Genomic DNA, 288,358 nt, shown 5'->3' on the forward strand with positions numbered 1-288,358 from the left:
ACAATATGCCGTAGATGACTAAGGGAAGCCACAATTTTAGGCTGTAACGAAACAGAAGATCAGTTCCACAGTGGATTTTACTTTTAGCATTTGGATTAGATCTGGTAGAAAATGACCAACTTTGCTGGTACCTTAATAAGCTTAGGATTTTCTGCGAGCAAATTCTGATAGAAAATACATATATCCACCACGTGTGAGCATACCATATGGCAGTGCAATGAGTCAGGCTACTTGTATTGAATTAATTTTCTTTGCATTGCATCGACTTTGCCGGTACTTTTTCTTTAGCAGAAAGCAGTTTATCATTTAAGGCCATCAATAATAGATCACAGATGGATGTGTATAAATATTTAATAAGCCAAGCGCAATGGAATGTGTTATCTGGGTACTTAAATTGTTCTATAATATGCTGTAAAAACTGTCAGTATACTTGCAGTCACCAGATCTTTACTTTTCCTGCTATAAATGTTTATGTCGAAACCATTTTTAATACTTTGAAATTACATTTTTCAAAATTTTTCAAATTACACACTTTGAAATTACATTTTAGCCAACTGCTCTCAGAAAGCAGATTACCATTAAAAATAATCAGTATTACCCCTATATATGTGTTAAAGACATGCAGAAAGTTTACTGTCATTTCTTCTTATGACTGGTATCAGGCTTAACCAGGACGGGAAACTGTCCGTTACTGATAACCGAAGCTTCTGCTCTAAAAGCAGAAATGGGACAGAACTTATTAATTTCAGTACCATTTTACAATAAAGTGGGACCCTTTTTGCTTTTTCCTAGTGAACCTCAGCGATCGGCAAATTATCCCTTATCGAATAGGTAACTACCAAGCTTGAGAATACCCCTTTAAAAGACTGATCTGTTTACTGGTATATAATCTTTATATAGCGCTAACATATTCTGCAGCGCTTTACAGTTTGCACATATTTACATCACTGTCCCTGATGGGGCTCACAATCTAAATTCCCTCTCAGTATGGCTTTGGAGTGTGGGAGGAAACCGGAGTGCCCGGAGGAAACCCACGCAAACACGGGGAGAACATACAAACTCCTTGCAGATGTTGTCCTTGGTGGGATTTGAACCCAGGACTCCAGTGCTGCAAGGCTGCAGCACTAACCACTGAGCCACCGTGCTGCCCTGGTTGAGTGGATTCCCAACAATTACCAGAACTTTAGTCCCACATGTTATATTTTTCCCAACCACAAGATCAGGACCACGAGTGGAATGTAACGCAGATCCAAAATGCACCATGATCAAAATTTAAAGTCTTGCCGTTGACAGAAATGCCTTAAAGAGGAATTACACTGTTAATTAATTTTTATGTAATGTATGTATATGAGGAATAACACTGTTTATGGCCATCATGTGACTTGTATGGTATTTTTTCAAAGTTTTGCCCTCTCCAGGCTTTATCCCTAGTTTGCAATTGACTCTGAGCTAGTGGGAGGAGACTAGACACTATGAAGTCTCCAAAACATAGCACACAGAAAAAAGAATTCCTGCTCTATTTTCCTTTGGTAACACTCAGACAGAAGCAGCAGAGGCATGAAGAAAATAGACAGCAGTACTGATCAGTGTAGCTGTAAATCCAGCTCTGCTGCAAGCTAGTTAGAATCTACAGGATCTGTTTTTCTGCCTCTCAGTCTGCTTCTTATTCCTCCCCTCCCCCTCTCTATAAAGGAAAATAGGAGTTTTAACCTGACAGTTTTGAGCTGTTTTTTTTTGATCAGATGATTAGCTCAGGAAGCAGTAGGGGGAGGAGAAAGGCCAAGAAGTGGCTCATAAGTGGAGAAAAATGCAAATTTTATTACAAAACTAGCTGAAGAGCCCGGCGCTGCCCGGGCATAGTAACTAACTGTGGTTAGTTATAGCAAATTATAATTATCCTCCATCCCATAGTCCCGTGCCCATATACCCATCATACATATCCACGATCCCATAGACGAGTGCCCATATACCCATCACACATCCTCCATCCCATAGTCCCATGCCCATATACCCATCACATATCCTCCATCCCATAGTCCCATGCCCATATACCCATCATACATATCCGCCATCCCATTGTCCCGTGCCCATATACCCGTCATACATATCCTCCATCCCATAGTCCAGTGCCCATATACCCATCACATTATAACATCATAATGAGCGGTGGGGCTTGCAACCTGTGATGACATCAGCATCGCCATGGCAACCATTATGACATCATAATGAGGGGCGGGGCTTGATACACACACACTTTTTCCCCATTATGTAGATAGGGGCAAAATTGTTTGGTGAATTGGAACGCGCGGGGTTAAAATTTCGCCTCACAACATAGCCTATGACACTCTCGGGGTCCAGACGTGTGACTGTGCCAAATTTTGTGGCTGTAGCTGCGACAGTGCGGATGCCAATCCCGGACATACATACACACACACACACACACACACACACACACACTTGAGCTTTATATATTAGATTGTACTATCAATTTTCTCAACATTTGTTGAAAGTACAGCCCAATTCATATAATGCAATTATTGAAAATATCCATGACTAAATATGACTATAAATATATCCACCATTTTCCCACTAATAGGCCGGGATCACACATGCGAGAAACTCGGACGAGTCTCGCATTTTAATACCTGGCGCTGCCACCGGCACTCAGCAGTGGAGCGTGCGGCTGTATAGAAATACATGGAGCTGCACGCTGCAGTCCAAGTGCCAGCGGCAGTGTCGGGTATTGACGTGCGAGACTCGTCTGAGTTTCTCGCATGTCTGACCCCGGCCTTATTGCAGCAAATCACCTGGAAATTTCTCTGACTTATTCTTTTGTGTCTTTTTCTGATTCATCCTGACGTGATGCTGGATTTCTAAAAGAGCAATGCGTCTAAGACAGTGAAGACAGTGCCCTAATAGGGTTCTTGTAGCTTTGTAGCTCTGGAATACTATTGATGAAGCAGATTTCTCAAAAGCAAAAGTGCCTGAGGTTCTTCTAGATATGTACTGTAGAGGGAACAAAAATATAATTTAAAGGGGTTGTCCAGGATTAGAAAAACATGACTCTGTTTTTAAAAAATGAAATATAGAGCCGGGATGGTCTACAGTTTGTGTCTAGTATTACAGCTTGAAGTGAATGGTGCAGAGTTGTAATACCACTTACATCCTGTACACTAGGGTGGTGCTGTTTTCAAAAGCAAGTCATGCTTTTCAAATTCCAGGAAAAACCTATTTAAATAGCAAATGAGTTACATTTTATAAAATGGCCTATATTATTATATCTCTGACTGCCTCCAGTAATAGCTCGTAAATGAAGAAAATACTTTTTACTTGTGTTTCATGCCCTAGTCTGTAGTTTATCATGGAATATCCCAGGATCATGGACAGTGTAAGGAATTGAAAAACCTGGAACGCGTCTTTTGTAGTCGTTACACATGCGAGTTCATCCTAGGTGAATGTGTATGTTGGATGGGAAACGCTTGAAATTAAGCAGTTGCAGGGCTGTATTAGTAGAAAATGCATCAATCCAGAGGTACATGTCTCCGTGGCTGGGGGAGAAGGGGGATTTTATATCTGTCAGTTGCCAGAGGGTCTGGGAGACGTTACACAGCAAATTGCGACTGCTGACTGTGCAACTTGAGGATAGGATTTATTGTTTGCACCTTTGCAGACTTGTAAGATAAGGCACCTAGCCATGATCCCTAGGTGTATAGAGTTAGTGCTCAGTTCTGCTTCTTTTATTTCTTTAATTTTTTTTAATCACCTCTTAATATCATATACCGAAAGAAGATTTTTTTTTTTCCATACCAGAGCTTTCAGGAAGTTGAGACTGGAAAATTTATTTTGGTAGTGTTGCTTGCCAAGTGGAAATAAGAACCAGAGGGTTCATAAAAAACGTGTCCCCCTCTCTTCATTTTACCCCTCCCTGATATTATAGTTTCCATCGTTCAGTACAGACAAGAGGGGGTGGCTGCATAATGACCCGTGTAAATGTGATTTTATTGTTATCATCAGTTATCAATAGATATCAACTATATATGTCCAGATTCAAAGTGCCACTGAGTGCATGGAAGATGTGGGACCAGATGGTAGGAAGGACCAGATTATGAGGAGAAATGCAGTAAGGGGGAACTGAAAACAGTTATGGTAAATTAGTGAGGTGATGTGATAGGTTTGTCCAAAAGAAATGTGTTTTTAGGGCACACTTAAAATTATAGACACATGGAATTAATAGGACTGTCTGGGGTAGTGTGCTCCAGAGATCTGGTGCAGCATACTTGATCCCCCCCTCAAAATAGTATGATGGCCCATAGACCCCACACATATAATGTTCCTCATAGCCCAACCACAGTATGATGCCCCCACAGCACCTCCCACACAGAATGATGCCCCCTAACACCAATCATTCAGTATGAAGGCCTTCTATGTCTCCCTACATAGTATGATGACCCCACAGCCTCTCCACACAGAATGAGGCCCCACACAACACCCATCACTCAGTATGAAGGCCCCCTAAGCCTCCCTACATAGTATGATGACCCCACAGCCTCCCTACATTCAGTTTGATGGCTCTGCAGCCACCCACACACAGTATGATGGCCCCTCAGGCTCCCTATACAGTATGATGTCACCATAGCATCCCACACAGTGTGAAGGCCTTATATCCCACCCAACCCAGTATGATGCCACCACAGTTCTGGACTGAGGCTCTGCACAGCAGACATGAGGACATCATTGTGCCTCCTGCACTGAGACTCAAGCGTACAGGCTAAGCAGTGAGCACAGAGCTGGCGGCTCCCTGTTCCACCATTGTATTCAACTGTATCCACATTCAGGGTATGCAGAGATCATTAAAAATTGTGATGTGGAGGGTGCAGTATTTTGTGGCAAACAGGCCCAATAGGAGCCATGGGGCCAGCGGCTATTAGTTGTACTCCACTGCTTCTCATGGCTACTTTCTCGAGGCCTCTGTTCTACACAGTTTGTCCCAGACTCTCCCGCACTTACATCTTTGTTTTCAGTCTGGGTTGACTTATTGGTTCTTGTTATGGGCAAAAATTTGCCGATATAAAACGTCTTTAATATTAATCACGATAAAAGGCGCTACGTTTTGTGGCCCCACACCACAGACATAAAAGGGCCTCTGTGCAAGAACAATATATAGGCCCTTTGAAGTCCAAGATCTCCTAAAAATGCAAAATTGCACCTGTTTTGGAGGTAGAAATGGACCCCTTACCTCTTGGGCCTCTGTGCGGACACAGAGGTTGCACAAGATATGTCCACCCCTACCCCACACTCAATAGCTAATGGTCGGTCATGCAATGGTTCAGCCAATTGTTCAGAGGGCAATTATCTCTCCCAACTTCTCCATATACAGGAGCACTTGCTCCGTTGAGTGCTCATGTGTTCAGTATAAGGCCTCTTTCACACTTCCGTTTTTGACAATCAGTCAAGATCCGCCGATTTGGAAAAAAAACGGATCCGCCATTTTTCTTTGCGGATCCGTTTTTTTTCCCCATTGACTTTCATTATTGGCGGATCTTGACGGATTGCCGTCCGTTGCATCCGTTTTTGTGAGGATCCGCCAAAATGTTGGTGTCCGTCAACATCCTCAAAGATTTCCAAACGGAGCTTGCAACGTTTTTTTGGGCGGCGGATCCTCCAGACACTGATTTAACCCGAAATTCTGTCTGGGTGCCGGACAAAAAAGAAAAAATCTCTCTCTCCCCCCCGGCCAGCAGTTCCTTTAAATTTCCTCATTCTGCGGATCCGTCAAAAAACGGATCATGTCGCATCCGTTCACATCAGTTAGGAACGGATCCGCTTGTCCGCCTTTTTGGCGGATTTTAACTGACACAAAAAACTGAAGTGAACTCCAGCTTATTTTGTTTGAGAGTCAACATTTTATTCTTACGCTTTGATGATGGCTTTTTCAGTATATAGCACAGGATATGTGCACTTTCTGAGTTATCTCTGTCCGTCTAGGAGAGAACTTGATCCATGTCATACCCTTAATTGAATGCTGCCTCCAAATGGAAATCTAGCATCAGGCGTTCCTCATGGCTTAAACAAATAAATGCATCATTGTGTGCAGAGGAAATATCCCCAAGTGTATACAGCCTGAAGTCATATGAACACTAGCAGACAAATCTCTGTGTGTGCTCATCATCAGATGCTGCAACACTAGGGCTACTTTCACACATCAGGTTTTTGCCATCAGGCAGGATCTGGCTATTTTTAGAAAAACCGGATCCGGCGCAAATTTTGGAGAACTGAAGAAACAGATCCATTTTTCTGCCGGATCCGTCTAGCAGGTTATATCTGTTTCCCGGGAGCTGGCCAATTGGATCTGAGCATGCGCAGACTTAAAAAAACGGATCCGGTGGACGGATCCATCTTTTTCTGGATCCGGCGCATTCGGGCATCCATAGACTTTCATTGTGGCAAAAAACCGGAAGCGTCGGATCCGGCGCTGTCTGGTTTTTCGCCGCAGACAAAAAGCGTTACTAGAGACGTTTTTTTCCTGATGCCGGAATCCAAATGTTTGCCGGATCCGGCAAAAACCAGAAGAAACGGAAGGCCATGCGGCGCGATCCGGCGCTAATACAATTCAATGAGAGAAAAACTGATCCGGCGCCTGATTTCGCCAGATCCAGTTTTTCTAAAAAAAATAGCCTGATCCTGCCTGACGGCAAAAACCAGATGTGTGAAAGTAGCCTTACAGAAAGCGAAGTAGATCTTAATCATTCTCCGACAGCACTACATGAGGAAGGAAGACAAAGGTCATGATGACGGGAGCATAGAACCACATTACAAATACAGCACATTTATATTGTCTATTCTAAGTCCCTTGAGCGATTGACTGGCATGTGACATTACTTGCACCCCATCGATTCCTCCTGACCTGTAAAGGTCCTGCATGTTCAGCCATAGTGATGTTTCAACCATCAAATGACAACCTACTTTGTGTTGGGTTGGGTCACTAACATTAAAGGGTTATTTCCATCTTAGCATTTCATAGATGATGTGGAAATATTCATGTCTAAACACCAGCTACCAGAGGTTGGGACTGTGGAAACAGTCTAGCAGTCTGTGCTAAAGTGTTTCCATAATGCCCACATACACATTAAATAAAAATTGCTCCATCCTGCCAGTGTTCCCAGCTATGGTGGAGTTAGGCCTGTTTCACACTTCCGTTTTTGACCATCAGTCAAAATCCGCCATTTTTGCAAAAAAACAGATCCGCCATTTTTTTTGGCAGATCTTTCTTTTTTTCCCCATTGATTTGCATTACCGGCGGATCTTGACGGATGGCCATCCGTTGGATCCGTTTTGTTTGCGTATCCGTCAATTTTTTTCCGTCGGCCAAGATGCCTGGACGGACCATGCGACTTTTTTTTGCTGCAGTATCCGCACTTTTATAGTGCGCATGCCCGGAGGAATGAAGTCACCCGGAAATTTAACCCTGAAATCATTACTGGCAGACAGAGAGAATTCTCTTTCTCTCTCTCCCCCCCCCCCCCCCCCCCCCCGGGCAGCGGTTCCTTTAAAATTCTTCATTCATCGGATCCGTAAAAAAAAAATGGTCCGGTGGCATCCGTTCACATCAGTTACCAACGGATCCGCTTTCCACCATTTTGGCGGATTTTAACTGACACAAAAAAACTGATGTGTGAAACAGGCCTTAGGAGAGATAGAGGTCATCTGAACAATCATTTGTCTAACAGCTGTCTAATGTCTATGGAGGCCTCAAGTCCCATCGTAGAGCAGCCCCAATCACTTTTTACACCGGGCAATGTGCTGCCGAGAACAATGCTCTTTTGTGCAGCAGAAAAGATCATTTCATCCAATGAACAAGCGTTTTGCTCGTTCATCAGATGATCAGCAGCCTGTTTACATAGCAAGATTATCGTGAAATGAAAGTTCCAATGTTCCAAGAAATGCTAGTTCACATTATTATTATTATTATTATTATTATTATTATGCATTCATATAGCGCCATTTATTCCATGGCGCTTTACATGTGAAAAGGGGAAATATAGACAAGTATAATAAACATGTGTAAGACAAGGGACACACAAGTACATAAGGAGAGGGGACCATGCCCACAAGGGCTCACAGTCTACAGGGATGGGTGGGGATACAGTAGGAGAGGGTAGAGCTGGTTGTGCGGTGGTTCAGTAGACTGAGGATCATTGCAGTCTGTAGGCTTGTCGGAACAGGTGGGTCTTCAGGTTCTTCTTGAAGGTTTCCGTTGATAGTGAGAGTCTGATGTGTTGCGGCAGAGAGTTCCAGAGTATGGGGGAAGCATGGAAGAAGTCTTGTATGCGGTTGTGGGAAGAAGAGATAAGGGGGGAGTAGAGAAGGAGATCTTGAGATGATCGAAGGTTGCGTGCGGGTAGGTACCTAGAGACCATGTCACAGATGTATGGAGGAGACAGGTTGTGGATGGCTTTGTATGTCATGGTTAGGGTTTTGAATTGGAGCCTCTGGGCAAAAGGAAGCCAGTGAAGGGCCTGGCATAGGGGGGAGGCTGGGGAATAGCGGGGAGACAGGTGGATTAGTCGGGCAGCAGAGTGTAGGCCCAATGTCATCCATGTAGTATAATGAACAGCCCATTGTCATCCATGTAGTATAATGCACTGCACTGCCCATAGTCCTACATGTAGCATAATGCACTGCACAGCCCATAGTCCTAATTTTCAATATAAATGCACCTTATAGGTGTTGTGTGGCCTTAGGCTACAAAGTCTGCAGTCACTCGGCAGTGAAACCTCACACCACGTCCACTGCAAGGATTCTCCAGAGCAGGCGGCCACGTATGTGATTTGAAAAAACCTACAAGAAGCAAAATAAACAAAAACCCTGCTATAACTAAATAAGTAAAAAACAAGTGCCTTTAAATAACACAGGGTTCTTAGTAATACGTTTTTTGATCAAAAAACGCATGAAAGCCATTTCACGTATGTGATTTGCATACTCCCGGCCACATTCCAACTAAACGTTGCTCAACTCACTTGCATTGAGTGATGCCGTGCATGTCTAGTCGGCACGTGACCACATATATGCAATTGCCCGCAGTTTTTGGCGCCGGCACTGGAAAATCCTTATAGAGTGCAGAGAGACTATAAACTTGTAGACTAAGTCTGGACAACGCCTTTAAGTGAAGATCTCACATATATCTTCCCCATTGTGGTTTATAACATAAATCTTGAGCCACTATAGAATGCTCGGAGATTTCTGTTGTGAGGCCTTCTTTACGTAAGAATAGATTCCAATACTTTAGGTCCATTCTTACAAGAGCGTAGCAGATAAGAAGATGATTACTGAGGTCGAAAGTAACCTTATGTTTCCTGCACACTGATGAAAGGTTTCTTTTAATCTCTCTGCACATATAAAATCTGTCGTACAGATGTACCTAGTTATGTGACTTCATGTCCTACATTGCACATCGTGGTCACAGAGCTGGCCCATCCATTGATATAACGAACCCGTTTGATATTTAGGGGTCATGCTACAGTTTGCGAAATATGATTAATAAGACAATATTGCTGCCTCCATTGCATACATGTAATAGTTCTACTTATGTAAATCACCCCAGATCTTTTGTAGTAAAATATGTACATATACAGTAAGGCCGGGGTCACACTAGAGAGGAATACGGACGAGTGAGAGGCGTTAAAAGCCCGCATTACACACGGACCAATGATTCTCTATGGGTTTGCTCTCAACAGCCATATATTTCTCGTCCGTATTCTACGGTCCGTGCCAATCACAGCATGCTGCGATTGTCAGCGTACTACGCCCGTAGTACGCCAATGCAAGTCTTTGGGTGCGCAAAAAATACGGATTACACACGGACCACACGTGTGACTTGAGAGAAATATGCAGGTCTTTTGGCTGGAGACAGAAAATGGTCCAATCCATCATCAGGAAGCCTAGACATGCAAATGAGCTCAAAAAGCGCTCCAGACATCCAGGAAGTACGCCTCCACGGAGTACAGCAGCGTCATGGCGCCATATTTCCTGAATCTGGAGATGCTTATTGTACTGGTTCAGGAGCGGCCAGAACTCTGGGACCAACGTGATGCCCATTATGCCAACCGGGCAAGAAAGGAGGCGTCATGGAGGCTCATATGTCGCCAGATGTTCCATGATTTAGGTGATCGGCCACGTGAGGAGCAGCAGAAACTGAGTAAGTACAAGCCAAAAAATGATTAAAATTACCTCACATCAAAAAAAGCATATAGAATAAGCCCCCCATCCTTCCTGTGCTTGTACTTTTTTCCTCATGAGGCGGGTAGATTTTGATGTGACACATGGTTTGACACTGCCATAATTTGGCCCAGGCCACAAGCTCCTCATCCTCCTAGCCAACCAAGTTATTTTAAGTGTAGTTACTTGATACATGAACTATTGTGACCCTGTGTATCTCGCCTGGATGCCCCAATTAGATATGCCACCCTGGGTAGAAAGCACACCCCAGAAGGCCACATGCCTAGACTACTGGTAGCAAATTTGCCCGATCAAATATGTTAAATTGAGAATATTTCCTGTCACATTGCAGTGGAAGATGTGATGAGACGCTGGCTCAGCATCCGCAATCAGTACAGGCGGGAACGTCAGCAGCGGTCTAGGAGTGGTGATGCGGGCCACGTCAAGCGAAAATACATCTATTATGACCGCCTCTCCTTCCTCGCCCCTATTCTGGATCAGGGCAGTTTCTAGGGAATTTTGCCAACAGGGCGAACATCGAAAAAGCGCCCCCCGAACACTAATGGGTCGCCCTCCCAGGGCTGTGGGGTACTCATACCGGGCCGGTGTCAGGGGGATGTGTCACAGCAGCAGTGACCCGGTCCGTGGCCCTGGGCACCCAATATCAATGGCGGTGATGTCAATGGTGTTAAAGTTTATCTGAATAGTTCGTGACGCCACCCGTGGTGTTTGGCAAGGGAGATGGCAAGCCAACGCTGTATGCAGATCCACTGGGACTGATGGTGTGGTGCAGCAAAGATGGTGTAGCTCCCCACAGGTGGAGCTGTAGTCCCAGGGCAGTTTAGTTGCAATGGATGAGGAGAGGCGCAGAATGATATAGATGCTGGTACCCAGATGTAGCGGTGCTGAAGGTGTTAGCGGCGAATGAATGGAGGACACCAGGGCTTGCAGTTTCAAAGCTTTAATCACAGTTCGTGGTACCCACTGGTGCCTGCCTCCGTGCCGTGTCCTCCGGGGTAGAGACTAAATCAACCTCCCGGGAAAGTCAGGGTTCTCCTCTCCAACACTCCGCCAACATGTGCCTTTCCTGAACGACTCCTCTATTGCGCCTTTTAGTGTGAAGAACTCCAGTACCGTAGTTCTCTGGAATTCCTCCTGTCAGATGTTCCTAGAACCTCACTTGTATGACAGACAGCTGTAGCCTCTATCGGGGACTCCTCTCAGAGTCCTGGCTCGCGAATCGGTTGCTGTTGTGTCCCAAGTCTTGGATGGGAGTAGTGCATTTACAGCCAACTACTCCACCGGTGTCTGCTGCAGAACCATAAGTGTCCATACAACATCAAGGATCGGGCCCCGGCCTTGCACTGAGAACCTATAGGCAGGGTTCCTCTTCCAACCCACAACTCCTCTCTGTTCTCCTACTCCTTCGTTCCGCGCTGTTCCTTCTCTCTCTTATGGAAGCTTAGGTTGCAGGTCTATGTTTTTCTCCTTCTCTTCTCTTCCCCATGCCAGCTGGCTCAGATCACTGAGGCAGCTGCAGCATTCTTTCCTCTCTTCCTCTCCTAGGGAGCTCGTTCCACTAAGACCAGTCCTCAGCCTCTCCTGACTGACTGCCTTCCTCCGCCTTGAGCTCTTCTCAGGCTGACCTGCTGTCAGCCTGCTCTCTCTCTTAGACCCTCTTCTGACTCACCTGTAATTCTAAACTTTCCCACTCTTTTATACTAACTCCACCCACCTACCAGCGCATCTCATGTTACGAAGCAGGGTTCCACGAAGGGTGCTCTGCTACCCCCAGCCTGAAGCTGCTAGGTGGACCTACTGAACTATCCTGTGTGTGGGATGCAGATGTTGGAGTCTGGAAAGGAGTTCCCAACTTACCTAGTTGGTGGGGCACTACACCTTAGGAGAAGGTGCAGTACCTCTGTGGCGACTGAGCCTCAGGGACGCCACATTAACATGCTGAATACTTTAGATAAACTTAGATAAACGTCTCTTACCTTTGCATCAATCCAATTCTCGAAGGCATCACCCCCCGATATTACACACAAAGACAGCAGGCTAAGCACCACAGTATCCTCAAAAAAATAAAATAAATACATCACTGCAGTAATAATATCCCTTAATTACCCCCTATTGTAATAATATCCCCCATCCTGACCCCCGCGTGTCTCATTCCTGACTTCAGCCATATTTTCTCTCATCCTGCCCTCATGAGTATCCATTCTGCCCCATATGATCTCCCAATCCTGCCCCGTCTACATCGTATCCATCCTGCCCCATGATCCTACACCATGTGTCTCCCATCCTGCCCCGTGTCTCCCATTCTGCCCCCTCCTGTGTCTTACTGTCACATTCTGCCCCGTGCCTCACATTCTGTCCCTCCTGTGTATCACTGTCACATTCTGCCCCCTCCTGTGTCTTACTGTCACATTCTGCCCCCGTGCCTCACATTCTGCCCCTCCTGCATTTCACTGTCACATTCTACCCCTTCCTGTGTCTTACTGTCACATTCTGCCCCCGTGCCTCACATTCTGCCCCTCCTGCTTCTCACTGTCACATTCTGCCCCCCTCCTGTGTCTTACTGTCACATTCTGCCCTATGTCCATTCTGCCCCAATGTCTCACATTCTGCCCCCTCCTGTGTCATTACTGTCACATTCTGCCCCCTCCTGTATCTCACTGTCGCATTCTGCCCCCTCCTGTGTCTTACGCTCACATTCTGCCCCCTCCTGTGTCTTACTGTCACATTCTGCCCCATGTCCATTCTGCCCCCATGTCTCACATTTTGCCCCCTCCTGAGTTATTACTGTCACATTCTGCCCCTTCCTGTGTCTCACTGTCACATTCTGCCCCATGTCTCACATTCTGCCCCTCCTGTGTCTCACTGTCACATTCTGCCCCATGTCTCGCATTCTGCCCCCTCCTGTGTCTCACTGTCACATTCTGCCCCCATGTCTCACATTCTGCCCCCTGCTGTGTCTTAATGTCACATTCTGCCCCATGTCTTGCATTCTGCCCCCATGTCTCACTTTCTGCCCCCTCCTGTGTCTCACTGTCGTATTCTGCCCCCCTCCTGTGTCTTACTGTCACATTCTGCCCCCTCCTGTGTCTTACTGTCACATTCTGCCCCATGTCCATTCTGCCCCCATGTCTCACATTTTGCCCCCTCCTGAGTCATTACTGTCACATTCTGCCCCCTCCTGTGTCTCACTGTCACATTCTGTCCCCATGTCTCACATTCTGCCCCCTCCTGTGTCTCACTATCACATTCTGCCCCCATGCCTCGCATTCTACCCCCTCCTGTGTTTCACTGTCACATTCTGCCCCCATGTCTCACATTCTGCCCCCTGCTCTGTCTTACTGTCACATTCTGCCCCCATGTCTCACTTTCTGCCCCCTCCTGTGTCTCACTGTCACATTCTGCCCCATCTTGTCTTACTGGCACATTCTGCCCCCATCTCCAGCATTCTGCCCCCATCATGTCCAGCATTCTGCCCCCATCATGTCCAGCATTCTGCCCCCATCATGTCCAGCATTCTGCCCCCATCATGTCCAGCATTCTGCCCCCATCATGTCCAGCATTCTGCCCCCATCATGTCTAGCATTCTGCCCCCATCATGTCTAGCATTCTGCCCCCATCATGTCTTGCATTCTGCCCCCATCATGTCTTGCATTCTGCCCCCATCATGTCTTACATTCTGCCCCCATTTCTCCATATTTGCCCCTGTGTGTCTCCAATCCCGCCCCCGAGTCTCCATTCTGCCAGGGAAACATATTGCCCCTTTCAATAATAAAATAAAAACTTTTTTCTTTCCTGGCCTCGCTCCTGCGTTGAAGTTGGAGCTGCAGCTGTGTGAGGCTGAGCTGAAAGGACCTGTGGTGATGTCATCGTCATGTGATCAGGGGGCGGGCTGATCAATGGTGAAGGACTGTGGTAATGATGACATCACCACTGGTCCTTCAGCTCTTCTGTAGCTTTGGATGTCGGCCACTGTGGCGGCTCTGCTGATGTGTGCGCTGCAGCGCACACTTGGGGCCCGACCGGCGACCGCAGCGCACACTAGGGGCCCGCCTGGCGCCCCATGACATGCAGCACTTGGGGCCCGATGACTGTAAGCACAGGAGCGGGGCCCCTGATTTGCATGGCCCCCTTCTGTACTGCTGTTCATCGGGCCCCATACAGCAGTAAGGGCTGTCATGCCCTGATGGCGGCCCTGGGCAGGCGCCCCCTGGCTTGGGTGGCGCCCCGGGCGATCGCACCCCCCGTCCCCCCTAAAAACGGCCCTGTTCTGGATCTGAGACCGTAAGAAGATACCTCACACCACATTACACCAATACTCTACAGGGCCAAAAATATTGATTTATTTTTGGCTCTGTTCTATTTCATAACAGAACTCAGTCCAACCTTACGGATAGAGGAACAGGCTCAGATACAGAACCCATCATTGATCCTGTAGGGGATGAGGTGGCTGGCCCATCTTCTCACCCTACAAGAAGCATGGGTGAAGAATCCTCTCAGGAGAACCCAGTGGCTGCGCCTCAAACCCCACCACCAGGACCGTCTGCTGCTGCACCATCAGCCCTACTGGAGGAGCAGGGCAACATGAGCAGCAGCCCAACTGCCCAGATCCAGGGCTCCCCACAACCTGCTGGAACATCCCGGCGAGGACGAAGAAGGCGCCAGATCCCTGCCCAAGATACCCGGACCAATGTGGACACAGGGGTCCTCAACTATCTGGCTAGAGTCAATACAGATGATGGCAAGGAGGCATACTCACGTAGCCTGGCCCTTTATCTTCGTTCCCTTTCCCGTGAGGTGAGGCTCCGTATTTGAGGATGTTTTCAGATCCTGCTTGATGCAAGCACACCCCCCAATACCCCATATGAGCTGTTTGAATATCTGGAGAGGTGGCAGCTTTCACCCAGAAATCTAATGCGCCTTAGACCACCCACACAGATGCTTGCTCAAGCAGGCTCTGAGGATCCTCAAATACGTGGGCCTACACCTCACCCCCTTCATCCCCCTACCCAACATTTACAACACCAGCAACATATGTCTGCCTCTAGCCAACCCCACCAATATGGCCACTTTTTCCCACCCAGTGTTGGAGGCTGGTCCCAACCTGGTTGGGGACGACATGGCTATATTGGTGGGTATGAGACACGGGCCTACCCGAGCCAACAAGATGCCCCTCTTCCTTATTACACTGGCCAGTACCCCCAACAATCCCAGTAGGAAGGACACTACCCACATCATGGGCAACAGTATGCCCCCACACAGGGCGATGTTGGACAAAGTAGCCAGCAGCAACCACAGGCTGGTCTTCCGCCTTCTCCTTCCCCAAATTACCAAAATTTATAAGTGCATAAAAACATGAACATTCTTTACGCCTACCGAACATCAGTGTCCATAAGCGGTCTGATGCCAGGAGATGTCCCGTGTGGTTCAACTGGTGTTCTACATCCCAATCCAAAGGAAAAAAGAGGGTGTCTCCATCACCAAAATTATAGAAAAAAGATAAAACTCACATTTATTAGTAATGTTTTCAAATCATATTAATAAGCCACCATGACAGGCAAGGCTACTTATGCATTTCCGACACATATTACATGTCTGTAAAAAAGACAATATTTCACTGCGCTATACTGGGAAAGTAAAATGATAAAAATAGACTACTCGCTTGATAATACATAGAGAGAGCGTGATGTTCTTGAGGCTGTTCGCCTTGCTTTGTGAATATAGTTAGCTGCCAAAAAAGTGACTAATTGAAGAAGGACAGCACGCCTTTTCTATGCATTATCAAGTGAGTAGTCTATTTTCATCCTTTGACTTTCCCAGTATAGTGCGGTGAAATTTTGTTTTTTTTGCAGACATGTAATATGTGTCAGAAACGCGTAAGGTAGCCTTGCCTGTCATGGTGGCTTATTAATATGATTTGAAAACCTTACTAATAACTGTGATTTTTATCTTTTTTCTATAATTTTGTTGCTGGAGACCAACTCTTTTTTCCTTTGTAGTCAAAATGTCTAATGTAGCAATTTTGTTATTGCATTATGTTCTTTTTTGATATGTGTGAAAATTGTATTTTTCAAAAATGTTCACATCTGCAAAAAGGCCAATTTGGCCCAGTGCCCCAGTTATCATATGGCATTAATATGTTTGAGTTTAAAAAAAAACACAAAAAAAAGGCAAAAGTAAAAATTTGTCTACTACAGTTTACGTCTCTGTCTCAATTCTCAAAAACCGTGTCAGCATACTAACATACGCTTACCAATGCAATTGAACAGTCATACAATCATAAGGGGTAGAAATATATATATTTAGACACACATAAAACCAAAAATTATAACATAGACACAGCATGCACTTGACAAGAAGTTTCCCCCTCAGGTGACAAAGTAATTAGTGAAAATATCACTTTGAGGCCAGAGAGCGGTCTACGTTGAGAGTTGATAGGTGGTCTCACCCTACGCACATTGTCTGGCCTACGCACAACACCAGCAGAGGAGGAACAATCATGTATCCTGGTGAAGTTATAAAGAACCACACAGGCTTTAACTACTTCATTAACATTTTGCGGACCGTATTTTGCGTCGGTTAGTGTGACCCCGGCCTAATAGTAAAGTCATATGACAATATCATTTATTGAAAGCTGCTTTGAAAATGCAAATATAATAATCCCATGGCAAACCGTCCTGTTTTATCATATCTTTGCATATGGTATCATTCTTACTAAAGCCCAAATACCAGCATATATCTAACAATAATAAAGGAAAGGAAAACTGAATATCTGCCAAACAAAATGTAAAAGACCACAGGGGAGATTTAGTGAGAGCAAGATAATCTTATGTACATAACACTGCAAACACACATTCAATACCGTTATTGTAAGTTTGTGCATTATTGTAGCCGTCCTGTTCCAGTATGTCTACTCAAAGAAAACATAGCAACTTTTTTCTTAAAGAGGGAAAAAAAGTGAAATATATTGTTCTACAAGATGCAAAAATCATAAAAGTAGGATTTTAGCCATTGTGATCACACATATGAGGATAAATCAGGACACACATCCAGTCAATGAAGATGCGGTTTTAGGTTTTTCCTGTTGAGCGTCAAGGTGCATTTCCATTGGCCAACTCACAGCCACCAATCGGTTACGCAAAAGCCAATCAGCATTTGTTTAATAGCCTGTTTTCCTGTGAGAACGGAATAATCAGTAATAGATCGTTCTGTGTGCATCGACTATCATTTTTCTCGCCAGCACATGTCCTGTTTCTGTAGGACTACCAAGAAGGATGATTTTTAAGCAAACTTAAAAACTATTTCACCCAAAGAGCAATTTTTAAGCAAGCTTAAAAATCATATCACCTAACGAGCAATTTTTAAGCCAACTTAAAAATCATTTCACCCAACGAACAAGTGTTTTGCTTGTTTGTCAAGTGATTTGTGGCTTGTCTACACTGCCCGATGATAGGAAAACTAGCTCAATAGTTTGAACCCTTGGACATTTACCCTGCAGAACAACAAAGCCAAACTTTTTCCATGTGATGCCAAACTGTGCTTTAAGCAAAACCATCATTTTCTGTTAAGTCACAATATCTCTGTGTATACAGGATCTGAAGCAACATGCTGTAATTTCTTTCATTCATAAAAAAAAAAAAATCACATAAAATCAGCCATATATAACTCCATATAATATGAAATCAGATGCATACAGGGAATGGTAGTAATCCCTAGAAGTCTATGGGTACTCAGTATTGCATCTCAGTGCAATACAGTATGTGTAATAAGGCCATAGGTATGAAATCTAAGGTAAACTGTCCTTTTCATATTAACGTGTTATTAATTTGCTAATTAAGAGACCATTTGCCATGCGAAGTTTCCAGTGTATAAAAAATATAAAACACTTTCTGAACAACTAATTCACCAGGCAGTGTTGGTTTAAGAAGGCTGTCCTATCAGGAAAAATGCTGGAGGGCCTATAGTGGCCTTAGGTAGAAGTCCTCTAAGCTAATCAAGTCTTTGGATTCAGAATACAGATCACGTCAATATTTAAGTTCTCAATCATTCTTTGGTATAAGTAACAATCTATACTACATTTTATCAGGGCTGTGGAGTCGGAGTCGGAGTCGTGGAGTCGGAGTCGGAGTCGGTGCTCATTTTGGTGGAGTCGGAGTTGGAGTCGGTATAAAATGGACCGACTCCGACTCCTAAAATATATAATAAATTGGGTACAGTAATTCAATGCAGGATGTGCTGAATATTTTTTCATAGGAGTTTGGGAAAGTTATGAAATGTCCTATAAATGGCTGTTATATTCCTGATCTAAGGCTACATTCACACACAGCGTTTTTCCTGTATTTTTTGAGGATACGTTTTTCAGCTGCAAAAGCTGATCATCTTTTTAAAAAACTGCATCACCTGAAAGGTTTTTGAGCTCATAGATAATGTTTTCAATAGCAAAAGCAGATTAGAAATCTGGTCTATCTATCCATTTATCCATATTTGTCTATCCATATCGTATCTGTACCAAAAAGAATGAAAACCGGGTAGTACACCAATATATATTCTGTTCTATCTAAATATCTTGATTATTGGATCATAAAAATGATTAAATGTCTGAGGTTCACATTGTACTACAATAAATTTTTCACTTAAATATAAGCAATATGTGTGGGAGTTGGAGTCGGAGTCGTGGAGTCGGAGTTGGAGTCGGAGTCAGAGTCGGTGTAAGGGAAATTGAGGAGTCGGAGTCGGAGTCGCAGGTTTGGCTTACCGACTCCACAGCCCTGCATTTTATGCCACAGTTATGGTGATTACTTGGTGATTACCTTCAGTTCCAGCAACCAAATGTTTGTTATCTAAGGTATGCAAGGTCAGTGTTAAGCCCCCATCACACACAGCGAGATCGCTAGCGAGATCGCTGCTGAGTCACAAGTTTTGTGGTGCAACAGCGATCTCACCAGCGATATCGCTGTGTGTGACACTTACCAGCGACAGGCTCCCCTGCCGGGTATCGCTGATCGTGCTCGAATGCCCTTGACATTTTTTTGATCGTTGGTCTCCCGCTGGCCAGCATGCATCGCTGTATGTGGCAGGCGGGAGACCAATGATCTGGAGCTGGTAACCAAGGTAAACAGCTGGTTTCTAAGGGCCGCGCGGCGCTTAGAAACCCGCTGTGTACGTTAGATACCAGCGCTCTGGTGCAGGAAGCTGGTAACCAAGGTAAACAGCGGGTTTCTAAGCGACGCGCATCTAGGTACACTGCGGGTAACTAAGCGACGTGCGTCGCTTGTTACCCGCGTCGTCGCTGTCCTGATCGCTGCTCAGATCTGCCTGAGATCATGTAGTGACACACAAGGTGATATCATTGTCGGGATCGCTGGTGCGTCGCTATGTGTGACGGGGCCCTTAGATCTAACGACTTTCAGTATGAATTATAATTTTATAAATGTGTTGTCAAAAGTAGCACAAGATAAACCTTTCAAAGATAATCTACTGAAAACAGTGTCATAGTTATCTAGCCTGTTCCCTAATCACCAGCAGTAGAGTAAAGGCCTACATACACATTAAAATAACATCGGCCAAACCCTCCGATATTACATGACCCTCCCGTGTGACATTCTTATTGATAACTGGCCCTTGTGTTCCTGCTTCTGTCGCTGGGCAGCATTGTGCCTTAGTTTCAGGCAATGTGGTGTGACAATAAGGTGGTCTTGAGTAGGTCTCATGGACTTGTGGTGCCATCTAGGCAAGAATCTTGTGAGTTAACTTTTATCTTTGGTTTGGGTTAATGCCCTGCTCTTAGCTCTGGGCTGCTGACTATTTAAAGGGAATCTGTCACCCCATTTTTGAGATATCATATAATGATATCATTCAATTGTGTGTCACATAAGGATTCTCTTAGTACTTTTGCTTCCCCCTGACCCCGCACCTTTCATGCATAAATACCTTTTTTATATCGGTTCAGATGTAGGTAAACTGCCACAGTCCGGTCCAATGGGCGGGGCTTATTCAACTGCTCCCCCCTCCCTGTCTTGCTCTACGCAAGAAGAAATAAATAGAGCAAGACAGGGAGGGGGGAGCAGTTGAATAAGCCCTGCCCATTGGACCGGACCGTGGCAGTTTACATACATCTGAACTGATATAAAAAATGTATTTATGCATGAAAGGTGCGGGGTCAGGGGGAAGCAAAAGTACTAAGAGAATCCTTATGTGACACACAATTGAATGATATCATTATATGATATCTCAAAAAAGGGGTGACATATTCCCTTTAAGTTCTTAACTCACTGTTTTACTTTGCCAGTTATAAGTTTTGCTTGACCTGGTTTGTTTCTGTTACTCAGTCCCTGTCTGATAAGTAGATTGCTGTGATTTTACCTCCATCCGTATTTTGTCTACCATTTTGCTTGTTGTTTCTGCTCATGTTCTTGATCTCCTGGTATCAATTTGGCTTCCTGACTACTTTTTGCCAGCATATGCCACTGGACAGGCTACCATGCATTGTGCCCCCTTGACTGATCGGTTCTGCTGCCAGTCTACTGTGTATGGTGGTTCCCTGTCTCTTCTCCCAACAGATGATGTTGGGGAAGATAGGTATCCAATAAACTGCCACCAGAAATGTCTGGCAATGGATTTCTTGTAGGGAACCTAAGAACACTCTTGTACAGTATATGGGAGCGTCCATGGATATTGCATGCCAGTCCATTTGACCGGCACTGTCTGAAGTTTATGGTGGGCCTAAGTGACAAAGTTGTCTTTAGACTTTTCTTCACCTGGGTCAAACATTAAATTTGCTAACCTAATTCTGTAAATAGGTCATGCCTGGTCACAAACAACTGGGGCACAGCCCATCAAGTCGCCCTAGCCCCTCCTCTGCAACTAGAGAAGCATCATTTGAACCCTTGATAAGCAGAAAAGTTGTCCATGTTCTCTTAGATTGAAATATGTGTAGCCAATAATTATTATTTACTGATGAGCTGAAAACCTTATTTCTTGCCTAGTTGGTCATATTGTGCATGAAATGACCACTGCCATCTCCCCAAGGTTCTAGAAAAAGCAGAATTAATGAGTAGGTTCTTAAGACAGACTCCGGAGGTAATCACAGTAGGAAAGTCTAGATTATTAAACAGCCTTAGATGTTATCAGGTACCAACATAAAGAAGAATTTTATAGCTCGTAAAGAGAAACAACAACTATGTGCCTACATATGATTGCTGGAATGGTGAGGGCTTTATAGAGAATTTTCAGACTCACTGGTGACTCAGTTACTATACAAGGCCATGAACTGGCCCTGCAACACCCCAGAAGCATTAGGCCACATAGGTCCCGTCATAGAGATATAATAGCCGTTTTCTATTTGCAGTGAGGTAAGGGTTATGTTGTCATGGTGTTTTTTTCACGCTTATTTAATTGTGGAATTTTCACATATGTGCCAAAAATTGTGTGAAAAATGACTAGAAATCACGTCTGATTGTTATCAATGGGAAAAATGCATTGCATACAACCACATTTATTGCGATGTGGCTTCCAAACAAATTCTGAGAATTAATATATTTTATATTATTGGAAAAGTAAAGATTTATACTCCACGTCATGGAAAAATACAAATTATAATAAAATAAGGGGAAATTGGCAGTTCCTTATAAAAGCCATTTTTGACAAGATTTCGTCTATGTGCTTTTTATCAGTGGGGAAGTCGCCTCATACAGACACCATCATGATTCATAATGATAATATAAATATAGGTCAACTTTCCATGATGTAATATATTCATGTTGAAATTCATTTTGTACAATTACTCTTTAAAACACAACAAATGGGTCTTGAATTCTGGTGGATTTACTGTTGATCCAATTTTTTGACTTGTAACCTGATCCCACCTATACTCCACATTGGGTCACCATTTTTTAGTTTGGTGCCATGGGAGGCTCTAGATGTTGCATGAGCTACTTGTGGTGCATAACATGCAATTTTGTTCATAATGGCTTAGCAGAGTAAACCACCACCAGGACCTCGGCAGCAGCTAATCTTCCCTGGGAACGAAAGTATCGGCACTTTGAAATCCAGCTGCCCAATTCTTCTTTACCCCAGCATCTGCCATTAGAATACACCTCTATGTATCCAGATTTATCAATACTTGCGTTTCGCAACACCGGGTCTTAATCAGGGGTGTACGGAATAAGATACACTAAATTCATTAACAGGCACACATCACTTAACTAATTTGGCACGTCTTATAAATAGCGTGTGCCTCCATATGCTTTGTGAGAAATGTTACTCCATGTTACAACATTTCTAGCCTAAGAAACATGGCTATTTTCCATGAATTTGGAGGGTGGTCATAGCCACAACATGGCTTCTCCCCAGCTACCCTTAACTGTAAGAAGCATCGAAAAGTTTCAATTTTTGCACAACTCAACATGTTTTACACCACTTTGATATATTGGACACTAGAGGTTTGGCTTGGCCTGCTAAAATCGGCGAAATCAACCAACATGGAAGAAATATGTGCGCCACCTTTAGCCTACCTCTTAGTTGAATGTAATATGTGTGGATATTCTATGTAAAAGACCCATACCCATCAGTCTAAAGTTAGCTGAACCTGACAATATCGGCAGTCTCATATGTATGGGGGTCTTCTCGCTTTCCCCTGATAGATGATGGATGATGTTGGGGGAGGTAAGGGTTGGGGAGATGCTTCATAATTGCTGAACTAAACTGATCTTTCTGAATTGTGTTGAGTAGAACCGATGCCTTAGTTCCATGAAACACTGAATGAATCAATTTCCTTGAAGACCAAAAATAGTTGACCGTACAGTCATGGTGTTATTATGTTATCCTCCTTGAAATTGAGATGTTTTTGTATAGTAATAGTATTGCAGGAGAACTTTGGGAATGTTTCTGAGAACAAAGAAATGTAAGATAAGAAGACTGAAATTTCCAACAACAAACACTTGGATGTATTTATTGTAAGAGAAGGTTTGAGCGTATGAGCAATAATCTATCTATCTGCCAATGTCAACATCACAGCTGTGGGGTGGAAGCAATGGTAATGTTACAAGTACGAGTATATAATATATACATTATTGTGATATCTCATTTGCATGCAGAATGTAGTCACAAGCTGTTCAGCGATACCAGAGGTTCAAAAGTCCTATTGTAACATAAAAGTTTGCGCAACGTCTTTTTCAGGCTCATTTCGCGAATAAAAGAAGTGACTTGTCCATTCTTCTGGCATTTTCCACTGGGAAGACGCTCTGCGCGTTAGGCCGGTGTCCCACTTGCAACTGCAATGTGAGAAATTCGGACCGGAGCGTTCAGCTACATGGAAATACATGAAGCCGCACACTCCGGTCCTGAGTGCCGGTGGCAGTGCCGGGTATTGAGGCAAGAGACTTGCGCGAGTTTCTCGCATTGCAGTTGCAAGTGGGACATCGGCCTTACAATACAAGTCAGTGGGAAAGCCCAAGACGCACAGAAGATGACTGGACACTTTTTGGAGTGTTTTGCCATAAGATTTGCTTAAACAAACACTAGCAATTTCTTCATTATACAAGAGAGTGAAAAAACGTGCAGAAAATGACAGTAAAAATGACTTCACAAAAACCATGGGAAAAGCCTAAAAAAAAAAAAAGACCAGTGGCTAAAACAATAGGGAAAACGCTAAGAAAATTCTTTAAAAAAACAAGACAAAGAATGAAATGATTTAGGAAAAAAACACTATAGTGTTTCCTGGAGAATCTTTTGCTTGAAAAACCTAAGTTTAAAAAACGATGTGTGCACATAGCCAAACTTTTTGATTAGTTTTTGAAGTATAAAAAGGGTATATGTACACAATGTCTTTTTCAGGTAGATTCTGTTTTGGAAAAACCTATTAAAGTTTTTAAAAGAATGGACATAAGCCATTGGCTATGTACAGTCACAGTCTTTTTGCAGAGTTTTTGGGCAGAACCTCAAAGTTTTGTGGATTTTTGAGATTTGAAAGAGGATTTCGAGAGTTTCCACTTCGTTTCTGCCTAGTTTCTGCTCCAAAAACTCCTCAAAAAACTTTGTGTGCACTTAGCCTTGTTATAAAAAACGACTTGCTGTGCACATGTTCAGGTTTTTGAAGGTCTTTCAATCACTTCAGATTTCTAAAAATGTCGAGCTGTTAAAAGATATTAACTGTTCGTTCTTCTGGCATTTTCTGCTGAGAAGATGCTCTGTATGTTGTAATACAAGTCCATGGGAAAGCTCAAAAGTTGCCCGGAAGATGACCGGATGTCTTTTGGAGTGCTTAGCTGTAGTTTTTGCTTTAAAAAATGCTCAATTTTTTTTATTATTAAATGGAGTGAAAAAAAGAAATGACAGAAAAATGACAGTAAGGCTGTGTGCCCACATTGTGATTTTTAGCGTTTACGCCGCGTTTTTGTGGCAGTGGAAACGCTTAAAAAACACTTTAAAAACGCATCCCCATGCAATCCTATGGGATTCCGCAGTTGCTGTGTCAATGCTGCGAATTTTACCGCTGCGGAATCACATAGCGGATAATGTGTGTAAACTGTAAAGCGCTGCGAAATATGTTAGCGCTATATAAAAATAAAGATTATTACTATTGTTATAGCGGAAAATCCGCAGCATGTCCATTATTTCTGCGATTCCGCCGCCATAGGATTGCCTTGAAACGCTCACTTTACCCATGTGGCTATGCCCATCATGCGTAAAGTGAGCGCTTCATGTGCGGATGGAACCCAGGGTCTGGAGGAGAGGAGACTCTCCTCCATGCCCTGAGTACAATATCCCTGTAAAAAATAGAATTAAAATAAAAAATAGGGATATACTTACCTTCTGTCGGCCCTTGAAGTCCTCCTGCTCCTCAATGGCGCTTGCGGCAACTTCTGTTCCCAGGGATGCATTGCTACGAATGACCTGAGATAAGGTAGCAGTCTCGCAAGCGTGACGTCACAAAGGTCCTTCACGCAAAGCATCCCTGGGAACGGAACGTACCGGGAGCTCCGCTAAGGACATTGGGGGTTGTCAGAAGGTGAGAATAACCATATTTTAATTTTTTAATTATTTTTAACATTCTGTCTTTTTTACTATTGATGCTGCATAGGCAGCATCAATAGTAAACAGTTGGTCACACTATGCTAGACAAGTGTGACCAACCTGTCAATCACTTTCCAAGCGATGCTTCAAATCGCTTGGAAAAGCGCAAGCATTCTGCAAGCTAAAAACGCTTGCAAAACGCTTGTGTTTTGTGGGAAAACACATGTGTTTTACCCGCGGCAGGGAGTTGCGGAAATACTGCGGCCATTTCCGCAGCATTTCTGCAACGTGGGCTCTTAGCCTAAAAAAAGATGTCATAAAACCCTCCAGAAAAATCCCTTGTGACCAAAACCACTGGAAAAACACTCTTGCAACAACTTAACTAGAAGTCGCTTCAAGAGAAAAAAAAATACTAAAGTTTCCTGCAGGGTCTGCTTGAAAAACTTAGCAGGTTCACCTGAGTGTAAAAGAAGTTGTGTGCACATTTACTATGGGGTCAAAAAGGTGAAGGAAAATCTTTTTTTAAAGAACAAGTAGTTCTGCTACTATTTCAACAGCTCTATTCCATTTACATTTTCTGTAAACAAGTTATGGCTGCTTTTGCTTTAAATGCCCTTTTTAACAAGCCAATAAATGTCCAATCAAGCTCTAGTGAGAACTCTTGTCCCTAATCTTTGACCAGTGAAAACATGGCAGCGATCAGCTAGTTCATCAACTGACTGCATCTTTTATGCAGCCTAAAAAAATATTGACTATTGATATAAAATATTAACCTGTGCTGCAGAAAATATGCAAGCTGTATGGGAATCGAACAATCAAATTAACAATCATTAGTCCCCACACATCAGCCCGTGAGGTCATCAACAAGTGGGAAATCACTTTTTAGCAATACCAAAGTTCAACAACATTGTAAGAATTTGTACTGATTGTCATGTTCATCTAGTGTCTCCAGTGTATTCATTTGTGTCATGTTACTGTTTTATATATCTAGGTTTCTGAAATGCTGTACCATATGAAACCATACATTCTAGGGATAGTAAAACTAGGAGAGTCACTTTTAGAGGAGGATCTGGATGTACTGGTAGATCACAGAATAAATAACAGCATGTCATGTCAATTAGGGAGAGTAAAGGCCCCGCCACACTAGCGAGATCGCTGATTTTGTGACACATCAGCGATCTCGCGGTGTGTGATGGGGATCAGCGACCGGCCCCCCTGCCGGTTATCACTGATCATGCTCGAGCGGCCTGGGCTGTTTTTCGATCGCTGGTCTCCCGCTGCCCAGCGCGCATCGCTGCATGTGGCAGCGAGAGACCAGCGATCAGCGATGCTGGACGCTGGTTGCTAATGTAAACGTCGGGTATCCAGGAGCCGTGGCTCCTGGATAACTGCTGTTTACCTTGGAAACTGGCGTACACGCTGACTTCCAAGGTAAACGTCGGGTATCCAGGAGTCGCGCGGCTCCTAGATACCCGATGTTTACCTTGGAAACCAGCGTGTACGCCGGTATCCAAGGTAAATAGCGGGTATCCAGGAGTCGCGCGGCTCCTCGGCTCCTGGATACCTGACGTTTACATTAGAAACCAGCGTCGCTGGTCCTGATCGCTGGGGCTGTCTAACGATGTCCCAGCGATCCAATCATGTCGGATCGTTGGTGGGATCGCTGGGACATCATTTAGTGTGACGGGGCCTTAAGACTAGTAGAGTCAGTTATAGAGGAGGATCTGGGTGTAATTGTAGACCACAGAGTAAATAACAGCATGTAATGTGAATCAGAGAGAGAAAAACTAGGAGAGTCAATTGTAGAGGAGTATCTGGGTGGACTTGTAGACCACAGAGTAAATAACAGCGTGCAATATCAATGAGGGAGATTTAAACTAGGAGAGTCACATGTAGAGAAGGATCTGAGTGTACTTGTAGATCACAGACTAAATAACATCATATAATGTCAATCAGGGAGAGTAAAAGTAGGAGAGTCAGTTGTAGAGGAGGATCTGGGTGGACTTGTAGACCACAGAGTAAATAAAAGCATCCAGTGTCAATCAGAGAAAGAAAAACTAGGAGAGTCAATTGTAGAGGAGTATCTGGGTGGACTTGTAGACCACAGAGTAAATAACAGCGTGCAATGTCAATGAGGGAGAGTTAAACTAGTTGAGTCACTTGTAGAGGAGGATCGGGATGTCCTTGTAGATCACAGACTAAATAACATCATACAATGTCAATCAGGAAGAGTAAAACTAGGAGAGTCACTTGTACAGGAGGATCTGGGTGCACTGGTAGATCAGACTAAATAACAGCATGTAATGTCAATCAGGGACAGTAAAACTAGGAGAGTCACTTTTAGAGAAGGATCTGGATAAACTGGTAGATTACAGACTAAAAAACAGCATGAAATGTCAATCAGGAAGAGTAAAACTAGGAGAGTCACTTGTAGAGGAGGATCTGGAAGTCTTTGTAGATCACAGGCTAAATAACAACATGCAATGTCAATCAAGGAGAGTAAAACTAGGAGAATCACTTGTAAAGGAGGATCTGGAAGTCCTTGTAGATCACAGACTAAATAACAACATGCAATGTCAATCAAGGAGAGTAAACCTAGGAGAGTCACTTGTAGAAGAGGATCTGTATGCAATGGTAGGTCACAGACTAAATATCAGCATACAATGTCAATCAGGAAGAGTAAAACTAGGAGAGTCACTTGTAAAGAAGGATCGAGATGTCCTTGTAGATCACAGACTAAATAACATCATATAATGTCATTCAGGGAGAGTAAAACTAGAAGAGCCACTTGTAGAGGAGGATCTGGATGTCCGTGTAGATCAGAGTTAATAACATATAATGTGAATCAGGGACAGTAAGCTAGGAGAATCACATGTAGAGAAGGATTTGGTTGGACTTGTACATCACAGTCTAAAAAACTGTGTGCAGTGTCAATCAGGGAGAGTAAAACTAGGAAAGTCACTTGTAGAGAAAGATCAGCTTGTACTGGTAGATAACAGACTAAATAACATCATGTAATGTCAATCAGGGAGAGTAAACCTAGGAGAGTCACTTATAGAAGAGGATCTGTTTGCAATGGTAGGTCACAGACTAAATATCAGCATGCAATGTCAATCAGGAAGAGTAAAACTAGGAGAGTCACTTGTACAGAAGGATCAGGGTATACTGGTAGATAACAGACTAACATCATGTATTGTCAATCTGGGAAAGTAAAACTACTACTGACTTGTAGATCACAGACTAACTGCATGCAATGTCCATCAGCAGTTTCTAAGACCAGCAGGATATTGTCATGTATTAGAAGAGGCTTGGGCTCGCTGGACCGGGATGTAATACTGACACTTTAGAAAGTGTTACTGCGACCTCAATTCTGGGCGCTATATTTTAGGGAGCCCTGGAATCCACTAAAATACAGAGAAGAACCACAAAACTGACATAGGCATGTAGAATCTTAGTCATGAGGAAATATTAAACAAGTAAAAGTGTTGGGAAGAGAAAGTATACATGTAAATGTATATACAGTGGGTACGGAAAGATTCAGACCACTTTACATTTTTCACTCTTTGTTTCATTGCAGCCATTTGGTAAATTCCAAAAATTTTATTTTTTCTCATTAATGTACACTCTGCACCCCATCTTGACCGAAAAAACCCCCAGAAATGTAGAAATTTTTGCAAATTTATTAAAAAAGAAAAACTGAAATATCACATGATCATAATTATTCAGACCCTTTGCTCAGACACTCGTATTTAAGTCACATTTCCTTATGATCCTCCTTGAGATGGTTCTACTTTTTCATTGGAGTCCAGCTGTGTTTAATTAAACTGAGAGGGCTTGATTGAAAAGGGCACACACCTGTATATAAAACCTCACAGCTCACAGTGCATGTCAGACCAAATGAGAATCATTAAGTCAAAGGAACTGGCCAAAGAGCTCAGAGACAGAATTTTGGCAAGGCACACATCTGGCCAATGTTACAAAAGAATTTCTGCTGTACTTAAGGTTCCTAAAAGCACAGTGGCCTCCATAGTCCTTAAATGGAAGAAGACCACCAGAAGTCTTCCTAGGCCTGGCCGTCCAGTGATGTTATAATGGCCGAGCACGATAAGTGATGTCATAATGGCCGAGCATTACCATTGATGTCATAATGGCCGAGTGATTGGTTGGGGCTATGTGGGATATTATAGTGAGTGTGGCTGTGCAGAGTGGGCAGGGCTATACACTCAGCATTATATATATATATATGCCGGAGTGGGTATAGTAACTAACTGTGCTTAGTTCTAACAAATTATAATGATTATCCTCCATCCCATAGTCCAGTGCCCATATACCCATCACACATCCTCCATCCGATAGTCCATGGATGGATTACATCTGCACGATTTTCAGGTACAAGCACTATTGGAGATTCTTACCACCAATCGCCCTAACATTCGGAGGCTCTGACTGACGGGATGATGTGGGATATTACGGGTAGTAGTTCAGTGGTTCCAGTGGCTCTGGATGACGGGATGATGTGGGATATTATAATGAGTGTGGCTATGCGGAGTGGGAATAGTAACTAATTATGGTTAGTTATAACAAATTATAATGATTATATCTATATATATAAAGCTGAGTGTATAGCCCTACCCACTCTACATAGCCACACTCACTATAATATCCCACATCATCCCATCAAACAGAGACACTGGACTACTACCCCAAATATCCCACATCATCCGGTCAGCTAGAGCCACTGAATGTTAGGGTGATTGGTGGAAAGAATCTCTAATAGTGCTTGTACCTGAAAATCATTCAGACGTAATCCAGCCATAGTGAAAAATTGCAAATGTTCTCAGTCACTATAGAACCAAAAATGGTGCACGTGACCCTGCGTGCATTGTATAGTAGGGACTGTGAGTTGTGATCTCATAATGGCCGAGCTTCACCAGTGATGTCATAATGACCGAGCATCACCAGTGATGTCATAATTGCAACCTATTATGACATCATCATCACCGTGGCAACCATTATGACATAACAGTCACCATTGCAACCTATTGTGACATCTTTGTCGCCATGGCATCCATTATGACATCATCTTCACCATGGCAACCTTTATGACATCATTGTCGATACACACACACATACACACACACATACACTCATTTTTATATATATAGACTAGCTGAACATCCGGCAATTGCCCTGGCACAGTAACTAATTGTGGTTAGTTATACTGAATTATAATGATTATCCTCCATCCCATAGTCCAGTGCCAATATACCCATAATAGTGATCCAATATACCCATCATATACCCATCCCATAGTCCCGTGCCCATATACCATTATACTGTACATATCCGCCATCCCATAGTCCCATGCCCATATATCCATCATACATATCCTCCATCCCATAGTCCAGTGCCCATATACCCATCACACATCCTCCATCCCATAGTCCCACGCCAATATTCCCATCATACATATCCTCCATCCCATAGTCCCATTCCCATATTCCCATCATACATATCCTCCATCCCAGTCCCGTGCCCATATACCCATCACACATTCTCCCACCCATAGTTCCGTGCCCATATGCCCATTATGACATCATCTTTGCCATGGCATCCTTTCTGACATCATCGCCATGGCAACCTATTATGACTTCATCGCTGCCATGCAACCTATTATGACATCATCGTCGAAACACACACACATACATACACACATACACTTGTTTTTATATACAGTATATAGACTAGCTGAAGAGCCCGGCGCTGCCTGGGCATAGTAACTAACTATGGTTAGTTATAACAAATTATAATGATTATATCTATATATATAAAGCTGAGTCTAGAGCCCGCCCACTCTGCATAGCTACATTCACTATAATATCCCACATCATCCCGTCAGCTAGTGCTACTGGACTACTACCCCTAATACCCCACATCGTTCCGTCACCCAGAGCCACCGGACAACTCCCACCAATATCCCACATCATCCCGTCACAGCCGCTGGACTACTACCCCTAATATCCCATATCATCCTGTCAGCCAGAACCACCGGACTACTACCCCTAATATCCCACATCATCCAATCAGAGCCAACGGACTACTACCCCTAATATCCCACATCATCCCGCCAGCCAGAGCCACCAGACTACTACCCCTAATATCGCACATCATCCCATCAGCCAGAGCCACCGGACTACTACCCCATATACAGTGGGGCAAAAAAGTATTTAGTCAGTCAGCAATAGTGCAAGTTCCACCACTTAAAAAGATGAGAGGCGTCTGTAATTTACATCATAGGTAGACCTCAACTATGGGAGACAAACTGAGAAAAAAAAATCCAGAAAATCACATTGTCTGTTTTTTTTTCATTTTATTTGCATATTATGGTGGAAAATAAGTATTTGGTCAGAAACAAAATTTCATCTCAATACTTTGGTGGTGGAGCTTGCACTATTGCTGACTGACTAAATACTTTTTTGCCCCACTGTATATCCGGCATCATCCCGTCAGCTAGAGCCACCGGACTACTCTCCCTAATATCCTGCATCATCCCGTCAGCCAGAGCCACCGGACTACTACCCCTAATATCCCACATCATCCCCTTAGCCTGTGGTCAGAACCAGAGCGCTGAGTGGAACGGTCCTAACTTCCGTACCAGGGATCCCTTTAATAGAGGCCTGGCGTCAGAACCAGAGTACTAAGTGGATTTGCCCTGACTTCCATACCAATAATCCCTTTTATAGAAGCCTGGGGTGAGAATCAGAGCGCTGAGGGATTTGCCCTGCCTTCTGTACAGGAGATCCCTTTAAGAAAGGCCTGGGGTCAGTACCAAAACGCTGAGTGGATTTACCCTAACTTGCATACCAATGATCCCTTTAAGAGACCCTGGGGTCAGAACCAAAGAGCTGAGTGGAACGGTCCTAACTTCCATACCGGGGATCCCTTTAAGAGAGGCCTGGGGTCAAAACCAAAGCGCTGGATGGATTTTCCCTGACTTCCGTACCAGAGATCCCTTTAAGAGGGAAGATGTGCCTATGGGATGGAAGATGTGTGATTTGTATATGGGCACGGGTGGGTTTTTTTTCATTTCTGTCATGTGCTCTCTGCTCCTGCCTGGGGGGCAGACAATGGCTGGGAGCTTATGTTCTCGGGGATGCTAGATTTCTCCCACCATGTCAGTGTCTACTGATGTGTTGTCACATGGGAAAACTTGCTCATAGCCAATCACAGCTCAGCTTCTTTTAACCAGCTCTGATGAAATGAGAAATGCTTAGTGATTTGTTCCAAGGAAAACTGTTGCTCATAACAACCAATCACAGCTCAGATTCTTTTGAACAGCTCTGGTGAAATGTAAGATGGTTCGTGATTGGTTGGTGATATATATATATATATATATATATACACACACACACACACACACACACACACATACATACATTCAGTTTTATATATAGAGACAGCTATTTCTGACTCCTCTGCACCGCAGTACAAAGCGTAAGATAAGTAACTGGTAACTTGAATTTTTGACAGAATTGCAGTTCCCCAGAATTTACTTTACCTCGGTGCGTATTTAGTTGTTTCGGAAAATCCCATGCAATATTCTGGTCCTCAAATATAGAAATAGAGGCTGGGCTAGGTGTCCTTTCATTTTCTAATGTACTTATAAAATGAAAGACTATTAGTAGTCAACACCTCTTCTTCTATCTGCTCCTACATTACATACAGTGACATGTAAACATTTGGGCACCCCTGGTCAAAATTACTGTTATTGTGAACAGTTAAGCAAGTTGAAAATTAAATGATCTCTAAAAGGATTAAAGTTAAAGATGACAAATTTCCTTTGTTTACGCAAAAAAAATTGTCATCTTTACATTTTAAAAATTGCAAAAAGAAAATAGGCTGATGCAAAAGTATGGACACCCTGCATGGTTAGTACCTATATAGTGAATACTAGAATAGCAGTGTGAACATAAATATAGGTATGAACTACAAAAAGAACCTTATATCCAGGTGGGTCATAGTTGGTTCATAGATATAACTAATATACTGTAGATGTTCACAAATAAAGTGACGGCTACACAGGAATAGTAGTATGTGAAAAATATAATGTCAAGGTGATCGCACAACATTCGGTGGCTCTGGCTGACGGGATGATATGGGGTATAGCACAACGTATCATTATATATATATATATATATATATATACAGATATATATATATATATATATATATACATACATATACTAGCTGAAGAGCCCGGCGTTGCCTTGGCATAGTAGCAAACTGTGGTTAGTTATAACAAATTATAATGATTATATTGCACATAAAAACATTTCACATATATTCAACACTACAGATTTGCAACACAAATTAACTAAACGATTACCCAAGTATTGATAGTATTTTATTTTCAACTAATTCAAGAGCCTTTTGTTAAACAACATGTGTATCTGTGTATCTAACCCTATCCTGTGTGATAATGTCGGCAGAGCTGTGTACCTAATCCTCTCCTGTGTGATACTTTCTGCTGAGCTGTGTATCTAATCCTATCGTGTGTTACTGACTGCTCAGCCGAGTATCTAATCCTATCCTGTGTGACTGCTGAGCCGTTATCTAACCATATCCTGTGTGTTACTGACTGCTCAGCCGTGTATCTAATCCTATCCTGTGTGATACTGACTGCAGAGCCGTGTATCTAATCCTATTCTGTGTGATACTGTCTGCTGAGCCGTGTATCTAATACTATTCTGTGTGATACTGTGTGCTGAGCTGTGTATCTAATCCTATCCTGTGTGATACTGTCTGCTGAGCCGTGCATCTATTCCTATCCTGTGTGATACTGACTGCTGAGCTGTGTATCTTATCCTATCCTGTGTGATACTGACTGCTGGGCTGTGTATCTAATCCTATCCTGTGTGATTCTGACTGCTGCGCCGTGTATCTAATCCTATCCTGTGTGATACTGACTGCTGAGCAGTGTATCTAATGCTATCCTGTGTGATACTGTCTGCTGAGCCGTGCATCTAACCCTATCCTGTGTGATACTGACTGCTGAGCCGTGTACCTAATCCTATCCTGTGTGTTACTGACTGCTCAGCCATGTATCTCATCCTATCCTGTGTGATACTGACTGCTGAGCCGTGTATCTAATCCTATCCTGTGTGATACTCACTGCTGAGCCGTGTATCTAATCCTATTCTGTGTGATACTGTCTGCTGAGCCGTGTATCTAATACTATTCTGTGTTATACTGTGTGCTGAGCTGTGTATGTAATCCTATCCTGTGTGATACTGACTGCTGAGCTGTGTATCTAATCCTATCCTGTGAGATACTGGGCTCCCCCTGCAGTCTGTGTCAGAGGGTGGTCTGTGTTGGCACAGTAATAAATTGTGTTAATTCCAGCTTTACAGAAGGACGATAACACCATAGAAATGCTAAGAATAATAGGCAAAATTGCTTGGTGAATTGGAACACGCGGGGTTAAAATTTCACCTCACAACATAGCCTATGACACTCTCGGGGTCCAGACGTGTGACTGTGCAAAATTTTGTGGCTGTACCTGCGACGGTGCAGATGCCAATCCCGGACATACACACATACATACATACACTTTTTCCCCATTATGTACATAGGGACAAAATTGTTTGGTGAATTGGAACGCGCAGGGTTAAAATTTCGCCTCACAACATAGCCTATGACGCTCTTGGGGTCCAGACGTGTGACTCTGCAAAATTTTGTCGCTGTAGCTGCGACGGTGCAGATGCCAATCCCGGACATACACTCATACATACATAAAGGTTGTGCAACCAAGTACATTCATATGATAAAGTTTGGGCACCCCTATTAATGTTAACCTTTTTTCTTTATAACAGTTTTGGTTTTTGCAACAGCTATTTCAGTTTCATATATCTAATAACTGATGGACTCAGTTATATTTCTGGATTCAAATGAGGTTTATTGTACTAACAGAAAATGTGCAATCTGCATTTAAACAAAATTTGACCAGTGCAAAAGTATGGGCACCTCAACATAAAAGTGACATTAATATTTCGTAGATCCTCCTTTTGCAAAAATAATAATATTGATAATACCAAAGAATGTGTTTGCAATCATTTTCAGGAAGAAACTGAGTACTATCTGACAGAATTGCAGGGGTGTCAATACTTTTGGCCACAACTGTACATACACACACACAGAGTTTTATATATTAGATATATATACATATATTAAATTAAATTAATCCATAGATCCATTACCTGTGGCTGTGATAGAGAGGATGTGAGGTTCATACATCGCACCTCGACACACGTTTCACTGCCTCTGCAGTTTCATCAGGAGGTCCACAGGACTTGTTTACAAAATGCACCAGGCTTGTTTAGATGTTCTTTTGCATGCTTCTGATGCTGAATTTTATGGTGAGGATGCAGGAGAGGTTTTCTTCTGAAGACTCTTCCATGAAGCCATATTTGTGCAGGAGTCTCTGAACAGTAGAACAATGTACCACAACTCCAGAGTCTGCTAAATCTTTCTGAAGGTCTTTTGAAGTCAAGCAGGGGTTCTATTTTGCCTCTCTAGCAATCCTGAAATTTTGCTTAGTCTTCCAGACCTTATCTTGACCTCCACTATTCCTGTTAACTGCCATTTCTTAATTAGATTTCAAACAGAGGAAAGGGCAACTTGAAAACGCTTTGCTATCTTCTTATAACCTTCTCCTTCTTTGTGGGCCTCCACCATTTTCATTTTCAGAGTGTTAGGCAGCTGCTTAGAAGAACCCATGGCTGCTGTTTTTTGGCACAAGATTAGAGGAGGCTGGATTTTTATAAAACTGGGAAATTTGCATCACCTGGCCTTTCCTAAAGGTGATAGTGAACAAGCCATAACCCTAACAAGCTAATATCTGGCAACTGCCGTAACCAGAAGCAGCTGATCAGCAGGAGTGCTGTGTTATGAGTTTCACCCTGGGAAGACACAGGGGTGAGTGGGTGCTCTCATCCGCTGGCCTGTCTGTCTTTAGAAAGTCTGCATGGACCAGGGCTCATAACACTGAACGCCGGCCCTCTCTCCCCGTGGGCAGAACACTACTTTGATAACACAGGGTGAGGGTAAAAGAGTGTGGCAATAATTTATTGAACCACAAACACACAATAGCATACATAACCTTCCCAGCAAATACAAAAGATGGTGCAAATTATGTCCGCTGACTTACCGGGATAATAGCTGCTTCCAGTGTCGCATACCCTACCAGTGGCTCCCCGCTTTTGGCGGGCCCACACAGCGAGGAGGTAACAACAAGCTTAGGAAGCTAACCGAGAGCAGTGAGGTATGTGGCCAGTTGAACCGATTGTCCCAACCTGGATTCTTTAAGACATCTCTGGGGTTTTAGTGATGGTCAATGAAGCAGTCCTGTGTTCCTCAAGCTGGGGCCGTAGATCCCTATACTGAGATCCTGAAGAGTCACCCCCAGGCCTGGATTGGTAATATGCCCAACTGGGCATTTTCCCGCTGGGCCACTGTCATGTGGGCTGCGGGCGGCAGTGCCCGCTCATCTGGCCGCTTGCCAGCTGATGCGGCCACTGGCCGGACTGTTGTTCCTGTTGTCCTCTGCGCGCACTGCAGGGAGATAAGCTGCCACGCACCGCATCCTTGCCCTAGCTTGAGACCCCCCTCAGCCACTCACAGCGTTGCTTGCTTGCTCTCTTCTCTGTACACAGGACCTGTGATGAGGTCACAGGAGGGGAGGAGTCAGGGGTCACACGATCAGGAGCCTTTGTCCAGACACCTGATCATGTGACCCCTGACTCGGCCCCTCCTGTGACCTCATCACAGGTCCTGTGCGCACAGCCCTGCCTCTTGGTGTTTGCCGGACTCTTCTGTGCTGGTTGTCATGGTGCTGGATGAGGTAAGTATGTGTGGGGTCAGTAGGGGTTTACAGGGTAGATGTAGCAGAGCCGTGTGTGTACGAGGTGTACGGAGCGGAGCCGTGTGTGTACGAGGTGTACAGAGCGGAGCCGTGTGTGTACGAGGTGTACGGAGCGGAGCCGTGTGTGTACGAGGTGTACGGAGCGGAGCCGCGTGTGTACGGGGTGTACGGAGCGGAGCTGGATGTGTACGAGGTGTGCGGAGAAGAGCCGTGTGTGTACGAGGTGTACAGAACGGAGCCGCGTGTACGAGGTGTATGGAGAGGAGCCGCGTGTGTACGAGGTGAGCGGAGCCCTGTGTGTACGAGGTGTACGCAGCGGAGCCGTGTGTGTACGGAGAGGAGCCGCGCGTGTACGAGGTGTACACGGTGGAGCCCCGAGGAGCATTTTAAAACTCACACATGACGTTCCACCGGAAGTGATGTGCTGGAAGCTGACCGGAAATGAGATAATTTCATGAGGAGATTGTGACGGAACTAGGAATGCTTCAGTTCCTTCACCATGTCCTCCTCCGACAGCGCAGACAGCAGGATCGCCTTGGAATCGGGGATGCCGGCCATGTGAGCGGATCATGATATGTCCTGCATCGGGAGGCCCAGGTGGGCACTACAATGGGAGCCGGGCTGCTATAGTATCTTTATAGAATCTTTCTTTATTTCTTTCTCTCTTTTTCTTTCTTTCTCTGTTCTTTCTTTCTCATTCTCTGTTCTGTCTTTCCTTCATTTTCTTTCTCTCTCTCTGTTCTTTCTTTCTCTCTCTAATCTTTCTTTTTTCTTTCTCTCTCTCTCTGTTCTTTCTTTCCCCTCTTTCTTTCTTTTTCTTTCCTCTTTTTCTTTCTCTCTTTTCTCTCTTTTTTTCTTTACTTCTTTCTTTCTCTCTCTGTTCTTTCTCTGTCTCTCTCTGTTCTTTCTTACTTTCCCCTCTTTCTTTCTCTCTCTATTCTTTCTTTCTCTCTCGCTCTCCTTTCTTTCTCTCTCTGTTTTCTTTTTTCTCTCTCTCTCTGTTTTCTCTCTTCCTTAGTGCCAGTCAGTGTGCCCATAATGTCAGCCACTGTGCCCTCAGTACCAGTCAGTGTGATCAGCAGTGCTAAATGGGTGCGGATGGACATGGGTGTGACTAGTTGCGAAATGGATGTGGCCGGGGCATGGCCTAAAATTTGCAGCGGCGCCGCTGTCTTTCTCCCTCTTTCCTTTCTTCAAAAGTTGGGAGGTATGATAGGGGCGGCTGTGACCAGGGGGTCTGGTTGCCCAATGGATAGCAGTTCTGCCAGGAATTCTGTCACCGTGCGTACAAAAGGGGACAGAGCTTTGGGAGGAGTAATGTACCTAAAAGCAATAAATAGGACTGAGCTGAAATACTGGGCACAGCTGTGACTACTTGTTATATAGTCGTGTTAATCTCCTGTCACTTCTTGTAACCTACAATTGTACAAAGATATTATATAGTCACCATGTGACTAGTGGGCCTGTGTAACTTCAAATGCCAGGGCTGAATTTTAGTCCCAGTCCGGCCCTGGTCACCCCGACCAGAAGGAAAAGTCTCTTTATATAGTGCACAACTGGCCTTCAACCAACATCCAGAGGTCAGAGACAGATGTGAATGAGGCCAACCTGCATTGTTTGATAATGTAATCTATTTGCATAGTTTTTCCTCCTGTTTGGGAATGCCAACAAACTGTCTAGCATGGACATTATATTTAATCAACATTTCAGCAAACACCATTGTTCAGTGGCCATGCATTACTGTTTTACAAAGATAACAGAAAATAAATTGTAGGAGATAATATTAGAGGTAAATTTTTGTCATACAAAAATAGTCAATACTTCAGACAACAATTTCTGGGCCTACACAATTTTACGTCTGGCATAATTAAGAAGAAATGCTGTGTCCTCACATAAGCAATGAATTTAAAAGAACTGGAGAACCCCTTTAACTCTCATTCACTAACAGTCACTGCTCAATTTTTGGCTGATAATGCATCTACCCCATTATTGGGATCAATAGTAGTAGACCTGCATTAGGCAATTTTTAAGGATCTGTAATATAATTAATTTTACTTGACTAAATATATCCTGTAGATTTATAAACAATGAATTAAGTGGCAGTGCACAAGCTTCACGGTCTCTTCATCCAGAAGGGGCTCTGCAAATCTTTATTTTAGGGATCTGTTGGATCCCACTGGTTGGACCCCTAGTTATCATCTATCCTATGGATAGTTCATAACGTTCAAACTCAGTACAAACCTTATAGCATAATCGTCTAGGCTAAAAAAAAGGTTCATAATGGATAGATGGCTACAACAAGATCATGGTAATTGCGAGGTATCTGATAGAAGTTATCACAAAATGATATTTGTGAGAAGCATTTTCTATAAAATAAAAAACCAAATGACCACCACAGTAAGTCCTGTAATTAATAAAGATGGGAAGATTTTGAAAATCCTGCTGTTTCTAAACTAAAATCCAGCTTTCACTTAGTGTGCTTTTGCTTTCAAAGGCACATTGACCAGCCCGTTATATTTCAAAGGTCATTAAAACATGAGTGTAAGTCTTCTCTTCCCTTCCAGAACTGGGGTTGAAACAAGCAACTCCCCTTGTTTTGCACCTGCTGACATAAATCTCTTTCCATTTTCCTGTTGTTCATTCCTTTCACCATTTCCTATGGTGAAGAGTTCAATTACAAAAGCAAATGGCTTGCTCATTGAGTTTACAGCTTATAGGGAAGTTCCTCCTTCTGCACATAGTAGATTTGGTTGTTTGCTTATATCAAAGATAATTTACCCTTAAAATCAAAAAGTTTGGAAGGAAAATTTCTAATATTCCAAGGTCGTGAAGTCAGGGGCAAGAACACTATTGGTACAATCTGTGCAGCCACCTAGGGGTCCAAGAGGTAAAGGGGCACTTCCACTCCCAAAGGAGGTGGAATTGTGCAATATAATGAGCTCAGGGGCCCTTATCTGTCTGTGTCCACCAGTGTGTGAAGTGAAGGCCTAACACTTGAATTTTATGATTAGTGGAAATCTAACCTTTATATCTCCTAGTGAACATGGGAGGTTAGAGGGTGTTGCCATACTGGCATAGTGATGTGTCCCATTCTAATTTTTAGCTACACAGTGGCCACACAGCAGTGTACAGACCTGGAACTGGCTTCAAGTCAATTTGTTTTTAACCACCTTCAGCTGAATTTCAAGCCATGGCACTTGATGGATGAACGCTCTGTAGGAAGATCCATCTTGTGCAAGTCTAGATAGGTCCACCATGGTCTTCTCCACCATTATCTTGATAGTGTTAAGCCATCGGGTTGCTGGTCTTCCTCTTTGCCTTTTTATTTATATTCTTCTGTCCATGATGTCCTTCTCCAGTGATTGCTCTCTTCGTATCATGTGTCCAAAGTAGGCAAGTCATAGCTTGATCAATATCGATCCTTTTAAGAGCAACGCCTAACCATAAGAAGCCAAACCCAAAACTCCATTTTCGCTTGCAGACATGTTTCAGGATGGGGAAGTAGTGTGGTTGTGCCAATCATGAGTGTAAAAGCAGGCAAACTGGTTTGGCTGGGTGAGAGGTTTCTGACAGGGGATCTAAGGGGTAAAGGTTCTATGTGGATATCGCCAACTGCAAACAGTGATCCTGAAAACCTCTGGTGTAACTTTTCTTGAGCCTAAATGCATGATCTCTATCATGGTCTCCCTTCCACCGCATAGTGTTTATAATTTGGCTGTCTGAGCAAGTTTAGGTGAATGAGTCATTGCAAATGGCTCAGAGCAATTCTGTCTGCAGATATTTATTTTTTTCCTTAGTTTTCCTCCTGCTTTTACTTTCCAGATCATTTTGGCATTCTTGTTCTTTCATACTGTACAACCAACATCTGTGACCTTTCCTTCACCTTTCCAAGGGAACACGCACATAAAGGAGAAGGAGGTCTAGGTGATTAATGGACTCCATGTGTTACATTCTGTATTTCCACATCTCCTGTTGGATCAGTCTTTCATACAATTAAGTTCAACCCTTCCATTAACGTTTACTTCCACATTTACATTACATACCAACTAAATCATTCATAGCGGTAATTATGCAGGACCTGGATTGGTGGACATCAAGCTGCGGGTATTATTCCGTGCTTTAAGACTTGCAATACTCTCCAGAGGACTTTCAACTCAAGACGTTGCAGATTATAAGTTATCTAGTTTGGATTAGCCATTAAGTCCATTATGTTGAACATGATAATTGCAGTATGGGTCTCCCCCCAGAATAATAACACATAATCACCTAATGATCTTTAGGTATTTTCAATGCAGGAATGTAAAGAAATCTCCGAATATGTTTTCAGTTTTTGAATAAAAATTAAAGTGGCAGTAATATTCATCTGATTACTTTCTAAGTTCATCAAGTCTCTTTTTTAAGGAGATACCGTATAAATAATTCCTTTAATGAGCAATATGAGACCTCTCGGAAAAGCGTGGCTCAGGTCAATTGACATCAATAAAATAATTTGGTTTGTACTGTTAAGTAGCTTAGATTACATTCTAGGTTAGCTATCTGTGTTTGAAGCAGAAGAGCACAACCTATGTGCCAGGGGCCACATACAATATCATTCTGTGTGGCCCCAGCCCAGTATTTGGGATGCCTCACTGCTCAGTACTCTGGTGAAGAAGAGATGGCTGTGCATGAATGTGGCTTACTCTATTGTACTGTAGTTTTTAACGTATTGGTCAACTATTAAGGATGCCCTTCCCCCTCTGTGCTCATTCCACGCCATTTAAATGTGCATTTGGATGCCATAGCTCCATCTGATGACAGTCCATCTCAACATCATGCACAAGTAATTTTCTGGCAGTCTTGAAGGTCTCCTGTTTTTCTGGCACGGACCCAAAAGAGTTGACAAGCATGGTTTTTGAGGGATGTGAAACATTTGCCTGTTTCTATCTCTCATAACTACAATCGAGTACCCCTAAAAGTAACATTTCAAGCTACATTGTCTATATTTTTAGGAAAGAGGACTATGTACCAACAGATAATTCATTACATACTTGCCAGTTTTTAGGGATACCCTTCATGAAGGACATTGGCACCAAAGTACAAAGTGCAGTACTCAAAATGTCCTCCCTTAGCTATGCCGCTTTTTCCATGTCTCTATTATGCCTTCTTGGTGTGTATTTGGATACCGCATCTCCATCTGTTGACAGATCATCCTTCAGCGTCACACATAAGAAAAACTCCAAAAGGACTGAGGTTTTGAAAGCCTTTAGTGGCACCTTTGAGGATTACCAACTCTTTTCGCAGTCCTGTAGGCAACCCCTTTTTCTGAGAGCCTCTCAATGGAGTACCCAAAAATCCAGCAGTTCAAACTACATTGACTGACACTTTTTTTTTTTTTTTTTAGAAAAAGAACTAGATAACAGCAGATAACTTATTAAATACTTGCCTACTTTTAGAGATGACTTTTCAGGAGGCCATTGATGCCAGAGCACAAAGCACTCATCTTAGTTATGCCTGTTTTCAGGCCACTCTAAATGAGCATTTAGATGATCGGGCTCCATCTGGTGCATCACACAGAAGAATCCATCCAGAAGAGCTGCTTTCCTGGAAATTTTGAAAGGCTTTAGCAAAAGCTCTTCTGACTACCTGGAAGGTCTCACCTTTTTGAGAGATTTTCTCAGACATTCTAAAAAATATGGAGACCATTATCATTCTCTTCAGTGGCTGATGTTCCAGATTTTCTTTAAAATAACACAAAAAAATCAAAGTGAAACTCTAGAAATAAAACTAAAACCGATCCATGGTTTTAATTTTACAAAATTTACTGTACTGATTCTACAGTTCTCAAAGTGGCTCCGTTGTGTTCACTGACTGAGGACTGCCATACAGGTTTGAGCAACAAGTTGTCAATTTCTCCCCTTTGTACATCATAGATTTGCAGACCTGTTCAATTAATGTGATCACAGTGTAGAGGGAAGAATATAGGTAGTAGTGTGTATCATCTAGTAGGAGGTGATAGTTTAATGACCTTCTAGCTGTTGAGTATGTGGTTTGTGCAGGTGTCTCCAGCTCTGCAGGTTGATGAAAGCCTTTTCTACAAAATGGAAATATTATATTTCCAACTTTTTATGATAAAAACACATCAAAAAGCTAAAAGAAGGATGAAGAATTTACAAAGAAAGAACTTGAAACCAACCGAAAAGTAATGTCATCTTAATTTTCCTTCCATGCACCCTTCATGCAGCGTGTTTACAGAATAGAGGGGGCTCTATAACAAAATATGCCTCCATTATGATGAAGTTTTCCACTAAAGGCAAGAGTTTGTTTCCTCCACCACGCACTTCTCAGTCATGACCCTTTGAGAATTTTCTCGCTTTCTTTCTAACAATGCATTTTCTACAAAGAGGAGAGTCCTGCACAAGTGTTTGCCAGCTAGTATCAAGGGTGACGGTGCCAAACAAAGCCAGAACCGTTTTTATATGGGTGTTCAGCCATCTGCATAGTCTACATCTGATTTGTATTTCAATCTGATTTTCCACCTAGTGATAATCTACCAATTTCATATAATGACCGTTATTACTAGGGAATGGACTTGCATCTAATAAATACATTGATGAGGAGTAAGTGTATGCAATTGTTTCTGTTCCTTAGTTGATTACACTGCCTTTTCCTTCTTCTTACGTCTATAGATTTGCTAATCTGTTTTAGTTTTAGGTGTTGTATAAAATCAATTTAATTTTTTTTACGGCATTATTTTATGGGTTTTGAACAAACCAGGTTCATACATTACAGTAGATCTCAATGCTAGTACAATGGACTCACATGGGGTTTGATTTGCACAAGGACACCAAATCTGAAGTAATTAATAGTGTTTTGGAATGGTTCTCCTAAAGTGCAGTAGACAACCTGATTCAGCTGTTTAACCACAGGAGATCCCGGAGGAGACACATTTAGTCAATAACATGTCATAAGCTTTTAGAAACACATGACTGCTTATTATTTAGGAATTGGAAATATTATTTGAAGCCCATTGGGTCTGAAATTGTGTTAACTAATATATAAACTTAGCTAAACTTAGCTAACTATAATATTGGTAGCAGCTAAATATCCTATATGGCAGACCTCTCATAGAAAGAGTCTTGGACTGGCCAACAAGAGAACAGGTGAATTCCCCAGTGGGCCTCTGTGCAAACGCTTATATCCGCTTATATAAAAAGTAGTTGGCATAAGACACTTGACAAAGGCAGCATCTCAACATTAATTTAACAAACTACCCAGTTTATTATTTAGAAGCAGAGGTAAAATTTTCATTGAGAGTAATGTAATATTTGGATTTAGCTGAACAGTGGGCCTCCAGAGCCAATGTTGCTTGTGGGCATTTGTCACCCCAGTCAAATTATGCTTTATGGCAGTGATTGCACCGATGAAAGTGGAGAACTCAAATTCCCCGTTCTTAGAGTGATATGAATCTTTACATAACCCCTCAAGCAGAAGAACTGCAATATTAGTTAGCAATGAAAATTAGAAAAATAAAAAAGCCTTTTGGTCCCCTTACACGTTAGACTAATGTCGATATCAATGGATATGGCCGACACTAAAGTTAATGGGGGTGCTGACCAACTGAATGTCGGGGAGAGGTCAATGGGACATTTCTGATTTCAGAATGCTGATTATTTTGTTCTCCAAAAGCAAAGCCACCAGAAGATTTCTATTGGTGGCTTTCTCATGGAGAACACAAGAGCACTCAGTCGAACGAGCACTCATGTGTGCGGGAGAGAAGGCTGAGACGGCCGTCAGGCGAACAATCAGCTGAAGCATTGTTCAGCCAGCAGTCCTCTAATATGTGTGGCCGACTTTATGGTCACTCTAATCTTCTTTATTACAAGGGACAGAAAAACCAAGAGTGCTTACCTTTTCTGGCCAGGAATCAAGACCTATCACAACATGAAGGAAAATTCTCATCTATGTGCACATGGCTGAGTCCCAAAAGAGAGCAGACACTGTTTGCCCATCTTCCATTTTACATAAACTGTATACAATTATATACACTGGCAAAGGATGACACAATAGATTAACATCCACACAATGACATGTATGTAACTTTGTTTTTGCACTTTGTACAGGAGGAAAGAGAAGATGGCTATGAAAGGCTGCCTGAGTGTGACAAAATATTTCCTATTTGTCTTCAACCTATTTTTCTTTGTGAGTACTATGCGGATTTCATTTTTTACATTTCCATAATACAGTTTAAAAATATATTATTTTATGGATTATTATAGTCTGTAATTCTTGAGTGCCGTAATAACCTCTCGTGTTTTCTGGGTTATATTAAATCTTAAGTCTATTAATGAATACAGCAAATTTTGTAGCATTTTGTCATATTCCTGAACTATCAAGTCCCTATATAAACAACTAAAGCCCCTATTCATCCAGCAGTTTATGCTACAAATTAGTAAAGTAAAACTGCTTGAAATGTGGCAAAAATTTTCACGCAACTCAAAATTGCATGAAAATTTTCAATTTTTTGGAATTTTTACGCCCAATGCTTCTTAATGAATTTGACACATTTTTCTTCAGTTCACGCTTCATTGAGACTGGTGTGCAAAAACCCAGTCTTAATGAATTGGGGTCTAACTTTTTTTTATTAATAATACAAAACCATGTTTTGGGTTATAATCTTGAACTAAATAAAAAATGCTCTTTATTTTTGCCATTTACCTTTTTTGCGCCTTTTTAAAGCAAAAACTTGCATGTTCTGCTACAATCTTACATAACATTGTAAAAAAAACAGAAAACAATTGTTGAACTGCATATTTTTGCAATTTCACCGCACTTGGAATTATATTCTCATTTTCCAGTACATGATATGGTAAAACCAATGGTGTAGTGCAAAAGTACAAATCATTCCACAGACAACAAGTCCTCACATGGCCATATTGACTGAAAAAAAAGTTATGGCGCTGGGAAGAAGGGGAGGAAATATGAAAACGCAAAAACAGAAAATCGAACAAGCGCCTAAGAGAAAATGGGGCCAACATCTAGCTCCAAAACATGAGTTCATTATGATGAAGGGCCCATATCTTGCTTTTGCACAGGGGCCCTCTTCTGTCTGTGTCCGCTAGTGCTCCTAGTCATTGATTCCTTTGGTCCTCTTACAATCTCTTCCTCGCATAGTGGTTGTTGAATACAATTCACTCTATTTATGCTTTTTTCATTGCCAGTCTTTTTATGCCTCAATTTTATCTATTATTGGATTCAATATCAAATTCTTACACGTTTTTACAGCTTTTCTCATACGCATCTAGAACTGACCAGGCACGGGGCCTGAAACAACTGATGAGCAATATGGGTTGATGCCCATTTCTGACAATGGTCCGCCACTATAGCTTCATAAATCGAGAAAACGTTGTCATGTACTGAACTCTTGCTGCATATTTCCTTTTAAGTATTCCTAAAGGACACTCCAATGAGCTTGCCAATATTTTAGTAACATGCTTTACCCGTGAATGGTGATTAAGCTTTTAGACATTTTCTCAGAAACAATATTAAGAAACCTAGAAATTTTCCGGGTGTGGTACACAAGTATTAAAACTATGCTTGGCAAACTCGACGATTTTAGATGGTGTTTTATATGAACTCTTCACCATGACTATATAACTCATATAAAGGCTATACTGTAACGAGGATCTTTAACTTTATATTGTTTTTTTTCTTATTTCCACGCTATTGTACAACATTGATAAGAAGTAGCGGGAACCCTGAAATAAATCAAAATGGCCCCACCACTAGGGTTCCAGGCAGGTACAGACTGGGGCTGAAATTCAGCCCTGGCATTTGAAATCACACAGGCCCATGCTGTGCCCATTCTCAAGCACCAGATGGGTTATATTACTACGAATATTACTCTGGATGGTGGAAAGCAAGATTTGTTACAAGACCAATATTTCTATTGATACCCGTGGCCTGCTGGAGTAAGTGATGGAGTCAGTGACTTTTTGCTCCGTCACAACTCTTAACAGTATGCGTGTCTTGAGAACACCGATTCTGCTAACAATGTAGCAAACAAGGCAGCCCACAACCAGACAGGCCCTTCTGGCATTTGCCAGAATTGCCAGATGGCCAGTCCGGCCCTAGTTCCAGGTGTCGCCACTGTGGAGCAGGGAGGGGGATCATATGCGAGGGTCAAAATTTATCGCTCAGGATGTGGACGGAGTCCTATTAGACTGTCATGATCCATGCTGGATCATGTCAGATAAAAACACAAGTAACCTTTTTTTCTGTGAGCTGTTTGCTCAGGGTTAGTTTGCCCCTGGTGGTGGTAAGTGTCATTGCACTTGATAATTAAGCAGGTGTGATTCCTCTGGCCTACTATAAAGGTGTGTCATGTGCTCTCACTGATTCTTGGTGATAGTATTCATTTCCAGCCATCCTTGGTGGAGGAAGGAGCTAATGAGAGTTCCTTGCAGCTCTGAAAGGCCTGGTGAGGTTGCAGCGAATCTGGAGGAAAAGCTGCATTCTGGTGGTGGACTCTGTTGCTAGGAGCAAGAGCAACAGAGCAGAGCTAAGTGGTGTTCCCTGTTTTGTCACTGTCCCTTGTGTGTGTTTCAGTGCAGTGGTGGGATTAGTTTCTGCACCAGCCATTACACTAGAAAGGGGTAGGTGCAGGGCGAGCTAGGGTTTAAAGGTATCCTGAGCGGCGCCCGGTGCGGAACCGGCCTAGGGATCGGTAGGAGTGTAGAGACACTGACTCAGGGGAGTGCGGGAGGTCTCCATGTCCCCACTCCCTATCGCAGGGCCCACCATTGCTATTGTTTCCCTGGTGTTTCCCCTTATTATTTAAGTTCGCCCTGCTGGAGGCGGAGTATCCGATTTTACGTGTATTTCTCAAATTCGGCTGCTGGAGGTGGTGTATCCAGTCACACGTCGATCGTGACTTTATCACCAACCATAACCTTTTTTTCTGCTAGCCATGGACCCAGTTCAGACCTTTGCCCAAATGCTGCAGACCCTTACTAATGAGATTAGGGGGCTGCGGCTGTTGGTGGGCTCTGGGGGCTTGGATCAGGAACAGGCTCAGCCAGAACCCAAGATATCACTCCCTGACAGGTTTTCTGGAGGGAGAGATCATTTCTTGGTATTCCAGCAAGCCTGTAAATTGCATTTCAGGCTGCATCCACGTTCATCAGGGAGTGAAGAGCAACGGATGGGAATCATTATGTCCCTTCTTAAAGGGGATCCCCAATCCTGGGCCTTCTCCCTACCGGACGATTCTCAATCATTTGTGTCCGTGGACGAGTTTTTTGCGGCTTTGGCGCTAGTGTATGGGGATCCTGATGGCGTTGCCCTGGCGGAATCCAAACTCCGTAGGTGTAAACAGGGAGCCCGGGTTGCTGAGGAGTACTGCTCAGAGTTTAGGAGGTGGGCCACTGACACTCAGTGGAATGACCCTGCACTTAGCAGTCAATTTGTGCAGGGTCTGTCTCCAAAGTTGCAGGATACTCTGGTGCAGTACACCGCTCCCAGGTCGCTGGAGGCCGCCATGTCCCTTGCCATCCAGGTGGATAGACGCCTTCGGGAGAGACATACACAAAATGTGCCCCCTGTTGTCTTCGCTAGGGAGGAGGACCCACCAGTGCGGACGGAGGAACCCAGACAGCCCGGTGTTGTTGGTACAGAAAAGAGGGTGTCTGCGGCTCGTCGGGGTGGGGGGTATGCTTTTCCTGTGGGAAGCCGGGTCATTTCATGAGAGCCTGCCCAGTACGTGCAAAGTCTCCAGACGAACCCATGCAAGTAGGAGGAGCTAGTTTGTGTACGGAGCCGCCTACGGTTCGGGGAGTGGTGTCGGCATGTTTTTTCTGAGGGCAGACTGGTCATGTCCTGAAGGCTTGCCCAACTCGCGCCAAATGTTCTGTGCCATCTAAGAAGCCGCATCCCCCTGGTCGCTAGGAGGCAGGCGATCAGGGAGTGTATATTTCCTCCATTTTGCCCTCCCAGGGTACTATGTCAGCAGAGGTGTTGGCTGGCGGGGTACCGGAGGTGATACCGGTGTTTGTGGACAGCGGAGCAGGAGTCAGTCTGGTGGATGCTTGTTTTGTCCAGACTCATGGTCTGAGGTGTAGGATGCTTGCCCAACCTATAAGCATCCAGGCCATAAACTCTGTTCCACTGAGCCAGGGGAGCTTGACCCAAGTAGTAGAAAATATCTATCTACGTATAGGACAGCATGAGGAGTCCTTGTCATGCTACGTCTTGGAGGGAATGCCAGTACCTATCATTTTAGGCCTCCCTTGGCTGAAAAGACAAAACCCGGTAATAGATTGGCAGGCGAGGGAAGTGGTCAGCTGGGGGCAGTCGTGTGAGGGCTGCTGCCTAGGGACTAGTTGTGAGCTCATTTTTCCCTTCACCATTGAGGTCTGATGAACTCCCTCTTCTGGTGAAGGAACGTAGTGAAGCTGATTACAAAGCACCTGAGCAGAATGATGATGACTGGGTGACTGGAATTGCTGACTGGATATAAGGCAGCCGACGCCCTTCTGCCTTGCGGGTGATTACTCTGAGGGATTCTTGGAGACCAGTCTGATTCCTGCTCCTCAAAAGCTAAGTTTTCTGCTCTACCTTTTGCATTTGTGTTTTGGTTTTGTTTTGCCTTGTTTTTCTGGATTTCTGCCTTTCCCTGCTGGGTGAGCTGAATTCCTTTTTGCTCTGTCTTCAGAAAATACCTGAGTACTGATATAGTCTTTTCGAAGCCTAGCGTCTTCAGGGCTTTTTTCCCTATCAGTCTGTTGGCTCTTGTTTTTGAGAGGGTTTTGGCGGATTGCAGATAGCAGCTTTTCTATTCGTTCCTATTTAGTTAGCTTGGGCCCCATCATTTGCTCAGCCTATCTTTCTATCTGTGTGAGTGTTTTTTCATCTTGCTTCACCGTCATTATATGTTGGGGGCTGCCTATTGCTTTGGGGTCTGCTCTGGGGCAGTTTAGATTTCCCTTTCTGTCTTTAGGCTATGTAGTTCTCCGGCTGTCATCGAGGGGTCTAGGGCACCGTAGGAACCCCCCACGGCTACTGCTAGTTGTTGTTAGGTTCAGGGGTCTGCAATCTGATAGCTGCCAACTTCTCTGGTTTTCTGGACTTAGCTATTATTTCTGTTTTTGCCTCCTACGGTGACTCATTCATAGCAGGGACTACTGTCTCTGCCGTCTCTCTGCTACGGACCCCTTCCTCTCCGGTGAGAGCAGCAGATCTGCTGCAGGAGAGTAGGGGCAAGTCTCAACCCTCACCATTGGCCAACCCTGGGAGGCGCAGACCTCGTGGTGGAAGGGGTTGGAGGGTGGTGTTCCCCTTGGTGAAGTGCGGGGGTGTGAGTGTGGTGACACAGGGGGACGCCTCTGTTGTCAATCCTAGAAAGAGTTCAGCAAATGGTGACAAACGAACGAGTGGCAATAAACATTCGGGTCCGGACCTGTGTGTGAACGAGCATGTATGGGTGGCCACCAAAAAACATCCAGTGGAAGTGTGTTGTGGAGTGTTACCAGCTCATACCAAACATACACATACACAACTCGTTCCCCAGGTCAGCGCTTCGGAGATGTGTAGTGCCTCCAGAACAAATGTTGCCAACACCAGTGGGCTCGTTTGTCATCAACCTGAGGTACAGGTAGTGGCAGAGGTAAACTCTGGATCTGGGCGTCCCTGCTGTAGGTGGTTCCCTGATGAGGAGCGGTCTTGAGGGTCCAGAGGCCCCTCATTAAGGGGAGGGTACTGTCATGATCCATGCTGGATCATGTCAGATAAAAACACAAGTAACCTTTTTTCTGTGAGCTGTTTGCTCAGGGTTAGTTTGCCCCCGGTGGTGGTGTCATTGCACTTGATAACTAAGCAGGTGTGATTCCTCTGGCCTACTATAAAGGTGTGTCATGTGCTCTTACTGATTGTTGGTGATAGTATTCATTTCCAACCATCCTTGGTGGAGGAAGGAGCTAGTGAGAGAGTTCCTTGCAGCTCTGATAAGGCCTGGTGAGGTTGCAGCGAATCTGGAGGAAAAGCTGCATTCTGGTGGTGGACTCTGTTGCTAGGAGCAAGAGCAACAGAGCAGAGCTAAGTGGTGTTCCCTGTTTTGTCACTGTCCCTTGTATGTGTTTCAGTGCAGTGGTGGGATTAGTTTCTGCACTGGCCATTATACTAGAAAGGGGTAGGTGCAGGGCGAGCTAGGGTTTAAAGGTATCCTGAGCGGCGCCCAGTGCGGAACCGGCCTAGGGATCGGTAGGAGTGTAGAGACACTGACTCAGGAGAGTGCAGGAGGTCTCCATGTCCCCGCTCCCTATCGCAGGGCCCACCATTGTTATTGTTTCCCTGGTGTTTCCCCTTATTATTTAAATTCGCCCTGCTGGAGGCGGTGTATCCGATTTTACGTGTATTTCTCAAATTCGCCCTGCTGGAGGCGGTGTATCCAGGGTCGCGTGTGCTATTAATTCGCCCTACTGGAGGCAGTGTGTCCAGTCACATGTCGATTGTGACTTAGACCCACTGGAGTGCCTTCTGGTCACAGAAGAACGCCTGTGAGTCACAAGGCAAAATAAAAGTAAGCATGGACCAGGTCAAGCTAGTTGGCCAAGGCATTGTTCAGGAAAACTCGTTATGGGCTTTTATTTTTGAAACGGACTACAGGAAGGTAGCTGGGTGGTCCGTTTTATCCAGGCCTGGTCTTGCAAGTGGCTCATGGCCACAGATTCCAGTTTAAAAAAAACCTGCAGCAAGGGTTTGGGTGTGTCAGTTTGGAGTTTGCAAGTTGCCGAGCATACGGCTCTGCAGAAACTCAGCCTGTGTGAGCTAACACAGAACCAACAGAGGGAATTCCTGGCACCCCGCAGCATGTAGTCACCCTTGGCAACCTTGACAACTGGACTCCCACGGACTGTTTTGTTTTCCGGCTGCGATCAGGAGGAGACGGTGTGCTGTACACTGTGTGTGTGGACACTAAACACATTGCTGTGAACTTTTCCTGTGGTCACTCTGTCCCACCGAACCAACCACGGTGCACTATACCACCTATTAAAGTATCACACGGTGTCCATTTATCCCTTTTGCCACTTTCCAAAACTATTGGGCCATTACCTGTCTACTGCTTTGTTGTGTATTTTTTTTTTTAAAAGGCATTCGGCACAAGTTCACACCACCCAGTAAAAAAAGGCCCCATAGTATTCCGGCAATCGCCCTCTTTGGTATGTATCAGTGGCATAACTTGAAGCTTGTATGCCCTAATGCCAAAGCTCCAATGAGACCCCCAGTTATTGCAAGTCTTTAATAGTAATGGTCTTTTCATATGGGCCAAAGAGACCTTTTGGGATCTCTAGTTCAAAGATCCAGGTACGATTGCAACTCCTGCAGCTATTATAGCTACGCACCTGGTACGTATGCCCTTATCTGTTGCCAACATATGTTAGTAGTACTATTTTCTTAACCATTTGCAGCAAGAATAATTCATTTACAGTATTATGCTAAACTATAATTAGATGCTGGACACTAGTTTTGTATTTATAGCTTAGATTTGTGTTTGGTTAGAGTATAATAGGACATAAAATACTGGCTACCAGAAGACCATTAGTTCTATGAAAGAGGAAGCGTGTTGACCTGTCTTATAATGCTCCAATACTGTACTCTACTATCCTAGCTCTGAACTAAAGGGAAGGCACCCCCATGATGGTCATGTGTCAGACTTCTGCTTTCCATATGGGTCATTGAACTCTTTGATGCCAGAATTTCCGGCCTGTTGATTGTCTGGACCAATCCCAAGAAAGGAAAGAGGAAAAGTGGCAGTCACAAATGTACACTGAATATGTGAATGAATCCAGTGTAAGTGTAAGACACCCAAGCAAGGTAATCGTGGGCGAGCTTCAGTCCCCACTAGTTCAGGCATTCTACAGACAAGGTGTGTCCCAGTCCCCGTGTGCTGCTGAGTATGTGGTGCTTTCCACTTACTTCTTGCCTGTAGGCCTCTGCTGACTTCAGGAATCCTTCTTCTGGAACCAGGGCAGCAATTAATCCAGGAGACACATGGTTTATAAAAACCAAACATTTACTTTCTTAATGGCAGTCTGTATAGTATTTACAGGCAGATGCAAAGGATAAAGCCTAATGGGTTGTCATCTTTCCCACAGGTACGGAATACAAATTCAGCCCTGGTTCTCGGAATATATTTGGCATGTCCCTATCTCTGGCTTTCATAGCCTTAGAGAATCTTCCTCACCTCTATCAGTGTTAGGAACGGCGGAACGCACTAAATAAATAAATAATAAAGTGCGTTCGCCGCTCGGGGTCCACCGTGCAGTAGGTGTTAGCGCGTCTGCCATTATCTAGCAGCGGTTTATGTGGTGGTATATTGCACGCGGGTTAGACGTCACCCGGTGTGCGCTGGGCGTACTCTGTTAGCTTCACAGAGACACCTAAGGAATTAACATAAATGCTGAGCCTGTTGGACTCACAGGTCTCAGATAAGTGCACGCACGATATATGGTCACAGGAGCTGGGCCCTAGGCAGAGGGTCAGAGTCCGTCTAGACCTACTGTGCGTGCAGCGTCGCGACTGCAGACGCCAAGAGGTGCTGCAGACCTCATCTGGAATATTGTGTCCAGTTTTGGGCACCACATTCTAAAAAAGACATCAACAAACTGGAGCAAGTTCAGAAAAGAGCAACCAGAATGGTGACCGGTCTGCAAACCCTGTCTTATGAGGAAAGGTTGCAGGATTTGGGATTGTTTAGTTTGCAAAAGAGAAGACTGAAAGGAGACTTAATAGCTGTCTACAAATATCTTAAGGGCTGTCACATTGTAGAAGGATCAACTTTATTCTCATTTGCACAAGGAAAGACTAGAAGCAATGGGATGAAACTGAAAGGGAGGAGACACAGATTAGATATTAGAAAAAACTTTTTGACAGAGTGATCAATGAGTGGAACAAGCTGCCACGAGAAGTGGTGAGCTCTCCTTCAATGGAAGTCTTCAAACAGAGGCTGGACAGACATCTGACTGGGATGATTTAGTGAATCCTGCTTTGAGCAGGGGATTGGACCAGATGGCCCAGGAGGTCCCTTCCAACTCTACGATTCTATGATAAACCCCACCTTAGCCCGTTCTGTAGGGAATCGCGCGGCCAGTAATTCAAGCTGGATAGAGCACTGTCTCATGAAACCCCTGCAGGAGGTGCTGTCTCCAGAAAATTTATCGGGTAACGGGAGGAGGGAAACTGTCAGCGCTGGCGTGGACGTGGACACACGTGAGACGGCCTCTGCGACTGCCTGGGCTGCAGCCTCAGTAAACTTCGCAGCTGAGGTGGCACTCTCGAGAGTAGCCAACCTGTCCTCCAGCTTGTCCTCCAGTTGCCAAATGTACTGCAGTAGCTGCTGCTGGTCCGCCAGACCCTGGCACTAGTATAATGTTAGGAACGGCGGAACGCACTAAATAAATAAATAATAAAGTGCGTTCGCCGCTCGGGGTCCACCGTGCAGTAGGTGTTAAACCGCTGCTAGATAATGGCAGACGCGCTATGTGGCGGTACATTGCACGCTGGTTAGACGTCACCCGGTGTGCGCTGGGCGTACTCTGTTAGTTTCACAGAGACGCCTAAGGAATTAACATAAATGCTGAGCCTATTGGACTCACAGGTCTCAGATAAGTGCATGCACGATATATGGTCACAGGAGCTGGGCCCTAGGCAGAGGGTCAGAGTCCGTCTAGACCTACCGTGCGTGCGGCGTCGCAACTGCGGACGCCCAGAGGTGCTGCAGACTGCAACGCGACGACAGACACTGCCGCTAATCGACAATGCCCTTTAGCAGGCGCACTGTCGGACGCTAGCACTGTGGAGGATGCTGTTGTGGCTTGCAGCTTGCCACTGGCTGGCGCAGACTCTAAACTTAAGTCCCTATACACACTCGTAATATCAGAGGAAGGGGATCTTAATGAGTCATTTGCAGGTTCATTCATCCATCATCATTCACACAGTAGCAACTAGAGACTATACTAGTGCATGGCCAAGCGGCCATGTGGGCCTTTTATAGCCATGCGCTTCCGGGACCTTCCAGCGATTTGCTGCTGAACAGCCTGCATTGCTATTGCTGACCCAAAGGTGGCAGCAACTGCCAGACCCACAGAGCAGGACCGGGCAGAGCATCTGGGACATCGGAATTGCTGAGCAATCTCCTCTGCGGACGATGGATAATGGGGAGACCGCAGAATGTGAGGCTCTGGATTCCTGTTGAGCCACTGCAGGAACCCGACGCCTAACATATCAGTATATCTGGATTGCAATACCTTTCGCCTCATGTAGTCTGAGTCCATATTTCCCTGTAGTTTTCCAGGCTGAGTGTGCCTCTGGCCCCCGATGTCCTTCTCGAGGTTGCCCCAGGCCATTAGATGGAATCACACGGATGGGTATTTACAGTAATCAGCTGCCCCGAGTATTAGGCTCACCCTGTCCCTAGCAGCTCAGACCTGCACACACAGACTGTCACTTCCTGCACTTTCTTAGTTTCCCCTCCCAAACTGGGCTGGCCACTACAGTTAACCCTGTCCCAGCTAACTGCAGCCACTGTGGGTATACTATTACCACATACATGACCATCAAATACATTTAACCCTTGAGTGTTAGAGAGCAATCCATCAGCTCCCACCATCATTACATAAGAACCCACATAACTGTTAGTTCTCCATGTACTTGTAAGACGGTCAATTTTGGGTGTGTGACTTGTGACTCTTAACGTGGTACAACACTTCAAAGATGGCACAGTGACTAACAAAGACCCAGCAATTAATTGCAATGGCTATTTACACAGTATGAGGCAACTGGCAGAATGGTCAGTCTTTCCACTAGGGAGACATTCTGGAGGCACAGATATTGTTGGTTACACAACAGAGTTGAGAAACAGTCCTTTATTGCAGAGTTCTCAGTTCTTCAGGCTCAATAATAGCCACTGTCCAGAGTTGGCCTACGGGTCATCTGTAACCATTCTGTTGGATCTGAAGGTTAGTATTACTTTAACAAGACCAACTCCAACCACGGATCTGTCTCACTGTTCATACTGTAGACTATTGTATCAAGGTTGTGTCATTTTACCCAATACACTCATTAGCTCACTGTATCACTGCCAATATGACTGCTTATTAAGAGACATGAGCACCAGCCAATGTGCAGCACTAAATGACTGACAATTGGCAACCTGTTTGTGGGCAAAGGCTGCTGTTGTTCTTGGCTGTGCAGGTCCTACTCTTATAATGCAATCAGCATGACAGAGTGAAATCAGCTGCTTTGTCCTCATTAACACTTTCTCATGAGCTTTGGCAGGGCTGAAAGTCACTGGAAATGGGGTTTAAGTGATTAACTTAATTTTCATGGCAAATGACTTTGCAACGTTTTGAAATTCATCTGATCACAATCTAAAGTTAATACAAATTTCCGCTATAAAAATTGAAGAAGCAAACTTTGAGAAAAACAAAAGTTTTGTCAGTTTCAAAACTTTTAGCCACAACTGTACTATTTTCCATAAAGGCTAAATTACAGGCATAGTGCACTTGCTGGCTGGTCGGGCCAGTATATAAACTTCCACTCAAGCGAAAAAGCCTTTCTGACATATAAAAATATACCAGTACTATGATTGACACATTGCAAGTGGAGGCCCCTTACAGGTTTTGCATTGGGGTCCAAGAACTTGAAGTTATGTTTCTGAAGCATAACTTCTGATTGTTACATGTTACAGCACAGTTTTGTTTTATAGACAGTGAAACAGTCTGTAACTTGCTTGCAGGATCCCAGGGCAATTGTGGGAACATTGTCTTCCTCTTTCCTTTACTACTCTATATCTAGAATTTGTTTGCTGCTAACTGGAGCCATTCCATCTTTCACAATAAATTAAATGGATTCCCCTTTTGGGCCCTTGACAATAACATGGCAAAGTATCCCCTGTTGAGACCCCCAGCGATTAGCTTTTTTATATGAGGAAACCTAATAACAGTAAGTGTACAATTTCCCTGCAGTGCCACCAGAGGGGAAATTTAGTATTGCAGTTTACCATCTCTAATGCAAAATGGAACTGGTCCTCCTGAGACACAGATGCTCTTTGCAATTCTTCACTTTGGCTTGGGACATAAGGATCCCATCTCTATAAATTCAGAATTCCTTAATAGACTTATTAAAATGGGTTTTCTTATTTGTATGACCCTTTAATAGGAGAATAGTGATCAGCCAATCAATAATTAAGTCACTGGAAAAGGTCTTCGAGGAACATTTAACTGGTGATATAGACACGGCTCGTACATATTCTAGTCTTTACTATGGTTACGAAACCTGGATGATAAAGAAACAAGACAGAAGAAGAATCGACTCATTTGAAAAAAGGTGCTGGAGAAGGATGTTATCAATGCCATGGATGGAAAGAAGAACAAACAAATCAATTTTGGAACAAATCAAGCCAGACATGTCACTGGAAGCAAGGATCACCAAGCTATGACTTGTCTTCTTTGGACACATCATATGAAGAGAGCAATCACTGGAGAAGGAAATCAAGGTCGGAAGAATAGAAGGAACAAGGCGAAGAGGAAGACCAGCAACCCAATGGCTTGATACTATCAAAATAACAGAGGAGAAGACCCTGGTGTACCTCTCTAGGCTTGCACATTCAGCCATCACGTTGCCAAATCTCGAGATTGAGTTAAAGGGCCATTAAAAAAATGACTCCTTAAGGCCTGTTTCACACTTCAGTAGTTTGACGTCAGTCAAAATCCGCTGTTTTTTGAAAAAAACGGATCTGCCATTTTTCCCTTAGACTTGCATTAGCGGTGGATTTTGACGGATGGTCATCCGTTGCATCCGTTTTTTGACGGATCCCTCATAATTTTGGCGTCCGCTGTCTGGAGTGGGACAGACAATGAAACGTTTTTTTTCTGCGTTAAAACAGCAGATAGCAACGGATCCGTCACTGTCCGCCATGCGTTATAATGGACGCCTATGGGTGATGTATCCGTTGCCAACCGTTAATTGACGGAATCCGCCAACTGATCCGCCTTTTTATACTGAGCATGCCCGGAAGAATTTCCTTTCATGAAATTTAACCCCAAAACCCGTTCTGGCAGCAAAAATCAATCTCTCTCTCCTTTTCCAGAGTCCTATTGCTTTAAATTTCAGACATTGGTGGCTGAAACGGATCCGTCAAAAAACAGATCTGGTGCATTCGTTTGTTGTCAAATGGAAACGGATCCGTTTTTTTACTCTTTGGCGGATTTTAACTGACGTCAAACAACTGAAGTGTGAAACAGGCCTAAGAGGATTGCTGCTTGTAGTTCTGCTGTTGCATGCAAAACATATGCAAATACGAGTAACTTGTGCAGCAAATTGTTTGTTTCGGCTAATCTATTACTATGGGTAAGATGTTGGTAAGGACATTACTGATTGATCGAGTGACTCTGTATGTTCTGTTCCTGGCAGGTCCTGGGAGGCGTGCTCTTATGTTTTGGACTCTGGATCCTGTTTGACAGGAGCAGTTTTGCATCTATGATAGGTGAGTGAGATCATTTTTGGAGAGGCTCTGTTGCTTACATGCCATGTCTTTTTGTTTACATCCACAAAGAGTAAGAGAGCTTTTTGGCTGGACTGAGCGGTCATTAAAATGGTGGTCTTCTTTCTATCAGTATTAACCTATTATTTCCTGAAGAGGTTTAGGAGTTTCTGCTGTTTGACTAGTATAACACATACACTATCCTTACTACAAACCAGATATTAGCAGAAAAGACTTTGTACATCTATTAGAGTGGGTAGGAGACATACAATATATCACAAAAGTGAGTACACATCTCACATTTTGTAAAAAAATTGTATTATATCTTTTCATGGGACATGATTGAAGATCAGAAACTTTGATACAATGTATAGTAGTCAGTGTACAGCTTGTCTCCAGACCTAAACCCTATTGGATACACCAGTACTCCGGTGCCGACAATGGTGCGGTTGACAGCAAGTATGCACTTTTATTGAGCGAGGTTGCACATGTCTAGTTGGCATGTGACTGCAACTCACATACTTGTGGTCATGCACCCGTCCCCGGACACTGGAGAATCCTGACAGCGCACAGTGTGCGCGCTGTAGGATTCATAAGTCTGCAGTTACATAAAGTGACTGCAGACTTCAACCTCACATCTGGACAACCCCTTGAAGTTAATTTAGTTTTTTTGTCAGCTGGGCTCCTTAAAGATAAAGTGATCACAATTTCTCTGAATACTAAGACATCCGGTGGTCAGTTATATTCTGTGGGGGAAATCTAGGACAAGTATTCTGTTTCCCTACAGCAAAAGGCAAATTAATTGTCCATTTTTTTAAATCAAATTAATGTCTTTTCGGCTAAACGTCTCTTTTGCAATTCAGTTTTATGAAAAATTTTGCACAATTTTTCATTTACAGGCTCTTTATTTCACTACAAATTTAACTTTGATGTGGTCTGTAGTCATAAATCAACCGAGAGGACCTCATGAAAAGAGATTAGTTAGAAAAGTTCCCATTGGACCATCAGAACGAGCTCACTACTGATGTCTCAGATAACTCATTCTGCAGCCAACAATAGACACTGCAACACAGAGGTGATAGAAGGCAAATGGTGCAAAATTTTTAACTAAACCCAATTAGAAAAATTATTTTTAGCCCAAAACACATGCAGTTAAATGAGATTTTATTTTTCTGTATTTACGTAATTTCTCGATTTGCAAGCAGGTTCATTAAAGGTGAAACTATTTTGTCGTATAAATTTACAAACTTTGAACACACTATTCAATCATTTGATCCTATAGAATAAGTGACCCAGGCAGAGATAAAACAGCTCAATTATAAAGTTCAGACATGAGAAAATAGAGACATAAGGATAAAGAAAGGGAATTAAGGCCCTGCTCCAACTCGCAGGAATCTTTGTAGTTCGATCCCCCCAGGCTAGGGCTGAAATCTTCAGAAATAAAGCTGAGTGATTCAGCTCTTCATATTTATGTAACCTGTTTCTCCCCTCTTGCTCCCCGTCTTTCCTCCCTCAGGGTCTTCTACTCCTACCTTGAAGATTTGGTCCTATGTGTTCTCAGGAGTCGGGATCCTTACCATGCTGCTGGGATTTCTGGGATGCCTAGGTTCATTAAAAGAGATCAAGTGTCTCCTTGGATTTGTAAGCAAACTTTTTTTTTCTGTTCATTCGGTGTACATAGCATCTGAGTTGTTTGCCAGAGATTATTTATGTCATTGGTGAATCCATGGAAAACCTGAAAACCTAGTGTGAGCGAACAGGGGCATAAAGAGCTAAAGGAAAGAACTGCTACAACTGACAGTAGAACAGCGCCACCGTTATCCATAGATTTTGTCTGGTATTGCACCAACGACCAAAATCAGACAAAAGATGCATTTCTGGAAAATAGCAGCCATGTGTTCTTTTTATGCATCTCCTAGAATGGCTTATTTCACAAGATCAACACCTTTCCGCCTGTAGACATTAAAGGGAGCCTGTCTTTTTGAAAATAGTATCTGATCTGCAGGCAGGATGTTATGGAGCAGGAGGAGCTGATCAGAGTGATATACATTTTTGTGGGAAAAGTATCAGTAAAGCTTGAATTTTATTCATTGATAGCCCTGCTGTTTGTATGTTGATGAGTCCAGTTGGAGGTCCTATTCAGTGACTGACAGTCTTCCCTGTGGCAGGTTTCCTTTAAGGGCTTCCCCTATTTGAAACCTTTTACCTAAAGCCTGGCGCCAATCTATTACATAGGCACAGTTGGTAACAGCCATGAATGGTCTCAATCTTTTTAAACCAATCCAAGCAAATTTAGAGATGACCCTGGCCCGGAAGGGGCAGCAGTTGCATCGACCCCTCCCAAAATTGACATATTGCTTGCTTTAGGGTGTTTAGGGGCAGACATGAATTTCTCTTTTTTTTATTAATAGTGTAGTTGGTATGTATAAAATTAGCTCTCACCCACCTGCACAAAGTAGCTATCCTATAAAGCATCTTTCACACATCCATGTCTCTGGCACGTGTTGTGACAGTTGTGTCTTCATTTAACATATAACTATAGGATTAGTTATGGATAGGTGTCTTATAGACACCTCGCGCTTAATGTCAAATAACACTACAAAGGTGACATCAACACCACAAATATTACCCCACTTGCCACCGCTACAGGGCAAGTGGGAAGAGCCGGGCAAAGCACCAGAAATGGCAAATCTAATAGATGCGCCTTAGGAAGGCTGGTTGTCAAAAATGGGGGAAACCCACACCATTTTTTTAAATTATTTAAATAATTTAAAAAAACAGTGTGGGGACCCCTCAATTCTTGATATCCAACCTTGATGAAGCTGACAGCTGAGGGTTGCAGCCCTCAGGTGTGAATTTTGCCTGGTTAGTTGCAGAAAATAGGGGGGGAACCCACGTCAGGTTTTTCATTAATTTATTTCATTAGATCGCAAGGCGGCAGCTGAGGAATACCCCAATCATCCGCTCCCGCTGTCACTGTTATTAGCGGCAGCAAGTGTCGGATAATGGGAGTAATTGTCCCAAAGCCCCCACCTGTTGTCATCATTCTGACTTTAATATAGCTCTCATCATTCTCCTCTGCTCACGCTGATCACCGACAGAGCAGGGGAGGATGATGAGAGCAGTCTTCAGCACCTGCTGCTGGAGAACAGCGTTTAGTGTAGCGCTTCTTCCCCGGCGGCCGTCCGTGTGGTACGTATGCTTCACACGAGTGGCACACGGTTGCCACACGTGTGCTGCATGTATTACACACATGGACACACGGTACTGGAAATATCAGGACGTGTGAAAGAAACCTTAGTTGAAGTCTGACCCCATAATATGACTAAGGATATGAGCCAATCTGAAAAGAGACACAAGTAATAAGAGACACCCAACTGCAGACTGCTGTTTACGATTATTGCCCCTCAGGACAAAGCACAACTCTCAGATCATAAAATAAAGTCTCATTCAAATGTCGATTTTTTTTTTTTTTCTATACAAGTAAAAAACATAGCCCATTTTTTATTAGTGCGCTAAATCCAATTTTCATCCAAATTTGGTCCGTGTATAATATTAGCCTCCGTGCTGCATTTGTCTTTCTCCTATGCAAAAAAGCAAAGCAAAAATAAAATAATTCCAACCTTCTCCTGCCCGGTGGAAAACATGGCTAGAACATGTTAGTGATGCACAGACATGTGAATGGGGCCTAATGCATAATTGCATGTTCTTCTAGCTACATGTAAAACATCTACCAATTCAAAGCAATGGGAAATGAATAAAAAAAAAAAATACAATGTAAGGAGGAGTTGGCAAAGTTCACGGACACCACAGGTGACTCCAAGAAAATCCTTGATTGTAACAATCCCCAGCATTTTTTATTGCCTTATTACCTGCATCCAAAACTTCATACAGGTGGTGAGAAGGGGCCATGATTGGGGCTTGATTTATCAAAAAAAGTTGTGATTACGACAATAATAACCCCTGTCTTCTGCACAATGGTTTTAAAAAGTTTGCAAAAAAATTAAAGTTTCTAAACAAATGTGTTCCAACTACTGACTGTATGGCAAAAATGTTGTCTGCAATTAGCCTATAAAAATATTATAACAGTAAAAACAATAGGAAGCACACACATCTTCTTAAAATAATTACCGTACTTTATTAATCCGATAGTATAAAGGCACAAAAAATGGTTGAACACAACAGCACAAAAATTAATAAGTCAGAAAAGAAGTATCTTCTGTGCTCCCAAGGAACATGTTTCAGACCTGCATGCTTCTGGCTTGACAAAGGACCTTGTAGGTCTGAAACATGTTGCTTGGGAGTGCAGAAGATATTTATTTTCTACCTTTTTATTTTTTGTGCTGTTGTGTATAACAATTTTTTGTGCCTTTTATACTACTGGATTAATAAAAGCAATCATTTAATGTGACTGCCGGCTATCGCATGGACTGTTGCTATTACTGGAGTATTTTGCTGGGCACCGGGACAGGAGAGCTGATTGCTCCTTTTTCACATTTTAGAAAAATATAATGTATACTTTCAATTCCAGAAAGTTGGCGATACACTATATACTGCACATACATTTAACTGTATCCCATAAAGTTTTACGCTCTAAGGATTTAATAGTATTACATCAAATTCAGAGCCTAAAATCTACTTTCTCTAGACGTATGGAATTAACTAGTAATGTCGTATAGATGGGAGTAAAAAAAAAAAAGTTATTTCAGGAAGCACGTATTCCATGAACAGACAAAACGGTAATAATAAAATCATGGACACTTGGCAGTGGTAAAGAGTAAAGACTTCCACCATCTGCTGTCAATACAGTCCCATGTATGTCGTAGATGTGACTGCAGCAGAAAAATATGGAGGCCATCTGTTTAGGTCAATTTCTAAATCAGCCTGTATGTAAACCTAATTTCCATGCAGTTACTTTAGGAAAAAAATACTGGAGCCAAAAATCTTGTGTTTGGTCGTCTGGAAGTCATTAAGAATTATAGCTAAGATTCATGGTGTCTTGGGATTTGATTTGTAACCTTAAATCAAGTTTCAACTGTGTAACATGAAGTCGATTTTGAAAAGTCGGGGAATTCCAACTGCATTAATGCAGATCTAAGGAAATTGATATATATATATATATATATATATATATATATATATATATATATATACACACACTGCTCAAAAAAATAAATAGAACACTATTCCATTTGCAACAGGCTGTTTGTGTTCCCTTTATTTTTTTGAGCAATATATATATATATATATATATATATATATATACACACACACACACACTCTGTTTCTGCAAATGTCAGCTTTGGTGAATGTGTAAAGTCACTCTGTTCATGATAGCCTTGCAGATCTTTATAGGGCTTTATTGACAGTCCATCGGACAGGTCCCATAAGGAAGCTGGCATTCATCATTTAACCATTTACAGGGCTTTGGACTTACACAAGGCTTCGGTAGATGGAGTGGCTGCTGGCCAGTGGAGCAGACTGGCAGAGGAGGGTCATGTAAGCCAGGTCAGATAAGTCAGAAAACAAAGGCACAGGTCAAAACAGTCCAAGGTCAGCAACTGAATAACACACAGGATTTGGCGTGTGTTATGGGGACAGAACCATGTCAGATAGAACCTATAACTGGCAACTGCAGGCAGGCAGCTTAGGGCTTATAAAGTGTGAGTCCCTCCCAAGGTTTCTGCTGATCATCGTTAAGGTTTATTGTTTATATTGTACATTTGCTAACATGTAAGGCAGCTGTATATACAGAATATAGTATTCACATTGAATACTGTGCCCAGAATAGATTTTATAAACCCAATTTGACTAATTTAGACACACATACACACCTCAACATTGAAATTGTAGCATCAACAAAATCAAGGCAACCATATAGTGTACAGATGAGTTTGCAGGACCTTGACTATAGCAGAAAACAAAATGCCACAAGTGAAGGAAAGTCGAGCTGCCCTTCTACCGCTACTTTCACACAGCTAAAAAATATAACTGTCTATCAGTGCCTGCACTAATGGAACAAACTACTGTTCTTGCCTTCCTGCAGACTATACTTCTATACAAGGACAGATATTTTTTTTCAAATTCTCTTTTCAAGATCCCACTGTAAACAGGGTACTAGTCTGCTCCCTTAACCTATTTTCTGGGTAGGCACTGGCTATGATAATGCCATCTGAATCCTGATAACACAAGGACCGGGCAGGTATCTGGCATTGGTTGCTAAACTCTTGTTTGTGTCAATGGCGCCAGTATAAATGAGCAAATGTTAAATTGGCTGACAATTAGAAGATTTGATAAATGATAGCATGTTCTGTGCACGGGTGTATTAGCTTATTATAATTCAAAGCAAGAAGCTAAGCGTCTAAACAGAGCAACAAATAGATCAATGCCCTTGAGCGCCAGGGAATGTGTAGGCTCAGAAATCTACATGTTGAAAAATCACTTCATTCTTATCCAGGTACTTACATACAAGTTGTTTAATAATTTGTTCAAAGATCTTTCCTGGTATAGAAGTCAGACTCACCGGCCTATAGTTGCCTGGGTCCACCTTCTTCCCCTTTTTGAAGATAGGAACAACATTTGCTCTTCTCCAGTCTTCTGGGACTTCTCCTGCTCTCCAATGTAATAAAGTTAAAAAAAAAATTGCAAAAATAATTTATAAAAAAATGGCTAAATAAATTTAAAAAAAAAAAAATTCCCTAATAAATTCCCGCCCTATAAAACTGTCCCATTAGTTAACCCCTTTAGCGAACCCCTTTAAAAAATAAAAATAAAAAACAAAGCAAAAAATAATGCTTTATTATCATACCGCCAAACAAAAAGTGCAATAGCGCGCGATCAAAAAGACAGATATAAATAACCATGGTACCGCTGAGAACGTCATCTTGTCCCGCAAAAAACGAGCCACCACACAGCATCATCAGCAAAAAAATAAAAAAGGTATAGCTCGCAGAATGAAGCGATGCAAAAATAATTATTTTTTATATAAAATTGTTTTCATTGCATAAAACAGCCAAAATATAAAAAAGACATAAATGAGGTATCGCAGTAACCGTACTGACCCGAAGAATAAAACCACCTGATCAATTTTACCAGACGCGGAGCAGTGTAAACGCACCCCCCAAAAGAAATTCATGTAATGCTGTTTTTTGTTCATTCTGCGTCCCAAAAATCGGAATAAAAAGCGATCAAAAAATGTCACATGCCCGAAAATGGTACCAATAAAAATGTTAACTCGTCCCGCAAAAAATAAGACCTCACATGACTCGGTGGGTCAAAATACGGAAAAATTATAGCTCTCAAAATGTGGTGATGCAAAAACTATTTTTACAATAAAAAGCGTCCTTTAGCGTATGACAGCTGCCAAACGTAAAAACCCGCCATATATAGTAAATCAAATCCCCCGCTATTGCCCCCTTAGTTAGGGAAAAATAATAAAATTAAAAAAATGTATTTATTTCCATTTTCCTATTGGGGTTAGTTAGGGTTAGAGTTAGGGCTAGGGTTAGGGCTAGGGTTTAGGGTTAGGGCTGAGATTACGGTTAGGGGTGTGTTGGGGTTAGGGTTGGAGTTAGAATTCGGGGGGGGTTTCCACTGTTTAGTCACATCAGGTGATCTCCAAACGCAACATGGCGTCTGATCTCAATTCCAGCCTATTCTGCGTTGAAAAAGTCAAATGGAGCTCCTTCCCTTCCAAGCTCTGCCATGCGCACAAACAGTGTTTTACCCCCACATATGGGCTATCAGCCTACTCAGGACAAATTGCAAAACAACTTTTGGGGTCCAATTTCTCCTGTTACCCTTAGGAAAATAAAAAATTGGGGGCAAAAATATCATTTTTGTGGAAAAAAATATGATTTTTTTTATTTTCACGCCCGGGTGTTCTAAACTTCTATGAAGCACTTGGGGGTTCAAAGTGCTAACCACACATATAGATACGTTCCGTGGGGGGTCTAGTTTCCAAAATGGGGTCACTTGTGGGGAGTTTCAACAGTTTAGGCACATCAGAGGCTCTCCAAACACACATGACACCGGCAGACCATTCCATCAAAGTCTGCATTCCAAAACATCACTACTTCCCTTCCGAGCCCCGACGTGTGCCCATACAGTAGTTTTCTCCCACATATGGGGTATCAGCGTACTCAAGACAAATTGGACAACAACTTTTGGGGTCCAATTTCTCCTGTTACCCTTTGTAAAAATAAAAAAATTGGGGACTAAAAGATCATGTTTGTGGAAAAAATATGATTTTTTTATTTTCAAGTCCGGGCGTTATAAACTTCTGTGAAGCACTGAGGGGTTCAAAGTGCTCACCACACATCTAGATAAGTTCCTTAGGGGATCTAGTTTCCAAAATGGGGTCTCATGTGGGGGTTTTCCACTGTTTAGGTACATCAGGGGCTATCCAAATGCAACATGACACCCGCAGATCATTCCATCAAAGTCTGCCTTCCAAAACGTCACTACTTCCCTTCCGAGCCCCGACGTGTGCCCATACAGTAGTTTTCTCCCACATATTTGGTATCAGTGTACTCAGGACAAATTGGACAACAACTTTTGGTGTCCTGTTACACTTGGAAAAATAAAAATTGAGGGTGAAAAGATCATTTTTTTGGAAAAAATGATTTTTTTAATTGTACAGCTGCACGTTATAAACTTCTGTGAAGCCCTGGGAGGTTCAAAGTTCTCACCACACATCTAGATAAGTTCCTTTGGGCGTCTAGTTTCCAAAATGGTGTCATTTGTTGGGGGTTTCCACTGTTTTGGCACATCAGGGGCTTTCCAAACACAACATGGCGTCCAATCTCAATTCCAGCCATAAAAGTCAAATGGCGCTGCTTCTCTTCCAATCTCTGCCATGCGCCCAAATAGTGGTTTACTCCCACATATGGGGCATCAGCGTACTCAGGACAAATTGCACAATAACTTTTGCGGTCCTGTTAGCCTTGGAAAAATAAAAATTGAGGGTGAAAAGATAATTTTTGTGGAAAAAATATGATTTTTTAATTGTACGGCTGTACGTTATAAACTTCTGTGAAGCCCTTGGGGGTTCAAAGCTCTCACCACACATCTAGATAAGTTCATTGGAGGGTCTAGTTTCCAAAATGGTGTCATTTGTGGGGGCTTCCACTGTCTTGGCACATCAGGGGCTTTCCAAACACGACATGGTGTCCGATCTCAATTCCAGCCAAAAAAGTCAAATGGTGCTGCTTCTCTTCCAATCTCTGCCATGCCCCCAAATAGTCGTTTACACCCACATATGGGGTATCAGCCTACTCAGGACAAATTGCACAATAACTTTTAGGGTCCTGTTACCCTTGGGAAAGTAAAAATTGAGGGTGAAAAGATCATTTTTGTGGAAAAAATATGATTTTTTTTACTGTACGGCTGTACGTTATAAACTTCTGTGAAGCCCTTGTGGGTTCAAAGTTCTCACCACATATCTGTTCCTTGGGGGGGTCTAGCATCCAAAATGGGGTCACTTGTGGGGGGTTTCCACTGTTTAGGCACATCAGGGGCTCTCCAAACGTGACATGGCGTCCGATCTAAATTCCAGCCAATTTTGCATTGAAAAAGTCAAACGGCGCTCCTTCCCTTCTGGGCTCTGCCATGCGCAGAAACAGTGGTTCCCCCCCACATATCAGGTATCAGCGTACTTAGGACAAATTGGTCAATAACTTTTGCAGTCCAATTTCTCCTGTTACCCTTGGTAAAATAAAAAAAATTGGACCTGAAATACTTTTTTTGTGAAAAAAGTTAAATGTTCATTTTCTTTTTAAACATGCAATAAATTCCTGTGAAGCACCTGAAGGGTTAATAAACGTCTTGAATCTGGTTTTGAGCATCTTGAGGGTTGCAGTTTTTAGAATGGTGTCACTTTTGGGTATTTTCTATCATATAGACCCCTCAAAGTGACTTCAAATGTGATGTGGTCCCTAAAAATAAAATGGTGTTGCAAAAATGAGAAATCACTGGTCAACTTTTAACCCTTGTAACTTCCTAACAAAAAAAAATTTTGGTTACAAAATTGTGCTGATGTAAAGTAAACATATGTGAAATGTTACTTATGAAGTTTTTTGTGTTCCATATTTCTGTGATTTAAGGGCATAAAAATTCAAATTTGGAAAATTGCAAAATTTTCAAAATTTTCGCCAAATTTCCATTTTTTTTCCCAAATAAACGCAAGTTATATGAATGAAATTTACCACTAACATGAAATTCAATATGTCACGAGAAAACCATGTCAGAATCAGTGGGATCCATGGAAGAGTTTCAGAGGTATTACCTCATAAAGGGACAGTGGTCAGAATTGTAAAAATTGGCCTGGTCATGAACGTGCAAACCACCCTTGGGGGTAAAGGGGTTAGTCTTGGATTGGGTCAAGATTAGGAGTCATATTCCCTAGTTTCGGCCTTTCCTGAAAATGTTCCTTTTGACCAGTATCAGTTTAATATTACTTGTAATAGTGACTGAAGACCACAAAACAATCATTACTAATGTATGTAATCTTTTAGGAAAAATACCAAAAATAAAAGGCCGAAACCAGGTGGCTTCATGTACCTTCTGCAGAAAAGCAGAAGAGAAAGGTGATATCCTACACCTTTCATTATATAATTAATCATATTATTGTCCTCAGGTCTTTACACTCATTTTAAATGAATGAGCCTATTGTTCAGGGTTATCCATTGAGCTCCTTCTTGAGATACCATGAGCAGGAACTTCATAAGAGACACTGTGTGAACGTAACCAGCTGGAAAAGAGAATGGGGATTGGGTCTATTGTCTGTGCAGCAGGGTGTGCATGATTAATCAGCATGGAATCATTTCCTGATCTTTGGTTATATGAGTAGAGGCATATACAAACTAAAGCCCCCTTTACATTTAGCGATGCACCAGCGATCCCGACAACAATACGACCCGGTCAGGATCGCTGGTGCATCGCTAAATGGTCGCTAGTGAGCTGCCAAACAGGCACATCTCACAGCAACGTAGCGACGCAGCAGCGGTCTTTACTTACCTTCCAGATGCGGCGATGATGACGTCCTCCCTCCCGCATCCACACGTCGCTCGTCGACGCCAGCAGGAAGCCCAGCAGGAAGGGGCCGAGGAGAAATGGACGTGGACGATCTCGCATGATCAGCGATAGCCAGCGTGGAAGCCGGTCGGAAGTAAGTATCGCACATAGCGATATCGCTAGCGATATCGCTGCTGCGTCACAAAATCGGTGACGCTTAAGCCCCCTTAAAATCGGTGACGCTTAAGCCCCCTTAAAGCCACCCATACACTCAGTGTCGGACTGGCTTACCAAGGGCCCATCAGTAACCAACTCCAGGGCCCCACTTTTAAGCTACTTGCAAATGTGACATTCTCCTCAATCACAAATATGTATAACTACGATCTGGGTAGATTTATTGATAAATGAATAAGATGCTGCCTCTATCTCTACATAGTGCTGCCAGTATATTGTGCCAAGTACTGCTCATATAAGAGGGTGGTGGCCCATCGGAGGATTCATCCTTTTCTGCTGTGGGCCAGTCCAAGCCTGTCTTACATAGTTATCGGCCGTCTGATGGTTCAGCCGTCAGCTTCTCTCATCCAACACTCCAATACACAGGCGCACTCGCTCTGCTGAATGCTCAGTGCTCTCTGAGAGAGAGAGAGTTGCTGCCAGACATCTCTGATGATGGATAATCTCTCAGAGAACAGAAGACTTAACAGTCCTAGGATCCTTATTTCCCCTGACAACAATCAATTTTTGTGCGCCCATTGAAATGTATTGGTGATTCACATTTGAACAATGGATAAGACTAGCACGTTTCGATTTCTTTTTACATAGACCACAGGTACACTGGAACAATGTTCATATGAACTAACACAATGATTAACAACACTAATCCATGTGAAAAATTGCCCTTGTGAACACAGCCCCTAGAGTATGTGCCTATTTTGAGTATTTGCAGCAGATTTTTTTGGCACCAAAAACCAGATTGTTGGCATGAAAAATGCTTTGTAAAATACATATATTTTAGCTCGATTTTGACACTTTCTACCTTCATTTGAATGGGTAAAAAATGCTGAAAGAATTGACATACTGCAGATTTCATGGTTCAAATCTGCAAAAAAATAAGGGTGCTTTCACACTACATTCTGGCACCTGTTCGTTGGTCCCGTCGGGGCTTACGTCCGAACCCCCAGCAAAACGGGATTCGGGCACATGCACCTTCTGGGCCATAGACTATAATGATGCCGGCAGAGTATACGTGTCATGTATCATTTTCCTACTGGAAATGGACACCCAGACGCAGTCTACTACTTTTGTGTGTCCGCCTTCAGTAGGCGTACATGCCCGAAAATGATACACATCAGAGTGTACATTCTCTCTATCGGCACCATTATAGTCTATGGCATCGTTGGCGAATACGCCCGATTACCATTTTGCAGGGGGGTCGAATATAAACCCTGACAGGACAAACGAACATATGCCAGAACACAATGTGAAAGTTCCATAAGCAGCGTGTGCATGAGATTTTAGAAATGTAATTCATTTTGCTTTTACTGTAAAACGCTAAATTTTTTACCCTTTAAAAGGCGGCAAAAACGCAGTATGTGAACAAGCCATAAGGCTACCGTGTTTCACAGTTCATTTACAGATCATAATCCCTGGACTGACTGCAAACCCAATCCTGACCTTGTCTACCAGTCTCATGTCTATGAGCATATGAGTCGGGACCAGCTGTTGGTCTGGGAAATGCGGTCCGTTACGTGTAAATGTAGCCTTGCTCGTATATAGAGTATACATACAATCTGTATGAATCATTTCATAGTTCCGGCTTATTGCTTAACTATCATGAAAATGGAAAGGAAAATTCTTCTATATATCTGTGAACAAATGTATAACCCAGGGAACACCCTAAGAACCACCAGCAGCCAGCAAATCTACACAGGATTACTCGTCCTTCTTGATTGGCAGAACAGAAAGTGTTAGTCATAAATTCTATCCAGGGAAATGGCTGTTTTTCTACATTGAGACTCTGTGCACCTGGAAATTATAAAGGGCTGGATAGATACAAAAATTTAATGAGCTAGAAACAGCATTGCTGTGCATACATGGTACATGGGGAATTATTTGCTCAAAGAAAATGTAAAGATTTATTCTAGAAATTAACAAATCAATTTTTATGTAAATGGAATTTTGGAAATTTGCAGTTCCCGGCAAATTCGAAAATTTGCTATCAGTTTGAGTGAATTGCCAAAAAGCTGTCATCAATCATTTTGCACATTGCACAAGATTGCACCAGCCACAGAAGGTTTATGTGACTTCATGCACAACTTTGCCAGCTTCCCCATAATATCTTGCAGCTATTACATTACATGGTATAGAGGAGCCAATCTGGAGGGACAATCATAGCCTGTATAAAAACCAAGGCATGGAATGTAGCAGCCATTTTAAGGTGATTTAGGATAGTGAGACGACATCAGAGCTCACTGCTCGGTATTGTATAATTGTAGCATTGAAGAAAATGAGGGTAGTAGTCTGTGAATAATACAGAGATTCAGCTGATAGGGAAAGAGATAAGAGAGATGCTAGCCGCAACAGTGCCAGACTCAGTGTAATTGATCAGTGATTAGGGATCAATCTCTCCCCTCTCTCTCCCCATCTCTCTTCCCCTCTTTCTCTCACTTCCCCTCCCTCTTTCCCCATCTCTCTCTCTACATCTCCCCCCTAATTCTTTTCCCCTCTGTCGTTGGTTCGCACTCAGAATAAATATATGGTTATCTGCACAAGCCAATATGGTGTAGTCCTGTTTTAATGTATTTAAATAACAATTACAGACTTTTTTTCTTAATACATTAGACAACATCAGCAAGGCAGCACAATAATTAACTTTTCTTATTACATCCTTTTTATCAAGGGCTGAAAAATTAGGGTTCAGAAGGTAATCAAAAGTAAATTATAGTGTAGTACAAAATGTATAGGAAAAAAAAGTGGAAATGGATGGACTAGTGTAAAAGAAAAAAAATCAACAACATCTAAGAATGTGTGACCCACTAGCACAATACTTTACATCCAGCAAGCTTTTTAGGTGTTATGGAATACATAGCACCTCGCTTAGCTCAGTCACAGAAGAATGATGTTACCTCTGACAGTGACACCATCAGTTTGAGTTATCAGACTAAGATGGATCATTTTTGCATGTTTTTTTCTTTAAAAACAAAACATGAAAAGTCTATAAGTGCGCAGTTAAGAAATGAGGTGTTGGTTACTACTGGGTTACCACCCATTTCTATGTTGAGATCACTTTGACATTACTAAGGATGTGGTTGTGTTAAAGAGTGAATAAGGGGTTAGATACAGTCCAAGGAGAACTCAGAGCGCTGCGCACATCTTTTTAGGGCAACTGGAGGTTTTGCGGTATTGCGGTTCGATTAGCTGCAAATCACATTTTAAAAAAAAAATGTGTTGAACTTGGCAAATTCAAATTTCAAAAGATTTGATCATTTCTAATGTATGCCATTTCTAATAAAATGCACCACTTTGTTCTCAGTAATCAAAAAGTTGCTCGTCGCTAACTATAGACACGCTTTACACGGGGTAGGCTTAGGTAAATGAATGCAAAAGAATGTGGAACCTTGGAGAATTTATAGACAAAGCTAACAGGTTTTTTATACAGTTTTGATTTATGGAAATGTTTGAAGAAAGCAAATGATAGAACTGAGATATTCATGTTGCTTCTTGGCTAATTGCAGATTTGCAGTACAGTTACATATTACTTTTTCCTATTCTTTTTTTTTTTACAGTATTTTGCATTCCTTCTTCTGCTGTTTGCTGCCCAGATTACTGTGGGAGTGCTCATATACACACAGCGGTCCCCCGTAAGTACTACCATATATACTCAATGATGGTCTAGAACTCTAGATATTATTGAAAGCCTGCTATAAGATCTCAACCAGTCATCCTTTTTCACATGTGGTCTTCATGGATAGAACACATACCCTTTAAAGTCTCTGGCCATGTTCACATGTGATTTTTCTATTTTGCAGACATGATTAGTTTTTAATCTATTTTCAGGATCTATTCCATCAGTGGAAAAAAGAAATGGCACTCCTATACCAAATTAATGCTGTACAATTTTTTTTTACTGTTTAATCACTAAACTTTAATGGATAAGAGAAGCTTGTGAAATTTTGGGGGTTTTGCATTCAAGAAAATGGATTTCACACTGAAGCTAAAAGAGGACACACGGGTCAAAAATGGTGAAATTCGTGAAAAAAGGACCCTTTTTTATTGTACACAAAATGAAAACGGATGTCTGAATCAGTCCTTAATAAGATTATGCATTTACCTTATTTAGGCAGAAGGACTCAGATTAATGCAAAATTTTATTTTAAGCAACTTCCTGTTATAATGTAATCATTGAAGCTTCCAATAATTAAATTCCCACACTTGTCTATAGGTACAAAGGGCAGAATAGATTGAAGGCTAAAGGGAATCTGTCGGTAGATTTTCGCTATTTAATCTGAGAGCAACATGATGTATAGTGGGTACAGAAAGTATTCAGATCCCTTTAAATTTGTCACTCTTTGTTTCATTGCAGCCATTTGATAAATTCAAAAAAAATATTTTTTCTCATCCCATCTTGACTGAAAAACAAACAAACAGAAAGGTAGAAATTTTTGCAAATTTATTAAAAAAGAAAAACTGAAATATCACATGGTCATAAGTATTCAGAGTCTTTGCACAGACACTCATATTTAAGTCACATGCTGTCCATTTCCTTGTGATCCTCCATGAGATGGTTCTACTCCTTCATTGGAATTCAGCTGTGTTTCATTAAACTGATAGGACTTGATTTGTAAAGGCACACACCTGTCTATAGAAGACCTCACAGCTCACAGTGCATGTCAGACCAAATGAGAATCATGAGGTCAAAGGAACTGGCTAAGGAGCTCAGAGACAGGATTGTGGCAAGGCACAGATCTGGCCAAATTTACAAAAGAATTTCTGCAGTACTCAAGGTTCCTAAGAGCACAGTGGCCTCCATAATCCTTAAAAGGAAGAAGTTTGGGACCACCAGAAGTCTTCCTAGACCTGGCCGTTCAGCCAAACTGAGCAATTATGGGAGAAGAGCCTTGGTGAGAGAGGTAAAGAAGAACCCCAAGATCACTGTGGCTGAGCTCCACAGATGCAGTAGGGAGATGGGAGAAAGTTCCACAAAGTCAGTTATCACTGCAGCCCTATACCAGTTGGGCCTTTATGGCAAAGTGGCCAGATGGAAACCTCTCCTCAGTGCCAGACATATGAAAGCCCGCATAGAGTTTGCTAAAAAACACATGAATGACTCTCAGACTATGAGAAATTCTCTGGTCTGATGAGACAAAGATAGTGTCACGGTCACACGTGGCTGGACACAGCGCCCCCAGCAGGGCGGATTCAAATGACACGCATGACCCTGGACGCACCACCTCCAGTGGGGCGAATTCAAATAATAAGACGTGCAGCCGGATACGCCGCCTCCAACAGGCGAATTTAGGCAATACACGTAACACATAAATCTGGAAACCCTGCCTCCAGTAAGGCGAATTTAAACATAGGGAAACGGGGACATGGAGACCTCCTGCACTCCCCTGAGTCAGGGTCTCTACACTCCTAATGTTCCCTAGGCCGGTTCCGCACCGGGCACCGATCTGTATACCTGATATCACTAGTTCGCCCTGCACCTAAACCCTCACTAGGGAATTTGTCGGTGCGGAAACTAATCTCACCACTGCACTAAACACACATAAGGAAAAATGACAATACAGGGGAACACCACTTAGCTTTGCTCTGTTGCTTACGCTCCTAGCAACAGAGCCCATCACCTGCGTGTATCTTTTCCTCCAACCGGGTCCAACACCATAGTGTAGCATTGGAGCAACCAGAGTCCACCACCTCCATGCAGCTGTCCAGAAACGGAGTCCCACAAATGACTCCAGCTTTTATGCCAAAAAGTCCAGCTCTCAGCAACCAAGTCCAGCACCGTGAGTGCAGATCTACACCGCTACTTCCACTCCACCAAGCCATGCAGGCACTCCTTGCTGACACCATCGCTGCGACTCCACGACGCTATGCCAGCACTCCCTGCTGACACCATCGCTGACTCCACCAATCTACTCCAGGACTCTCTCTGAGCTGCCCGTGACTCTCCTCTAGCTCCATCCTTCACCCAGGCTTGCTTGCAAATGAAGACCTATCACCAACAGTTATTGACACACCTGATAATCTTTTATAGAGCTATCACACCTGTTACCTAATCACGTGCACAAACTAAAGTAACCAAAGTGCAATGACCCTAATGGCCTCCGGGGGGAAAACTGCAACTGAAATCACCACAGTGCAATGACCCTAATGGCCAGGTGTGAAAAACTTGTTGCATCATTCCCAAGAAGACTCATGGCTGTACTAGCTCAAAAGGGTGCTTCTACTCAGTACTAAGCAAAGGGTCTGAATGCTTATGACCATGTGATATTTCAGTTTTTCTTTTTTAATACATTTGCAAACATTTCTACATTTCAGCTTTTTTCCAGTCAAGATGGGGTGTAGAGTGTACATTAATGAGAAAAAAATGAACTTTTTTGTATTTAACAAATGGCTGCAATGAAACAAAGACTGATAAATTTAAAGTGGTCTGAAGATGCTTTCCGTACACACTGTAGGTGTAGAGATCCTGATTACAGGGATGTGTGACTTATTAGGCTGTGTGCTGTGGTTTCAATACAATTAGTGTTTTATCAACAGGAGATTATCCTTAGAGGACTAGGTGTCCTGTGCAGGTAGTCCAGCTAATTTGCGTAACCCCGCCCCCATGACTGACAGCTTGCTGACAGTGTACACAGGAAGCGTCCAATCGGTGGTACAGTGCTACATCTACGGCAGAGAAAACAGGGATTTTATCAAAACTGCACCAAGCAGCCTAGTAAGTGACATATCACTGGAATCAGAGTCTCTGCCACTATATCATTCTGTTCTCAGATTCCATAGCAAAAACCTACTGACAAATTCTCTTTAAAAGAATTAAAAAAATAAATTGTGGTTTAATTCCCCTCTCTAGGCCCAGAGCTGAGTCTCTTCCTTTGCACCCAGTGTCTGTTATTGTCTGCAGTGCTGACGTCATGTCCATGGCGCTGCAACCAGTCAGTGAGCTCAGCAGCCGTGAGCGGCTACTGCCATCAACCCGGGCAAAGTTGCTGAGCTCAGTTATTGGCTGTATTACTATGGGTGTATGGGTGTGACGTCAGGGTGGGAGACAATAGCTGACAATGGGAGAAACCGCAAATACTCATCTCTGGGCCTTGGGAGGGTGAGTAAAGCTCATATTTGTTTTCTTTAATCCAACTGCACATAGGAGAGTGGGGTTTTCTGAAACGGTAAAACCCCTTAATAACAATTATGACAACAGAAATGTGATGCTATCAACAGCTACATCATAACTCATAATTTTTGCTTTGTTTTTATTATTTTTCCAGATAAATATTGCTGTGGGAAAGTATGTGGAAAATATCATCAAAAACTATGACATTGTCACAAACCAAACAGAACAACAGGAAGGTTTGGATTTTGCGCAGGAACAGGTACATTCATCTGAGCATTTCCACATTGCAATAAGGTCTTTAGAAGATCTTCCATCGTTCTTCACGGCAATGGTCATCACTGCCCTATCTCCACTCGGAGGTGTTACTTGAAGCTTCTGGATCCTTTTATTGCCACGTGCAATACCTTCTTACATGGCAGAGAGGGCTTCAGAGACCCTCAGACTTTATGCCCCATGTGTGACTTATACCCCCTGCACTCTTTAGAGTTATGCCCTGCCTCTTTTGCACACAGTAGTTGTATGGCACTCGTCTATGCTACGGTCAATAATGAGGGCTCCAAAATGAACCCTAGGTAGATCAAATTACTATTAATACTAGGGAAAGTTGTTTCCCCCAAAATACTTTTTGCTTCTATATTAACCATTGCACAATATTGGGAGTAAAACCCTAATATTCCGCTATTAAGTGTAACTGTAGCCACTGTGAAAAGCAACTGCTCCCAATAATCACTTAGATAGACCAAACTTGTTCTCAGTATAAAAAAATGGAACAGCTGGACCCAAATAGAAGTCATTGTATTACTCATTGAAGGGAGTTATCCAGGACTAAATTATTTTTTTTTTTAGTAAAAATAAAACCTCAGCACTGAAATGGCTATGGAGAACGAAGACCTTTATGCAATAAATGAATATTTTATTTTGATCTGGCAAGTAAAGATCCAACATTTCGACCAATAACAATCTTTATCAAGGACTTACATAAATCAGATTAGGATATCCGGTGCTGTCTTGGAGTGGTGACCCGCCTCTCCTGCTGGTAATTTGGGTGCTCCACATCAATAGAGTATCTCTTATTTCTTCTTGGCTGCTCTGTCGATGGGTGTGACTGCCAACAACATGCTGATTGACGGTTGACTTCACACAGTTAGGGCAGTTTCACACGTCCAGATAATTCCGGTACCGGAAAAACCGGTACCGGAGCTATTCGTGTGCATACGTATGCCATCCGTGTGACATCTGACATCCGTGTGCTATCCGTATGTCCGTGTGTACCATCCATGTGCTGTCCGTGTGTCCCTGTTTTTGAAAAATTATTTTCAATGTTAACCCTTTGACTTTTAAAATCGCACAAGGAATGCACACGGACAACACACGGACAGCATCTGTGTGCGGTACGTGTTTACACGGACCCATTGACTTGTATGGATCCGTGTGATCCGTGCTGTTGCACAAAAACGGACATGTCAGCGTGTTTTGCACACGGACACACGGTCCGTGAAAACACGCTGACATCTGCATAGACACATTCATTCAAATGTGTCTACGTGTGTCAGTGTCTCCGGTACATGAGAAAACTGTCACTACATGTACCGGAGACAATGACGTGTTAAACTGCCCTTGGGTAGCGAGGAGTTGACTGTAAATCAGCATGATGTCAACAGAGCAGCCCAGGAGAGAAGCAGCTGCTCTGTCTTTGTGTCGTCAGTGGAATCCACAGAATCGCCCGCAGGGACAATCGGTGACAGCTCTGTGCCATCAGTGATTGGCGCCGCTCACAACAGGCAGGCAGGTAGGAACTACCTGCCTGTTAGTTCTTAGGCCCATAATAAAAAATGAATACAGTCCTGGACAATAGATTAAATGTATATCTATTAAAGTTGATCAAAAATATTTGCTGAAACCTGGTCCAGTAACGAAGCTGATGGTCTGTGGTCATTAGACCAGATTTCTGCGAACCTTCTTCTACGTTGTCTCCGGCGTCCCAAGCTCCTCTCCAGATTATCCTTCAAAAAAATGTTGAGCGAAGCGCTACTTTTTGTAAAATTGGTAAAATACTTTAATTTCTTCTGATTAGTAGGCCCAGTGCTTTTGTCGTGTGTGCGCCGTGCCACAACTATGTAGCTGCTCTGGACCTCGTAATCAGAAGAGGAGATGAGATAACTGGCACATAAGAGAAAGTGCTCAGGGCTCTGGTCCGGCCGCCACTGGGCCAACGTTCTGCAAATCTTTTTGCTCAGCTCTAGTTTTCACGTATTATACCTATATCTGAGAATATTCTCTCTTGATTGTTGCCATTGGTTTCACTTGCTTTGTTGGACGTCTCGCGATGATAAAAAGTAAGGACTTTCTCGCTGAAGAAAGATATTACTCCATCCATGGACTAACCCTTTCAGTGATGACAGACTTCTTATGAGATACTGTAAATTAACTTTGCTGTATAATGTGATGTCACTTTGTGTATACTTTATAATTTTTTTTAATAAAAGCTCAATAATAAAAGTGTTGATTAAAACTGGCCTTTTCAGCTCCCGTGACATATCTATTTTAATAAGTACTGTTATTCCCAATGATATAACAATTCTGGAGTATCTCATAAGATTCTGGATTGTATGTTCCTTTGTTATTCCTCCTGGAAATGTATTAATAAATTGACATCTGGGCGTTACCAGTCAGGGCCGTGTCCCTACAAAGTCTGACACTGTCCCGTCATGCTATATAGGGGCACCCTCCCAACTGGTAACGCCCAGATGTATTTTTTTTAATACATTTTATGAGAAAAAACAGAGGAAAAGAAAAATGTGCTTCATATTATGGGGGATGCAAGTGTTTAGTAAAATAGGAGAAATGATTCACCCTTTTGGTTAAAAGAGCAGCACTGGACCAGATTCTTGCCGGCCTCCCAAGCTCCTCTCGTGATTATCCTTCCATAAAATGCTGGAAGATGCACTACTTCACAAATTTATTTTTACAGATGGGGTGACCAATGTGATTAATTTAAGGGCTCCCAAAATGATGATGAGAATCATAGTGTTCAGAGAAGCACGGGGATCTGTGTCGCCATCAGATAACCGTGACTGGGATTAAATGTAGCATCACTATCCATTGCCCTCTCATTACAGATGAGCTGCTGTGGTTGGTTCACACCTGAAGACTGGATGAAAAATCCAAAAATCTATGAAAATTCGTCAGTCAGCTTGTATCCCTGCTCCTGCAGAAATGCATCTTCCTTAATTGTGAACCCAAATAGCAATGGCACCAATAATGCTACTGACATCTCCAACCCCCTGCCTGAGCACAAGAGTGGATTCTGCATAGCCCCTGGAAGAGATAATTGGCCTGTATATAAGACAGTAAGTGTAGCTCACCTATAGATTTAAAGGGACTTACCATGAAACTAAACTTAAAAGATGCTGTTGTTGTGCAGCTTATGTAGGCTATGTGCACACAGAGTTTTTTGGCTCTGCAGATTTTGGAGTGAAATCCGCAGATAAATCCGCAGGACTAAAGTCCTGTGGTTTATCTGCGGTTTTGCCTGCGGTTTTGCCCTGCGGTTTTACACCTCATAATGGATGAGGTGTGAAACCGCAGCGTTTCTGCACAAAAGAATTGACATGCTGCGGATTGTAAACCGCAGCAAAACCGCGCGGAAAAATCCGCAGCATGTGAACAGCATTTTCCAGTTTACCATTGAAAACAATGGTACTGTACAACGCACCTAAATCTGCTGCGGACCCGCAGCTACAGAAACGCTGCGGATCCGCAGCAGAATCCGCACCGTGTGCACATACCCGTAAAGTGTTCTTAATTATGGACACTCAAACTTAGGGCCCATTCAGACGAGCAAATTATACATGTACTTTCTGAGTAAAAATCGGACAGCACACTGACCAATGTAAATCAGTAGGACTGTTTTAATGACACTTTTTTCACACTGATCGATGAGACTCACCCATTCAAGTTTATGGGTGCACAAACAATGAAACAGAACCTGTAAGGGACATGTCCGTAACATCCGATTTCTGAGGATAAATTGACAACTGTATTTGACCATGTACATTTTAAAATGTTGGTGTATAAAATTGGATGTGACATGGATGTAACATGGACACAGGGTTGCCACACAGATACAGATGAAAACTGGTTCTTGTTTTCTAGATGAAAATCGTAGAATTATTCACATGCTCGTCTGAATCACTCAACTGGGGGGACGGACACAAACTTTCATTATGGCCATACACAACTTCTGCCCTTCGTTTGGGCAATTAAAGCGATCAAAAGGGTATTTTCAAGTTTGAAAGTTATCCCCTATCAATGTGATAGGGTATAGCTTCCAGATCGCTGTTAGTCTGACTGCTGAGGGTCTGATCCTGACAACCAGTGCTGGACTGGGTTTGTAAAGGCCCACCATTAACATTGATTCTTGGGTCCCACTATTCAGCTACATGTAAAAATAACCTGACCCTAGTAAACAAACTTACTTTTGCTTCTACGTAATATTAATTTGGCTAGCTTGTTTAATGATTGATTAAATTATACCTTTTTCTGCAAATTGTGTATCAAATGTAATAAGCACTGTTCATTGCTACTCCTTCACATGGGCCTACCATGAGGATTCTCCTGCTATCCTGTGGGCCAGTCCGAGCCTGCTGACACCTGAGGACTCTGAAGACCCGGTGTAAATATTACTGTGATTGATCATGCGCACTGCCTCTCCATTTTTTCTTAATGGGACCGCCAGAGATTGCCATGCACTACACTTGGTTGGTCTTTGGCACTTCCATAAGAATGAATCGAGCAGCATTGAGCATGATCGACCTCCTCTCCATCCACACAGCCCTGATTCTCCGGATTGGTGAAGGTTCCAGTGGTTGGACTCTCCCAATGGATAAGTGATAGCTTTTAAATTTGAGAATATCCCTGTTGCACAGGCAGAAATAAATAAAACATTTTTTTAAAAAGTTGATTTACACTTTAAATATCTATGGAATATTTTAAGATAGGCCATCAATGCTCAACTGGTCAGATCCTGACCACAGCAAAGCAGTGCATTGGAAGGGACCATTACTGGTCAGCACTACATGCGCCAAAAGCAATATACATCTGTAGAACTAATGTACCTGATGCCTTTTTATGTGCTTCCTTTGGTAGCTCATATATTTTAAAGCTTTATCATGGTCTATAAAAAAATGTAGACTTTCATGTAAAATACTAAAATTGTTGATTTTTAATAACTTTTTTTAGTGTTTTTATTTTTAAGTAGTTTTCTTCTTTCCTATTTTAGGGCTGCATGAACAGTATTCAAACATTTATAACAAATAATTTCATCTGTATTATTGGAGTATGCATAGGTATTGCCTTGTTAGAGGTGAGTAATATTACATGATATTCACTGATTAATTTCATATTAATTCGGCACTTCTAGTAATCAGAATTTCTAGTAATCAGAACTTCTTAAAAAGGTGTGACTGCAGACTTGTGAATCCTCAGGATTCACTGGTGCAATTTGCATACTTCTGGGCACATTCCGACTAGACTGTGTCCGACCTCCCTCAATTCACTTACATTGAGTGGTGCTGTGTGACTGCATGTATGCAAATCACATATGTGTGGTTGCATGCCCCGAGCTGCAGAATCCTCACAATGCACATTGTGCACGCTGTGAGGATTCACAAGTCTGTAGTCATATAGAGTGACTGCCTACTTAGACCCTAAGCCTGGGCAACTCTTTTAAGCCACCATACACTGTAGATTGCTGACAAGTGGCAACCAAATGATTGTTCAGCCGATCACTATGTGGCCCAACTCTCCAATACACTGAAGCACTCGCTCTGCCAAATTGGTGCTCTCCATAAGAAAGCTGCTGCCACACACCTCTGGTAGTGACTTATCCCTTACAGACCAAAAGGATTGGCAGCCCAAAATTGAACATACTGGATCCTAATCTTGACAAAAAGGATAAAGTTACAATTGTTTATTTGTATGGCAAATGGGCAATATCAGATGATCACATGGATAATCTCCTACTGTAACACTAAAGACCCTCATACAGGAGACTGTAGCAACATTGGTGGGGTTAGCCGAGTGTTAAAGGCATCAGAACCATGTCATTTGTGAGATGCCCTGGCAGTCGACAAGGCAGTGGAGACCCAGATACACCAACAGTCATTAGTACTTTTAACATCTTCCAATTTTATAGTATTTTTTGCCATGATTTACTCCATAATTGGGGCAAAAAGTACATAGCACATTTTTTTGGGCAAAACAAACACTTGCAGAAGTTGTAAATACACCATAAAATTAGACTTGCACAGTGGATCTTGCATGTAGAAAAATTGATGTGTTTTTGCCATAGAATCCATGGCAAAACTCTGAGGATGACCCTTGCATTTCTGCAGCCGATTTGTAGCTTGAGCCGCTCTTGGTTCACATGTGGATTTGCACCAGTCAATAGACTAAGGCAGGGGTCACACTGCGTTTTTGACATAGCGTTGACAGACTGCGTTACACCGCGGTATAACGCGGCGTAACGTAGTCCGTTAACGCTGCCATTCAGCCCCATTATGTGGCGCATCGCGACGTATGCCATACAGCGGCACGCGTTCGCGATGTGCCTTCAAGCACTGACGGAGCCTCGGACTCGGCCTGCAGCATCTGAGGCTCCGTCACCGCTAGCGCTGATGATTCATCAGCGCTAGCCACCGCTAGCGCTGATGAATCATCAGAGCTAGCAGTATAGCATAACGCATATCACGGTATGCTATAGTGTTAACGCAGCCCGTCAACGCTATATGTTGAACGGGCTGTGTTAGCGCTATGTGAACCTGGCCTAATCTGAGTGTAGGTACCCAATGTGGTTTTAGGGTGTAAACCAAATGAAAACCCCTTCATAGATTCACTTATGTAGTGGTTTTCAAATTATTGACTAGGTAGATCTCCCATTGGAACATACCCTGGTGGCAGAAGTGGCAACCCAAGTCATCAGCCATCACACCATCTTTGACAGCATAACAAAGACCGGATGCTAAGTAGCTGAGGTCTTACAACCACTAAAAAGTAAAAAACAAGACACTTTTATAGCTGATCAGAATAGCAGATATTTGTCTAAATTATTTACCAGAAGGTTGGAAAACTTGAAGACACAGCCTGTTATGACAGATGGTAACGACATTGTCCATGGTGATCAGTGAAGACATTACATAAAGTCATCCACATAAAAGATGTCAACCATTATACATCTATGATACCACTTTTTTTTTTTAAATCCATCGTCATTATTCTTATGTATCATCATTTATATTTTGGATTGAGGAAGTTTTATGCTGTGCGAGGTTATTTACTTGAGCCGAGAGGAAGCTGCACTACTTAACGGATTTGTCACTTACTGTTATTTTTACAACTGATTTTTACAAATGTGCAGGAAGTAAGCTCACACCTGCTGTCACGGGGATTTACTCTCTTCTTTACATGGCTAAATACAGACAGTTTCTCTATAGAATATTTACATTATTTTGTGAGGCCCACACATCCTCTTTCATCCGACCAGAAATTAAAGACTAAGACTAACCATTGTACTTTGCCTATCAGTTTCTCCAGTTTATCGGCCACATACTGGCTTTGGTTCTAGAGAAAAGATTAATGAGAAGTTCTTCAGATGATATCCTGTTCTTCCCAGTCAGGTTATGTCTTGTGTGACCTTTGGTTTGTTTGCTGTGTATAGGTCATTTCCTATTCACTTCCAGAGCACTTTAATAATATTTTGTGGTGTATACTGTACGTGTGCTATTGCTTGTGTGCATATATTTATTTATGTATATATGTGTGTGTATATATATATATATATATATATATACATACTGTATACTACATGGCGGCCCAATGCTATCGCATTGGGAAGGCGGTACTGTCACGATGGGGGCAGGCTTTGCAGCGTTGAGAAACTCTCCCCCATGTGCTCACCCACCTATCCACTCTCTCTTTCCCCATGTGCTGACTTCTTCCATCTGTGCGCTCTTCTTTGACCTGTCTACCCCATGTGCTATCCCCCTTGTCTGCTGTCTCTCCTTCCTGTGATGTGTTCTCCCCTCATGTGCTGTCTCGTTTGAGCTGTCTCCCCCCTGTGCTCTGTCTCTCTCACCCCTGTGCTCTTTCTCTCTACCCCATCTGCTGTCTTCTCCTCTCCTGTCATCTCTTCTTTGACCTGTGTACCCCATGTGCTCTCCCCCCTTGTCTGCTGCCTCTCTCTCCACCACTGTGCTGTCTTCTGTGTCTGACCATGTACAGAGCATACCACAGCTCCTGGGCAGGGGAGGAAGGAAAAGACAATACTGACATTACAGCAGGAGATCACAGAGGATACATTTAGTGAGGAAAAATATTGTTTAAAAACAGTCAGTGAAATATTTTACCTCACAAAATTAATCCTCTGTGATCCCCTGCTGTAATGTCTGTATTGTCTTTTGCTTCCTACCCCGCCCAGGAGATGTGGTATGCTCCGTACACGGTCACACACAGACAATTTTTAAAATTAAATTTAGTCCATGGGAAAACCCCTTTAATGTGACCGGTTTCCTCTGCCTGTAGACACGTTGCGGATCTGCCGTCGGGATCAACCGAATGATTCACTGCGCCTGCACAGAATTCGCGCAGGCGCAGTAAATCAGACTGCCACCATCTTTGTGCAGACAGTTAGCGGTGGTCACATTAAAACTGCGCATGCGCTCCTACTGTACAAAGATGGCGGTGGTCAGCGAATCATTCAGCTGATCCCGGTGGCGGCGTGTTCGCGACGGTGTTCCGCTGGTGGTACTGAGCAAGAGACTGCGTACGGTGTATACAGTGTGTGTGTGGTGCTACGATGTTCCGCTGGTGGTACTGCGCAAGAGGTTGGTTACCACCAGCAGTTTCCAAATTGAGACACCCATCACTTGGGTGTCCCAATATGGCGGTCGGTGAACTACCGCCGCTTGGAATTCTGGGATCTGGACACATCTGGACGGAACAGGATGTGAAGACATTACAAGGTAAGTATATATTAGATATATATACACTCACTGGCCACTTTATTAGGTACACCTGTCCAACTGTGTGTTAAGACTTAATTTCTAATCAGCCAATCACATGGCGGCAACTCAGTGCATTTAGGCATGTAGACATGGTCAAGACAATCTCCTGCAGTTCAAACCGAGCATCAGTATGGGGAAGAAAGGTGATTTGAGTGCCTATGAACGTGGCATGATTGTTGGTGCCAGAAGGCCTGGTCTGAGTATTTCAGAAACTGCTGATCTACTGGGATTTTCACGCACAACCATCTCTAGGGTTTACAGAGAATGGTCCGAAAAAGAAAAAAAATCCAGTGAGCGGCAGTTCTGTGGCCGGAAATGCCATGTTGATGCCAGAGGTCAGAGGAGAATGGGCAGACTGGTTCGAGCTGATAGAAAGGCAACAGTGACTCAAATTGCCACCCGTTACAACCAAGGTAGGCAGAAGAGCATCTCTGAACGCACAGTGCGTCGAACTTTGAGGCAGATGGGCTACAGCAGCAGAAGACCACACTGGGTACCACTCCTCTCAGCTAAGAACAGGAAACTGAGGCTACAATTTGCACAAGCTCATCGAAATTGGACAGTAGAAGATTGGAAAAACGTTGCCTGGTCTGATGAGTCTCGATTTCTGCTGCGACATTCGGATGGTAGGGTCAGAATTTGGCGTAAACAACATGAAAGCATGGATCCATCCTGCCTTGTATCAACGGTTCAGGCTGGTGGTGGTGGTGTCATGGTGTGGGGAATTTTTTCTGGGCACTCTTTGGGCCCCTTGGTATCAATTGAGCATCGTTGCAACGCCACAGCCTACCTGAGTATTGTTGCTGACCATGTCCATCCCTTTATGACCACAATGTACCCAACATCTGATGGCTACTTTCAGCAGGATAATGCGCCATGTCATAAAGCTCGAATCATCTCAGATTGGTTTCTTGAACATGACAATGAGTTTACTGTACTCAAATGGCCTCCTCAGTCACCAGATCTCAATCCAATAGAGCATCTTTGGGATGTGGTGGAACGGGAGATTCGCATCAGGGATGTGCAGCCGACAAATCTGCGCCAACTGTGTGATGCCATCATGTCAATATGGTCCAAAATCTCTGAGGAATGCTTCCAGCACCTTGTTGAATCTCTGCCACGAAGAATTGAGGCAGTTCTGAAGGCAAAAGGGGGTCCAACCCGTTACTAGCATGGTGTACCTAATAAAGTGGCCAGTGAGTGTATATGTATATGTGTGTATATATATATATATATATATATTAGATATATATGTATGTATGCCTATTCTATTTACATACGATAATTGCTTTAAACTAACTTTTTGACACTCTTTTCCATTTTGTTATCTAAATATATTTAAAATAATTTGTTCTGAACAATTCACATTATAATAGTGGTCAGAACATTTTTTTCATCTAGAAATTGCCTTAAAGCAAACCTGCCAGCAGGATTATACTACGTAAACTACAGGCATTGTCGTGTTGCTGTTGTTACACTGATTAAAATGATACCTGGGGAGAAGAAATCTGTTTTGTGGTTGTTGTGTAATTAGTGTTAAAAGTTTTCAGTTAATGAGATGTGGGAGTAAGGACCAGAACTATAGAGGCAACAGTTTCTCTGGGCCGGAACCATTGGGACTGCCACTAGTGTTGCAGGGGGACAGAGAATCTGGTCGGGACAGACCTGTAACCCCTGCTGCTAAGGGCGGGTCTGTAATAAAAGGGGCTGAGAGCGGGAACCCGGGGCATTTGGCGGGAAGACAGGAGCTGCAGCAGGTGAAGGTTCACTCCCTCCCTGCGGGCAACCCTCCAGACGGCAGACTACGCTTGAGTGTGCACTTCTCTTACCTAATACACGAGGCCTCACTTCTCTTGCCTAATACACGAAGGCCTCACTTTTCTTACCTAATACACAAGGCCTCACATTTCTTACCTAATACACGAGGCCACACTTCATTTACCTAATACATGAGCCCTCACTTCTGTTACCTAATACACATGGCCTGACTTCTCTTACCTAATAGAAGAGGTCACAATTCCCTTACCTAATACACGAGGCCTCACTTCTGTTACCTAATACACATGGCCTCACTTCTCTTACTTAATAGACGAGGTCACAATTCCCTTACCTAATACATGAGCCCTCACTTCTGTTACCTAATACACAAGGTCTCACTTCTGTTACCTAATATACAAGGCCTCACTTACCTTATCTAATACTGTACACGAGCCCTCACTTCTCTTACCTAATACACGAGGCTTCACTTCTTTTACCTAATACACGAGCCCTCACTTCTCTTACCTAATACACGAGTCCTCTCTTCTCTTACCTAATACACGACCCCTCTCTTCTCTTACCTAATACACGAGCCCTCACTTCTCTTACCTAATACACGAGTCCTCTCTTCTCTTACCTAATACACGACCCCTCTCTTCTCTTACCTAATACACGACCCCTCTCTTCTCTTACCTAATACACGAGCCCTCACTTCTCTTACCTAATACACGAGTCCTCTCTTCTCTTACCTATTACACGAGGCCTCACTTCTCTTACCTAATACACAAGGATTTCAACACTTAAAAATTATTAATAAGGGCTAAATTTAGAGTTACAAAAAATGTCATACATATCAGCGGACAAACTGTTTTATGGCATCTTTCCCTGCTGGTAAATGTGGTAAGAACATAACTACACACTAACACTGCAACTTTGTTCTTGTGGTCGCCGCTAACCACTCAATCAGACTGACTTAAGGATAATATGACTTGGTATAATCCTAACCATATGTGTGGCTGTGCTGATCTCTCCCCCAGATGGTCAGCACTAGGGGCAAGCAAGGCAACCCTAGGCTGCATCCCCTCTGACATTCTGTAGATTGCATTGTTGTTGCCAAGTTGCGCGCAGTTTCTTTTAGTAAATCAGACACTTTAAGCAAGAGTTTATTTTCTCTGGTTGTTTTTCTTCGTTCTGTATCTTTCCTCTTGTGTAAACGCACCTGCTCAAAATGATTCTCTTCTCTTTCATGATTGTACAGTCTACTTTCTGTTCCTCTTTTGTTTCCTTGTGTAGCTGACCCCCTATCTGCTCAGTGGATGTTGTGAACCTCATCAGCACATGATGGCGGATGCGCAGGCTAAATCTTTCCACCTTCCTGTTTTGTGACCTGTGCACAATAGTCCGTAAATTTTTGGGTAAACCCTGAAAAAACAGATGAAAATGTGCAGAGTAACTAGCCCTAGAGTGATAAAGCAAAAACAACAAACCATGACAAATATATTCTGCATTTTTCAGTATAGAGTTAAAGTTAAACTTGGGTCACAGCGACATTAAAAGAACAGTAAACCTAGAAATTAATGATTCTATGAAATAAGAAACAATGGTCCTCGCTGCTAATTAGTCTGGAGCATTTTCTGCATGATCCTGAAACTGTCAAGTCTTGCAGAAATTCTGCAGTGAACACTGGTTTATCTGCTGCTGATGTCTTCCATTCTTGACTGGTGACTAGCTAAAGCCCTCTCTAGTCAAGTGGGTGGGGCTTAGTAATCTTTTGTGCAAGGAAGCTTCTACTGCAGTCAGTTGCCCTACAGCCACACACAGGAAAGTGAGGAGGAGGGGGACATAGCTGACCTAAAAAAGACAGGGGAGATTTATTTATATAATTTTCAGTGTTACATGTAATATGAGATAAAATAGTGTGAAAGAAAAGCCAGAATTTTTTTTTATACTGTCCTTCATTATCTCTGAAAGGATGGTGTTGCACATGCTGGGCAGCAGATAATTCCAAAGAGGCAATGAGCAAAGGAATAGCAGAGCCAAAGGAGAGAAATTGGCACTAAAGCCTGCCATACACATTATATGGCGGTCAGCTGGTTGTTTGAACAGTAACCATTTCGGTTGTCTCTTCGAAACACAGGAGCACTTGTTCGGCCGGTGTTCTCAATGAGAGAGCCGTCACTAGACATGTTGGGTAGTGGCTTATCTCCGTGAGACAATACGAAATCAGACTTTCCAGATAGAGATTTCATCTGACGATGAATTGTGCGGGGCTCTCCTACACATTAGACAGTCATTCGAAGACACTGGTGGGTTCGTCCGACATTAATCTAATGTGTAAGGGGGGGCTTTAGCTTAGTGATGTAACATCTGAACTCATGGTTCTTGTGTACTGTACTTACAGCAGCATAGGCATCTGTTACTTTAGCTTAGTAGACCTGTGGAGGATCAGCGTTAGTTAAATAAGGCACTTGTACTCCTAGCTGAATAAGGCTTTCTGCTTCTGGTCTTGTGAGATTCAGATCATTTTGCTGTTCAGGATTTCCGAACTATTGGATGTTTAATTAACCCCATAATATCATGGACTGGAAACCTGTAGTCAGCGCCCAATGCCATACAAAAAAGCATTTGTCTCCATACATCATCAGCAGGGGAGGGCTGTAATTGTAGGGCATGGGAGCTTTCTTCCAGGAAACGGTGCTGCAGTTCTTCATGGGTTGGGCTTGGTATTGTAGGTGATCCCTCTGAAATAATAATCGAGGCTGAGCCATAATATAAACACAGTCTATAAACAAGAGTTTTGCTGTTTCTTCTTCTACATCTGTGGTTTGCAGTGATGCTTTTTGGTTTGTTTGCCACTGTTATATATATTTTATATTTGCCTGACAATAAACCTGTAAATCACTGAGCTAATATCTGCAGCTTTTTGTGTCCTTGCTCTACAGAGACTTTTATTCGGAGTACTGGCAAGGTAACTAACATGGACATAAATATATGGTGCTCTATGTAGGGAATTACGGTAATATATCAGATACCAACAATATCTTGCCAACCAAAGCTCCACCATTACAATGCTACTTAGTTTCTCCTGCATCTACATTTGTTTGGCAGATTATATGCTGTATTCATTCCATAATATATAAGCTATGATCATACATATAGTTCTTTTAAGCCAAATACAAATATAGGTACAGTTGTGGCCAAAAGTATTGACACCCCTGCAATACTCAGTTTCTTCCTGAAAATGATTGCAAACACAAATTCTTTGGTATTATTATCTTCATTTAATTTGTCATAAATGAAAAAACACAAAGAATTGTCCTAAAGCCAAATTGGATATAATTCCACATCAAACATAAAAGAGGGTGGACAAAAGTATTGGCACTGTTCGAAAAATCATGTGATGCTTCTCTAATTTGTGTAATTAACAGCACCTGTAACTTACCTGTGGCACCTAACAGGTGTTGGCAATAACTAAATCACACTTACAGCCAGATGACATGGATTAAAGTTGACTCAACCTCTGTCCTGTGTCCTTGTGTGTACCACATTGAGCATGGAGAAAAGAAAGAAGACCAAAGAACTGTCTGAGGACTTGAGAAACCAAATTGTGCGGAAGCATGAGCAATCTCAAGGCTACAAGTCCATCTCCAAAGACCTGAATGTTCCTGTGTCTACTGTGCGCAGTGTCAGCAAGAAGTTTAAAGCCCATGGCACTGTGGCTAACCTCCCTAGATGTGGACGGAAAAGAAAAATTGACAAGAGATTTCAACGCAAGATTGTGCGGATGTTGGATAAAGAACCTCGACTAACATCCAAACAAGTTCAAGCTGCCCTGCAGTCCGAGGGTACAACAGTGTCAACCCGTACTAATCATCGGCGTCTGAATGAAAAGGGACTGTATGGTAGGAGACCCAGGAAGACCCCACTTCTTACCCCGAGACATAAAAAAGCCAGGCTGGAGTTTGCCAAAACTTATCTGAAAAAGCCTAAAACGTTTTGGAAGAATGTTCTCTGGTCAGATGAGATAAAAGTAGAGCTTTTTGGGCAAAGGCATCAACATAGAGTTTACAGGAGAAAAAAAGAGGCATTCAGAGAAAAGAACACGGTCCCTACAGTCAAACATGGCGGAGGTTCCCTGATGTTTTGGGGTTGCTTTGCTGCCTCTGGCACTGGACTGCTTGACCGTGTGCATGGCATTATGAAGTCTGAAGACTACCAACAAATTTTGCAGCACAATGTAGGGCCCAGTGTGAGAAAGCTGGGTCTCCCTCAGAGGTCATGGGTCTTCCAGCAGGACAATGACCCAAAACACACTTCAAAAAGCACTAGAAAATGGTTTGAGAGAAAGCACTGGAGACTTCTAAGGTGGCCAGCAATGAATCCCATAGAACACCTGTGGATAGATCTAAAAATGGCAGTTTGGAGAAGGCACCCTTCTAATATCAGGGACCTGGAGCAGTTTGCCAAAGAAGAATGGTCTAAAATTCCAGCAGAGCATTGTAAGAAACTCATTGATGGTTACCGGAAGCGGTTGGTCGCAGTTATTTTGGCTAAAGGTTGTGCAAACAAGTATTAGGCTGAGGGTGCCAATACTTTTGTCTGGCCCATTTTGGGAGTTTTGTGTGAAATGATCAATGTTTTGCTTTTTGCTTCATTCTCTTTTGTGTTTTTCCATTTAAGACATTAAATGAAGACAATAATACCAAAGAATTTGTGTTTGCAATCATTTTCAGGAAGAAACTGAGTATTATCTGACAGAATTGCAGGGGTGTCAATACTTTTGGCCACAACTGTAGAATAAAGAGAAATATCTTTGCAGTGCACAAATATGAGAGTAAAAGGGAAGGAGCCTTACTTGTCCCGGGTGGTGGTCACTCATGCCCATTATCTCGTGCAACCAACAACAGTGGAAAATATGAATGTGGGATGACCATAAGCTATACTGTTCCTCTGGCTGACATTGTGTTGTGGTGTACCCCAGGAGGGTAATTCAATAGAGAACAGGGGAGAAGTAGTAGTTTTCTTATTGCGCTTACTTATCATAAAGAATTACAGTAATAAATCGAAAACACACACCCATCCAAGTCCCATTACAGAGAGAGAGGAGAAAGGAAAGAAAGACTTGAAAGGAAGAGAGAAAGAAAGAAATGGAAGGGAAGGAAGACCAAAAGGAAAGAAAAGGAAGGAAGGCAGGAAAGGAAGGAAAAGGAAGTAGTATTTTTTTTAATTGTACTTATTTATTTATCAAAAACAATTACAGTACAAAAAAGTGGATAGCAATAATCACCCACCCAAATCGCATTAAATCCTCCCACGGGAGAGATGGAGAGAGAAAGCGGAGGGAGGGAAGGGAAGGAAGGAAAGGAAGAAAGGGAGGGAAGGGAAAGGAAGGGAGGAAAGGGAATGGAAGGGAGGGAGGGAAGAGGGGGGGGAAAGAAGGGAAGGAAGAAAGGGAGGAAAGGGGAAGGAAGGGAGGGAAGGGAAGGGAAGAGAGGAAGAGAAGGAAGGGAAGGAAGAAAGGGAGGGAAGGGAAAGGAAAGGAAAGGAAGAGAGGGAAGAGAGTGAGGGAAGGAAGGGAAGAAAAGGAAGGAAGGAAGAAAGGAAAGGAAGGAAGGAAAATAGGAAGGAAAGGAAAGGAAGCAATAATTTTTTTAATTGTACTTATTTATCAAAAATAATTGCAGTACAAAAATTGTAGAATTGCAGTAAAGAAGAAATAAAAGCATTAGTTGTATTCAAACTCATGTTTACGGGAAAGAAGGAACAGAAGGAAGAAAAGGGAGGTAAGGAAAGAAAGAGAAATAAAGAAATGGAATGAGGGATTGTAGAAAGGAATAACAAAGAGCTTTAGTTGAAGTCAAACTCATGTTTCCTGGTTGTAGTGCACAAAGGTTAGTGGCGACGTCTCTGTTGTACAGGGGCACAGGCATAGGATTTACACAACAGCAGCACTGGAAGGTGGGGTACGGGGGCAGTTCTATTCCAGTGCTGGGTCTTGGGCTCTCTATGAACCTCTCTGGTGTTCGTTTCTACACTCTTCCCCCTGTTCCTCTGCCCTATAAAGGTGCTCCCCTCCCAGCTTGCTCTAGGAAAGTCTTCATCTAATGTAGCGGAGCAGCATCCTGACCTCTGCTGTCTCTGCCTCATCCACATCACTATAGATCTGTTTCCCTGTGGACACTTCAGCAGTATTCTTCAGGTCTTCATGTCAGTGTTCTTCATTTCTTCATATCTTTGTGGCGCCCCCAGGAGTAGGGTCGCCACAGTGGCATTACCTTCCTCCTAGGGAGTGTTATATCATGCTTGGAAGCAATAAAGGGTCTCTCTGTCAGGTAAATACAACACACAGCACAGTTCCCACTCCAGGCCTGCAGAGGGAGCTCTGAACCAAACTGGGGGAGGAGCTGCTCTCTGGGGGCCAGGAAGGGGAAGTTAGTTCGTGTGAGGAGGGCAAAGTGTGTGGACAAGCGGAGAAGAGCTGGCGGATTGAGTTCAGGCTCACTTCTAGCGTAGCGTATGTTCCGGAGTAACGGTCTCCGAGGTTGTATGGATACTGATGCACCGGTAGCAAAAACCGGAGGAATAGGAAGCTGTAAATGCTCTGTTCCCACCTAAGACTCGGAGGCACAACAGCAACGTGTGAGCCAGAAGAAGGAGGCTACAGCTGTCTGCCATACAAGGGGGTTCTAAGAGAGAGCAAGCAAGAGGAACTTCAGTGTAACTCAGTACTGTCTGTACCTCAGATAAGCGCTAGAAAGGAAACTACACAACCCATCTGCATAGAGAGATTCCTAAGTTGCTTCCAGGCTGGCCAACTCCTGTTCCATATGTAATCGGGATCCTGGACTGCACTTGCAAAGCAAAGTAAAGTTAAAAGAAACTGCACCCTGTTGTGTCATTGCCTTCTTCCTGCAACCCCTTCAGCACTGCTACATCTCTGTGCCTAACACTGCACCCTTTTCCTCAACGCCTATTATTACTGCCCTGGGACTACAGCTCTAACTGTGGGGGGCGATTACATCTTGCTGCCTTATACCATCTGTCCCAGAGGATCTGCCTGCAGCGTCGGCTTAACCCCTTCATTGCCGAGCACCACAGGTGGCGTCACGTATCATCCACTTATAAACTTTAATCAGCCACGCTCAACCCCTTTCACATGGACGCCCAGGGCCACGGACCGGGTCACCACTACTGTGACACATCCCTCTGAGATACCGGCCCGGTACCGAGTACCCCACTGCCCTGGCGGGCGACCCATTTTGGCGTCACAAACAGGATTTAAGAAGCCCGGTGTCCCCGGGTCCTGTGTGCCAGAGACAGCGTGTGTGCCATAGGCCTATTGTGCCATTGCCACCATTACCCTGCCGAAAAGCCAAAGGGGCGGGCCGTCATGGCCAGAGCCAGCCAGAAAGCGCGAAAAGTGAAATGCTGCGCGGGAAGGAACCAGCGCGCGGGAAGTGAGAAGCAGAGGCCTGCAGTCTCGGCGTCCCCAGATCATCCAGCCTGCGGAGCGGCAACTAGTAAGCCAGCACAACCCAGGGCCTGGCCAACATTAACTAGGGGGGAGGAGAATGCCTGAGGCAAGAGAAGATGCAGCGGTGAACGCCACCGCACCCCTCACAGTGCCGCAAGATTCAGGGGCCAGCGCTGCTGCGGCCCCAATGGCACCGCAGCGCCGCTTCGAGAGCGCTGCAGGAACCTGCGCCCATCACAGCAGTCCCCATAAAGCCACTGTCCATGCCCTATATACCGGGAGCAGCCTGGTTACCGCAGTACTCAGGGGAGTCACATACCCTGAGTGATTTTAAAAAGAGACTGTGCAGTTTGTTTGAGGTGCATCCTCTGTCTGAAAGCCAGAAAGTGAACATCCTTATTGGGCAGCTAACTGGTGCAGCGCAAAGGGAAGTAAAAGCCTGGCAGGACACTGATAAAGAGACTGTTAAAAAGATTCTGGCTAAGCTAAGAAGCACCTTTGACACCCGCCCTGCAGCTGAAATAAAAATGAGATTCTTTGGGTGTAAGCAAAGAGTGCAGGACAGTATACGGGACTATGCTCTTAACCTGCAGGAGGCGCTGCGAGCCATAAAGCAGATTGATTCAGACAGTGTGAAAGATGGAGACAGACTGTTAAAGGAGCAATTTATTGAGGGACTCCTATCCAGTATCCACAGAGCACAGCTGCGCATCATAGCCCTACACAACCCTGATCTAGACTTTGCACACTTTAAAGACAGGGCTATCCAGGTGCTGCATGAACCAAATGTCAGCTGTCCAGTGCCTCCTAGGCGCCCAGCGATCACATACCACCAAGAAGCAGTATCTTTCCCTCCCAGCCCTGTGGGGGCTGATGCACAAACTCTGGATAATGATCCATCTACAGAACTGCGCCTTCAGGTCCAGGAGCTAGCTAAAAATATGGCTGCACTTGCCAAAACTGTGCAGTCCCCATGCAGGTGTCCTCAAAGGAGAAGATCCAGCTGGCCTCCAGTCCAGAGGATGTCCCGTGACTACGGAAGAAGAGGATCCCGCCACTCCGAGGGAGAAACAACGATCGCTATGACCAGGACGGACATCCCATCTGTCGTCACTGCCACAAGGCAGGCCACATCGCAAGATTTTGTTATTTAAACGAGCAACCTCCGGAGTAGGACCACAAGGCCCAAAGAACTGGCGAGCCAAGTATGTTGGAGGGGGGCCGGTCCTCCCAGTGGTGATTGACGACATCCCCATGAACGCTTTGCTGGAAACGGGCTCTCAGGTGACAACTATGCCATATATCCTTTACAAGCGGTATTGGGCTGACTCCGAACTTATCCGTGGCCCAAGTGATGAACTGACAGTAGTTGCCAGCAATGTTCAGTCTTTGCCACAAGTAGGATGTAAAGAGATTACCATTAAAGTGGGGCGAGTAGAGTTAAAATCTCAAGGTCTGATAGCTTTAGACATTGATCAACGAGAATGTAACCCAATGATGACCTTAGGTACTAACGTGATTGAAAATTGTCTTGCCGAGGTTGTTTTGTTGCAACAGGTAGCCGAGACTGCTGGTTCCAGTGAACAATGAGTCCTGCAGAAGGAGATCAAGGCCCTGATGCAAAGATAGCAGGTACAACTGTCTGGCGGAGAAATTGCCAACGTCAGAGTGAGTGATTCTTTCCCCATTGCGATACCCCCCAGATGTGAAATGTTAATTTGGTGTCGGGCAGCCATCGGCCTCAGAGGAAAAGATTACCAAGCATTGGTAGAGCCAGTGTACTCTGATAGCTGGCCCACTGTCCTGACAGCCAGAGGGGTAGTTGCTGTTCGCAAAGGCAGAGTACCTGTACGCCTCTTGAATTGTGGGGAGGAGGAGGCCACAGTACCTCGGTATGCCACAGTTGCTAAGCTGTTTACTGTCAGTAACAATGCCATACAGGCAGCAGAGCCCTTGGTCTCGTCCGACCAGGCAGGGGACAATGGCTCTGTAAAGCAGCTGGAGGAGTGGTGTCAGCAGCTGCAGGTGGGAACGGACTCCACCCCGTCATACCAAAAGAGTGGGGTTTACTGAGTGACTCAGGAGTATGAGCGGGTATTCAGTAAACACCCTCTAGACTTTGGGAAGGCAAAAGGGGTTCAACACCATATCCCCACTGGAGATCATCCACCCACTAAAGAAAGGTACCGGCCTATACCCCCAACACAATACCAATGTGCCAAAAGTATGTTGCGGGAAATGAAGGAAACTCGGGTGATCAGAGACAGTTGTAGCCCCTGGGCAGCTCCAATAGTCTTTGTGATAAAGAAAGATGGTACCATGAGGATGTGTGTTGATTACCGAAAAATTAACAGCATTACACATAAGGATGCCTACCCATTACCCAGAATTGAGGAGTCATTAGCTGCACTTAAAACTGCTAACTATTTTTCCACCTTAGATCTCACTAGTGGGTATTGGCAGGTTCCCGTGGCAGAGGCAGACAAGGAGAAAACAGCATTTACCACACCAATGGGTCTCTGCGAGTTCAACTACATGCCATTCAGGCTCTGCACCGCCCCAGGGACATTTCAACGATTAATGGAGTGCTGTCTTGGGCACAAGAACTTCGAGACAGTTCTGTTGTACCTTGATGATGTCATTGTTTTCTCCAAGACTTATGAAGACCATCTGGAGCACCTGGCTGAGGTGTTTGAAGCCCTGTCCATCTTTGGCCTGAAAGTGAAGCCATCCAAATGCCACCTCCTGAAGCCCAAGGTGCAGTACCTCGGTCATGTAGTGAGTGCAGAAGGTGTGGCACCGGATCCTGACAAAGTCACTGTCATCTGGGACTGGCAGAATGCCAGCAACCTCCATGAGTTACGTCAATTCCTCGGGTTGGTAGGCTACTACCGAAGGTTCATCAAAGCCTTCACTGAGATAGCCACGCCTATGCAAAATCTTCTGGTGGGCCAGCCCAAAGAAAGCCAGGAAGAAGAGTCCTACATTTGAATAGAATGAGGAACTGGAGAGGTCCTTCACTCGACTGAAAATGGCTCTCACAGGAGATGAAGTTCTCGCCTACCCAGATTATGACCAACCATTTGTTCTGTATACTGATGCCAGCAACGTGGGACTGAGAGCAGTACTGTCACAGGTACAGAATGGCAAAGAAAGAGTGATCTATGCCAGCAGGAAGCTTTGTCGCACTGAAAGGAACCCTGACAACTACAGTTCCTTCAAACTGGAGTTCCTCGCCATAGTCTGGTCTGTGACTGAAGGATTCAAGCATTACCTAGCTTCAGCCAAGTTTACCATCTTCACGGACAACAACCCGTTGACTCACTTGGAAACTGCAAAACTAGGCGCACTGGAGCAGCGATGGATGGCCCGGCTTTCTAACTATGAATTCACCATCAAGTACCGAGCGCTGCACAAGAATGCCAATGCTGATGCGCTGTCCAGAATGCCCAATCTGCCAGATGCAGGAGAAGACCCTGAGGCACTCGAAGAAATAGTTACCTGCCTTCCACCGGCCAATTGCGGCCCAACGTGCCCAAGGAGTGAGAAACAGACGGTCTATCGTGAAAGAGGCCACACTAACTCCATTGCCACATCATGACTGGGCAGAAACGCAGGATAACGACCCCGCAGTCCGCCTGGTAAAGGAGCTACTGTCGCAAGCTGACTCACACCCAAGTCCAGATGCTCCTGAAGAAACCCAGCAGTTGTGGAAGGAAAGAGGCCCAGCTGTTCCTCTATGAGGGAAAGCTGTGCCGGATGAGTATCAATGCCTGCACTCATGAGTTGGTCTGGCAAGTGGTAGTCCCAAAGAGGGAGGCATCAATGGTTTTGGAAGCATACCACAATGGAGCTGGACACTTCGGATGGAAAAAGTTGGAGGCCTTGCTCCGAGATTCTACTGGGCTGGTATGAGGAAAGCCATTGAAAATTGGTGCCGGGAGTGTGGACAATGCAACCTGCGCAGGAAGGACCGTAAGCCAGCGAGCTCCTTTGCAGCTAATAATAACCAAACAACCACTTGAGTTGGTCGACCTGGACCATGTGAAGCTCGTCCCAAGCCGTTCAGGCTACGTTTATGCTCTTACCATCGTTGACCACTACTCGAGATTCCTGGTAGTCGTGCCTGTCAAGGATCAAACAGCCAGGACAGCAGCCAGAGCATTCCAACAGCACTTTTGTCGACCACACGGATATCCCGAGCGAGTGCTTACAGATCAAGGTCCAGCCTTTGAGGCAGAAGTGTTCCAGGAATTCTGTAACTTGTACGGTTGCAAGAAGATCAGGACAACACCGTACCATCCACAGACCAATGGCATGTGTGAAAAGATGAATCAAGTGGTGATCGATCTACTGAAGACCTTGCCTTTGGAAGAGAGGAATCTGGCCAGAGAAGTTGCCAGATCTGGTAGACCTCTACAATCACATTCCTATGAATTCCACCAACTGCACTCCAGCCTACCTAATGAGAGCGAGGCCTGGCAAGTTGCCTATTGATTTGGATATGGGAGTCCTTACACCTGAGGCGACATCACCAGAAGCTGACAGGGATACAGAGCGGCAGCAGCTATACCGAAGAGTACAAGAGTGTGTAGAGAAGAGTCTCGCTCAGGCGAGACAAAAACAGGAAAAGAACTACAATCAACATGCACCTGCAGTTCCCTTGTCACCAGGAGAACAAGTCCTAAAGAGGAAAAGGAGGATGCATAAATTGGATGACCAATGGGAAGCTGAACCCTACACCGTCCTACCATCAAACTTTGACAACACCAAAGTGTGCCTTATCAGTAAGGATGGAGGAGAAACCTCATCAGCAGTATCGAGGGATCATCTGAAACTGTGCCCTGACCAACTAAAGGACAGAATGGAAGAGCAAAACAACCTTCAGCCCATAGAGGAAGAAGAAGAAAAGGTCAGTACTATACTCGGAGAATTCCCTACAAATTGGACTAGAGAGAATCAAGCCATAGTGGTGCCAGTTTTAACCTTTCCCCAACTGGTAGTGTAAGAAGAAGTGACTCAAGACCACCCTGCAAACCAGCAAGTACAGGCAGCGGATGCCACACCAGCAGTTGAACAAGAGAGAGAATTCTCACCCTGCCAGTGGTGAATTTGTCATGCCCACAGTGAGTAGAAGTGGTCCTAGGAAATCTAGTATCCCTGTTCTACGCAGAACCACCAGTAGTGTAGCCAGTACAACACACACTACACCAGTAGTTAACACAAGGCATCCAGTAAGGTTTTGTATATAAATAAGTTAATGTAAATGGTAAACTGTAAATATGCAACCTTTTCAAGCTTACGTGCCTACAGAGACTGAACCTTTTGGAAATATCAGTTTGTTTTTGATGGACAATTGGGCCACAGGACTATGTGTGGCCAAAACTATCTTGTACATAGTTACCAACTGCTCAGGAAATGGACCATGGACATTGACGCATGGACTAATCGTCATCAGGACTATTTTTGAGCTTTGGTTTTTGTAATTTTTCCTTTTTGAAATCTTGTTACATTTACAATTGTTCATTTGTCAATATGTTTTACATGTTTTCTTCAGTCCGGGAGTACTGAATTGCACTAGGGGGGAATGTGGCGCCCCCAGGAGTATGGTCGCCACAGTGGCATTACCTTCCTCCTAGGGAGTGTGACGTCATGCTTGGAAGCAATAAAGGGTCTCTCTGTCAGGTAAATACAACACACAGCACAGTTCCCACTCCAGGCCAGCAGAGGGAGCTCTGAACCAAACTGGGGGAGGAGCTGCTCTCTGGGGGCCAGGAAGGGGAAGTTAGCCAGTTTGTGTGAGGAGGGTGAAGTGTGTGGACGAGAGAAGAAGAGCTGGAGGATTGAGCAGAGTTCAGGCTCACTTCTAGCGTAGCGCATGTTCTGGAGTCCGGTCTCCGAGGTTGTATGGATACTGATGCTCCTGCAGCAAAAACCGGAGGAATAGGAAGCTGTAAATGCGCTGTTCCCACATAAGACTCGGAGGCACAACAGCAACGTGTGAGCCAGAAGAAGGAGGCTACAGCTGTCTGCCATACGAGGGGGTTCTAAGAGAGAGCAAGCAAGAGGAACTTCAGTATAACTCAGTACTGCCTGTACCTCAGTTAAGCGCTAGAAAGGAGACTACACAACCCATCTGCATAGAGAGATTCCTAAGTTGCTTCCAGGCTGGCTAACTCCTGTACCATCTGTAATCTGAATCCTGGACTGCACTTGCAAAGCAAAGTAAAGGTAAAAGAAACTGCACCCTGTTGTGTCATTGCCTTCTTCCTGCAACCCCTTCAGCACTGCTACATCTCTGTGCCTAACACTGCACCCTTTTCCTCAACGCCTATTATTACTGCCCTGGGACTACAGCTCTAACTGTGGGGGGCGATTACATCTTGCTGCCTTATACCATCTGTCCCAGAGGATCTGCCTGCAGTGTCGGCTTAACCCCTTCATTGCCGAGCACCACAGTTGGCGTCACGTATCATCCACTTATAAACTTTAATCAGCCACGCTCAACCCCTTTTACATGGACGCCCAGGGCCACGGACCAGGTTAACGCTACTGTGACACTTCCCTCTGAGATACCGGCCCGGTACCGAGTACCCCACTGCCCTGGCGGGCGATCCATTTTCATGTCAGTGTTCCTCACGTCTTCATGTCAGTGTTCTTCATGTCTTTATATCTTCATGTCAGTGTTCTTCAAGTTCTTCATATCGCCATGAGATTACGCAGCCAATAAGACTACATCTCATTCAGACTTTACTTCTGTTACTAGAAGCTTTCAGCATCTAGTACCCCACCAGGACTCTCTTGGGTCTCTCGCCTGGGCTGTGGCCTCCAACTAACTAATAACTTCTGTGGTGTGAGCAGATAAAATGAGCAACATTCCCTGTGTTGGTTATAACAAGATGACGTGATCTAATAGCTTCTTTCTGTCTGCACATATATATGAATATATACGAGTCATTGCCGCCACCAATGTATAGAACACGCATCATTTTTTCAATATAAATAGTAGTATAGTTAATGTAATATTTGGCCCTTTGCCACTATTCGTCCTCATGGGGGCACCTACTCCCTCTATTAAACTTTTGAACCTCCCCCCATAGCAGGACATCTGTGATCTGATGCCCCAGCAGTGAACTAGTTGTAATAGCTGAAATCATTTAATAGACAGTCAGGAACATTTATTAGTAATGCTGTACAAAATGTAAGAAAACAAATAAAAAGATGTACAAATACTTGTAAAAATACTTGTAAAAATGTTTGAAGTGCACCTTTTTGTCGTTCTTTACAAGAGTTTAAAGGGGTTGCCCAGGACTTTAATACTGATGGAGTTATCCTTACGATAGGTCACCAATGCCTGTTTGGAGGGGGTGCAACAGCACAGCACAGCGCCATCGGCTGTATAGTGGCTGCAGCCGGGTACTGCACATTTGCCCCCTATTCAAATCAATAGGGGGTGGATGTGCAGTACAGAGCCACAGCCACTATTGCATCAACGAAACTTTGCAGCTCCATAACTGAGCAGTTCTGTCTGCTGACGACACGGGGAACAACCTCGCAGACCAGATATTGATGACCTACCCTACGCATAGGCCATCAATGTAAAAGTTCCAGACAACCCCTTTAAAACACACAGAAAAAAATCTGTTCTCCTCACATAGTAGCGACATGGGAGAAGTGATTTGCATTAACTTCCCCATGCCAAAAGCGGCGACAGATTTCAGATGTACTGGATGCAACCGTATTAAATTTTTCTCGTTTGGCTGTTCAAACAATTTTTGCATTTTTTTTATTCATCATATATGGGGCTTCATTTTCATATAATTTATTTCTGATATTGGTAAAAAAAATGTAAAGAAAAATTGGAAGATATGTGTCTACTTTACACTGCTAAAAAACAATTAAAATTGAGTTCACTTTTCCGTCAACATTATTTCTATATGTTGGAAATAATTTATTTTTTTTCGGAGGGAGCAGAACTATAAACAGTAATTCAGATTGGCAATGACTTTATTTTTAGTTCAGTTTTTTTTCCTTGCTCTTTTTATTTCTCACATTGGTGTGAATGAAATAAAGAAAATTATATAAAATAAATAATACATAAATTAGTTAATAAATAAAGTATATCATAATAAGTAACAAAATAAAAATATATATAAATAAGTAAATTAATAATATGTCCCCCATTAGATCTTAAAAAAATTAATGGGGTTTATTTTACCATTGATTTTTAATTTTTTTTATTTTTATTATTAATGATTTCCCTTGTAACTTTGGTTGGTATATTAGACACGGTTACATGGGAAATTTAGCTTACTGGCTGCATAGCAAGGCGGACTGGGTCTTCTATGACCCACCAACTCGTGCTCTCTTCAACCAGAAATAACATGAGCATCTGGTTCAGGATTTAGAAGGTAAACAAGGTCTTTCTCCCTGCCCCTGCGGCTGCATGATGTCCTACAAGTTGCTTACTCTGCACTGACATTTTATAATGTCAGTGTAGAGTAAAGTGTGGCCTGACCAGATGTTTAAAGTCTGTGGGTAATCCAAAAGTAGTTAGATGCTGTGGTTTTTTTTTTTTTTTTTTTTTTTTTTTACCATTTTACCCCAGTTATATATTTTTCTCTAGTCTCACCGTATGTTATATGGTTAGGAAAATGGTTTCGTGCAGAACTACAACTTGTCTACAACTTGTCTTGCGAAAAAAACAAGCCCTCGTGTGTCTACCATAATGGAAATTAAAAATATATGGCTCTCAGGAAAAAAAAGTGCAACAAAGCAAAAAAAAATCAATCTGAATTATAATAAAAAATAAAGACACAAGTTTTCTTTCTCTGATTGATGCTCAGAGACATCGCTAACATGTATATCCTTTCTTATCTATTCCGCAGCTCTTTGTCATGACGTTGTCGATGTGTCTGTGTAGGAATCTGGACCAAAACTACAACAAGCTCGCCCGTTATTCCTAAAAGACTGTTCAGCTTCTTGGCACTGCCCAAGAAAGAGGAGAATGAAAACTGCGCATCCAACCAAAACAAAAAAAAAACTGCATGCTCCCGCTCATCTTGTTGATGGCACAAGACCTTCCCCATTGATGGTCAATTTACAAAAGGTTTGAAGCTTCAGGACTTCATCCAAGGTCCTACATCATCTCTATGTGGACAGCAGGCTCTGCTCACCGTTCAGTCCCCACCATCTCCATATTTTGGAATATTTAATACCTTACCAATTGCAGTATTTAGTCCCAGGGGATGAACTGCCAGGCAATCAGTCCTCTGTGAGCGCATTTTTTATGCTTCTACTATTGTCACTTCTTTAAGTCAATAGTGACATCGTGAGGTCATTGTATGTATAACAAAGACTTTTTAATTTTTTTTCTTCCAATGTTACAAGGATCAAAAATATAGAATCAACCAACAATACAAAAAAAAGTTATTCTAAGGAATAGGTTACAATTGTAAATAGATGTGTTTCACATCGTCATACGTGTGTTGTTCTGTTGTGACTTGCGCAGTGGTTGTGATTGTTCTTGTTCTTTATGCCTGTTTTATACAATATAAGTCATCATCCAAATCTTGAGTTTGAATTTTTAGATTTATAAGCAATTGTCACATTCCATTGAGATATAAGTTGTGCTTTACATTCCTATACCAGCCATTTCAATACTTATAAAGGCATACCAACAAGTGTGACAGGTATAAGATAGAAAAGTATACATAAATATGGGCGTGCAGTTACTTTTGCTGTTTTTTTTGCAGATTATTTTTTTCTTTTCCACAATTTTTGCAAAAGTGGCAACAAACTGGCACATGTCAATGCACGATAAAGAACTGTATAAGAAGCAATTTATAACAAGTCCATGCGCTTTAGACCAAATTCAGAAAATTGTGACTGGTGGTCCGAGTCTGGGCCATGATTTCTGGACTCCCTGGAATTTTTCTTCATGCAGTTCTCTAAAAATACTTAGTATATATAACACATAGTAGTTCTGATAGTTTTGGTTAATGTGAACAAATGTAAAATATTCATGATCAGCTCTTGTGTACTGCATGTGAATAAAATGACATGAATCATTTATCATGTGTTATTTATAGGTGATTTAATGAGCCCCCGTCATCATCATCACACTTTTTAACTCTTTATAAGGCTATGCTCCCACGATGCGTTTTTTTGTGCTGCGTATTTTCTTAATGGGTGTAGAAAATCTGCAGCATGAAAAACTCACCCAAAATTCCTAATGGAAACGTGGCCTAATGTATATTGAATATACATGCAAATCAGAAGTGAGGTCATCAGCAATCTCCGGGCTACACGTAGTTGTAAATCTGAACACACTTGGAGCTCGCACACTCGACAGATCTTCTCGGATGAGCGCTATCCATGGGTTTCACGCACAACACTCATACCCCTATGATATTTTATGGTCCTGTGCACATGTCCGATTTTTTTCCTAGGACCGAATGAATCGGAGACATGTAAGACAGCAGAGCAAGTTTGTGAAAAAAAATCGGACGGCACTTGGATGACATCAGAGTGCCGTCCGATTTTCACGGATTGTCACAATGGAGAAGATGGTGAAACTTTCTCTCCACTTCCGAGAAAAATCTTATCTGATCAAACTCTGCTAATAATGATCTGACTTTTCTCGGGTGTGGAGAAATTGATCGAGTGCACCTACCCCTACTGTGAATATCATAAAGGAGGAACTGGGCCCATAGAAAGGGGCTCCCCAAGAAGTTTAACCCTGACAACCTCTTCCTCCTTCTATCTTCCAAAAAGGGGAAAGTGTTAAGCATGCTTTGTCCAAGGAATAAGTATTTACAGGATCTGGCGTCAGAAGGGGAAACCTACTTTGAGTTTTGGGGTTCCTTATTTATCAATGATTTACCCTGTCCAGGGTCCTTGTGTAAGTGGATGAGAAAACATGTTTGTTTATCTTTATATTGGTACTGCTACACCTGGTGTATTACCAATGCTCAGTTGTAGTACTTCTACACATCTAAGTGTATTACCCTTCACTGCTAAATGTATAATATATAGCATGTACTGTATATTGTTACATTGATGTGCACAAGGTTAGAGAAAGTTATATCTCAATTTCTGCCACAAATTTGTGCAGACATAACAAAGGCAAATAGGCAAAAAATAGATGAATCAATAAAGCCAATCATTTATTAATAAATTTCATAAAATTCGCCCCCTATTGAGGAAGCCAGTATGGCGAAACGGCGCTGTCGGGGTAACCAGACACGTGTATGAGAGAGCCGCAGAAGTTTTATACATGTAAGTTGTTGTATAATTGCAAACAGGATTGCATTGTTACATCATGCAGGAATAGCTTATTTCAAATTGAATCAGTATAGCTGGCATATTAAGCAGGACACATGATTAACCTGTAGTTCTCTGCACTAGGCATTGGATATATTCATATTAAGTTGAAATTTTCTTTGCCGCACACACAGTTAGGTTGTTCCTTTGTTACAACAATTAGATACATATTTACACAATCAAGTAAGCTTATGCATTTTTGTTTATAAGTATTTGTAATTAATCAGAGAAACATTGAGAACAAAAGTCGCTACTATCTGAGCATTTATGCATTGTGATTACTCCATTAAGGATTAGTTAGCCTTGTCTTTGATTATCATGGTATACACATAGTATAGGGAGTTAAACCCAATTGTTATTTACCTTCAGCAGTGTGTATTTCACACTATTTAATCAAAGATGTGTTTCTTCTGCTTTTAGAACTATTGGGCCTTTCCCTAAAAATATTTAGACAGAAGTTTATATAAATATAGCTTATGAATTTATGCTTAAGAAATAAACACTATTTGGAGATAATTTGTATGTAAAAAAATTTAAAAAAGAAAAGAAAAAAACATTCTGTGATTATGTTGCATAAAGCTTAATTCTGTGAGCATCTATCATTACATTTGTACTCCCTTTTTTTTAGAAATTTCCTTGTAAAAAAGAATTTTATGAAATTTATTAATAAATGATTGGTTTTATTGATTCATCTATTTTTTGCCTATTTGCCTTTGTTATGTCTGCACAAATTTGTGGCAGAAATTGAGATATAATATGCTGAATTGAGGTGGCTATTAGTTTTGGACTATTTTGTTATGTATAAGGTTAGAGAAAGTGCAGTTGGCAGGATTGGCCACTAGATGGGGGCATGTTAAAGTTCACAGCTCGTAGATAGTGTAGATAGTACTAACACATAGATAATTATAGGAGGGGCTGCTACTGGATAAGCTAATGACAACCATGGGTTAGGGCAGAGGGCCAGAGGCACATGAAGGGCCACACAGGCAATAAGTCTGGGACTCGGCAGCAGTCTCGCAACGTTACAAGTGAGAAGCCCAGCCTTCATACGCACCAGCACAGCTCAACAACAGGCTAAGTCATCACAATTTATATATTGCCTAGTAATAATGGCATTTCCAATACTATACAAAAAGAAAAGGGAAACTATGTGCCATAAAATCAATAATGTTTTATTATAAATTATTAAAAATGCATTGCAATACAATGCGGTATATGCGGGAGCAAATACATGCAAAAAACGACAGAAAGGCCTATAAGCCAATTACAATGAGGCTCAAGTATGAAAATAATATATAGAGGTACAAATCCTACAATCAATTTATTATAGCAAGCCAGTATAAGCCCAGATCGTATAATAATAACAAAGAGTATAATGCATACAGCAACAAAAAAGGATAAAAAAATCCAAATAGCAAAAATATATATATGCCAGATCAAAAGTATAATATAGTGAGCAAGTATGCTATAAAGTTAAAACATTCACTTGAGAAAAAACCTAACCGCAAAACGCGCGTCAGGGGTGCCACGGCCATCCAGGTACAGTATTTGCCTCAGCAGCAGTAACTCTTAACCCTTTCCCTCCCAACTTTGGTTCACTTTATGCTATATCACTTTGTGCAAATAGCTTGTGTGCTTTTATGACAGCACTATGCTTAACTTTATAGCATACTTGCTCACTATATTATACTTTTGATCTGGCATATATATATTTTTGCTATTTGGATTTTTTTATCCTTTTTTGTTGCTGTATGCATTATACACATTGTTATTATTATTATACGATCTGGGCTTATACTGGCTTGCTATAATAAATTGATTGTAGGATTTTTACCTCTATACATTATTTTCATACTTGAGCCTCATTCTACCTGGCTTATAGGCCTTTCTGTCGTTTTTTGCATGTATTTGCTCCCGCATATACCGCATTGTATTGCAATACATTTTTAATAATTTATAATAAAACATTATTGATTTTATGGCACATAGTTTCATTTTTCTTTTTGTATGATTTTTCAACAACAGGCTAGTACAGCAGAATGTGGCAACTCATTGCTTGGGCACACACTTTTAAGACCGGGGCAAAACGGTCAGGGGAACCCACAGAAGCAGTAAGTACAGACGGAGAAGAAGCGGCACCAGTACAGAGAGCAGTACATCAGATCGGGGCTCATCCTCAGTGGCTACTGTCTCCGGCAACTAATGATCTTGTGTATGGGGCGAAACAGACCGAGGGATGCTTGGCCGTGGCAGAGCTGATCAGAGAGGAAACTGAGAAACCGTCAGGGACGGTCCGACCTGGGCACGTACTGTGTAACCGTGAAAGCAGTGCAGGGAAAGAGAAGGAACCTTGTTATGAGAAGCCTGTTGGAAATGCTGTGAAGTCTTTGGAACTGATGTATTTTGAACCAAGTAAAGATGTTCTTGTTGAAGTTATGATGGACTGTGTCTCAGATGATGTGAATTTTCCTGGAAATGGTCTCCGACTTCATAAGGAGGAACCTGAATGAGCTGAATCTGGAGACACAGGTATGCTGACTAGCGAGCATGATTTTTCTGTGAGGAGAGGCCAGGAGGCCCCGTTGTCCTCGGCTACAGCTACTGTCCTGGACCTCCCTTACACTTGTACCCGCCACCATACAGCCATATATAAAAGGTGCATGACGCCTTGTGTCATTTATGTATCTAGTTACATGTGCAAACAGATAGATACTTGTCTTTGTGTCTCTCTAGGGGCTTGTGCACACATTCGATTTTCTCGGACAGATGCTATCTGTGATTTTCACAGAGAGAACTTGCATCTATGATACTCCATTGGGCTGTGCACATGTCTGTACAATGAGTGGTCACGGAAAAAATGGGAGACATGTCCGATTTTGATCCGAGCTCCGGATCAAAATCGGCAATGCAAGTCCATGGGTCCATTTTTTTCCACCCTGGCAGGAGGAGATGTCAGAGAGGGACATTGAGCAGACAGCCCAGGACCCAAGTGCTGGACTGTCCTTCTGTATCTGGGATGGTTGGGACCAGAGTCATAGCTAGGGTTTCAGCTTAAGGGGGCGAAAAATCTGAGTGGGCCCCTAACCAGGTAATCCTGACTACAGCTACGTGACGTCCCCAAAATGTGAATATAGGGGAACATCAGCAGATGACCGCGCTGTGATTGAAAATAAATTTATATACAAAAACTGATATTACTATATGGATACCATATAGTGGTAGATATCAGTCCTGCAGACCATATAAGAGATCACAGTACAGTTATAGATGATGACTTACAGAGGACTTTCTTTCTGATATAGTCATTCACTTTTTGATGGAATCATTCTCTTTTCTCGTGTTTTCCATCTGGCCCAGACCGACAAAACAACTTCTCCAGCCAGGACTCGGCTGCAGAGATTACAACAACAACACATCTGACTTCTCACATTTCCTGCACTATCCATATCTACTGTATTCCCAACCTGCACAAACTCCTCACTCTGCTTATACCCCAATACTGAGCGGCTGACATATGTGTCCTACAGCACCTGCTGTGTGGTACAATAATGGTACCGCCCCACAAAGTAATGCCGCCACTGTATCCCTTACATAGTAATAATGACAGCTTTGTGCTCTCTAGATAATAAAAATCATCCCTAGAAAACATTAATGCCCTGTGCCCTCCACATTTTGTCCCTAGAAAGTAATAATACCACATATGCAATTTTGATGGTCACAGTACTCTGAGTGCCCCTATAACAATAGTGTTTAAGTGCCCACTTAACATTTAATTATGTCCCCTAAGTAGCCCCCATGTAAAGCTTCCCTATACACAGTATAATGCCCCCGCAGCTCCCCTATACACACTATGATGATCCCACAGCTCCCCTATTCACAGTCTTATGCTGACAGAGCTCCACTATAGAAAGTATAATGCCCCCCAGAGCTCCCCTATATACAGTATAATCAAGGTATAATGCCTTCATAGCTTCCCTATACACAGAATGAAATGCTCACAGCTCCCTTATACACAGTATGATGTCCCCCACAATTCCCCTGTACACAGTGTAATGGGCTAACTGCTCCCTTATACACAGAATAATGCTCCCACAGCTCCCCTATACACAGTATGGTGGGCCCACAGCTCCCTTATACACAGTAAGATGGGCCCACAGCTCTCATATATCCAGTATGATGTCCCCCACAGTTTCCCTGTACACAGTATAATGCGCTAACCGCTCCCTTATACACAGTATAATGCCCCCGCAGCTCCCCTATACACAGTGTGGTATGCTCACAGCTCCCTTATATACAGTATGATGGGCCCAGAGCTTCCGTACATATGGGTCGCCTTCCCAGGGCTGTGGGGTACTCGGTACCGGGCCGGTGTCAGGGGGAAAGGTGTCACAGAGGCGGTGACCCGGTCCATGGCCCTAGGTGCCCAAATCAATGGTGGTTTGTAATATAGATTATGTGATAGTTCGTGACGCCACCTGTGGTGTTTGGCAAGCAAGATGTTAAGCCAACGCTGCGTGCAGATCCTCTGGGGCTGATGGTGTGTTGCAGCATAGATGGTGTAGCTCCCCACAGGTGAAGCTGTAACCCCAGGGCAGTGTAATGGCAATAGATGAGAATAGGCGCAGGCGGTGTGCGGAATGCTGGTACCCAGATGTAGCGGTGCTGACGGTGTTAGCGCACAAATGAATGGAAGACACCAGGGCTTGCAGTTCCAAAGCTTTACTCACAGTCCGTGGTACACACTGGAGCCCGCCTCCATGCCGTGTCCTCCGGGGCAGAGACTCAATCAACCTCCCGGGCAAGTCAGGATTCTCCTCTCCAACACTCTGCCAACATGTACCTCTCCTGAACGACTCTTCTATTGCGCCTTAAGGTGTGAAGAGCTCCAGTACCGTGGTACTCTGGAGTTCCTCCTGTCAGATGTTCCTAACAACTCTACTTTTATGGCAGACAGCTGTAGCCTCTCTCGGGGATTCCCTTCTCCGGAGTCCTGGCTCTCTATTCAGTTGCTGTTGTGCCCCAAGTCTTAGATGGGAGTAGTGCATTAAGAGCCAACTACTCCACCGGTGTCTGCTGCAGAACCATAAGTGTCCATACAACCTCGGGGACCGGGCCCCGGCCTTGCGCTGAGAAACCAAAGGCAGGGTTCCTCTTCCAACCCACAACTCCTCTCTGTTCTCTCTACTCCTCTTTCCTATGGAAGCTTAGGTTGCAGTTCTACGTCCTTCTCCTTCTGTTTCTTTCCCGTGCCAGCTGGCTGAGATCACTGAGGCAGCTGCAGCACTCCTTCTCCTCGGACCCGTCCTCAGACTCTCCTGACTGATTGTCCTTCTCTCGCCTGACCTCCCGTCAGACTGACCTACCAGACTGAACCTCTAATTCTAAACCTTCCCAACCTTTTATATGGATCTCAACTCCACCCACCTCCCAGCACATCCAGTGTTCCATGCAGGGAACCATCAAGGCACTCCTAATGTCTAGGAGGAGAGAGACACCTCAATGTGGTTGTGCAGAACTACCCTGTTGTGTGGGGTGCGAGTGTTGGAGAGTGGAAAGGAGTTCCCAACTTACCTAGTTGGTGGGGCATTACACCTTAGGAGAAGGTGCAGTACCTCTGTGGCGACTGAGCCTCAGGGGCGGCCCATACCCCCCCGTTAAACACAGCACGTCTGCGGGCTGCAAGACAACCAAGTTGACAGCACAGGAACATACAAAAAATTTTATAATGCTGCATAAACAATTCTTATACTAAGCTTCCTAGTATAGGAGGTACGTATTCTTGAACGTTACAAACAATTCTTATTTAACTATCTAAGGTTCAAGTCAAAAAGTGCAATTTTTCATTCTAAGTGACATTATCTGTGACTCACTATCACTTCAGTATTATTCAGCTTTCCTTCCCTAGTACACATTTCTTTATCATTTTACTCTCTTCTAGACGCAAGACGCTGACCGCAAGTACCTGGTCCGTCACCTGTCTACTTTCAATTCTTTATTCTTAATTCTGTATCAAAATATTCTCAATTCTCTATCTAAAAGCCATTTCTCAATTACTAATACTCTTATAAAACACATTATCAAATACTTTACAGTAAAACATTCAACAATTATTCTTGTAAGTGCTGGACACCGCTCCCAGCCAGGATTTCTTGCAGTGTCCTTTGAGGTAGACATCATCCTCGCAAAGTGTCCTTATATAAAATCTTGACATCATCTTCGCAAAGTGTCCTTATGTAAAACCAAGAGAAGGCACCTAAAGAGTTGCAACTATTTACAATAAAAGCTTTTGGATCACTCCAAGTTCATGATCGCTAGTTCAATAGGAAGGCTGCCAGTTGCCAGATGGTGGCTCGACATTGGGCCTAGTTCTTCTCTTCCTCCCGCTCTTCCTGGGACCGATCCAGGCTGGTATGGTACTGCGGCGCCACCTTCAGGGGTTCCGGTGTTCCCCCCTGGGGACTGATATCCCGGTCCCAGACCAGATCAAGCACGACCTGGCCAGCCACTGCAACCATGGTACACCATGGTACACCTCCAGTCAGACTGACCTCCCAGACTGAACCTCTAATTCTAAACCTTCCCAACCTTTTATATGAATCTCAACTCCACCCACCTCCCAGTGTTCCATGCAGGGAACCACTCCTAATGTCTAGGAGGAGAGAGACACCTCAATGTGGTTGTGCAGAACTACCCTGTTGTGTGGGGTGCGAGTGTTGGAGTGTGGAAAGGAGTTCCCAACTTACCTAGTTGGTGGGGCACTACACCTTAGGAAAAGGTGCAGTACCTCTGTGGCGACTGAGCCTCAGGGGCGCCACACATACAGTATGATGTCCATTAGAGTTCCCCTATACATAGAATGTGTCCCCACTGGTCCCCTAAAACACAGTATAATAGTTAATAGTGTTCTGACACTGTGCGTCGCCTGCACTGAGAATCACACTGCCAGGAGGAAATTAACTTTATTCCTCACTGCAGCCTCGGGGGTGGCGCCGGCATGGTTTCAGTCACCGCTCTGTGTATAGAGAGCGGCAGCTATAACTACGCCTCTTACCCCGACTGATTGCCTGCTCAGCAGCCTCTACCACCTAGTAGCTGCGCACTGGTGCCCCTAGAAATAATAATGCTTCTTAACTAGAGTTGAGCGATACCGTCCGATACTTCAAAGTATCGGATCGGAATGGATCGGCCGATATTAAAAAAAAGTATCGGTATCGCCAATTCCGATACCGGAAGTCCCATTCAAGTCTATGGGACTTCCGGTATCGGAATAAGAAAAATCCTGTTTTTCCCTTGTACAGCCTCTCTGGGGTCTGTACGGGCCTTTCGGGGGGCTGTGCCGGCTTGCCAGGGGGTCTGTGCAGGCTCCGGTGGTCTGTGCCGGCCTGCCGGGGGGCTGTGCCGGCCTGCCAGGGGGGCTGTGCAGGCTCCGGTGGGCTGTGCCGGCCTGCCGGGGGGCTGTGCAGGCTCCGGGGGGCTGTGCCGGCTTCGGGGGTCTGTGCAGGCATCGTCCGATGGGACTACAAGTCCCATCGGGCGATGCCTGCTACCATGACAGTGATTGACACATTAGCCAATGATGGGACAGTAGTAGTCCCATCATCCGGCTAATGTGTTGAATGTACAAAAAAAAAAAAAAAAAAATTACATGCAACATACATACTACATGCATGCTACATACATACTACATGCATGCTACATACATACTACATGCATGCTACATATATACTACATGCATGCTACATACATACTACATGCATGCTACATACATACTACATGCATGCTACATACATACTACATGCATGCTACATACATGCTACATGCATGCTACATATATGCTACATACATACTACATATATGCTACATACATACTACATATATACTACATATATGCTACATACATACTACATATATACTACATGCATGCTACATACATACTACATATATACTACATGCATGCTACATACATACTGCATGCTACATACATACTGCATGCTACATACATACTGCATGCTACATACATACTGCATGCTACATACATACTGCATGCTACATGCATGCTACATGCATGCTACATGCATGCTACATGCATGCTACATGCATGCTACATGCATGCTACATGCATGCTACATACATGCTACATATATACTACATATATACTACATGCATGCTACATACATACTGCATGCATGCTACATACATACTGCATGCTACATACATACTACATGCTACATACATACTACATATATACTACATGCATGCTACATACATACTACATGCTACATACATACTACATACATACTACATACATACTACATGCTACATACATACTACATATATGCTACATACATACTACATATATACTACATGCATGCTACATACATACTACATGCTACATACATACCACATATATACTACATACATACTACATGCATGCTACATGCTACATACATACCACATACATACTACATACATACTACATATATACTACATGCATGCTACATACATACTGCATGCTACATGCATGCTACATACATACTACATACATACTACATGCTACATACATACCACATATATACTACATACATACTACATACAATACATTCATACAATACATACATAGACATACAGTACATATAACATAGAGTAACATACTTACCAATACTTGTCACATTGTTCCCCGAAGCCATTGTCTTTTACGGAATAAATATTAACATAACAAACCACAAAAATACTCACCCACGATCCGAAGCAGTCCACGAGTGTGTCCCACGACGATCTTGGGTAGAGAACTGCAGCATCAGCTGTTGCTGCCGTTCTCTACGGGCTGCAGGAATCCAATGACGGAAGGTAGGTATCCTTCCGCACTGTATTCCTCCGCCACTTAAAAAAAAAAAAAGTCCCTAGTCTCACTTTATGCCATTGCTGTGTGGGATTTTTTTAAAGGTTTTTTTCATAGTACAGAAAAGTTTGATTCTGCACTTAGAAAAGCAGCTTCGCTTTTTACTTACTTTTTTCAGGCTCCCTATTGAAACTTTTAAACCCTTAACGAATAGAGGTATTTTTTGGTTTGCGTTTTCGTTTTTCTCTCCCCTTCTTCCCAGAGCCATAACTTTTGTATTTTTCTCTCAATATGGCCATGTGAGGGCTTGTTTTTTGCGGGACGAGTTGTACTTTTGAACGACACCATTGGTTTTACCATGTTGTGCACTCAAAAACGGGAAAAGATTCCAAGTGCAGTGAAATTGCAAAAAAAGTGCAATCCCACAGTTGCTTTTTGTTTTGCTTTTTTACTAGGTTCACTAAATGCTAAAACTGACCTGCCATTATAATTCTCCAGGTCATTTCGAGTTCATAGACACCAAACATGTGTAGGTTCTGTTTTATCTAAGTGGTGAAGAAAAATTCCAACCTTTGTTAAAAAAAAAAGCACCATTTTCCGATACTTTTAGCATCTCCATTTTTCGTGATCTATGGTCGGGTGGGGGCTTATTTTTTGCATGGTGAGCTGACATTTTTAATGATACCATTTTGGTGCAGATATGATCTTTTGATTGCCCGTTATTGCATTTTAAATCAATGTCGTGGCGACCAAAAAAACGAAATTCTGGTGTTTTGACCTTTTTTCTCACTACGCCGTTTAGCGATCGGATTAGTCCTTTTTTTATTGCTTAGATCTAACGATTCTGAACGTGGCGATACCAAACACATGTATGTTTGATTTTTTTATTGTTTTATTTTGAATGGGGTGAAAGGGGTTTTTTTTTTTTTTTTTAAATATTTTTAAATACATTTTTTTTCCACTTTTGTCATGCTTCAATAGTCTCCATGGGAGACTAGAAGCTGCCTTAATCCGATCAGCTCGGCTACATACAGGCGATGATCAAATCACCTGTATGTAGCAGATTTGCTCACTTGCTATGAGCGCTGATCACCATGCGGCGCTCATAGCAGTCCAGCACTGACAACCATAGAGTTCTCCTGGAGACCTCTGGTTGTCCTGCCAAACCATCGGTGACCCGCGATCACGCGACGGGGGTCACCAATGGGCGGATTCCCGGACCGATAGCTGGAAGTGCGCATTAAACGCTGCTGTCAGAGTTGACAGCGGCATGTAACTGGTTAATAGCTGCTGGTGGATCACAATTCCACCAGAAGCTTGTCCGGGCACATTTCAGCTGTTCAAAACAGCTGACATATGCACTGATGGAACATCGCCATCTACTGTCAGTGTAATGCAACTCCTCCAACACATACTGTAAGTAATACTGTAAGCGTAACTCTACTTTCTGCCTTTGTAGTCATTCTGTAGAACAGCTATAGCAGGAAAAATACACCAAAATTCGGGCTTGGAGGGGTATAGTTTAGCCTAGGCTAGAATATATCCAGGGTATACTTTGGCCTAGGCCACATTAACCCCGGGCATAGTCTCGGACGGGGTATATTCTGGCCTGTTACACCGGGAAAGATGTGGGATCACCACCGGAGCCCACATCAAAGGGAGCGAGTCTGACATCGGCGTAAATTTACTCTCGATGTCGGAAAGGGGTTAAAGAATGAAAAAAAAAAATCACAGAAACTGAACTGCTCAGCAGCGTCTTTAGATGCACAGCATTCCTGTAGAAATAAATGCAGCAAAAAAAAAAAAGCCTGCAGCTTTTATGCTATATATGAATACAGCCTCCACGGTCAGTAAACACTGCGGGTTTGACGCTGCGTTCATCCGCAGCATCAAACCCACAGCGGCCAGATGTTACAGCATAGTCGATGGGATTTTAAGAAATCCCATCTCCACTATGCGTTCAGAGACGCCTCTGGCTTCCCTGCATAACCGGAAATGCGACGCGCCTTTCCAGACTGCAGCATGTCTATTTATGTTGCCGAGACCCTCCATCTTCGCAGCATAAATTACCCATAGACTATCATTAGATGCAGTAAAATCGCATTATCTTTATTGCCACATGCGTATTAAGTGCAGGAACACAGCTTACTCCGCATGTAAACTAATTTAAATAATGTTTTACCTTCTGACCACGAGAACTGCCCTGCACGTGACCGCCGGGGTTCTCTCTGGTCAGTAGGCAAGTTCTCACGGTCAGCTGATCGTGAGAACTGCAGTGCAGGTGACTGCCAGGGACCGAGTTGTCTCCGGTGATCAGCTGCAAGCTCCAGTGTGTCTAGATGTCAGGCTGAATCGTGGCATATTGCCACCATTCAGCCAAAGGCATCCAGATGTAGCAGAGCTGGACTCGTTGTGGGACAGGATGTACATCTCTGGCAAAAATTAAGAGACCACTGCACAGTATTATAAAAATCAGCTTCTCCACATGTCTGACAACCATTTCATTCCAGTGTCAATTGAATTCCAACCAGAGTACACCTCAATCTACTTAATGTGCTTCTGATTAGGTGATCACCTGAACCAAATCTTATTTAACAAAGGAAAGTATAAAAAAAAAGCCTGCTGTGGTGTTCACAATCCTCTTGCAATAGGACAAGCTGGATGGCAAAACAAGTGCTAGTAATATCCCAAAAGTAATAGGAATAAAAAAAATAACTTAACGATTCCAAAGGAGTTGAAAAGAAAAGTCTTTAGTGAGGAAAAGAAGGGCTCAATTCTGGCTTTACTAGCAGAGGGATACAGTGAGTGTCATGTTGCCTCCATCCTTAAAATTTCTAAGATGGCAGTCCATTACAACAAGGTCAAGCAGCAGACATTGGGGACAACAAAGCTACAGACCGGCAGAGGACAAAAATGACTCTCCGCTGACCGGGATGACCATCATCTTATTCGAATGTCACTCAGCAACCGCAGGATGACATCAAGTGACCTACAAAAGCAATGGCAAATGGCAGCTGGGGTGAAGTGCATGGCAAGAACAGTTCATAACAGACTCCTTGAGGCAGGGCTCAAGTCATGTAAAGCTAGAAAAAGGCCTTTCATCAATGAGAATCAAAGGAGAGCCAGGCTGAAGTTTGCCAAAGACCATAAGGATTGGACCATAGAGGACTGGAGTAAGGTAATCTTCTCTAAGTCTAATTTTCAGCTTTGGCCAACACCTGGTCATCTAATGGTTAGACGGAGACCTGGAGAGGCGTACAAGGCACAGTGTCTTGCACCCACTGTGAAATTTGGTGGAGGATCGGTGATGATCTGGGGAAGCTTCTGCAAGGCTGGAATTGGGCAGGTTAATCTTTGCGAAGGACGTATGAATCAAGCCACATACAAGGTTATCCAGGAAAAACAGTTTATTCCTTCTGCTCAGGCAATGTTCTCCAACTCTGAGGACTGGTTTTTCCAGCAGGACAATGCGCCATGCCACAAAGCTAGGTCAATCAATGTGTGGATGAAGGACCACCACATCAAATCCCTGTTATGGCCAGGCCAATCTCCAGACCTGAACCCCATTGAAAACATCTGGAATGTTATCAAGAGGAAGATGGATAGTCACAAGCCATCAAACAAAGAAGAACTGCTTAAATTTTTGTACCAGGCGTGGCATAAGGTCATTCAAAAGAAATGTGAAAGACTGGTGGAAAGCATGCCATGACGCATGAAAGTTGTGATTAACCCCTTAACGTCCATTGACAGACACAGTCCGTCATGGCCGAGTGTAAGTTCCCACACCATGACAGACTGTGTCCGTTATGCATCTAAACTACCAATGCATGTAAACACACAGTGGTAGTTCAGTGCCCACGCCGTTGGTCCCTGCACCAAGATTGCTGTGATCGGTCAATCTGACTGACGGATCACAGCATGACCGCGCAGGAGATGCTGAAATATCAGCATCTCTCGCCCGGTCAGTGCAGGAGCTTAATGCAGCCAGTGGCTGAGCTTCTGCACTAGCAGCCAGGAGCGGTGTCCATGCCACCTCTGGCTGTTAACCCCCTAATTGCTGCGATCAATCGTGACAACCCCCGGGTTATCCAGCTATGGAAAGCCTCTGAGACCATGCTCACAGCATGATCTCAGAAGCTTTCAGCATTGGTATAATACATTGTAAAGCTAGTGCATTGCAATGTATTATACCTGCAACCAAAGTTTAAAAAGTGAAAGTCCCATAAAGGGTCGAGGTAAAAAAAGGAAATTTAAAAAAAAAACAAAATCTGTAAAAAAAAATATTCAAAAGTAATACAAATAAAAAAAATCCATTAATATAAATTTTTATGTAAAAAAAAGTAAAACAAAAAAAGTACAGCTTTGGCTGTAAAAATCCCATCTATAAAAGTGTCACTAGTTAACCCCTTCAGTGAATGCCATAAAAAAAAGTAGCAAATTATACTTTTTCAAAGTGGTATCATCATACCGCTTGGAAAAAGTGGAATAAAATGCGATCAAAAAAAGGAATGGTAAGAAAAAAAAAAAATATCACTGAAAGTGCCATCTTCTCCCGCAAAAAAACAAGTTGCCATACAGCTCCATCAGCGGAAAATAAAGTTATAGCTCTCAGAATAAAGCAATGCTAAAATAATTATTTTTTTCTATAAAAGTTTTTATTGTGTAAAAATGCCAAAACATAAAAAAAACTATATAAATGAGGTATTGCTGTAATCGTAGTGACCCGAAAAAGAAAACAATTCCTGAACTGCTGGTTTTTGTTCATTCTGCCTCCATAAAAATCGGAATAGAAAGCGAACAAAAAAGTCATGTGCCCTAAAACGGTACCAATAAAAATGTCAGCTCGTCCTGCAAAAAATAAGCCCTCACATAACTGTCGGCTGAAATATGTAAAAATTATAGCTCTCAAAATACAGAGATGCAAAAACTTCTTACAAAAAAAAGTGTGTGACAGCTGCCAAACAAAAACCTACTATAAATAGTAAGTCAAACCCCCTTTTATCACTCTCTTAGTTAGGGAAAAATAATAAAATAAAAAAAAATGTATTTATTTCTATTTTCCCATTAGGGTTAGGGTTGGAGCTAAAGTTAGAGTTAGGGTTGGGATTAGAGTTGGAATTAGGGTTAGGGTTGGTATTAGGGTTAGGTTTGCAGTTAGTGTTATGGATAGGGTTGGGGGTGTATTTGGTTAGGTTTGAAGTTAGAATTGGGGGGTTTCCACTGATTAGGCACATCAGGGGCTCTCCAGACATGACATGGCGTCTAATCTTAATTCCAGCCAAATTTTCCTTTCAAAAGTCAAAGGGCGCTCCTTCCCTTCCGAGCTCTGCCATGCGCCCAAACAGTGGTTCCGCCCACATATGGGGTATCAGCATACTCAGGACAAATTGTTCAACAACTTTTGGGATCCAATTTTTCCTGTTATCCTTGGGAAAATAAAAAATGGGGCCAAAAAGATCATTTTTGTGGAAAAAATATGATTTTTTTTTTATTTTCACAGCTCTATATTATTAACTTCTGTGAAGAAGTTCAAAGTGCTCACCCCATACCCATAAAAGTTCCTTGGGGGGGTCTAGTTTCCAAAATTGGGTTACTTATGGGGGGTTTCCACTGTTTAGGTACATCAGGGACTCTCCAAATGCGACATGGTATCTGCACCCGATTCCATCCAATTTTACGTTCAAAACCTCAAACGGCGCTCCTTCTCTTCCGAGCCCTGTCGTGCGCCTAAAGAGTGGTCTTCCTCCACACATGGGGTATCAGTGTACTTGGAAGAAATTGCACAACAAATATTGTGGTTCATTTTCTCCTGATACTCTTGACAAAATAAAAAAAATTATGTCCGAAGTGAAATTTTTGTGAAAAAAAGTTAAAATATTCATTTTTTTCCTTCCACATTGCTTCAATTCTTGTGAAGCACCTGAAAGGTTAATAAACTTTTTGAATGTGGTTTTGAGCACCTTGAGGGGTGCAGTTTATAGAATGTTGTCACTTTTGGGTATTTTTTGTCAAATTGACTCCTCAAAGTGACTTCAAATGTGAGGTGGTCCCTAAAAAAAATGGTTTGGTAAATTTTGTTAATATGAGAAACTTTAACCCTTATAACTTCCTAGCAAAAAAAAATTTGTTACCAAAATTGTGCTGATGTAGACATGTGGGAAATGTTATTTATTAAGTATTTTGTGAGACATATCTCTCTGATTTAACAGCATAAACATTAAGTTTGAAAATGGCAAATATTAGAAATTTTTGCCATATTTACATTTTTTTCATGAATAAATGCAAGTTATATCAAATAAATTTTACCAGTAAAATGAAGTACAATATGACATGAAAAACATTCTCATAATCAGTAGGATCTGTTAAAGCGTTTCAGAGTTATAATAACATAAATTGACAGCGGTCAGATTTCAAAATTAAGGCCTGGTCATAAACCTATAAAGTGGCTTGGTCCTTAAGGGGTTAAAAGTCATGGTTATTCCACAAAATTTTGATTTCTGAACTCTTCCTGAGTTAAAACATTAGTATAGTCATTTCGAAATGACTGTGAACTGGTTTTCTTGCATTATTTGAGGTCTGCAAGCATTGCATTGTTTTTATTATTTTTACCATTTCGCCTTTTCTGAAAATAAATACAAAATTTAGTGCTTGGAAATTTGAAGACGTCAGTAGTTTATAGAATAAAAGAGCAATTTACATTTTATTCAAAAATATACCTATAAAGAGAAAAATCAGAAACTGAAAATTTTGCAGTGGTCTCAATTTTTGCCAGAGCTGTATATCTTCTCTGCAGACAGACAGGTATGGTATACTTCAAGGTACTCTACTTAGCCATAGTAGGGGAGTTTAACCACCATAAACCTGATCTACAACCTATGTAAACAGTGCCTGTATATACACTGCTCAAAAAAATAAAGGGAACGCTTAAACAGAATATAACTCCAAGTAAATCAAACTTCTGTGAAATCAAACTGTCCACTTAGGGAGCAACACTGATTGACAATCAATTTCACATGCTGTTGTTTAAATGGAATAGAAAACAGATGGAAATTATTGGCAATTATCAAGACACCCTCAATAAAGGAGTGGTTATGCAGGTGGGGACCACAGACCACACCTCAGTACCAATGCTTTCCGGCAGATGTTTTGGTCACTTTTGAATGTTGGTTGTGCTTTCACACTTCTGGTAGCATGAGACAGACTCTGCAACCCACACAAGTGGCTCAGGTAGTGCAGCTCATCCAGGATGGCACATCAATGTGAGCTGTGGCAAGAAGGTTTGCTGTGTCTGTCAGCATAGTGTCCAGAGACTGGAGGCGCTACCAGGAGACAGGCCAGTACACCAGGAGACGTGGAGGGGGCCGTAGGAGGGCATCAACCCAGCAGCAGCACGATACCTCAGCCTTTGTGCAAGGAGGAACAGGAGGAACGTTGCCAGAGCCTTGCAGAATGACCTCTAGCAGGCCACAAATGTGCCTGTGTCTGCACAAATGGTTAGAAACTGACTCCATGTGGATGGTTTGAGTGTCCGACGTCCACAGATGGGGGTTGTGCTCACAGCCCAACACCGTGCGGCCCTCAAAAGAAATGCCACCCCACACCATTACTGACCCACTGCCAAACCGGTCATACCGAAGGATGTTGCAGGCAGCAGATCGCTCTCCATGGCATCTCCAGACTCCAGCAGTCTCTCCCTAGTCTCCACTCCTTGGTTGTCCAAGGAACTGTGACCTCTGCCACCAGCATTGTCAGATGGGATTTTTAAAATAATTCTTCAACTTGGGCCTTCTGGTACTGCAACATATTATTAGACCTCTCCACAACAGAGAAAACTTCCCAAGAGGGTGATTGCTCATGTTGTCCTTCTCTTCATCCTCCCTCTACTCGTCTTCAGGCCATCCACGCTGAACAGACGCGATGAAGGTGATGTGGGTAGTACCGTCTGTATCGCAAGTAACCAGCTCCTGTTCCTCCTCATTATTACCTAATCTGCGTTGAGAAGATCAGATGAGGCTAGGCTGTGTAGCATCACCCAGTATACAGGTGCTTCTCACAAAATTAGAATATCATTACACACAGAGGGATCTACTTCAAGTGTTTATTTCTGTTAATGTTGATGATTATGACTTACAGCCAATGAAAATCCAAAAGCCATTATCACAGTAAAATTAGAATAATTAAAAAAAACCACCTGCAAAGGCTTCCTGAGCATTTACAAAGGTCCCTTAGTCTGTTTCAGTAGGCTTCACAATCATGGGGAAGACTACTGACTTGACAGATGTCCAGAAGGCAGTCACTGACACTCCACAAGGAGGGTAAACCACAAAAGGTCATTGCTAAAGAATCTGGCTGTTCACAGAGTGCTGTATCCAAGCATATTAAAGCTGAGTGGAAGGAAAAAATGTGGTAGAAAAAGGTGCGCAAGCAACCAGGTTAACTGCAGCCTTGAAAGGATGGTTAAGAAAAAGCCATTCAAAAATTTTGGGGGAGATTCACAAGGAGTGAACTGCTGTTGGAGTCATTGCTTCAAGAGCCACCACACTCAGACGTATCCAGGACATGGGCTACAAGTGTTGCATTTCTTGTGTCAAGCCACTCATGACTAATAGATAACGCCTGGAGGGTCTTACCTGGGCCAAGGAGAAAAAGAACTGGACTGTTGCTCAGTGGTCCACGGTGTTGTTTTCAGATGAAAGTAAATTTTGCATTTCATTTTGAAATCAAGGTCCCAGAGTCTGGAGGAAGAGTGGAGAGGCACATAATCCAAGCTGCTTGAGGTCTAGTGTGAAGTTCCACAATCAGTGATGGTTTGGGGAGCCATGTCATCTGCTGGTGTAGCTCCACTGTGTTTTATCAAGACCAAAGTCAGCACAGCCATCTACCAGGACATTTTAGAGCTCTTCATGCTTCCCTCTGCTGACAAGCTTTTTGGAGATAGAAATTTCATTCTCCAGCTGGACTTGGCACCTGTCCACACTGCCAAAAGTACCAATACCTAGTTTACAAACAGAGTGCTAGGCAGCTGCTTAGAAGAACCCATGTCTGATGTTTTTTGGTACAAGGTTAGAGGAACCTGAGTATTATAAAGCTGGGATAATTGCATCACTTGGCCTCTCCTAATGATGATAGTGAACAAGCCATAACCCCAACAGGCTAATTAAGGTCTGAAACCTTGGTTAAAGTTACTTGAGCTCACAAATCTCCAAGGGTGCCCAAACTTTTCCATCGGCCCAGTTTGTAATTTTTAAAATATGAAAAATTACTAAATATAAATATGTATACATAATTTTTCTAACCTAAAATACTAAAGGAAATATGTCATTTTTTATCTTTAGGCCTTGTATAGATGATTTCATCTTCAAATTGCTTAACTGTTCACAATAACAGTAATTTAGACCAGGGGTGCCCAAACTTTTATGTGCTACTGTATATGCTGCTGTGCCTGTTACTGCTACTAGTCAGCTTCATTCAAGTAAATGGGGCAAAACTGCAGTATCTGGTCCTGGTCACACAGGACTCTCATGTCACTAATGTTTTTCACCGGAATTCCCCTACAATTAATCATGGCTTATTACACAGGGGAGAGATTTTATGTGGCAACCAGGTGGGAAGCTTAAAACCAAAAAGTCTAATTGATTTGAGTGCAGAAGCAGTTTGCCTACAGATAACCAAACATCACACAAATATGACAGCTAGGAGATGAAGCAGTGGAAAAATGAAAGATATCAATGGTGAGTAAAACATGGGATTACATTTAATCTCACAGCGATACATTTATGTGCACTTTGCATTTTTTTTCTCTTTTTAGCATTTTTAATGCAGTAAAATCAATAATCATGACTGAAGTTTTGGGCTTTACCATGCAGCAGGAGAAAAACTAAGGCGATCGTAAAGAAAACAATCTAGAATCCGCAGCTTGCTCTACAGAGGTCCAATTTACAGTGTTGGACTGGGGAGCCAAGGGCCCACAAATAACCAACTCCAGGGCCCCACTTTTCTGCTACATGCAAATGTGACACTATCCTTAATCACAAATGTATATAACAATGTAACAATGAACTGGGTAGATAGTTAAATGAATAAGATACTGCCTCTGTCTGTACATAGTGATTCAAGTACATTGTGCCAAGTACTGCTCATATAAGAGGGTGGTGGCCCACTCCTGCACAGGGGTCCACCGGAGGATTCTCCTGTTCTGTGGGCCTGTCCAAGCCTGGGTCCAAACACAAGTGTTAGAGTAACGAAAGGGTTAATGTCTTCAGGCCTGCCAAATCTTTTAGGCTGTGGTTGATCTCACCAATTGTTTAGAACAAAGAACTGATGAGGAGTGTGACTAAGTTGGGAGGACAGAGTGTCTTTTACTTATTATGCAGTTATGAATTCTGCCATTTGCGGTTATGTATGAACTGACTAAATTTGCAGAACACCTATATTCATGAAGGGTATAAAATAAATGAACACTCCGACAAATATTGGAGATTGGTGTAAATCACAAATTGTGCATTTCTTATTCTCTCCTGAATCTAAAAACTTCCAAATTGGAGTTAGGGTTGCTCTAGCACATTACTTAAAAAAAAAAGTCTTATTTTAGAATGATAGAATCGTAGAGTTGGAAGGGACCTCCTGGGCCATCTGGTCCAACCCCCTGCTCAAAGCAGGATTCACTAAATTATCCCAGACAGATGTCTGTCCAGCCTCTGTTTGAAGACTTCCATTGAAGGAGAACTCACCACTTCTCGTGGCAGCCTGTTCCACTCATTGATCACCCTCACTGTCAAAAAGTTTTTTCTAATATCTAATCTGTGTCTCCTCCCATTCAGTTTCATCCCATTGCTTTTGGTCTTTCCTTGTGCAAATGAGAATAAAGTTGATCCTTCTACAATGTGACAGCTCTTGAGATATTTGTAGATAGCTATTAAGTCTCCTCTCAGTCTTCTCTTCTGCAAGCAAAACATTTATGTGGCTAAAAAAAACTAAAGCAGTAAATAAAGAAACAAATATATTATTTTGCATGTCACCTATGAGCAATATTAATTTGAAAGTGGTTGTCCAGGCTTGGAGTACAAGGTTGCACACTGTCAGGATTTTCCAGTGTTGGCACCAGGAGTGGGCAAGTATGCAATTTCGCATACATCTGGCCACATTCCAACCAGATGTTCGCGAACTTCGCTCAATACAAGTGAATTTAGTGAGGCCAGATATGTCTAGTTGGAATGTGACCGGAAGTGACCGCCCCCACCGGAGAATCCTAACAGCTTGCACTGTGCACTCTATGAAGATTCACAAATCAGCAGTCATGTAGAGTGACTGCTGACTTGAAGCCCAAGCCTGGACAACTTTTTTAAAGTACTGAGCAGACATTATGATTACAGTGAAAGTATTTTTACAGAAATATATAGCCCTTTAATTTATTCTTATGTATTTAAATAAGTAGACAGACATAATTACATACAAAGTAAAGAGAAAGAAAAATTCCAGCAGAACAATACATAAGATTTCTGACCCATCACTTAAAATACAGTGTACGGTATATATTGGTTGAGTCAAAAGTCCCGAACCACCTGTATATTAGCCCTGCCGATAAAGTCAGAGTTGATACGTTGCTTGCAATCACTGTTTCCGAGTCCATTTGTACGCTGCAGCTCACAAGCTTTGCTCCTATGATACCCGTACAGAAGATTTATTTGCCACCTACATCTACAATAAAGAATTTCAAAACTTTGGCAAAAAAAAAAATATATATATATATTTTAAAAAATATAGAATTACTTTTTTTTGTTTTTGTTTCCCGATTCCACAAAACAAGAGGCTAAAAGACTGGTAACATTAATAAAATGGTAACATTACAAGCTAATGATCCGATCAGAAACCCTGGAAGAACTGGTCTGGAACGCAACATTCCTGACCAAATCGATAGAAGAAGATCATAGGGCAGAAGTGGTGACCAGCATCTTTCGCATTATAAAAATTCTTCATTCGTAGAATGTGGAAATTAGGCATAGTGCATCGGCGGAACTTCCCATCCTGTCGTAAGGCATTGACCGCTATATCCCGGTACAGTCCAAGATACACCGGGTAATGGCCATTTTCTTCAGCAGCTCCACAGAGATTACTTCTCCAGCAGAGATGACTGGAGGCGTCTTTGGTACATCCATATATTCCAGTTCATATACATTATATATATTTATATACTCTTTGGAAGACATTAAATAGCATGAAGTCCAAGTAGCCCAATAAATCTGCTCAGAGGCTGCCTTTCTCAAGTTCACTGTCCACCTTTTTCTTTTGCCTCTCCATCACGGCCTCCAGCTCAGAGATCTTCTTAGAGTCCTAAGAAACCACAAAATAAGAAAATTCCAGTTACCAGAGGTTTATAAAAGAAAAAGGAAGAAACTTAAACGGGGCTGTCCGGCTCAAGCCTACAAGTCTGCAGTCACTCTGTGTGACAGTAGACTTGTGAATCCTCACAATGTGCACATAGTGTGTTGGGAGGACTCCCCGATGCCAGGAGCAGAAGGTCATGTGACTGCGAGTACGTAATTTGAATACTTCCGGACACATTCCAACTAGACTTGTGCAGCATCAATACACTTGCTTTGAGTGAGGCTGTGCCCGTCTAGTTGGCATGTGACTGCATGTATGCAAATCTGACTGCAGGGACCACAGACTTGTAGACCAAGGCTGGACAACCCTTTTAACTTCGAAATAGTTTTCATTTTAAAGTATCGTACTGAGTTGTTATAAAGCTCCCTATGTGTATAGAGCTCCAATGAAAAATTTAGAGGACAGCACAGTGTTTATCAGTCCTTGCAGTTCTGGATCACACCAAGAAGTTTGTATGTTCTCCCCGTGTTTGCGTGGGTTTCCTCCGGGTTCTCTGGTTTCCTCCCACACTTCAAAAACATAATGGTAGGAAATAAAGATTGTGAGTCCCAATGGGGACAGTAAAGACTTGTGGAATATGATGGTGCTATATAAGTAAAAAAAATAAATATTGTCTAGCTATTGGATCTCTAGGACTCATTCATCAGCTGTTCATAGGATAATAGTTATAAGGTACAAAAATCAGACCCCATGCTTTGCACTGATGAGGTGCAACATCCTGAAACACCTTCTGCAAATTGAGATTCTGGTTTGGATTTTATCCTAAAGTCGTGTGACAAGGCTTGTTGAAGGGTCGATATTGACTGTTAAGATTGCTACTTCCAATAGGTGGTGATAGACTTCTAGTCCTCTTTCTCTCTGAAGAGACAACTTGCATATTTAATTATCCAGAGGAGCATTGCATGGCTTGCAAGTCTCCTCACACTGGAATGTCATTCTCCACAAGGAGAAAATTACCCCTTGGATCCCAAACAACAAAAAGAAATCTCAATCTAGTTACACCTTTCCCCATTTCATCTCCTCGTTGTCAGATTACAAACTGTCACAAAGAATTAATTCTCATAGTTGGAGAATATACAGAATCCTCAAAAACAAGTGTAGGGTCACCAGTATTTGGAAGCTCCCAATTTGGAGACCACTATTTTAAATATGTAAAGGGGACCCATCACAATACAAACTACATACACTATTAAATAGATCTCTTGGAGCTGATGAGACTGGTGTCTTTACTTTGAAAATCGATATTAGAATGGCTCCATTATTCCTGATATTATAATGAACATTTCCTCAGTCACTCTACAGCTGAACTCAAAAATGATATAGTCATTCTGAAGCAAATTTTCTTAAAGTAAGTACACCAGCCTCAGCAGGACTAAGATTAATTAAACCCCTTCCCGACCTTTGACGCCACATAGGCGTCATGAAAAGTCGTGCCAATACGACCCATGACGCCTATGTGGCGTCACAAATTGATTGCCCCCCCTGCGGGTCGGGTGACCGGGGTCACTGAAAGGTCACCCAACCCGCACACAGAGGACACTTAAGAGTTAATCCCAGGGGGCGTGGCTTAGCCCCCACGTGCCTACGATCGCTCTGATTGGCTGTTAAAAGTGAAACAGCAAATCAGAGCGATTTGTAATATTTCACCAATGAAATTTGGTGAAATATTACAATCCAGCCATGGCCGATACTACAATAGCATCGGACATGGCTGGACACCGAGACCCCCCCACACCGACTGGCGGGGGCGATCGGTCGCCGCTGTCATCATCTGCTCCCCCTCCCCTTCCCTCCGCTCCCCCCACCTTCCGATCCCCCCCCTCACCCCCCCCAGTACTTCCGATGTCTTGCTGTGGCTCCCGGGGTCCCGCAGTCCTCGATCATGGGCGCCGCCATCTGGGAAAATGGCGGGCGCATGCACAGTGCGCCTGCCATTTTCCCAGATGGCGGCGCCCATGAATTTGCCGGCTTCCCATTCATTTTTTCATTTTGATAAACTCTCACAGTGATCAAAATGACGAAAAAGTAAATACACCCCCCTGTTTATCACCCCCATAGATAGGCACGCATAATAAAATAAAAAAAATATTTTTATTTTTCCATTAGGGTTAGAATTAGGGTTAGGGTTGGAATTAGGGTTAGGGTTGGAATTAGGGTTAGGGTTACAAATAGGGTTAGGGTTACAAATAGGGTTAGGGTTACAAATAGGGTTAGGGGTAGGTTGGGATTAGGGCTAGGCTTGTGGTTAGGGTTAGAGTTGGGATTAGGGTTAGGGGTGTGTTGGGGTTAGGGTTGTAGTTAGGGTTATGATTAGGGTTGGGTTTGGGTTAGGGGTGTGTTTGGGTTAGAGTTGAAGTTAGAATTGAGGGGTTTCGACTGTTTAGGCACATCACGGGGCCTCCAAATGCGACATGGCGCCTCGATTTATTCCAGCCAATTTTGCGTTCAAAAAGTCAAACAGCGCACCCTCCATTCCAAGCCCCGACGTGTGCCCAAACAGTGGTTTACCCCCACAACTTTGGGGGTCTAATTGCTCCTGTTACCCTTGGGAAAATAAAAAATTGGGGGCTAAAAAAATGATTTTTGTGGAAAAAAAATGATTTTTTATTTTCACGGCTCTGCGTTATAAACTTCTGTGAAGCACTTGGGGGTTCAAAGTGCTCACCACACATCTAGATAAGTTCCTTGGGTGGTCTAGTTTCCAAAATGGGTTCACTTGTGGGGGGTTTCCACTGTTTAGGCACATCAGAGGCTCTGCAAACGTAGCATGACGCCCGCAGACCATTCCATCAATTCGGCATTCAAAACGTCACTACTTCGCTTCCGAGCCCCGACGTGTGCCCAAACAATGGTCCCCCCCCAACATATGGGGTACCATCGTACTCAGGGTACCATCGTACTCAGGACAAACTGGAGAACAACTTTTGGGATCCAATTTCTCCTGTTACCATTGTGAAAATAAAAAATAGCGGGCTAAAAAGTCATTTTTTGAGGAAATAAAAATTATTTTTATTTTCACGGCTCTGCGTTATACACTTCTGTGAAGCACCTAGGGGTTCAAAGTGCTTACTATGCATCTAGATAAGTTCCTTATGGGGTCTAGTTTCCAAAATGGGGTCATTTGTGGGGGAGCTCCAAAGTTTAGGCACACAGGGGCTCTCCAAACACGACATGGTGTCCGCTAACGATTGGAGCTAATTTTCCATTCAAAACGTCAAATGGCGCTCCTTCCCTTCTGAGCCCTGCCGTGCGCCCAAATAGTGGTTCCCCACCACATATGGGGTACCAGCGTACTCAGGACAATCTGAACAACAACTTTAGGTGTCCAATTTAACCTATTACCCTTGTGAAAATAAAAAATAGCGAGCTAAAAAATCATTTTTGGAGGAAAAAAAATAATTTTTTATTTTCATGGCTCTGAGTCTATAAACTTCTGTGAAGCACTTGTGGGTTCAAAGTGCTCACTACATATCTAGATAAGCTTCTTGGGGGTCTAGTTTCCAAAATGGGGTCACTTGTGGGGGATTTCTACTGTTTAGGCACATCAGGGGCTCTGCAAACGCAACATGATGCCCGCAGAACATTCTATCAAAGCCCCCGTTACACATAACAATCCGACATCGTTAGACAGCCCCAGCGATCAGGACCAGCGACGCTGGACACTGGTTTCTAATGTAAACGTCGGGTATCCAGGAGCCGCGGCTCCTGGATACCCGCTGTTTACCTTGGAAACAGCGTCGCTGAACGCTGGTCTCTCGCTGCCACACATAGCGATGCACACTGGCCAGCGGGAGACCAGCGATCGAAAAACGGCACTGGCCGATGCTGCACGATCAGCGATAACCGGCAGGGGGGCCGGTCGCTGATCCCCGTCACACACTGTGATCTCGCTAGCGAGATCGCTGTGTGTGACGGGGCCTAAAGTCTGCATTCCAAAATCGCACTCCTTCCCTTCTGAGCTCTCCCATGCGCCTAAACAGTGGTTCCCCCCCACATATGGGGTACCAGTGTACTCAGGACAAATTGCACAACAACTTTTGTGGTCCTATTTCTCCTGTCAGCCTTGTGAAAATAAAAAATAGCAGGCTAAAAAAATCATTTTTGAGGAAAAAAAAATTATTTTTTATTTTCACTGCACTGCGTTATAAACTTCTGTGAAGCACTTGGGGGTTCAAGGTGCTCACCACACATCTAGATAAGTTCCTTGGGGGGTCTAGTTTCCAAAATGGGGTCACTTGTGTGGGAGCTCCAATGTTTAGGCGCACAGGGGCTCTCCAAATGCGACATGGTGTCCGCTAACGATTGGAGCTAATTTTCCATTCAAAAAGTCAAATGGTGCTCCTTTTCTTTCGGGCCCTGCCGGGCGCCCAAACAGTGGTTTATGACCACATATGACGTATCGGTGTACTCAGGAGAAATTGCCCAACAAATTTTAGGATCCATTTTATCCTGTTGCCCATGTGAAAATGAAAAAACTGAGGCTAAAAGAAAATTTTTGTGAAAAAAAAGTCCTTTTTTTACAGATCAATTTGTGAAGCACCTGGGGGTTCAAAGTGCTCACAATGCATCTAGATAAGTTCCTTGGAGGGTCTAGTTTTCAAAATGGGGTCACTTATGAGGGAGCTCCAATGTTTAGGCACACAGGGACTCTCCAAACGCGACATGGCAACCGCTAAATATTCCAGTATATTTTCCATTCAAAAAGTCAAATGGCGCTCCTTCCCGTCTGAGCCCTGCCGTGCACCCAAACAGTGGTTTATGACCACATATGAGGTATCGGTGTACTCAGGAGAAATTGCCCAACAAATTTTAGAATCCATTTTATCCTGTTGCCCATGTGAAAATGAAAAAAATTGATGCTAAAAGAAAATTTTTGTTGGAAAAATTAAAATGTCCATTTTTTCCTTCCACGTTGCTTTAGTTCCTGTGAAACACCTGAAGGATTAATAATCTTCTTGAATGTAGTTTTGAGTAGCTTGAGGGGTGCATTTTTAAGATGGTGTCACTTTTGGGTATTTTCTGCCATATAGACCCCTCAAAGTGACTTCAAATGTGAGGTGGTCCCTAAAAAAAATGGTTTTGTAAATTTTGTTGTAAAAATGAGAAATCGCTGGTCAACTTTTAACCCTTATACAGCCTAACAAAAAAAATTCTGATGTAAAGTAGATGTGTGGGAAATGTTATTTATTAACTATTTTGTGTCACATAACTCTCTGGTTTAACAGAATAAAAATTCAAAATGTGAAAATTGCAAAATTTTCAAAATTTTTGCCAAATTTCCATTTTTTTCACAAATAAACGCAAAAATTATCGACCTAAATTTACCACTAACATGAAGCCCAATATGTCACGAAAAAACAGTCTCAATCGCTAGGATGCGTTGAAGCATTCCAGAGTTACTACTTCATAACGGGACACTGGTCAGAATTGCAAAAAATGGCCAGGTCATTAGGATCAAAATAGGCTGGTCATGAAGGGGTTAATAACGTATGCAGTTTGTACAATTTGAAACGCTTTAGAAACTTAAGCTACGAATAAAACACTGACAGGGTACACTCACAGTGCTGTATGTTCTCATATGAGAGAGAATCGGGCCAATTATGCTAATGACACTCAACTCAAACTATTAGAGTTTGAGCCTAGTCTCATCTGATTCTCTCGCATGAAAGAATTGCAGTACAGGTGCAGAAAAGATGGAGAACTTAATTTCTCCATTGTCTCTGTATGCGTACATCGGACTGCACTTGGATGACATTTGAGTGCAGTCCAATATTTAACACTGTATGGGTGTGTGTGATCTGAATATGCTGGCATGAGAAAATAATGGCAGATCTGCTCTGCCCTATAGTATAACATTGGGCTGAGTACTATCCGAAAAAAACATCGCATAGCACTTGACCAAGTCATACACCAGTGTGAACGAGCCCTTAGGAGTATGTTATCGCATACCTCAAGAAGAGCCTTCTGCACCATGACCTGGCTGTAGACTCTGGCTCCTTCGTCGGGGCTCACAGCTCTAAACTCATCTTTTCGGAGAGAAAACAACTGAGCTCCATTTAACACCCCGAGGGATTTTACAGTCCTGAAAAAAATCATCAGAAATCATCATTAATAGCAGAAAAATCTTACACTTCTTCTACTTTGTTTTGAAGGGCGTCACGGACAGGAATCAGATATTGTCCCCTCTGTAAACCTCAAAAGTCCCTAAAATGCAGTGAAACATTCTGGGTGCTAATAATGGAGAAATAACGGGTCGCCGAGAAACAAAAAGGGAGAATGTTTAGCAGTAAGGGTGAAGACTCACAATGTGTTAAAGCCTTTGGCCTGGAGCCAAGAAGAGACCTCCGCGGGGCTGGACTCATCGGTGAGAGGTATGGAGGTATCTGACATCTTGTGGATATTCAGACTCTTCTGTGGGACTGTGCGGCCATTTGCCAGTCTGAGCAGCAATTCTTCATTCATACTGTTTATTCTGTCAAATTTCTCTAAAGAAACAAGAAAATAAATAAGTAAAGTAACTAAAAAAATAAAGAAAATAATAAATAAAATAAATATGAGAGCGTTTGGTAAATTTACAATATTGACCCACCACACACACACACTATCCAGCTTTGTTATCGGACACCATTCACTTATAAAACGTTTACTTGGAAGAGATGATAATCAGATGATATTCTATCAGTTTAATTAACCTTTTTGAAGGATGTCATCCATAAATGCTGATCCCATAATGTAATGTATAATTATTAGTGATGAGCATGCTCGGGTCCTAACCGAGTGACATCGGTGTGCTCGAATAATATGTTCCAGTCCCTGCGGCTGCATGCTTAACAAATAGACAATCCCTGAATGTGTTGCGCCTGTCACACAGCCGCGAGACCTGCAGCTGCATATTTTTCGAGCACGTCAAAGACCCTCGGTTAGGACCCGAGCATGCTCAGATAACACCTTATCCCAGCACGTTCGCTACTCACTAATAATTAGAGGTATCAGCACATCTCCCAATAAATGTCTAAAACTGTAGAAGTCTGGAAAGTCTCTTGTCTTCTGGTCATATAGAAACTTGTTAAGATCCAATTTTCACCTTGCGTCGTGAGATTCTGTTCTGGATGTTGACTGTCTACTGTGTCCCACTGTCCTGGGATGATAAGACTTGATTTGGATGGCTTTTTGGGAGGTGTTGGTGGTTGTATCTTCTGGAAGAGGGATTAAAAGGGTTAGTCAATAGAAAAATTCTAGAATTTAATGCCGTTAAAGTATGCCAATGCGACACTAACTTAATGGGAACCGGTCATTTTGGAAAAAACGCCATTTTCCTGCAGTTAAAAGGAAAATGGCGCCCCAAATATGCTTGTTAGAAATCTGGTCATCAAAGTCCCAGGGCTCCAGGGAAAGCCGTCGGCTCAAGGGAGCAAATAAGTTAATTTTCTCCTGATAGCCCCATTTTCTGTAAAGTGGCTGGGCAGCATCATAACGCTTTTTACCTGCCGATCAACCCTATATCTGCAGGTAAATAGCATTTTCCAATGTGGCAATTTCCCTTTAATGGCTATGTATACCTTCACTCAGAACTTATATGTGTTTTCTAAATAGTCTTCACTACAATTATTCTGCAGTTTTTCTGCTGCAGTGGTCTGAAAAAAATATCCAAATTTGTTAGTGCTCCTTCTCCTGACTAGTCTCTACGCTCTCATCCTCCCTTCTCTCAGTGTAGGAAATCGAAGGATAAATGGGGCTGTACAAAGATCTGCAGTGGAGAAAGCAGCTAAAGGTTTATGGAGAGCAGAAATAAAAAACAAAGTCTATAGACAAGGAGGAAAGCACATGGAGATGAAATAAGTGCAGATCTGAAGCTGTGCTGATGCAAGAAAGCAAGTGGAGACAGTAGCACCCTGGAAAAACACAAACCTCACATCCAGCCTACATTACTAGGAGGGAAACTCAAAGCTCATCTCCAGCATGTATTACATGGAGACACACTCCTTCAAGAGAAAACGCTGAAACTTGGATCAAGCTGCAGCTGCATATTAGAGAGCCTGAAAATGAATGGGGGGGATGAAGAATGCAGCCTGAAACTTCGTAAAGATATTCAAAGGGTACATACAGTATGTCCAGTTGTACAGGAAGATCTGATAATGACGTGATTGTGACTTCATTTCATGCCTCTGGTTCAGTGACCCTCCACAAAGTACACACATATTTGTGGTATAAGCAAGCTCTCCTACATGAGCGTACCTTTGCTGGGCTTCCGGGTGGAATTCCATTTTGTTTGGATTTGTCAAGTTCTGCGGCTGTCACTGGGGAAAGTATATTGTAAGGTACATAACCAATTTGCCCAAAACGATTCTGCACCTTCCACCACTTCTTGGAATCATCCAAAACCTAAACGTAATAAATGAATATTAAAGTGGCTTATTTAACACCATTGATAGATCCTGCATTTTGTATTCATTTTTGGTGCATCATTATAGGGGGCCAAAGCCAATGTTTCCCACCTATTTAGACAATTAAACCAACCATAATATATTTTACCATGTTATCACATTGCCTGCTGGTAAGGTTTAGGGGATTCCATTATTTTATAAACGTTTATAAGGGAATTTACTTTTTTCCTTTCGTATCCTATTACTTTTGGTAACCAATAGTGGATTGTGGATTACAATTCCTTTTAAAACTGCTTAGATTGGTTAATAAATACTCGCCCTCTCAGTTCCCATAGTCCCCATGTTCCCATTTTATCCGGAAATGGCCAAAAATGTGTTCAGCCAATCACTGGCCGCTGTTGTAATACGGCCAGTATTTGGCCGACTTTTGGCCATTTTGGGTGTTTTTAGATGGGACACAGACATAAAGACAGGGTGACTGGGGATGCATCAGAACGGGGATTGGAGGGGATGAGTATTGCTTCAATATTTTGTATTTTTCATCCATGTATAAAACAAAAAAAATTATTACGGTGTTTATCGGACTATATAATATTAACATTGGGAGAACGGCAACCTTGGGGGGGTAATTGGCCAAATGGAACTTCACAACCTGTCCAGAGGTCATCATTACCCTAGTAGGATGCCCGATGGCACAAGGGGGCACAGACATGGCACATACCTCCAGAACTTCTCCCTGTAACACTGACAACTCGGTGCTGTTTCTGGCAACAAAATCGTACGTGCAGCTCACACATCTGTCGTCTGTCTCCTTGTGGCTGCAAAAGAAAAAAAAATGCTATGATTTTTTAAAAAAAAAAATGCAATTTTTCCCTTGTGCACCGCACCAATCCGTGCTTCTCTGGGCCTAAATAATCACGTGATAAGTCTACTACAAAGAATGAGACTGATAAATGGGGAAAATTTTATAATCTTGGACAATGCAACCTTAGATAATCTGAAGATGCACAAAATAAATCACAGCGGCTCATGTGGTTGCCCTTTTAAGACATGCCCTTTGCTACAAAGACCCCAAAAAAAGGGAATAAAACCAAACGGCTTACAGTTTTTCTATAAGAAATCTTTAATCAGAAAAATATTCTTTAAATCAAGCTTTTGTCACTTGTATTTTTTTATTGATTTTATTTTTTGTAATTTTCCATTAAAAAAAGGTGAAATTTTGCAGTTTTCAAATGGCCAATTTTAGAATTTTAATATTGCAATAATCACACTGGCCACTGGGGCTTTTTTAGACTCACACTTCTTGTTCTTTCATGAAGAATTTTCAGCGGGCTCATTATCAGCAGAGGCAGAATCAGAATAACAGGTAACACCTCAATATACAACTGATAAGACATGACCCACCAATTACAATAGGCGATGTTACAGCTCACCCTGCTCCTCCTCCCTTGACAATTACCACTGACCAAACTTAGAGGAGCTTAGACGGCTTCTATACAAAAATTTGGGTCTGTTGCTGCCAATCTACAGGTACCCAATGGGAGCAGAAGTCTTAAAATTACATCTTGAGGCCACTGTGAAAATTGCAAGATGTTTCAAATTTATATATATATATATATATATATATATATATATATATATATATATATATATATATATATATATATATATATATAGGGATATGAAACATAAGAAAAAAAAGGCTAAAAATTTGTATCAAAAAAACATTTAATAAAAAAAGCCATTTAAAAATAAGCCTTCTGGTGATAAATTAGACACGATTAGTAAATCTGCCCTATTCAATCAAGTCAAAGTTTAGAAACCTTAGACTTGACATCAAATTCCTTTCAAGCTATGATTTTAGGTGCCTTTTATGGGATCCCATTGAACATGTCAAATATTTTTTTACATGGAATTCTATAGGAATCTGAAAAAAAAACCTCCATATAAAAGAGTGTCGAACCTACAGTATAAGACCATAGTTTTCTATAGGCGCCGTCTTACAGATCACACGAGACCTTCTATAAAGTATATGTTATGTTGCTGATATTGACCCTGCCGCCATCAGTGACTTCATCACAGAATCCTAGGGAGCAAACATGTATTCCTAGAAAAACCTACAGTATATTAAAAGCTAATAACCTAATGTAAGAAATCATAGGAGATGACATACCCATTCAGAACTGGAGTTGGTGGCGTCTGATGAACTTGAGGAGATGATTGCTTAGAAAGAAAAAAAGACACAAAGGACATTTACTAAGATTTGTGTTTCACAATCTGGTCTTATTCAAAAGAGTGCTGGAGAAAAATGCACCAAATGTTTTAAGAGGGGCTGAACTGGGCTGCATAGAGTGCAGAACTGCTGAAGGATCCCGCAAGTCCATATTGCATCGGTGCCACACACGATAGTGGCTCTATGGGGTCTTCCTTCTGAACTCCTTAAAAACGGGATTCGGGCGAAACCTCATATGGGGCCACTTTAATGAGACTAACGGAGCCTCTATGTACTGCATGCAGTGTAGAAACCCCTAAGGATCCCGCAAGTCCATATGCCATGTGTGCTACACGTTAGTGGTACTGTCAGATCTTCTGTCTGAACTCCTGAAAAACAGGATTCGGGCGGAACCTCAGACGGGGCCACTTTAATGAGACTAACAGAGCCTCTATGTACTGCATGCAGTGTAGAAACCCCTAAGGAGCATGCAAGTCCATATGCCATGTGTGCTACACGTTAGTGGCACTGTCGGATCTTCTGTCTGAACTCCTGAAAAACAGGATTTGGGCGGAACCTCAGACGGGGCCACTTTAATGCAACTGACAGAGTCACTTCGTACTGTATGCAGTGTAGACAGCTAAAGGATCACGCAAGTCCACATTGCATTACTGGCTCAATGGGGTCTTCCATCTGAACTCCTGAAAAACAGGATTCTGGCAAAACCTCAGACAGGGCCACTTTAATGAGGCTGATGGAGTATCTTGCAGTGTAGACAGCTAAAGGATCATGCAAATCCATATCCCACTTATCAGGTCTTTTGTCTGAATTCCTGAAAAACAGAATTCAGGCGAAACTCCAGGCAGAGCCATTCACTTTCATGAGGCTGACGGAGTCAGTATGTGCACCGTCTGGTACCCGCTTCTGCAATGTGGTTGAGACCATGGAGCCACGGAGCCAGTGAATAACCATACTGGGGAATCGGCCCAAATCCTATTTTTCAGCACATCAGATGGAAGACCCCATGGAGGCACTGACTTGTGGCCCAAATGCAATATGAATATACCCTAAAAACTGCATAATAAAATCTCATCTAATAACCTATTCTCCTTGGCATTAGCACCATTTTCCCTCTCCTAGGCAGGCAACCATTTTTCCTTGCATGGACATCCAGGGAAGTAGCCGCCTGGGATCGTGCGTTACAGATTGGTGTGTAATCAGAAACAGGACTTTCTGGTTTGAGGTTACGCACCATAGAAACCCTGCCTTGACTTTCTTTGTGTTTTGTACACAGGTCATAATGGATTGCAAAAAGGAAAAATAGAACAAGGGTCCTGCCTGCACTGACCCAAAGCGCCATTAATTCACATGCGGTGGTGAATGAGGCTCCTGTACCAGGCAGCCCGCAGACAAGAAGAGTGCCTTTTGTAGGAAACCAGGCCATAATCTTATATTGTACAACTCTCTTTAAAAATGTAAATGATGAAATGTGTCAGTAAAGCTAGTTTCACACTAGCGTTCTCGGGGGCAGCGCATCTTGCTGGCGCTGCGCCCAGCGCAAAAAAATGCAACACAGCGTGCTTTTATGTGCTGGGCGCAGCACCAGCAAAATCATACCAGCGCACTGTCAGCGTACCCAACGGTAAATATAGGGTACGGTGATCGCATGCAGTGTCATGCGATCAGAGGAGGAGCTGACCAGAGGGGGCGCGGCCGGGGCGGGGCTTAGTGGCAGCCCTGTGCTGTGCCTGAGAACACTAGTGTTAAACTAGCCTAATCGTGTTACAAACACGCACAGACCACTCACCTGCGACCTTAATTCTTCATGGCGATGCTGAAGCTCCACAGGGTCTTCCCATGGCTTTCCATCACTATTATTGGGGACCCATCCACTCTTAAATGTGGGAGTGTACGGTTCGCAGTAGTCCCTGGGGAATTCAAGTCTATATGAGAAAATATAGAATTATTAGTAAGCGAGTAACAATATTTTGTCTATTTGGGGAGGGGAGGTCGTCTGTAAAACAGTTGCTTCTCAACACTGGACTAATGTATCTCATAATGTAGTATGAGATAATGCATTTACAGCTCGTATTCTGGCGCTAGAAACATGATAAATTGTACACCTCAGAAAATAAAAATCCCTTAAAGCAGGGTTCCCCAACTCTAGTCCTCAAGGCCCACCAACAGGTCATGTTTTCAGGATTTCCTTAGTATTGCCCAGGTGATAATTGCATCACCGGTAGAATACAAGGGAAATCCTAAAAACATGACCAGTTGGTGGGCCTTGAGGAATGGAGTTGGGGAACACTGCCTTAAAGGGAATCTGACAGCAGAGTTTTGCTATGTAGTTTGACAGCAGCATGATGTAGGGGCAGAGACCTTGATTCCAGCAATGCATCACTAAGTTTACTGGGTGCAGTAGTTGTGATACAATCACAGTTTTCTCTACTGTAGCTCTAGCAGACTCAGAATGCTGAGCTGTGTATAACCCCGCCTACATCACTGATTGGCTGCTTTCTGTGTATACTGTGCATTGGCAGGAAGCTGCTAATCAGTGCTGGGGGTGTGGTTGGACCAAGAGGCATGAGACACCTAGTCCTGTAGTGATAATCTCTTGCTGGTAAATCACTTATTTTATTGAAACAGCAAAACACAGTCTAGTAAGTGACACATTGCTGGAATCAGGGTCTCAGCACCTACGTCATGATGCTCTCAGATTACATAGCAAGAATCTCAAATACTCAACCTCCCCCTGATCCCTACAAGTCCCATCCCAGGTCTGGTAGGGCTAAGCAATGGATCGGGTTCTATGGGGATCGGAGAGGGTTATTATCATTACTAGTTTTTTTTTTTTTTTTTTTTTATTTGGTCTGAGTTTTTAAAGAGAACCTATCACCAAGTCAAATGTGTCCAATTTTAGTTGTCATTTTATTTCTGCTCTTCAAGGTTTTTTTTCTTTTTAAATTTGCCATACGTCTCAAAAGATATGGGACTATTTATTTAGAACTCATTTTTATGGTCTTCATAAGGGGGGCATGGCTCACAGGACCCCCTGGGGCGTGTCTTTAGACTGCTCTGCATAATTACCCTGTGGGACACGCCCTTTTGTAAAGCCCATAAACATTAACAATAAATGAAAAGGCGCCATATCTCTGGAACTGTATGGTGGATTAAAAAACACACAAAATCTGAATACTCAGGGGAGCAGCAGGAATAAAAGAAGAGCAAAAACTGGACACTTGACTCAGCGACTGGTTTTCTTTAAAGGTGTAATTTTTATTCCTGGTAAAATCCCTTTAAAACATTTTTAGCTAATTTGTTTTGTGTATATGTGTAATGAGAGCAACCTGCCCCTTTAGCAACAAAAAACAGTAAGAAAAAAAGTTGACTGATCATCTGAATACTGAGATGCCTCCCATTTTGCTACATCACTTTTTTTTGGAAATTTAGGGTTTTAAGAGGTAATGTTTCTCCTTGTGGAGAGTGACAAGCCAAGCCAGGCATGTCAGAGTGAGGAGACTTATAAGTCATACAATGCTCCTCTGGGGAAGCTTGGTTTGGCTTTTATCCTAAGTTATATTGCAAGGCTCGTTAAAGAGTTGATATTGACTTGTACGATTGCTACTTCCAATAGGTTGCACTAGATTTCTAGGGATCCCTTCGTACCTTGGTCTGGTCCAGTTTGGTCCCAATGAATTCCATAGTTCTAGTTCTTTCTCATCTAAGCACTCCTTCAGCAGAGTGACGGCTTCTTTGGTGAGCATTGGACTTTGTATAGAAGCAGTCATGTCCGCACCTCCGGAACTGTCCACCAGCTAATTACAAGAAATGGTACATTTATGTTTACGTTTCATACAAGGAGAAGCCCCTTATCAAGCCTGAGCCCTCCTAGAAGAAATATCTATCTCCCGAAAGCAGGGAAATATTGTCCTACTAGTGCCACAATTTTATGTGACCATCAGGGGGTCAAGACTCCATGATGGCCGAATCTAAAATTCCCAAAACTTACTCTATCGGAAGTAAAACTAATAAATAAAACTTACGGTTTTCAGTGGCCCAAATAAGAAGTGAACAAGCTCAACCGAACTGGGATTCATAATGTTACTTCTAAGTCTGGCCTACATAGAGAAGACAGAGGGGGACAAATTAGAAACACCATTTTTGTAGCACTTCTTGTGTTTGTTTTGGTGGTTTTTGACGTACCAGTAGACAAAAGCTGTACTTGAATTTCCGTGCAGCTTCTTCATAATCTTCCATTTTTGGGGGTTTGGCTCGAAGAGTCAGCAATCCCTCTGTGCCCAAAAAAAAAAAAAAAAGAAAATTAGGGAGTCTGTTGCAATAGTTTTCTTTTCCAAATATAAAAATTATAAAGTCAGCCACACGGCTCAGAAGACCATCACATTGCAAAGTCCTACACGACTAAGCTCTTTGTTTTTGGGACCCCTCATTAGACGGCTGGTCCCCTTAAGATAGATTTTAATTTGGGGAATAAAACTTTTTACCCCTCATCCCACAGCCCTGATTCCCAGCTGTAAACTATGGTGGAACTTGTCGGCAAGAGTTCAGTTTCACAACAGCGCCACAACAGGGATAATTAAGCATTACACAGTGCCGGTTAATATACAGTACTTAAGCTGCCTGTTTAATACACAGAGTTTTCAGATATTCCAAAGAGAGAGAGATGCTTTTGGGAGACGATATACACTAATATATGGTGAAGGGGCAGCACGGTGGCTCATTGGTTAGCAAGGTGGTTCAGTGGTTAGCACAGTGGCTCAGTAGTTAGCATTGTTGCTTTGCAGCACTGGGGTCCTGGGTTCAAATCCCACCAAGGACATGCAGTTTGTATGTTCTCCCCGTGTTTGCATGGGATTCCTCCGGTTTCTTCCCACACGCCAAAGGCATACTGATATGGAATGTAGATAGTGAGCCACAATCTTAAAGGTACTGTCACACTTAGCGATGCACCAACGATCCCGACCAGCGATATAACGCTGTCAGGATCGCTGGTACATCGCTAAGTGGTCGCTAGTGAGCTGCCACACAGGCATATCTCATCAGCGACATCAGCTGGGGACGGGGGTCGTTACTTACCTGTCAGACGAGGCGATCCTGCATCCTCCCGCCCGACTCCACGCTCGTCGCTCCACAGGAAGCGCTGCAGGAAGCTGACGACAAGAAACAGTCCAGCCTGTTCTCGCACGATAAGCAGCGGGGGAGCGGGTCGTAGGTAAGTATCACACACAGCGATATCGCTAGCAATATCGCTATAACTTGTGACGTTATAGAGATATTGCTAGCGATATCGCTTAGTGTGACAGGCCCTTAAGGCTCATTGAACCTAAGGGTACCGTTACACTAAGCGATGCACCAGCGATCCCGACAACGATATGGATCGCTGGTGCATCATTAAGTGGTCGCTAGTGAGCTGCCACACAGGCAGATCTCACCAGTGACATAGCAGTGGTCGGGGGTCGCTACTTACCTATCAGAAGCGGCGATCCTGACATCCTCCCACCCGCGTCCACGCGTCGCTCGTCGGCGCCACAGGAAACCCAGCAGGAAGCGCCTGACGAGAAACGGTACAGGACGTTCTCGCGCGATCAGCGATAACCAGCGAGGGAGCTGGTCGCAGATAAGTATCAGACATAGTGATATCGCTAGCGATATCGCTGCTGCGTCACAAAACCTGTGACGCTTCAGCAATATTGCTAGCGATCTCGCTGTGTGTAACGGGGGCTTTAATGTAACATCTCCATTAGGGCCCCCATTTATTACAGGTCTATAATAGCATTTGTCTTCTCAAAGCCAAAGGGACATTTGTAAGCTCAAGGGCCCTAAATGCTTGCACCCACTTATAGCCAAGACTGCCATTTGAAGTATAAGAGAGCTGGAGACCCCCTTTAATATTGCAGTAGAACAGCTCATGGTATTCTTGCAGCCACATACCACGTTGCATCTTTTTTAACTAGTGCTAAATTTTACCTCCAGCTTCTGGTTTCTTGCTCCTTCTCGACTTCTTCCTTTGATTTAGGACTTTAAATGCTTCCGCTGACTTCTGGAGATTCGCCATGAAGATCTCAATATCATCAAAGCAGTGATTCAGCAGATCCTGCGCAACAGACAAACAGACCTCAGGAATATAGTTGAGAACTAAGTTATAATAAAAAACTGATAATATATGAATAAGAATGTAACAAGCAATAAGTACAAACAACAAAATGCAAATGTGATGTATTGTGTGTGCCAAACCAGCACAGACTCTGTAAATTATTGAATTTGAATATTATTTAGCTGCTCTGGACTTCTGCTTCTGTCATTGTTTGGTTTCAGTCTTTAGAATAAAAGGGATTGTATCAAATATAGTATTTTTGAAGAATTAAAGCCAAATGGTGAATCCTGTTCTATTTTTCTATTCAATTTTTATTTTTCAATTTTAGAAATTTTCACTCTATTTTTGATAGTCCATAGATGTATGCTGACTTCTATGGGATAGTTTTCTAGGCATGCTCTGTGCTTTATATAGTGGACATTATGCAGGGAGAGGGAGAAGGTAATCCATGACCATGACCTATTCTAAGTGACCTGAGGAAGACACCTGATTCATTGCCAAAAAACTTAGTCTTATGTATTTATATATTTGATATGGCAAATACGACTCAACTTGCTCTAAAATCACTTAAGTGAGCTATTAATACAGATCATTAATTATGCCTGTGATTTTAATGAGATGACTGTTTGGAAGCGATCCATTAGGGTGCAGTCCGACGACTGTATAAATTGGACCGCAATGCTTGGACTGCCCATCGGCTCTACCGACCCAAGCATGGCAGTCTCATAGAAATACATGAAGCTGTTAGACTTGGGTGGAGAGAGCCGCCGGCCAGTCCGAGCATCGTGGTCCGAATTGTACAGTTGTCTGACTATGCCGTAAAGCATAGGAAGTACCTACCCAATATTACGCTTAGTGACCAAAGTGAAAATTTCAAGATTTAAATTTTTTTTTTTAACAAAGTGATATGAAAAAGGAAAAATGTATAAAAAATATGTTTAAACACTAAAACTCAATTTAAGAAACACATTTTTTAGATTACACATTTCCTTTAAGTTAACAGGGTTTCCTAAGCTGAATGTTAACAAAATGTGAATCAGACATGAACAAGGGGGCCACGTCTTACAGTTTCTGAGAGGTAGCTTGTATATGTGCAGTTCTTCACCAATGAAAAGTAGGAATTTTGGAAAACTCTCAGCGGGAGCAGATAAAGGAACAGGCATAGCGTAGGTCTCTTGGGGCAAGACAAAGATTTTCTGAACCGTAAACCCACTGGAGGACACAGAATGAAATGGACCCCTGAGCAAGAACAGTATATGGGCCCTAACAGTCCAATAGCTCATCATAATGCAAAATGTTACCTGCTTTGGAGGTGGCATTGGTCCTTTTACCAACTGGACTCCTGTGCGACTGCGCAGGTTGCACCAATGATATGGGTGCCCCTACATAAACCAAGGACTGAGTGTGTCTTCCACTAGTCCAGTATTGAACCCCTTATACCACAATCACAAGTATTGTAATTTGAGGAAGACACCAGAAAAATTATTGTTTGTGCTTCAACCTCATAGTATTTTTCCATTTTTTACTCAAATTTACAAAATAAAAGTTATATGTTGTAGTTTTTTGCTTTTTTATAATACTTTAATTTTTTGTAACAATTTTATTGCCCAACTCCTATTTTTAACCTTAAGCCTGAACCTAGTCCCCAAGACTAGCCCCAAGACTAGCCCTGATTGGTTGAAATGTTGCACCTGTATAGACTTTGGCGCCTTGGGCAACCACCTCTTTCTTCCCCCATGCTATGCCACTGATTCAAAGAGTTGTTAGGTCAAATTATATTGATGAGTCTGATGACCTATCCTTAGAATAGATTACACAGGTCAACGAAAAAAAATTTTTTTTCTGGTGTCCAAAATATTTTAATGAATTTGGGGTATTTTTGGGGTGCTGATTCTGAATATGTCATCAGTTTTGCCAGATTGGCTCAAGTTTTTGAGATTTTTGGTATCTTATTTATAGCACTTGTTGGTAAATGCGACGCATCATCTCATTAATTTCTTTGGATTAGTACTTGAACTGAGCAGTTCTCAATATAGTTTTGTGTTAATTAGTGTTCTAAAAGTTTGTTCATAGCTTGATTTTTGCACTAACTTTATGTTGTTGTCTGTTTTCCAGTGAAAAGCATGAACTCATCATGAAGAAGTTGTCTTAACGATCCAGACTCATTCTGTTACATTTGTGGTGAATATACACTGCCAAAACATAGAAGAAACATAACAGACTTCGTAAAAAAAGTGTATTTTGCCTATTTTGGGGTTATGCTTGGGGACCAAGACAAGTTTTGGGCACCACACATAGTGTGCAAAGCATGTATCGAATTATTACGAAAATGGAGCAAAGGACAAAGAAAAAGCTTCAAATTTGGTGTTCCAATGGTGTGGAGAGAGCCAAAAAATCATCATGATGACTGTTATTTCTGTGCAGTGCAAGTGCAAGGATTCAATAAGCATAAGAAACGAAAATGGGAGTAACATGGAATCTGCAAGAAGGCCTGTCCCTCATTGTGAAGATGTGCCTGTACCTGTGTTTACCATAAATAACAGTCATCATGATGATTTTTTGGCTCTCTCCACACCATTGGAACACCAAATTTGAAGCTTTTTCTTTGTCCTTTGCTCCATTTTCGTAATAATTCGATACATGCTTTGCACACTATGTGTGGTGCCCAAAACTTGTCTTGGTCCCCAAGCATAACCCCAAAATAGGCAAAATACACTTTTTTTACGAAGTGTGTTATGTTTCTTCTATGTTTTGGCAGTGTATATTCACCACAAATGTAACAGAATGAGTCTGGATCGTTAAGACAACTTCTTCATGATGAGTTCATGCTTTTCACTGGAAAACAGACAACAACATAAAGTTAGTGCAAAAATCAAGCTATGAACAAACTTTTAGAACACTAATTAACACAAAACTATATTGAGAACTGCTCAGTTCAAGTACTAATCCAAAGAAATTAATGAGATGATGCGTCGCATTTACCAACAAGTGCTATAAATAAGATACCAAAAATCTCAAAAACTTGAGCCAATCTGGCAAAACTGATGACATATTCAGAATCAGCACCCCAAAAATACCCTAAATTCGATGAAATATCTTTGGCACCAAAAATGCTGTTGACCAGTGTTATCATTATCAGATTGGTGGGTGTCTGAAACAGGAAACCCCACTGATCAGCTGTACATGTTCCAAAAAATAGTTTCAATCCACTGCAGCCACCGAACCGTTTTGCAGATCAGCTCCTATTCTAGAAAATAACAGCCGATCTGCAGCACTCGGCTGCAACATCTACACTGTGAATGTGCAGCTCTGTCCAATGTGTACAATTAGTTGCCATTGAAACTGATAAAAACGGATTGGTGGTGCTGCAGGGGGTTGAATCCCCATGATGGAATATTGTGATCACCTTTCCCAAGGATAGGTCACTATATTTGCCTAGATATCCTCTTTAAAAAGTTTACAGTGCTCTTTCTAAAAAAAGAAAGAAACTATGTACTGTATGTGCAGTTTTCTCCCCAGTGAAAATGAGGACAAGGACCAGGTTAATTTCAAGATGATTTTCCACCTGCGTAAGGAATATATTTTAGAAACCACCCCTACAGAATCGCATGAATAAAGAGGGGATCGTTATGTAGGAAAGCTCCTTACTGTGCTGGGAGCGGAAAAGGGAGATAGCAGGTGAAAGACCCCTTTATTGAGTAACCAGCACCTTTTTTTCCCCATAAATCAAGAGTACACATTAAAATAAGCAACTTTGTATTATATCTTATCAGATATTTGCTTCTTTCTCCCCCAGGACTGATCAATCACTCAATTTGTGGGTAAAATCTGCATTCAGTGAACACAGATTTTCCCATTACCGAGATAGGAAATGACAGTTGGTGCTTTTAAAATTCTATGGAGAGGGAGAAAATTCTGATACAAGCTCTCCATAGAACTTACTGAGCACCAACTGTCATCACCTAGCTCAGTAATGGGAAAAATCTGTCTTCACTGAATGCAGATTTTACCCATAAATTAAGAGTGAAAGATCAATCCTAGTGGAGAAAGAAGCAGGTTTCGCTAATAGGATAGATTACAAAGTTTATTTTCATGTGTATTATTAATTTGTGAAAAAAAACAAAAAACAAAACGACAATTACTCTAAGATTTATTTCTGGGAGAAATTACGCTAAGTTCTTCTAATTAATAAAATAACCTAATGGCTATATATGTAACATCTCGAATTGTCGTTATTATGCCCCTTAAAAGGGATTAAAGTCTTCATCAATATAACCATAGAAGGTCTAGTGTTCTCTCCCAGTGTATATAACCCAGCCACCGACGTGGAGGGCGGGCTAGTTCGGGACAGAACACTCCAGCTCAGGCCTGGTGGAGACTTGTACTCAGCCTCTTGGCATCTTTCATGTTATGTTTGGAGTGGAGACAATATCAAGGACGTCTTGTACTAAAAACCGGGTCTGCCCTCTGTTAATAGTATAAATACCAGAATACAAGAGACAGCAGTCACTCTAAGAGAACGGAGACTAGAGATCTAGAAATCATTGAGAAGTATCAAGATTTCTCCAGCTCGGACCAGGACCACGTTACAGTTTTCCTATTTTGGACTTTTGATACTCACCACTTCCCGTCCAGCTCTGACAGCCATAGGGTCTTGGGTGTCCCCATCAACTGTAAAAACATTCGTTATATCAGTTAGTTTAATACCCAGAACCAATACCCCTTCATCCATCATGGGTTTAGTGTCCGTTCTTCCTGGACATTTGCGATGACTTACCAAATGACTGTCCGCCTGGACTACTTTTCTGTTGCATTTGTGGATTCTGTGGGATTTGCAAGCCCTTTTCTTGTCGTACCACTTGGCTGTAAAGATTATCCTAAATAAAATAATGAAAAAACAATAATTGAATATTAAAATAATTGCAAAAAATATAAAATAGAATAAAATAATAAAAACAGCTTAAAATGGGTTGGCCAGGATTTTCTTTTTTAACTTTCCAAATAGCAAGGAATAGTATAAAATAAGAATAGAACAAACATTACCCACCACTGAATTCCTCGGCAGCAGCAGCAGCACTCTGGCGGTCCCTGCCAGTCTCTGCTGACTTTGCTGCAGCGATCACATGCTGCATATACGAGAACTGTACATGAGACGTGATCGCTGCAGCAAAGGTGAGCAGAGACCGGTAGGAACAACAGAGAGGCAGGGCTGAAACAGAGAGGGGGTTGCAGGCATAGGTATTGGTTTACGTTATACCCTTATACCTTACCCTTATACCCAAAAGCAATTTGTAAAAAAAAAAAAAAAAAAAAACCTGATAATCTCCTAATTGACAAATCTAGTTAGTATAAATCCAGATACCTTGGCAGAACTGCTTGACTGCTGCATCTGTGGAACTGGATTGATAATAATTTGAGGGCTCGGTGATGAGTTTTGGGGTTTTCCAGCTCTGCGCTGTGATTCCCTCTGCAGGATCTCTGCTGGGGTGACATAGTGTGCCTGGGGCTTCCATGGCGTCTGAGACAAGTAGGAGTTGGAGCCACTTGTGCTTTGCTGACTTATCTTCTCTTGGGTGTTCCTTAAAACATGGGAGATACATAGTGATGATATACAAGTTATCCAGCTAGCCAGAGTCCTAGTCACAGGCTTTCATTCACCTAAATTAAAGGTTCATTTTGCTGCCCTAACTTTGTATCTAAATACCCCAGCCAAGGATAAGCAGCTTGTTGCCCACCCCAAGCATCTAGCATCAAAGGTAAATCAATGCAGAAAATGGATACTCCAGGTTCACGAACCTCTATGAACTCTTCCAAAATTTACTGGCACAACTGTTTTCTCCCCGTCCCATACTTACTGATACTGATAGTTCTCACATCACTTATCTATTACATTATTCCTGTGTTCTGTTGTGTATAAATATGTGATTCTTCAGTTTTTGTGTTACTCTATGACTGATGAAGAGACCTGAGTAGTCTCGAAAGCTTGCAATTGGTTACCATCTTTTCAATTAGCCATTAAAAGGTATCAACCACTGAGGACTCTCAAATCTTACCTTTTTTCTATCTATTGGCTAACACGGTACAAAGATATATATTTTTTCTGTAGCAGATCTTGGACATCCATGCATTTCAAGTGCATCACACCCTAATCATGACTATATTCTGCATTGATTTTACTGCTTCTGGGCAAAGATGTCTCCTGTGCTCCAATCTACAAGAACATCCAGTAAGAGTAAGCTGAATTGCTTTCCTCTTGTTTCATCAAGGGCAAATGCCTCACTAGATCCTGCCCTAGCTGCGCTCTCAGTCTAGCCTGTGACCCTCATATACAGATATACCCCAATAGACTTGATGTGTGCATCCTTGCAAGATGGTAAATGGTGATTTGCTACTTTAAAAAATGGTATTGGTGCTCAGGCGAGGTACAATTTGGCCCTGACTCCTTCCTTCCCTTGTTCTCAAATTTTTCAGAAGGTAGATGATGGACAGATTTGTGAAAAAGAGGGTGAAGGTTGTAAATTGTTCTTGGGAGTAGTTGATTTTTTGGAGACCACAATGGTTTGCCCCTGCACAGAAGAGGTTTACTTCTGCTACAGTCCAAAATTAGGACCAGTAATGGATGAATATATTATCTACCTCATATTAATCAAACAGCTAAGAAAAGAAGAGAGAAACACCCCAATGTTACACAGATTCAGTACAACCCATTGCTGTCATACCGAAGGGCTGCAGGTCTCTTGGCGTTGTCTCCGGTTTTGGAATCAGACACAGCACTATTAATATCTTCACAAATCAACTCCACCTAGAAAAAAAAGTAAGCAAATTATTGAGAAACTGACAAACTACACTGTAACCTGTTTATTTCTCACTGTCCATAATCCAAGTATCTTACCCCGATATCATCACACTGAAAAAAGTGAACATCAGCTCTGGGTTGATATCTCTCCTGGCAAACTAACGCCAACAGAGATCGATGCCTGTTTTCTGGGAGAAAAGTATTGCAACGTTGGATGGCGGGGATCAGAAAAACTTCCAACTCCTCCTGTAGGCACAAAGAAATCATCATCAGAAGTCATATTACATATATGTATATTATATAAGGACATATACATTAAATACACACAGTACTGTGCAAAAGTTTCATACGAGAGTCAAAATGCTGCAATGTAATAATGTCCTAAAAAATGTAAGTGGTAATTTTTTATCAAATAGCAAAATGCAAAGTGAATGAACAAGAGAGAAAGCTAAATCCCATCAATATATGGTGTGACCTTTTGCCTTCAAAACAGCATCAATTCTTCCAGGTACAATTACTTCAACAAAGTCATGGATTTTGTAGGATTATAGTCAATTTATGAGTGACCAATTATACCAAATAGGAGATTATGATCATAATTTTCGTTTGTAGGTTGAAACACCTTAAGGCCCCGTCACATACAGCGAGATCGCTGATTTTGTGAACCAAGAGCGATCTCACCAGCAATATGCTGTGTGTGACAAGCATCAGCGACCGGACCCCCCCGCCGGGTATCGCTGATCGTGCAGGAATGTCCTGGGCCATTTTTTGATCATTGTTCTCCCGCTGGCCAGCGCTCATCGCTGCGTGTGACAGCGAGAGACCAACAATCAGCAAGCTCCCAGCGCTGTAAGCAGACGCTGGGAGCTGGTATCCAAGGTAAATATCGGGTAACTAAGGCGCACGTCACTTAGTTACCCGCTGTGTACCTTGGATACCTGCGTGCTCGCGCTGGGAGCTGGTATCCAAGGTACACAGCGGGTAACTAAGTGACGCGCGCGCTTAGTTACCCGATATTTACCTTGGATACCAGCGTCCTCGCTGGTCCTGATCGCTGGTGAGTCTGCCTGTTTGACAGCTCACCAGCGATCATGTAGCGAGGCACCAGCGATCCTGACAAGGTCGTATCATTGTCGGGATCGCTGGGGCATCGTTTAGTGTGACGGCACCCTTAGGGATACGGTTAACACTATTCCTAACTAAAACAGAAACTGATGTGTAGTAAGGTTACAACTGGGTGAGGAACAGCCAAACTCTGCTACAACGGTGAGGTTGTGGAAGACAGTTTCAGGTCATAGGTCATATGATATGAAACTGAGTTCAGCAAGAACAAACAAAGTAGTTGTACTGCATCATAAAGGTGTTACCTATGCAAATATTTCAAAGCAGACTGGGCTGTCATTATTTGCTGTTCCAACACTTTTGAAAAAGCACTAAGAAATGGGCAATGTTTAGGATTGCAGATGCAGTACTTAAGGAAACAATGCAGCAGAAGAAAAATCATGCTTACTTTCCTTCAAAATCAGGAGATGTCAAGCAGTGCCATCAGCTCACAACTGTCAACGACCAGTAGAACCCAAATATATCCATCTACTGTTCAAAGAAGTCTGGCCAGAGATGGTCTTCATGGAAGATTTGTCACCAAAAATGTACTTTTGACATGAAAACAAGGCCAAGCAACTCAACAATGCATAAAAACATAGAAACTGGGGTGCAGAAACATGACAGCAGGTTCTCTGAACTGATGAATCAAAATGTGAAATATTTGTCTGTAGCATAAGTCAGTTTGTTCTCTGAAGGATCGGAGAGCAACACAATAATAGTGTCTGCAGACAGCAGTGAAGCATGGTGAAGGATCCTCCCAACTGGGGGCTGCATTTCAAAAAATTGAGTTGGGGATTTGGTCACGATTAGTGATGAGCAAGTATACTCGTTACTCGAGATTTTCCAAGCATGCTTGCGTGATTTCCGAGTAATTGGATGTGCACGGAGATTTAGTTTGTCGCTGTAGCTGCATGATTTGCGGCTGCTAGACAGCCTGAATACATGTGGGGATTTCCTAACAAACAGGCACGAGCGACATTCACAGAAGATCTGTGGTTAGTTCTCCAAGATGTTTGAAACTATCTCCCTGCAGATTTCCTGCAAAACCAAATATTGATTTGACTTAGATTTCTCCTTTTTTATTCATTTTCCATCTTGTTCATTGATAAAAATAAACCACTGAACATTTCTACTTTTGAAAACTTTCTTACTTTGCAGCATTTTTTCCCACACCTGCCTGAGAAGGGGATTTACATGGAGCAGAAAAGAGTATCTGAAGGCTGGGGTCAGGGGTTTGAAAGATCACAAAGAGAATATCATCTATCACAACCAACAAAGGTACCTTGGAATCCACATCTAGAAGTTTAACACTGGAACTGTTGACTTGGAGCACCATCTCTTGGATCCAGATTCTGCCTTTGGCATCCATCATGTTAAGTTTCCGAATTGCATCTTCCACTGTGTGGACATCATCTTCTTCATCGATTGTGAATGTCACCAAATGCTGCAAACCCCCCAAAAAAACAGTCAAATAATGAAAGAATTTTAATACTTAAAAGAAAACAGATTATCCATGGATGCTTAACAGAGGTTGGACAGACATCTGTCTGCGATGGTTTAGTGAATCCTGCATTGAGCAGGAGGTTGAACATGGTGACTCTGGAGGTACCGATGACCCTGGAGGTCCCTTCCAAGCCACAGCAGAAAAGTAATCAGATGTTTAGCCAATCAAAATAGGAGAGCTCAGCCAATATTAATCTAAAAGTATATCTAGGCGTAAAAGTGCCCGGTTGGTACAAAAGTAATAAAGCAAACGTCTAAGCTCTTCCATACAGAACCTGCCGATATATACAGAATTGTCCAACTAATGTGTATGTGGACCTCTTTACTCTCTCCAACAGAAGATGTTGGGGGAGAGAGGGATCTGGCTGGTTGGGTTTCCAAACACCGATCCTTTTATTCGGACAGGAGATAAGAGTCTATTTGAGGCTCAGTCATACATAAAATGAGTGAGCACTTAGCCGAGCCAAATGTTCCAGTCTATGGTAGAGTTGGGAGATGTTTTTATTTGTAAGATATTATGTTTTTTTTTTATCAAAATAGCTAAAAAAAAAAGTATTAAATGGAATCAGACTTGAGAACAGGGATGAGCGAACGTGCTAGCATAACATTGTATCCGACCATGTTCGGGTGTTATCTGAGTATCTTGGGCGTGCTTGTATATTATGTTAGCGTCCTCACAACTGTTAGGGAATTCCCATATGTGTTTATGCATTCCCTAACAGCCGCAAATCATGCAGCCATGGGGACTCAAACATAATGTACGAGCACGCCCGAGATACTAGGATAACACCCTAGCATTCTCGGATAAGACACTGAGTACGTTCGCCCATCACTAATTGTATCCTAAAAGCCATCGGTGTGATGTGACTTTACACTGCCTTTTTGGATTTAGTTATCTGCATCATGCATCATCTGCTTTCTGTATGTGTAATATAAGCCTGAAACACGTTGATACATCTTCAATAGAGCTTTTAGAGTGAGAACAATTATCTCCGGCCTTTACTGCAGCGCGCCACAATCGTACCATCACTTATCACCCTACTGATCAATATATATCTCCCATCAAAACCCTGTCATGGGCAGACCATTCTCCAGACCTGAGCCCCATTGTAAACCTCTGGAATGTAATCAAGAGGATGATGGATAGTCACAAGCCATCAAACAAAAAGAAGAACTGCTTAAATTTTTGCGCCAGAAGCAGTGTGAAAGACTGGTGGAAAGCATGCCAAGACGCATGAAAGCTGTGACTAAAAATCATGGTTATTCCACAAAATATTGATTTCTGAACTCTTCCTGAGTTAAAACATTAGTATTGTTGTTTCTAAATGATTAGGGACTTGTTTTCTTTTCATTATTTGAGGTCTGAAAGCACTGGGCTTTTTTTTTTTTTAAATATGGACCCTTTCTCCGTTTCAGAAAAAAACCAAAATTTATTGCTTGGAAATTCGGAGACATGTCAGAAGTTTGTAGACTAAAAGAACAATTTACATATTTACATTTAAAAAATATACATATAAAGAGAAAAATCAGACAAACTAAACATTTGGAAGTGGTCTCTTAATTTTTGCCAGAGCTGTATATTGGCCAGCGAGACACCAGCAGAAGGTTTCTACAGACAAGGCTGTAGACACCCTGATCAGATGAGCAGAGATACACAGGGCTGCAATACAGAACTTTTCCTGCTACCCCCACCTACGCACTTTGTAGCCCTATAAAGCACTCATTTTTTCTGCCTGATCCAAATATGTGGAACTTTTCCAAGTTGAGACAATCTCATCTAAATCCAACATCGACATTGGTAGTCATATTCTGCTTTGTATGGCCCAATAAGACTGTTAAATTACAAATCTGGACTAATCGCAGGTTAAACTTTTGGTTTTATATCAAGATTTTATTTATAGGTGCAGCAAGGTACATCCCGACTATTAGATCTAACCAGATTAGCATAATGGGTGTATAATGCACGGCCGGGGATTAATGGTTAAGCCCTGATGAAGCCATTAGCGGGTGCGCCAGGCATCGCACACTGACAGACACTCACGTGTTGCTTGCTATTGCTGGCGCTTCTATTCTCCATCCAATTACTCATTTTATATTTGCATTTCCGATGTGAAGAAAATATCACTCGGGTGGGGCAAAAAGAAAGCAAAAAGCCTTGGTTAGTTAAAGCCCGGCCTTAAGGCTATTGTTGTCCTTGACGTAACGCTCCCATCCCACATCAGACACATGGAGACATCTTCCAAACGTTTATGTAATGGTGAAAGTTCAGTGTAAAATTATGTATGCGGAAAATATTATCTGGGCAAAAACAACGGGTGGTGGGCAGTGTACGGGATGGGCCGAGGGTGCAGTGTATTTCATGTGGCGGAGGTCAGAGCAGATTAAAAAAAATGGAGTAAAAAGCGTTTAGAGAGTAGATTTATAGTTCACTTCTCCTTAGGAGTCCGATTTTGAAAATGTAAGATCTTCAGTATAGACACAAAAAAAAACAAGTTGTAGTATTGCTGACTAAATGCAGAAAACACAAAATTAGGAAACAATTAATGGCTTCCTTGTCTGGTTCAACCTCAGATCAAACTGATCACTGGAGGTCCAAGAAATAAGACTTTCTATGATAAGATCACTGAAGGACCCTCCTTACAGAAGAAAGGAAAAAAATATATATTATCATTAATAATAATATATATACCTGTATATATATATATATATATATATATATATATATATATATATATATATATATTAACTTTATAGACATATATCATTTATATACATATTAAATTATAATATACAATGTATATGATATTAAATTATTATATATTAGATTAAATTATAATATATTATAATATTACACTATATATATTTTATAGAAGAAAAAAGAAGAATTGGACAGAAAAACTGGCCACTATGTTAGGGCAGTGCTATATAGGGTGTATAAAGGTAGCAGTCACGCCCGGGCACAGTAGGACACCAACACTCAGGGGAAGTACATGTGCCTCTTAACTATTAACACTCCCTCAGTTCCTTCCTTTCATCAGTCCAGTGTTAAGCCCCTTATCCCCAACCCATGAATTGTAGAGAGGAATATATTGCAGTCTTCTGCAGCTTTTTGATAAAATTTTAAAAATAACAAAGTTATACCTTTTATGTAATTACTTTGGTACCCTAGCCTTATCCCTAACCCTAGCTCTAACCCAATCCCTCGCCCTAAGACTGAAGCCCAACTCAAGCCCCAAGCTAATCCTGAACCTTATGTTTATAAAAAAAAAAAAAAAAAAAAAAAAAAAAAAAAAAGAAAGAGTAAAAATATATAAGCAGCCCTTCATAATGAATAAAAATGGCATTGATCCATGTGAACTGCACTTTATTCAATACAGGATTTTTTCATTTCACTCTAACCTTATGAAGAGCACAGCCATAGAAATGTGTTTAACATCAGCTGCTGTACTCTGCATAGGCAGAAACCGAGATGACAAAGCTTTGTCGTTTTGGTTACTGCCTATACAGAGCGAAGCAGACGAAACCATACTCATCTCACATGTTGCACTTCACATAAGCAGCTCCAAGGCAAAATTTTGCACCCCCATAGACTATGGTGTCTGAGAGAACCCCCTTCCTCGCCCACGCTATGCCATTACCTAAGTTTGGTACCACTTGAGAAGACACCAGTATTAAAAAGTCACATGGAAGGTGGGGCATGTAACAATTGGGGCACATGAATTTTTTGTTACAATTTATGACCAATACAGGGGATTTTTTTTTGCCTTTTAATTAACCTGAATATTAAGCTTACAGCTCATAACTGGTTTTCTGGTCAGATATTTGTCAGCAGTGTCAGAAGCAACATTCAGCCGACAGACTCTAATAACAGAGGAGTCTGTGGGTCATTTTGTTGTGACATCTCATCCCCAGGCGTATGACTGGTGACAGCACAATGGTGCAGCATAAGGGGAACTGTCATTGTGCACATACTTCCTCAACGATTCACTCGCACACTTACATTCACTTGGTATTGTGACACATCTGCCATGATGACATTTGAGTATTTCTTCCTTTGTTCTGTAGACAAAATGTAAAAAAAAAAAAAAACATTAAAAATAGAAATGTAAGATTAAAAAGTGGCATTCTTTGGGAAAAAACACTGCTACAATTTTAATGCCAAAAGCAAGAAGTAGATTTAAAAGGAATTGAAAATATGTCTATTGTGTCTAGTTACTCCATCATATGGTTGCAGGGGATGGACTAAACCATAGTTAGCTATAAATGTGCAGCGTTTAGGCTATTTGCAGAAAGATTTTTTTTTTTTTAGTTTCTAGTGGAAACCGCTTTAGGAAACTCCTTTTTTGGGGAGTTTTTGGCAGAGTTCTTCTTTTCCAATTGAGTTTCCTGACTTGGTTTTAAAGAGTTTTTGAAAGTTTTTTTTACAGCCTTTTCTAATTCTTTCAACAAGTGACATGCACCTTGTTTTTTATAGTAGGATTTTCTTATTAACACCTGAAGCAGGAAAAAAAACAAACAAAAAAAAAATAAAAAAAACTGAATGTGTGAACAGCAAACCAATTTACAACAGAACATCTTTCAAGAATTTGAGTGATTTTTTACCCTTTTTTTTCTTTTCGCAGATTCGCTATAAAAAAACTGCTTAAAAAAAAAAACAACAAAAAACTGTGCATATGCCTTTAAAGAGGTTCTGCGCCACAGATACAACATTGCACTTTTCGGGCTCTAAAAAGCCACAACCAACTTATCCCCAGTGATTTCAACAAGATCCAGCAGTGGTTACATAACTTTTCCTCCACAAAAATTAAAGGCAGGAGCTCTGAGTAGATTAGATGTTGACTTGGAGAAAAACAATCTAGAATGGGCTTGTGTCAAAGAAAAGCCCTTTAAATCAACACCGATTGGTTTTGACAAATTAAGTCATACTCTCTTAAAGGGAACCGGTCATCTTGGAAATGTTATGTAGACAAATGTTTTCTTTGTGAATATTTGTTAAAACTTCTTTTTTTATAGAAATCCTACTCATTCCGGTTTAGCAGTCAAGGGGGCAGTGATAATCAGTGATTGATTAGGACCACCCCCTGGACTGATTAACTCAGAATTAGCAGGGATTTTATTAAATATAATGCAAGTAAGGGTTATGTGCATAAAAAAATGGTTTTGAAAAGTTTTTTTGGGAGCAGAAACTATCCCAAGTCCTCCTCCATATCGCTAAACTAGGTATAGGTTTGTGCACACGGTGTATTTTTCAGTTGATAAAGTTTAAAAATAATTAACAATGCACAGCAATGTCAAAACAACATTGCTGTGCACATAATCCATCTTCTGTTCATTGCTTTGGGGATTGGAAACAAGCATTTAAAAGAAGAAGTGATCTGCTGCTTCTTCAAGCATCTTCTGCCGGGAAGCTGTCCGCAGTCTGTACTTCACAGTGAGCGATGGCAATGCAAGAACGATGGCGAAACCGCCTTTGGAAAACTACCGCCGCCGGTTTCCTGAAGCTTCTTTGCCTGGGAAAACTTGGTGTCTGAGTCACCATCTAACTGACACTGTGTTCCCATAGCCTTTCTGCATAAGTTTCTACTCTGAAAACTCAAATACACTCTGTGTGCACATAACCTAAGGCTAGTTTCACATTAGCGCTTTTGAGCGCAGTGACGGCCCGCGCACGGCCGCCGCTAAGCCCCGACCCTGCTGCGCCTCCGCCGGTAGCTCCGCCTACCGGCGCATGACGCTGCATGCGTCCTGCGTCCCCCATCTTTATCACTGGGGGCGCAGGCCGTGCGCAGTATGCGTTTGGCGGCGCATGCGTCCTTTCCACGGTGCGCCGATCAGTGCCAAACGCAACCTGCTGCAGTTTGGTTGCGCTCAGCGCACCGTGAAAAGGACGCATGCGCCGCCAAACGCATACTGCGCACGGCCTGTGCCCCCAGTGATAAAGATAGGGGACGCAGGACGCATGCAGCGTCATGCGCCGGTAGGCGGAGCTACCGGCGGAGGCACGACAGGGGGCGGGGCTTAGCGGCGACCATGCGCGGGCCGTCGCTGCGCTCAAAAGCGCTAATGTGAAACTAACCTAAGATGTCTTTAAACTTAGGCAAAACATCTTGTGTCTGTTGTCATTTTATTTTCTTTTACCTGAAGTGGTTAAAAGACACTGAAAAGCCTGAACATGGTGCACAGAAAGTCACTTTTTACATTTTAAATGCATGTGTATTTCTGTGAGTGTTTCTCCACAGGTTTGTCAGGCGGTTACCACCTGAAAAAGACGTTGCGTGCACATAGCCTTAGGGTATGTTTCCACGGTCCGTAACACCAGTGCTTTGGACGCAGCTCTGTCCAAAGCGCTGCCAGCTTTTGTACGCGTGGTGATTCCGCATGTGCTCATTGCACCATGCAGAAGCACCGCATCCTATACATTAGACTGGGTTATTTTTCTTGCGGAGACCGAGCGTCTCCGCAAGATAAATAGACTGTAAAGACGCTCCGCAAGTCCGGTTACTCAGGTCTACCATCTGCATCTGTGAACGCATAGTGGAGATGGGATTTCATAAAATCCCACTATGCTGTAACATCTGGCCGCTGCTGCTGTACGCAGCGTCCAATCCGCAGCAAACGCTGAAAGAAACCACTGGAGCCATAGGCGGAGGAGGACATGACTTGGGGATGGGTGGACCTTTACTCCTGCAGCTTTTTTGGTATAGTGGTGTAGATTTTTAAGCACGAGGGATGTTGCTTTCAGAGTAAGAAGCCCAGTATGTCTGTGCCTGGGGGTTACTGTGAGGAGGGGGGGGCTTATATAGAGCAGGAAATCTGTGTCTCTCTCTCTCTCTTTCATGCACAGGATGAACAGGAGGAAGCATGTCTGCAGTGTCAGGGAGTATAATACTGGGGTTATCACCTCACATTACAGATAATAGGAGTACATTCCCCTCAGACATCATGTACCAGTGTAGTATCAGCACCTACATTATGTATGGGATTAATATTACCTCAGCAATTCATGTAGCTGCCATGTCCCTCATGTGCATGCTGCATTTTTCCTCACAGACTGTGAGCTTCCGTGTGACCTCCCTGCAGACATGTTTGATATACTACTCTGCATTCACCTCAGACATTGTCTAGTGTGTACTAGGGTAGTATCAGCTCCTACATCATATCTGGGATCAAGATTACCTCAGGAATTCATGTAGCTGCCATGTTCCCTCACTTATTGCAGAGGCAGCTTTTGTGTGACCACCCTGCAGACATTTCTGATATCCCACATTACTGCTGTATTATACAGAGTCTTCATCAGTTCTGGGTTTATGTATGATAGGACAGAGCAGGGACACATACAGTGTCTGCCATTACTATGGTGGAGCTGGGCAGTCACATGTATTAGAGACACTGGTGAGAGGAGCAGTCGGGGGATGGTATATGTATGATGGTGAGAGGCTGCACTTCATGTCAGTGCACTGTATACTGACCCTGCTGTGTGCTGATTACCCCCCCTTCCCAGTTATGGAGTCTGATGATCTGTATGTGACCTCATCTCTGTTACATACTGTGAGGCTGGGTGTGCAGATCCAGTGTAACCAGGTTACTCACTATATGTGGTATATGTGTAAAGGCTCTATTCCTGTGCTGTATACTTAACCTGTACCACAGGTCTGTATACATGATATCACTCCTCACTCTGCTATATACGGATCATGCTGTGTATAGACATCCTGTGTCTCCAGGTCATTTTCCTGGCTGTACATATAATCTGGACATGACTTCCAGCTGCTTGATTTCTGTAGCTATTGCTGCCTTTAGTCCTCTTAGGCCTCTTTCACACATCAGGTTTTCGCCGTCAGGCGCGATCCGGCGCTTTTGACAGAAACCGGATCCGGCGAAATGCAATGCCGGATCCGGTTTCCCCCCCATTGACTTGCATTTGCGCCGGATCGCCATGCGTTTCATCCGGTTTTCGCCTGATCCGGCAATGTGTCGCGATCCGGCGTCTGGAAAAAACGTCTACTGTAACGTTTTTTGTCTCCGGCGAAAAAGCCGGACATGCCGGATCCGGCGCGTCCGGCTTTTTCACACAATGAAAGCCTATGAGCGCCGCAATGCGCCGGATCCGGCGAAAGCCGGATCCGGTGGCCGGATCCGGTTTTTTTGGTCTGAGCATGCTCAGTAGCTCTGCCCACAGGAGATATATAAAAGCAAGACAATGGGACCCTCAGCCACACCCAACATGCCACCCAAGCCAAGGAGCAGGAGAAGGCAGCAGACATCTGCAGCAGCAGCACCATCAGCACCACCCCAAATGGAGCAGCATGCTGAACGGGAGGGGAGTCCAGAAGCAGATGAGAGACGGTAATTATCAAATCCCCCATTCCTCCAAACTAGGGCCATGGAATATCAAGATATTCATTGGCCCTTTGTTTCTCTTTATTCAACAGCCGCCAAAGAGATGCAGCAGCAGCAGAAATGGCATCACTGGCAGCAGCAATACCCACAGCCATGGAGTCTGGCCATCAACAGGACAGCACATCTTCTTCTGGGAGCCCTCCCTCGCATCGTCAGCGTTTGACGGTAAGTTTTTATTTCCAAAATCCATCATCTCTGTAATATATGTCTATTCATTGCCTTTTATTTCAAAACAGGAATCACAAGATGAAGAGGAGCTCCCAGAAGAAGAAGGAAGGGGTGGACAGACACCTGGAGTGGGCTCACAATTCGTAAGTTTTTTGCATCAAACGCAGAAACACAACATCACACTACACACAACACATAGAAAACAATGTTCTGCAGACCACACACAGCAAACAAATGCCTACAATCCAAAGACATAACATTTTTTGTTTTCTTCTCTAGTCTTCCCAATCTGGTGCTCGGCCAAGAGGTCCTCGCAGTGCCTCCCAGGGTCGTCGGCGACAGCAACGCGGCGGTCACCAGCGTGTAAGTATAAATATTTTTGCTTGTTTTTTTGCACTTTTTATTTCATTTCTTTTGTGGAGGCTAATTATGTTATTTTTGTCTTTTTCTTTAACAGCCTTCACAGCGTGCTCCCGACTCTGACGGTGAGGATGGAGGGATTGATGTGGACCGCCTCATCGATCTCGTCAGAGAAAGGGAGCCGCTCTGGAATATGGCTGACCGCCGCCACGCTGACCTGATCATTACCCGACGACTGTGGGAGGAAATCTGTTCTCTCCTTGTGGGCCGCTGGGAGGACCTCGAAGCTCGGGCCCAGATTAAAGAACGTAAGTATATACAGTAACGGTTGCTTGATGTAAACCAGTGTTTCCCGAACTCCAGTCCTCGTGGTCCCCACGGATCATGTGTTCAGGATTTCTATTTACTATGGAAATCCTGAAAACATGACCCCTGGGGACCATGAGGACTGGAGTTTGTGAAACACTGATGTTGTATACTAACCACTCCTTTCTCGTTTCAGGGAACAGAATTGTGAATCGGTGGCGGTCTGTGAGGGATCGTTTCAAGAAGGAGTTCAATAAAGAGATGCGGGCCCCGAGTGGATCTGGAGGACGCAGGAGCAAGTACAAGTACGCACAAGCCCTGTCGTTCCTCCGGGAAACAATGCTCACCAGAAGGTAAATATTACACACCACATGTGAAAAAAAATGTTAGATGTAACTTTTTTTTTCAGCCAGGGCCATACCATGTCAGTATTTTAATTGTTTTTTTTTCCTCTTTATTCCACAGCACGGTGAGCAGCACTCGGGAGCCTGCACGATTGGACCCTTCTGAGGCGATCCCTGAGGAGACCGGCACCGAGGGACACTTCGACCGCCCCGGTACATCTGCACCTTCCCAGCCTTCCCACACATTCGACCCATCTGTCCCATCCACCAGCACAGGAGCATCGTGGCCGCCTACATTACATGAAGCTGCTGGTGAGGAGATCGCTTTCCCTTTACCCCACCCTTCTGCCCCTGCCGCCTCTAGTACACCTGCGGGTACTGGGCGGCAGCGGCAGAGGGGTCAGGAAAAGAGTTATGCGCAAGAGTTATTGCATCTGAATGCATCTTTCCAGAACTGTCTCAAAGTCTTGTCAGAGCAAATCTCCGCAGGCTTTCAGCAGATCAACTCCAGCATTCTGGAGGTGAAGACACTTCTGCAAACAATGCATTCAGAAGCAAGATCTTCGCCAAACCACACCTTTTTCAGGTCTGTTGTGGAGCGCATGGAAACACTATCTCCTACCCAGCAGATGCATGTAATGCATTCGTGCCACGGTGCTCTACAGCAGGTTACCTCCCAACCTCCACCTCACACCACTGTAGTTCCTCCACCTGCACCCCCTCCAGCCACTTTCCATCCTCCCCCTCCTATTACATCTGCACCCCCTCCAGCCACTTTCCATCCTCCCCCTCCTACTACATACCAGCAACCTGCCCAGTACCAGCAACCTCCCCAGTACCAGTCATCTCCCCACTGCCAGCAACCTGCCCCGTACCAAACTCCTTTCCCGTACCAAACTCCTTCCCCATACAACTTTCCATCAACATCATCTGCTCCTACAGTTCCTGCCCAACCCTCCACTTCACCACCCACCACCTCTTCTGCTTCCCACATGTCCACCCATTCTGTAGTTTTTTTCCACACCTTCACCTCTAACTGTTCCTTCCCCACCACGATCCCAGTCCTCTCTCCACACACCCAGTGTCGAAGTGTCCCGCAGCCCCTCCAGCAGTATTTCCACCCCACAGTACACAGATTTGTAATGTGTGTTTTTTGTAATAAAAATGCCCATTGGGTTTAAAACCTTTATTAAAAAAGTTTTTTGCACTTTAAAAACATTTTACAAAAAAAAAAAAAAAAATTTAAATAAAAGTTAAATTATCGTTTCACAATGGTTGTCTGTCATTTCTTTCTGCGGCGAACTATGTTTTAAAAAAAGGTTAAATACAGGGTATTTCAAAGGTAAAAAGGTATTCAAAACCAGGTATAACTGTGGGTAAATTTTAGCTTTTTGCCACAGTTGTGTTCCTGGTTGTGTTTGAAGCAAAGTATTTCACCGAAAAAGTTGTGTTTATTGTTGGTGATTTCCTACCAATGTACACAACTTTTGTTAAAAGGTGAAATACTTTGCATAAAACACAACCAGGTACACACCTGTGGCCTAAAGGTAAAAATAGTAAGACCATGACAAGATAGCCAACTTTGGTTGGCAAAGGTATATACTGTTGGTCCAGAAGGTACACAAGTTTAGGGCAAAAATCTCTCACACTCTGTCATCCCAGTGTACTCTGCCTTGAGGTGACATAAAGTATAGTGGAAAATTGTCCCTGAAACCGTCACAGAACTTCTAGTGGTAATATTTCCAATGACAACATCCATCTTCGCCAGTAACTTGCTCTTCTCTCCAACCTGCACTTTCTTCTCTACAACCTGTCAAAGAAGGGCTGTAGGAACATGCTATATCTAGTTTTCCAGTAGCCAATCCCGTTCGGAAGGCCACAAGGGTCAATTTTAAAAACCGAATCCGTCGAAAAACGGATAGAAAAACGGATGAACCGGATGAGACGGATCCGGTTTTGTCTGTCAAGAACAAGACGGATCCGGCAGAAAACCGGATCCGGCACTTCAGGTTTTACAAAACATTTGCCGGATCCGGCATTCCGGCACGACGCCGGATCGCGCCTGACGCGGAAAACCTGATGTATGAAAGTAGCCTTATGTTACATGCTGGCCTGCCGGATATATCCATCCTGTGTATATTGTCTCCCTCGTATGTTGCATGATCAGAGTATACCCACCAAGAGCTTATTTTATATTACCTAAGATGGTGGATAGCACAGGCCTGAATGGATTGTTTTATCATGTGTAAAATAAATAATCGTGGAGTAACTCGGCACATTTGAGTGTGCACTAATAACTCAGCACATGGCGGGCAGTGAGTGGGCACTAATAACTCAGCACATGGCGGGCAGTGAGTGGGCACTAATAACTCAGCACATGGCGGGCAGTGAGTGGGCACTAATAACTCAGCACATGGCGGGCAGTGAGTGGGCACTCCTAGTGTGAGGCTGCACATTGCTCTGGAGGACACAGCATGGGCTCAGTTTTCAGCCCTGTCTCTCGTCTATTGTATGTAGTAGAGTGACTGGGATACAGAACTTGCAGTTTTCTATCACACACCTATGGCTGCAGGCAGCTTATATTAGACCTACATGTTTCTTACCATTTATGCGCAGCTGGTGATTAGAGTCTGTAACTGCTGTAGAGGAGCAGGCGGCTTCTCATTTATTGTGACAGCATATAACACAGCATTGACCATCTCTGCCTATTCCTGGACCTTACGATGGGATATTTTCCATTATTAACCTGTTGTATACCTTGGTTGTAAACCTGCATGATTTTCACCCTCACTTATCCCACATTTTGTGCGGTTGGAGGGGTCCTTGAAGTTGGTTAAATATGGTCTGGGGATCCATTGGGATATGGTTTCCTCCTTTTGGAATTCAATATGGTTCTGATCTGGTGAAAGGTGGAGGGGAGTTTTGGCAAGGGTTTGTCGGATCACCAAGAAATTCAAGTGAACATTGGAACCCTTGTGGTTATGGTGCTCCCGAGCTGGTGGGGTAATGGCTGGGAGTAATTGTTGGTACATTTTATGTTCACTTTATGTTTGGTAATCACCAGATTTTTGGGAGCTTCAAGGACTCCTACCAGCGTGTTAATATTATTTATGCTTTGATGTTTTATGGTATGTTTGTTTTAATAAAGGTGTGAATAATAATTATATATAAAAAAAAGGGGATCGGTGTATACCAACCAAGTGCTTATTTTATATTACTTAAGATGGCTGATAGCACAGGCCTGAGTGGATTACCTGGACCCTGGTGGTTGGGGGGGGTCCTTGAAGTTGGTTTGAAATTGGACTGGGGGATCCATTGGGATATGGATTCCTCTTTTTGGAAGTTAATATGGTTCTGATCTGGTGAAAGGTGGAGGGGAGTTTCGGCAAGGGTTTGTCGGATCCCCAGGAAATTCAAGTGAACATTGGAACCCTTGTGGTTATGGTGCTCCCGAGCCAGTGGGGTAACGGCTGGGAGTAATTGTTGGTACATTTTATGTTCACTATGTTTGGTAATCACCAGATCTGGGAGCTTCAAGGACTCCCCCCAGCGTGTTAACGTTATTTATGCTTTGATGTTTATTTTATGTTTATTTTAATAAGGACATGAATTTAAAATTAAAAAAAAAAAAAAAAAGTTGTTTTCCTTTTAGTGGGTCCTTGGAAGTTATTTATAAACTTGTCAGTAGGGGTAACCATATTAAGTATGGACCTCTGGGGTGGGGTTCTTGGAGTTGACGCTGAATCAGCAAAAAGGAATTGGAAGTTAAAATTCTGGATCTGGCTTTTTGGTTACGGCTCTGGACGGGTAACTCTGGACGGGGTGTTACCTGGGAGCTTTTGGATCTGGCTTTTTGGTTACGGCTCTGGACGGGTAACTCTGGACGGGGTGTTACCCGGGAGCTTTTGGATCTGGCTTTTGGTTACGGCTCTGGACGGGTAACACTGGACGGGGTGTTACCCGGGAGCTTTTGGATCTGGCTTTTGGTTACGGCTCTGGACGGGTAACACTGGACGGGGTGTTACCCGGGAGCTTTTGGATCTGGCTTTTGGTTACGGCTCTGGACGGGTAACACTGGACGGGGTGTTACCCGGGAGCTTTTGGTGGTTGGACTTCCCGGAACGGGATGTTTGGTGCCCTCGAGCTGGTGGTTTACGGCCGAGGGTAACGTGTATTTTTTAAGTTCTTGTGTTTTTTGCCAAATATTTAGCCAGAATTTTGGGGGCTCCAAGAACCCTTCCCTCATGTCGTATAAGATTGTGTATTTAATACTTATTGTAAATGTTTATGTTAGTTGTTAATAAACTGGCAATCATATTTTGCAGGCCTACAGAAGAAATTGCCTCCTCTGAGCCAGGAACAGCGGCTGGAGGGGAGAAGAGAACAAGGTTGTCGTCTGGACAATGCAGTTATCTAGTGCATGAAACTGAAGAGCAATGTACCTAATCTATGTGCCCTTGAGCCAGTGGGAGCGGCTAAGGGCAAAGTAATCAAGTGCATTAACACGAAGGGCAATATGCCTATTCCCAATGCCGTTGACACAGTTGGAGAGGTCAACAGTAAATGTTATCAAGGGCATGAAAAACAACAATGGCGTGGCAGTTTTATTAATAATGCCTTTGTAGACTTTTTCTGCTCTAGGTTTATTTAAATTACTACTTCCAGATATTCTGAACGTTATTTTATGGTCCGTTATAATGTTGTTATATTGTGTATAGTTTTTAATTACTCCCTATTTATATTATCTTTCTATTGATGTGTTCATCACTTTTCGGGTAGTGATAGTAAGTGGGTTTAAGAAATTTTACTGCACAGCTACTGTAAATAATGGTGGTTTCTAGAACTAAAATCTGTGATTTGGTGAATTATTAGAGCTGGCTGCAATACGAGCGGTATAATAGTTTTTTGAGGCATGACAGATGTCATTATACAGGTATTCAGATTGTGGCTACGACCTTAATTATGGTTTACTTTCCACATTCCCCATTATTGCTATTTTGCTGTAGTTACCGTATTATCGATCATAACTTGGTAGCATGGCATGGATAAAATTAATCTGTCGGAGCTCTGGAATTTTAAGTTTATTACTTGTGTGCACAGACTTTCCATAGCATGTAGAAATGGTTGATGGGGGTCGAGTCCATTTAAGGTGTCAAATGGCCTCTCTGGTGGCGGTTTAGGAGTCAGGTGGAAGTTGCAGGCAAGTTAAGGGGGACTCATTTTAACTAATAGAGGATGTAAAACCTCATGGTGGTGAACAGGCTCGGCTTTGGTGGCCAGCCTCAAGGACGTTGTAATGGTAACGTCAATCAGGGGCGGGCACAGTGGTTAAGCACAGGAGTGAGGATAATAGGGTCATTGGTGCCCTGAAAGTTTACTGGCTCTGCTTGAATGGCAAGCCAGTGCGTGCCGCCCCTTTATGGCTGTCTGGCCTGGTTCTGTATGTCAGACAGCTGGGGATATCACAGTACTTGTGAATCCCAATGTACTAGCACTTCACCTGACTCCTAATGTGATTGTTTTAATCCTGTGATTTAAATAAAGCTGTGGCCATTTTGATAACCAATATAATGTGTTGTGTATTTATTCTAGTGCCTAGGTTTACTGTAGTTATGGTGGTTTTAAGATGGAGTGGGGGTCCGTCCCATATCCATAAGTCATGTGGAAACATATCCTTATACTGAATTCTTCCCCACAACCTATATATCCTTCCGCTCAGCTTCTCCTTTATAACATTCGGCAGGCAGGTTAGATTGCATGTGCAATGTGACAGGTTGCCTTTAAATCTTTTTCGGAACAGGTCAGTTTGCATTTCTTTAATGATATGAATGAAGTCAGCAAAGGTGAAACACAATAGAAAGATTTGCTTACAAACAAGAGTCTGGAAAAAGTTAAAGAAAAGCAAACACTGCCTGAAACAAACAAAAGCATTGTGGTCGGGGAAAGGTCCATGACTATTTTCTTCTTCCTCATCACTTCTTGCAGAACAATTCAACAAGCATTAGATATTGGCAATCAGAGCTAAAATAGGATCACAGCAGAAAAATAAAGCCGCCATCCAGCACACTGTTCTCTTTTTTAGAGTCTGTTTTTTTAATTCTTTCGTACATCACAGCCAGGGCAGTCATCTCTCCTGAGCTCCTATCTAAAGCAATTCTGAAATATGATTTGCAGCAGCCACATGGACCATAGATAGCAATAGTTTGAATATGTTCAATGACTTCTATGAGACAGTGTTGCAGGCATGCTCAAAGATCTGTGCAGAGGGGGAGAGGTTGAGCTGTCACTGTCCCTTATTGTGAATAGTGGATCCTGTGTTATCTATATTTAGACATTACATTTCAGTGTCATCTTCTCTGTGATAATTCTGTATGCTTACTACCGGTCCCAGATTTCTGGGCTTAAAGCAATAACGTTTATTTAAACCCTATTGAAAAGTTTAATTTCCAGGATGGGCTGAGACTGTTCCCTGGAGGAATGGATGTGAAGTTAGGGCAGGACATAAACATCCCCTGAAATGATTGCAACTGCGATTAGTCTACAGAATAGGAAGCAAGAGCCTATTATGAAGATTTTTTTTTTTCTTAATGCGATAAATATTGTTAAAAAAAAAAAACTTTAACAAAAATTCTTAAACAATATGTTTAACATAAAAATTTGGCTTACAAATCTCTGGCAGGTGATTGACAGCCAAATCACCAACAGCAGCACTGGGAATAGCCGGCCTAAAGCAGTACTGGACTAGTCTCCTTAAGGGTTTAGAAGTGATATACTTTTAATATCCAGCTGGAAATATTAGGGAGGGATTGACTAGTCCAGAGCCATCTTATGCCACCTTCTCGCGGCGCTGCTGCAGGTGATTGACAGCCAATTCATCTCTAGCCGTACTGGGAAAAGTCGGCCTAAAGTGGTACCGGAATAGTCTCTTCCCAGCGCTTAGAGGTGATATGTTTTAAATATCCAGCTGGGAATATAGGGATGGACCTGATTGGTCCGACACCACTTCAGGTTGCCTTCTCCAAGTTCTGCTGCAGATGGGTGTCAGGTTAATCATCTCTATAGCAGCACTGGGAAGAGTCGGCCTAAGGCGGCATCGGACTATTTTTCACCCAGCGCTTAGCGATGATATGCTTTAAATATCCAATGGTTTTCCCTTGAAATCCCCCTTTCTTTCTGTGTGAGGACAGACTATATACTAAGTTTGCACACATTCTTTAACTATTTGAGCGCCGTTTGGAAGTTTTCAGCATACATGACATGACTAGTTGAGCGCCAAAACAGTCCACTTTTTCCCAATGCTGCTGCAGGCGATTGACAGGGTGATCACTTAACAGTGCTGGGAAGAGCCAGACTGAGGTACCGGACTAATCTTTTCACAATGCTGCTAGAGATGATTGACAGGACTCTGCTATGATGCTATGGACTGCAGCTGGGCCTTTACAGCATATATTCTCTGAAATGCCGGAGTGTTTCATAGAAAAATATCCCTGCCTGCAATGGTGATTCACGCTGCCCGCTGTTTGGGCAGCATGAATTTGGCGATAGGTTCCCTTTAATAGAAAACATCACATATCTCCATCGGAAGGTGAGGTAGTTGGACTTTGCACTCCCTACACTCCGAATCATACACCACATGCTTCTTGCATCCCAGGATTTCCCTCCCACCAGCCGAGAAGTCAATACTGGAACAATAGGAGAGTTTTCTAACAATGTAATTAGAGAAAGGAATGCAAGATGGGAGCTCTGACAGCGTTCAGTAAACAGGAGCTCATTCTTTCAGTAACACACCTAAATACACAGGAGGCGAGAGAGGTCTCAGAAGAAGACAGCAAGAACTCATGCATGACGGAGTCTGGCTCCCTTTGCCGTAGTGGCCATTGCAAAAATACAAAATCGCTTACACGGGAAGCCAAATGGAACCTAAAACTTCAGAAATTCCAATGCGTCTTGGTCTCAAATTCATGTTTTGCCAAAAACGGTTGAAGACCATATGAAAGTGAAAAATAAGATTTAGCGAGAAGTTGGACCTCCAGCGAGACAACGATCATTCATTATTCCTATAGAGAAATATGGTTCTGCAATTATGTGATTAAATTTGAACGCAAAAAATATTTTTCACGTTTTTTCGATATGGCTTTGCTTTGTGCGCCTGTGATGTCTTGGAGCCTTTGCTGTATGGACATACAGTTTATACAGGATCCGTTCTGTGCAAAACAACTGGAAGGGCAGAAACCCTGTGACAACGCCCGTCAGGGATAAGGTGTGCGGCGTGTCCACAGGTTACCCGGAGGATTGTTTGAGTTTCTATTTCATACGCTGCCAACACCTACAATCCTTCACTTTCAAGTGTGCAAGTGACATACTCTGAGTGCAGCAGGGACAAGACATTCAGTGACAAGGTGGTTTCTATTGTTATGTACAGTATATACACATGCTATGCATACATATTAAGGGTACTTAAATGGCTTATCCACCTCCCAAAAAATTACATTTAGATCTATTCATATTCTTATTATAAAGAACTCACTAATATACTATTCGCCTACGTGCCTTGATCTTCAGGAATCAGCCTCTGTCCGGCAGCTCCACTTCCATCCATCCCCATCCTAGACCTGGGAAAGTGCTTTCTGTTTTGGGGTGCAAATTCATCTCAATATCTAAAACCAACCCCATGTCTATGAGAGAAGGGGTCTTTGTTTTTGAAAGGTGTTATTAGCCAGCCCCCTTCACACGCAGCATGGATGACAAGCAGATGCAAAAAAAGGTTTTGAGAGCTGGAAATGGAGGTGATGTACATGGAATGGAGACTGAAAGTTGAAGAATGGGGCACCTTTAAAATTAAAAGTATAGGACTAGTGATATTTGGTCACCTGTAAAATCATGGTATGCTCAAAGTTTCCGTTTCGAGATAAACTTATGAGACTGTAGCGTGATTTTGACAAATGGTCGAAATTCTACAATCATCACAAAATTATTGTGACTTGAGGGTCAAATTGAGATTCCAGATAAGCGACATCCCAGATAAAGCGAAATCCCAGATAAAGCGAGATCTCAGATAAGTAGAATCATAGAATGGTAGAGTTGGAAGGGACCTCCTGGGTAATCTGGTCCAACCCCCTGCTCAAAGCAGGATTCACTAAATCATCCCAGACAGATGTCTGTCCAGCCTCTGTTTGAAGACTTCCATGGAAAGAGAACTCACCACCTCTCTTGGCAGCCTGTTCCACTCATTGATCACCCTAAATGTTAAGTTTTTTCTAATATCTAATCTGCGTCTCCTCCCATTCAGTTTCATCCCATTGCCTCTAGTCTTTCCTTGTGCAAATGAGAATAAAGATGATCCTTCTACAATGTGACAGCCCTTGAGATAATTGTCGACAGCTATTAAGTTTCCTCTCAGTCTTCTTTTTTGCAAGCTAAACATTACCAACTCCCGTAACCGTTCCTCATAGGACATGGTTTGCAAACCAGTCACCAATCTGGCTGCTCTTCTTTGAACTTTGTTGATGTGTTTAAAAATGTGGTGCCCAAAACTGGACACAGTATTCCAGATGAGTTCGGGCCAAAGAGGAGTTGAGGGCAATAATGACTTCACATGATCTAGACTGTATGCTTCTGTTAATACATCCCAGAATTGTATTTGCATAGTGTAACTGTCACGGAGTGACTGACCCAATGTGACACGACCCAACAGTTGGTCGGTCACCAAACAGCACAGCACACAAGGGAATACCAGGGAAACTATAACAATGGAGGGCCCTGCCGATAGGGAACAGGGGGATGGACACCTCTTGAACTCACCTGAGGATGTGACCTAATCTCACTATCGTCCCTATACGGGTTCTTTCACCCCGTCGCTGAGCAGGTTACCCAGTCCCTCACTTGCCCTGCTCTTTTCCCTAAGTAGGGAACTGGCAGGTGAGAGCACTGATCCCACCACTGCACTAATACAACAAAAGTAATAGAACGACACCAAAAGGGACAACGTAGCAAAAAATGCAACACTTAGCTTTCTGCTGCAAAGCACCGCACAGCAGGATAAAGACACCAGATCAAAGTACTCAGCTGAAGCACCACTGCACTCAGACAACTCCAGAGTGGTCACCGACGGTCAGCTGATGCATCAGGTGACCTCTTGATGGATGGTGGGAATGGTCAAAAGCCACATCAGCAGACCCAACAGCAATGCAATTACACCAGCAGGGGAAAACTGACATTAACCCCCGATGGCCTGAAAGGAAAAAAGTTTTACTGAGAAGCCAAATCTGCCACAAATCCAAAAATTGATCGTGACAGCAACTCTGAGATTTACCATAAAATACATTGCAGATAGGATCGTGATGAGTACATATACTGTAACGTATCTTACCCGGGAGACCTGGTGTATGCATTGTTCACCCAAGTGCACCTAGAAGATACCTAGATCTGCTTTTGGGGACCAGTGCAAGTATCAATCAGAATATATATTACACTGAACAGGGTCCAGGATTTGTGACAGCAAGCTGTACAGTTCTGCCAGGGTTCTGTCCTCAGGTAGCTGCATAGAAAAACCACTTCTGCATCACCTATTTCCTATCTGTTGTAAAATCTCCAACAGGGCCCCCAACTATAACAGGTCTTTAATACAGTAGTAGTGGCCATTTCTTATTGGTCCCCCCATGGCTACTCCTGCGTCCACTATAGTTTCCCCCCTGCCTAACTGTATAGGACGCACTCGGTCCTGCAGCATGTCTCCAGGTAAGTGTAAGATAACATCACATGTTATATGTACAGGGTGGGGACTGCAAGTACAAGCGGAGATAAAAATCCATCTGTATATAACGTATACTACGCACATCCATGCCATAACAGTTATTGCTGAATATATGACAATCTATATATGATGCGCTAAAAAGATTAATCATTTGGATATTTACCTGGGGCAGGTTGAGTGTATGGCCGATTCCCACACAAAACTGACTTCTCTTTCCTCCTTGTCTCAGAGTCTTGTCAGGCGGCTGTACAAGGACGATCTAGCTGTTGTCTGGCAGAACCAGTTTGTCTTGTGACAGACAAGGCCCAGGATTTGGCACCCTCCTGATGCATGATTACTCAAGCCGAGAGTAAGTGCACTTCTTGTAGGATGTTTGCAAAAATGTGTTTAGTGGTGTCGAAAGTAAATGTAAACCCCCAACATATTAGACTGCAATGTGAGGGACTGGAGGGCCAGACCCCACTGCCCCTACTTCATTACATGTCTTGAAAGCCCATGAAAGCAATATACCCCAAAGCAATATATACAACATGGCCTACAGATCGTAGCTGCATTCAATGATGTTGCATAATGGGGGCAAGGTAATCACACACAGATCCAATGCCCAAGGGGTGTCACTATAGACCACAAGGCAAATATTTTACCCATCCACCAGCTGGTTGTTTAGATGCATGGGCCCCAGCTACATATGAATATCTTTTGACTCAAGTCCCATTTGTGCTCCATACACAAGTCAATTGCCTCCATTATTGCTCTCTCGTTGTGCCACCACAGAGTTGTAATGCCCCACTGGATATCCTCTTATTGTAGCAATGTCACCATTTTTGCCCCCACATATTTGGAATGCCCCTCTGTGCCCTTTTCATTACAGATTTGGCTTACAAGAGACACGACTTACTAAAAGTGCTCCGTTTATGCCAAATGAAAAACATGAGCCATGAAAAAAGTAAAACCAGTCTAAAATCACGTATAGGCAATGTAAACTACCCGGTACACAGACATGAGGGCACCAGGACAAGGTGGGCTGCTAGAATCAGAGGTCTAGAAATATAGTGACAGGAATGGCCCTCTTGGCGTTTGGAAAGAGGTCTCTGCTTATTTTGGGTGCTGGTCAGTTGAGTAGTGAGGTGCCTTGTTGTCAATCAGTAGAAGATATGGTTGGAGAAGGACGCTTCCCAGGTGACAGCCCATAAATCATTCCCTGGAGAACCTGCATTAGGTACATGTGAGCAATTGAGGGACAGGGGAGGTAATGAGAAGATGGAGTGGCCATGTCCTTCTCACGTCACTCAGTGCAGACATCCGTGATTCGTCTAACGGATGTGAGGGCTATAAATCTGGGGTCTCCACCATTTCGGCACTCTGAGAATAACTGCCTATTTGTTGGCATTGCAAGGTGGGAATGGCAGACTCCTATCTCTATGGTCCAGGTGGAGGCTACACCCCCTGAGACTGCAATTGTTTCACCACTGACATCACTGGTGCCTGTGCCACAAAAGCGTTATCTAGCACATATAGACCCCAGTGAATATTGTACAGTTTTTTTCTATTGGATGCCACCGTTTAGAATAGTGCGGTCTGTTGTGCTTTTACAGAACACACAAAAATGGGAACCCCCAGGTATGACCACTCAACGGACACTTTTTTTTAGTGTCAGTCTGGAAAATGGATGTTTATGGATCCATAAAATGTGAGAGTGTCTAAAATCTGTGTTGGCGCTAATCTGCACTACAAGAGAGCACCATTTATAACTTTGCCAAGCGTTCTCTTTATTTCTATGTAATGCTATTACTGATGCCAGTTAGGGATGATTAAAAAAAATATATTCTCTGAATCCTGGTCTGGTCATCAGTGGAACTTCATCAGATCAGGGTCCTGTGAACTTCCATTTGAATGCCGTCATCCTTGTCGCCTTTGGTATTTGCAAGTCACCCTCGACACGCATCACATTTTATGACTTTTACAAGGACCCCCCCCCCCCCCAAGTGCTGGCTGGGGAAGCTCACAGGTTGCAAGTTTTTTTGCCAACTGTTAGGTCAATAAAGAACAACTGTTTTAGAAAACATGGAGCCAAAGTAAATAGCAAAACCATTCTCCACTTCCAAAAGAGAAATGAAAATTTATCCTAAACTGACCCCTGCCATGGGGCACCAGAAGTATCCACATGGTCGGCACCGTACACGTTTTACACCCGAGTTGTGCTGTGGTCTGCCAGTAAGCAACATTTCACCCTGCATCATGAAGCAATGCCAGCAAACATCACATCATAAATGACTATAGCTTGCGCTATAATTACGGGGATCAGCACAGAATATTTGTGAAAATGAATGGATGTGATGGACAAGTGTCCTTTTATGTCTAATACTTGAGTCTATACCTCCAAGTAAGGGTGGAATATAGATATTGTGCACAGAAATAATCAGAATGATCTCTGACATGAACTTTATTCAGGTCATGCGGGCATCATCATATATAGAAGATTGACCAACAATTCAGAGCGATAGATTTCAATTACATTTGCAAACATATCCGATATCTGAGCAAGAACAGTCAGCAATATATCCATGGCTGGCAGCCAGATCAGTCATTTAAAAATCAATATAAAGGAACATGAGCGGCGCAGAAGGAAAAGGGCTGAAGGGATCATGTCGTCAGTATTAGCAATTCTCAGCTTTTTCTGCAGATCTGCAGCAGGACACATGAAAAATAACAGGAGCAGCCACCACTATGGGATATATGAGGGTTACTGCCAGAATCCTATTATCAGGGGTGATCTCCAGTATCCTATGAATAAATCTTTTTATATACCTGACACTGTTAAAATAAAAAACAAAAAAAGTCAGATAAATGTAATATTACTGGTGCAATGTATATATTTCCTTTTCAGTGTGGTCCACAAATTGTTTTTTCTCCAGTTTCAGGATGCAACGGATTTTCAAGACAGGAGCATCATAAATTTGGCATTCATTCATCCCTATTTTCATTAAAGTGTTTTTTTTGGGGGGACCAGAAAAAAAGAAAGAAAGAAAATGTCATAAATAAATTCCTGCTATACTGTTAATCAGCAATTAATACTTTTGTTGTCCAGGGAGGAAATCACTATAGTATATTAAAGTGACTGCAGTCTTGTTGCACTGAAAAATCTATCCTAGAATGTTACGGATACAGAAGCCAGTGAGCGTGTGCAGTAGGAAGCTCTGCATCCCCTTCCGGTGTAGTAGGATTTGCCCCAGTGAATATTCTTATCTAATACTGGAGATACCAGGAAAACTGAGGTAAGAAGAGGCTGCTCACACTGCTGTCCACTATGTGATCTACAGTTGTGGCCAAAAGTATTGACACCCCTGCAATTCTGTCAGATAATACTCAGTTTCTTCCTGAAAATGATTGCAATCACAAATTCTTTGGTATTATCTTCATTTAATTTGTCTTAAATGAAAAAACACAAAAGAGAATGAAGCAAAAAGCAAAACATTGATCATTTCCCACAAAACTCCAAAAATGGGCCAGTATTGGCACCCTCAGCCTAATACTTGGTTGCACAACCTTTAGCCAAAATAACTGCGACCAACCGCTTCCGGTAACCATCAATTAGTTTCTTACAATGCTCTGCTGGAATTTTAGACCATTCTTCTTTGGCAAACTGCTCCAGGTCCCTGATATTTGAAGGGTGCCTTCTCCAAACTGCCATTTTTAGATCTCTCCACAGGTGTTCTATGGGATTTAGGTCTGGAATCATTGCTGGCCACCTTAGAAGTCTCCAGTGCTTTCTCTCAAACCATTTTCTAGTGCTTTTTGAAGTGTGTTTTGGGTGATTGTCCTGCTGGAAGACCCATGACCTCTGAGGAAGACTCCCAGCTTTCTCACACTGGGCCCTACATTATGCTGCAAAATTTGTTGGTAGTCTTCAGACTTCATAATGCCATGCACACGGTCAAGCAGTCCAGTGCCAGAGGCAGCAAAGCAACCCCAAAACATCAGGGAACCTCCACCATGTTTGACTGTAGGGACCGTGTTCTTTTCTTTGAATGCCCCATTTTTTCTCCTGTAAACTCTATGTTGATGCCTTTGCCCAAAAGCTCTACTTTTGTCTCATCTGACCAGAGAACATTCTTCCAAAACGTTTTAGGCTTTTTCAGGTAAGTTTTGGCAAACTCCAGCCTGGCTTTTTTATGTCTCGGTGTTAGAAGTGGAGTCTTCCTGGGTCTCCTACCATACAGTCCCTTTTCATTCAGACGCCGACGGATAGTACGGGTTGACACTGTTGTACCCTCGGACTGCAGGGCAGCTTGAACTTGTTTGGATGTTAGTCTAGGTTCTTTATCCAACATCCGCACAATCTTGCGTTGAAATCTCTTGTCAATTTTTCTTTTCCATCCACATCTAGGGAGGTTAGCCACAGTGCCATGGGCTTTAGGGTATGTTCCCACGTAGTTTTTAGTCTCTGCGGATTTTGTAGAGAAAACCGCAGGAAATCCGCAGGACAAAGTGCTGCGGTTTTTCTGCGGATTATCTGCGTTTTTTCTGCGGTTTTGCCCTGCGGTTTTACACCTCATAATGGATGAGGTGTAAAACCACAGCGTTTCTGCACCAAACAATTGACATGCTGCGGATTGGAAACCGCAGCAAAACCGCGCGGAAAAAAAACGCAGCATGTGCACAGCTTTTTTTTATTTCCATAGGAAATAAAGGTACTGTACAACGCAGCAAAATCTGCTGCGTTTCTGCAGAGCCAAAAACGCTGCAGAAACGCAGCAGAATCCGCAGCGTGTGCACATACCCTTAAACTTCTTGATGACACTGCGCACGGTAGACACAGGAGCATTCAGGTCTTTGGAGATAGACTTGTAGCCTTGAGATTGCTCATGCTTCCTCACAATTTGGTTTCGCAAGTCCTCAGACAGTTATTTGGTCTACTTTCTTTTCTCCATGCTCAATGTGGTACACACAAGGACACAGGACAGAGGTTGAGTCAACTTTAATCCATGTCAACTGGCTGCAAGTGTGATTTAGTCATTGCCAACACCTGTTAGGTGTCACAGGTAAGTTACAGGTGCTGTTAATTACACAAATTAAAGAAGCATCACATGATTTTTCGAACAGTGCCAATACATTTGTCCACCCTCTTTTTTATATTTGATGTGGAATTATATCCAATTTGGCTTTAGGACAATTCTTTTTGTGTTTTTTTCATTTAAGACAAATTAAATGAAGATAATAATTCCAAAGAATTTGTGTTTGCAATCATTTTCAGGAAGAAACTGAGTATTATCTGACAGAATTGCAGGGGTGTCAATACTTTTGGCCACAACTGTATTACTGGAGATACCAGGAGTGCTGAGGTAAGATGAAGAGGCTACTCACTCTGCTGTCCACCCTGTCTATCTGATCTAATACTAGAGATACCAGTGGTGCTGAGGTAAGATGAGGCTGCTCACACTGCTGTCCACCCTGTCAGTCTGATATAATACTGGAGATATCTTAATCTAGAAATGACACAAAACTGGATTCAGAGTCATGAAAAAAAATGTAAAAGTTCCTGATTTCTTCTAGCATTGCAGATTTGTCAGACAAGACACTTCTGGGAAGAGTTATCACAGAGTTTTTATTGTGGAAATTATATATGTTCTTCCTTATGTTTCCCAAGTTTGTAATTTGTTTTCTAATATCTCTTTCTTTCTGTGCTTTTTGCAGAGCTTGTGTTCATGCACACGGCCATACTCAGTGTTAGACCTAGCATGATGGTCTCTGTGCCGCCATAGAGCTTACATTGCAAACATACATGTGCGAATGCAACTCTGCCCACTTTAGATTGCTGTTTACTTTATAGGTTTACCCTTCAACAGTGCCGGCAATAACCAGGCCAGGGTGTGTCTAGCGTAATTCAAGCCAATTTCATGTAGTAAATTAGTTGAGTATAACTGGATTGCCCATAGTGCTCTCTTTACAGTGTCAGGGTCATTAACAAAAGCGAAACAAGCATTTTTAAGAAAGCTCGTTTACGATTACTGTGCAGTGTCAACAGGCTGCCGATCACCTGAAGAAAGAGCTAAATGATCGATTATCGAGTGAAACGATCCTTTGCGCTGCACAAAAAAAATAATTCTCAGCAGCACATTGTCTTGTGTAAACAGGACTCATACTGCCAAGAACCATGGCAGCCTATGTGTACCTACCAAATTATTTCAAGGTGACTCAGTGCGCCTCGTTTTCTTTGGTCTGCCTATGTAAGGTTTGTCGATTGGGGGGGACATATAGTGTCTCCAGTCGAGAAGGTCTGTGTAAATGGACCCATATGCACACCAAATAAGTGAGGCTCAATATAGCTGGGATATATCCTAGTTCTACGTCGTACAGAACTACACCTCTAAATAATAGCCAAAGCGGTATTGTGTTTTCTTTGCCATATACAGTTGTGGCCAAAAGTATTGACACCCCTGCAATTCTGTCAGATAATACTCAGTTTCTTCCTGAAAATGATTGTAAACACAAATTCTTTGGTGTTATTATCTTCATTTAATTTGTCTTAAATGAAAAAACACAAAAAGAATTGTCCTAAAGCCAAATTGGATATAATTCCACACCAAACATAAATAAGAGGGTGGACAAAAGTATTGGCACTGTTCGAAAAGTCATGTGATGCTTCTCTAATTTGTGTAATTAACAGCACCTGTAACTTACCTGTGGCACCTAACAGGTGTTGGCAATAACAAAATCACACTTGCAGCCAGTTGACATGTATTAAAGTTGACTCAACCTCTGTCCTGTGTCCTTGTGTGTACCACATTGAGCATGGAGAAAAGAAAGAAGAACAAAGAACTGTCTGAGGACTTGAGAAACCAAATTGTGAGGAAGCATGAGCAATCACAAGGCTACAAGTCCATCTCCAAAGACCTGAATGTTCCTGTGTCTACCATGCGCAGTGTCATCAAGAAGTTTAAAGCCCATGGCACTGTGGCTAACCTCCCTAGATGAGGATGGAAAAGAAAAATTGACAAGAGATTTCAACGCAAGATTGTGCGGATGTTGGATAAAGAACCTCGACTAACATCCAAGCAAGTTCAAGCTGCCCTGCAGTCCGAGGGTACAACAGTGTCAACCCGTACTATCCGTCGGCGTCTGAATGAAAAGGGACTGTATGGTAGGAGACCCAGGAAGACCCCACTTCTTACCCTGAGACATAAAAAAGCCAGGCTGGAGTTTGCCAAAACTTACCTGAAAAAGCCTAAAACGTTTTGGAAGAATGTTCTCTGGTCAGATGAGACAAAAGTAGAGCTTTTTGGGCAAAGGCATCAACATAGAGTTTACAGGAGAAAAAAGAGGCATTCAAAGAAAAGAACACTGTCCCTACAGTCAAACATGGCGGAGGTTCCCTGATGTTTTGGGGTTGCTTTGCTGCCTCTGGCACTGAACTGCTTGACCGTGTGCATGGCATTATGAAGTCAGAAGACTACCAACAAATTTTGCAGCATAATGTAGGGCCCAGTGTGAGAAAGCTGCGTCTCCCTCAGAGGTCATGGGTCTTCCAGCAGGACAATGACCCAAAACACACTTCAAAAAGCACTAGAAAATGGTTTCAGAGAAAGCACTGGAGACTTCTAAGGTGGCCAGCAATGAGTCCAGACCTGAATCCCATAGAACATCTGTGGAGAGATCTAAAAATGGCAGTTTGGAGAAGGCACCCTTCAAATATCAGGGACCTGGAGCAGTTTGCCAAAGAAGAATGATCTAAAATTCCAGCAGAGCATTGTAAGAATCTCATTGATGGTTACCGGAGGCGGTTGGTCGCAGTTATTTTGGCTAAAGGTTGTGCAACCAAGTATTAGGCTGAGGGTGCCAATACTTTTGTCTGGCCCATTTTTGGAGTTGTGTGAAATGATCAATGTTTTGCTTTTTGCTTCATTCTCTTTTGTGTTTTTTCATTTAAGACAAATTAAATGAAGATAATAATTCCAAAGAATTTGTGTTTGCAATCATTTTCAGGAAGAAACTGAGTATTATGTGACAGAATTGCAGGGGTGTCAATACTTTTGGCCACAACTGTATTAACATTTTCATGCTCTTTAGGGACTGGAAAAGTTGGTGGCTGAACAAAGTTTCCAACAGTCCAGAAACGGGATCATCCCAAATTTTTTGAGAGAATATTGTCATGTTTGGTATGCAAAGTTTTGGGGGTCTACAAATATCCTGCCCAAAATTGGGCGTTCCTCTTATTTCAGGTGTTCATGCGATGATTCTATGTGCAAAACATAAGTATCTCTATTTTACCAACCAAGATGTTAGAATCTATGGTGGACTCTCCTAGGTGGTAGCGGCCCCCTGGTTATTGCTCCATTTCCTAGTTCTAGAATCGGACCATGAAAACTATTGGAAAGACTTGAGGACAACTCAAGGACTCCTATTCACAGGAGATTTTTCTAATTTAATGGTAAGTGCCAAGTAATGATTTACATAAAGGGACATAATCTGCTGCACTTTCTGCAACACGTCTGTAAATATTAGATGGAGAGCTCTTATAAAGGTTAATCCGTGGCCGTTCATGTGTATAACCGCGGTGACCCCGACCAAATGATGAGCTTGACTATTCTCAGCTCTTCGCAAAGTCTTAGGACCCGCGTCTTCCTCCGTTACCATGTACAGCTACATTTGTAGACTTCGATGTAACCATATCTATTAATGACTTGGCAGGACACCATTATTTAGAGAACATCTTATTTTGTTAGTGTAACACTTTCCAAGCAGAAGAAAACTGGAGTCTCAAGATATTTATTCTCCAGTGTTTGCACAAAGACAAAGCACATTCCGCATCCTACCCATAGAGGAAGTGACTGTCCTTGTATAGTCACTTAATACCTCCTTATAGTGCCAAACCACAGCCATTCCACATGGTCACATAGCTGTGGCTGATACGATGAGGACTGCCATCTTTATGTTCTACCAAACAAAGGTGGACATAAGCCATTTTTAGGGTTTTGGTAGGTGCTCCTTCAGTGTGGTTGAGCAGTTCAGAGATCCTTCTAACCAATTTCTTTTCCGTGTATCACTTCACCACCGGCTCTTTGCAAATCTCCACCACCCCGATTTTCCCCCGTCTTCTTCGGCGCACTGCACATGCCCAGGGAGGCAGCGAGAATGTACGACACCGCCAGAAGCGAGATTTACAGAACCGGCAGTAACGGCTGGCTGTGTCCTACATCACTGCTGCCTTGATGGACATGTACAGTGCGCCAATGAATAAACATGATAAATGGGGCGATCCGGATGAAGAAAGAGCCCCGTTGACTAGTCACCCACTGATATTCATGTCCCTGACAAAATTCTATAAATTATTTAATGGAGCTTAGTCAAGCATACAGCAAAAAAGTGGCATGTTGGAAGTAGTATAGAGTGGGATAAAGACATGGGATCATATTGTGGGGCACGGGGAAGATGTGAGAGTCTCTTTAAATAAAGTTTAACCCCTCTCCATACTGTAACATCCTATTACACAGTCACAGAGACACATTTAAAGGGGTTCTCTGGTGAAAACAAGATATAAATATCCACAGGATAGGTGACAACTAACTGATTGGTGGTGGTCCAACTGCTGGGACCTGCACCGATCGACAGAATGGGGAACTTTTATCCCTGTAAAGCTGCCGTCAGACAGCCATATAAATCGGACTGAGATCGGAACACAATGCTTGGACTGGACTCAACCTGAGCGTGACAACTTCATATATTTCTATGGGGTGGTGACGCTTGGATTCGGAAAGCCTCGGCCAGTCAAAGCAACTGATTCAGACACTAGACAGTTTATAGAATATATACTCCTGTAGTAAATTCCAAGTTGTGAAGCCAGAGCAGGAGCCCTGAATGCGGCACGCGTGACTTACATGGGGCTGACGGCAGGAAGCCTGTTTACTCGGTTGGAATTACGTGACTATTTGAAGAATGAGTCTTGCGTTGCCGATGATGTCACTGTGTGGCCTTGAGCGGCTACTGATGACACTCTTCCCTTAGCTAATATTTGAGAAGCACAGGACAATCTAATATGTATTATTTGGAGCAATACAGTGATTGTCGGATAGTATGTTCCTGGCAACCAGGACTGGTCGGATTATGCAAGTCTTCAACAAAAAGGACTTGATTTAATGTATTTTCATGTGTCTTCCATAGCGCCCCATACCATGACAAATGCAGCACCTACAGTACTGCAGGGAATCCATAGAGTTTGTCACCAACATCATGAGCACATTTCTCCTCTAACACTACATACTTATGTGGATTTCTTTGGGTTTCAGTCAAGGGGTTTGTACGTTGTCTCAATGTTTGCCTGGATTTCCTCATGGTTTTCTGATTTCCTACCACTCCAAAAACATACTGGTAGATATTTTGATCCCCTATGGGGACAGTGATAAGATCTATAAAATGCTGCTGAAAATGATGGAAGAACAGTAAATATTTTAGCACTGTAATAGGTCCAATGTGGATGGGAATGGACCTCTCCAGGTAATCCATTAAAAATAAAATTAAAAATAAACTTGTCGACAGCCACCACTAGGGGGAGCTCTCTGTCTATGGAATCATGAAACTTCAATTGAACTCTTTGTAAATTTGTGCCCCTGACGTGAGCAAATAATCAGAATGTAATCATTTCATTCAACAGCAATGTGAATGGACGCAGAGGAAGCAATCCATGTCTTGTCAGCTGTTGCCTCCTAGCGGTGCCATTATCAGTCTCTATGATGGCTATGCCACTGACTGCTACAGCACAGAGTTCCATCCAGATTAGGAGAGATGGAAACGTGTTTTCTACTTAACTAAGATCATAGTTAACTAAGCTCTATTTTTTTATTTTTATTTTGCAAAGCCCAGTAAATGCATATTTATTGATATTATCCAGTCAAGGCCCAATATAAAGTTTTTTTCTTGTTACTTTGTGTCCTAAATTAATCTGTCTGTCCCTCTGTGCATCCAGCTTCACATAGCAGAGAGGGTGGTACTATTCTTACATTGATAAAACTACATTTCCCAGTAGCACTTGCTTGTCCTTGGTGCTGCAGCCTCCTCCCTCCTTATCTTGTATGCTCTGGACTATCCCATCCTCTTTGAGATATCATCAATCTAAACTAATGTAAGTGTATAATTAACCTTATGCTTCTATGCGCCTTTGGAGTACCCTGCCTGACCAATTTTATCTTCGGACATTTACATCACTATATATGGGAATATGGTTTTCCATCATTCTCCAGTTCTAGCAGAGATCAACTATCCTGCACTCCACCATGAAGCCTTTAATAACTAGGAAGAGCAGAGCTGAATTTTGTTTGTTGCCTGCTTTTGATAGATCAGTGATGTTAGACTGCAAGTGCTGTGTTATTGATGTATATAGCAAAGATTATTTTCTGCCATATGCATCACCAGAGAGGCACTTGTAGTTTCACATCACTGAGCGGTTAGCTGTGGGAAACAAACACAATTCAAATCTTCACTACCTAATCCTTTCAGGCTCCATTGTGAAGGAGTACAGGAGAATTGAGCTATGAGATAACGCAGCTATAAATGATTAAACACAGTCAGCTATAATGATGCAGGTGGAAGAAGATAAAATCGGCCAAGCAGGGTACTGGACAGAAGCATTGAGAGCACAGAGGCATAGAGTGTACTGTAAAGGTAGTGCACACCATGTCAGTGAAGGAGGCAGAGCAGAGCTGTGCTGGAAGTAAGCCACTTAGAGAGACAGTGTGTCATGATCCTTGCGGGATCATGTCAGATAAGAGCTCTGGTAACCTTTTTTTTTTCTCTCTCTCTAAGCTTTGGGCTTAGAGATAGTTTTGCCCCCCGGTTGCCAGTATGGTCATTGCACTGGTGTTTTTAGAGATAGTGATTCCCGTGCAATTACTCTAACCACCACTGGGGGAAAACTAACAGGTGTGTTTACTCAATAAAGGTGTGTCAGTTGTTCTAACTCACGTTGGTGATATTGTTAGTCCTGGAGTGGCAGCTATGGTGTCAGCGAGGAGTTGGTGTAAAGCATGGTGGAGTGGCAGCTATGGTGTCAGAGAAGAATTTTGCAAAGCTTGGTGGAGTGGCAGCTATGGTGTAGAGCTGCACTCAGTTGCTGGACTCTTTTGCTGGAAGCTGCACTCAGGTGCTGGACACGGTGGGAGGAAGATGCACTCAGGTGTTGGACTTTGTTGCCTGGAGCATGTGTATCACAGCAAAGCTAAGTATTTCCCTGTTTGTCATTTTTCCTCATGTTGGTGTCAGTACAGCGGTGGGGCCAGTGCCTGCACCACCCAGCTCCATAGCAAGGGATAGGTGTAGGGTGTCCTAGGGCGACAGGTATCCTGAGCGGCACCCGGTGCAGAACCGGCATAGGGAACGTTAGGAGCGTTAGGGACACTGACTCAGGGGAGTGCAGGAGGTCTCCACGTCCCCCGTTCCCTATTGCAGGGCCCACCCTTGTAAATGTTTCCCTATCCCCTGTGTCTGATTGTATTAGTTACCGGCCTGCGGGCCGCATCACACTGGACAATTACACGTGCCATGTCCTGTTGTATTAGTTACCGGCCTGCTGGCCGTGTCACACAGGACGGGGCACGTGACACAGTGTGGTGCATAATCGACTGGGAACCCTGGATCTTCAGCAGGACGGTTCCAATGGCAACTGGAGGGTAATATTTGCAAAACGGCAGATAAAAAAAGGAGTTATATTGGCTCATATGAATAAATATACAGTGGGTACGGAAAGTATTCAGACCCCTTTAAATTTTTCACTCTGTTTCATTGCAGCCATTTGGCAAGTTCAAAAAAGTTCATTTTTTTTCTCATTAATGTAAACTCTGCACTCTTTGCAAATTTATTAAAAAAGAAAAACTGAAATATCACATGATCATAAGTATTCATACCCTTTGCTCAGTATTGAGTAGAAGCATCCTTTTGAGCTAGTACAGCCATGAGTCTTCTTGGGAATGATGCAACAAGTTTTTCACACCTGGATTTCGGGATCCCCTGCCATTCTTCCTTGCAGATCCTCTCCAGTTCAGTCAGGTTGGATGGTGAGCGTTGGTGGACAGCCATTTTCAGGTCTCTCCAGAGATGCTCAATTGGGTTTAGGTCAGGGCTCTGGCTGGGCCAGTCAAGAATGGTCACAGATTTGTTCTGAAGCCATTTCTTTGTTATTTTAGCTGTGTGCTTAGGGTCATTGTCTTGTTGCAAGGTGAACCTTCAGCCAAGTCTGAGGTCAGAGCACTCTGGAAGAGGTTTTTCATCCAGGATATCTCTGTACTTGGCCACATTCATGTTTACTTCAATGGCAACCAGTCATCCAGTCCCTGCAGCTGAAAACCACCCCATAGCATGATGCTGCCACCACCACGTTTCACTGTTGGGTTTGTATTGGGCAGGTGATGAGGAGTGCCTGGTTTTCTTCACATATAATGAGGTGGCACGGGGTGGCAATCATGGGCGAGTCCACTAGGTCTCAGTCAGTGAGCACCCTGGCCCCTTGCACATGGAAAGGCAGATGAAGTCCCAGCCCTGTGACACAGTTACCTCTGACACACGGTTGCTCTCCACACTGGAACGGCGTCCTCTGGATGCACTACGTGTCACACTTCGGTACCAACAGTTGCAAACTTTTAATAACGATGAAATAAAGGAGATAACACTTCCTGCGCTTTCCTTATCCAGAGATGTAGCAGCATTGGCTTCCATCGGGTCCCTGGGAACACTTCACAGTCCAGTGCCCGTTCCCACTGCATGGCAGTCCTTGGCAGTAAGTAATTGTCCAGGGGTATCCATCGCTCCCAACAGGGGAGCACTCTTGCCTATGGGGCTCTACTCAGCAGCAGGAAATCTCTGTCCAGTGAGCCTGCTCAGCCGACCCCCTTTTCGGTTAACCTCTTCTAGCCCTAATCTTAACACATTCAGTTACAATATCAGACATACAGACACAGCACATTAATAAAACAGTAATGCACAATGTTATTACATTAATTTATAGCCAAACCGTCAGGGCACCGCATGGGGCACACATGCCAGCATATAGGAGAGAGGAGGCAAATGAGGGTCCCCGCCACCTCTTTACACACACATACCACTTAGAATTATCACCAAAAAGTTATTTGTCTCATCAGACCAGAGAATCTTATCTCTCATAGTCTGGGAGCCCTTCATGTGATTTTTAGCAAACTCTATGCGGGCTTTCATATGTCTGGCACTGAGGAGATGCTTCCTTCGGGCCACTCTCCCATAAAGGCCCGACAGGTGGAGGGCTCCAGTGACAGTTGACTTTGTGGAACTTTCTCCCATCTCCCTACTGCATCTGTGGAGCTCAGCCACAGTGATCTTGGGGTTCTTCTTTACCTCTCTCACCAAGGCTCTTCTACCACGATAGCTCTGTTTGGCTGGACGGCCAGGTCTAGGAAGACTTCTGGGGGTCCCAAACTTCTTCCATTTAAGGATTATGGAGGCCACTGTGCTCTTACGAACCTTGAGTACTGCAGAAATTCTTTTGTAACCTTGGCCAGATCTGTGCCTTGCCACAATTCTGTCTCTGAGCTCCTTGGCCAGTTCCTTTGACCTCATGATTCTCATTTGGTCTAACATGCACTGTGAGCTGTGAGGTCTTATTATAGACAGGTGTGTGCCTTTACAAATTTTACAAATCAAGTCCTATCAGTTTAATTAACCACAGCTGGACGCCAATGAAGGAGTAGAACCATCTCAAGGAGAATCACAAGGAAATGGACAGCATGTGACTTAAATATGAGTGTCTGAGCAAAGGGTCTGAATACTTATGACCATGTGATATTTCAGTTTTTCTTTTTTAACAAATTTGCAAAAAATTCTACTTTTCTGGGTTTTTTTCAGTCAAGATGGGGTGCAGAGTGTACATTAATGAGAAAAAAAATGAACTTTTTGAAATTTACTAAATGGCTGCAATGAAACAGAGTGAAAAATTTAAAGGGGTCTGAATACTTTCTGTACCCACTGTATGTGTACCTTATTATAAGACCACATTAGGATTTTGGAAATAACCCTTTATAGGTAATTAGTTTTATATTAGCACGGTATCAAAACAGAGATATCTACATTATGATCTGGATGATGATCCTGGAGAACGTCACCAACTGAAGGGATGTGTTGTCAAGATAAGAAACTTCTTACAGCAAAATGAAGAAATATGAAAAGAATGGAGTAAAACAGGGCGAGGCACACACTTTACAAAAGTATATCCTCTCCTACTTAGGGATAGGTAAATGAAAAATATTTTACATATTAATGCACAGGTTGTATGTAGGAAGATAACAGCATATTATTGAGGTCTGGATTTCATGGTCTGGTTTTCTAGTTAGTTCATGTCCACCCATGGATTTAATTTGGGGTTTTACTGTAGTTTCTTAATACATCTTTAAGAGTCATTTATCTAATACGGAGCTTCAGATCTGGTGTGCAGCCATAGATTTAAATGATAAAGTTCAGAACTAAGAGAGAAGTAACATATTTGTAACCAAATTTTTGCAGCAAACTCACAGCGGCAATAGTTGCACTAAATTGTGCAAATATGGTGCATGACGTGGGTATACTGTCAACTTTACCCAATTTGTGGTGAATGTCTGCAAATCCACAGCACTTGACAATTTATGTGGTTGGTGTTCTTCACTGCATGTGTATGAGCTTTCTATCAAGCTGAATCTAATATGCTATTATTTAAAGACACATTAATTCCTATGAAGAAACCCTGACTATACTTTTTAAAAACTGAATTTGGTAATGTAACAGAAGTAAGCTTATGAGCGCCCCCTAGTGGTGACTATAGGCAGCCTGAACTTTATTATTCCAGGGCAGCTAGCAGCTTGAATCCTTAAAGCTTCAGAGGCAAGACTTGTCTGTTGTGGCGTCTCTTCCCATGGATTATTAATCCCACCTCCCTGGCCATGATTGATAGAGCACATAAGGGTGCTACAGTAAACAGTAGGGTATGCAGACTGTCAATCATGCCCAAGGAGGCCTGATTAAAAAGGTTCGATTAGTCCAGGGGAGGAGACACATTATCTGGACTAGTACTGTACCCAAGAGGGGCTGTGGCTGATCAAAGCCAACAAATTCATCAGAATTCATTTCAATAACGTGACATTATCAACCACAGAACTGTATTCCAGTCACTACATTTCTTTCGCCGATGCTCATCAGCTGAAATTCTCCAAGAGGCTCGTGCCCATCTTACTCCAGCCCACAATTAATCAATTGTTGATTTCCAATCTCCAGTCTTGAAGAATCCATGTCCATATGAATCCCGTGTTTGCGTGGGTTTCCTCCGCGTACTCCGGTTTCCTCCCAAACTCCAAAGACATACTGCTAGGGATTTTAGATTGTGAACCCCATTGGGGACAGTGACGATAATGTGTGCAAACTGTAAAGCTCTGCAGAATATGTTAGCACTATATAAAAATAAAGATTATTATTATCATCATCTCGCTAACTCAAGCAAAAGTTTTTAAAACTTTGGACCTCATTTGAGCTCATAATATGGAGGCAATTCCAAAAGGGTTTTATTCTTGGAGTCTCTAGTCATCTGAGTGAAGGAGTCATGGAACAATCTGAAATGGAACAGCTTTGTGCGATGGCCTAGATTCATGAAGACCCTTGTTTTTCTCACTGGTCTTGATGAGGGGGCACCGTAAGAGTCAGACGCTCCCGATTCATTAAGAGTGCAGAATAGTGATGAGCGCAAGTGCTCGTTACTCGAGTTTGCCAAGGATTCTCGAGTCCCCGCATGTTTCACTGCTGTTAGACAGGCAGAAAACATGCGGGGATTACCTGACATAAATGGGCAATCCTCACATATTTAACAGCAGCGAAACATGTGGCCGCGGCGACGTGAACAAGTCGCTCGAGCACCCGCGATACTCAGTGCATACCCGAGCACCCTGGGCAAACTCAAGTAACAAGCACTCGCGCTCATTACTATTGCATAATTAATCAGCTGTGTCTAAAAAGCAGCATGCACCTCACCATAAATCTTACTCCAGTCTTTGACTGGAGTAAGATTTCAGGTGTAAGGAATGTCACAGCTTGACATGAATCATATAAGCTGTGGCATCAGACCCTTACTTCCTGCCCCCCTCATCTATATACAGATAACGCAAGATCCACCGTAGATCAGTTAACTTCGTCCCCTCCCTGCACAGGTCACGAAGCATCAGCACAACACTTTCCTATAGACTTCAATGAACATCTCTAGACTATCGTTTCCTTATATCTATTTGGCTGATGTAAAGTGAATGCTGTTAATGGGTTATTGTGAGGATTGCAGCTCAGAAGCGCACTGCTGCCCTAGCTCCCAGATTCCTGCTTTCCAGCTGTTAGTACACTTCTGTTGATTGACAGTTTGGACCAACGATATGGCTGAGCAATGCAAGGACCCAGAAGATTGAAGGATCTGATCCAGCTGCACATGTAAGGCTGGTTTCACATTAGCGTTTTTTAGCGCAGCGCATCATGCGTGCGTGTCCATGCGCCCCTATGTTTAACATGGGGGCGCATGGTCTAGCATTTGCACGCGTTTGTATGCGCTTTCGTGCGCATGCGTTTTTTTGTAGCGTGCGCCTGTGGCGCCCCTGAGGGTTCAGTCACCACAGAGGTACTGCACCTCCTCCTGAGGTGTGGTATCCCACCATCCAGGTAAGGTGGAGGCACCTGACCACGCTCCAACACCTGCATCCCACACAACATAGTAGTGTAGCAAAGCACCCTTTGGTGGCTCCCTGCTTGGAACACGAAGCGTGCTGGGAGGCGGGTGGAGTTTAGTTTGCACTAAAAAGAGCGGGAAGAGTTTAGGATTTAGTCAGTCAGTGATCCATTCAGTGAGTGAGTGGAAGTCTGACAGGGAAGTCGGTCAGTAAGATCCCCGGGAGAGGGATGGATGAAGGAAGTTCTGCAGCTGACCTCAGTGATCTGGGTCCGCTGGCACAGGGAAGAGACATTAGAACAAAAGCCTGATTCTCCATATGAAAGAAAAGATTATACGGAACGCAAGGAGAAAAGGAAGACTAAGGATTAGGGTTAGAGGAGAACCATTCCCAAGTTCACAGCGCAAGGCCGGGGTCCGGTCCCCAAGGTTGTATGGATACTAATGGTCCTGCAGCAGACACCGGAGGAATAGAAGTAGTCACCATTTTATTCCCACACAAGACTTGGGGGCACAACAGCCACGATAGTGAGCTGGGACTTAGCAGCAAGGAGTCCCCGAAGCAGGCTACAGCTGTCTGCCATACAAGTAGAGTTCATAAGAACAGCGGACAGGAGGAACCCCAGTGTAACTCAGTACTGGAGTACTTCATTTTAAAGGTGCTATAAGAGGAGACGTTCAGAAAAGGCACATATGTTGGCGGAGTGTTGGAAAGGAGTACTTCATCTTGCCTGGAGGTTGACTGAGCTCCTGACCCGGAGGACACGGCACGGATGCGGGTGCCTGTACCACAACAGACTGTGTAAACCTTTGGAACTACATGCCCTGGTGTCCTCCACTTATTCCTGCGTCAACCTACTACATCCCCTGCGCCTGACACTACATCATCTACGTGTCACTTCACCTACACTGCCCTGGGACTACAGCCCTGCCTGTGGAGGACTATAACATCACTGCTGCACCCCACCATCGGTCCCAGACGGTCTGTCTGCAGCGTCGGCTTAACATCTTCATTGCCGAACACCACAGGTGGCGTCACGAATCACTTATAAACTTTCATCACCATAAGCACACTGAAACAACCCCTTTTACAATGGAGCCCCAGGGCCACGGACCGGGTCACAACTGCCGTGACAACTCCCGTTGAGAAGATCAACCGGCCTGGTACCGAGTACCCCACTGCCCTGACGTCTGAGGGCGCTCCACGCCAAGGCGCGCCGGACGCAACCTGTTGCATTTTTGGTCCGTCCAACCTGTGTCAAAAAAACGCATGCGCACAAAATGCGCCAAAATAACACATTACAGTCTATGGGAACGCAGGCGTGTGCATGGACATGTGCACGCCTGCGTTTAAAATCGCATGCGTTTTAAGAATTAACATGGCTAGAAACTGGTTAAAACGCATGCGCCTAAAAAAAGCAAACGCATGCAAAACGCATGATGCATTTTTTGCATGCGTTTCTATTGCGCACGAAGCGCAGCGCTAAAAACGCTAATGAGAAAGTAGCCTAAGCTCTATTGCAAAGAGCTCAAAGTACGTGCTCCTTGCCTAGTAAACCCGCCTCCTATTCAGCAGTGGCCGGGAACCTAGGCAATGAGAGGTATAAAATAGAATTAAAGATCCCTCTGTTCTGGAGGACGGGGAGGATTTTTAATAAGACGTAAATTACAAAGTTGTATGTTTTTACAAGCACATTGCAATTTTACCAATTGCTCATGAGAAAATCTGTGATGGCAACTTAGGAAAAATTGCCGCTGCAGTAATCATGTACAAAAAAATTATTCAATAAAAAAAAAATAATATGAATCACTATCTGGTATTAGTCAGTAAGCGGCAGCAAGTCCTTGGAAAATCTGCAGAATTATGTTTGGCCTTGTCAGAACGCGGGACAATTTTTTTAACTTACAGATAATACAAATTTGCAGAGATAAAAGGCAAGAAAGATATAATTTTATCTGAAAACATCACTGATCTCAAAACTTAATCAGTAAATGTCTTCTCTCAGGTAGTAGAAGCACCAGCCCACCCTGTGTATCAGTCCCGAAATGAAGAATATTAACGTCTGTATGATTCTCCACTCTTTTCAGGGACCCGCTAATTCCACCCTTTGCCAAGTGCACAGTATGGGAATGGAGGACAGTGATACGCAGTCATGCACGTACACCTATTCATACAGTAATTATAGATTTGAGATCTGTCCCTGTGACGAGTGTGATGAGCTTGTCCTCCTGGTTCTCATTATTTCCCAGACCATCACGATAGACCTTGTGTTCTTAATTACACATATAGAGACTTGATAGTCTTGATTTTCTAGTAACTGATCCTTTAGATCAGAAGGGATTTTTTTTTGCCTATGGATATGGGCAAAACTAAACTCCCCCATCAACAACGTAAGGCTAAAGTGAATGCATACATGTCAGCTATCTGTCTAGGGTTAGGGTCCTCTGTCTCAGAGTAGAGGACCTGGACCATAACCGTCCCTGTGCCGGGGAAATATATTGTCCGAACTTTCCAACGAGTTCTGTATGGACTGCCTGGTCGGCTTCAATATAAAGAAGGGTAGAAGCATTGCCTTTAAATGTTAAAAATGGGCGGATTGATTCACGGGACTTCAGACCATTGGGTAGGTCAGTGTCCTGTGACCGCTGGGTATCGCTGACCTTACAGGATCCAGCTTTTGATTAGCTAGTTTGGTCATGCAGCAATAATGGTGTTGTACCAGTTGAGCTAATCAAAAGTTGCATCAATGCATCCCAGAAGGCGAGAGATTTACGAGCCTCCCGTCCATTAGCCAGAATCTACTGACCTGGCCGATGGACCGTAGTCCTGAGAATCAATTTGCCCATCTGTAGATACCAGTACATGGTCCATCAATGTAAATTACTGTCAAATAGCCCAAAATGCACTAAAGCACCACTCCAGCATTTTCTTTTATTGCACCGCTGGAGTGGTGCTTTAAATGTAAGCCCCCTGTCTCATACTCCCCTTACATTTTTTAAATCCTTTATTTTGCTGTTGGTCTCGTGTTGAAAAGTGACCTGTTGGCAGCTCCAGTGTTTTGTGGAGCGGTGCGGAGTTCACTTTACAATAAAAGTCCATGACAGCCTTGTTCTGGCCTCATTCTCTCAGACAAGCATGGAGCTCTTGTGATGCAATTCTGACTTCCGACCAGTCAGAAGTTGTGCTCACTAGACGGCATAGGGGCACACAAAAAAAAAATAAACTGTGAAGATGCCAGAGGGTGAGTATAAGACCGGTGGCAGGAGGCTTAGATTTAAAGCGCCACTCAAGCGTTGGGGAAAAAAAAAAAAAAAATCACTGGAGTGGTGCTTTAACAGCCGCCATATTGCAGAGGTATTCCCATTTAGAGCCTTTTTTCTAAGAGAGAGTATGTTATTGCTTGATTGCACCATATGGCAGCAAACCAGAAGACTTCCAAATGCGTAGAACATCTCTCTTCAAATTTTGTGCATGAAAAGCTAGACGGATTGTGGCATCAGGTCAGCTTCAGTCTGCGTCCCTGCCTCTGCTTGCAACATGGCAAAGTGCTTTGTTTGGGCCAGTAGCTCAGCCTTAGGTCGGAGCTGTCAATTATCAGGAGTGCACCGTTACCCAGCTAACAGGAAGCCAGGAGGCAGAGGAGGGCCACGCTCTTGAACTGGATTCTTGAGAATAACCCTTAAGCACAACCGGACGTCCAGGATCGTGGAAAATAAACCACATCGTAATCCAGTGATTATTCCATATGGTAAAGAAGGACAGTACAGATCATGGCTGAACAGGATCACAAGTGATAACATTGGACTTACCATAAATGGATTTGGCGTTGGGTTTGGACACCCCGTTTAGTCTAAAACAGAACACAAAGCAAATATTAGAATACAACGATTGGACTTACAACGTACAGACGTTCTGTGCTGCCGTGTTGATCAACTAAATTCAGTCGGTTATTCGTCACATCTATTGGTTGGAAAGGTAGCTGACAACCCGCACAGGTCTTACATGGGTTGTCAGTGATCCAGAAGGGGCGTGCACACACCCGTACTGCGAGCATGGCCTCTGCATGGCGGCATGTATAATCCACAGTACAGACCCTTAGTGGCACAACACGATCAAGTGGCAATTGCGATTGTTATCTTTTTCTTACTGCTGTAAAATAGGCTTAAAAAGCAAATACATTTTTTTCTTAAATTTTATCCAGTATGGAAAGTTATAAAACTTTGCAAATTACTTATTGTTAGATAGAATCTTTAGCTTCATTCCTTTTTTTTTTTTTTTTTTTTTTTTTTTTTAAGTTCCATGTAATGGCTTCCAAGCAAGCTTTTCCCCAGTTCGTTCACCTGCATTAATATCAGAAGGTACTCATTTGGAGTATAGATGATGGCAGTGATGGATCAGCTCCTGTCTCCTCCTCCTCAGTGATTTTCTCATCAGATCTATCTCCTGCAGCAGTGTATCCCCAGAGTTAGCACAGGTGCAGGCCCATCACTGCCATCATCTGTACTCCGTAGGAGCACAATGCAGCAGAAGACAGGGAAACAGATTGGAGAAAAGACGAAGTTTGGAAGTCACTTACATGCAATTTTTTTTCTTAGTTAGGTAAATTAAGACAAATCCCTTAATAAATATGAATTACAAAGTTTTAGAATTTTTCCTGCTGGACAAAATTAGGTTAAAAAAATTACAAATTTTAGTTACTCTTTAAGGTAAATGGTTTTGAGACGCTCAGTGGTGGAGGATGTGCACCAGAGATATGCCTGGAATGGAGTATTTATAGCATTTTTTGCCATAAAATTTCGTCCTGTATGAACGTGAAAGAGTAAACACAAAGTTACAAGAAATAAAAAACGGAAGTGTTATGGGTGAACCCGAAAGAATCCAGTTGGAGTGGTTTGTCCTGAGTGTAGTCCCGCTCGCTCCCCACCCTCTATTCACAGTTCTCCATGTTCCTCATTACACCTGTCATGTATTTTCAGACCAGATTAGGGTAAAGATAAGAGATTGTTAACACAGCTGCCAAATTTTCTACCATTGTATCACCTTAACTTGATGAAACAGAAAAAGGCACAACAAAAAGTAAAAGCTGGTAGTCAAAACAAACAAGCGGAAATATAGCAGATCATTTGTGGTTAGAGGTTACTGCCCAGGCAGGAGCGCGGTGTGATGAGGAAATGGCAGATCAACCTGGAAAGTCATCAATGCAAGCCAAGCAGAAACAAAATCTAAGAATTAGCATCACAGAATATTTCATGCACCTATAGAAAGAGCGAACCAGCAAGGTGCCATATTAAGTTAGTATTGCATGGGTGAACGATATGGCAACTTCAAAACCTCTTCAAATGTTGTAAAGAAGTTTAAAACCAAATGTAGCTTTATTTCTAGTGTCATTCTTGGTACATACCGAGGTGAGGAACTCATTTTGATAATTTGATTAAGAGATCTTCTTCCTAATTGTAAAGAAAAAAATATTATATTATTTTTTCTTATATTTTCATTTCTAAAACATACAATATTGGGGAAAAAAACAAGTAAAATGTAACATTTTAAGAAAACATGTGCAACAACATATTCTTCATATAATATAGAAATATTTATTATTTTTCTTCATCGGTTTAGAAGAAAATATATACAAAATACGATAGCCTTATCCTCAAAAAATGACTAGATAGTGGCAACTGTTAGATGTCAGCAGGAAAGTACTCAACGTGGATTGCAGAAAGTGGGGGTAGATCTTTATCTATTCCTGCTCTCCATTTGTCAAACTGCATAAAGAGGAGGAATTTCAGTTTTAGTACATATTTGGAGAAATGCAGGCTGGGAATTGAGGTGAAGGAAGTTCTGGCACCAATAGTGCTGGCAGAATGATGATGAAGAGGAACTAGGTAGGAAAAGTAGTGGATGCTAAGTGACAGAGAATGAGAATTAGGATTGTTCATGGACATATTAAACTGGTATGTTCATCAATAGCTGCTTTATATGCTTTTTTCCCAGATTTTCTTAAAAAAAAAAAAAAAATCACATACATTTTAACTACATGTCCCCAATGAACGACATAAAGACAAACCCACTCTCTCCCACAACAAAATAAAAGGATTGTGTAATTGTTTTGTTTTCCCTCCGCAATTTCACAGCACCTGGAGTTTTTTCTTACAACTCATTCCACAAGAAAACAAGACCTTGTATGGCTGCTTCGATGGAGGATTGAAAAAAAAAGTTGTGTTTCTTGGAATGTCAACTTTTATGACCTTACTAAAGGGGCAGACAAGGTAATAATGTAGAGCAGTCTATAGACACACCCCCAAGGAGTCCTGTTAGCCATGCCCCCAAGGAGTTCAGTGAGCCACACCCCCTTAGTAAAGGCTAAAGTGGTATAGTCAAGAGAGCAGTGGGAATAAAATAGGAGCAAAACGCTTCTCTTTTGACCTGGTGAGAGCTCCTCTTTGAAAACACAAAATATTGAAAATCATTCTGTATTCGGATTAATAATGCTAATATAATGTACTAATATTTAGAGTTTTATTAAAAACACTGATTCATTGTTTTTGTCACCTGTCTAGAACTTTAGAAGTAAGCTGTGGACAGGATGGACACATTATGTAATTTGTGTTTTAAAACCAAAAAATGGGTCTAGATGGGCCGAGTAGATGGTAGACACACAGTGGTGCAAATAAGGGCTCTGACTAGATCATCAAAGCTCTAAATAGCTGGAGATGAAGAATTTCATTTCCCTGGGGAAGGAGTAAATTTGCTAATTGCAATATTTAATGAACCTTTTTACTCTTTTATAGCTTAGATGGAGATGCAGGTTTCGTTTGAGTCACACCTTGGAATCCATATAATTATTACATCATTTAGTGATGAGTGTAACATTAGCAGAAGGTGGTGCCAGGGTGTAGTTCTGAATGATCAATCAGCTGAATTGTGCCAGCATGTTAACTATTCTTTATCCAGAGCGCTATTAAAACAATGATGTAAGCCTAAGAAAAAGAAACAAGGCATCCAGTTCATCCGATCTATCTATCTATCTATATATATTATATATATACATACATATACACACACACATACACACACACACATATAATATGGGCTGCAGTCTGAAAGACGATTGTGGCGGGTAATCTTGTAGGCAAAGGCGTAAGCTGAACCTGCTGTTACCCAAGGCAAAATTTCTAACAGGGCCCACACCTGCTACAGTATGTACATTTATAACAGGTGTTCCTCCCATGTGACAGTAAGTGGTGACAGTGATGTATGAAAGGAGTCTGCAAACTTCTTATTTCAATAGCTAAGCCAGCCCCTTTTTATGTTGAGGGAGCTGGCTTAGCTATTGAAATTACCAGACAAGGTAAATTCTTTCCTGGGTTTCCTAGGATGGATTGGCTACAGGAGATTTAATAACAAGTTATATAATTTACTATTTATATCTGATTTAAAGAGGACTTATCACTAGGTCAAAAGTGGACAATTTTTGCTCTTACTTTATTCCCGCTGCTCTCCTGAGTATTTTATTTATTTATTTTTTAAATCTGCCATACGGTTCCTGAGATATGGCTATTATTTAGTGCAATTTTTTCTGGTCTTTCCAAGGGGGCGTGACTCACAGGGTAATATTGCAGAGTCGCCTAAACACATAGCCCCTAGGATCCTCCGAGCAACACTTTTTTTTTCTAAAGTTCATAAAAAGTTGCACTAAAAAAGACCCATATTTCTAGAAATGTGTTTCAAAACTCCAGTCCTCCCGGCCCTCAACACATCATGGTGTCAGGATTTCCTTCGTATTTCTTGAGGTAGAGAACCTGCCACAGCTTCTGAGGCCTCGATAATTCTATCCCCGATGCAAAATGAAGAAATCTGGACAACATGATCTGTTGGGGCTGTGAAGACTGGAGTTTGGGAATCACTGCTCTAGAACCATACGGAGGACTTAAAAGAAGAAAAAAAAAAAAAAATACTCCCAGGAAAAGAAGAGCAAAACCTATCCTTTAATTCTCCTTTTACTTGTAAAAATCTTTATATGATTGTTGGAGGAAAAAAAAAAGAATTATAGAACAATGGTACTATGCCTTACGAAAAGTACAGGACATATGCTTTTTTTTCTCTCTAGTCAGGAGAAACCATGTCTTGACAACTTTGCATAAAAACACCTGCAATACCAGAAACAATAAGTAACAGCACATACCAAAAATTGTATGTGCGTCTACCTGGTTATTAAAGGGTTAGCGTGCCATCAATTAAAAATGTAGGTATAAATCATGAGACAAACAAGGATGATGGCATACAAAAACACTTAGATTACAGGTAGGTGCGTGATGCTCTTTGAAGATTTATGTCTCGAGAATGCGGAGCCTTAAATTCCAGTCCAATGTTGAGGCTATTTTGGCATTCGGAGATAGGAAATAATTTGAGCTGAGCTCTGACGCAGGGGAGGAGGGACTGAGTCCCAGATATACAGATCTTTTCATAGGTTACATTCCTCAACGAGGAAACATTTCTATCAGAGCGACAGCAAATACTCATGGCCAACTTGGCAAAAAAGTATAGGGAAAGCCGGTTGGATGTGTCACTGACTCTTAGAAAAATTAGAACATAATTACTTTCAGATACATTCATCATCTTCAAATTTAATTAAGACCCTACAAAGAAAGGAAAAAGTGGCTCCATGATGCTAGTTATTGAGGTCTTCCCACTGTGACATCTCCCAGCCTTGCCATCCTTTATGCGCGTTGAATAGTGCCAGGACCCTTCGTTGTTAACCTCCATTCAACTGCCAACAAGGTCTCAGGACATAGAGAGCCCTTCACAGGTCCACAAAACTTACAAAAAAGGTGGTGGGGATAAACACAGCAGCTCCTATAGGTGCTTGTGGACAAAAGAAATGGAGCGGTCAAGGTGTTACTAAAGTAGAGCTCATAGAGTAGTGAACATCAATAAACAGCAAGTTCAGAATTTTTGGCATAGGATTTAAATACATCAAAACATTAAAAAGAGTATGGGTTAGGGGAACAGGAACACCCAATAAAAGACCTGAATGAAAAAAAAAAAAAATGTTCCCAGATATCTTTCACTTTGACCAAAAGATTTTTGGAGCACCAAATAATTGCAATAAAGTCAAGATCATGTTGGAGTTTTTATGGTTCCATAATTCAAGAGACCGGTTTGTGCCCCAGAACAAAGTTCTTCGTTGATGTAGGCTTCTAGCATTTCAAATCACATTCTAGATATTCCAAAAAAAGTCACTTTTTGGAAACATAAATGACATTAGCTTGGAAGAACTGGCCATGCGAAGAGCCAACAGATATAGGAATGGAAAGAGATTCACAGTACATTGGATAAGGGCATTGTAATTTATAAGAAGCCCTTATGTGTGTAGCGTTTGGCAGAGAGGAGCATGGTACCCAGAGGAAATGGCATCATAGGTTGCCGAGTGAAAGCAAGAATAGGAGGAACGTAGGATCATTCTCCTAACCCATACCAATGTGCCCAGAGGTGTCAGAGACTGACCAATAGTGGCAGCACTCAGTCAGTTGAGTTCAAGCCGGATATACCAAGCACTGATCAAATACAGAGAAGAAAAATTTGGACGTGCAATTGGCTAAAGTGACTACAAGAAGACTCCAATAGTCAGCGGGCACCTGGTCTACCAACCACCAGAAAAAAAGACTACTAAATTGTATTATTCCATTTACCAAGGACAGTTTTAGAAACTATAGACAAGCAATTTTCCCTCTGGGAAGGTAACCATTAAAATATCTAACTAATGAGGTTGGTCAATCCCCCCCCAAAAAAACTACCAGTCTATAGTGTTTGGAATTTTTAACCCTATAATTTCTAGGACACTCAAATTAGAAGGAACGAGGCCTACAGCCCATTTTCAGATGTGCTAGACTATGGACGGTGCAAAGACTGCCGTTATCTGATACCTGTTGCAGTCAACTAAGGACATTGTGTTGACATTGCTCCTTACAACCTATTTGCATCAATAAGAAGAGCAGTAAAGCCAGAGATAAAAGATACGAGCATCTTTGTTTAACTTAAATGCATTTATTTTGGGCTAAAAATCATTTTTACAGTCCGGTTTCATTAGTTTTTCCACCTCTTGACAGAAGAGTTTGTAACTCTTATCAGCTTCCCTCAGCTGATTTATGACTACAACAAAGTTCAGCTCCACTATGATGTGGTCCTTGATCATAAATCCGCCGCTATATAAAAAAGTCAGATAATATACAAACTCTGACCCATAGATTTTTAATTAACTCGTTCAGGAGCCAGAATTGTGCAAACCAAGAGCCTGAAAAAACAAAAATTTTTAATAAAAGCCAATTACAAAATTTTTGTAGGGGCTAACATACTGTACATTCATTTAAGTAAAAAAACTAAAAGGTGCCCATTAAAACATGTTCACATCATACACGGTGCAATCTCTGCATGCCGGATATTCTATTAGCCGGTGTGTCATTCAGTATGACTTCCAGTGGAGTCATTGTGCCAGTCATCGAATAAAAATAGTGTACTCATACAGGACGTGGTACTTGGTCTCTTCGGCGAGCCGTCTATGGTGTCACTCTGGACTGCAAGGTATGGAGTCACATAAGCTTCCAACATAATCTGGGAATCTCACCTCGGTGTTATCCGACATCATGTCATCGTGTCTCAGTAATATTCCATTTCAGAGCATAGATTCTGTTTCATTTGTACCGGTTTTAGGTGGCAAGTGACTTAATACGTTCCCCTTTGGCCATTCGGTAGGAAATAAGTAAGAAGCTTCATTTTGTGCATTTTTTCAGGAACGATCATTAATTACTTTATGGGAACCTAACAGCCGATAATAAAGATAAGGAAATAGTTTGAGCACAACAGTGTCCTGCATATACTATAATTACACAAGGGGCAGAGTAACCTTCTATTCTACATGCATGAGGTCTAGTAAACCAACTTTATGTGCACCATTATCATCCTAAATAAGCATGTGCCACGTAATATGTTTTACAGGGCATATATAATTATGAATTCTATAAATTCTGTAGCCTAACAACTGGGTGATGAGCAAAGCTATAGGTGTTTATTGGTTTGCAACTCCACACTTTGCTCTACTTCGACGCACAACTCCAAAGATCTAGAATCCAAAGACCTTTTCTTAAGTACATCCAGTCGATCCAGATATGGATTTGCCGCCTAGGAGAGCATAAAGACAAAATACATGTTCTAAATTGCCAATTTTCTCCGAGACCGGACGATCTTCTGAAGTACATGAGGGCCTTCGAAGTCAGGAAGGAACAGTTTGGCGGACAGGTTCTGCTGTGCAGTTGAGCACATGGAGACAGTCACAACCATGATTGGTCCACAAAGTTCTTGATCTTAGCCCAAGGGTAATTTACGTGGTGGGACTGATTTACTAAAATGTTTTAACTTTATTAAAACACACCAAACTTAATAAAGTGGCTCATAAATCTGGTGTATCTTCAGACAGTCTAGTCTACAAAATCTAGCTGTCCAAATATATGCTCCAAACTTTGTTACAGTTATGGTGTATGGTGTCGTTATTTTGAATTCGTCCTTCCAATCTGATTGGCATCACATAATAAATGTGGTGCCAGACATGTTGCCTTGAATTCTGGTGCATTCAGACTAGCATTTATTATTATGCTTACTTATATAGGAACATCATATTCCACAGTGTTTACAGACATCATCACTGTCCCCATTGGGGCGCACAATCTACATTCCCTACCAGTATGTCTTTGGAGTGTGGGAGGAAAAAGGAGATCCCGGAGGAAACCCACACAAACACGGGGAAAACAAACTCCTTGCAGATGTTGTCCTTGGTGGGATTTGATCTCAGGATCCCAACACTACAAAGCAACAGTGCTAACCACAATAAATCAGCACCTCGGTTTTTGATTTTTCAATCATTGCCAAGAGAAGCATTAAAAAAGGAAAGAATTCTGAAAAGAAAGAACTTATCCATGAAAAAAATGAAATGGTGTTTTCCCAAAAACGCCTAGTAATCCATTGTTCACTTTGCTTGGAGATCTTCCTATTGCCATTGAGTGATAAGAGGATGATGATTGCTGCTCATATCCACACTGCACAAGCCATACTGTATATAAAAGCAAAATTTAGCCATAACTGTCAATTAATCAATGATACATTGATAAAAGCAGAATTGTGTCAAAACATCCCACGGCCTTTATTTCCCCAGTAACACATGAGATATTGTACTTTGAGATGCTATTTTTACTATTAAATTATATTTGAGTTTGCAAGTTCTTTGCATAATCCTCACAAACGCGGTTACTGTATCAAATGTATTCTAGGAAACAAACTGAACCCCGGAGGAATGGTAGCTACACCAAATACCGGTCGTTCCTCTTCAAGCATAGAAACATTTTTTGATACATTTTTCATATTTTCTTTATTTTTTCCCCGTTTCTCTATTTGATGCATAAACACCACCCTGTAGTATTACATCAGTCATATACTACTCATGGAAAAGAATATATTGCACCCTAACAAAGTGGAGTACCCCCTACAAAACTCGAGAGTGTTCAATCAAGTGCTTCATTTGTACAGACAAACCCTCCTACAAAAAATGGTAAGTTTAACTTATACATAATCATGAGGATTAACAAGAGAATGACAAAATACAAAGTTAAAAAAAGGAGCTACAATAAATGTTATTTCATAGGAAAACACAAGTGTTTGCTAAAACAAGACAATAGATTTGTTCTCTACAATTGATTGGAAGACATCTTACAGTATAAATCTATTGAAATTGTATTTTTCGGTGACCTTCTACATTTATAAAGTTTTCACCTGCTTTTGTATAAAATCTCTCATCTTGTGAGAAGTCGATATTATATGTTCTTTGACAAATGATGGGATCATCTAAATACTGACAGAAGACACGGCCTGTAAGTATAGAACTAGAAGTTGTTACAAAGGATGCTGCGAAATATCTGAACTGGCAGAAACTGGGCAAAAAAAAAAAAAAAAAAAAAAAAATCACATCTGCCCCCAAAATATAATTGGACAGTCGTGGATTCCCAAAATTCCAGGTATTGTGGGTCAATGTGGCAGGAAAGGTCCATGTAAGTGCCGAGAAGGACCAGGAGAGTTCCTCAGGGGAGTGGAAGTATTGCTGGGAGGGGATTTGTTAGGATCAGGATGTAAATGTCAATATATACTGTTCGTGGTACAATTATACTGGACACCAATTCCCGGGAAATCCCACCAGTGGAGCAGAAGATGCCAAAGTGGGCACAGGCTCACATATGGCCACATAAAGAGGCCATATTGGGTACAGACTCAATGGAATGAAACTGAAAGGGAGAAGGATACAGATTAGACATTAGAAAAAAAATTTTGACAGTGAGGATGCTCAATGAGTGGAACAGGCTGCCATGAGAGGTGGCGAGTTCTCCTTCAATGGAAATCTTCAAACAGAGGCTGGACAGACATCTGTCGGAGACAGTTTAGTGAATCCTGCATTGAGCAGGGGGTTGGACACGATGACCCTGGAGGTGCCTTCCAACTCTAACATTTTATGATTCTATTGCTTAGTTCTAAACGGGCTAATGAATTCAGATTCAAGCTGATACTAGTTTTTGAGGAGACCTAAAGGGGTTGTTTAGGAAGTAAAAATGTCCTACAAAAGGCTCAGAATGAGAAAATAAATTGTAATCACCAACACGCATCTCCCCGCCACTCCCATACTGATTTTACCGGGTTCCTCATCAGTGTCTATTTCAGCAATGACATTCTGACTTGGGGTCATATACCAGCTGCAGCCAGTGTGGTCGTATACTATGGATTGACGCAAATATGACAGTTCCAGACTCCCGATTCTCTAGAGTAAAGTGCATATTGTTTACCTGTATCTATAACAGGGGCCCCTGCCTAGAGTAATACTAGAGTCTTTACATGTGGCCTTTGTAGGTACGACTACAACTCTGTTCCCCTAGAGCTACACCCCTGTTGGAACCAAACATTCTTAGTTCACCAAGAAGGAATTGTGGACTAGCCCAATACAGATTCAGATTATCGAACAATCTTGATAAAGTTCAAAAGCTTATTTGAGGTCGGTGGTATTAATCACTTTATGTTTTAATAGCTTTTTACCTCCCCAGCTTATTCTGATCAAAATGGAAAGTAGGGTCTCTGTTGCACCCTGCGTCTTTACCGCCACAAAAGGGTTAAATATGTACTGTTTTGTATGTGTTTTGTGAGCAATGGGAGTTATGCTTTCTCTGCTAGAGACCACAACACACAATTCACCTCACTCCCTTACTTGTCTGAAGCTTAGAGCTTTGCAGACACACCCCAACTGGGAGGGGGAGGAGCAGAGTTGTTTTCAGAGTGAAGGAGGAGACGAATGCTCTTGGAAGCCATTAGACTTGTGCTCTATCCAGGAGTAGAGCTAATAAGCATCAGGGAATCAGCCCCTAGGTCATCCATGTCTTCAGAGCAGGGTGGTAAGCTGAGAGACTGTGTGGGATTATACAACCAACAGCATCGTGTTTACCCTGGGAAAACTGCAGCGAACTAGGATCAGTAAAGGATTGTGCAAGAGGGGACTTGAGCTGCCTCACACATGACCCAAGCTGCAAGATGCCAAAGGGGAAATACACAGTGAGTAGTGCTATACTGGAAGTTTCTAAACTCCGGGAAGCCTTGGTCCCTGAAGGGATTAGAATAGCAGGAAGCATACACTGAGTCACAAGCAGAGTGAAGGATAACTCCCATTCTCCAGAGCAGACTGTAACCTGGTGAGAGTTGTAATATCTCCTCTGAACTGCATCTGAACTACAGTAAATGATAAAGTGACTTTCCTTGTCTCCTGCCTGATTACTCCGTGCCTTCTACTACCATCACAATCTCTGGGGGTCGGCCCTGGATGGAGAGGATTAAATATCTGCACTTCCATCACCATCTACTCCCCCAGGGATCATCTGCAGTGCCGGCTATACTACAGTCAAACACTCCAACTGGCGTCACGAATCACTACAAAAACTTCATCCCTAATCAATTCTACCCCTTTTATATGACTGCCTGAGGCCACGGACCGGTTCACTGCCACGGTGACATTTCCCATTGAAGTTAACGGGCCTGGTGCCGGGTATCCCACAGCCTCTGGGGCACGTCATCTCCTTCACCCGGTAAATGGTACAATGCACTGCCCTCATCTTGTTTTTGGATACCTTGGCCAAAACAAATTGGTTTGTTGGCTTCCCCTATGTATCAATAGGAATAAGCCTTTGCTCGACTCCAACATGCTGAACACCTATTTTATATCTGGTATTATGAAAGCTCTGACCCTCTCCTCCCAATACATATCAGTGAGTTCAGTTTAATTAAAGTGGACCCTTCACTGGATTTTTTCATTTAAACCGAACATCTCTTCAGTCACGGCTCCGCTGAATTTGGAACAGTTTTTCTTTTTCTTCTCTGCCTCTCCTTTCCAAAGTTATGCCTCCTGGAAATAAGGATTAAAATCCCCCCCCCCAAAACAAATTACAGAAGTTTGCTTTTTCTCCCTTGACATTGGCCAATCAAAACATGACCACGCCGATGGTGAAGTTCTGTGATGCACGCAAATTTAGTGAAGTGCAAATTTTCTTCTTTAGTGCCATAGGGCATAGCTTTGGAACTAAAAGGCACAGAAAAAAAAAAAAACTGTTCAGGAATCAGCGGAACAGCAGCAATTGGAGGATGTACTCAGTTTCAATGAAATAATAATAATATTCCGCAGCACTTTACATTCCAGAGGGGACTTATACAGACGTTAGACATTACAGCATAACAATAATCACATAGATCATAACAGATACCAAGAGGAATGAGGGCCCTGCTTGCAAGCTTACAATCTATGAGGGAAGAAAAGAAAAGGTAGACACGAAAGGTGGGTGGTAACAGTTGCCTTCATTGTTTGCACCAACCATAATGTTAAGTGTGTATCAGTACAGACACAGAGGGCTAATAGATGCATAAAACATGTGGGAACATGATGCGTGGAACCTGGTTATGGTAAAACTTTTCACTGTGCCACACAGGGATAGTTAGGTTAATGTGTTGAGGCGGTAGGCCAGTCTGAATAAATGCGTTTTTAGGGCACGCTTAAAATTGTAGGGATTGGGGACTAGTCATATTGACCTGGTAAGTGCATTCCAAAGAATTGGTGCAGCACGTGTACAGTCTTGGAGACGGGAGTGGGAGGTTCTGATTATTGAGGATGCTAACCTCAGGTCATCAGCAGAACGGAGGGCATGGGTAGGGTGGTATACTGAAACAAGGGAGGAGATGTAGGGTGGTGCTGAGCCATGGAGAGCTTTGTGGATGAGGGTAATAAGTTTGTACTGGATTCTGGAGTGGATGGGTAGCCAGTGTAATGACTGGCACAAGGTAGAGGCATAAAAAAAATCCAGTGAAAGGTCCTCTAAGGCTCCTATTCACGTTGTATAAAAGCTGTCCGAAAAAGTCAACATGGATGAAATTGCACAGCTATGTAGTGAATATGGGGAAATTGCTTTTTGTACTCCCTGTCAAAGGAAAGAGTTGGTTAGCGGATCTCTCAATGAGAACACAGGAGCAGCCGAGTGACAATTGTTTCAGAGCATGGGAGAAATGTCGGCCGAATTAATGATTTTTCTGCCGATAGCTGCACGTCCAATGTGTATGGGCACTTTATGACATGTTTACTGTCATCATTTGGCCATGGCACATAAAGAGAGGTCAATGTAAGACTAGGAAGAAACCGATAACCATATAGAGTGGAATTTACAGAGCGTCATTCTACATAAACTTCACTGAGATCATAAACCTAAGATGATATCTTTTATGGATTGTAAAAGTGCTAAACCCAATAATGACAACATGCCCTGGGTTATAGGGGTGTAGACCAAACAGTGCGTTATCTAAATTTTTCTTAAAGGGTCACTTAATGTGGAATTAAAGGAATCTGGCAGCAAAGTTATGGTTATTAAACTGCCGTAGAGTGATATAAGGCTCGTAAATACCTTTGTGGAAGGGTCATGGCTAAAATTGCTGATTTTAATTTGGATGGAAACATTTATAAAATCTGCAATGCACCAGCCTCTATAGCAATCTGCATCATGCTGTGGCTCTTCGCACGTCCACTCTGCTTTGATTGACCTATCGCTTAAGTGTGCCAAGTCAATCATTATGGAGAGCATGTGCATTCAGATGTCCTTTTTGTTTTTTTGTTTTTTTACATGAACAAGAAAATCAGACTGAATTTCATCATTTTTTCATCCAGATTTCAGAGTTTGGTTCAAGTTTCAGTAGTTTTTCCCACATTAGCAAGAAAAAAAAAAAAGAAAAAAGAAAAGTTTCTCTATCTTTTCCTATCAGTCCGTGAAAAATGATGGCATCTAACAGCTGGCTGATTTTTTTTCACTCAAACATTCGCTTTAGTGATTTTCATCCAACACTTGGATATGTTTCCGCGATTTTGCTGGACCGCTTGGTCCAGGAAAAAAAAACCAGATAGGTAAACAGTCCCATAGAGCATCATACCTACAAGTTCTGTGAAAACCAAGGATAGCACTTGTACATGAAAAACAGACGTGAATGAGCCCTAAAAGCGAGGAGACTGCGACTAGTCACCACTGCAGCACGACTAAGATTACTAACAGATTGGATTTTTTATATCTTGATTTCTCCATCTTAGAAGAGATTTATATAAGAGATGTGGAGACATCTGGGTCCTATCGTCCACTGACCAGACACGACATGGAGCAGGACTCATCCCACTGAACCCCGGGCTCTCCTTTCCCGTGGGCATAATACTTCTATTGTTCAATGACCCTGTATCCCTGTCCTCCAAAGATACCAGACAATATCCTGTATTAGCTGATATAAGAGGTAAACAGCAGCCATTCAATAATTCACAAATATCAATTCAAGAGTCAATGTTCAGACTCATACGAGCAATAAAACAAAAAGCAAAAAACACAAATATAACTAAAAAGTAAAAAATATACTGCAAATAATGCATAAAGGTAATGATAATAATAAGGGTATTTAGTAAACATAATTTTGATCAAAACAATGTACAAGCCATCCCGCCACGTCACGGCAACCCTTGTGGGACAGTCCCTACTCTAGTATTTAAAACCTTTTCACTTGCCAAGTGGCGTGAATGTGAATAAGGGTCGAGCGACTGAACCACTAGTAACAGCTTAGGCCAGACTGGATGGCTTTACCAGGCGCACCGTCAAAAGTGCGCAGCACGCTACTTTCACACTGGCAGCGCATGATCTGCGCACCCTATGCTAAAGATAGGGTGCGCCGATCGCATGCGTGCACATGCGAAAGTAGGCGGTGATCCCGGATGGGGAGGACAGGGAGCCGGCTCGGGGCGGGGCTTAACGACGCAGGGCGCAGCGTTGTTTTAACGCAAATGTGAAACCAGCCTTAGTGGGCTTTAACCAAGTTTTTAGGGTATCCCCATCAATATGCTAGAGGATAACTTACTGGGACCCCAGCAATCAGAAGACGGACGTTGAGCATGTCCAACATCTGTTTTCCATGGACCCCATAGACAAAGAATGGCGCAGAGGCGTACATGATCAGCCTCCGATCTATTCAGATGGACTCTATTCTACGGATTGTCAGGCGGGACCCCCCAGTGGTCAGTAACATGTTTCCTATTCAATCAATAGGGAATAAGTAAAAAATTCAGAATAACTTCTTTAAATGTTTTGATAGATCAGATTATGTGAAGGATTCTGGACTTTTTATGCATTATTTTAGTAAGCGTTTTCCCAGCCGCCAATCCATTCACATGGACCCCATTCTTAGGATCGTCGGGCCGGACCCCCAGTGGTCAGTAACATTTTTCCTATCCTATTAATAGGGAATAAGTTAATAGTTCGGCACTAACAGTTTTCCCAGAGTCTTAACCATTTGTATTACAGATAGGTAAATATTGAGAATGGTATTCGGTGTAATGGCCGCAGCCCTTGCTCACTTCTCTATTGTGCTAATGCAGTTACATGTAGCATTCTGCACATGTAAATGGCCCAGGAGGGGCCGCTAAGATTTGTGCAAACAGACACACCTTGTACATTTATAGAATAAAACCTGGCATCCCTTTACATACTAATGGCCCAGGAATGCATCTACAGAAATTCATTTGTAGGATATGAAGACATCTTAACCTTCATAAGGACCTCGATATGGCCACTTCAAGGTTTCACTTTTACCATGAAAAAGTTAGTTCGTTAGGGCATGCTCTTACTATGGCGTCCCACTGCTCCAATTGTGCTAGGGACCATCTTGGCATGTGATGCTAGAAAAATCAGTCAAGTCTGGGTCCTGCTCTGCCCAGGTTTTGAGGCCTTATGGCACATGATGAACTACTAGAGATAGGGACTATCCCGATTTGGTCACCTTGTCGCTGTGGGATGACTTGTGTTTTGTTTTTTTTTTTAAATCAGAATATCGGCAACTAAGTACCTTATGTTATATACATGTACTATTACTATTTTTTATTTTCTAATCATTGTTTTTAACCTAGGTTTTTTAGAAAAATCAGCAATGGGACAAACTCTCTTGGTGACCAAAGTGGTGGTTTTTATACAACGTGCACCACAACCCTCGGACATGACAGCTGTGTGATGGACTGTCATTCAATAAATCATCCCCTGGTGCACCTTTTCCCAACAATCTCGTAAACCGATAAATCTTCCCCTTTAGAGACACCCTAGATGACCTCCTTCTTCAACTCCTCTTCAAACTGCCCCAGAGAAAATCCAAAAATTGCACAGGGCTCATTGGGCATCAATAAATTTCTGTGGACGCCTTGAGTGGTGAACAAAATTTGACTCGGCCTGGTGAAAGTACATATCCCCAGTCTGCAAGTTCAGCTGGCCTGATGTTGTCCACCTTTCCAAACACTTTTAAACTTAAATATATGTATTTTAGGCACACAAAAAAAAAATCATTTTTGCATTTGGGTTTCATAAAAAAATTGTCACAGTTTGCCTTCTATTGTTGGCTGCAGAATGAGCCAACTGAGAATCTGTCAGTAAGATAGGCCTCCATTTATTTTTGACCTCCTCTCTGTTATGTGACCACATCAAAGTTGAACGTGCAGGAACAACAAAACCTGTGAAATCGAAACGGTGCAAAATTTTTAAATCAAACCCGATTGTAAAAAGTATTTTTGCTCCAAATACATGCATTTAAAGTAAGAAGAAAAAAAATAATCCCAAGAGTGTACAAAGTCTCCGTACTAAAATCTGCATAAAGTGTATTGTAAACAGCTGCATAAGCTCGATAAGTATTTCATAGATTTCATAAACACCTTTAGAACACGTAGCGGAGAGTCAGCACTAGCCACCTCTTCACCTGTACTAATATCTGTAACCACAAGAATCAGACATCATGGTCTGCCTGCATTCATTAATTAAGATGAATGACTTACTAGTGGCTGCAAGCTGTGTTCCATACAAGTGCATGGTACAGAGCTTGCAGTACCACTAATGGCCACTACTGGATGTAAGGCGCTGTGCCACTCTTGGTGCACCACTGCCCCTTCAATCAACTGATCGTGGAGGGTGCTGAGCAGAGTGCTCGTGTGTTGGGGAGTCGGGAAGAAAACGGTCTGCTGAACTGACGTTCAGCCGGGAGCTATCCCAGGTGTTGGGCCAGCTTTAGTCAGTGAGCATGCACAATTTTTATTATAGTGTCCATCACATGGCATATTTGGTGTAGCAGTGGTGATAAATGCCAAATAAGTGGTGTACATGAGCATTGCCTTTATGCCACATGAGCTCAGGGAACATTCAAAAGGATCTCAACTTTAGGTAACTGGACAAGTAGCTAATTAAAGGGAAGCAGTCATCAGAAAATGGCCTATTGCTTCTTGCTTTAAATATTTTTGACAATTTTTTTAACATATCACAGTCCGTATGAAAAATAAAATATAGAGCTCTTGCAATTCTCACACCGACCACTGGGAATTTTTTTAGAACGTAACTTCCTGTTTCAGGAAACAATACATGTACAGAGACACCATTGTTAGTCTCTAACGCTATCTTTTGTCTTGAAGCATCTAATGAACTCGTAGAAACGTCATTATGAAATTGAGCAGGGTCAGATGTGACCTCGCCTATTATAAACCGGAGACCAGAACTGTGCGCAGTATTCTAAGTGTGGTCGCACTAGTGACTTATATAGAGGTAAAATTATGTTCTCCTCATGAGCATCTATGCCTCTTTTAATGCATCCCATTATTTTATTTGCCTTTGCAAATCCTGTGTTATCAGCTGTGTATAGAGATGTTACCCGTCATTGTAATCCTGCCTCTGATGATAAGGAGCCTGCTGAAAGGACAGGACGTACAAGTCTAAAAAAGCTCCAGTGGTCAGTGAGAATATTGCAAGTGGTTAATAAAGGAGGGTCAGGTATGGGATTGTCCTTCATTTAATTAAGATTCCCTTGTAGGTTGTTAGGAAATGAATTACCTAATTCAGACAGCCCTGCAATGATTACTTTGCTATATATAAACCATGTGTCAATTTTATTTGTGCAAATTTATTAGGACTATTAATAAGATGAAATGTAACACAGCCCTGGGCGACAGTACAAGCAGAAGCAGGGGACGCCCCTTCACACTCATAAGGGTAATTAAATGTACTTCATCAATTGTCTATCAGCACAATGTGCCACTGCCAAAAATAAACCTTAGTAAGTGTGAAGAGGTGTACTCAGCGCTGCGCCTTGCCCAGGACAGACAGTAAGGCTTGACATCTTATTAGATAACAGCAGGAACCAAATCACCTCACCTTGATATGTCGGGCAACAGCAGAGTATTGTATAATTCTACGACAATGGAATGGTCTATGAGGCAAACCATTCTGGGGAGTATAGTTGCTTAAAGGGTTATTTCCATTCTTATCAATAGATAATTTTTTGGGTAATTATTAGCTATTTATTAAAATTCCTCTCCATTTATAGTTTACAGCTCATTGCCTAGGGGCCTGACCTTTGCTTTAGTCCTGTAGAAGTGGACAATCATGCTCAGTGCTTACAAGCTCTTTCCATTCGAGCTTGTAAGCACTGCTCTGAAGCTGGTCAGGATCGCTAGAACATACAGTTAGATTCTGACCCTCTGTGATTCTTATGCTGCAGAAGAAAAGCTGCCTAGATAGTTCAGCATTGGGAACGCACAGTTTGGTGCAATGATGCACCCTCCCTCTGCAATCAGAATGTCTGCTGACTGGGGAGCAGTGCCGTCATGAACAATCCTTGGTGTGCAGTCAGACGGCCGTATAAATTGGACCATGATGGTAACGTAGTGCGTAGCCTAGCCAGCGGCTCAACAGAGCCAAGTGTGATAGCAGCATGAAGTGGCCTCTTTGGGGTCGGGAGAGCTGCCAGCCAGACAATGCACAGTCCAATTTATATAAAATGCTGGCCATCACATCGGGCTTGCACGTGCACCTTGGATTCTTTAATACACTAAGGTTTCTTCTCTAATATTGTATCTAGTAGAGGTTCTTACTTCATTACAAAGACCAGTATCAGACTTCACCCCTTCATGGTATTTACATATTGCATCAGTTGGTATGTGCACATAGTTATCTGATAACTAAGCTCCTTCAAGGGTAGGAAAGATTTAGAAAAATTAGGTATACTACATTTTATCCTTCTGTTCTTTAAATCAGCTTTGTTCAGAGCGTTCCTTTAAACTGCAGAATTAAAGGGGATTCAGCACCATGAAAATGCAGTCCCATCTTTGGGCACCATGTAATAGAGCAGGATTTGCTGAGCAGATTGATATATAGTTTTCTAAGAAAAACTTCTATATAATCTGTGCTTTAACCACTTAAAAATCTGCTCTTTCTGCGGGTTTTGGTCCAGTGGGCGGTCCTATCACTGACAGGACCACCCACTGGACCAAAAATCCCAGAAAGAGCAGTGATTTAAATGATGACAACACCGGTTGTGCTGAATCTTTTTTTTTTTTTTTTTTTACAAAACTATATATCAATCTGCTCAGCTCCTCCTGAACAATAACATGGTGCCCGAGAGGATGGGACTGCATTTTCATGGTGATGAATCCCCTTTAACTCTGCAGTTTAGAAGGAACAAAAACCGATTCAAAGAAAATCGAGCAGAAAATCTTCATGTGTTACTTCAAATGGGTTTTCCGGGAGATTAATTTTGGGTCTGTACGAGTCAAACTCTTGGCACTACTGTTCTCAATTGTTTTAAGAGTATTGTAGCTTTGGGACAAGCGCTACAGCGTTGTTAGTATATCCATTGTGTGGCCTACCTGCATGGCATTAACTAGCCTGACAGCAGATAGCTGCAGAGCTCACAACTGCCACTGTCCCAAACACCTGATCAGCAAGGGTTCAGTGAGTAATCATGTACGCAGTGTAGGCCTGCATACTTCTTTCATTAAAGGGAACCGGTAACCTTGCTTTTCAGCTATAAGTTGCGGCCACTGCCTTTCGGGGCTTTCTATAATGCTGTAGATAAACCCCTGATTTAACCTGAAAGATAAGAAAAACAAGTTTTATTATACTCACCTGGAGGCAGTCCGGTCCGATGGGCGTCGCAGGTCCGGGTCCGGCGAATCCCACCTTCATGCGATGTCGTCATCTTCCTTGCGTCGTGTCGTAGCTCCTGCGCAGGCGTACTGATCTGCTCTGTTGAGGGCAGAGCCAAGTACTGCAGTGCGCAGGCGCTGGGCCTCTCTGACCTTTCCCGGTGCCTGCACTCTGCAGCACTTGGCTCTGCCCTCAACAGGGCAGATCAGTACGCCTGCGCAGGAGCTATGACAGGAAGCAAGGAAGATGACGACTTCAAATGAAGATGGGAGGCGCCGGAACTGGACCTGCAACGCCCATCGGACCGGACGCCAGAGTGAGTATAATAGAATGCTGTAGATAAGCCCCGAAAGGCAGTGGCCACAGATTATAGCTGAAAAAAGAAGTGACAGGTTCCCTTTAAGATCCTCATAGATCCGCATGCGTCTTGCATACCTATATTTATATTTAACATTGTGTACGCAGGGACATGCGTTATATGCGAATGCGCCACTGTGCGTCGTTTTGATGTGCCCGTCAAAACGACACACGGGGAGGCATCCACATACAACGCATGCCCCTGCGTACACAATATTAAATATAGGTGCGCAAGACGCATGCGAATCTATGAGGATCTTAAGGTAAGAAGTACGCAGGCCTACGCTACGTACACAAACGCTAATGTGAAACCAGTCTTAGACCTCCACTGACTTTAAATATGTTTTTTAAGCAGTGTATCAAGGTGTTAACTAGAATTAGAAAAAGGAGTGTTTTTTTTGTTTGTTTTTTTTAAAATGGTGCTGACTGCTATTCCCAGGCTTTATTTGATTTGTACAATTTCTCCTTTCATGTCATTAGGACTGAGCTGCTATACTAAACATATTAACATGCACAAGGGCAGCTGTTTTTCTGGGGAAAAAAGTGGACCACCTTTATTTTTATTATTTTAACCCTTGATAGCCCCTTTAAAAGAATAAATATGACTGGTTCAAATAAGGCATTAACAAAGGCAACAACAACAACGTATGTCACGGACCATGAAAATGTTGCATTTACAAGTCAATATAAAATGTGTACATATCCATTAAGAACGTTTAGAAATTCAGGGAGGTGCTATGCATTCGTGGGAAAACTGCAGTTCCTGATATCTCAATGACGCCTAACAGTGGAAAAATGTTTTTTCTTTATTACTAATAATACGGAACTTCAAAGTGAGAGCACAGAAAATATTCATTCACCTTTTCTCCTAACCAACCTCATGAGAGACTGGATTCAAAGCCCATGGATCCCAGTGCAAACACTGAAACTGGTCCCAACTAGTGAGGAGCAAATCAATTCATCGGACCCTGGTCCGGTAACCTCAGTTAATATTCTATGGCTGCTGGACGGCAACCTCGGGAGCCGCCTCTTACCTGCTGCCATCTCTGGCTTCTCTTATGATTGGCCGCCCTTTTGGCGTGCTGCCTATACGTCGTCGTACCAGCTTGGCTAATCTAAAGAAGATGCCGGCGGCTAGGAGGTGGTTCTCATGCCTCATGGTCAGCGGCACTACAATACTGACTTGTCTTCTTAACCAGGGTCCTGCAAATTTCCTTATCTCCTGTCCTCAACCATTATATGTGTCATTTATATTAATGGTCTTCTCATATGCATAGAGGGACGTTTGGACTCCAACAGGCTACAGGACCAGGGGGCAGCCACGATCTTTCCACTATGATTTATTTACACCCATGAACTTCATTATCAATATACTCTCCTCCAGTTCCTTTCTGACTTTGTTGTATTTTTTTAGTTGGCTTTTCTAAAAGAAAAAGACAGACAACATTGTCATTTCCCAGAAAGACCCCTGAGTAAAGGACTATTTAGACTTGCCAATTTTAGTCCATTAATGAGCACCCGTCAACTGATGGCCTTTTACATGGGCCATCAAAACCAGATAACATAATAAAATTATTCACATTGTCACCAGCACATCCCAGGTCTACACAACGATGATTTTGCCGGTAATGGTTGGTAATAGGGGAGGAGAGTTATTACAATACTCTTTCATTGATTATCGGCACATCTCAATGGGCCTCTACAGTAATGGGCCTCAGAGAAAAACGCGAAATGGTTCCCGAAAGAAGCTGAATAAGGATAGTTCCAGGAGGAGTTCAGAGTTCCAAAGAAATCAGTTGCAGCAATTTATACACACTGCAAAAGTACATTCTGTAAAAGCAGTCTGAATACTTCCATCAAAATGTGTTGTAATTGACAATTGCTTAGCCAGTTGACCCCCTCAGGGTAGGAAAGGGATTAACATAATGAGCTTGACAACTGACCAATGTCTACAAGCAGGTAAGTACTAAAGCTTGCTCTATATTTCTGTGTAATGATTACGGATAAATAACCTCTACGGATAATATTGGAGGGTCACCTTACGGAAAATCTATGTTATGTACATTTGATTGGTTGTTGAATGTCATATTCTGTTTGTAAAAACCATGTCAGGTTGAGGAGAGGTTGACTTGAGGCCGGTATCTAGGCCCTTGTCCAGCAATGTGAAACCTGAGCACCTGATATTGGAGAGGTTTTTAATGATGTTAGATGGTAGCCATGTTAGGTCTGGAAAAATTCTATCAAGACCCTTAAGGCCACCAAACACATTAATCTAACTTTCGGATGGCAGTCTAATGTATATGGAGGCCCCCAACTCTCTCTCGAAAGAGGAGGATCCGGCATTTCTTATTTCGGACTGGCAATCCTTTTGTTCTCCCAGAGAATACCGAAGCAATCGGATGAACAAATGCTCCGGTGTATTAAAGAGTCTGGAGAGATAGCTGTAATAAACGTGCAGGTGCTGGTATGTCACGGAACCGAGACAGATCAAAAGTTAAAGGGTTTTATTTAAAGTGAGATGATACTCCTCGCAGGGAGAAAGCAGTGGGGGTTAAACTGGTTTTAAAGCAGTATATCAAACAGTCAAAAAAAATAGCAGTTAGAAACAGGTGTTCTTGAAAATTCTCAGACTGCTGAGTACTTGCTTGTAGGGTCATCTTCTCCCGCGTCGGCGCCAACAGCAGCGGCACTTGTCTCTCTAGTCGCTGTAGGCTCTGCAGTCTCTAATGACCCAAAACGGGTCTTGGGGGTTAATGAAGAAAGGCAGGGAGAACACAAGGCATTCCAGGTGTCCCCTGCTCTGAGTCTATGCCCCAAAACTAAACAGTCTCTCTGCAGGAATCAAGGGCTCTGTGTCTCTATAAGTCTCTCAACAGGAGTCTGGGGCTCTGCACCAACACCACAGGTATTGGGGCTACGCACGGGGGTCACTTTCTCTGCACGGGGGTCAGAGCGCACCTCTCCAGTTACTGCAGGCTCTGGTCTCACGTACTCACACGATGCAGTCTCTCTGCACAGTCCCCTTGGATTTGTCCTCTGAACGTGAGTTCTCTCTTCTCCCCTGCATGCAGCTGCAACCTGTCCTGCACACGCTGCTCTGAGCTTTGCGCGCTCTCAGGCTGCCCTCCTTCCTGTTCCTCTCTCCTCCCAGCAGTCACATGACCCAGCACGTCCAGGGCAGAAAGTCTTCCCCCCTAGCAAGCCTGCTGTCTGGCCAAGTGGTTCCAAATCAGGAGCGGAGAAGGTAACCCCCCCTCTGAGCCTTCTTGTGCTTCACCCCCTTACATAGCCACCAATCAACTGAACCATCATTCAGTTGTCAGATATCTAAGGTGTATGGCGGACCTAAGCGGTTTCTGAAGAGGAGTGCATCAGAGATTGCCTATTAATATCTCACTGGATAACATGGCGCCTCATTGGATAGCAATATAGTCCTGCAGTGCTGGAGGACTGGGTTCAAATCACACGAAGGAGTTTGTATGTTCTCCCTGTGTTTGCGTGGGTTTCCTCAGTTCTTAGGTTTCCTACCACACTACAAAGACACATTGATAGGGAATCTAGATTATGAGCCCTGATGGGGACAGTAATTGTCTGTAAAGTGCTGTGGAATATGATGGTACTATATAAGTGAGAAAAATAAATACATACTCTAAATCCAATCTGCCGGCAAGGTCTGTAAAGCTGGCCATACTCCTAAGATAACAGTCTGTAAAATGAATCTTGGCTCGGCATACAGGCATCATTTCTGACTCCCCCATACACATGAGCTTGATATGTTTTTTAATAGGGAAAAGGGAGAAAAAACTTGCCAGACTACTGTGGCAGAGGCTTCTCTTCCCGAATCTCCAGCTGCCTGATCTTTCTTCCGCCTGACGTCATTTGTTGGGGTAGAGTTAGAAGTCCCCCCATGTACATCAGATGGATGGTCATACTTTCCAATATTTTGATCAACTTTCATCTATCGTTTATGGGGGGCCTTAACTCTGAACTGGACTCACTTCTATCTAATCTAATGGGATATGGCACATATCAATCACTGTTGAATCTGACAAATGTTTCCAAATGGTTGGCCACTCGAATAGTCAACTTTTTTTTTTTCTATTGGTCACTGAAACAATAATAAAACATCATAATGAGTTGCTGAGCCCTGTTTTATGTCTATATTTTGCATTTACAGCAGGAGGGTGACAGTATGTATTCAGTGCGCAATAACATCACGGGACAGGAGAACAACTGTAATATACAGAAGCTTTATGAATGTCATAAAACTCAGAAGTGACTTCTGACATTTTTGTATTTGCCATAACCGCACCGATACCGTTAGCGAATACCGTCCATGTGTCTAATACAGGAGCTGTGCGATTCATCTATGATTCAGAAGAAATTTGCCCCATAATAGGATGGGAAATCTTGAAAAATGAAATTCTCAAAGTACAATTGTTAACAATTCCGAAAAGAGGGAAGAATAGGAAGCATTTAAGGAAGCCAGGATGGATGAACACAGAACTTAAGCACATGCTAAAAAGGAAGAAAAAAATGTTTATAAAATGGAAAGAGGGAGGCATATCTAAAGAAGAATATAATGCTGTCTGTAGAACCTGCAGGGCACAAATCAGATTATCTAAAGCTGAAAATGAATTGAGGCTTGCAAGAGATGTCAAAAGCAATAATAAAGGATTTTGGGGATATGTCAAAAGTAAAAGAAAAGTCAAAGATGCTATAGGATTTTTACAGGATGAAAATGATGAAATGGTAAGACAGGATGTTGAGAAGGCCGAACTTTTAAATTCCTATTTTGCATCTGTTTTCTCTCAGAAAGGAAATGTGACATCAACTGTTCTTCACTGTCCTATTAAGGGTATAGAAGAATCCAGGATATCTATAAACAGAAAGATAGTGAGGAAACATTTAGCTAACCTAAATGAATTCAAGTCTCCAGGTCCAGATGAATTACACCCCAGAGTACTGAAGGAGATAGCAGAAGAAATTTTTGAACCCCTCTCCATAATATTTGAAAATTCTTGGAGAACAGGAGAAGTCCCAGAAGACTGGAGAAGAGCAAATGTTGTTCCTATCTTCAAAAAGGGGAAGAAGGTGGACCCAGGCAACTATAGGCCGGTGAGTCTGACTTCTATACCAGTAAAGATCTTTGAACAAATTATTAAACAACATGTATGTCAGTACCTGGATAAGAATGAAGTGATTAAACAGAGTCAGCATGGGTTTGTAACTAATAAGTCATGTCAGACTAACTTAATTTCCTTCTATGACGGAATCACTGATTGGGTGGATCAAGGAAATGCTGTAGATATAGTATATCTTGACTTCAGCAAAGCATTTGACAAAGTATCTCATACAATCCTTATTGAAAAAATGACTAAGTATGGAATGGACAAGGCAACTGTTAGGTGGATTCATAACTGGCTTAGTGATCGGACCCAAAGAGTGGTCGTAAATGGCTGCACATCCAGTTGGAAGAATGTCTCAAGTGGGGTACCACAGGGCTCTGTCCTGGGCCCTGTATTGTTCAACATCTTTATCAACGATTTAGATGAAGGAATTGAGGGTAAACTGATTAAATTCGCTGATGACACAAAGCTAGGAGGGATAGCTAATACTAGAGAAGAGAGAGAGAGGATTCAAAAAGATATAAATAAACTGGAGAACTGGGCAGCAACTAACAGAATGGTTTTTAACAGGGACAAATGCAAAGTACTACATCTGGGCAATAAAAATGAAAAAAGCATATACAGAATGGGAGGAATAGGCCTAAGCAACAGCACATGTGAAAAAGACTTGGGTATACTAATAGATCACAAACTGAATATGAGTCAACAGTGTGATGCAGCAGCAAAAAAAGCAAATGCAATTCTAGGATGTATTAACAGAAGCATACAGTCTAGATCACGTGAAGTCATTATTTCCCTCTACTCCTCTTTGGTCAGACCTCATCTGGAATATTGTGTCCAGTTTTGGGCACCACATTTTAAAAAAGACATCAACAAACTGGAGCAAGTTCAGAAAGGAGCAACCAGAATGGTGACCGGTCTGCAAACCCTGTCTTATGAGGAAAGGTTGCAGGATTTGGGATTGTTTAGTTTGCAAAAGAGAAAACTGAGAGGAGACTTAATAGCTGTCTACAAATATCTCAAGGGCTGTCACATTGTAGAAGGATCATCTTTATTCTCATTTGCACAAGGAAAGACTAGAAGAAATGGGATGAAACTGAATGGGAGGAGACACATTAGATATTAGAAAAAACTTTTTGACAGTTAGAGTGATCAATGAGTGGAACAAGCTGCCACGAGAAGTGGTGAGTTCTCCTTCAATGGATGTCTTCAAACAGAGGCTGGACAGACATCTGACTGGGATGATTTAGCGAATCCTGCTTTGAGCAGGGGGTTGGACCAGATGGCCCAGGAGGTCCCTTCCAACTCTACGATTCTATGATTCTATGATTCTAATACATCAAACTACTTCCATGTGATGACATGAAGATGACAACGATCATGACGGACCATAGTGCACGGCTGAGTCAGAACTGATCTTTCACTTCCAATCATCACTACAGTCAATAAAAGGCCATTGTGTCATAATAAACATGACGATGTGAAAAGCTGAAAATAGATGAGCCAACGCATTTCGAGCCGAGCCTTTACCAGCTGCAAAAATCTAAGCTTCTCTAAAAGCCCAATAGGAGTTATTTCAGTTCCAGTTGGATGCATTGAAAATTACTTCATGCATGGTAGTCGGCCAAAGCATCCATAAATGTAATAGGATTGATACATTTTTATTAAAAAATATACAACACGTCATGGTCTACATACTTTGCTAGTTGTGATCTTGTGGACCATGGCTGAAAAGTTTGTTTTTTTAAGGATGAACTCATGAAAGGGTATGGAATGGTTTCGCATCCATGGATGAGAGCAGGTATAAAAAAAAAAATCCATAACCCTCCACTCCTGGGTCCTCAAGATCTCTGCCCATAGGTTGAATTTTAACCCAGTCAATGTGATAGTTCATGTGTTTTTAAGCTACACATCGACCAATGGCCTGAGTGTAAAATCCGAATTCTGGATCTGAGTCGCCCATTAAAAGTCAATGGGTGCGCAAAAAATGTATCACATACAGATCACATCCTTAGGTCACGCTTTAAGTTTCTCCATATGGTCATATAAGCCCAGCCTTAAGGTAGGTCCACAAGGACTAATCTGCTGCTGACTTTTGCAGTGAAATATTCACAGTGGAATCCACACCAACAAAAAACACAGCAGACTTCATTGAGTCAATACCACCAATCTGCAGCAGATTTCAGGCGTTGCACATTTGTTGCGGATTGTGTACACAGATTTTATGCATGTAAAATCCAATGCATTTCATAGTAGAGTTTTCACATACATCGAATTGGTCGGCAGTATTTTCACCCCAAAACTATTTACATGCGCTTGTAGCTCTTTCAAAGACAAGTCCAGCAACGCCTTTACATGGCCAGTCTATTCTTCCGTTACTGAGGTCTAAGGAGTAACGGCTCTCCTTGTGGCTGGCGTAAGGAGACTTGAAGGCCATGCAATTCTAGGAAATTCTGGGAAATTAAATATGCAAATAGCCTCTTCAGAGAGAAAGAGGACTAGGTGGCATTTGAGTTCAAGTTCATTTGATCCCTAAAGAGAATTTGCATCTGTTGCTGAGAAATCAGTGTTTGAATTGATATGCAAATGAGGCTAAAGGGCTATGGTAGATCTGAAGCCTCTGTCACTCCAGCTCTATTCCCTGCCCAGCGCTACCTGATCCTGCTCGACTAATGGCTTCTGGCATATCAATTTAAATGTCACTTTCCGAGTAACAGAGGAGCGGACTTGGCCATGTAAAAGGTATTGCTGGATTTGTCTTTAAAAGAGCTCTATGCACATATAAATAGTTCTGGGGGTGAAATCTGATGACAGATTACTTTTAGTCTCATCCACATGCTTTTATTTATTTTTTTTTGGTGTGGAATCTGCATGGAGATTGGCTTTTATAGCAGAATTTCAATTTCTGTGACGGAAATGCATCTTTTTGGTTTAGATTTTACCCATTTATTCCAAATCTGCAGGTTAAGCCATTAACCTAGTGTTTTTTATTTTGTTACATTTCTGCAACAAAAAAAAACACAAAAAAACACACACAAAATTGCATGAATAGGAGTAAAACCCTTGTGTATTGTAGGAGCATAAATACTATGGATTTCAGAAACCTGTGCATAAAATCCTCACTAAACACGCAAAGTGTGAACATAGCCTTTCCGCTGCTAAGTGCAAATCTGCTGAGAAAATATTGCAAAAATTGACATGACGCAGATTTCAAGTTGACACATTCCAATAATACATTTGGCACAAACTCCAGCACTAAACTAAACCAACATTGGAGCAGAAAAACAGAAAAGCATTGAGCAGAGCAAGAAAAAAAAATTGTGCTTATTATGCCAAAAACTTGCTCAACAACCTTAGCAAGTGTGAAACCATTTAGAAACTATTCTAAAATATCACAAATCATCCAAAAATGTCTCGAGTGATTGATAAACATGGAACATGAATTAAGTGAGAAAAAAAACCCAGCAAGCCAAAGATTAGCACCTAAATGTATAGCAAAGGGATATCCTCTTTCTATACATCCAGTCCCTCTGATAATCATTCTGGAAATGAATCTCTTCTACAGAAGGTTAATACGGATCGGTATCTACAGCATCAGGGCTCATTCACACAACAGTTTCTTTGAAAAAACTGACCGAATTTCATCACTGATTTCGTTCTGAGTTTCAGAGTTTTATCAGAGTTTGGTCCTAGTTTCAATAGTTTTTTTCGCATGCAAGAAAAAAAAACTAAGTTTCTCAACCTACTCCTACCTAAGAATCTGCGAAAATCGGACGGCACTCTGATGGCAGCCGAGTGCTGTCTGATTCTTGGACTTGCCTTTCCGACACTCGGATCCGAATGTCTCCACAATTTTGCGAAAAATCACAAACATGTGAATGACCCCATTATAGGGAAGAGTGCTATCCGTGAAAAAAAAAAAAAACAGACCTAAACATGGTTGCAAAAAGACAAATGTCCAGTAGGTTCCAAAGAAGGATTGGAAAGGGGAAGGGGCACATGCACAACCACAATGTATGATCCAGTTCGCCCCAAGAAAACTAAACTTTCCATCCCGATCCCAAGCTTCGATCCACTAGAGAAAACATTTCTAAAAGAGCTTTACTCATTTATGTAAATATCTGATATTTTCTTAAATGCTTATGTAAATAAATACCTATATTACACAGTACACTATCTAGAGGTGGATGCAGAATACTCTAAGCTTGTAGCACAAATATCTAAAGCAAATAACGACCGAAAATAAAGGAAGAAAATAACAAGAAGCACATTAGTAATCTCATCAGTATAAAAAGCCCTTCTCCAAATCAGGGACTCGTCATTAGCGCCGTGCTTATTTCCGAGCCCGCTGACGGTAATACGAACACCACAAAGCTGAAGGTGAACCGCTCACCTTAGAACAGGAGCAGTCAGGCAAATCCAAGCTGGTTAATCCACAATCCCAGAGCGATAAATACACATTCCTTCTATAAAGGGCCCAAGGACAGCTCCAGGAGTGTATGCACCTTCTCCAGGTCCCCAGCCACTAGTGTGACAGGTGCAGGTCCCTCGCCCATATTTCTCACATGGGGCACACCCACATTCCAGAACACTTGGAAACTAGGTGTAGTTTGGCAACCTGCTCAAACACAGCGCAGACACATATGTTACAGGACAAGGCCTAGGTGGCCCTTTATAAGAAGCCCAAGGATGCGCTGGGGATGTTCAGAGGACCATGATTGGAAGAAACAGCTGCCATCGTAAAGCAGCCACATCAGTTTTGATATGAGACTGCCTGATTTTAGGGGATTCTTCTGCCAAAAATCAATTCATCTTTACTTTTTTGTATCAAGTCCACGCGATCCCTGCTTTCTAAGTCGTACAAGGTGGCTCAGCGGTTAGTCTTGCAGCGCTGCAGTCCTGGGTTCAAACCCCCCCCCCCCCCAAAGACAATATCTGCAAGGAGTTTGGGTGGGTTTCCTCCCACATTCCAAAGACATACTGATGGGAGATATATATTGTAAGACCCATTGCTGCGGAATATGATGGTGCTATGTAAACAAAATAAATGATCAATTTTTTGGAGATTTCCACTTTTTGTCAAATAATGGAGATCCTTCTGTTTACGTTCCGAAAACTTTATGGTGTCACTATTGACCATTTTTGTACCTTACTTATATATCTCAATTCGCATTAGTGATGCCATATTTCTTCATGGTGGGTTCTTTACATACGGGAGTCTGTGCTCACATCCTCATTTACTGCATGACTTTTCCTCACTTAACACCTGAGTTGTGGTCTTCATTACACCATTATTAATGGGATATTTTCCCTATTGTGTTTGCCTACTTTGTTTAATTGAAAGGGTTGCAGCCCCCAGCTGTGAGTTTTGTCTGGCTGGTTAGCAAAAATATAGGGGAACCCACGCTGATTTTTTTAATCATTTATTTTCAGCGCAGGAACGGCTGATGAAGCTTTATAACTCCGATCACAGCTGAGCGCTCCCGCTGTCTTTTGAAAGCGTGGGAACTGCAGCTCTCTGACCGGCGGGGAGGATTTCACCGCAGATCAGAAGCAGTGTTTTCCGTGCTGCCATGCACATGGGCAGCCCTACCTGAACAGTAAGGCTATGTGCACACATTGCGTGATTGCCGCGGGAATTCCGCAACTCCCTGCCATGGGAAATACGCTAGAATTCCGCATGTGTAATTCCAGCGTATTTCCCACATTTTAACTAGCTTTTTGCAAGCGTAATTACCTTGCAGAATACTAGCGTTTTCCAAGGGATCTGTAGCATCGCTTTGAAGACTGATTGACAGGTTGGTCACACTCTTCATACATAGTGTTTGACTAGTGTGACCAACTTTTTAGGATTGAAGATGCCTATGCGGCATCAGTAGTAAAAAGATCTAATGTTAAAAATAAAAAATGGTGTTTTTCTCACCTTCCGGCGTCCCGCGTAGCGTCCCTGATCCTCGCAATGTTCCCGGCAAGTCCCGTTCCCAGCGATGCCATGCAACAATAACCTTTGTTGACGTAGCGGTCTCGTGAGACCGCTAGGGTATCGCAACATCGCGACTTCATCAAAGGTCATTGTCGCAAGGCATCGCTGGGAACGGGAGTAGCCCGAAGCATCGCTGAGGCATGGGGACGCTGCGGGGGATGCCGGAAGGTGAGAAGAACACCATTTTTTATTTTAATTCTTTTTTTACAGGGATATTGGACCGAGAGCCTGGAGGAGAATCTCCTCTCCTCCAGACCGTGGGTACAATCCGCACATTTTGCGCTTACTTTGCGCATAGTGGGCATAGCCATATGCGGAAAGTAAGCGGAACAATGTTTTCCTATGTGTGCGGAATTCCAGCGATTCCGCACAAAGAATGGGCATACTGCGCATTTTTCCACAATGCGATTTTGCAGCAGAAAAATACTCAGCATTAGCACAGCATGTGCGGAATGCCATTGAATACAATAGCTTGCTTATTTTATGCATTTTTACGGCGAAAAAATGCGGCAAAAATGCATAAAATCCGCGGGAATTCCGGACGTGTGAACACAGCCTTACACGGACTTCCTGGTGAAGTCCATGTTCGGTGTCTGTGCCTGAACAGTAGGTGTTCGCCCGTCTTTACTAATCAGAGCACTTACAATATTATAGTCTATGGAGCTGTTCACATGTCCGTGTTTTTATACCAAAAAACGGAGTCATGTTAATTTTTGAGTCAAAATTACCCATTCAAATCAATGGATCCATGAAAAAAACAGCACTTTGATACTATCCTTGCGCCCTAAATGGCTCTAATTCTTACTGTTTAATGGGAATCTTGGAATTTTTTCTTTTTTAAATATGAGAAAAACAGATGTTACACTGATGGTAAATAGAGATGCATGCATCAAAAAAGGGTGAAAAATGGCTGTAGTATATTACTGAAAAATAGTCTGTTTTATCTCGTATGCAAAAAAAAAAAATATTACTTCTGAATGTGAGAGACTTTATTTGGGGGGTTATGAAAATGACTGTTAATGTGGCCGTGTTACACACGACACCACCTGGTAGACTTTGGCAGCAAGATGCATGCAACTTTGCCACCCTAGACCACAACAGAAGTCTTGAGCAAGTCGCTTGGAACTTGGCAGTAAAATTTGGTTATTCTTTTACATTCAAATCCCAACTCTTAAATAAGTATTTGCCAAGATATTTCAGACGAATTGCACAAACCTAAAAAAAAGGGTTGTCTTGGCGAAATCAGGTCTCTGCTTACCTCGAACATGACTATCTCTGTTTTTCAGGCATAGAACATACCCCTTATGTACTATGGAGCTTTTCACTTGTTCATATTTTTTTGAGGCTTCCAAAAAAACAGAGACATGTTGAATTATTACGCATAAAAGGAATTTGGAGAGCTTGGATATTTGAATGTTTTTCCCACTTTGTCGCAGATCATCATGGTGGTGACGGCACGATATTGTAATAAGTGCATTGTTTTGTTATTGTGAAGCAACTGGAGGTGTAACATTATCACATGACGCAGTAAATAGTTCTCATCGCTGGACTTACTCAGCCTGCAGCCATGCTTGTAATGACATACATCTGATGAAGTCAGGCTGGAAACAATGAATCCTGGGATGTAACCGATATCAGATCATCACATCATGCACTATGACACTGAAACACAATTATTTATAAGGTATTTACAGTGGCGACCAAAAGCTTTGCATTTTTTTAAAGCGTGATACTTCTGTCGGATGTTGTTGTGATGCCATTTTCCTGGTGATTTTAGTAAACCGGAAGCAAATGGTTGTCAGCTATAAGGATGAAAATTTGACATAATAATAATCTTTATTTATATAGCGCCAACATATTCCGCAGCACTTTACAATTCAACAGTTCGTATACAGTTATAAGTAACAATATTAAAGATAATACAATAATTAATGCAAAGATAATGATGACCCTGCCTGTACGAGCTTAAAATCTGCAAGGAGGTAGGGGTGACAAAGTACAGGGGCTTGTTTACAATAATGGTCCAGCCATCTTGAGGGAATGGGGGATAGATAAAGGCTGCATGAGCTGGTCACCATATGGCAGGGGTCACTCTTTTGAGAAACTCGCACGAGTCTCGAGTCTCAATACCCTGCAGCAGCCGGGACTCGGACAGGAGCGCTCAGCTGCATAGAAATACATGCAGCCGCATACTTCGGTCCCGAGTGCCAGTGGCAGTGCCAGGTATGGAGACGCGAGACTCGTGCGAGTTTCTTGCAAGTGTGACCCCGGTCTATTTGTGGTACTTTTGGGAGAGATGGAGTTTGATGGAGGGTTATATACAGTTGTGGCCAAAAGTATTGACACCCCTGCAATTCTGTCAGATAATGCTCAGTTTCTTCCTGAAAATGATTGCAATCACAAATTGTTTGGTATTATTATCTTCATTTAATTTGTGTTAAATGAAAAAACACAAAAGAGAATGAAGCAAAAAGCAAAACATTGATCATTTCACACAAAACTCCAAAAATGGGCCAGACAAAAGTATTGGCACCCTCAGCCTAATACTTGGTTGCACAACCTTTAGCCAAAATAACTGTGACCAACCGCTTCCGGTAACCATCAATGAGTTTCTTACAATGCTCTGCTGGAATTTTAGACCATTCTTCTTTGGCAAACTGCTCCAGGTCCCTGATATTAGAAGGGTGCCTTCTCCAAACTGCCATTTTTAGATCTCTCCACAGGTGTTCTATGGGATTCAGGTCTGGACTCATTGCTGGCCACCTTAGAAGTCTCCAGTGCTTTCTCTCAAACCATTTTCTAGTGCTTTTTGAAGTGTGTTTTGGGTCATTGTCCTGCTGGAAGATCCATGACCTCTGAGGGAGACCCAGCTCTCTCACACTGGGCCCTACATTATGCTGCAAAATTTGTTGGTAGTCTTCAGACTTCATAATGCCATGCACACGGTCAAGCAGTCCAGTGCCAGAGGCAGCAAAGCAACCCCAAAACATCAGGGAACCTCCGCCATGTTTGACTGTAGGGACCGTGTTCTTTTCTTTGAATGCCTCTTTTTTTCTCCTGTAAACTCTATGTTGATGCCTTTGCCCAAAAAGCTCTACTTTTGTCTCATCTGACCAGAGAACATTCTTCCAAAACGTTTTAGGCTTTTTCAGGTAAGTTTTGGCAAACTCCAGCCTGGCTTTTTTATGTCTCGGGGTAAGAAGTGGGGTCTTCCTGGGTCTCCTACCATACAGTCCCTTTTCATTCAGACGCCGACGGATAGTACGGGTTGACACTGTTGTACCCTCGGACTGCAGGGCAGATTGAACTTGTTTGGATGTTAGTCGAGGTTCTTTATCCAACATCCACACAATCTTACGTTGAAATCTCTTGTCAATTTTTCTTTTCCGTCCACATCTAGGGAGGTTGGCCACAGTGCCATGGGCTTTAAACTTCTTGATGACACGGCGCACAGTAGACACAGGAACATTCAGGTCTTTGGAGATGGACTTGTAGCCTTGAGATTGCTCATGCTTCCTCACAATTTGGTTTCTCAAGTCCTCAGACAGTTCTTTGGTCTTCTTTCTTTTCTCCATGCTCAATGTGGTACACACAAAGACACAGGACAGAAGTTGAGTCAACTTTAATCCATGTCAACTGGCTGCAAGTGTGATTTAGTTATTGCCAACACCTGTTAGGTGCCACAGGTAAGTTACAGGTGCTGTTAATTACACAAATTAGAGAAGCATCACATGATTTTTCATACAGTGCCAATACTTTTGTCCACCCTCTTTTTTATGTTTGGTGTGGAATTATATCCAATTTGGCTTTAGGACAATTCTTTTTGTGTTTCTTCATTTAAGACAAATTAAATGAAGATAATAATACCAAAGAATTTGTGTTTGCAATCATTTTCAGGAAGAAACTGAATATTATCTGACAGAATTGCAGGGGTGTCAATACTTTGGGCCACAATTGTATAAAAGAACTGTTATTAGGAAATGTGATAGGCTGCCCTAAACAGATGTGTTTTTAGGGAGTGCCTAAAACTGTATAAGTTATGGGTAGTCCTGATTTCTTGGGGTAGAGCATTCCAGAGTATTGGTGTAACTTGGGAGAAGTCTTGGAGCCCGGGAGTGGGAAGTATGGATTAGTGCGGATGTTAGTCGAAAGTTGCTTGTTGAGCTTAACAGTTTTGGAGAGGTTGAGTTTCAGATAGAGAGCGGACATGATGTTGGAAACTGTGGACAGAAAGCCACTAGTGTTCAGTAGTACAGTGGGGGTAAGGTCAGGGGATGACGGGTATAGTTGTGTGTCATCAGCATAAAGATGGTGATGGTCTGTCCAATTGGGGCTGTGTAGAGCGAGAAGAGAAGAAGGCCAAGGACTGAACCCTGAAGGACCCCAATAGTGAGAAGAAGAGGAGAAGACGTGGAGACAGTGAACAATACACTGAAGGAGTGGATAGGAAGAGAACCAGGAGAGGGCAGTGTTCTTTATGCCTATTAAGTGGAGCATAGAAAGTAGGAGATGGTGGTCAACAGTGTCGAAAGTGGCAGAGAGGTCAAGAAAAATTAGAAAAGACTGTTGTCAGCGTTACATTTTGCTGTCTGAAGGTCATTGGTCACTTTGATGAGCGCAGTTTTTGTCGAATGTAGGGGCAGAAACCGGATTGTGAAGGATCTAGGAGGGAGTGAGTGGAGAGGTAACGGGTAAGAGTAGACCAGGTGCTCCATGAGTTTAGAGATGAAGGGGAGGTTGGAGACTGGTCGGTAGTTATTTGTGCAGGATCGGTCGAGAGAGGTCATTTTTTTTAATAATGGATTAATGATAGAGTGTTTGAAGGAGGAGGGAAATATATCAGAGGAGAGGAAGAGATTGAAGATTTTAGTTAGGTGAGTAGTGATGACTAGAGAGAGACTGGAGGAAATGTGAAGGAATGAGGTCAGTAGTGCATGTAGTATGAAGAGAGGAACCTGGAGACTTCTTCTGTGACCAGGTCAAATGTAGAGAGTGAGTCAGAGGAGATGTGGGGAGGGATTGGATTTGTGGTACTTGGTGGCTGGGAGCTGATTATTTTTTATTTTCTCTGTAAAGTGTGAAGCCAGATCATGAGCACAGATGTCTGTGATAGGGGCCTGTGCTTTCGGACTGAATAGGGAGTGAAAGGTGTAAGGATATGTGCACACGTTGTAGAATAGCCTGCGGAATTTTCTGCACACAATCCACACCTCTTGGCAGAAAACTGAGGTGCGTTTTTATGCATTTTTTTATGCGGATTTTATGCGTTTTTTATGCAGATCTTTATGCGTTTTTTTCTCGCGGATTTGTATGCGTTTTTGTAAGCTAAATAAAGATATGTTATTTAACAAAAAAAAAGATTTGTGATGTAATTTCTTGTCCAACCTCCTCTTTTACATTTGTCCAACCCATACTCCATTACACACACAGATAGACAGATGATAATAGATAGATGATAGAAAGATAGCTAGATGATAGATAGATATTGGATAGATAGATAAATAGATAGATATGGGATAGATAGATAAAATGGTACATAAATAGTTAAAGACACACACACACAAAATCTTCACGCAATATCTTTAATTTAAAAAAAATGGTGTGGGCTCCCGCGCAATTTTCTGAGCCAGGTACGGAAAGTCGAAGGCCGGGGCCAATATTTCTAGTCTGGGAAGGGGTTAATAGTTATTACCCATGGAGCTTCCCAGGCTATGAATATCAGCTCACAGCTAGCCTGACCGTTACTCTGAAGGACATTGTTTTATCCCTTTATGAGTTAGTTTTCAACATTTTCTGGGCCAAATGGTTTGCATATTTTGTCATTGCTTCCAAAGTTGAGTTTTGCCAAAAATTTTAATTTTTTTTGTTTGTGTCTTTTTCGGTTAAACATGGCAAAGACAAAACCAAATGTATCACTAGTTCTCGGGAAGCATATTATTCTGAGAGTGAAGTCAGGCAAAAGACAAAAAGAGGAAGCTATGGAATTCACCTGCTCTCAAAGTCAATTGTCACGTATATTAAAAATAGAAAGATAGATTATGGAACAGCTGACAAACCTAGAAGTGGAGGACCACGAAAAACTTCCTCCAAAGTTTATCACATTATTAAGAAAAAGTTAGTAACTGATGACTATAAAAGTGCTGTACAGATTTCGCATGACATGAACCAAGAATATGGGGTCAAGGTGAGTCACCAAACCGTGGGGTGACGGCTAAGAGCAGTAGGGTTGAATGCACGAGTTCCAGTCTGTCCATGCTTTTGTAAGAAGAAGGGCCGTATCACGGGTACCTGTTCTGTGCCGGTTCCAGAACTGTTGGGACTGTCTCCTCTGTTCCGGGGGAAAACTTAAGGGAGCGGACCAATCCTTGCATACAGAAGCAGGAGGCGTGGTTAAGGGGGTACAGCTTCAGCACGCGGAAACAGGCAGATTTGGTGGGAACAGACAGAGCGCAGCAGGGACCAGTGAGTGCTCCGGCCCTGGAGCATCCATACAATACAGGCCCGCACTCGAGCACCGGCGCCTCCGTTGGCAGAGACTGTGAGGACAGATGCACAGTACGCCCGTTGGGTGCCACGAAACAAGGTGCCAAACGGTCCGGGCCTGTGAGTCCCGTGCGCGTGCCGCCTAAGAGAGATCGGGTGGGGGACGGTCCTTTGCACCCTGATTCCCCAGTATATATCTGTCAGACCACAGTGGCTGCAGATAGTGTGGTGGCCCGCACTCTCCTGGCTACATCAGTATATGTACTAGGGGCAGCGAGAGGTACTGGAGACCAACCGCTGTTGCTAGAAGACAGACCCGCGTTATCTTCAGGATCCCACCGGAGAAGTACCACGCTCGCCATGTGGACATCATCTCCTGCTCCGTGATTCATCCCAGTGGGTCAGAGGCATGTTGAGGATGCACCCCATGACCCCCCGCGATGGAGGCAGAGATTACTATGATGACCCAGGATGGAGATGCAAGGAGCTCCATCACGTTTTGGCCCCCACACAAACGTGACTCCTTTGCCAAAGTACTACAAATCCTAGAAGAAATGCATGGAGACCACACGTTGCGCATGCTCTTGTTTAGCCGTGTCCAAAGGGAGGGGGAATCCATGACCTAGTACATGAACGCACTGCAAGAAATCCACACTGTGATTGCTAAGAAAGATGACGTAGGTGTAGGACCCCCTGACAAAGTTCTGAGAGATCAGCTAGTAGCAGGCTTTAGAGATGTGCTGCTTAAACAAGCCTTGTGGGAGTGTTTGCAGGTTAATCCGTGTGTGTCCTTTTTGGAAGTAGGGGCCGAAGAGGGCGCGCGTGAGCTAGAGCAGAGGGTGACAGTCCCGGCAGGTAACCCCAACCTGGGATCAGACTGCTGAATCGGCGGCAAAGGTCATTTGCAGGGATGTAGTGTTTGCAGGTACGCAGGATGCAGTGACGAGTCGTGAGACAATTAGATGCTTTCTGTATTAACGTTTATAAGACTAGAGGGAATTTTCCTCAGTCCCGGCCTGATCACCAAAAGGAGTAACACGGTTTGCCCTTGCAGGGGTTCTATACAAGTACACACAAAACGGGTAGAACATGACTACTTCCGGCAACAGCCGGTCACTATAGGGCTGCGGTATGGCCGACTACGGGTCCTTAATTATAAAGTCAACTTAGCCGTCCAGATGTCCCTCGCCGTTCGGGTTGGTGGTCTTTCGGCGTTGTAGTTGCTGGGCCCAGTTGCTAAGGCGATGACGAAGTCTTCGCGCACTCCGGCGCGCTGCTGACACTGGAGCCCCACAGGCTCCGGCAGGGTCCTTGGACGGTTGGGCCGCTGCCCCTGGCTTGGAGCAAGCGGCTGCGATGTGTAGTGGTGAATGACAGGCCACCTGCGCTGCTAACGGCTGCGACGGGGGGTCCGCGGTCAGCAGAGGCCCGACCCCTGCTGCGGACCGGATCGGGACAGTGGTGGCCGCCGGCGGTGCTGTACTTGCCGCGGCCACTGGTGAGAACAGGGTGGCTGCAGGTGGCGGGGAACAGGCCGCAGCCGCGGGCTGGGGCGTGACGGCAACGGCGGCGGGTGACCGTGGGTTGGCCGCAGCCGCAGGCTGAGGGGAGGCGGCAGCGGCCGCGTGTTGAACTGGGGCCGCAGCGGCCACGGGCTGGAGCGGGACAGCAAGTCCCGGATGATCGCTTCGGTACCGTCCTTCTGGAGTCCTCGGTGAATGTCCCCCCTGGCACTGGTGAGTCGCTCTCGCTTTCAGCTGCCCCCACGGTCTCCTGCTGTTTCTGTGTCGGTCTGCTGACTCATCGTCCCGGGAATTCCTCGCCCCTTTTGTACTGGTCCCTCCCCCAGCCCATCTGTCTGTCACAATGGTCCGTCCCTGAATTCTGCCCCCCCGGGGACAGTTTCCCCCCGGAACCCAGATGACGGCTCCTTTGGTTCCGGCCCAGACACTCGACGGGGGCCGTTCCTCCCACAGGGACTTCATCTGAGTGTACGGTTGCCCGAAGAAGATTCACTCTGACCAAAGCGACTGCTTTCAAGGATGGATTATGGAAGAGTTGCATCGCCTATATTTTAGATTGAGAAGTCCAGAATGATGCCCTACCATCCTCAAGGGAATGGGGCCTGCGAGCATTTTAATCGGACGCTGATTCAGATGCTGAGAACCCTGTAGGAGGATCGGAAGGTTCGCTGGCCTGTGTTCGTGGCTGAATTAGTTTGGGTGTACAACAATCGGGTGCACAGTACGACTGGCTATTCACCATACTGTTCAGCCGGAAGGGGAGAGAAATCACAGAGCTGGAATTGGTGTAGGAGGAGGAGTCCCCGCTGTGTGTCCAGACCGGAACCAAGGGGGCCGTCACTAAGGTTCCTAGGGGAACTGTTTCTGGGGGACAGAATTAGGAGACGGACCGCAGAGACTTCTAGAATGGTTGGGGGAGGAGCTAATATAAAAGGGGCTGGGGACGTCAGCAGCAGTCAGTCGACGATGGAGCAGGAGAGAAGAGGCACAGGAGCTAGAGGGTGCCAGGGAGCCAGAGTAAAGACCTTCGCCAGAGACCAGAAAGCAGAGCAGCGACAGGAGAGACGGAAGGGAGACTCACTGTGGGCAGAAGGAGGACGGCACCGAGCCGTTCAGCAGAGGAACACCAACCGTCCGCCCACATTCCGAGCGGCCGCCACCGCTCCACTCCAGTCCGTGGTTGCGGCCTGTCCGCTGCCGCCCGTGGCCGCCACCGCTCCACTCCAGCCCGCAGCTGTGGCCAGTCTGTTGCCACCCGCGGTCCTCATAGCGCAGCTCTGGGCTGCGACTGCTACGTGGTTGTGGCCTCTCTGCTGCCGCCCGCATCCGCCACCGCTCCACTCCAGCCCGCGGTAACGGCCTGTGCACTGCTGCCCGCGGCTGTCGCCACTCCACTCCAGCCCACGGTTGCGGCCTGCCCGCTACCGCCAGCGGCAGTCGCCACCTAGCTCCAGCCCGTGGCTGCGGCCTGTCCGTTGACGCCCGCGGTCTCCATAACGCAGATCTGGGCTGCGACTGCTGTGTGCCTGCAGCCACCTGGGGCCGCCGCTGCCCGTTACCATCTTGGGGCTGCGGCCTCCATTCTCCAGGCCCCGGGCGACACCGTATCTCGCATCTGCCCCCATCTCGCCCGGGCCTAGGAGCGCCTGAAGTCTTCGCCAGATCCTCATCGGCTGGGCCCAGCAGCTGAAGCGCCGAAGCATCACCGACCAGTACTCTTCCGGACATCAGAGAGGATAAGTAGCACGTTGTAATTAAGGACCCGTAGTCGGCCATACCGTGGCGCTATAGTGACCGGTCTTTGCCGAGTTAGTCGTGTTTGCATTACCAGTGTATTCTTGTGTTGATCCCTGCAAGGAAAATTATTCTTAGCTTGTTTGGTTGCTCAAGATAGCCCCTATAGGCATCTATATATATAAAAGTTACACTTTAAAGTTCAAACCGCCTCGCGTCTCGTCACTGCATCTGGTGTACTACATTGGATCCAGAGGAGGACTAGCCACGGACGGGGGTGTCCACCTGGGTCCGCGAACATCGTCATCGTCTGGAGACTCTACATTGGCTTATGCAGACCAATTTCCAGAAACTTGAACATCATGAAGCGACTCCCCTGCGAGGGACAGCTCTTAAGACTGGGGACTGCATGTTGGTCCGAGATAAACGTCCTCGAGGCAAGCTGGAATGTCAGTGGCAGAAGATCCCATATCGGGTGAAAAGCCGAATCGGATCCGAAGGTCCCGTCTATGAGGTTCACCCAGAAGGGGAAGAAAATGCTCCCACTCGAGTAGTTCATGGGAAACTGTTGGGGACTTGCTTGTCACGGGATCCTGATCAAACTGAACACCAGTTGTTCCTGAAAGAATAGGAACTTGAAGCTCCTGAACTGGCTGCTCCATGAAATCTGGGCGCGTCCCTGTCCTCGCCTGCTCAATCTGACTCCACTACTCAACCTGACTCCACTACCCTGCCTGTCCCAACTGCTCAACTAGATTTAGGTCGTACCAAATGGACAACAACAGGATGACCACCCAACCAGTACGAACAAGACCAATTTATTTGGCAGCAGATTATTCAGGAGATGGAGGAGTGTCAACGTCTACTGCAAAATATTCAGAATTGAGAGTCCTCAGTGGTTGATACCTTTTAATGGCTAACTGAAAAGATGGTAACCACTGAGGACTCTCAATTCTGAATATTTTTCTATCTACTGGCTAACATGGTACAAAGATATACATCTTTCCTGTAACTTCTACTGCAAGAACTCTCCCCCGTGGAATGGCGAGCTAAAGGAGACGGGGAGTGTAAGAAGAAGGACCATACCGCGGGTACCTGTTCTGTGCCAGTTCCGGAACTGTCGGGGCTGTCACCTCTGTTGTCCGAGGGAAAGCTTAAGTGACCGGACCAATCCTTGCATGCGGAAGCAGGGGGCGTGGTTAAGGGGGTACAGCTTCAGCGCGCGTGGAAGCAGGCAGACTTGGCGGGAACAGACAGTACACAGCAGAGACCAGTGAGTGCTCCGGCCCTGGAGCATCCGTACAGTGCAGGCCCGCACTCGAGCACTGTCGCTGCTGGCAGAGACTGTGAGGAGAGATGAATAGTGTGCCCGTTAGTTGCCACGAAACGAGGTGCCAAACGGTCCGGGCCTGTAAGTACCATGCGCTTGCCGGGTGTGGGACCAACTTTTGCACACTGATTCCCCAGTGTAAATCCGTTGGAACACTGAGGCTCAGACAGTGTGGTGGCCCATACCCTCTTGGCTAAATCAGTATATGGACTGGGGCAGCGGGAAGTACCAGAGACCAACTGCTGTTGCCAAAAGACAGACCCACGTTATCTTCAGGACCTCCACCAGACAAATACTACGCTGGCCGTGTGGACATCATCTCCTGCTCCGTGATTCATCCCATCCTGGGGAACGTCTGACAGGATAAGTGACCCCACAAAAACTGTGATACCCTTTCTGCTGTTCTTTAACTCTGCATATTGCTTATACTTTGAATTGCTTATGGCCCTGTTAACCACTCCCTGCCTGGAGTATTCCCTTTTCAAGTAAAGTTATTTACTCTTGCTCTGCCTTCTGTTTGTCACTGCATCCCACAAACTGTTCACACTTTCATCTCTGCAAAGAACCAGAAGGTCCGACTTGTGTTTGCCAAAGAACACAGCCAATGGAAAAAGACAGATTGGTCTAAGGTGTTATGGTTGGATGAATCCAAGTTCAATCTGTTTGGTAGTGATGGCAAGCACTATATATACCACCCAATTGGAAAGCGTAATGAGGTAAGGTACTAAACACCTACAGGGAAACATGGTGGTGGTAATGTCATGGTTTGGGGTTACTTTTCTGCATCTGCCATTGGTCCTCTGCATAGAATTGATGGAAATATGAATGCTACCATGTACAAGGATATACTGGAGAATGTAACGCTGCCACATGGTAAAACCAACATAGGCAGGGGCTGAAAATTCCAATAAGACAATGATTTAAAGCACACATCCAATTTAATAAAAAATTGGTTAACAAAGAAAAATGTTCGCCTGTTGCAATGGCCGAGCCAATCACTCGATTTACACCCTATAGAGCACCTTTGGGATGAGCTGTAGTGACGGGTTAGGGCTCATACCCATAGCAATAATGGTGAATTGTTTGCAGATTTGCACATAGAATGGAGCAAGATCCCTCAGAATGTCCAGAATACCAGAGTGGCTTCAATACCCCGTCGGAGCAGTAATTAAAGCAAGAGGTTATGCTACAAAATACTAAGTTATGACATTATAAGCAATGAATTACTCTCTTTGTTGGGATCAATAAATAGTAGATGCAAAACTTTTGGCAGTCAGCTTTCATTAAATTAAATTAAATTAATTATATTCTAAAGCATTTTGGTTAAAATTAAGGTCTTGCATAATAACAACTTCACGCACTTTCAATTCATCACCAGGAAAATTGCATCACAACAACCAGACAGAAGTAATCAACTTTTAAAGTAACTTTTTAAAAAAAGTGCGGTGAAATTGCAAAAAAAAGTGCAATTCCACAATTGTTTTTTGTTTTTCTTTTTAACTTTGTCAACTAAATAGAGTTTGACAGCAGCATTTCATGGGTTAATAGCCGCGGGTGGATCGCGATTCCACCCACTACTGTTCCAGGCACATGTCAACTGTTCAAAACAGCTGATATGTGCTGGGTAAGATAGGACACTGGGAGGTGAATGTGAGAGGATGGGGGTATTGTGGGTGAGGGGGACAGGGCACTGGGTGCTGATTATTATACTGTTTCGATATGAAATTATATGCACTCCCATCACATGTAATAGTTGCTGTCTTGGGGGGCTTGAGGTAGGTGGCTTTTTATACTTGCGAGCTGGGTCTTTTATAAGTTCTAGTATGATAAGCATAACAATACAGGTTAATAGCAATAATACATTAATAAGGGGTTAATATCTAAGTATTTGTATAACCAGGATAAGTATAAGGCCGGGGTCATACTTGCGAGTGTGATGCAAGAAACTTGCATCAACACCCGGCACTGCCGCCAGCACTCGGACCGACGTGTGCGGCTGCATAGAAATACATGCAGCCAAACACTCCGGTGACGAGTGCCGGCGACAGTGTCGGGTATTGAGGTGCGAGACTTGTGCGAGTTTCTCGCAAGTGTGACCCTGGCCTTAGCATAAGGACGCAGGCAGACAGCCGGATAACTCATGCGAGGATCGCTCCTGACATGAGCCTGACAGTGTGATGGATTACTATGCAGCTGTTACACTCAGGTCAGGAGAGCCAGCTGTCAGTCTGAGGATTGCAATACGATCCTCACACGAGAAATACGTCTGTCTGTCGGCCCCCTAACAATAACAATACAGTAACCACGAGCTGCATTCTATTTAATAATTTCATAATTAATTTATTATTATGAAGTTATTAAAGGCTCGGGTTAAATGTCTGCAGTCTGAGACTACAGACGGCCAAATCATGATATGGTATACCTGCTGTCATGAGACCCCAATACCACTGGTACGATCAGGCGGTCAGGGTCGGCGTTAGGGGCAGGCAGACCAGGCAGCTGCCTAGGGCCCCCACTCCTCCAGGGGCCCCCAGCCAGCAGCACATCACACAGCCGCTATGAGGCCTCTGTGAGGCAGGGGGGCCCACCTGCCCCCAGCGCCGACTCCCGCCGCATTGAAGGAGGCAGTGATGGAGGAAAGAGCGTAAGTTGACGCTCCCTCTCCCATCATTCCCCGCTCTGCCTCTGACACAGCGGTCATCGCGATGTCATCGCGCTCTCACTGTTTGCCAGACAGAGCAGAAGGAGACAGGAGTAGTCAGCAGCGCGGGCACGAGGAGAAGGTGAGGAGTTTTTTTTTTTTTTTAAATCAGTGTGAGTACTGGACTGTGGGGCAACTCTGGGGGGGCTATATACCATGCTGGGCTGTATTATACCATTCTGGGGGGGCTATATATCGTGCTGGGCTGTATTATACTGTGCTGGACTGTATTATACCATGCTGGGCTGTATTATACCATTCTGGGGGGACTATATACCATGGTGGGCTGTATTATACCGTGGTGGGCTGTATTATACCATTCTGGGGGGGCTATATACCATGCTGGGCTGTATTATACCGTGCTGGGCTGTATTATACCATTCTGGGGGGACTATATACCATGCTGGACTGTATTATACCATGCTGGGCTGTATTATACCATTCTGGGGGGGCTATATACCGTGCTGGGCTGTATTATACCATTCTGGGGGGACTATATACCATACTGGGCTGTGTTATACCATGCTGGGCTGTATTATACCATTCTGGGGGGCTATATACCATGCTGGGCTGTATTATACCATTCTGGGGGACTAAATACCGTGCTGGGCTGTATTATACCATGCTGGGCTGTATTATACCATTCTGGGGGGGCTATATACCATGCTGGGCTGTATTATACCGTGCTGGGCTGTATTATACCATTCTGGGGGGACTATATACCATGTTGGGCTGTATTATACCATGCTGGGCTGTATTATACCATTCTGGGGGGCTATATACCATGCTGGGCTGTATTATACCATTCTGGGGGACTAAATACCGTGCTGGGCTGTATTATACCATGCTGGGCTGTATTATACCATTCTGGGGGGGCTATATACCATGCTGGGCTGTATTATACCGTGCTGGGCTGTATTATACCATTCTGGGGGGACTATATACCATGTTGGGCTGTATTATACCATGCTGGGCTGTATTATACCATTCTGGGGGGGCTATATACCATGCTGGGCTGTATTATACCATTCTGGGGGGCTATATACCGTGCTGGGCTGTATTATACCATTCTGTGGGGGCTATACACTCACTGGCCACTTTATTAGGTACACCATGCTAGTAACGGGTTGGACCCCCTTTTGCCTTCAGAACTGCCTCAATTCTTCGTGGCAGAGATTCAACAAGGTGCTGGAAGCATTCCTCAGAGATTTTGGACCATATTGACATGATGGCATCACACAGTTGGCGCAGATTTGTCGGCTGCACATCCCTGATGCGAATCTCCCGTTCCACCACATCCCAAAGATGCTCTATTGGATTGAGATCTGGTGACTGAGGAGGCCATTTGAGTACAGTGAACTCATTGTCATGTTCAAGAAACCAATCTGAGATGATTCGAGCTTTATGACATGGCGCATTATCCTGCTGAAAGTAGCCATCAGATGCCTGTTCTTAGCTGAGAGGAGTGGTACCCAGTGTGGTCTTCTGCTGCTGTAGCCCATCTGCCTCAAAGTTCGACGCACTGTGCGTTCAGAGATGCTCTTCTGCCTACCTTGGTTGTAACGGGTGGCAATTTGAGTCACTGTTGCCTTTCTATCAGCTCGAACCAGTATGCCCATTCTCCTCTGACCTCTGGCATCAACAAGGCATTTCCGGCCACAGAACTGCCGCTCACTGGATTTTTTTTCTTTTTCGGACCATTCTCTGTAAACCCTAGAGATGGTTGTGCGTGAAAATCCCAGTAGATCAGCAGTTTCTGAAATACTCAGACCAGCCCTTCTGGCACCAACAATCATGCCACGTTCAAAGGCACTCAAATCACCTTTCTTCCCCATACTGATGCTCGGTTTGAACTGCAGGAGATTGTCTGGACCATGTCTACATGCCTAAATGCACTGAGTTGCCGCCATGTGATTGGCTGATTAGAAATTAAGTCTTAACACACAGTTGGACAGGTGTACCTAATAAAGTGGCCAGTGAGTGTATACCATGCTGGGCTGTATTATACCATGCTGGGCTGTATTATACCATTCTGGGGGGCTATATACCATGCTGGGCTGTATTATACCATGCTGGGTTGTATTATACCATTCTGGGGGGGCTATATACCATGCTGGGCTGTATTATACCGTGCTGGGCTGTATTATACCATTTTGGGGGGCTATATACCATGCTGGGCTGTACTATACCGTGCTGAGCTGTATTATACCATTCTGGGGGGCTATATACCATGCTGGGCTGTATTATACCGTGATGGGCTGTATTACACTATTCTGGGGGGACTATATACCATGCTGGGCTGTATTATACCATTCTGGGGGCTATATACCATGCTGGGCTGTATTATACCATTCTGGGGGGCTATATACCATGCTGGGCTGTATTAGACCATGCTGGACTGTATTATACCATTCTGGGGGGGCTATATACCATGCTGGGCTGTATTACACCATGGTGGGCTGAATACCATGCTGGGTTGTATTATACCATGGTGGGCTGTATTATACAGCCCACCATGGTATACAGCCCAGCATGGTATACAGCCTGTATACCATGCTGGGCTGTATTATACCATGGTGGGCTATATACCATGCTGTGCTGTATGCCATGGTGGGCTGGGCTGTATACCATGTGGTGCTGGGGTATATACCATGTGGTGCTGGACTATATACTATGCGGCTGTGTTATATACCATGGGGGGTACATTTTAAATTATATTCTATAGGGGGAGGCTGTTTATATAATATGGGGGGCTACAATATATTCTATGGGGACGTGGGCTGTATTATATTCTATTTGGTGCTACATTATATTCTATGGGGGGCTGTATTATATTTATTATATTTGATGGGGGCTGCATTATACTATATGAGGAGGGCTACATTGTATTCTATGGAAGGGCTACATTATACTATATAAGGGGCTGCAGTATATCCTATGAGGGGGTTGCCATATATTCTATGGAGGGGCTGCATTATACTATATGGGGGGTGGGGCTGCATTATATTCTATGGGGGGTTACATTATATTCTGTGGAGTGGCTGCATTATACTCTGGGGTAGCTGCATTATTCTCTAAGGGGTGGCTGCATTATACTATAAGAGGGGGGGTTGCATTATACTGTATCGAGGACTATGGGGAATACATTATATGAAGAACTATGGGGTGCATTATGCTATGGGAAGTGACTATGGGTGACTATGGCGGTGCATTATACTATATGGAGAACTATGAGGAGTGTATTATACTATATGGAGGACTGAGCAGTGTATTTTATTATATGGAGGGCTATGAGGAGTGTATTATACTATATGGAGGACTATGGGGCAGATTATATTACATGGAGGACTTTGGGGTGTAAACTGTAGATGTGCTGCTGATAACATGATACTCTATGGTGACCTGTTAGGGTGTGTGCACACGTTGTGGATTAGTCTGCGGCTTTTTCTGCAGAGAATCCATATCTCTTGGCAGAAACCACAGGGTAAAACACATGCATTTTTCCTGCGGATTCCTAGCATGTGTACAGCGGATTTGATGCAGGTTCTAGTGCGGTTTGGCAGTGCGGATGAGAGAGAGAGATTGATTGATTTGTATGTCCCGGAACGTACACTGCAGCTGGGGTTCCGCAAAAAAGAAGTAACATGCTGCGGAGCATAAACCACAGAAAATCTGCGCTGAATTTTCCGCAGCATGTGCACGGTGGATTTGGTTTTCCATAGGTGTACATGGTACTGTAAACCGCATGAAAACTGCTGCAGATCCGCAGGACCAAATCCGCTGCGGATCCGCAGCAAAAACCGCAACGTGTGTACACACCCTTAGGCCTCTTTCACACATCAGGTTTTCGCCGTCAGGCGCGATCCGGCGCTTTTGACAGAAACCGGATCCGGCGAAATGCAATGCCGGATCCGTTTTCCCCCCATTGACTTGCATTTGCGCCGGATCGCGCCGGATGGCCATGCGTTTCATCCGGTTTTCGCCGGATCCGGCAATGTGTCGCGATCCGGCGTCTGGAAAAAACGGTGACTGTAACGTTTTTTGTCTCCGTCGAAAAAGCCGGACACACCGGATCCGGCGCGTCCGGCTTTTTCACACAATGAAAGCCTATGAGCGCCGCAATGCGCCGGATCCGGCGAAAGCCGGATCCGTCGGCCGGATCCGGTTTTTTGGTCTGAGCATGCTCAGTAGCTCTGCCCACAAGACATATATAAAAGCAAGACAGTGGGACCCACAGCCACACCCAACATGCCACCCAAGACAGCAACCAGGCGCAGGAGAAGGCAGGAGACCACTGCAGCACCATCCGCACCACCACCACCCCAAATGGAGCAGCAAATAGAACATGCTGAGGAGGGGAGGCCAGCAGCAGATGAGAGACGGTAATTATCAAATAACCCATTCCTCCAAACTAGGGCTATTGAATATCAAGATATTCATTGGCCCTTTGTTTCTCTTTATTCAACAGCCGCCCAATAGATGCAGCAGCAGCAGCAATGGCAGCAGCTGGAACACCACCCACAGGCATGGAGTGTGGCCACCACAGCACATCATCTTCTGGGAGCCCTCCCTCGCATCGTCAGCGTTTGACGGTAAGTTTTTATTTCCAAAATCCATCTTCTCTGTAATATATGTCTATTCATTGCCTTTTATTTCAAAACAGGAATCACAAGATGAAGAGGAGCTCCCAGAAGAAGAAGGAAGGGGTGGACAGACACCTGGAGTGGGCTCACAATTCGTAAGTTTTTTGCATCAAACGCAGAAACACAACATCACACTACACACAACACATAGAAAACAATGTTCTGCAGACCACACACAGCAAACAAATGCCTACATCCAAAGACATAACATTTTTTGTTTTCTTCTCTAGTCTTCCCAATCTGGTGCTTGGCCAAGAGGTCCTCGCAGTGCCTCCCAGGGTCGTCGGCGACAGCAACGCGGCGGTCACCAGCGTGTAAGTATAAATATTTTTGCTTTGTTTTTTTGCACTTTTTATTTCATTTCTTTTGTGGAGGCTAATTATGTTATTTTTGTCTTTTTCTTTAACAGCCTTCACAGCGTGCTCCCGACTCTGACGGTGAGGATGGAGGGATTGATGTGGACCGCCTCATCGATCTCGTCAGAGAAAGGGAGCCGCTCTGGAATATGGCTGACCGCCGCCACGCTGACCTGATCGTTACCCGACGACTCTGGGAGGAAATCTGTTCGCTCCTTGTTGGCCGCTGGGAGGACCTCGAAGCTCGGGCCCAGATTAAAGAGCGTAAGTATATACAGTACCGGTTGCTTGATGTAAACCAGTGTTTCCCGAACTCCAGTCCTCGTGGTCCCCACGGATCATGTGTTCAGGATTTCTATTTACTATGGAAATCATGAAAACATGACCCCTGGGGACCATGAGGACTGGAGTTTGGGAAACACTGATGTTGTATACTAACCACTCCTTTCTCGTTTCAGGGAACAGAATTGTGAATCGGTGGCGGTCTGTGAGAGATCGTTTCAAGAAGGAGTTCAATAAAGAGATGCGGGCCCCGAGTGGATCTGGAGGACGCAGGAGCAAGTACAAGTACGCAGAAGCCCTGTCGTTCCTCCGGGAAACAATGGTCACCAGAAGGTAAATATTACACACCACATGTGAAAAAAAATGTTATATGTAAATTTTTTTTTCAGCCAGGGCCATACCATGTCAGTATTTTAATTGTTTTTTTTTCTCTTTATTCCACAGCACGGTGAGCAGCACTCGGGAGCCGGCACGATTGGACCCTTCTGAGGCGATCCCTGAGGAGACCGGCACCGAGGGACACTTCGACCGCCCCGGTACATCTGCACCTTCCCAGCCTTCCCACACATTCGACCCATCTGTCCCATCCACCAGCACAGGAGCATCGTGGCCGCCTACATTACATGAAGCTGCTGGTGAGGAGATCGCTTTCCCTTTACCCCACCCTTCTGCCCCTGCCACCTCTAGTACACCTGCGGGTACTGGGCAGCAGCGGCAGAGGGGTCAGGAAAAGACTTATGCGCCAGAGTTCTTGCATCTGAATGCATCTTTCCAGAACTGTCTAAAAGTCTTGTCAGAGCAAATCTCCGCAGGCTATCAGCAGATCAACTCCAGCATTCTGGAGGTGAAGACACTTCTGCAAACCATGCATTCAGAAGCAAGATCTTCGCCAAACCACACCTTTTTCAGGTCTGTTGTGGAGCGCATGGAAACGCTCTCTCCTGCCCAGCAGATGCATGTAATGCATTCATGCCACGCTGCTCTCCAGCAAGTTACCTCCCAACCTCCTCCTCCTCCCACCACAGTAGTTCCTCCACCTGCACCCCCTCCAGCCACTTTCCATCCTCCCCCTCCTATTACATCTACACCCCCTCCAGCCACTTTCCATCCTCCCCCTCCTATTACATCTACACCCCCTCCAGCCACTTTCCATCCTCCCCCTCCTATTACATACCATCCACCTCCAGCCACTTTCCATCCTCACCCTCCTATTACATACCATCCACCTCCCCAGCACCATCCACCTCCCCAGCACCATCCACCTCCCCAGCACCATCCACCTCCCCAGCACCATCCACCTCCCCAGCACCAGCAACCTCCCCAGCACCAGCAACCTCACCAGTACCAGCAACCTCCACAGTACCTGCAAACTCCCCAGTACCAGCAACCTCCCCAGTACCAGACATCTCCCCACTTCCAGCAACCTGCCCCGTACCAGACATCTCCCCACTTCCAGCAACCTGCCCCGTACCAGACATCTCCCCACTTCCAGCAACCTGCCCCGTACCAAACTCCTTCCCCCTTCCAGCAACCTGCCCCGTACCAGACATCTCCCCACTTCCAGCAACCTGCCCCGTACCAAACTCCTTCCCCATACAACTTGCCATCAACATCATCTGCTCCTACAGTCCCTGCCCAACCCTCCACTCCACCACCCACCACCTCTTCTGCTTCCCACATGTCCACCCATTCTGTAGTTTTTTCCACACCTTCACCTCTAACTGTTCCTTCCCCACCACGATCCCAGTCCTCTCTCCACACTCCCAGTGTCGAAGTGTCCCGCAGCCCCTACAGCAGTATTTCCACCACACACTACACAGAATTATAATGTGTGTATTTAAATAAAAATGACCAGTTTTATGGTTTCAGTTTTATAGTTTCAAAGTTTTATTAAACAAGTTTATTAAAATTTTAAAAAAGTTTACTAAAAAAAACATTTTTCAATAAAAGTTAAATTATTTTACACTGGTTGTCTGTCATTTCTTTCTGCGGCGAAAAAGGTTAAATACAGGGTATTTAAAAGGTGAAATGGTATTCAAAACTAGGTATATAACTGTGGGTAAATTTTAGCTTTTTGCCACAGTTGTGTTCCTGGTTGTGTTTGAAGCAAAGTATTTCACCTAAAAAGTTGTGTTTATTGTTGGTGATTTCCTAACAATGTACACAACTTTTGTTAAAAGGTGAAATACTTTGCATAAAACACAACCAGGTACACACCTGTGGCCTAAAGCTAAAAATAGAGACCATGACAAGATAGCCAACTTTGGTTGGCAAAGGTATATACTGTTGGTCCAGAAGGTACACAAGTTTGGTTAGGGCACAAATCTTTCACACTCTGTCATCCTGCCAGTGTACTCTGCCTTGAGGTGACATAAAGTATAGTGCAAAATTGTCCCTCATTACTGAAACCGTCACAGAACTTCTAGTGGTAATGTCATGGTAATCTTGCAAGGTGGTTTCTTCAGAGGTGTCCTCAATGGAAATGGGTTCCTTGCAGATAACAAAATTGTGGAGTACCACGCACGCTTTGATCACCTCGTCCACAGTTTCTGTCTTGAGGTTGATCGCAGTCAATAGGACCCGCCATTTGGCTGTCAGAATACCAAAGGTACATTCAACCATTCTTCTTGCTCTTGTGAGGCGGTAATTAAAAATGCGTTTTGGTCTTGTCAATCCTCTGCTAGAGTACGGTTTCAAAAGGTGTTCTGACAGCTGGAAGGCTTCATCCCCTACACAGACAAATGGCATAGGTGGACCAGATGTTTGCGGCAGCGGTCTAGGTGGTGGGAACTGGAAGGTGTTTCCATACAGTTTACGCCCCATGGCAGACAGTTTGAAAACTTGAGAGTCATTGGAGCGGCTATAGGCCCCAATATCAACCGCAATAAATTTGTATTCCGCGTCAGCGATGGCCATGAGGACAATTGAAAAATATTTCTTGTAATTGAAATATTCCGATCCCGATCCAGCTGGCTTTACAATGCGGATATGTTAACCGTCCACAGCGCCCAAGCAGTTTGGAAACTGACATATCTGTTGAAACTTGTCAGCAATTTCAATCCACCTCTCTGTTGTGGGCTCTGGTAAAAACTCTTCAGCTAAGGAGTCCCACAGTGCACGGTATGTGTACTTCACAATTCCAGATATGGTGGAAATCCCGAGTCTGTACTGGAAATGCAGTGACGAAAGGGATTCTCCAGTTGCAAGAAATCTGTTGGGAATTAAAAAACAATAAATTAGTTTTAAATCACAGCATTACATACCAAAACTGACCTATAACACTTGGAGATACAAATTACCACCAACAAGATTGCAGTGAAAGTGTGCTCTGATGCGATCATATCCAATAAATGTGGCTTACCTTAAAGTCACCATCAGACGCTCTGCGGGTGAAACAGAGAAGCGGCAATAGGTGTCCGCTTTTCTTATGAGGTGTGCAATGCGCTCCACCAAGTAATCAAAATTCTCCATTTTCATCTTAACATATCCAAAAAATTTATCCGGGTTTCGTCGAAGGTCCATGCATAGTGGAGAATAGACCCCACGCGTCATTCTCTTGGCTGTGATGGGGTGGATCCACAAACGTCGTCTACGATGCCTGATGCGCTGCTGTCTCGCTCTCTCCTTCTCCAGAACAATCACCCTCAAACGATTTGCCTCCGCTGTAAAATTCGCCAAATTCTTCAAAATATTTCCAATGACAACATCCATCTTCGCCAGTAACTTGCTCTTCTCTCCAACCTGCACTTTCTCCTCTACAACCTGTCAAAGAAGGGCTGTAGGAACACACTATATATAGTTTTCCAGTAGCCAATCCCGTTCGGAAGGCCACAAGGGTCAATTTTAAAAACTGGATCCGGCGTAATCCGTCGAAAAAACGGATAGAAAACGGATGAACCGGATGAGACGGATCCGGTTTTGTCTGTCCAGAAAAAGACGGATCCGGCAGAAAACCGGATCCGTCACATCCGGTTTTAAGAAACATTTGCCGGATCCGGCGTTCCGGCACGACGCCGGATCGCGCCTGACGCCGAAAACCTGATGTGTGAAAGTAGCCTTAGTGATGCATTAGTGATTGTTCTGTTCCCATCATTCTTTCTCAGATGGTGGAAAGAGGCCGGGAAACAAGTGTTGACCGATTTCTTCAATTTTGTCGATCACACTCATTTAGCGGACTGAACTCAGCGCATGTAAATAGAATCGAAATGCTTCATGTGTTGATGTGCAATATGTTAGCATTTGGGGCCCCATTTTAAACTTTGCCTAGGGCCCCACTTTGCCTGAAACCGGCCCTGCCGGCGGTCATGTGATCACGTTTGCTATGTGCCTGTGTCGACTAGATAAGTTTGACTTCTCTCTATAGAAGATAATTGGGGATACCGAACTAGTCATCACAAGACTCCCTGCTCACATCAGCGATGCTGGGGCCATGTTACTGTACATGAGGGGACTCCATTAAATATTAAGTGGGCACTTAAGAAGCATTATTGTCAGGAACACCGCACTGAGCTTGCTCACTGAGCCAGTGCGCGTGTCCTGAGTAAAGCGAACTGTGCTCAAAGATACCTGTGGAGCGGGCAGCTGCCGAGTAGGTGCGTACTTCAGAACAGCAGGACCTGAAGGACGTGACTGCTGGGGGCATGGCCTAAACTCCAGAGAGCTAGGAGCTGCAAGAGGCCTCCTAGCAGGGTAACTGCGAGACAAAGTTACCAAGGGGCATAGACAGGGAGGATAGTCAGGGCGTAGCCAATGAGTCATACACAGAGATAGCTGCAAGGTACAAGAGGGGCGAGTGACTCGCCCCCAGAGGCCGTGGGGTACTCGGAGCCGGGTCCGTTGATTTCAATGGGAGATGTCACAGTGGCGGTGACCCGGTCCGTGGCCTCAGGCAGTCAATGTAAAAGGGGTAGAGTAATGGGGATAAAGTTATTGAGATGATTCGTGACGCCACCTGTGGTTTCTGGTCAGTTTGACCAGCGCTGCAGGGTTGCTTCTCTGGGACAGATGGTGTGGTGCAGCAATGATGTTGTAGCCCTCCACAGGTAGGGCTGTAGTCCCAGGGCAGAGTAGATGAGGTGTTAGTGAGGAGAAGTAGATGGTGCAGTGTTAGGCACAGAGATGTAGCAGTGCTGAGTGGGTTGGCGCAGGAAAAAGGCAATGAGACAGCTGAGTGCAGTTCCAGTTCTTTTAGTCACATTCTTGGCACAGACAGGTGCCCGCTTCAATGCTGCAAACTCCAGATCAGGGCTCAGCCAACTCCCAGGCAGATGGAATTAACCTCTCCAGCTCTCCCTTTCGTGTGCCTGTTCTGAACGTCTCCTCACTAGCGCTTATACTGAAATACTTGTAGTTGTGTGTTAAACTCAAGTTCCTCCTTTCAGATGTTCTTTTGAACTCTACTCGCATGACAAGTGACTGTAGCCTGCTTCGGGGACTTCATACGTCATGTCCCGGCTCACACATAGGTTGCCACTGTGTATTCGAGTCTTGGTGGGAATAGAGTGGTCACAGCTCCTATTCCTCCGGTGTCTGCTGCTGGAACATTAGTTTCACAAACAGCCTCAGGGACTGGACCCCGACCATGCGCCTCAAACTTCAGGAAGGGTTCTGCTCTGACCCTAGTCCTTAGTTCTCTTCTCCTTACGTTCCGTACTAAACTTTCTTTCTTCTGAAGAATCAGGCTTTCTATTTCTCTTCCCCGTGCCAGCAGCTCCAGGTCACTGAAGTCTGCTGCAGCACCTCCTTCACTCCATCCCTCTCTCAGGAACTTCTCTCACAGACTGACCTTTTCCTAATACTCTCCCCCTCTCTTGTGCTGTCTAAGCTCCACCCACCTCCCAGCACTCTTCGTGTTCCAAGCAGGGAGCCACCAAAGGTGCTTTGCTACACTACTATGTTGTGTGGGATGCAGGTGTTGGAGGCTGGTCAGGTGTTCCACCTTACCTGGAGAGTGGGATACTACACCTCAGAAGGAGGTGCAGTACCTCTGTGGTGACTGAACCCTCAGGGGCGCCACACGAGCAGAGAGAAGTCAAATAACAGGCAATGAGTCATATACAGAGAGGGTAGCGCAGTACAGAATCAACAGAATCAACAGGCAAACTCACAACGGGGAACAGAACCGGGTCAGAACCATATAAACAAGTTATAACAACGAACAGGCACAGGCACACGGAGGTCACCACACTCGGCCAAAGGCAAAAGTATAACTGACAGGGATTGGAGCTTCCCAGGGGTTTAAGAAGCTCTCCCAGAACCAAAAAGAGGCCACAATCATTAACCCGAGGTGTGCAGGTCAAAACCAGCACTGAGCTCCAGACATTAACCCCTGATGTGCAGCTCAAAAACCTGCACTGGGATCATGACAGTACCCCCCTCTCAACGGGGGGCCTCTGGACCTCCAGGCTTCCCCAGGTACTTGGCATGGAAAGCCCGAACCAGGCAATTTGCATGTACAGAGCGAGCAGGGACCCATGAGCGCTCCTCTGGTCCATATCCCTTCCAGTGGACCACATACTGCAAAGAGAGGGGCACCCGCCGAGAGTCCACAATATGTCCGACCTCATACTCCAATTGACCCTCCACCAGCACTGGAGGAACAACAGGCTCGGAGTCCTCTTTGACAGAACCTACGGATTTCAACAGAGATTTATGGAACACATTGGATATTTTTAAGGAGGCGGGGAGATGCAACCTATATGCCACTGGGTTGACTATCTCCATAATCTCGTACGGACCAATGAACTTTGGTCCCAACTTAGCTGATGGTACCTTTAAGTTGATTTTACGTGTGGAAAGCCAAACTTTCTCTCCCACATGAAACATGTCTCCCGAGGCTCTCTTTTTGTCAGCAAAATATTTGTACCTCCCCTGGGCCCGAGAGATATTACGCTGGACTTCAGCCCAGAGGTTTTATAACCGTTGAAAGGACCCCTCTACCCCTGGACAACTGGAATCCACCTGTGAAAACTCCCCAAAATGCGGATTAAACCCATAGTTAATCAGGAATGGGGACATGTTGGTGGACTGACTCATCCGGTTGTGAAAAGCGAATTCCGCCAACGGTAACGCATCACACCAATCCTCCTGTCTGGCGGAGGTCTGACACCTGAGAATTTGTTCCAGGGATTGATTGGTGCGTTCTGTCTGACCATTACTCTCCGGGTGATATGCCGACGAGAAGGAGAGTGAGATGCCCAATTTCATAAAGAACGCCCTCCAAAATTTGGCCACAAACTGCACACCTCTGTCAGACACCACATTCAGGGGTACCCCATGCAATCGGACCACATGCTGCACAAACAACCTTGACAATGTTTCTGCTGAGTGTAAAGCTGCCAAGGGAATGAAATGGGCCTGTTTAGAAAACCTATCCACCACCATCCAAATCACAGTATTGCCCGTGGAAGGTCGGTAATAAAATCCATAGAAAGATGAGTCCATGGCCTATCAGGAACCGGTAAAGGTATGAGTTCCCCAGCCGGCCGGTTCTGCAAGCTTTTGGAATGGGCACACACACCACAAGCAGAAACAAATTTCTTGACATCGGACCTTAGTGAAGGCCACCAAAAACCCCTGGCTACTACCTCTCTAGTGGCCGTGATACCTGGATGAGCACTCAGCCTAGACTCATGAAACTCCTGCAGAAGTCTAGGCTGCAATAAATCTGGAACAATCAATTTATCCCCTGGCCTGGTTGCCGGAGCTAGGGCCTGAGCCCTTAGAATTTCTTGTTCCAACTCAGATGAGACCCCCGCCACTACCACCCCTGGGGGAAGAATGGAGGATGGCTGCTCGGGGGGAGACACTGGGTCAAAACTTCTGGACAGGGCATCCGCTTTAACATTTTTGGACCCCGGTCTAAAAGTAATGGCGAACTGAAATCGTGAAAAAAAAGTGGCTTGTCTAGGAGTAAGCCTCTTAGCAGATTCAAGGTATGCCAAATTTTTGAGATCCGTGACAACCGTGATAGGGTGAGCCGCCCCTTCCAAAAAGTGCCTCCATTCCTCAAACGCCAGCTTGACCGCAAGAAGTTCTCTATTGCCTACATCATAGTTTCTCTCAGCTGAAGAGAACTTCTTGGAGAAGAAGGCACAGGGTCTGAGATTGGTAAGGGTGGCCGGACCCTGGGACAGCACTGCCCCCACCCCTACTTCAGAAGCATCCACCTCCACAATGAATGGTTTGGACGGGTCTGGTTGGACCAACACCTGCGCGTACATGAAACATTTCTTAATAGCTGAGAAGGACTCCTTAGCAAGTACAGACCAATTTTTTACATCAGCGCCCTTCCGGGTAAGATCCGTGAGTGGTTTAACCACTTGTGAGAAACATTTAATGAATCTCCGATAATAGTTCGCAAATCCTAAGAAGCGCTGGAGCCCCTTGAGATCTCGAGGCTGAACCCAGACAGCGATCGCCAGCACCTTCTTAGGATCCATACGAAACCCCTCACAGGACACAATCAACCCCAAAAAAGACAGTTCCTGTACAAAAAATGAACATTTTTCCAATTTGGCGAACAATTGGTTCTCCCTGAGTCTCTGGAGAACTGTCTGTAGATGTTGCAAGTGAGATTGGCTGTCCGGGGAATACACCAAAATGTCATCCAAATAAATAATAACAAAACGGCCTATCAGGTCAGAAAACACCACATTGATGAAATTCTGGAAAATAGCGGGCGCATTAGTTAACCCAAACGGCATTACCAGGTTTTCAAAGAGTCCTTCTGATGTGAGGAACGCAGTTTTCCACTTGTCCCCTTTCCGAACCCTTATCAAGCTGTAGGCCCCCCGGAGATCTAACTTGGAGAACCATTGGGCCCCAGCTAACTGGTTACATAAGTCTGGGATGAGGGGAAGCGGGTAAGTGTTCCTAACCGTTATCTTGTTCAATTCCCGAAAGTAGAGGCACGGCCGCAAACCACCATCTTTCTTCTTCACAAAGAAGAATCCTGATGCCACAGGTGACACAGAAGGCCTGATATGCCCTTTGCGGAGACTCTCAGTTATGTACTCCTTCATGGCTTGGCGCTCAGACCCAGTCAAATTGAACAATCGAGCCTTAGGTAACTTGGCTCCGGGTACTAAATCAATGGCACAATTGTAGGGTCTATGTGGTGGCAGCGCCTTAGCCTCACTTTCGGAAAAAACGTCTTCGAAATCCTTCAGGTACTCCGGAATACTTTCCAGACCAACAGACGACACAGATACGGATTTAACAGCGTTAACAAGGTGTCCCAGGTTACCACATTTATCCTTGCATCCCCATTGAGTGATCTCCCCTGTAATCCAATCAATGGTAGGATTATGGCGTTGAAGCCAAGGCATCCCCAGTACCAGTCCTGCAGGCAAGTTATCTAGCACAAGACAACTTCGTTTTTTCCACATGAGTGGAACCCACTTTTGGAGAAAAAAGTTCAGACCTGCAACAGATACCGTCCTGGGTAAGAGGGGATGAATCAATTGCCACAAGTTTAACAGGATCCTGAAGCCTGACTGTCCCTATCTTATTAAGAGTCATAATTTTGGTATCAATCAGGTTCACAGCAGACCCACAGTCAACAAAAGCAGTAGTCTGAATCGGACCATTACCATGTTCTAGTTCCACCTGCAGCACCATTTTTGCACGTGAGGAAAATTGTACCTGAAGGTCTGGGTAGCCTTCTCGACTACTACTCAAACCTAGTTGTTTCCCGCCATCTTGGAGGATGACGGACAGGAGGGGCAGTCCTTCTTCCAGTGTCCAGATTCCCCACAGTAGAAGCACAACTCCTTCTCCCGGTGGCGTCTTCTTTCCTTTTCCTCACAGGTGACAACGCTCACCTCCAAGGCCAAAGGAAAAGTCCTGGTCTCATCTCCACTGAAGAATAATGGTGTTTCCCGTTGCATAACGCCTCTAGCCCGTAGTCTGCGATCCATGCGAACCGCTTGGGTCATGGCATCCTCCAGGGAGTCAGGTGGAGGATGGAGTGCCAAGGCATCCTTCAGACGTTCACACAGGCCTCTAAGGAACAGCTCCCGAAGGGCGGCATCACTCCAAGAAATCTCGGCTGCCCAACGTCTGAATTCCGTACAGAACTATTCAGCCGAGTGCTCCCTCTGACAGACACTCATCACCTTTTCCTCAGCCAAACGCACTCTATCAGGCTCATCATAAATAAGCCCTAAGGCTTCAAAAAACGCATCCACAGACATTCTCTCCAGGGCAGAAGAGGAAAGCAAAAATGCCCAGGCTTGTGGGGACCCCCTAAGCAGGGACATAACCACCCCCACCCTCTGTCTCTCATCCCCAGAGGAGCGGGGTCTCAAAGAGAAAAAGAGCTTATAGCCCTCCTTAAATGCTCTGAATTCATCTTTGTTACCAGCAAACGTATCTGGCAATTTAACCGGGGATTCGGGTGGGACTAAAATGACATCTCTATTCCCCACCTGCTGAAAGCCTGAAGAAAACGCCCCCGGAACTGAATCCTCAACCCGCTGTTGGGACTGAGCCAGAGCTTGGTTTTCCAAACTAAGCTTCTGCAGCAACTGAGTCAAGCATTTCACCTGCTCAGATAAAGCACACATTGGGTCCATGCTGCAGAAGTGAGGAGAGAAAAAAAAATTCAAGGTCAGTTATAATGTCAGGAACATCGCACTGAGCTTGCTCACTGAGCCAGTGCACGTGTCTTGAGTAAGGCGAACTGTGCTCAAAGATACCTGTGGAGCGGGCAGCAGCCAAGTACGTACGTACTTCAGAACAGCAGGACCTGAAGCATGTGACTGCTGGGGGTGTGGCCTAAACTCCAGAGAGCAAGGAGCTGCAAGAGGCCTCCTAGCAGGGTAACTGCAAGACAAAGTTACCAAGGGGCATAGACAGGGAGGATAGTCAGGACGTAGCCAATGAGTCATACACAGAGATAGCTGCAAGGTACAAGAGGGGCGAGCAGAGAGTAGTCAGATAACAGGCAACGAGTCATACACAGAGATAGCTGCAAGGTATAAGAGGGGCGAGCAGAGAGTGTCATGATCCCAGTGCAGGTTTTGACCTGCACGTCAGGGGTTAATGTCTTGAGCTCAGTGCAGGCTTTGACCTGCACACCTGGGGTTAATTATTGTGGCCTCTCTTTGGTTCAGGCAGAGCTTTTTATTGCCCTGAGATACTCCAATCCCTGTCAGTTATACTTTCACCCTTGGCATTGTGTGGTGACCCCTGAGTGTGTTTGTGCTGTGTTCTGGTTGCTTGATTCTCTGTGTATGACTTGGTCTGTTCTTTGGATATTGCTTTGGATTCTGCTTGGTACCTTCTATGTCTGTTTGGATTTGACTTCTGCTTGGCCCTGACTATACGTTCTGTCTCATCCCTGGTACTTTACTGATATCTCTGTATATGACCTCCGTTTTGCCTGACTCTGAGTATTTCTGTATAGTGTCCTGCCATCTCTGAAAGAAGGACGCTAAGCCCTGCCCCCTTGCAGTTACATGACCATAGGTCCTGTGACTGCTTGCTAAACTTCAGCGTCCACAGGTCCTGTGTATCTGTACTTTCCGGCTGTACCTGACCTCGGACCCCCCTCCGGTGCACGAGAGTCGCTGCTCAGTGGACGCTGCACGCCGGCGCTGACAGGATCCTGACAGAGAGTAGTCAGATAACAGTCAACGAGTCATACACAGAGAGGGTAGCGCAGTACAGAATCAACAGGCAAACTCACAATGGGGAACAGAACCGGGTCAGAACCATATAAACAAGTTATAACAACGCACAGGCACACGGAGGTCACCACATTCGGCCAGAGACAAAAGTATAACTGACAGGGATTGGAGCTTCCCAGGGGTTTAAGAAGCTCTCCCAGAACCAAAAAGAGGCCACAATCATTAACCCGAGGTGTGCAGGTCAAAACTAGCACTGAGCTCCAGACATTAACCCCTGACGTGCAGCTCAAAAACCTGCACTGGGATCATGACAATTATTCTTTATAGGGGCACCAATAGGGTAGCTACTGGGTGGCAGACGGTGCTGAGCTGGCTGTCAGTGTCGTAGTGCTGTTACAGCCACCACTTTCTATACACAGAGCGGTGACTGAAACCGTGCCAGCGCAACCCCTATGACAGGAAGAGCAAGGATGCCGGGAGGAATAAAGTTAGTTTCCTCCTGGCAGAGAGGCTCTCAGTACAGGGGCCACAAGGTGTCAGAACACTATTAACAATTATACTGTGTATTGGAGGAGCAGTGGGGACATCATTATATCTATAAGGGAACTCTGGGGGACATCATACTGTGTATGAGGGAGCTGTGGGATCATCATATGGTGTATAGGGGAGCTGTGGGATCATCATATTGTGCATAAGGGAGCTGTGGGATCATCATAGTGTGTATAGGGGAGCTGTGGGATCATTCTGTGTATAGGGGAGCTGTGGGCTCAGCATACTTTATATAGGGGAGTTGAGGCCTATTGTTCTGTATGGAGCAGTATATGGGGCTCATTATTCTGTGTGGGGTAATATATGTTGCTCATTATTCTGTATGGAGAAATATTTATTTTATTTATTTATTTTACTCATTTATATAGCGCCATTAATTCCACAGCGCTTTACAAACATTATTGGCACTGTCCTCGATGGGGCTCACAATCTGCATTCCCTATCAGTATGTCTTTGGAAAGTGGGAGGAAACCGGAGTACCAGAAGGAAACCCACGCAAACAAGGGGAGAACATACAAACTCCTAGCAGATATTGTCCTTGGTGAGATTTGAACACAGGCTGCAGTGCTAAACACTGAGCCACCGTGCCACCATTGTACTGTATGGAGCATTATATGGGGCTCATTATACTGTTTGGAGCGCTATGTGGTGCCCATAATACTGTATGGAATAATATATGGGACTCATACTGTTTGGAGCACTATATGGGGCTTATTATTCTGTATGGAGAGCTTTGTGGTGAGTAATCAGTGATTTCGCTTTTTTGATTTCCCAGTATAGCGCGGTGTACTCTTTTTTTCCTATAATATGAGACCCATTATTCTGTATGAAGCAATATATGGAGCTCATTATTCTGTATGGAGCAATATAAAGGCCCATTATACTGTATGGAGCAATATATGGAGGCCATTATACTGTATGGATCATTATATGGGGCTCATTATTCTGTATGGAGCACTATGTGGTGCCCATAATACAGTATGGAGCAATATATTGGGCTCATTATTCTCTACGGAGTACTATGTGGTGCTCATAATACTGTATGGAGCAATATATGGGGTTCATTACACTGTTTGGAGCACTATGTGGTGCCCATAATACTGTATGGAGCAATATATGGGGCTCATTAAACTGTTTGGAGAACTATGTGGAACACATAACACTGTATGGATCAATGTATGGGGCTTATTATTCTGTATGGAGAGCTAGGTGGTGCCCATAATACTATGCAGGGCTCATTATTCTGTATGCAGCGCTCATAATGCTGTATGAAGGACTATACTGTCTGGTTTCTATATATGGGACCCATTATACTGTATGGAGCGTTTTATGAGGCCCATTATTCTGTATGAAGCAATATATGGGGCTCATTATTTGGTATGGGGCAATATATAAGGCCCAATATCCTGTATGGAGCAATATATGGAGCCCATTATACTGTATGGAGCAATATATGGAACCCATTATACTGTATGGATCAGTGGCGGATTAAGTGGACTATGGGCCCGGGGCTGTTCATAAAACCTGGGCCCCTGTACCCCCCTTCCCACCTGAGCGCTGCGGTCCCCGTGCGGGAATTGACAGCCGTACAGACCACAGCACTTGGTTTGCTGTGGGTCCATACGGAAAACCCGCCACCATTCCACCACGTGTGGACATGGCCTAAAAAGACGTTGCACATAAGCTGTAGGCCTACGGCCAATACGCACAAAATCGCCCAACGTGATCCTGGCCATAAGGGATCCACTTTAATGTCCCCACTTTAATTTGAAGTCCCCTTACTTCATCCATTGCAGTCCCCTATCACCCACTCACTTCATCTGCAGTGTCGCTTCATCATTTGCAGCCCCTTATCCCCCCTTCCATTTTATCATGTGCAGTCCCCTTCCCCCCAACTTCATGTGCAGCCCCACTCCCCCATCATCATGTGCAGTTAATTTTACCCCCACATCATGTGCAGTCCCCCTTACCCCCAATTCATCATGTGCAGTCCCCCTTACCCCCAATTCATCATGTGCAGTCCCCCTTACCCCAATTCATCATGTGCAGTCCCTCTTACCCCCTATTCATCATGTTCAGTCCCACTTACCCCCAATTCATCATGTGCAGTCCCACTTACCCCCCCTTCATCATGTGCGGCCCCACTCACCCCCCTTCATCATGTGCAGCCCCACTCACTCCCCTTCATCATGTGAAGCCCCCACTCACCCCCTTCATCCTGTACATCCCCAGTCACCCCACCTTCATCATATACAGCCCCCAGTCACCCCCCTTCATCATATACAGCCCCCAGTCACCCCCCTTCATCATATACAGGCCCCAGTCACCCCCCCTTCATCATATACAGGCCTCAGTCACCCCCCCTTCATCATATACAGCCCCCAGTCACCCCCCTTCATCATATACAGCCCCCAGTAACCCCCCTTCATCATATACAGGCCCCAGTCACCCCCGTTCATCATATACAGCCCCCAGTCACCCCCCCTTCATCATATACAGCCCCCAGTCACCCCCCCTTCATGATATACAGCCCCCAGTCACCCCCCTTCATCATATACAGCCCCCAGTCACCCCCTTCATCATATACAGCCCCCAGTCACCCCCCCTTCATCATATACAGGCCCCAGTCACCCCCTTCATCATATACAGGCCCCAGTCACCCCCCCTTCATTGTGTACAGCCCCCACTCACCCCCTCCCCCATTTAATTCATTTTATAAATAAAAAAAAATAAAAAAAGTTCCCCATACTTACCTCACAGCCGGCTCGCTCCCCAGCAGCACCTCTGCTTTCAGCATCCTCCGGGACATGTCGGCGCGTGCACGATGACGTCATCGCGCACGCCCGACATCTGACCCGGAAGTACAGCCGGAGCTGAGCAGCCGTCAAGATGACGGCCGTGCACAGCTCCCGGCCCCTCATAGAATGTGACGTGGGCGGCTGTCTGCTGCCGGCGGCGTCACAGCACAGGGCACGGCCGGCCCTGTACAGGTGCTGGGGGAGCGGTCCGGGGGGCATTTGCCTCTCTGCCACCCGGCCCAGCCCGCCCCAGCCCCTGCCCCTGGGCCCCCAAAAAACCTTGGGCCCGGGGCGACCGCCCCATCCGCCCCTATTAAGATCCGCCATTGGTATGGATCATTATATGGGGCTCATTATTCTGTATGGAGCACTATGTGGTGCTCATAATACTATATGGAGCATTATATGGGGCTCATTATTCTGTATGGAGATCTAAGTGGTGCTCATAGTACTGTATGGAGCAATATATGGGGCTCATTATTCTGTATGGAGCACTATGTGGTTGCTCATAATGCTATTTGGAGCATTATATGGGGCTTATTATTCTGTATGTAGCGCTATGTGGTGCCCCTAATACTGTATGGAGCATTATATGAGGACCATTATACTGTATGGATCATTATATAAGGCCCATTATTCTGTATGAAGCAATATATGGACTCATTATTCTGTATGGAGCAATATATAAGGCCCATAATACTGTATGGAGCAATTTATGGAGCTCATTATACTGTATGGAGATCTATGTGGTGCTCATAATACTGTATGGAGCAATATATGGGGCTTATTATTCTTTATGGAGAGCTATGTGGTGCCCATAATACTATACAGGGCTCATTGTTCTGTATGCAGCGCCCATAATACTGTATGAAGGACAATACTTTCTGATTTCTATATATGGGACCCATTATACTGTATGGAGTGTTATATGAGGACATTATACTGTATGGATCATTATATGGGGCTCATTACTCTGTATGGAGATATATGTGGTGCTCATAATACTGTATTCAGCATTATATGGGGCTTATTATTCTGTATTGAGCACTATGTGGTGCCCATAATACCGTATGGAACAATATATGGAGCTCATAATACTGTTTGGAGCACTATATGGGGTTATTATTCTGTATTGAGCACTATGTGGTACCCATAATACTGTATGAAGCAAAATGTGGGGCTCATTATTCTGTATGAAGCACTATGTGATGCCCATAATACTGTTTAGAGCATTATTTGGGGCTCATTATACTGTTTGGAGAACTATGTGGTGCCCATAATACAGTATGGAGCAAAATATAGGGCACATTATTCTGTATGGATCACTATGTGGTGCCCATAATACTGTGTGGAACAATATATAGAGCTCATTATACTGTTTGGAGCACTGTATTGGGTTTAATATTCTGTTTGGAGCACTATGTGGTGCCCATAATACTGTATGGAGCAATATATGGGGCTTATTATTCTGTATGGAGAGCTATGTGGTGCCCATAATAGTATGCAGGGCTCATTATTCGATTTGCAGCTCTCATAATACTGTATGAAGGACTATACTGTCGGGTTTCTATATATGGGACCCATTATACTGTATGGAGTGTTATACATTTGTGGCCAAAAGTATTGACACCCCTGCAATTTTGTCAGATAATACTCAGTTTCTTCCTGAAAATTATTGCAAACACAAATTCTTTGGTATTATTATCTTCATTTAATTTGTCTTAAATGAAAAAACACAAAAAGAATTGTCCCAAAGCCAAATTGGATATAATTCCACACCAAACATAAAAAAGAGGGTGAACAAAAGTATTGGCACTGTTCGAAAAATCATGTGATGCTTCTCTAATTTGTGTAAATAACAGCACCTGTAACTTACCTGTGGCACCTAACAGGTGTTGGCAATAACTAAATCACACTTGCAGGCCAGTTGACATGGATTAAAGTTGACTCAACCTCTGTCCTGTGTCCTTGTGTGTACCACATTGAGCATAGAGAAAAGAAAGAAGACCAAAGAACTGTCTGAGGACTTGAGAAACCAAATTGTGAGGAAGCATGAGCAATCTCAAGGCTACAAGTCCATCTCCAAAGAACTGAATGTTCCTGTGTCTACCGTGTGCCGTGTCATCAAGAAGTTTAAAGCCCATGGCACTGTGGCTACCTTCCCTAGATGTGGACGGAAAAGAAAAATTGACAAGAGATTTCAACGCAAGATTGTGCGGATGTTGGATAAAGAACCTCGACTAACATCCAAACAAGTTCAATCTGCCCTGCAGTCCTATCCGTACTATCCGTCGGCATCTGAATGAAAAGGGACTGTATGGTAGGAGACCCAGGAAGACCCCACTTCTTACCCCGAGACATAAAAAAGCCAGGCTGGAGTTTGCCAAAACTTACCTGAAAAAGCCTAAAACGTTTTGGAAGAATGTTCTCTGGTCAGATGAGACAAACGTAGAGCTTTTTGGGCAAAGGCATCAACATAGAGTTTGCACGAGAAAAAAAGAGGCATTCAAAGAAAAAAACACGGTCCCTACAGTCAAACATGGCGGAGGTTCCCTGATGTTTAGGGGTTGCTTTGCTGCCTCTGGCACTGGACTGCTTGACCGTGTGCATGGCATTATGAAGTCTGAAGACTACCAACAAATTTTGCAGCATAATGTAGGGCCCAGTGTGAGAAAGCTGGGTCTTCCTCAGAGGTCATGGGTCTTCCAGCAGGACAATGACCCAAAACACACTTCAAAAAGCACTAGAAAAAGGTTTGAGAGAAAGCACTGGAGACTTCTAAGGTGGCCAGCAATGAGTCCAGACCTGAATTCCATAGAACACCTGTGGAGAGATCTAAAAATGGCAGTTTGGAGAAGGCACCCTTCTAATATCAGGGACCTGGAGCAGTTTGCCAAAGAAGAATGGTCTAAAATTCCAGCAGAGCATTGTAAGAAACTCATTGATGGTTACCGGAAGCGGTTGGTCGCAGTTATTTTGGCTAAAGGTTGTGCAACCAAGTATTCGGCTGAGGGTGCCAATGCTTTTGTCTGGCCCATTTTTGGAGTTTTGTGTGAAATGATCAATGTTTTGCTTTTTGCTTCATTCTCTTTTGTGTTTTTTCATTTAAGACAAATTAAATGAAGATAATAATTCCAAAGAATTTGTGTTTGCAATCATTTTCAGGAAGAAACTAAGTATTATCTGACAAAATTGCAGGGGTGTCAATACTTTTGGCCACAACTGTATGAGGCCCATTATATTGTATGGATCATTATATGAGGCCCATTATTCTGTATGAAGCGATATATGGGGCTCATTATTCGGTATGAGGCAATATATAAGGCCCATTATACTGTATGGAGCAATATATGGAGCCCTTTATATTGTATGGATCATTATATGGGGCTCATTATTCTGTATGGATATCTATGTGGTGCTCATAATACTGTATGGAGCAATATATGGGGCTCATCATTCTGTATGGAGCACTATGTGGTGCTCATAATGCTATTTGGAGCATTATATGGGGCTTATTATTCTGTATTGAGCACTATGTCGTGCCCATAATACTGTATGGCGCAATATATGGGGCTTATTATTCTGTATGTAGCGTTATGTGGTGCCCCTAATACTGTATGGAGCGTTATATGAGGACCATTATACTGTATGGATCAATATATAAGGCCCATTATTCTGTATGATCAATATATGGGGCTCATTATTCTGTATGGAGCAATATGCAGGGGTTGGACAAAATAATGGAAACACCTAACGTTTTGGCATCATAATCTTCGAACATGTTATAAACATGCAAACCGTGACATATGGTAATGATTATTTGTGTCATGTGATATGTGTATGTAAATTAACTGTTTGTTTTGCAGAATTGTAAGAACATTGATGAAAACCTGATACCAATGGCAGACCTCTCGGATTTTCAAAGAGGCCAAATTGTTGGTGCTCGTATGGCAGGTGCTAGTGTAACAGAAAGTGCCCGAATGCTTGGCGTGTCAAGAGGTACTGTCTCCAAAGTAATGACTGCGTTTGAAAGAGAAGGAAAAACGTTTGCAGCAAAGCACAGGTCCGGCTGAAAGTCGAAGTTGACTGAGAGAGACCGTTGGACTCTAAAGCAAAGCGAATTGTGAGAGGATCGCAAGACCACGGCTCTGAAAATCACTGCTGAGCTCAATGAACACTTACAGATCCCAGTTTCCACGAAAACTGTTCGTCGGGAGCTGCACAAATCTGGATACCACGGAAGAGCTGCAATTAGAAAACCGCTGCTCTCAATGACAAATGTTTCCAAGCGTTTAGAGTGGTGTAGAAGCCTCCAGAATTGGTCCCTCGAGCAGTGGAAACATGTGATATTCTCAGACGAATCATCGTTTACCCTATTTTCGACTTCCGGCCGAGTGTACGTTTGGAGACAGCCGAAAGAAGCATTCCATCCAGACTGCCTTCTCCTAACCGTAAAACATGGCGGAGGTTCTGTGATGATCTGGGGTGCTATTTCGTGGATATCCGCCGGGCCAATGATATCCCTTCATGGAAGATTTAACAGCCGCGATTATTTAGTCATTTTGGGCGACCAAGTGCATCCTATGGTTCAAGCACTGTTCCCAGAGGAGAACGCAATCTTTCAGGATGATAATGCACCAATTCATACAGCTAGAATCGTTAAAGTATGGCACGAGGAACATTCTAATGAAGTTGAGCATCTCATCTGGCCCCCACAATCCCCAGACCTCAACATTATTGAGCATTTATGGCCGATTTTAGAGATTCAAGTTAGACGTCGATTTCCGCCGCCATCGTCGCTCAAAGAACTGGAGGGTGTTTTAACTGAAGAATGGGCTACAATTCCTTTGGAAACAATTCACACCTTGTATGAATCCATACCTCGGAGAATTGAGGCTGTAATCGCCGCAAAAGGTGGACCTACACCATATTAAACTAACTTTTGTTGATGTTTCCAGGTGTTTCCATTATTTTGTCCAACCCCTGTATAAGGCCCATAATACTGTGTGGAGCAATTTATGGGGCCCATTATACCGTATGGAGATCTATGTGGTGCTCATAATACTGTATGGAGCAATATATTGGGCTTATTATTCTGTATGGAGAGCTATGTGGTACCCATAATACTATACAGGGCTCATTGTTCTGTATGCAGCACCCATAATACTGTATGAAGGACAATACTTTCAGATTTCTATATATGGGACCCATTATACTGTATGGAGCGTTATATGAGGCCCATTATAGTGTATGGATCATTATATGAGGCCCATTATTCTGTATGAAGCAATATATGGGGCTCATTATTCTGTATGGAGCAATATATAAGGCCCATAATACTGTATGGAGCAATTTATGGGGCTCATTATACTGTATGGAGATCTATGTGGTGCTCATAATACTGTATGGAGTAATATATGGGGCTTATTATTCTTTATGGAGAGCTATGTGGTGCCCATAATACTATACAGGGCTCATTGTTCTGTATGCAGCGCCCATAATACTGTATGAAGGACAATACTTTCCGATTTCTATATATGGGACCCATTATACTGTATGGAGTGTTATATGAGGACATTATACTGTATGGATCATTATATAAGGCCCATTATTCTGTATGAAGCAATATATGGAGCTCATTATTCTGTATGGAGCAATATATGGGGCTCATTACTCTGTATGGAGATATATGTGGTGCTCATAATACTGTATTCAGCATTATATGGGGCTTATTATTCTGTATTGAGCACTATGTGGTGCCCATAATACTGTATGAAGCAAAATGTGGGGCTCATTATTGTGTATGAAGCACTATGTGATGCCCATAATACTGTTTAGAGAATTATTTGGGGCTCATTATTCTGTTTGGAGCACTATGTGGTGCCCATAATACTATATGGAGCAACATATGGGGCACATTATTCTGTATGGATCACTATGTGGTGCCCATAATACCGTATGGAACAATATATGGAGCTCATAATACTGTTTGGAGCACTATATGGGGTTATTATTCTGTATTGAGCACTATGTGGTGCCCATAATACTGTATGAAGCAAAATGTGGGCCTCATTATTCTGTATGAAGCACTATGTGATGCCCATAATACTGTTTAGAGCATTATTTGGGGATCATTATACTGCTTGGAGCACTATGTTGTGCCCATAATACAGTATGGAGCAACATATAGGGCACATTATTCTGTATGGATCACTATGTGGTGCCCATAATACTGTATGGAACAATATATAGAGCTCATTATACTGTTTGGAGCACTGTATTGGGTTTAATATTCTGTATGGAGCACTATGTGGTGTTCATAATACTATATGGAGCATTATATGGGGCTCATTATTCTGTATGGAGATCTAAGTGGTGCTCATAGTACTGTATGGAGCAATATATGGGGCTCATTAGTCTGTATGGAGCACTATGTGGTTGCTCATAATGCTATTTGGAGCATTATATGGGGCTTATTATTCTGTATTGAGCACTATGTGGTGCCCATTATACTGTATGGCACAAAATATGGGGCTTATTATTCTGTATGTAGCGCTATGTGGTGCCCCTAATACTGTATGGAGCATTATATGAGGACCATTATACTGTATGGATCATTATATAAGGCCCATTATTCTGTGTGAAGCAATATATGGGGCTCATTATTCTGTATGGAGCAATATATAAGGCCCATAATACTGTATGGAGCAATTTATGGGGCTCATTATACTGTATGGAGATCTATGTGGTGCTCATAATACTGTATGGAGCAATATATGGGGCTTTTATTATTTTTTATGGAGAGCTATGTGGTGCCCATAATACTATACAGGGCTCATTGTTCTGTATGCAGCGCCCATAATACTGTATGAAGGACAATACTTTCCGATTTCTATATATGGGACCCATTATACTGTATGGAGTGTTATATGAGGACATTATACTGTATGGATCATTATATAAGGCCCATTATTCTGTATGAAGCAATATATGGAGCTCATTATTCTGTATGGAGCAATATATGGGGCTCATTACTCTGTATGGAGATATATGTGGTGCTCATAATACTGTATTCAGCATTATATGGGGCTTATTATTCTGTGTTGAGCACTATGTGGTGCCCATAATACTGTATGAAGCAAAATGTGGGGCTCATTATTGTGTATGAAGCACTATGTGATGCCCATAATACTGTTTAGAGAATTATTTGGGGCTCATTATTCTGTTTGGAGCACTATGTTGTGCCCATAATACTATATGGAGCAACATATGGGGCACATTATTCTGTATGGATCACTATGTGGTGCCCATAATACCGTATGGAACAATATATGGAGCTCATAATACTGTTTGGAGCACTATATGGGGTTATTATTCTGTATTGAGCACTATGTGGTGCCCATAATACTGTATGAAGCAAAATGTGGGCCTCATATGAAGCACTATGTGATGCCCATAATACTGTTTAGAGCATTATTTGGGGCTCATTATACTGCTTGGAGCACTATGTGGTGCCCATAATACAGTATGGAGCAACATATAGGGCACATTATTCTGTATGGATCACTATGTGGTGCCCATAATACTGTATGGAACAATATATAGAGCTCATTATACTGTTTGGAGCACTGTATTGGGTTTAATATTCTGTATGGAGCACTATGTGGTGCCCATAATACTATATGGAGCAATATATTAGGCTCATTATTCTGTATAGAGTACTATGTGGTGTTCATAATACTGTATGGAGCAATATATGGGGATCATTATACTGTTTGGAGCACTATGTGGTTCCCATAATACTGTATGGAGCAATATATGGGGCTTATTATTCTGTATGGAGAGCTATGTGGTGCCCATAATAGTATGCAGGGTTCATTATTCTGTATGCAGCTCTCATAATACTGTATGAAGGACTATACTGTCGGGTTTCTATATATGGGACCCATTATACTGTATGGAGCGTTATACAGTTGTGGCCAAAAGTATTGACACCCCTGCAATTTTGTCAGATAATACTCAGTTTCTTCCTGAAAATGATTGCAAACACAAATTTTTTGGTATTATTATCTTCATTTAATTTGTCTTAAATGAAAAAACACAAAAAGAATTGTCCCAAAGCCAAATTGGATATAATTCCACACCAAACATAAAAAAGAGGGTGGACAAATGTATTGGCACTGTTCGAAAAATCATGTGATGCTTCTCTAATTTGTGTAAATAACAGCACCTGTAACTTACCTGTGGCACCTAACAGGTGTTGGCAATAACTAAATCACACTTGCAGGCCAGTTGACATGGATTAAAGTTGACTCAACCTCTGTCCTGTGTCATTGTGTGTACCACATTGAGCATGGAGAAAAGAAAGAAGACCAAAGAACTGTCTGAGGACTTGAGAAACCAAATTGTGAGGAAGTATGAGCAATTTCAAGGCTACAAGTCCATCTCCAAAGACCTGAATGTTCCTGTGTCTACCGTGCGCCGTGTCATCAAGAAGTTTAAAGCCCATGGCACTGTGGCTACCTTCCCTAGATGTGGACGGAAAAGAAAAATTGACAAGAGATTTCAACGCAAGATTGTGCGGATGTTGGATAAAGAACCTCGACTAACATCCAAACAAGTTCAATCTGCCCTGCAGTCCTATCCGTACTATCCGTCGGCGTCTGAATGAAAAGGGACTGTATGGTAGGAGACCCATGAAGACCCCACTTCTTACCCCGAGACATAAAAAAGCCAGGCTGGAGTTCGCCATAACTTACCTGAAAAAGCCTAAAACGTTTTGGAAGAATGTTCTCTGGTCAGATGAGACAAAAGTAGAGCTTTTTGGGCAAAGGCATCAACATAGAGTTTGCAGGAGAAAAAAGAGGCATTCAAAGAAAAAAACACGGTCACTACAGTCAAACATGGCGGAGGTTCCCTGATGTGTAGGGGCTGCTTTGCTGCCTCTGGCACTGGACTGCTTGACCGTGTGCATGGCATTATGAAGTCTGAAGACTACCAACAAATTTTGCAGCATAATGTAGGGCCCAGTGTGAGAAAGCTGGGTCTTCCTCAGAGGTCATGGATGGGTCTTCCAGCAGGACAATGACCCAAAACACACTTCAAAAAGCACTAGAAAAAGGTTTGAGAGAAAGCACTGGAGACTTCTAAGGTGGCCAGCAATGAGTCCAGACCTGAATTCCATAGAACACCTGTGGAGAGATCTAAAAATGGCAGTTTGGAGAAGGCACCCTTCTAATATCAGGGACCTGGAGCAGTTTGCCAAAGAAGAATGGTCTAAAATTCCAGCAGAGCATTGTAAGAAACTCATTGATGGTTACCGGAAGCGGTTGGTCGCAGTTATTTTGGCTAAAGGTTGTGCAACCAAGTATTCGGCTGAGGGTGCCAATGCTTTTGTCTGGCCCATTTTTGGAGTTTTGTGTGAAATGATCAATGTTTTGCTTTTTGCTTCATTCTCTTTTGTGTTTTTTCATTTAAGACAAATTAAATGAAGATAATAATTCCAAAGAATTTGTGTTTGCAATCATTTTCAGGAAGAAACTAAGTATTATCTGACAAAATTGCAGGGGTGTCAATACTTTTGGCCACAACTGTATGAGGCCCATTATATTGTATGGATCATTATATGAGGCCCATTATTCTGTATGAAGCGATATATGGGGCTCATTATTCGGTATGAGGCAATATATAAGGCCCATTATACTGTATGGAGCAATATATGGAGCCCTTTATATTGTATGGATCATTATATGGGGCTCATTATTCTGTATGGATATCTATGTGGTGCTCATAATACTGTATGGAGCAATATATGGGGCTCATCATTCTGTATGGAGCACTATGTGGTGCTCATAATGCTATTTGGAGCATTATATGGGGCTTATTATTCTGTATTGAGCACTATGTCGTGCCCATAATACTGTATGGCGCAATATATGGGGCTTATTATTCTGTATGTAGCGTTATGTGGTGCCCCTAATACTGTATGGAGCGTTATATGAGGACCATTATACTGTATGGATCAATATATAAGGCCCATTATTCTGTATGATCAATATATGGGGCTCATTATTCTGTATGGAGCAATATGCAGGGGTTGGACAAAATAATGGAAACACCTAACGTTTTGGCATCATAATCTTCGAACATGTTATAAACATGCAAACCGTGACATATGGTAATGATTATTTGTGTCATGTGATATGTGTATGTAAATTAACTGTTTGTTTTGCAGAATTGTAAGAACATTGATGAAAACCTGATACCAATGGCAGACCTCTCGGATTTTCAAAGAGGCCAAATTGTTGGTGCTCGTATGGCAGGTGCTAGTGTAACAGAAAGTGCCCGAATGCTTGGCGTGTCAAGAGGTACTGTCTCCAAAGTAATGACTGCGTTTGAAAGAGAAGGAAAAACGTTTGCAGCAAAGCACAGGTCCGGCTGAAAGTCGAAGTTGACTGAGAGAGACCGTTGGACTCTAAAGCAAAGCGAATTGTGAGAGGATCGCAAGACCACGGCTCTGAAAATCACTGCTGAGCTCAATGAACACTTACAGATCCCAGTTTCCACGAAAACTGTTCGTCGGGAGCTGCACAAATCTGGATACCACGGAAGAGCTGCAATTAGAAAACCGCTGCTCTCAATGACAAATGTTTCCAAGCGTTTAGAGTGGTGTAGAAGCCTCCAGAATTGGTCCCTCGAGCAGTGGAAACGTGATATTCTCAGACGAATCATCGTTTACCCTATTTTCGACTTCCGGCCGAGTGTACGTTTGGAGACAGCCGAAAGAAGCATTCCATCCAGACTGCCTTCTCCTAACCGTAAAACATGGCGGAGGTTCTGTGATGATCTGGGGTGCTATTTCGTGGAGATCCGCCGGGCCAATGATATCCCTTCATGGAAGATTTAACAGCCGCGATTATTTAGTCATTTTGGGCGACCAAGTGCATCCTATGGTTCAAGCACTGTTCCCAGAGGAGAACGCAATCTTTCAGGATGATAATGCACCAATTCATACAGCTAGAATCGTTAAAGTATGGCACGACGAACATTCTAATGAAGTTGAGCATCTCATCTGGCCCCCACAATCCCCAGACCTCAACATTATTGAGCATTTATGGCCGATTTTAGAGATTCAAGTTAGACGTCGATTTCCGCCGCCATCGTCGCTCAAAGAACTGGAGGGTGTTTTAACTGAAGAATGGGCTACAATTCCTTTGGAAACAATTCACACCTTGTATGAATCCATACCTCGGAGAATTGAGGCTGTAATCGCCGCAAAAGGTGGACCTACACCATATTAAACTAACTTTTGTTGATGTTTCCAGGTGTTTCCATTATTTTGTCCAACCCCTGTATAAGGCCCATAATACTGTGTGGAGCAATTTATGGGGCCCATTATACCGTATGGAGATCTATGTGGTGCTCATAATACTGTATGGAGCAATATATTGGGCTTATTATTCTGTATGGAGAGCTATGTGGTACCCATAATACTATACAGGGCTCATTGTTCTGTATGCAGCACCCATAATACTGTATGAAGGACAATACTTTCAGATTTCTATATATGGGACCCATTATACTGTATGGAGCGTTATATGAGGCCCATTATAGTGTATGGATCATTATATGAGGCCCATTATTCTGTATGAAGCAATATATGGGGCTCATTATTCTGTATGGAGCAATATATAAGGCCCATAATACTGTATGGAGCAATTTATGGGGCTCATTATACTGTATGGAGATCTATGTGGTGCTCATAATACTGTATGGAGCAATATATGGGGCTTATTATTCTTTATGGAGAGCTATGTGGTGCCCATAATACTATACAGGGCTCATTGTTCTGTATGCAGCGCCCATAATACTGTATGAAGGACAATACTTTCCGATTTCTATATATGGGACCCATTATACTGTATGGAGTGTTATATGAGGACATTATACTGTATGGATCATTATATAAGGCCCATTATTCTGTATGAAGCAATATATGGAGCTCATTATTCTGTATGGAGCAATATATGGGGCTCATTACTCTGTATGGAGATATATGTGGTGCTCATAATACTGTATTCAGCATTATATGGGGCTTATTATTCTGTATTGAGCACTATGTGGTGCCCATAATACTGTATGAAGCAAAATGTGGGGCTCATTATTGTGTATGAAGCACTATGTGATGCCCATAATACTGTTTAGAGAATTATTTGGGGCTCATTATTCTGTTTGGAGCACTATGTGGTGCCCATAATACTATATGGAGCAACATATGGGGCACATTATTCTGTATGGATCACTATGTGGTGCCCATAATACCGTATGGAACAATATATGGAGCTCATAATACTGTTTGGAGCACTATATGGGGTTATTATTCTGTATTGAGCACTATGTGGTGCCCATAATACTGTATGAAGCAAAATGTGGGCCTCATTATTCTGTATGAAGCACTATGTGATGCCCATAATACTGTTTAGAGCATTATTTGGGGATCATTATACTGCTTGGAGCACTATGTTGTACCCATAATACAGTATGGAGCAACATATAGGGCACATTATTCTGTATGGATCACTATGTGGTGCCCATAATACTGTATGGAACAATATATAGAGCTCATTATACTGTTTGGAGCACTGTATTGGGTTTAATATTCTGTATGGAGCACTATGTGGTGTTCATAATACTATATGGAGCATTATATGGGGCTCATTATTCTGTATGGAGATCTAAGTGGTGCTCATAGTACTGTATGGAGCAATATATGGGGCTCATTAGTCTGTATGGAGCACTATGTGGTTGCTCATAATGCTATTTGGAGCATTATATGGGGCTTATTATTCTGTATTGAGCACTATGTGGTGCCCATTATACTGTATGGCACAAAATATGGGGCTTATTATTCTGTATGTAGCGCTATGTGGTGCCCCTAATACTGTATGGAGCATTATATGAGGACCATTATACTGTATGGATCATTATATAAGGCCCATTATTCTGTGTGAAGCAATATATGGGGCTCATTATTCTGTATGGAGCAATATATAAGGCCCATAATACTGTATGGAGCAATTTATGGGGCTCATTATACTGTATGGAGATCTATGTGGTGCTCATAATACTGTATGGAGCAATATATGGGGCTTTTATTATTTTTTATGGAGAGCTATGTGGTGCCCATAATACTATACAGGGCTCATTGTTCTGTATGCAGCGCCCATAATACTGTATGAAGGACAATACTTTCCGATTTCTATATATGGGACCCATTATACTGTATGGAGTGTTATATGAGGACATTATACTGTATGGATCATTATATAAGGCCCATTATTCTGTATGAAGCAATATATGGAGCTCATTATTCTGTATGGAGCAATATATGGGGCTCATTACTCTGTATGGAGATATATGTGGTGCTCATAATACTGTATTCAGCATTATATGGGGCTTATTATTCTGTGTTGAGCACTATGTGGTGCCCATAATACTGTATGAAGCAAAATGTGGGGCTCATTATTGTGTATGAAGCACTATGTGATGCCCATAATACTGTTTAGAGAATTATTTGGGGCTCATTATTCTGTTTGGAGCACTATGTTGTGCCCATAATACTATATGGAGCAACATATGGGGCACATTATTCTGTATGGATCACTATGTGGTGCCCATAATACCGTATGGAACAATATATGGAGCTCATAATACTGTTTGGAGCACTATATGGGGTTATTATTCTGTATTGAGCACTATGTGGTGCCCATAATACTGTATGAAGCAAAATGTGGGCCTCATTATTCTGTATGAAGCACTATGTGATGCCCATAATACTGTTTAGAGCATTATTTGGGGCTCATTATACTGCTTGGAGCACTATGTGGTGCCCATAATACAGTATGGAGCAACATATAGGGCACATTATTCTGTATGGATCACTATGTGGTGCCCATAATACTGTATGGAACAATATATAGAGCTCATTATACTGTTTGGAGCACTGTATTGGGTTTAATATTCTGTATGGAGCACTATGTGGTGCCCATAATACTATATGGAGCAATATATTAGGCTCATTATTCTGTATAGAGTACTATGTGGTGTTCATAATACTGTATGGAGCAATATATGGGGATCATTATACTGTTTGGAGCACTATGTGGTTCCCATAATACTGTATGGAGCAATATATGGGGCTTATTATTCTGTATGGAGAGCTATGTGGTGCCCATAATAGTATGCAGGGTTCATTATTCTGTATGCAGCTCTCATAATACTGTATGAAGGACTATACTGTCGGGTTTCTATATATGGGACCCATTATACTGTATGGAGCGTTATACAGTTGTGGCCAAAAGTATTGACACCCCTGCAATTTTGTCAGATAATACTCAGTTTCTTCCTGAAAATGATTGCAAACACAAATTTTTTGGTATTATTATCTTCATTTAATTTGTCTTAAATGAAAAAACACAAAAAGAATTGTCCCAAAGCCAAATTGGATATAATTCCACACCAAACATAAAAAAGAGGGTGGACAAATGTATTGGCACTGTTCGAAAAATCATGTGATGCTTCTCTAATTTGTGTAAATAACAGCACCTGTAACTTACCTGTGGCACCTAACAGGTGTTGGCAATAACTAAATCACACTTGCAGGCCAGTTGACATGGATTAAAGTTGACTCAACCTCTGTCCTGTGTCATTGTGTGTACCACATTGAGCATGGAGAAAAGAAAGAAGACCAAAGAACTGTCTGAGGACTTGAGAAACCAAATTGTGAGGAAGTATGAGCAATTTCAAGGCTACAAGTCCATCTCCAAAGACCTGAATGTTCCTGTGTCTACCGTGCGCCGTGTCATCAAGAAGTTTAAAGCCCATGGCACTGTGGCTACCTTCCCTAGATGTGGACGGAAAAGAAAAATTGACAAGAGATTTCAACGCAAGATTGTGCGGATGTTGGATAAAGAACCTCGACTAACATCCAAACAAGTTCAATCTGCCCTGCAGTCCTATCCGTACTATCCGTCGGCGTCTGAATGAAAAGGGACTGTATGGTAGGAGACCCATGAAGACCCCACTTCTTACCCCGAGACATAAAAAAGCCAGGCTGGAGTTCGCCATAACTTACCTGAAAAAGCCTAAAACGTTTTGGAAGAATGTTCTCTGGTCAGATGAGACAAAAGTAGAGCTTTTTGGGCAAAGGCATCAACATAGAGTTTGCAGGAGAAAAAAGAGGCATTCAAAGAAAAAAACACGGTCACTACAGTCAAACATGGCGGAGGTTCCCTGATGTGTAGGGGCTGCTTTGCTGCCTCTGGCACTGGACTGCTTGACCGTGTGCATGGCATTATGAAGTCTGAAGACTACCAACAAATTTTGCAGCATAATGTAGGGCCCAGTGTGAGAAAGCTGGGTCTTCCTCAGAGGTCATGGATGGGTCTTCCAGCAGGACAATGACCCAAAACACACTTCAAAAAGCACTAGAAAAAGGTTTGAGAGAAAGCACTGGAGACTTCTAAGGTGGCCAGCAATGAGTCCAGACCTGAATTCCATAGAACACCTGTGGAGAGATCTAAAAATGGCAGTTTGGAGAAGGCACCCTTCTAATATCAGGGACCTGGAGCAGTTTGCCAAAGAAGAATGGTCTAAAATTCCAGCAGAGCATTGTAAGAAACTCATTGATGGTTACCGGAAGCGGTTGGTCGCAGTTATTTTGGCTAAAGGTTGTGCAACCAAGTATTCGGCTGAGGGTGCCAATGCTTTTGTCTGGCCCATTTTTGGAGTTTTGTGTGAAATGATCAATGTTTTGCTTTTTGCTTCATTCTCTTTTGTGTTTTTTCATTTAAGACAAATTAAATGAAGATAATAATTCCAAAGAATTTGTGTTTGCAATCATTTTCAGGAAGAAACTAAGTATTATCTGACAAAATTGCAGGGGTGTCAATACTTTTGGCCACAACTGTATGAGGCCCATTATATTGTATGGATCATTATATGAGGCCCATTATTCTGTATGAAGCGATATATGGGGCTCATTATTCGGTATGAGGCAATATATAAGGCCCATTATACTGTATGGAGCAATATATGGAGCCCTTTATATTGTATGGATCATTATATGGGGCTCATTATTCTGTATGGATATCTATGTGGTGCTCATAATACTGTATGGAGCAATATATGGGGCTCATCATTCTGTATGGAGCACTATGTGGTGCTCATAATGCTATTTGGAGCATTATATGGGGCTTATTATTCTGTATTGAGCACTATGTCGTGCCCATAATACTGTATGGCGCAATATATGGGGCTTATTATTCTGTATGTAGCGTTATGTGGTGCCCCTAATACTGTATGGAGCGTTATATGAGGACCATTATACTGTATGGATCAATATATAAGGCCCATTATTCTGTATGATCAATATATGGGGCTCATTATTCTGTATGGAGCAATATGCAGGGGTTGGACAAAATAATGGAAACACCTAACGTTTTGGCATCATAATCTTCGAACATGTTATAAACATGCAAACCGTGACATATGGTAATGATTATTTGTGTCATGTGATATGTGTATGTAAATTAACTGTTTGTTTTGCAGAATTGTAAGAACATTGATGAAAACCTGATACCAATGGCAGACCTCTCGGATTTTCAAAGAGGCCAAATTGTTGGTGCTCGTATGGCAGGTGCTAGTGTAACAGAAAGTGCCCGAATGCTTGGCGTGTCAAGAGGTACTGTCTCCAAAGTAATGACTGCGTTTGAAAGAGAAGGAAAAACGTTTGCAGCAAAGCACAGGTCCGGCTGAAAGTCGAAGTTGACTGAGAGAGACCGTTGGACTCTAAAGCAAAGCGAATTGTGAGAGGATCGCAAGACCACGGCTCTGAAAATCACTGCTGAGCTCAATGAACACTTACAGATCCCAGTTTCCACGAAAACTGTTCGTCGGGAGCTGCACAAATCTGGATACCACGGAAGAGCTGCAATTAGAAAACCGCTGCTCTCAATGACAAATGTTTCCAAGCGTTTAGAGTGGTGTAGAAGCCTCCAGAATTGGTCCCTCGAGCAGTGGAAACATGTGATATTCTCAGACGAATCATCGTTTACCCTATTTTCGACTTCCGGCCGAGTGTACGTTTGGAGACAGCCGAAAGAAGCATTCCATCCAGACTGCCTTCTCCTAACCGTAAAACATGGCGGAGGTTCTGTGATGATCTGGGGTGCTATTTCGTGGAGATCCGCCGGGCCAATGATATCCCTTCATGGAAGATTTAACAGCCGCGATTATTTAGTCATTTTGGGCGACCAAGTGCATCCTATGGTTCAAGCACTGTTCCCAGAGGAGAACGCAATCTTTCAGGATGATAATGCACCAATTCATACAGCTAGAATCGTTAAAGTATGGCACGAGGAACATTCTAATGAAGTTGAGCATCTCATCTGGCCCCCACAATCCCCAGACCTCAACATTATTGAGCATTTATGGCCGATTTTAGAGATTCAAGTTAGACGTCGATTTCCGCCGCCATCGTCGCTCAAAGAACTGGAGGGTGTTTTAACTGAAGAATGGGCTACAATTCCTTTGGAAACAATTCACACCTTGTATGAATCCATACCTCGGAGAATTGAGGCTGTAATCGCCGCAAAAGGTGGACCTACACCATATTAAACTAACTTTTGTTGATGTTTCCAGGTGTTTCCATTATTTTGTCCAACCCCTGTATAAGGCCCATAATACTGTGTGGAGCAATTTATGGGGCCCATTATACCGTATGGAGATCTATGTGGTGCTCATAATACTGTATGGAGCAATATATTGGGCTTATTATTCTGTATGGAGAGCTATGTGGTACCCATAATACTATACAGGGCTCATTGTTCTGTATGCAGCACCCATAATACTGTATGAAGGACAATACTTTCAGATTTCTATATATGGGACCCATTATACTGTATGGAGCGTTATATGAGGCCCATTATAGTGTATGGATCATTATATGAGGCCCATTATTCTGTATGAAGCAATATATGGGGCTCATTATTCTGTATGGAGCAATATATAAGGCCCATAATACTGTATGGAGCAATTTATGGGGCTCATTATACTGTATGGAGATCTATGTGGTGCTCATAATACTGTATGGAGCAATATATGGGGCTTATTATTCTTTATGGAGAGCTATGTGGTGCCCATAATACTATACAGGGCTCATTGTTCTGTATGCAGCGCCCATAATACTGTATGAAGGACAATACTTTCCGATTTCTATATATGGGACCCATTATACTGTATGGAGTGTTATATGAGGACATTATACTGTATGGATCATTATATAAGGCCCATTATTCTGTATGAAGCAATATATGGAGCTCATTATTCTGTATGGAGCAATATATGGGGCTCATTACTCTGTATGGAGATATATGTGGTGCTCATAATACTGTATTCAGCATTATATGGGGCTTATTATTCTGTATTGAGCACTATGTGGTGCCCATAATACTGTATGAAGCAAAATGTGGGGCTCATTATTGTGTATGAAGCACTATGTGATGCCCATAATACTGTTTAGAGAATTATTTGGGGCTCATTATTCTGTTTGGAGCACTATGTGGTGCCCATAATACTATATGGAGCAACATATGGGGCACATTATTCTGTATGGATCACTATGTGGTGCCCATAATACCGTATGGAACAATATATGGAGCTCATAATACTGTTTGGAGCACTATATGGGGTTATTATTCTGTATTGAGCACTATGTGGTGCCCATAATACTGTATGAAGCAAAATGTGGGCCTCATTATTCTGTATGAAGCACTATGTGATGCCCATAATACTGTTTAGAGCATTATTTGGGGATCATTATACTGCTTGGAGCACTATGTTGTGCCCATAATACAGTATGGAGCAACATATAGGGCACATTATTCTGTATGGATCACTATGTGGTGCCCATAATACTGTATGGAACAATATATAGAGCTCATTATACTGTTTGGAGCACTGTATTGGGTTTAATATTCTGTATGGAGCACTATGTGGTGTTCATAATACTATATGGAGCATTATATGGGGCTCATTATTCTGTATGGAGATCTAAGTGGTGCTCATAGTACTGTATGGAGCAATATATGGGGCTCATTAGTCTGTATGGAGCACTATGTGGTTGCTCATAATGCTATTTGGAGCATTATATGGGGCTTATTATTCTGTATTGAGCACTATGTGGTGCCCATTATACTGTATGGCACAAAATATGGGGCTTATTATTCTGTATGTAGCGCTATGTGGTGCCCCTAATACTGTATGGAGCATTATATGAGGACCATTATACTGTATGGATCATTATATAAGGCCCATTATTCTGTGTGAAGCAATATATGGGGCTCATTATTCTGTATGGAGCAATATATAAGGCCCATAATACTGTATGGAGCAATTTATGGGGCTCATTATACTGTATGGAGATCTATGTGGTGCTCATAATACTGTATGGAGCAATATATGGGGCTTTTATTATTTTTTATGGAGAGCTATGTGGTGCCCATAATACTATACAGGGCTCATTGTTCTGTATGCAGCGCCCATAATACTGTATGAAGGACAATACTTTCCGATTTCTATATATGGGACCCATTATACTGTATGGAGTGTTATATGAGGACATTATACTGTATGGATCATTATATAAGGCCCATTATTCTGTATGAAGCAATATATGGAGCTCATTATTCTGTATGGAGCAATATATGGGGCTCATTACTCTGTATGGAGATATATGTGGTGCTCATAATACTGTATTCAGCATTATATGGGGCTTATTATTCTGTGTTGAGCACTATGTGGTGCCCATAATACTGTATGAAGCAAAATGTGGGGCTCATTATTGTGTATGAAGCACTATGTGATGCCCATAATACTGTTTAGAGAATTATTTGGGGCTCATTATTCTGTTTGGAGCACTATGTTGTGCCCATAATACTATATGGAGCAACATATGGGGCACATTATTCTGTATGGATCACTATGTGGTGCCCATAATACCGTATGGAACAATATATGGAGCTCATAATACTGTTTGGAGCACTATATGGGGTTATTATTCTGTATTGAGCACTATGTGGTGCCCATAATACTGTATGAAGCAAAATGTGGGCCTCATTATTCTGTATGAAGCACTATGTGATGCCCATAATACTGTTTAGAGCATTATTTGGGGCTCATTATACTGCTTGGAGCACTATGTGGTGCCCATAATACAGTATGGAGCAACATATAGGGCACATTATTCTGTATGGATCACTATGTGGTGCCCATAATACTGTATGGAACAATATATAGAGCTCATTATACTGTTTGGAGCACTGTATTGGGTTTAATATTCTGTATGGAGCACTATGTGGTGCCCATAATACTATATGGAGCAATATATTAGGCTCATTATTCTGTATAGAGTACTATGTGGTGTTCATAATACTGTATGGAGCAATATATGGGGATCATTATACTGTTTGGAGCACTATGTGGTTCCCATAATACTGTATGGAGCAATATATGGGGCTTATTATTCTGTATGGAGAGCTATGTGGTGCCCATAATAGTATGCAGGGTTCATTATTCTGTATGCAGCTCTCATAATACTGTATGAAGGACTATACTGTCGGGTTTCTATATATGGGACCCATTATACTGTATGGAGCGTTATACAGTTGTGGCCAAAAGTATTGACACCCCTGCAATTTTGTCAGATAATACTCAGTTTCTTCCTGAAAATGATTGCAAACACAAATTTTTTGGTATTATTATCTTCATTTAATTTGTCTTAAATGAAAAAACACAAAAAGAATTGTCCCAAAGCCAAATTGGATATAATTCCACACCAAACATAAAAAAGAGGGTGGACAAATGTATTGGCACTGTTCGAAAAATCATGTGATGCTTCTCTAATTTGTGTAAATAACAGCACCTGTAACTTACCTGTGGCACCTAACAGGTGTTGGCAATAACTAAATCACACTTGCAGGCCAGTTGACATGGATTAAAGTTGACTCAACCTCTGTCCTGTGTCATTGTGTGTACCACATTGAGCATGGAGAAAAGAAAGAAGACCAAAGAACTGTCTGAGGACTTGAGAAACCAAATTGTGAGGAAGTATGAGCAATTTCAAGGCTACAAGTCCATCTCCAAAGACCTGAATGTTCCTGTGTCTACCGTGCGCCGTGTCATCAAGAAGTTTAAAGCCCATGGCACTGTGGCTACCTTCCCTAGATGTGGACGGAAAAGAAAAATTGACAAGAGATTTCAACACAAGATTGTGCGGATGTTGGATAAAGAACCTCGACTAACATCCAAACAAGTTCAATCTGCCCTGCAGTCCTATCCGTACTATCCGTCGGTGTCTGAATGAAAAGGGACTGTATGGTAGGAGACCCATGAAGACCCCACTTCTTACCCCGAGACATAAAAAAGCCAGGCTGGAGTTCGCCATAACTTACCTGAAAAAGCCTAAAACGTTTTGGAAGAATGTTCTCTGGTCAGATGAGACAAAAGTAGAGCTTTTTGGGCAAAGGCATCAACATAGAGTTTGCAGGAGAAAAAAGAGGCATTCAAAGAAAAAAACACGGTCACTACAGTCAAACATGGCGGAGGTTCCCTGATGTGTAGGGGTTGCTTTGCTGCCTCTGGCACTGGACTGCTTGACCGTGTGCATGGCATTATGAAGTCTGAAGACTACCAACAAATTTTGCAGCATAATGTAGGGCCCAGTGTGAGAAAGCTGGGTCTTCCTCAGAGGTCATGGATGGGTCTTCCAGCAGGACAATGACCCAAAACACACTTCAAAAAGCACTAGAAAAAGGTTTGAGAGAAAGCACTGGAGACTTCTAAGGTGGCCAGCAATGAGTCCAGACCTGAATTCCATAGAACACCTGTGGAGAGATCTAAAAATGGCAGTTTGGAGAAGGCACCCTTCTAATATCAGGGACCTGGAGCAGTTTGCCAAAGAAGAATGGTCTAAAATTCCAGCAGAGCATTGTAAGAAACTCATTGATGGTTACCGGAAGCGGTTGGTCGCAGTTATTTTGGCTAAAGGTTGTGCAACCAAGTATTCGGCTGAGGGTGCCAATGCTTTTGTCTGGCCCATTTTTGGAGTTTTGTGTGAAATGATCAATGTTTTGCTTTTTGCTTCATTCTCTTTTGTGTTTTTTCATTTAAGACAAATTAAATGAAGATAATAATTCCAATAAATTTGTGTTTGCAATCATTTTCAGGAAGAAACTAAGTATTATCTGACAAAATTGCAGGGGTGTCAATACTTTTGGCCACAACTGTATGAGGCCCATTATATTGTATGGATCATTATATGAGGCCCATTATTCTGTATGAAGCGATATATGGGGCTCATTATTCGGTATGAGGCAATATATAAGGCCCATTATACTGTATGGAGCAATATATGGAGCCCATTATATTGTATGGATCATTATATGGGGCTCATTATTCTGTATGGATATCTATGTGGTGCTCATAATACTGTATGGAGCAATATATGGGGCTCATTATTCTGTATGGAGCACTATGTGGTGCTCATAATGCTATTTGGAGCATTATATGGGGCTTATTATTCTGTATTGAGCACTATGTCGTGCCCATAATACTGTATGGCGCAATATATGGGGCTTATTATTCTGTATGTAGCGTTATGTGGTGCCCCTAATACTGTATGGAGCGTTATATGAGGACCATTATACTGTATGGATCAATATATAAGGCCCATTATTCTGTATGATCAATATATGGGGCTCATTATTCTTGATGGAGCAATATACAGGGGTTGGACAAAATAATGGAAACACCTAACGTTTTGGCATCATAATCTTCGAACATGTTATAAACATGCAAACCGTGACATATGGTAATGATTATTTGTGTCATGTGATATGTGTATGTAAATTAACTGTTTGTTTTGCAGAATTGTAAGAACATTGATGAAAACCTGATACCAATGGCAGACCTCTCGGATTTTCAAAGAGGCCAAATTGTTGGTGCTCGTATGGCAGGTGCTAGTGTAACAGAAAGTGCCCGAATGCTTGGCGTGTCAAGAGGTACTGTCTCCAAAGTAATGACTGCGTTTGAAAGAGAAGGAAAAACGTTTGCAGCAAAGCACAGGTCCGGCTGAAAGTCGAAGTTGACTGAGAGAGACCGTTGGACTCTAAAGCAAAGCGAATTGTGAGAGGATCGCAAGACCACGGCTCTGAAAATCACTGCTGAGCTCAATGAACACTTACAGATCCCAGTTTCCACGAAAACTGTTCGTCGGGAGCTGCACAAATCTGGATTCCACGGAAGAGCTGCAATTACAAAACCGCTGCTCTCAATGACAAATGTTTCCAAGCGTTTAGAGTGGTGTAGAAGCCTCCAGAATTGGTCCCTCGAGCAGTGGAAACATGTGATATTCTCAGACCAATCATCGTTTACCCTATTTCCGACCGAGTGTACGTTTGGAGACAGCCGAAAGAAGCATTCCATCCAGACTGCCTTCTCCTAACCGTAAAACATGGCGGAGGTTCTGTGATGATCTGGGGTGCTATTTCGTGGAGATCCGCCGGGCCAATGATATCCCTTCATGGAAGAATTAACAGCGGCGATTATTTAGTCATTTTGGGCGACCAAGTGCATCCTATGGTTCAAGCACTGTTCCCAGAGGGGAACGCAATCTTTCAGGATGATAATGCACCAATTCATACAGCTAGAATCGTTAAAGTATGGCACGAGGAACATTCTAATGAAGTTGAGCATCTCATCTGGCCCCCACAATCCCCAGACCTCAACATTATTGAGAAGAGAAGACTGAGAGGAGACTTAATAGCTGTCTACAAATATCTAAAGGGCTGTCACATTGTAGAAGGATCAACTTTATTCTCATTTGCACAAGGAAAGACTAGAAGCAATGGGATGAAACTGAAGGGGAGGAGACACAGATTAGATATTAGAAATAACTTTTTGACAGTTAGAGTGATCAATGAGTGGAACAAGCTGCCACGAGAAGTGGTGAGTTCTCCTTCAATGGAAGTCTTCAAACAGAGGCTGGACAGACATCTGACTGGGATGATATAGCGAATCCTGCTTTGAGCAGGGGGTTGGACCAGATGGCCCAGGAGGTCCCTTCCAACTCTACGATTCTATGATTCTATGATTTATGGCCGATTTTAGAGATTCAAGTTGGACGTCGATTTCCGCCGCCATCGTCGCTCAAAGAACTGGAGGGTGTTTTAACTGAAGAATGGGCTACAATTCCTTTGGAAACAATTCACACCTTGTATGAATCCATACCTCGGAGAATTGAGGCTGTAATCGCCGCAAAAGGTGGACCTACACCATATTAAACTAACTTTTGTTGATGTTTCCAGGTGTTTCCATTATTTTGTCCAACCCCTGTATAAGGCCCATAATACTGTGTGGAGCAATTTATGGGGCTCATTATACCGTATGGAGATCTATGTGGTGCTCATAATACTGTATGGAGCAATATATTGGGCTTATTATTCTGTATGGAGAGCTATGTGGTACCCATAATACTATACAGGGCTCATTGTTCTGTATGCAGCGCCCATAATACTGTATGAAGGACAATACTTTCCGATTTCTTTATATGGGACCCATTATACTGTATGGAGCGTTATATGAGGCCCATTATACTGTATGGATCATTATATGAGGCCCATTATTCTGTATGAAGCAATATATGGAGCTCATTATTCTGTATGGAGCAATATATAAGGCCCATTATACTGTATGGAGCAATATATGGAGCCCATTATACTATATGGATCAATATATGGGGCTCATTATTCTGTATGGAGCACTATGTGGTGCTCATAATAATATATGGAGCATTATATGGGGCTCATTATTCTGTATGGAGATCTAAGTGGTGCTCACAATACTGTATGGAGCAATATATGGGGCTCATTATTCTGTATGGAGCACTATGTGGTGCTCATAATGCTGTTTGGAGCATTATATGGGGCTTATTATTCTGTATTGAGCACTATGTGGTGCCCATAATACTGTATGGCACAATATATGGGGCTTATTATTCTGTATGTAGCATTATGTGGTGCCCCTAATACTGTATGGAGCATTATATGAGGACCATTATACTGTATGGATCATTATATAAGGCCCATTATTCTGTATTAAGCAATATATGGGGCTCATTATTCTGTATGAAGCACTATGTGATGCCTATAATACTGTTTGGGGCATTATTTGGGGCTTATTATACTGTTTGGAGCACTATGTGATGCCCATAATACTATATGGAGCAACATATGGGGCACATTATTCTGTATGGATCACTATGTGGTGCCCATAATACCGTATGGAACAATATATGGAGCTCATTATACTGTTTGGAGCACTATATGGGGTTATTATTCTGTATGGAGCACTATGTGGTGCCCATAATATAGTATGGAGCAACATATAGGGCACATTATTCTGTATGGATCACTATGTGGTGCCCATAATACTGTATGGGACAATATATGGAGCTCATTATACTGTGGCACGTGAAAGAGGATCGCGGTGCCTGGCTCCGTCCTTTCAAAGGCCGCTTCTTCCCTCACCCTCTCCTGTCGAGGTCTCACCTGAACCTATGCAGGTCGACATTGCCCTTGCCAGTTAGCGACAGAGGGATCACCATGCTAAAGGCCAGTGCCTGTGTTGTGGAGACATGGGTCACTCTATTCAAGCCTCTCCGGTGAAGCCGGACAAACTCCAGCATCCAGGGTTGGTAGGAGAGGCCTCCCTAGATGGAAAAGACATCTCTCTACCCTTGACCATTACTGTGGCCGTGACAACCGGTGAATCTCAGTTTATCGAGTCTGCATATTTGGATTCCGGGGCAGCAGGAAATGTTATCCTCCAGGCTATAGTGGATCGGTTCCAAATCCCAGTTTGTCCGCTACAAAACCCTCTGGCAATAACATCCGTTGCTGTGAGAACACTTCGGGAGATGGTTCGTCTGGCAACTGAGCCGCTTGAGGTAAGTATTGGGATGCATCATACTGAGAGGATAATCTTCTATGTTGTTTCCCAGATGTCTCACACCTTTCTCTTAGGCCTACCATGGCTACGACAGCACGAACCTGTGTTGGACTGGAGATCTGGAGAGGTGCTCCGCTGGGAACATTCCTGTCATTCCTGTCATGAGAAGTGTACATCCAGCTAAGGACCCGTCTTCTCCAGCATCGCTGCCCGGTTTTCCATGTGCCTATTGGTCCTTTGCCGATGTATTTGACAAACATCAGCAGCATTACACTGCCATGGTAGAGATTCAGAACTTGAATCTTGGGGAGCCGTTGGATGTAGATGAGAGGATGCCAATCCTCCAAAGTCATGAGTTTGAGAGCAGAAAACAGAGAGAGCACATGAGCGTCATGTCTGAGAAACATGCTGTGTGACTTGATCTGAGGCCCCTGATCATGTGACCCCTGACTCCTCCCCTCTTGTGACCTCATCACAGGTCCTGTGACAACAGCCCTCGGTGTATGCAGGACTCTGCTGTGCTGGTTGTCATCGTGCTGGATGACCTAACTTTCTGTGTGGGGTCAGGAGGAGTTTACAGGATGGATGTAGCAGAGCCGCATGTGTATGAGGTGTACGGAGCGGAGCCACGTGTGTACAAGGTGTGCGGAGCCGGGTGTGTACGAGGTGGTGTACGGAGCGGAGCCGCATGTGTACGGGGTGTACGGAGCAGAGCTGCGGGTGTACGGGGTGTATGGGGTGTACAGAGCGAAGCCACGGGTGTGCGGAGTGGAGCCACGTGTGTTCGGGGTGTACGGAGCGGAGCCGCGTGTGTACGAGGTGTACAGAGCGGAACCGCGTGTGTACGAGGTGTACGGAGCGGAGCCGTGTGAGTACGAGATCTACGGAACGGAGCGGCATGTGTACAGGGTGTACAGAGCACGAGCTACGTGTGTACAGGGTTACGGAGCAGAGCCGTGTGTGTACGGGGTGTTCGGAGCGGAATCACGTGTGTACGAGGTGTACGGAGCGGAGTCTCGTGTGTACAGGTTGTACGGAGCGGAGCCACGTGTGTATGGGTTGTACGGCACGGAGCCGCTTGTGTACGGGGCATATGAAATGGATCCTTGTGTGTACGAAGTGTACGGAGCTGAGCCCCGTGTGTGTACGGGGTGTACGGAGTGGAGCCGTGTGTGTATGAGGTGTATGGAGCAAAGCTGCATGTGTACAAGGTTT

At 43.2% G+C, this 288,358-nt stretch overlaps 2 protein-coding genes across 3 annotated transcripts in view; one reads left to right on the plus strand and one right to left on the minus strand.

The window, feature by feature from the left end:
* Nucleotides 1-105,394, plus strand: part of CD37 (CD37 molecule) — a 124,808-nt gene extending 19,414 nt beyond the window's left edge. Inside the window, exons 2-9 of the mRNA XM_073571069.1 lie at nt 45,265-45,343; nt 58,610-58,682; nt 60,196-60,320; nt 73,478-73,552; nt 77,183-77,287; nt 80,148-80,378; nt 82,310-82,393; nt 104,211-105,394. Of these exons, the coding sequence (XP_073427170.1) occupies nt 45,278-45,343; nt 58,610-58,682; nt 60,196-60,320; nt 73,478-73,552; nt 77,183-77,287; nt 80,148-80,378; nt 82,310-82,393; nt 104,211-104,288 (837 nt within the window). The 5' untranslated portion in view covers nt 45,265-45,277 and the 3' untranslated portion in view covers nt 104,289-105,394. The remainder of the gene's footprint in view (nt 1-45,264; nt 45,344-58,609; nt 58,683-60,195; nt 60,321-73,477; nt 73,553-77,182; nt 77,288-80,147; nt 80,379-82,309; nt 82,394-104,210) is intronic.
* A 21,470-nt stretch (nt 105,395-126,864) lies between these two features.
* Nucleotides 126,865-225,710, minus strand: EPS8L1 (EPS8 signaling adaptor L1). 2 transcript variants are annotated; one of them, XM_073571070.1, is made up of 22 exons: nt 225,458-225,710; nt 197,395-197,440; nt 195,803-195,843; nt 157,982-158,040; nt 153,761-153,922; nt 151,471-151,620; nt 151,298-151,380; nt 149,941-150,157; nt 149,356-149,455; nt 149,200-149,249; nt 144,452-144,578; nt 142,670-142,758; nt 142,510-142,584; nt 142,133-142,281; nt 140,274-140,409; nt 138,428-138,477; nt 136,976-137,072; nt 136,106-136,252; nt 134,955-135,066; nt 134,175-134,355; nt 133,820-133,952; nt 126,865-127,816 (listed from the first exon to the last, which is right to left on the minus strand). In XM_073571070.1, exons 2-22 carry the CDS (start codon nt 197,409-197,411, stop codon nt 127,730-127,732), a joined length of 2,262 nt encoding a protein of 753 aa, XP_073427171.1. In that variant the 5' UTR covers nt 197,412-197,440; nt 225,458-225,710; the 3' UTR covers nt 126,865-127,729. The 2 variants fall into 2 exon arrangements, with proteins under 2 accessions (XP_073427171.1, XP_073427172.1); XM_073571071.1 differs by lacking the exons at nt 157,982-158,040; nt 225,458-225,710.
* Between the last annotated feature and the right edge of the window lie 62,648 nt (nt 225,711-288,358).

The sequence above is a fragment of the Dendrobates tinctorius genome, unplaced genomic scaffold (assembly GCF_039654945.1).
Source record: "Dendrobates tinctorius isolate UK_male_01 unplaced genomic scaffold, ASM3965494v1 ptg000028l, whole genome shotgun sequence".
NCBI lineage: Eukaryota > Metazoa > Chordata > Amphibia > Anura > Dendrobatidae > Dendrobates > Dendrobates tinctorius.

What these genes read in the sequence shown, in the direction of transcription:
- EPS8L1 (XM_073571070.1), bottom strand. An exon ending in CCAAACTGGACCAGACCAAG is followed by an intron (nt 140,410 to 142,132) that starts GTACGAAGGGAT and finishes TTTCTCATATAG; the next exon opens with ACTTGAATTCCCCAGGGACT. An exon ending in CACCCGGAAGCCCAGCAAAG is followed by an intron (nt 135,067 to 136,105) that starts GTACGCTCATGT and finishes TCCCTCTTCCAG; the next exon opens with AAGATACAACCACCAACACC.